The sequence below is a fragment of the Pieris napi genome, chromosome 13 (genome assembly GCF_905475465.1).
Source record: "Pieris napi chromosome 13, ilPieNapi1.2, whole genome shotgun sequence".
Taxonomy (NCBI): domain Eukaryota; kingdom Metazoa; phylum Arthropoda; class Insecta; order Lepidoptera; family Pieridae; genus Pieris; species Pieris napi.
Genome location: NC_062246.1, coordinates 5,382,096 through 5,625,888, shown reverse-complemented (window position 1 = coordinate 5,625,888; position 243,793 = coordinate 5,382,096). Strand labels below are relative to the sequence as shown.

The following is a 243,793-nucleotide window of genomic DNA, read 5'->3' as shown; positions in this document are numbered from 1 at the left end:
GGGACTGGGACAACGCCATCTTTTTTTGGCGGCAAAATACTTAGTCTAGTCAATTGTCATATGTACGAGAACTCAATATTAAAATCGGAATCGTTACCGAATTCAGCATGCCTTTCGCCATCGAACAATCATCACAGAGAAATAACGTATACACAGATATAATATAATATAATTATATAACACACAATTTCATTTTACATATTAAGCACGTTCAAACCCAAACATTGCACTAATACATTTGTTTATATACTTTTACGGTAAACGTAACTGAAGTTTGAACAGTGTACCACGACTCATTGAAGACAGCAGTCTGTCATTCAATAAGGCTGTTAAATGTCAAAAGAAGTTAGACATTATTTCTATATACATAGTTTCTTCATACAAGTTACCACAGACTTGATTATAACTAACCTTATATTTTATCTATTAGATACTGGTAAGTGCTATTTAGCTTAAGTCGAGGTTTGTGAGTCGTTAAACAATGCGAGTTATCACTAAGATACGATAAAATAGCGCAAATTATTTTAATGAAATAATTGCTGCGTTGTAATTCAAATTTATCTTTGTGCGACACAATAGCTTTTATTGTTAAAATACAACCTTGACTTGGTTATAATTTCTTCGCAGAAATATTTTTTTTAACAATATGTAATTATGCCCTTTTTATAGGAATGTATCAGATTAATTTACGCATAATTTTCTCAATAGGGATGTTACATCATACTGAGCTAAACTACATTGTTTTAAAAATATAAAAACTTCGCAGAGAAAATTTTACCCTGTCAAATAACTCATTACTTACCCCACATGTTTTTTTGTGCCAGAGTTTTGTATTCATACATTGAAAAATCTTAAGTAAAAATAACATAAGATTTTTATTAAATTTGTTAAAATATTTTTTTTAAATATATTTCCCTTAATTCATACTTCAGATCAACGACACATTACTAATTAAATAGTTTACGTATCCGGAAATTAATTTACATACTATTTTTCCTTATCGAGTTGTAAATCGAGAGGATATCCTTAAAGTATCATTATGTTAAAGTTATTATACTTACTTTATAATATTTCAACCCCAAACGACACAAATAGCTATGTTTCGTTCAAGGCCTGTCAGTAACTTCCAATAGCGATACCGACAGCGATCCTGATTCCAATAATGAGTTTTTGTTCCGATTCCAAGGTTGCGACATAAGCGCTACAGACATCGAACTTGCATACAAAAACGTCGAGTTTGCTTTTGTAAGTTACATAGAAAAACACAATGTATTATTTTCGGGTAGTCTATCAAACCTTTGGCTTATAAGCCATATGCATTGCTAAATACTATGGCAGTCAAATTTATTTCATTATAAAGAGAAAACATTCGTATTTTAACCGACTTCAGAAATTAATTCACAATTAAATGCTACACTGCTAAAATATAAATTTAATTTGTCCAGCAAAGACAGGCCATTATAATAAACATTTAACAATATTAATTTCTTAGACATTTCGTTTTCGGGACAAAATATTTGTAATAATTAAATAAATAAATTAATAAATACGTTTTGTACACGTCGAAGCCTATATGAAATAAGGGATTCCTCAAAGATAACATATCAATGGAGCGGTAACCTGGAGGTCGCGGTCTGTCCTATATAACTGGAACTCACAACTGAAGCACCTTACTACCAGATCCAATCTCACGCAGCCAACAACAAAGTACGTAAAGAAAATGTACAAATTCGCCTACTGTCAAGGTCCCTTGCGAAACAGTTTCCACATCCCCGCGATTCGCTTTTCACGTGTCTGTTGTATTCACCACCACCGAACGTTTGGTTACAGGCGGAACCAGCTTTAGTATACGCGGCCGCAGCGGACAACGCGTTCGTTACCAGTGATTCTGTGACAGTGTACTCACGTTTACCCGCCAAAATGAATAGCTACGTCAAAATTGTAAGTACTCTTTTTTGTTTTTTTTTTTTTTTTATATTATGGCAACAGCTTCAACAGCTACAGCTTCAGAAGTACTCTTTTCAGTTTTTTTATATTTGTAGTCTATTGTTTACGTGAACTATACATTCAGAGACACCAGAAAAAAAATGTTTATTAGGCATGTTAAACTTTCGAAAATTAACGTTTAAATCATGCAATTAACGTCAAAGTGTGAAATTACAAGAATTATATATTACCTGAGTGTTACATATTTATAGATCTTTGAATAAATTTTAGATAGTATTGAATGTCATATACGCTCAAGGAAATGAAATTTAAATAAATGAAAAATAAGATAGAAGCATCGGCAATATTATTTTGATTATAACGAAAAAAAAAAACATCAGATACATGATAGATGAGTTGACGAAATATTTGACGGAAAATCATAGCAAACATACAAAATATAGTTAACTTTCTCAAAATATTTTTAATTTAAAAACGGAAAATTCCGCATACGATAATGCTAGTTATTTTCTCATTGGTGAACGTTATTGTTAAACTGAATGCAGTATAATAAAATAGAGCGCGTGACTTGGTCAAACTGGTTATTTAGAACAAATTTCTTAATACGACCGTGTAATTTAATGTAATCCGGCACTACTTCCTTAAGTCCTGTCATATTAATGATCTGAATCAGTGTTTCTGCGGCCATGAAGACCTTCGGTATCTTGATAGTGCTTTACAGATACCTTTTCGTCGTTAAATTTCAATAAAAAGGTACAATTTTTTGAACGCGCTACTACTGGTTCTATTTAAAAAAAATTGTTGGATAGGCATTATACCTACGATACAATGACGCTTCGACATAATGCGAATGGAACTGCGGGGCATAGACTGTATTTAAAATAAGACATCGCTATATTTTTCTTTGTTTAATGTATTTATTTCATAACCATAATTTAGTACTGCATAGAGAAATAAAAAATAGATTTATGAATGAATTAAAACTTAAATAGCAGTGTTAGTTGACTTGAGCGCCTTCGAAACCTGGATGGACTTTTCTTTATATGTACGCATAAGAAGACAGTAACAAAATAGATCATGAAACAGATACAGAAGTATGAGGTCAAAACTGTGGGTTGTAGCGCCACAGTTTTTTATTTTAATATTTATCTTTCTATTATCAATTTACGCAGAAGTGTTGGTCTAGGGGCTATCGCGTGCGACTCTCATCCCTGAGGTCGTAGGTTCGATCCCCGGCTGGGCAACACTGGACTTTCTGTCTATGTGCGAATCTAAGACTCGCTCGTGCAATGAAGGAAACCGGCTTGCCTTAGACACAAAAAGTCGGTGTGTGTCAGGCACCGAAGGTTGATCCTGCCTAGTAGGAATGATCACGCAAAAAATACAGAAATCTGAGGCCCAGACCTAAATGGTTGTAGCGCCATTGGTGTATATAATCTATTTAAAAACCTTTAACAGCTACTATGCTTCGAAGTATTGAATAATTTTTCACCATTGGAAATAATATGATGTGATGTTATGTCAAACGTTTCTGACATGCATCCGGATATGTGACATTGTAATAAATATTTTACTTGCAACTTATGTAATGATTCGATTTCACTATGTATAGCTTTATTTAATATTCCTTTGAAGAGATCTTCAAAGTCATTCTTATTTGGTTTTAAAACATTGCGTCATTTAATATTGTATATTTTCGTCTGCCTTAACGAAATGTGTAAGTTTATAGTTGGCTTTTAACAGGGCATTTTCTCGCGTGCTTTTTTATAAAGCATACATTCCGATTCAAAGTAAAATCTCTACTATTCGTATTATAAAAATTTATTGCGTCAACGTTGTTAATAAATAAACATTTGTTTGTGATACATATATATACAGAGTGGTCAAAATGTCGTGGATCAAACGCCAATAGGGAATTTTATGAAAAAGATGCAGGATGTAGATTTTTTCGAATTTTAATAAGAATTAGTAAAAAAAAGTCAATTTTCTTATCAAACGCAAAATAAATTATAACTCTGCAGGGGTTGAGCTTAGAGACATCCCGTAGAACATTTTTTTGCAGCTGATGACCTCATCTATCTCCTATTTGCGTTTGATCCACGACTTTTGGTCATCCTGTATATATAAATACATGTTTACATTCACACATTTGTGAATTAGATCGAATATTAATAATAATTATGTGGCGCTACAACTCTAAATAGGGCTTGGTCCTAGACTGCATGCGCTTCTTAGATAATTTTTAAACTTGTATCTCACACATGTCATCGATTTTTGGGTTCAAAGTTTCCTCACAATGTTTGCCTTCACCGTAGGAGGTACTAATTGCGCACGCAGAAAGGAAATATCATTTGCACAGCTGTGATTCGAACCCACGACATGAGAGTCACACTCTTCCACTAGGCTCACGCTGCTTTTAGAACGGATACTCCTTTATTGATAATTAATAAATTTAAAACAGCGTGATTTATTGGGCGCTTCAGACAAAAGAACTTATTAATTACGGCCAAGGTAAAGTTCAGTAAAACAATGTACCTGATGCTCATTACTGCTCACAGTAAGGCGTGTTTGCCAATTTAGTTTATAACACGATGTATTATGGGCCAGAATTGTATTTACATATCTTTGGACACTCGTAGTTCCTTGATGCTTCTCATGACCGAGTTACATTGGTATGTAAAAAGTGACCTTCGTTGTTCAGTGGCTTATAGGTTAATGACCTATATAGCCATCATTACGTGAGATATCTTTTAAAAATTATTCAGCTAATTTGACGATTAGTACATAATTGATCTTGTCAAGGTGAGCTCAGCGGTGCGTTAAAATTTGCGCTTGTAATTCGAATTAATTATAGATAATTTTGCATTGTGCTAGGACATATGTTTTCAAGTTATTTAGTTAGTCACTATTTTAACTTAGCATAAAGAAATCTTCATCCCGTAATTAATTTGCATTTCATCGCGTATTTTCATAAGAAAAACGTCGTAGTAAAATTTTTATTGGTATTTTTACGTTTCGATGGAAATAATATTTTGGTTACCGGGTCTTCGCGTTTCTTCAACGTTATTTAAATATCTTTTTAAATTTAATCTAAGATTTCTCTTATAAAAAAAAAACAATAGAGGTTCTTTAGCAGTGTTTCTCAACCTTTTTTGTGTGCCATGCCCCTTAGCCTTACTAAAATTCTTGTGCTATGTAACATACATAATTTTTTATATCTTAAATTGAATTGCTCATTAAGACTAACTTATTTTTTAAGAAATTGTTAACGAAACTACTTATTTAAAAATAAAAAAAACATCGAATAGCCCCCCTTAACTCTCAAATTACCTCTTCGCACCTCTTTGCACTAAATATATTTTTGTTTCATTATCAGTTTCAGTTGTACCCAAGAAATAACCTTAAGAACATAACCTAATTACGCGTAAACTATCTTAAACCTTGCGTTCTTACCATGAAAAAGATAAGAATACAATAGACGAATTTTATTTAGAACATGCGACAATATAGCCTTGTAAACGTTGTGTGACCAAAATAATAGGACTTTAATGGACTTGACGACTCGTAAGATGTCGCAACACTTGTGTAATGCAGAAAGTACGAAACATTTTAGATGACATTTTTATGTGTAGGAAGTAATGTTTCGATATCTTGTTAAATACACAAGCATATAATGAGATAATATATAGTGAACATTAAATCCTAAGGTCTCGTATAGTAGTTATGTGTTGTAAGTTTCTGAAACCTGTGGCGAAAAAGAAGGGATGCTGACATATTCTTACAAGCAAAGGGCCCGACTTTGCTCAGTTCTACACACCGGGCTGATATGAGAGTGGTCGTGGAGGACTGGGCTACTTTACCATGTCCTCAGTGTATTCTGGTGGTCGGCAGAACTCGCCCAGTTGCGGATTGCTTGTGTAGCAGCTCGTCGAGGCTACACCAGGACTCGCAGAAGGCGACCAATTCGCATAGAAGAGGAAAAACAAGCATATAGCGTATACCGAGATGCAAAACTGGCGCTGCGAATAGGTATCGCCGAAGCAAAAAAGAAAGCATGGCAAGAACTGCTTGACACCCTGGAGCGGGATCCCTGGGGACGCCCGTATCAGATTGTCACAAACAAGCTGCGCTCGTGGGCCCCGCCACTCACGAAAAACATGGAGCCGGAACTGCTCAGCACAGTGGTTGCGGAACTTTTTCCTGAACGCGACGCCCTGAGCTCCCCACATGAGACGACCACGGAACACAGTGTCACAGTGTCTGAAGTATCTCCTTCGGAGCTGAAGACAGCAATAACACGCATGACCACTAAAAAAACTGCACCTGGTCCCGATGGCATGCACGGACGAGTGTTAGCTCTGGCCCTCGACGCTGGTCTTGACATGCGCTTTCGAGGCCTACTCACGAAATGTCTTAGAAATGGCCTCTTTCCGTCGACATGGAAGACTGGGTTGCTAGTTCTTCTAAAAAAAGGTGGAAAACCTACAGAGTCACCATCAGCGTATCGACCTATAGTTCTCCTAGATGAAGCCGGCAAGCTCTTCGAGCGTATTATTGCCGGTCGGATTTACAATCATTTGGAAACTATAGGACCAAACATACATGAGGCTCAATTTGGCTTCCGGAAACATAGGTCAACGATCGACGCAATTGCGCGCCTGCGAAGTGTCTGCGAGGAGCAGGTGTCACGGGGCAGAGTGGTTTTCGCGGTATCGTTAGACATCGCGAACGCTTTCAATTCCTTGCCATGGGACTGTATCGCGGACGGCCTTCGCCACCACGGCTTACCGGCCTATATAAGAAAATGTGTAGCATCGTACCTCAACGGCCGCCGTGTTATCTTCCCGAAACAAAATGGCATAGGGAGTCACCTCATCAAGTGCGGCGTCCCACAAGGCTCGGTTCTTGGCCCCCTTCTTTGGAACATAGGTTACGACAGGGTGCTGCGAGCGAAACTAGTCCCTGGAGTGTCAACTATATGCTATGCAGACGACACCCTCGTGGTCGCTATTGGAGAAGATTTTAAGGAAGCACGCCTCCGAGCGACAGCTGGAGTAGCTCGGGTGGTTTCTGAAATCAAGAAGCTCGGCCTTGTTGTCGCCCTTCAGAAATCAGAAGCTATATGCTTCTACGGCCACAGAAAAGCTCCACCTCAAGACGTAGACATCATCGTCGGCGGAGTAGCTATCCGGGTCGGTACTACGCTCAAATACCTTGGGCTGATTCTTGACCCACGGTGGACTTTCAGACCACACTTCGTGGCACTTGCCCCTAAGCTCACCGCCACCGCAAACATGCTCTCGCGCATAATGCCAAACCTCGGCGGGCCGAGTGGGGGCTGTCGCCTCTTATACGCAAATGCGATCCGGGCAAAAGCACTGTACGGGTGTCCCATATGGGCCGACAAACTGACCGGGTACAATCGCACAATACTCAGGCAGTCGCAGCGAGTGGTCGCTGCCAGGGTTGCGAGGGCGTACCGCACTGTGTCTTATGACGCAGTGTGTGTTATAGCCGGTACCGCGCCATGGCATCTCGATGCGGCTGCTTTTAGCGAAGTATATTGGAGGAGGGCCGAAGCTCGGGAAAAAGGGGATAACCCCACACTGGAACAATTAAACGCGTGGCGAGCCTTAGAAGACCAGGAATTGTTAGTAGAGTGGGAAAGAGAGCTGGCGGATGCGAGTGCCGGTAAATATACTACCGAAGCCCTCAGACCTTTGATTCAACTTTGGGTAAAGAGGCGCTGGGGTCACCTCAGCTATCGACTTGTGCAGATGCTGTCCGGACACGGATGTTTTGGTAGCTATCTGCACAAAGTAGTAGGGTGTGAGGAGTCACCAACCTGTCACCACTGTGTCGGAGACAGCCGGGACGACGCCCTGCATACACTTAGGGACTGCCCAGCATGGGAAGCGGAAAGGAGACCTTTGTTAGATGCCCTCCAGGGCGAGGACGCAATTCTGCCAAACGTAGTGAAAGCCATATTGAGCGCAGGAAATGACGGCTCGTGGAAAATCTTCTACAATTTCTGCGAGTCGGTCATGAAAGTCAAAGAAGAAGCGGGAAGAACCAGGGAGCTTTGTCCCGGAACCCGTCCGCGGCGGCGAAAGAAACCGCAGGCCCGTCAAATCCTCGCCACCTAAAGAGTGCCCAAGCGGGGAAGCAGGGGTCCATGCGTTCAAAAGAAGGGATGGTGATCCATCCCTGCAAGCACTGGACCCGATCTCCCCTAGCTATTCCTAAAAGCGTATGGCCCGATCTGTGAAGGATACTTGCTGTGTCAAGTATCTTCACAAATCAACAATGGGCGGGGAGAGGTGGACACAACCGCCGCATCGCATGTCGGGAAGCGGATAAGGCTCTGCTGTTACCGCATCCCTCCTAAGGCGATTGTTGGTGGCGCCTTGGGGTTTTAGTGGGTATGCACATTCGCGAGTCCCACATAACCCTCCCGCACTAAGCAGTCGCACCGCGGTGGGGTATGCGCAATGCATTTCCCCAAGTAAAAAAAAAAAAAAAAAAAAAAAAACTTTACCATGTCCTGCCTCAAGCAATTGCTGGTGGGTGGGTAGCGAGTCCCCCATAAGAGTCTACCGCAAAGAGGTCAGCGGGAGGGTATGGGTATTTCCCGGGAAACATTTATTGTTTTGATTAGCCCTCAAGAGGCTTACTTACTTTGATATGAAGTTTAACGAAATGAATATATCATTTGTAACACGTCGTATGCAGTTTCGTAGTTGTATTTAATGTTTTATAAAGGAACGGCTGTCAAATGCGTTCTTCTTCTTAATTTCTATAGAAAACCTACAACTTGTAAAATTACGATTGGCATTTTAGAAACGGGGGATGTCAACATACATGATTTTAAAAGTGTATTACATAAAATATGCCAAATTTCTACATATGTCCTAAATTCATAAGTTACCTAAACATTTACTTTTTACCATATGTTTCCGCAATCTTGTTTATACTTTTAACCAAATCAGTTCGGTTTGTTAAGGGTAATTTGCATATCGATGTTTTTTCTTAAACTACTTAAGAAAACTTTGATTCCAAGCTCGAACCTTTCTCTAATAGATTATTGATTACTGATTTATAAATGTTAAGGTGCATGCCATAAATTTATGAAGAACGAGATGTAAAAAATAACCTAGATAGATGTTGTCAAACTGATTAACAAAAGAATTGCGTGTATTTTGCAGATGCTTATAAAAAACTGTAAAGACATTCTGCTATTTCTTGATATTTTTTACATTAATTATATTTACGATAGAGTTAGGGCTGATTTCACCAATGTCGTAGTTATCCGAGAATAGCTATACCAAGGATAAACATATTCGCTTGAATTTAATCCCAGATAACTCACTTTACATTTCACCATGTAAAACATCCGATAAACTAGTCTCAGATTAGCTATTCTTTGGAATAGCCGTTTTGCTTATCTGTGGAAGTGTATATTGAGTGAACGAAAGAATGAGTGTATAATGAAAACAAATTAAATGTGCAATTTCTTTAAAGAACATGAAGGTTAAATGGAACTTTTTACTTTAGTTGGATTATACGTCAGTTTGAAGCTGTCATGGAACCTACTTTGTAATCTGTGGTCAGGTCATAGAAGCTTTGTTTTGCCTGAGTGTTTATTTTGGTTTTGATTTGAAAGAAGAAAATAAATAACAGAAACAATATCGTTCATGATTATGACTCTTGCCTTGGATATGGATATTGATGACTGTGCTTTAATATCTATAGAGGATGCTGGAAATACCCCTCTCACTCAAAAGAAAAATTGGAGCAGCAGACGCAGACCTACTTTACCGGTTTCTTCAACTTTAGAAGAGTTACATAAAATTAAAATAAAAGCTGTACAAATGCAAATGAATTTTGCTGCTGAGGAGAGAGAGGAAGGAAAAAAATATTTGAAGTTGAAATAAAAATTAAAAATGAAATATTAAAACGGGAGAATATCAAAACACGAAATCTTTTTGCACAAATGAAACATCGAAGAATAAATAGAAAACCAACCTAAAATAGGTTATCTCATTAGATTTAAGTATATTGTTATGTTATATTACAGACCTAACTTTAATAAAATTGTAGTTAATAAAACAAATATAAATGAAAAAGTTGTGACATGACATGGCGGCCATTTTTAACCAAGGAATATCTCCGTATTCGTTCAAAATTGGGCGTATAAATCTTATCCTTGGAATAACGTTTTATTCTCAGGTTAAGTAGTTGGTGAAATGTAAAATTTGCTATTCCAGGGTTAATTCCTTGGAATAAAACTTATCTGAGTTTGGTGAAATTAGCCCTTAATAACTTATATAATATAAAATAAAATTTTCGTTCATTTTGTTGGTGTTTCAATGTCATATGCAAGAAAGTGTCAAACTCAAGATTAACGGAAGTGCATTAAAAAGTTATGTATCACATTCAGTATTAAGGATACTAATGTAATTAATTTAATTACTTGGTATATCAATTATTGCAATATTTGTCTAAGTGATTTTGTTTAATCTGCATTTATGTAGGTACGTAAGATTAATTTTTTTACGTAATATCAGGCAATTGATAAAATTGTGTTGGCCTAGTGGCTTTGCGTGCGACTCTCATCCCTGAGGTCGTAGGTTCGATCCCCGGCAGTGCACCAATGGACTTTCTTTCTATGCGCGCATTTAACATTCCCTCGAACGGTGAAGGAAAACATCGTGAGGAAACCGACTTGCCTTATATCCAAAAAATAGACGTGTCAGGCACAGGAGGTGGATTACCTACTTGCCTATTAGACTGACAAATGACCATGAAACATAGTCAGAAATCTGAGGACCAGACCTAAAAAAGTTGTAGCGCCACTGATTTATTTAATACAATTATAGTAAAGAGATTTATAAAATTATTATGTATTCGCCAACCATTCATATTAAATGCAATGTTTCGTGGTTCAAAAACCACACACAGTTTATAGAGATACCGGCTACTTTATTACCTACAAGTAAGTCCTACAAGTAAACAACTTAAAAGTTTTTGTATAAAATTGCTATGTTGACGTATTTAACTTCTGTAATTCACAAAACAGCACTACAGTCTGAGTAATCCTACAATGGATAAATAATTACGTTAATTGCGGTATCATTGAGGTGATATAAAGGAAAAACAATGTCGGTAATACAGTATTAGGTATACAATTAGTCACGCAATAGTGGTCTTATTCCAGCTCATTCGGTGAAATTTGTTCTGCGGATAAGTGCCCATTGACTCGTTTCCTTTTAAATACAATACTCACTTAAAACAAAGGTTCAATTGACTTAATCATGAATGAACACTTCCTTTTCTCAATTCCACTGGCCTTACATGTATAGGAGTCAAGGTGACTGTCCACACCGTTTAAAAGGTAAAGCCTATTGAGGCCTTGTCATTGGAAAGACATTTACATACTGCGGCCTTACCCAATTCATACAATTTTGTCAATACACGCTGTGGGTCAAGATAGTTGAAATATTTCATAGTGTATAAAACGCGCCTTGTAAATGAAAAAGTATTTTTTATTTTTTGTACTAAAAGTATAGAAACACCGTTTAAAGGTTGGATGCCTGACACCACAATACAAATTCCTTTGCTTTGATATTAAAGAGTTAAGAGAATAGCTAGTAAAAATAGCTTGAAAATCTATGACTTTTTCCTAGTAGGTAATGCATGTTTTACATATATTTGAATAGAGTAACAAAGATTGTCTTTATAAAAGAACCGATTTTATGATGTATTTGTTAATTTAAACGTTTCGAACATTACTTTTTAAATTTAATTGCGTGAGAAATTTGTTATCAAATAAGCAATATAAATCGCGGAAGGCGGAAACACAGACCGGTTTGTGGGCACACGCGCGACGTATGAGAACTTGACTATGTTAATATGCGCCTGCGCCGGTGTTGCACAAGCGGGCGACACCTGAAGGTCGAATATAAAATGTTGGTATGCATAGCAAAATTCGTGATTTATCATATCAACGTAAATACGTTGCTAATTAAATGAATGAAAATTAGCAAACTTTTAAACAAAATGTATAAACTGTTTTAATAGAAAGAAAATGCTGCGTAATTTGTCACCGCTTTGAATAATTTTACTTTAATATACAGTAGAATCCGGATATAACGACCTTCAAGGGACCGGCGATACTATGTCGTACTAACCGGATGACGTACAAAACGGATTATTTCTTAAGTACATACAGAATACATATGAATGTATGTACTTAAGAAATATTCCATGTACTTAACTTACGAATACATATTTATTATAATTGGGAAAGTTAGATTTTCTTATTTAGGTAAATAAAACATTTTGTAGGAATCACATAAAGCTTCATTTTAATGGTTCTTAAACATTCCAAATTACAAAAATAGGTACATTATGTACTGTAATACAAAAAGATAAAATACATACACACGCACTACACGAAAACTCTGTTACAAACTAACGTACAAAGTCAGTTATTTGAGTTTGTTTTTGACTAACTTTTGTTCGGTAATAAGAACTTCGTACAGCATTGTGAATTCGTGACATCATTGTTTTCATAAGATCATCATCGAAGTTAGTTTGAACAAACTCATTGAGCGTTTCCGCAGCCTTCAGAGCTTCAGACACACTCACGGTAGGATGAATCTCCTCTGGTTCGTCATCATCACCGTCGCTATCCTTGCCATTCGCGTCGTTGGCGATGATATTTACCACAATGTTTTCATCAGACGGTTCTTCACAAGTGGCTTCACAGAACTCATTTTGTCGAGCTTTAAGAACTTGTCATAACAAGTGACAAACACTAACTATGATTTACGCACGCCACTAAGGATGCACGCGGGGCGGGGTGAAGTTGGGGCGCCGAGGTATTGGTGCGTAGGTTGTGTAAACAAAACATTGCGCGTCGTTTTAACCGGACGTATTATCATAAATAATGGTCGCTATAAGCAGTTGGTCGCTTAAACCGGAGTCGCACTAAACGGTTACATTTTCTCAGTACCTAACTATGAAACCTAACTTGAGTAAACATTATCGTCGTTAAAAGCGGTTAGTCGTTATAAGCGAAGTCGTTATATGTGGATTCTACTGTATTATTAAAATTCAATTTCATTATAAAATATGTCTATAATCATTTTATCACTTTTAGCTACAATTTAGTGTTATACCATTACATTTTACAGCTTTAAATTACTAGTTTATTGAGTGAGTGTTTCCCAACTAATCTATGCACAGAAACTGTATCAAGAATTTAGCAATTATTTTCCAAATTAATTTATATGTCTACCCTGTCATTACAGTTTATATTAAACGTATTTAAATATAACTTGAATGAGGATATAGTAATATAGTGTTTTAAGTTGTAAGCTTGCTTGTATTTTTTATACGTGTCGCTTGAATATTTTGTTCCAATTAGTCGCTCGTGTACAACCGCCAAGCAATGCCTTAAGGCATGGCTTCCAGTCATACGAGCTATTACAGACATTCGCACATGTGGACTTGAATTAATGATCGATACATGTGTTACGTAAACCAATTCGTAGATATTAGTACGTCCGCATTTCATTTATATTTTTCGTTTGCGAATTTCTGTAAAACAAAATATTTTTAAAGAATTTCTTGTTTCAATCGATTTATTTGAGTCTTCTGTATATATTGTAATAAATGTAATTTTTTCTACTGCAACTAAGTTGATATTCGATATAATTGTACATCATATATTTCACTGCAATAACCGTTATATAGGTATATAACGTTATTTACGACTCTATAAATAATTATTATTTACCAAAACAGTAATTGTGAGTTGTTTCAATAACATTGCCCTAAAAAGGGTTGTGGTATGAAATCATAACATATTTTTACTGATTAACACATTCTCTTCAAAACGGCAATTAATTACACGACAATTAGTGTATCAATTAAAATAATATACGATATATCCTTCTAAGAAATGACTTAATTACTTAAAACAGCTTTAGTGAAATTCTTAGTCCATTAATATTGATAGAGATGTGTTCTTTTCTTTCACGTTTGTTTGGCTCTCGTGATTTCAATTGTTTTAAATGATTAATATGTTCTAGTTTAGAGCTAATTTATAAATTATAGAATATAAAAACATTAATTATCTAAATTGTGTTAAAGGAAAAGTATACTCCTCCCTCTAAATGTCCATGGGCTGCCATTACTGGCCTTTTTGGGGCGGCCTCTAGGCTCGTTTTAGAATAGACAAACCTACTTGCCTATCAATAAAATTACGACACATATTATAAAGTATTTCTATAAGAACAAATGAATACCCTTTCGTTGTTCTCGTTCTGTATATACTCGTAATACATTTTGGTAAATTGTAAGAGTAATGCCAAATTATATGATATGAATAGATATGTATTTATTTATATAAAAATAACATTGGTCTTACCAGACAAATAGCATATTCTTGCAAATCATGGTACAAAGTTAAGCTGTCATTGCTAACGCCTAGATAACGAAGGTTAAGTCTAGTAGAATACTTTGTTACCATACAACTAATAGTTTACGCCGCACCTTACATATTTTAACGAGTGCTACATTTATTAACGATTTATCTTTAGGGAGACGAAATCTTCAGTAATTAATACTTTATTATATTTATTCATTTATCTAACAGCATTATTAACTGAAGTATTTGTCTCTTATTACATTTATAATACAATTTAATAGAGCCGAATACTTTACTTGAATCAATACATAATTAATAATTCAGACTCAGCGCTACGTGTAAAACTAACTACGTATGTCAAAAACGCATTGTATTTTAACATAATGATGTCAAAGTTCTCTTACCTTAGGATAGGGGAAGGTCTAAAAATAACATACCTTACAAAGGATATTTGTTAAACTAGAATTATATATTAAAATGCCATCAAAAGCAATATAGGAATAATCAATAATACTAAATTAAGTAATTTGTTAAACTCAATGCATTAAAGTAAATTATAGTTTTACAAAACTGTTTATCATGAGCTAGTAAAATGATACTGATTAATATTGTCTTGTTGGATTAATAAAGAGTTACTATTATGAGAATAATGTTAGGATTACGATTTGGACCAGTCAATATTATGAACGAATTACAATGTTACATGGTATCTGAGTAATGACTATGTTTATTTCCAAAATATTTAAAAAATAAACCATGAATAACAAGCAAACGTGCATAAAACATCTTCAAAGGATACTTTCAATAGTTATACAATATATAATAGATATAAAAACAAGAGAACAAGACACAAACAAATGAGTACTTTAACTAAAACAAAAGATAAACAGATTTTGTTTTATTAAATTTTTGGCCGTTAGGCTTCTGGCGTCTCTGATTTTGTGATTTCTAAACCTTTAAGCACTTAAGACTTTTTCCATTTAATACTATTTTTCTAATACTAGCCGTACTCTAAACCTACAATTGTTGACCAGTCTATTTTAGTATGAAATGTAATTTAACAATAGTTGAGGGTCACTCCAATGCCCTTGAGACATTTCAGATATTTAATTCGATAGTAACAATACCACTGATAATTTTAGTGGTTAACGTTTTCTTATCAATGTTCATTAATCAATATATCGAAAAGCACCATTTTGAAAAGCGTAATACTACCGATGCAACTATAGAAATGAATAAAAAAATACACTTTATGTATAAAAATTTATTAAAATCACTATAATAATTAACATATAAGTACTAGTTATTATAACATGGATTTCGTGTGTTAACTTAAAGGGTTTGATTTTATGCGGTAAAAGTTAATCTTACTATTTTTTTTTTTAATTATATAAACTAATATTGTACGAAAATTAAAAAAGTGTTTTTAAGATTATACAGCGTCACGGTGGGAGTAATATGTAAAGATAATATTCGATTAAGTACGAAAAAGCGTAAACTTATTGATAAAAAGCCATGACTAGAATACATAAAATTGTAATTTATGCCGAAGAATACGAATAATTTTATTTGGAAAATCCTTGCGCGTTATGAGTTGAAAGAACAATTAAAGTAATAATAGGCTCAAGAAAACCGTAATGCCTTCAATTAATCCGTAATAAATAATTCACAAGTAAAACTTGACCTAGATATTATTCTTTCACAATAACTATTATGCGGAAATCCGGCACATGTAGGATCTATTACTATTACACATTATGTATTGACAATTATTTATTTAAGATTCCTGCTTCTTAATTTTTTGGCGTTTGCGAACTAAGCCGAGGAAGAATTTAAACTAAATTCTTTTGTTTTCTCAAAAAAAACTAGTTTTTTGCTTACTTAGGCTATGTTAGGTACTTTTAAAAGTAACTATTATTACCTAAATCGTCGAAGTTACGCCTCGAGAGTATAGCCACACGCAGGCAGTCTCTTCATCATATTCATTACATAGCATTCAATTTATATCCTTTTTTGAGTTGATAAAAAATAGTATTCAGTATGTTTTTACATTATTTAAAACATCCCCACAGGGTCACAACCCACAGAGCGTATTAACATCTCAGCAAGATCTGTTCACAGGTGTTTTAAAGTGTTAATTTTATTTATTTATAGCCCCTTATCGATTTAAATTCGCCGTAAATTCAATCAGGATATAAAATATTTCAGGTATACTTCAGTCGGTCTTTAACTAATCGAGTATTAAAATTTAATTGAGTTCTTAAAATATAACTATAATTATTATTATTATTATTATACCTTTGCAGATATTTTGATGTTCTTTTTGTATATTTAAATAATATATTACTGATACTGATCACCAGCTATTTTATTTTACAATATACAAGGAACTTATACACCTAGCTCCATATGACATTTAATGAAACAATAATATAGTTACAAATTAAACGCTGAGCTTTTATCAGCAGTAGGAATGGTGAAATACCCTTACATTATAGTTAGAACAAAAATCAAGTACTATGCATGAAAGGATTGAATCGCTTATATAATTTGATATTTATGATAACTATAAATAATTTCGTTCTGTCGTTTTAGTGCTATTTTAATGAATGTTACACAAGAACCATATTTGTATAAGCTTAGTACAGGGTTAATAATTATTGCAATAAATTATAATTGGTTTTGGGTAAATGTTATTACTTTATGTGCAATATAAATAACAAAGATATTACAATAATACATTTTTATATATTTGATTACTTTAAATCTATAAATTAATTTAAAAAGGTGTAAATACAGTGTATATATTTAAAAATGTTTTTAATTAATTCTTCCCTTCATTAGTTAATTAATATTTTTTTTAACAAAACTACACAGACGTTTTGCAGGAACCTCATCTGACATGTGGCCATTTCAGACAATTCACAATGTTATAAATATATACATCTATTTCTGTATTATGCTGTAATCTTCTGAATAAATGTTTTCACAATGTATATTAAGTTACGATCTATATTTATTACTTCCTCATATACATGTAATTAGGATACGCAGTGTTTACAGAGTACCTCTTGATTCGTGTCGGACTTGAAGATTTACTCGATAGTCTGATGCAATATCTTGCATGTGCCTATTGTAGTTAGTAGCCATTTCTCTGTTAGTTTTGTAACAGTTACAGCTTCCTATGCACATTGCGTTGAATATTTAATAGACCATTTTGTAATGTTGCTGTATATATTTTATCAGCTGTCAGAAAGTAATATTTTCTACGTAATTTACATTGTGAAACAGTTTTGAGAGTTATACCGCCTACTTGAATAGTTTATTTATTGTTTTAATTAGGTTTGGTAAAGGGAATAGAGCGATAAATATCATTCTGGTTATAGAAAAACTATTATAAAAACGACTGTTCTAGATTTTTGCAGCGACGTTTTCGCGTAAGTTTTTACAATTGTTATGGTTTTCAATGTTAAATCATTAAATCTCTTTTATATAATGCGCAACGAAAATTTACAAAAACCACGATTAATGGCATACTTGTATAGCTTATATATTATGTTAAACTTAGATTCGCTTAAAATTAAAATAATGATAATATTTATTATATTTTTTATTGGCTTACTCAAATATAGAAATTATACAATGATCTCTTTAATACAAAACGTAAGGTAAAATCCAATACATTTTGGACACACGGGTAAGTCGTAACATCACCCTTAGAGTCGAGACTTAGCGCTAAGTATAACTCCCGTATGTCAATGATTTTGACACACAAGTTTTTGTTCGCTCTGAATCGTACATTCCTCTACTAAATTGCATTACAGAGGTAAAAATAATAGTATAAGTTTTACATAATATAATCTTGAAACAGTTAATTTCATTGAGAATGTTTTAATGTGTAGTTACTATCCTTGCTTTATGTATTGACATTATAAACGAGTTATGTTAATCGGCTCTGGATTGTTTAAAATCTTTTGTATCAACTATCTTTAGCATTCAAATATTAACTGCATTTCCTTATTTGTTGATTTAATCATATTTCGATATCAATATAAATATAGGAAAATTTAAAACAACTGTTAAAAATCATGCTTTTGTGAAGAAACAAATGATTTAGTTCAATTACAAAGGTATTTTTAATTTAGATGTTTTCTATTATATTTTTCATTGTTTAAAAAACGGACCTGACAGAGGTTCTATTATAGACACAGTTGACATAGTTAAATACAATAGACACATTTAATTGTAAATCTAAACCATTCTCGAATTCTCATGGACACTCAAAAAATTTAGGACGTTTAGGGGAAGTTATTAAACTTCCTACAATCACGGAGTGAAGTTTTAGATTACAAAAGATTCCATTCCTAAAATTCAATTTCAAAACAGTGACTCAGACTTCTTTAACGGAAAATATACTCGGGTTATCCGCCCGAAAAGTCCTGAACCATCTTTTAAATGTTAATAGTTTCATAAGAATTCAATAGATGGCGTTGTACGCAACCATGTGGTGATGCACGGTTGATTCGCTTTCCATTCATGCACTCGTAAGCATTTCATGGCATGCATATAAAATCCGTCCCTTGACCGGCATCTAAATTCATGTTATGCCTTTGACCAATGTTGGGTATTTACATGAACATAATTAATATTTTCCAATACACATATTCGGACCAAGTAGTCGCTAGATCTGGTGTTTTCATCTACTCAAAAACTGGGGTCCATTTTCTATACTTTTTCGACTAATTCAACTTTCTAAAGCAGTGGATTGCTAAATTAATAATTTCTAACTTAGTCTGAAAATGGTAATGAACAAAAAATCCTACTGGTATTTTTGTGAAAAAGCGTGGGTTGCTCGATAGACGAAAAATATGGCACAGAGCGCCCCACGCTTTTTCATGTTCATTTGATGTGTTTTAAAAGCGTGTTTTTTAGTTTTTTTAAACTATATTTATTTATTTTTTAGTTAAATTTTTTTATTTTTTTCGGATTATTGCATTGTCATCGATCTTTGACAGGCGCGCAAAGTTTGAATTAAATCTGTCCGTTAAAAGTGGGTCAAAATCGAGTCCGAAGGAGTCGGTTACATACATACATACATACATACATACAGGTGAAGCTAATATAAAGCGTGTAAAAATGCGCAGTCAGAAACAAATTAACAAGCACATATATATTTCTGTTTTATTATTAGTATTAAAAAATGGCGTCGTTGGTGACATTTGTTTATTAAAAAAAACTTACTTCAATAAAAATATTATCAATGATATAACTCTAGTATTTTAACTACGTATTTCCGTGTAGTACGAGACAATTTCGTAAATACTGCACCTTTCACGTCTGCTATAAGAAACTTAATAATAGCTTTTGTTCACTCCTTTTCCTATGACTCAAATAGATATGCTATACAGATAATGTCAACCTTTAAGAATTTATGCTTATTATCGGCACAAATTTATAACACTACCAAATCTAGTTGATGGTTGATACATTGATTTTAATATAGGAGATTTTTTTAAAGCTTTTTGTAGATTTAAACCAGGTGAGATATTTTAATTTTCAGCTAGATTATATAACCTTTAGATAGCTGACCCGGCAAACGTTTGTTTTGCCATATATATTATTTCTAGGAAACAATTTTTTTCTTTAATAAAATATCTATCTTCAATTTTAAGAAATAGAGATTTATCATAGAGGGGTGAAAATTAGGCGTTGTATGTATTTTTGTATGCTGTATCATAAAAAAAAACCAAAAAATTTGGGGTGGACCCTTATCACTTAGGGGTTTGAAAGATAGATAGTAGCCGATTCTCAGACCTACTGAATATGCATATAAAATTTGATAAAAATCGGTCAAGCAAGCTAGTCGTTTCTAAGTCCAGCTGTAAATTGTAAGCCCTAACATATTGTAGCAATTGTTTTAAACAAGGATTACTACGTAAGCGTCCTTGTTGGGATGCCGGACTAGAATGTACGTTAAAGAATTTATGAAAATGATTACTTAACAAAACCTTGTTCTAGTAAAGGATAACAAGCTAACTATCATCGTTATGAGGCGAACGGATCGAAAGTAATCCGTGTTTGTTGTTTGTTTATTCGCTGGTTCAAATAGTTCAAATCACGGAATGAATAATCAAGGTTGGAAATATAGTCATCAAGTATAAAGCATTTGTTCTCACATGTAAAAATTCACTTCTTCCTTTCACACATATACCAAATATGAGTAAAAGGAAGAAGTGAATTTTTAAATAAGGTCAGAGCAATGCGGTGTTGGCAGTAGCTTAAGCGTGCAATTCTCAATGTCGTGGGTTCAAATCCCGGTTCAGTACCAATGGACTTTTTTTTCTTTGTACGCGCATAAGAAATCTTCGAATCATACATAAGCGTATCGTGACTTTTCATACTTTTTAAGTGATTGAATTAGTAATAACAATTTGATTAAATCTCTGTTGTCAGTTTATTAATAAGCGGGTTAATTTATATAACAATTTAGTTGCTATATTATTCAGTAATAAAATCATCTTAAACTTTTTGATTGAGAACTATTGAGCTTTCTACTAAGAAGTGTTTTGACTTACGATATGATTTACAAGAATAATTATTTAACAGTTTATTAAACAAAGCTTTTAACTGAAATCTAGCGTTCTCAGACTATGAATGTAAAACAAGTTACCGGTTCTTCAATAGATTGCCCTGGGAAGAGTCTGATATTCAGTAAAATATTGCAATAGCAACAACAATATTAACATTCTAATACCGATCGCTTGAGGCACGTTAGAAGTTTATAACTGTATATTCATTTAGAGAATTAAACCAAAATATGCTTCACCTATTATGACTTCTATGAACTCATTTCCTTTATAAGCAATATTTCAAAGATCTTAAGGTATATACAATGGTTATGATATTTTAAGTTTATATACATCAAAGATGTCACACAACGTAGTCTCTTACTTTATATATTTCGCGTTATTGTAGGAGCAGATTTTAATTCTATAGCGCCGCGACTATCAAATGTTAAACAAGAAGTAACAGTTATCGCAATATTATTTGTGAGCTTAAACGCGAGCCAATTGACGACCAAATCTGAAACGCGTAATTATACGAAGACATCCAGTAAACGGACCACGGAGTAGGTTGAGGTGAACGCATTTCTTCTTCATTAAATTTTATTTTATAAAATCATTTATAGACCCTCCTATTAAGCATTAACACTTGTCACGAAACAGTTTGATCTACCTGCCTCAACTACACTGTGACAAAAGTACAAACTACACACAAAAAACTACTCCTAGAAAAGCTCTGCAAAGACTCTCGCTCACCCATAGACCCAAGACGTCTTTATGTCTTCATAGATAAAGCTTGCGGGAGCTTAGTAAAGATTTCCCTACTCGGCATTGCATAGAATGCAAGCATGTATGACTAATGCATACAAGTCCGCCTTCATACGAACCTCAGCTGAGGTCACATATCAAGTTCAGCACCCGTTTCGGTGCAACCAGTTATGTAAAGTTCAGCATTTGGTTCGTTTACAGAATACTAGCGACTTTTCACGCACGTGTCGTGTTTCTTTTCATTCTTAAGGAAATTTAAAAAACAACGCAAGCAGCCTAATTTGTAGGGCTAACAATTTAAGTAAAAGAGCGTTTGGTACGCTCTTTTACTTAAATTGAGTCCCTAAATTCCTATATGAGTCTTGGCCGCAGATTGCACCTTTAATTATTTTCATAAAAATTAAATAGTAAGTGATCACTCTGCGCCAAGTACAAGTTTTTTTAAAGAGCGTACCAATTCTTGAAAGGCCGGCAACGCACTTGCGAGCCTTCTGGCATTGTGAGTGTCCATGGGCGGCGGTATCACTTAACATCAGGTGAGCCTCCTGCCCGTTTGCCTCCTATTACATTAAAAGAAAAAAAAAACTTATCTGGTAATATCAGGTAAAACAGCAAAATATCTAAGTGGATTCAGTGAATAGTTTTTTCAAATAAATATTATCTTAATCAGCCAAATTGGTATCTAATTTATAAAATTCTCGTGTCGCGGTGTTTGTGGTTAAACTCCTCCGAAACGGCTCGACCGATTCTCATGAAATTTTGTGTGCATATTGGGTATGTCTGAGAATCGGACAACATCTATTTTCATCCCCCTAAATGTTAAGGGTAGTCCACCCCTAAATATTTTTATTTTATTTTTAGACATTTTTTCTGTTTTTATTTTTTTATGATACAGCATTAAAAAATACATACAACCCCTAACTTTCACCCCTCTACGATCAACCCCTATTTTTTATTATAAATGATATACATGGCAAAACGACGTTTGCCCGGTCAGCTAATACTCTATAAATTTTAATAAAATCACAAGATAGCCTTGATACATTAACCCAAACAATGACGTAATAATTAATAATGTTAAGAATTGTGCGACATTCTTATATAAATCACAGATTGTGGATTGTAATTAATCATGAATTTGATTAAAATTATTTTCGCGTAGGACTACATAAGCAAATAATGTTACATCCATCGCTGTAAATTAGATTAACACCAGTATTTCACTTTGTATAGAAACAGTATGTAAAATCATTTGTCTCTTTTCATCACAGCCAAAAGATAATTTACCAGAATAAGATGATACAATATATGAATTAAAGGCGTGCAATTAAAGAGTTTAAACTATCCTTAGACTACGACAACTATCGTTTGTGCTGTGTACATAAAATTTATTCTAATAATATATATATATATTATAATCATAATAAATTATAGATCACAGCTATTTTTTATAAATTACTGGTTATTTAATGGAATGAAATATATCCAGACAGCACATTCTTAGTTTGTTAAAGTTTCTATCCTTAAATATATTTTTGCTGTTACAAGTAATTGTAGCACAATTACTTAAAATAAGTCTATTATTTTCTCGGGAACAGAGTAAAGATTTCACAAGAGTAATCAACGAAATAGAAAGGTACAAACATTTCCAATAATCCTTCGGCAAGACTATAAATCTTTAAAGCAACAATTTGATTTATAGTCTTATCAAAATGAGATAGGCTTTAGTTAAAACGTGTACACGTAAATGAAATTACGTAAATGCTTTAAGTCGATCTAAGTTAGCATATCTGAAAATCTAGTCTTATTATTCTATTTGTTTTAAATATTACTAAATGTTGTGTCATTAGTTTATATATAAACTAGCTGACCTGGCTAACTTCGTTCCGCCCTACAACCTTATAATATCGTTGTTGCTTTAATTTAACTTATTTTAGGATTTCATTAATGTTAAGTATTACATTAATACAACTTTTTTGCAAATACAGAAATGTTTTATTGCTTGCCATTGCGAAAGAAGAATGGCAGTTTTACACATTAGGCATCTTCTCTCTAGCGTCAATATGGCGATACTGCATGTTAAGCACTTTCTGATATCCAACATCTTTTGATCAGGATCAAAGCATGGTTATGAATCTCCTCATTCACCTCAAGATCGGAATTTCTTGAACTGACACGAATTCGACGTAAAATGATGCGTAGTTTTGTCAACAGATGGCACCGTATGGTTTTTGCATTCGTAAAATTAATTAATTAATTTATTGTTATTCGATAACTTATCCGATATTTTATTGCTTATTCTGCTATTCGGTATATAAACAAATCCAACAAATCAAAAACCATGGCAATCGGTCCAGCCGTTCTCGAGTTATAAGTGTTGTAACAAACACGATATTCTTTTATATATATAGATATACTAGCTGATCCCTGCCACGCTTCGCTATGGCACATTGTGATTGAATGGTTGAGAAATTAGAAACAAAACAAAGAAAACATTTCATACAAGTTTAATTTTGCAAAAAAAAATAGATGAAAACAATCCTTGATGCGGATTATATATCATGCTCGATCGGTGCATTTTGAGTTTTTGAAGCGTCCACAAACCAACATAACATATATATATAGATTTTCAAAATGTATGCTGATTCCAGTAGCTTACGCGCTCTGAGCTATAATATTTTAGCATAACATGTATTTTATTGTCAAATATAAGTGCCATAATGAAACGTCCTATTGGTTATTGATTTTAATAGTATTTCGCACCCAAAAACAGAGAATAAGTGATAAATACCACCTAATCTTCCTTGTGTTCCTTCGAACTCTTCAGAGATTCATTATTGATTCAACACACAAAACTACTTGCGACAAACAAATAATTTAAAACAAAAATGAAACAAATATTTTTTTATAATTTTTATAGGATACACAATATTTTTTGATACATTATACAGATTACAGATATGTACATTGTACAGTAATAATATTATACATAAATTTAGAACCTAACCTCGGTCTAGCTTTTCCTTTTTTTCTAGGTCTTTACACGATTTTCATTGTAATGAGTTTTTCAAGACTTGCAACATTTTAATTTAAAATCTAGATCAAAGATTATAAATAAAAGGTTGAACATTATTTTTTTCTCTATTGTTTCAGGTCTTAGTACTATGCGGGTGCCTCGCGTTAACATCAGCGCAGTATAACTTTGGTTTCGGTAACGGTTACCTCGGTAGCTTCGGTGGTGGCTTCACTGGTCTTTCAGCGAGGGATCCCAGAGCGAATACTGGTATGTATTATTTAAATAAAAATGTCCAGCTGTATTTTATGTACAATATTAAGAAGAATGTTTTCATGACGCGAACGAACGACTGGACATTGAAAATATTTAGAAACATCATGTAGTAGCTGGTGAAAGAATATTTGGGATCGGTCCAGTCGATTTCGATTCTTATATTATTTGTATCGTACATATCATTATACAGTATATTTATAAGTTATAAATATACTTTTATAAACATTAGTTTAGCTAAGTTTTACCTAAATCCTTTGTACTGAATGACAAATTACACAAAGTAAATACATTATAATTTTAAATATGTTTAAGCCTCAACTGTACCTGACATAGATCGTTGATATTTGGGGTTTAATATTTAACGAGTAAACGTAATAGTTAGATATATTTTACATGTAATATATCTTAATATATATATATTAAATTACGTGTCACTTTGTTTGTCCGCTATGGACTCCTAAACTACCGAACCGATATCAATCAAATTTGCACACCGTGTGTAGTTTGATCCAACTTAAAAGCTTAGCTTACATCTCAATTTATATCCGCAATGTAATTTTATTGCAGATTATTTGTTTATTATTTGACACAATTCTTGCACAATTCTAGCGCTGTGTTGAGTTTCACATAAGCTACAATTTAATGGCATAGCTGATGCCATGACTGTTGTTTCCTGCCGTTTCCTTTGAATAGTCTACTACTATGTAATATTATAACAAAAACCTTAGCCACAGCAACGCTTGGCCGGTCTGCTAGTAATATATATATTAAAATATCAATAAATTACAAATGTTCAAATAAATTGTTACGTGAACCGGAAATGTGTTTATGCCTTTGCTAATAGCCTAACTCGAATTGACCACAAGACAATGAGCCCACATTGCAACACAGCGTTGCAAAATGCTTTCAACACTGCGCGCACTGTTTACAAGGAATCCTTTTTAATTAGAAAATACACTTCCTATGTGCAATTGACGTGTGTCTACCAAATGTAGTTTTACGTTAATTGTAAATCTTATTATATTTTAATTGAAAATATGTAAATAATAATCATTAAATTTGAATAGGTATAAAAATTATCATATAAATTTTCACTGTTTATGAACTGAGAAAAATCATAAAAAATATTGTATAAATCTTCAAAATGTGGATATATTTTATCATTAAGAACATAAAAAAACGATGATTTTGACATCGAATTCTTTACTAAGCATTTTTAAGATATATTTTACTTAACAATCATATTTCGTCTTTTACCTTATAAAAGCAGTATTGGCCTTAAGGCTTTGGGTTGCAATTCTCATCCCTGAAGTCGTAGGTTTTATCCCCGGCCGTGCACCTTTGACTTTCTCCACCTCATTGGAGTTTATGTATATCTGCGCATAAAACACTCGCTCATACGGTGAAGGAAAACATCGTGAGGTTTCCTCATCCAAAATGGCATGTTTCAAATCCAAAAATCGACATGTGTCAAACAGAAGGCTGTTCACCTTGTCCATTGTCTATGGAATAAAATTGATTTAAATGGATGCAATCTGGGGTTCTAGCGCCATTGAATTATTATTATTATTAACTATCATATTCTGCATATTTTTATACCTTTGTTAAAAAAGACATCTCAATCATACCAAAAATAATCAGGATATTTAAATCAAATTCCTGAGAAAATATTGTTTACATTTAATAAAGAGGCCTCTAAGCGCCAAATTGTTCCTCGAACGCATAGATATTATATTGATTTGGTATATGATGCATTCTCAGTATTTCATAAAATATCGATATACTTTATATAAAAGGAAGTTTCCTATACGCATGATGTTCGTGATTTCGTTTAATTACAAATACGACTAGTACACAATAAAAATAAATGTTGGTCAATATTAAATATGTTTTCAGTAACAATTTTATTTTAATATTAGTAAAGAATTTGTTACAATTCTTCGTTAATAAAAATTGTTCGTACTAAAGGTGACCCGGGTAACGGATTATACTCGTAGCCTAAGTTATAATTAATACCAAAATATAAAGTTATTGACAAGGGTAGGGTGCTAAGGGCATAAAGACAAATTCATGCTTCGCCAAGCAAATATTGTGGTTTAACAAGTGTTCAAAACAGAATTACACTCCAATATTATTATTTAATTTGATAAGCTTTTATGACAACATTTTACTAAAACTTAATGTCTATTTTTTTCTTATTGACAATTAATATTTTGTAATTAACAGCTTGTGGGGACTCCAATATGTCTGAGACATCGGTCTGAATGTCTGTACTTGGCGCAGAAGAGTGATCACTTGCTATTAAGTTTTTATGTAAAAAAATAAAGTTGCAATCTGAGGCCAAGCCTCATATAAGAATGTAGGGAGTCTTATTAGTTTTTATTCTTGAGATAATTACAACAAAAACTGTTTTTACGTTTGTAGTAAGATTGCATCTATCATAGATTTGATCTCGCGACATACACAGTATTATACGTTTAACAAATACATACAACCATAGATAAAGATAACATACCATTAATGTTTAAGAGGTTTCACAATAAAGTTCAAGATAACATCACCTTAATTGTTAAAAGTAACTTTAATTGCGGTATCACGTGACCACGTGACTTCAATGTCATTTTGTAATCATAAGTAACGAAGGGCGTTATAGGTTTGTTTATGATGAATGTTTGAGTAGGCTTTTAGATATTTTATATTATTTTAAATGCAGATTGCCGCCTTTCGTAAAAGGCTTTGTAACAATTACAATTAATTAAAACCTGATAAAGATCTCTTTATAACAATAAATTTTTATTTAAGTTAAGTCTTTTTGCGTGTTTTTTCTTAGACTTTGTATGTGTTTTTAAACGCTCGCATCGTTTTTGAAGTTATACTTCTTTAGGCGCGTTTTGAAAAATTGATGAGAGTGAAATTTTACGATGCGCGCGCACCGTGACACAAAATTAACAGAATTCATTTCACTGTGTATTTATATTTATAATATTTATCCACATGCTTTGAGTTTCTACATTTAAAACACGTGTTTTCATTTTGTTTTCATTATACAAGTGCGAATTTTAAATGTGCGTCTGAATTAGAATCAGAAATGATTTAAATTGAATATTTAAGTCAATACTAATTAATATTAGAAAATATTTGTAAAAAACTGTGCTCATCAACCTTCCTAAGTACTTCAATACAATTGAGGTTAACTATCCGTATGTATTATTAATAATGCCAAAGAAGTATAACTTCTTACGCGCGTACATATGTACACGCACCCTTTTTGATAGGGGCCACAGTTGATCTATCTATTCTAATTAATGACTGGCATAAATATTGGTTTAGTATACAGGTACCATATTAGACCAAGGACCTTTACGTGAGATTCACCAATTTCATTTGGAATATTCTCTTTGGACTGCTGTCAACTTATTATCTTTAACAAAATAAATAAGTTCAATGTTGAACTATATCGTATACTAGCTGACCGGGCAAACGTCGTTTTGCCATGTATATCATTTATAATAAAAAAATAGGGGTTGATTGAAGAGGGGTGAAAGTAGGGGTTGTATGTATTTTTTAATGCTGTATCATTAAAAAAAAATCTAAAAATTAAAAAATAATAATTTAGGGGTGGATTACCCTTAACATTTAGGGGGTTGAAAAATAGATGTTGTCCGATTCTCAGACCTACCCAATATGCACACAACATTTCATGAGAATCGGGTAAGCCGTTTCGGAGGAGTTTAACCACAAACACCGCGACACGAGAATTTTATATATTAGATAAATACATGATTATTTTGAAATCAAAACAATTACATACAATAATCATTTAAATCGTTTTCACTTACACTAAGTTATATTTTAAAAGCAGAATATAAAACATATCTTTATTGGCAATAGTCTTCAAGGAACTGTGACGACCTTGATGTAATTGTACATTCGTTATTAATGACTTTAATTAATTCTTACCAATTATATAATTTACTTTTAAATATAAATTTAATTTTTTTTCGCTGTTTAATTTGTTAAATTGACAGGTTCTTCACAAAAATATCGTAGCTATGACGAATAATTTAATGGGTTAGTAATAAATAGAACCTAAGTCAGTCCTACGTTTATTAATATATGGTCGTTTAGTTCCCAGTAAAACAAAAAACATATGACTTGGTTTTACATGAACTTAATTCTGAACTTCATTCTGTTATAAAAATGGTCAGTGAAAAATACAAAGACATACCTGCTATTTATAATGTACTGGTTTATTGTTTTTATAAACTACCATTAAAATTGTATTAAACGACCACTACTTAAAAACAAATTATTATTATCCTTGAGCCCAAAAGTGGTTCATTACGCCTACATAACCATTATGTTGCCGTGTAACATCTCATTTAGTCTGTGCATATTGTCTATAATTTGTCGTTGGTAAACAAGGTCTATGGTCTATGGTTGACTAGACGCTTAGGAAAACAAAATCGAAAAAGAAATAAACAAGCGTATCGATTACCTCGAGGGAAAATTAAACATCTTATACTTAGATTCTATTTACATTTACTCTTTGAAATATATTATATATAATATATTATATTATATATTAATATATTATATACGATATTATTTATTAATTTGAGTAAAAAACATTTAGAATTCTTTAGATTCTACTTTGCAAATGGCTGTGGTTATCTACACTAATATTATTAAGAGGAAAGATTTAATTGTTTGTTTGCATTGAGGCTACAAAACTGAACATTTTAAAAATTCTGTCACCATTAGAATCCTACGTTATCCTTTATGAACATATAGAATATATATTATAAAACAAATGTCCAGCCGTGCGTAGTTGGACACTTCCATGATCTCTCAACTTTAATTAGTTCTGTCATGTGTTAGTTGCGCATGATCAGAGTAAATATATCTGTGAAGAGTTACCTGACCTATATAATATTAAATGCTACCTTTTAATATAAGAAGTATCTATTTTAAATAAAAAAAACTAGTGGCGCTGCAACCTCTCAGGTCTGGCCTTAGATTTCTGTTTTGTCATATGCTTTTTTTCTAATCTGCAAGTATGAGATCAGCCTTTTAGGCCTGACATAGTCGATTTTTGGGGTGTAAGGTGTCCTCACGATGTTTTTCTTCGCCGTACGAGCGAGTGTTAAATGCGCACATAGACAGAAAGTTCATTGGTGCACAGCCGTGGTTCGAACCTACGACCTCAGGGATGAGGGTAACACGTTGAAGGGTAACACGGCTCCTAAACTAATATAATACGATTGGTAAAATCCAAATACAAAATTGCAGCATTTTTATGAGTCTATAACGAAACGGGAAATTGCTTAAGTTATTCAATCCTATAATTATAGTACAAATGATATAGTTGTGCACAATTTGTCGTTCGTACTTGTAAGGTATTTTAAGGCCAATGAAAGTTATTGGATATTAGTCAATACATATTACATAGTTTGTAAAAATTCTTTTGTTTGTGAATGCTGAAGGTTATATGACTGATAGTCAATTAAAATTAAACGAAGGTCACGTTTAACTCTCATTAGATAGTGCAGTTTTATAATAGTTGTTGCATACTGAGTCATTGTTAATATGTTTGAAGGTTTCATCATTTTATCGAATTTATATACCTATTCCAATGTATGGAATTGATGCAAATCCTACTAATATTATAAACGCGAAAGTTTGGAGTTACGGATGGATTTTTATTACTCTTTTACGTAAAAACTACTGAAAGGATTTTAATTAAACTTTACAATAATATAGCTCGTACATCAGAATAACACAGACTACAATTTATAAAGATATTGTGCGAATTTTCCAAAATATCAAGTAAGTAGCAAAAAAATCTACCATCTCCGAGCTATGCTGGCGTGCGCTGCGAAAACCGCTAGAGTTACAAATATGTAAAGTATGATGTAAATGTTTATCGTAAATAGTTCTACAAAAAAGACCGCCATAGTATATATCTATGTCTTATGTACACATAATATTATTTACAGCCATTATTGCCAAAATAGTGATCCATAACTACAAAAAAATTGATAATTTACTTCTAATGCAAATTTGGTAGTAATAAATCGATTCCTAAATTAATAGATACTTTTATGGCTATTGGTAAAGTAGATAATGTATGTCCGTCACGCTACATCATTTGGACAAATATTATTTTAATCCTGCACAGACGAAGTCGCGGGCATGTTAGTGAAAAATATAACAATCGGTGTGTCAATGGCGCCAAAATTGAATGATGACATATGTATTCAATAGATTATAGAACTTGGGCGCCATCTTGTGAATAATAACATTGAAAAGTGTATGTATCGTAATTAACATTATGACATTGTCTGATGTTAGTAATTCAAATATTGCGATACAAATTAGACAACAGGCATTTTCGTAACAGTATGCTTTTGTTAAAATAATTAAACATGGCATGTAATCGACCCTTCGCGGTTTTGGTTTCGTACCGGCGATCCACTATGAAGATAACTTCTAGCGGAAGCGCAATAAGATAAGCCTGAAATTAAATTATAAATGAACATGTTAGAATGTCAAGTAACTTTTAAAACGTTTGTGATATTACAAAAACAATAATACTACAAAGCCTAGATGCTGATTGAATTTGCATATTGTTCGTCAACTTTTCTTTAATGAGCATTGTAACCTTCAAGCCGGTCATTTTTCGAAGGCGATGAACTTCTTTATAAACCTTAAATATTCCATTGAAACAAGACAAAACTCATGGAAATTGTTTAAGACAGGTAAACGTTAACTGTGTTGTTTTGAGTTTGAGTTTGAGTTTAGGATACAGGCGTAGGTACAGCAGTTATTTTGACACTTAGTAATTTCGGAATTAGTTATTTATTTTATTAGACTTAATGTATGCAAAGTGATGGTGGAAAAGAACGAGAAAACAACATAACATAAGTAAATTTAAAAAAGTTTTTCTGAAATAACATTCAACTTATTGATAAAAAGTTGCAAAATACAATCTATTTTCACAATAAAATGCGGCTTTAAACGTGTATTTTGAAGCGATTAAACAGGTTTTATCACTATTTGAAGGTTTTCATTGCAAAAATATAATATTAACATTTTTTATACTTATATAGCATCGTAAATAATCACGTAACATGATTAACATTTACGTGTATTTTGTAGATTGTTGATATTTCTGAATAATTTCATGGATTCTATTCGTTTTTGTGATATATAATCTAAGTCCTTGCTACATATTATGTATAAATCATAAGAGTAGTGTTAGCTTAATGGCTTCAGCGTGCGACTCTCCTGCGGAGGTCATAGGTTCGAACTCCGGCTGTGGACTTATAGACGATCTGTCTATGTGCGCATCTAACATTTGCTTGTACGGTGAAGGAAAACATCGTCAGGAAAGCGGCATGCCTTAGATCCAAAAAGCCGACGGCGTGGGTCAGGCACAGAAGGCTGATCACCTTCTTGCCTTGCCTTAATAAAATCAAATTTTCGATGCAGTTACATATTAAGAACATCTAGTTACTCTACAAAAATCCCTCGTAATTTACTTTTTAATCCGCCCAAAAATATTTATTTGTCTATTTCTTAACAATTATTCTTTTTTTTATTTACATTATAATTTTACACAAGACTTCAATACTTACACTGCTAACTTTTTATTTTGCTTTTTTTGCGACTGAGGTGCAAACTAGCTGCTGTAGTCTCTGGCAGAATGACCAGCGCTGTGGAATAGTCGGCCAATTACAACCACAGCACATACGAATCACGTGAAAACGTACCTTACTCTTTAAAAAAAAAAAAGTTATCTTTCATTGTTTTTTTATATTTTTTTGATTATTGTTATTTTGTGTGTTTCTGTATGTGTGTATTTTCATAGTAATAAATGTTATGTCTATGTCTAATAGTTCATAAACTCGTTATTTAGAGGTTAATTTAACATAACTATCTTAAATCATTCAGTGACGCGCCCCGTATGGGTGGTCTCCATCACATTTTCTGTTTTATTTAGTTATTTTTCTTGATAGACAAGATTATGTTTAGGTGTAAGGCATGGTGTCATATTTACTTTGATTCACCGTGAACATGAGTTCAGAGTCAGAAGAAAGAAAAACGTTCCAGGTTATCGATCGTTTATTTACTAAGCATGCATTTGGTATTAATAAGAATCTCCTTTTTCAGGACCCGTGGTCTTCCCTCCATCTCCACCCGGTGACCCATCTCAGACTAGCGGCGTTGTACCTGGAGCTTCTGGTTTTGGTTTCCAACCACCAGGCGCACAAGGTAACCAATATGGTCGATAGGAAATGTACATAGTAAATACACCGATTATGTACCCATCATTCCGAATTACTAAAAAAAAAGTTTTTACTGTCAAAGGACTTTTGGTGTCATTTGACAGCTTAGTGTATCATAATCGGACCAATAGTTAATTTATATAGTTTGAAAGCATTTTTTGTTTGTTACTTTCGTGCGGGACTGCCAGTCGTAATAAAAATGCTATGTAAAACATAAAATATTAAATTCTATGTTTTTTGTACATATATCAATTAATGATTTCATTATATCAGTTATGTAGTCTAGTTTTCGTTTCTTTGTGTACACATAGGTAATCTGTGGTTCACAATTTTTGATTTTTGTTTTTTTTTCTGGCAGCCCCGCTTTCGTGACGTTTGTGATATTTGTTTTAAGGATAGATAAGATTTCAGCTTCGCTTTGTTACCACACTATTACGTCTATTCTTGTTAGTTTAATTTATTTATATAAGCATTGTCAACTGCCATAAACAATATGGTTTCTTTTAGCACATTTTTTATGTTATAACTTGTTTTTGTTACAGCTGTAAATATGACCAATGTAAATATTTATTTGTAATAAATATTAAGAATTGTTTCCTGTTTCATTAGCATTCCTTATTTACGTGATACCTTAGTTGGAAACTAGATTAAGACTGGTTAATTTATTGTTACAAAAAGTTACGTCATTTAACCAATGAAGCGTAAACGTTTGCTCTTATATAATTTATAAATAGAATAGTTTACTAATATTTTTTAAATTATAAATATTGATATAATTAATGCTTCGCAACACTGCACATTGTAAATCAAGCAATGCTTTTATGAACACATTTGCTCCACAATCACCTTTTCACTATAGGACAGTTATGTTTTATCAAATCCGGTTCACTACCTTATCAGCACATTGTTGGCAGGTATTTAAAAATTGTTAATTTTGTTAATTTACTTTGTTATTTTAAATTACTCTGTACATATTTTTAAATTGGCTTCTTTTTCTCTCTCTTAGTAATTACTAAGAGATTAATAAAATAATTAGTATTTCTTTGAATTATTTATTCCTCTCCCCTCCGGACCGCGGAAGCGCTTGGACGTGTCCACTGTGTTGAGTTTTGTGAGAAATTTAAATTTAAAATCTTAAATTAAAATACTAAATTGAACTATTTGGACTTTTGTGGTTTTGAACCCGTGCCTCTTCTTGGATAAGCTGTGAAGTGGGCGCTGTTGTTTGCCATTACACCAAACGGTTGAGTGCCGGCGAGTCGAAATTCTACATCACATTCGGCTAATGACGTAAGTTAGACTACGACGCTTGTGATTTGCTACGGTACTACAAAGCTGTTATACCTGCTACGATCAACTGGTGCGATTGTCTATTGTTGCTTTGCGATATTGAACTCTGGGTTCATTGAAGATATGCCCAATATCCAACGCTCACCCCCTCGTAACACTTCTGTGATGTCTTGTTCCCGATCGGAGTCTGATCTTTCGAAGTCTCCGATGACGAGTGCGGGCTGTATTGCCAAGGGTGACACCAATATAACAACGCGCTCCAAGCGACAACGAATGGAGACCTCTTCCCCGAATGCTCATTCTAGTTCCGAAAGTAGCGACTTAAGAGCGGATGTCCTGAAAATGCTTTCTGAATGGAGAGAGGATCAAGAACGAAACCTACGTGAATGGAAGTCCACTCTAAATGACACCTTAAACAAATTATTTTCTGAATTATCCAATATAAAAACTGAATTCCAGGAAATAAAGAAGTCTAACTCAGAAATAGAAAAAGGAATAGAATTTATTAACAAGTTTCAGGAGGAGACCAATGACAGAGTAAAGGAAATTGAAACTAACCAAAAAAATAATAAAAATGCCATAAAAAACTTAGAATCGCATATCCAGGATATACAGTTTCGTACAAGAGATGCAACTCTGGAGATTCGCAATATCCCGATTTCTGAAAACGAAAAGTTTGACAACTTACTCTCGACCCTTTCTGTCATCGGCAAAGCTGTGGATGTCGATATAAATAGGAGTGTTGTACGTGACTTGTATCGGCTGCCGGGTAGACCAGGAGTATCAAGATCTGTTGTTGTTGAATTTACGAGTGTTAATGCTAAAAATGATTTATTGACTAAGCTGCGAAACTTTAACAAAGGAAGGCCGGTTTCTGAGAAGCTCAATACTCATACTATCGGTTTGCCAGGAATAAAGACTCCACTTTACATTGACGAACATCTAAGTCCATCTCAAAGAAAACTTATGTTTGAAACCCGTCAATTTGCCAAGAAACATAACTACTCGTGCTGGCATTCAAATGGAAGAATACTTTTGCGTAAGGATTCGACTGGTAGACCGATTTTAATCCAATCAGAAAAATGCTTATCTCAGCTGGCAAAGGAATCATGACTCATTGCATGTAACTTTCTCATTAACCTATATTGCCAATTAACTGTATATTGTTATTTATTTCTATTGATTTACTTTAGTCTTGCTAGTAATAAAATTACCTTAGTCAATTTTTTCATGTTAAGTTCTCGTTTAGTCTATAATGTATTTTCGTTTGAATTTGTATTTGCTCTTACACTTATTTTAACCTATATTCACACACTCACTGAAATTATACATCACTTGCACTCAATTTATACAAAGTGTACTCATAGAAAGAATGTAACTGTTAACAACAATCTCAGTCTGTTTTCGTGCCGTGTGTATGTGTATTGTGTTGGTCTCATTTGTGTGGCGTTGTCCCCGGGATTGTGGAATCCTCGTAGGGTTGTGCTGTGCCGCGTGCCTTTTTGTCTTACCATAGTTGCGGACTCAATAAATAAAATTCGATAAAACTAATGCAATTATAAATGATATCGATAAACTTGATGTTGCACAATCTTCTCTTTGTGACATAGAGGACTGCCAGAGACTTATGAACTGCCCGAATAAGTGTCTAAAAATTATCCATCAAAACATTCGTAGTATAAATCGTAACTTTTCTGATTTTCAAACCTTATTGTTTAGATCCAGGACTGATTGGGACTTAATAATCTTAACGGAATGTTGGCTGCATAATAATCGTAACTTACCATCTCTTGAGGGATACAACTCTGCTCTAACCGAGAAAAACTTCACACAGAATGAAGGAGTTGTAGTATTTTACAAAAAACATTTGAAATTAGTTATATCCGAGCCTGACCTTTGTGATGCCAACTGTTTACTGATTAACCTTGAGGATAATGTAACACTAATTGCAGTATATAGACCACCTGGTTACAAAGATGTTCAACGGTTTTTGGTATCTCTTGACAAACTTCTTTCTGAGATTAGTAGTCCACATAAAGTTCTGATAGGTGATATCAATATTGATATATTGGATAACAATAAGGATGTTAATTCTTCAACGTATTTGAATATGTTGGCTTCTCACGGTTTATTGCCAGCCCACATATTTCCAACTCATGGCAGGACTTGTCTTGACCATGTAATACTAAAATGTTCTTATCGCGTCTTTTGTTATGTTGCTGAAACCTCAGTCACGGATCACGACACTTTAATTCTGAAACTTGAACGTAGCACTATGACTGACAAATACTCATCTCTGAAAAAGATTGATTACCCGTCTTTGGACGATGCTATGAAGAACTTAAATCTAAGCCTTGTATATAAAATGACTGATCCCAATGAGGCAACAGCATTTCTTCTGACTGCGCTTGACACTGTAATTAAAGCAAATACGAAAACTTTAACCATCCCAAATCGTAAAAGGATCAAGAGGCCTTGGATGACTGCAGGTCTACTAAGATGTGTAAAGCATCGTGACAAACTACATCAAAAATCAAGAAAAAATCCTAGTAACGAAATATTAACGTTAACTTACAAGAGGTATAGAAATTTTTGCAACTCACTTTTAAAAAATATTAAAAATACTTATGAGAGCAACCGCCTACTTAAAGCTGCTAAGACTAATACAAAAGTTCTCTGGGACACTATCAAACAACTAACCTACTCTAACAATACAACTAGCACTGCACTTGAATTGGTCTCTCCACTGGACCCGATGGTCTCAGTCAACAACATTAATAAATATTTCGTTTCTATCGGGAAAGATATTGCCGAAAAATCATATTCTAATAGCTCTTATAAAAAACCATCAATCAATCCTACACTGTCCTCATTCGTCATGCTACCTACTGATGAAGTTGAAGTTCAATCTCTTATCTTGCAACTGAAGAAGGACGGTGCTGCGGGCAGAGATAATATTTCTGGAGCCTTTCTCAAACGTTATCATGAAATCTTAGTCCCTCCACTTACATATATATTTAATTTGATTCTTTCTACAGGGATCTTTCCGGACCTATTCAAGCTAGCTGAAGTAATTCCGGTTTTTAAAGGTGGTAATAGAGATTGTGTCGGTAACTACCGACCTATTTCTAAACTATCTACCCTATCCAAAATCATTGAGAAATTGATAAACAAACGCCTCATCGATTATTTAGAAAGTAATAACCTACTCTCCAGCTCACAGTTTGGATTCAGACCGGGTTCATCAACAAGCGACGCAGTTCATCAATTAACTGATCATATTGTTACAAAACTAAATAAGAAAAATAAAATTTTAGCTGTATTTTTGGACATTGCAAAAGCTTTTGACGCGGTCGCTGGTCCTATTCTGCTGGATAAATTGGAGGCTTTGGGTATACGTGGTTTGCAGCTTAAACTATTTGAAAGCTACTTGAGTGATAGACAGCAAAGAGTGAGGGTGGGCAACATTGTTAGTGACGATTTGCCGATACGCTATGGTGTGCCACAGGGTAGTGTTTTAGGTCCGACACTGTTTCTGGCATTTATCAATGATCTTTGTGACCTCCAGTTACAAAATGGTAAAATAATAACATTTGCAGATGATACTGCACTTGTGTTTCATGGTGATAGCTGGAAAGATACTGTCGACATTGCTCAAAGAGGATTCGACGTTGTTAACAAATGGCTCAGAATGAATGCCCTAACTATCAATGTCAATAAAACTAAATGTATACCGTTCTATATAAAAACTCCTGGTTCTAGTACTAACCTTGGTTTAACTGCTCATGTATGTTCTGATACTGATTCTTGTGACTGTCAAAAGATCTTTGTTGCCAACAATACTAAGTATCTAGGTGTCGTTGTTGATAGCACGCTAAATTTTAACTACCACATTGACCTGCTACTATCGCGAACTCGGAAACTTATCTTCACCTTTAAGAATCTCCGTAATATTGCTGAAAAATCGATAATTAAAGTGGTTTATCAATCCCTCTGCCAATCCGTTTTAAGCTATTGTGTTACTGTCTGGGGAGGGGCTTGTAAAACTAATCTTATAAAACTGGAGAGGGCTCAGCGTGCGTTATTGAAAGTAAGTTATTCTAAACCATTTTTTTACCCTACCAAAGATCTATATCTTTTATCTGACGTGTTGAGTGTTCGTCAACTATTTATACTGAACACTGTGCTCAAACAACACTCCATAACTCGCTATGATCCTTCTTTGAATGACAACAAACGATGCAAATATAAAGTCTGCACCTCAGATACCCGTTGGTCCACAGCTTTCTCAAGAAGGTTTTTTGGTTTTATGGGCTGTCACCTATATAACAAGATAAACAGGTTGATCAACATATATCCGCTTACTAAATATGAGTGTAAAAAAGCTACAGTCAAATGGCTTAAAAATCTAGACTACGAGGGGACTGAGAAGTTGTTAGTAGTCCTCAGCTAATACCTAACACTAACACGTTATGTATACGAGTACATAGGTACACTATCACCCATGCTCATATATGCTTCACTAAGACATATATACACTAAGTCATAAATTCACTAACACATACATACATTAACACTTACATACACTAAACCATACATGCACCATCACATACACCCACTTAAATGTGAGTATATTTGTAATATTTGTAATAGTTTCTCGATCAAATTGATGTACCTACTTAAATTCCATTCGGTCCGGATGCGGAGGGACTGGCAATCTGTAATACAGGTATCCTAGTACAGTCGCCAGTCTCTCACACAGATTTTGCCTGTTAATGCTGAAATTTGTATTTTGTGTCTGTATTTTTTTTTTTTTTGTGTGAGAGAAAACAAATAAATATTTTATTATTTTATTATTTATTATTATTTGTTTTTGATATTAAGTCTTGATGAATTATTGTAATCTTTTGTGTTATATATCATAAGTTTTGCACTTCTTCACAAATCTTTTTTATTATTGTGTCACCTGAAAGATATAGCTTCGTAACGAGAAGGCCGCACGTTGCACTAAGATTTTTGTTTAAATTGTATTGTGTTTAAAACATTATCATAAGTCATGAAATTAGTCGCAAAAAAATGTCTAAATTAGTATATGTTTGAAAATAATGTTTAAAAGCTTAATAATTTTAATAGTAGGTTTTACTTCGTAATTTACAGACATTACATTTGACCGAAAGGGACACATTAATTATTTTTTTTTTATTAATCAACTTAAAAAAAAACCCGAAGGAGGCGCAAAATTTGACGCAAAATTCGACGCGTTGCTATAAAAAATAAATTCAACAAGTCCAATCAATACCAGAAATATGATATTTAATACATTTTAGTACATTATTACGGTTCTATTTTTTAGGGAAATTTTTTATATGCATAAGAGTAACTAGGTTTTAGTTATGACCAACCATAATATGCAGCTATCAGGTTTTATCAGGCTTTATCTATATTAGTCGTCAATAAAATTAGTCCTCAATTAAAGTTTAAACCACATCTAATGTTTTGAGTAGGATTTAAACTACCTGAGCTCGCCATAAACCAACTATAATTTGAAGTCATGAATCATTTGGCAATACATTTGGCATACCCAGTTCCGGCATTACTCCACAATTAGCCGACCTTCAAATTACCGGATCAATGCGAAACACAGACTTCCTACAATTACAGTGTCACATTTCACAGATATTTGAGACAATTTGGCGTTATTTTATTCATTTGTTACGCTCGGTTTAATCGATTTAATTTTTCCTAAGCGTATTTGACAAGAGTTTTGTATCTACCAGAGACATGGTTTATTGGCATTTTAACATAGTTTCGTTGTTAAGCGCTTGGGGCCTTAAAACCACATTATTATGAGACTAATAATTTATAGAGAAAAATGTTTTGAGTTGTAATGTGTATGTAGGGAATTTTTAGGCTAAAATTATTTGAATGAAACGCTAGACGCTGCTAAGAAAAGTAATCCAATCGTCGTATTTAAGGTTAATGCGGTACTAAACTAACCTATTTCTTATGTTGACAACGCCGTTACGTCATTATAGTTCGACAGTAATTATGGTAATGTTAAATATGGGGAAATAAAAGTATTGTTATAAAAATAGTTAGTTAGTTAAAAATTGTTATAAATAGCCCACACCACAAGCTTAATATTGCATTAACAGTTGACATTTTATAATGAAAATATCTATGGAAGTATTCTTAGAACTTCCAGCCTAAAGTTGTGGGTCTGTACCACTTCTCTTACTCTTCTCTCGCTTCTTTAACGTCTAGCCTAATAATGAGGAAAGCCGACTGTATAATGGTTTATCAAATGTAGAAAAAAGTGTGGAATATTTTGTGTCACCACTCTTGTAAGCGCGAAAATGTCATGAAATATCATGTTGTCAACTAACTATTTTAAGCGAAAATAGAAGTAAATTTATAAATACTGAACAAAACATGAAACAGGTTTACGCGAGTCCTACAAATTTATTTTAACTTTAATTCTAATGTAATATGGCCTATTAAGGCTAATAAATAGTCGAACAAAACATACTAATACCTATTACTTAATTTAAAGTAACTGGTTTCTAAAATGTAAATACGCCAAAGAAGTCCTTCATTTTATATGCGTATATAATTATTCAAATTCAATACATGAACTACTTGATGATACGTACTATATATAAATTTAAAAAAGGGTCTCTTAAATGATGCGATATCATACCTTAAAAGCTCCCACTACTATGTTCCAAAAGTTATGTAAAATTAGTATTGTTTTAAAATTGTTAAAACAAACGCACGTAGGCTTATAAAGCTTTCAATTATTCATATCATTTAATTATATTTCTCAGGCCGTTTATACTTTTGGGTTCCGTGTTAACTCGACCGGGCAACATTCAATTTTCTCTCAAATCCCCTTGGTACGGTCAAACGCATTTTAATTATGAAATTGACATATCAAAAGTAAAGGTCAGTGGCGCGGACATTTTGTAATTTAATATAAAAGTTACTTGGAGCCACCATTTTCTAGCCGTTGTTTAATGAATATTTATATGTTTGCACTTGTAAAATGGAATCCCGCGTGTGTTGAATTAATTCACGCTGGAAAGAAATTCCATTTTTTGAATACATTATTCAGTTAGTGGTGTTTTTGTTTGTTGTTTAATTACTGCTGAATTTTGTTTTAGTTTATAAAAATCGAATTAACTTCTTTGTGTGATAATTAGATCGTTTTAATGGTTGGGTTCAATCCCGGCTAAACCAATTGATATTCTTTCTATGTGTAAAGTTGAGACTTGCGCGAATTGTCAATAAATTCTTTTAAGAATACCGTTGAAAAAATACGCTAAACAGTAATAAATAATAAATATTTCTTATTTGCATTGAGTGTTCTTATATTACCGCGAAAAAATATGAAACGATAATTAATTATATCTCTAATCCTATCTCAATTCATAATCCACCATCTGAAATAGTAATCCTTATCCAAATGCTGTAACAAGTGTGCCAATAACCAATCGACGGATTGTAATAGCCATCTGTCGATACAAACTATCCATTGGAGGTCGTATCGGTGTCTGTGGATAGACCTTTGTATGAAAATGACAGTTGACGAAACCCTTATTTCAACAGTTAATTATTTTGACAGATTTTAACATACACCAGTTTTTTTAATAATTAAATAAACTGTTTGTTATGTTTTAAACATACACATGTATAGTGAAAACTCGGTAAAATGTAACGACAAAGAGCATTTTATCCGTTGCCAAAAATGGATTGTCTTTGTATGGTTTGGTTAGTGGGATGCAGATAGGAGATTGATCGACTGTCACGGTCTGATCTCAGATGGTTTTCAATCTGAGATTGTGGATTGATTATTGGGTTCAGGCGTAAGTTATCTAGATCAATTCACGGACAGGGGAGCTTGAATGCGTGAACATACACGTCGAATTGATTGTCCTTCTGTTTTATGATGTAGATTTAAAAGGGCAATGAATCTAGCATAATGATTCGAAAATTAATTGCGTAAAGCAGACACAGAAGGAGAGAAGAGAGAGAAGACACATAAACGCAGAAGTGTGATGTCCTGTACCCCTTATAAATGATAAACTAATCATGTGTTCAAAGAATCTTTTTTGAAAAGCATTATTATTGAATAGCGTTATTTTTAGTTCAATTCAAGGAAAAAAAATCGTTTATCGAGAAACGAGAATTACTCTTTATTAAACTACTTAATGTTAAATGTTGGAGTAATTTTAGCACCAATATTCAGTTTCCATGAAAATATGTTGTTCATCTTGGAGATTTTATTGCCATACTTGCACAATTAAATCGCATTTATTAAAATTATTATATCATAATTATTATGATTACGAGTAGGGGAGCGCGGGGCTTGTTGTAACAGGGGTAAATAGTAACAGACCTTTTTCAATAGGAATTTGAATTTTATTCACGTTTTTTTTTTACCTAATCTTAAACTTATAACGTGCCACGCCACTTTACCACAGCCAGGGTCCCACCAGACGGCGTAGTGAGTGGGTGTGTGCAAACGCTTTATTGTTGACAGGTAACCTATAATTTTACTTACGTAAATTTTTGGTTAGTTTTACTATTTTCGTAGCTTTGAAGTTTTATGTATTTTATTTTATGCTAAAATATAACTATTTATGATGATGTGTAACCGTTTTCGAGATTACTAAGTTGATTTAATAGTTATCGTGATAAATATTAAGAACTGTATCTAGGGGCTAGTTGTAACAAAACCTCGGGGTTTGTTGTAACATGTTACAATTTGCCCCCAGATTGCTGGAAGTTACTGACGACCGATGTTTATTTTTCCCCGGCTTAAATACTCAGAAATGTTCATTCGCGGTGGACCTCAATATTGAATTGGAGCTGGCAATTCTTCAGGGTGGATGACTGAAAAATAATTCTTGATTTTTATAGATCATTTTATCAAACACGCGAAACCTACCAATTAAGCGCCAGTTCTGTTACTTTTTGATAATCATGGCTCACGTATGAATATTGCAGCTGTCGAAAAAGCCAAAGAAAATCATGTTATCGTTTCCCCCCCCATTGCTCCCACAATTTGCAACCTATGGTTGTAGGAGTCTACGGCCCTTTTAAAAACCACGTGAACAGAGCACAGACTGCATGGATGTATAATAATCCAGGTAAAACGATGGCAATTTATGACATCCGAAATGTAGTGAAGGAGTCATTATCACTTGCCTTGAACCCTGCAAATATTATCAGTGGATTTAAAGCTTCTGGTATTTGGTCTTTGAATGTTTATATTTTCCAAGATAGTGACTTTGCGCCCTCTTATGTTACTGATCGTCCAGATCCTACAGAACAATCAGAATATGTTCTAAATGAAAGTGAGAATTTATCGTTGAATCTTGGACATCCACAACTATTTATTAGATTCTGCTCCTAAAGTGGATATCAGCACAACATAAATATACGCCACATTGAAACTGCGAACAAACCAACTCCAAGTTGCTCTGGTCAAAATCAATTTTCCCAATGAAAGATTAGACCATTACCAAAGGCGCCACCACGGAAAACAAATATAATTTGCAGACGCAAAAGGAAGTCTCCTATTCTGACAGATACGCCTGAAAAAGAAGCTTTGAGAGTGGAATATGAAGAAAAGATGAAGAAAAAGCAAAAAAAGATGATACAGAAAAGCGAAAGGGGAAAGGAAAAGTTAAAAAATCTGCGAAAAATAAAGTTTTGAAGGTCACATTTTTGTTTTTTTTGTTGTTACTACTTTGCCCCAAGAGATGTTACAACTAGCCCCAACCACGGGGTAAGTTGTAACACTTCCCTTTTTTCAAAAAAATCATAATTGTGAGATAGTTACCTGTAGATTTGATAATATTTCAATTCGACTTCATAGATTAATAGTTAGAGTATCGATCAAAATTTATTTGGTAGTAATTTAGCCAATACACTTCATGATATTCAATGTTTTGTTAAAATTGTTACAACTAGCCCCTCGCTCCCCTACACGAATTCGTTAATTTGACGGCTAATTACGTTCTTAAAAGATATTGACGCAAATTGAGGTATTCGAATAAATAACACATAGGTGCGACTTTATTTCGTAGTGTTAATAATTAAGACTTAAAGTAGCCTGGCGTTTCTAAGATACCATTATTAAAATTAATAGTGGAAAAACGCAGAAAACACTTAAGTTTCAGATTTTAATACCAAATAATACATTAACAGGGTTCAAATTTCAAATTTAAGTAATGGACAAAATCTTACGTATTTAATAAGGCAGTAGCATTAACATTTAACATTTCAGCCCTGCGATTCTGTAACTCACTTCACGAACTCACACAGCGGTTTTCGCATCAAATTACTGCTTCACGACTGCCCTGCGATTCTGTAACTCACTTCACGAACTCACACAGCGGTTTTCGCATCGGCGGTCTCTCTCAAATCAGTCGTGAAGCAGTCATTTTATGATTTGGCATTCTGATAAACAATAAAGTACAAGCTCACACCTTTTCAGAATGCCAAATCATAAAATGACTGCTTCACGACTGATTTGAGAGAGACCGCCGATGCGAAAACCGCTGTGTGAGTTCGTGAAGTGAGTTACAGAATCGCAGGGCTCATTTGAGAGCGACCGCCGATGCCAAAACTGCTGTGTGAGTTCGTGAAGTGAGTTACAGAATCGCAGGGCTGTTTCGGTTTTATTATTATAGTAATGCGAAAATAGGACCGCATTTATCGCTAAGCCACATAGGTGTATACTGTATAGAAATAAATTACTATTACTATCAAATATTTATTTATTCACACTTCGTTACATTTATACAAAACAAATACCATAATACATAAAATTATAAGGGATGCAACGGGCGGCTTTGTCGCTAACAAGCGATCTTTTCCAGGCAACCCTAGTAAGGGAAAAAGTAAGAAAAGAAATATTATGGATAAAGTGCAAGAAATGTTAAAAATCTTATAAATTTTTTTATAGAACCTTTATCTAAAATAACAAAATATTCATAAAACAAACTTAAAACTAAAAAACTCAATCTAACGGATTCATGAATTGCTATGCAATACAGAAGAATAAGAAATACAAGAGTTACAAAAGTCAAGGTTGAGCAGGATAGAATATGGTTAAAAAATGTTTATGCAGAAGAGTTTTAAAAGATTTTAGGGAAGTAGCCCATCGTATGGAGTCGGGCAGCCTATTCCACAACTTAATGGCGGAGATCCTAAACGAATTGCCTAAGAAGGATGAGCTGTGAGATGGAATTTCCAATAAGCATCTATTGGAGGAGCATAACATATAGTACTATGAACTGATAATGTTATAGATAAGAGGAAGTTTTGGGATTTAAAATACTTGAGTATAGAAGTTGAAGATGAGCGTCACGTTGGAGTCAATAGGTAGACACCCGGGTTGCCTGCGGAATTTAGTCACATGGTTATATTTCCTAAGAGCAAATATAAAACATATGCAGAAATTCTCAAGGCGTTCGATCTTGTCCAGCTCTTCATTCATATCAGAGGTGCATGAGTCCGCATAATTGAGAATAGGAAACAAAAGAGATTGGGCTAACATAGTTTTAGTGCGGAAAGGAAGGAAGGTAATGGATAGGAAGGATTAGAAATACGTCTCAGGTCATTAGAAGTGGGATATAGTTTGCGGCTGATTTTCTTTACGTGATGGAACCAGGACAACGCTTGGTCAAAGAACACACCAAGGTTTTTAGCATCCTTATGGAGAGCCAAGGCTATATATTTAGGTTTTAAAGATTTTTGTAAATTATCTATGTATAACAGGCTTTACTATCCTTAAGAATTTAGTATATTTTTTGTAGAACCTCCTTCCATCTTTATAATAGACAAAATAAAGAATAAAATTGAAAAATATGTAAGGCGTCTGAACTGTGTGCTTTTGTAAGAGAAAAGTTCTCTCATGTAACACTTCAGTAAGTATCGCGACGTCTTGTCATAGGGCGTGCCTCACGCTGGTGCATATGATACTTGAATTGGAAAGACTAAATGTTTTTATAAAAAACCTTATTCAGGGAAATATTTGCTCGACGTGTATGCACGGATATGTAAATAGAGCTATGAAAATAAATAAAGACCGACGAAGAGGTACAAGAAGTGGTCATCTTAGTTTTGGCAAGGCATTCATCAATTATTATGGTTAAAAGGTCCTTCTGTGCATGACTCATATGGAATACATGTTTTTCGAAACATTTACTATAAATCTCATCCAACGTGGAAGTGTTATCTAATTAACAGCACATTTCAAATGAATTACAGTAGCCGCAATCAGCGTAAGGCGAACTCACATTATCAGATAAAAAATTGTACACATTGTAGTATTTTTCAACGCGTTCAACAAAGGCCATATCGTACATAATATAACATCAGTTTGAAGACGCAACAGCAACCTCTTCATCATTTATTCCAGTCTCTACGGCTATTTATGAATATCCGTAAAATGCCGCAGACATGGTAACCGTACAAGCAGGAATTGTCGACGTCTCGCCGAAGCGGCGCCTCACCGGAACTCAGCTGAAGGGTTGCGCTACAAATCAAGTTATGAGAAGTGCCACAAAAGGAAACTTTGTGCATTTCTCTTGTAACCGTGAAATCCTACGCGTGACACGGGTGATATAGCCCTTCAAACAAACAATGACACTAACACCGAATATAAATGTGCTTTAAGTGTTCAACACATTTATAGTTATTTTAGTCTAGTTCATTGAACTTGACTTATATAGGTTTATGTATTTATAATAAAAAAGACATGACCTCCAAAGTAAGAAGCCTTAAATGGCGATGGACTGGACACATGATAAGAAGAACAGACAAATGGAATAATGTGACACGATGGTACCCTAAGGAAGGCAAAAGGAGTAGAGGAAGACCACAAAAACGATGTTAAGACGACATCAGACAAGTGCAGACGTGACGTAGAACAGAGTGGCCCAAGAAAGACACGAATGGAAAAGGTTGGAGGAGGCCTTTGCCCACTGGCAAACAGATCTACAGAAATCAAGCAATATCCAAATATTAGAATAGTATTTTTCAACCTTCTAATACCTAGTTTAATATAATGATCTATGTTTATGTGTGTGCCTAAGTCGATCTGAATAAAATGCTATATTATTATTATTGATATACTGTATACGTAAAGCATTAATTTAAATATCCTAAACCATAGTTCCTTGTATTTTAATTGTTGACAATAACAAATTATTTGTGAAAACTTAGCTTGTTATTTTGTTCTTACATTTTTGTTATTTATTAAAATTGTGTTTTCCTAAAATGATTAACTTGTTGTAAACTTTATTATTCAACTTGTTTGTTATAATATAATCCAATTATTTTTTCTTGTTATATTATTCCGCTCTTTAATCAAAATTGTATGTTATTATTGTTAGATAACAAATCTCTAATATTTATAAAATTTAAAATTTAAATTCGACTTAATATCTCAAGTTAATCTAGCTTAGAGCACGATAAAATATATCAAATAACCTGTAAAAATGGTTGGACAGCTCTTGAAACGATATTTTAGTAAGACATTCGGGCTTTCTTTTAATACTATTGAAGTAATATTTTAATACTATACAACTTTGATATTACCTTGTTAACACTTGGACTTTCATTAATAATGTATTTCGTTATTGCTTTATAATTTTATAATTTATTATAAAATTCTTTTTAATTTAATATTTTAGTTATTAAATTTCCAGATTAACATTACATTGTGTACATTTGAAATATTTTATGTTCAATTAAATAAAACTTTGATCTACAATATTTTTATCAATAGGATATTTCTATACAAAAATTATGTTTTTAACGAAAAACACTATCTGGATGGATTTATAAATAAATCCTTGACACAGGCTGTATTTACTTCCAAAATATAAAAAAAAACTATCCCCAGACTATGATAACTGCAATATAAAATATTGTTTTATTTTTCAGGTCCAGCGTTCCCCCGATACTATTACAGCAGATACTTCCTAAGATAAGAGAAAAATGAAACAAAATCTTGTATAAACTAAACTAATTGTACTTTAATATTATTTAATATTGTAGGGTACTTTAAATTTAGTACAATAAACTTGTAAATATGTAAAACGAATTCCACATGAAGAGGCTAGATAGAATCTTTTCCTTCTCTTATTAAATTATTTCGATCTTAGATATTTACGACAATTCCTAACTACATAGATAAATTAAACGTTTATCAATAATTTGATTTTTAATAAGTTAATAAATTTTAAGTACTGGCACAAATAACCACTGAGTAGGACCTTGTTGCTGGAAGAGCCACAGTATATTATATTGTGTTACGTAAAACTAAAAATGATAAATATATCTATATAAATATTGTATAACTTCGTTATATACATATATTAATTTTAAGATGGCCTATCGTAAATTATTCAATTTATAAGTATATGTATAAAGTTAAAGTATTTGTTTTCATAAAACTTCATTAATATTTCTTACCTAAGTAAAAAATTGTGTCAAGAGGATGTGTTGACATCACATGTAATGTCGATTATTATGCTTTTTTGTTCTATTATACCACTGTTAAACTTGAAAATAATATTTCTAACATAAATAGTATAAGAGAATCTGTCATTAATAATTTATTTGCGCCTCACAAAAATATGTTACCAACTACAACTAGCAACATATTTCTATTCATCAAAACTTTGTTTAAACAGGTGTAAAATAAAAATAATACAAAATTGTTTCTGTTTTATTTATAACTCGATAGATAAAAAATCCTTTGTCGCTCATAAAATTGCGCCTTACAAAAAAATATTAGCAATGGATTTCCAAGCGTACATTTATTCACGCATATGTTGAACCGCAAGCTCCTATAATCCTCAGAGGGTCACGAAAGATGTAGAAAGGGCAGAGGCAAATGAGATTTGTTCTCACTAGACTACTTTTCACGCTATCTATGCGTCATTTCATCACCTAAACGAAATTTAGCGCTAACATTATATGGACATGTACATATTTGTTATACTACTTTTTATTTGACACGTTTAGAAATGCTTGTGGAAGAATTAATAAACGGTTGTTAGATACGTAGTTAATTGAATTATATGTTTTTGGAATAAGCTGTAATAATAAAAAAGTTTACTGTCTCTTAAAAAAAACCAGTGGCGTTAAACTTTTTAGGTATGGGCTTCTGATGTATCTGTTTCGTGGTTTGTTTTTCTAATAGGCATGTAGGTGATCAGCCTTCTACACACGGACACACGCCGTCAACTTTTTGGGTCTTAAGGTGCGTACAGACTATAATATAACATAACATGTTATACAACATTGCTATACAACATGTTTCAGATAATGTGGACACTGAATGTTATAAAACATGTTATAATAACATGTTATTGATATGTATGCTAGGACGAACCCAGCATCTACGGTTTTTTGTTTTTCTTTTGTTATTTAAAATGGTTATATAACATTGTTATATTGCATTGTTATTCTAATGTGTACAGTATTGTTTTATGTTATAATGTTGAATAACAAGGTTACATAATGTGGACGTGTTATAAAACACAAGTTATATAATATGTTACATAGTCTGTACGCACCCTAAGACATTCCGACTTCCTCACCATGTTTTCCCATACATAAATAGAAAAGCTGAGGTTCGAACTTCAGGCATGAGAGTCACTTGATGATGACAGCAAATAAATTTACACCGCCTGATATTTTCTTCTTATTCTCATCGCCTGAAGTTTAATTCCGGTATAGCCTGTTCAAAAACGAGTTTTAAGACAAATTCATTATTAAAAATATTTTAAAACGTCACACTCATAAATGTACTGTTTTAGATAGGGTAAAGTATAATACTAGTTATTTACTATTATAAATATCTTGTCGCTTCGATTGTATCGCCTTTGTTTGTAGGCGTAACACTCACACAAACAAGCTTTAAGCGTCATTTATGGCTTTACTGAACATAAATATCCAATTTTATCTTTCTACCCAATTTATTCGTCCTGATTATGTCCAACCTTCGAAACTATTACTAACAAAAGGCTATTTATTTTTAAATTAGATTCCTTTCGGATGCACCCAATATTCTTGCTTTGTATTCTCCCATTACGGGAATATATCACTCTGGTGGTCAACGCGGATCAAAGAAAATGTTGATTCAATAAGATGTTTAGGGAAATTCTTTGTTGTTTAAATATTAGAAAATCATTAAATGAAAAAAGTTGTTTTTTTATTCAATAACGAAAGAACACAAATACAGGATACTTACAAAGAAATATAAAATATAATTTACTTTAAAGTGCTTCACAGATAGGAATTTTTCATTAACGTACAGAACAGTAACAAGTAACAGTAACAGAACTAAACTGACCTAAAATAGATAAATACAAAACAATTAAGAAAATGATTTTAAACTACAATTGCTAAACTTAAAAATAAAAAATAAATAATAGTTTAAAAAAAACAAAAAACACGCTTTTAAAGCACATCATACTAAAAAGTGAAAAATAATTCCTAATTTAGGCTGAAAATGGTAATGAACAAAAAATACTGGTATTATTGCGAAAAAGCGTGGGTTGCTCGATAGACGAAAAATATGGCACAGAGTTTTTAAACTATTATTTATTTTTTATTTTTTAGTTAATCTTTTATTTTTTTCGGATTATTGCATTGTCATATTGCATTGTCATACAGGTGAAGCTAATATAAAGCGTGTAAAAACAGCAGCAGTTTTGTTTTGAGATTGCTAACCGATAAATTATTAAAATCATTGGTTTTTTTACTGGCTGAAGAAAATAGAATCTAAACAACCGTACACATTTATAATCAGCTTACAAGATATTGACTATTGTTTTGACGCTCATACAAATATTTGTGAAAGTGTTCGGTTCTTCGGTTTCTTTCTAGGTCTTAGCCGCAGATTGCATCAGTTTCTTTGATAACTTTTTATATACTAGTAGGCCCTTACTTACTTGACAAATATCGTAGATTTTTGAGAAAACTCGGTTGTTAAAAATTACATAATATCCCACATACTGGGATGCTTTGCATTTTTAATTAACTGGAATACACCGGTGCTACAAGCTTTTAAGGTCTGGGCCTCAGATTACTGTATCTGTTTCGTGATCATTTATTTGTTTCTAATAGGAAAGTATGCGATTAGCCTATTATGCCTGACACATGGCGTCGACTTTTTGGGTCTAAGGCGGCGTCCTAATTGGGAGCGATCGTACGATGGCGCGATGCGTTTTTCATCTCACGATCAAAGTGGTCGTGCGATGACCTAACAGGTGTCCTAATAGATCGCGCGATGTCCATCGTGTGATGCCGTCGTTCGCCCCTTGCGCGTCGACGCATCGCGTAGTAACCGATTAGGACACTCAAAAGAGATCTGTTGCTTTGATTACATGATCGCACGATCAAACGCATCGTACGATCGTTATTAAAGCATTCATGTGCTCGCACGATTACTTGCGAGGTTCAAATAGGACAATCTGATGAAATCTGTATGTTTGAACTCATCGCACGACGAGACCGCATCGTGTAATCGTGCGATCTTCGCCAATTAGGACAACGCCTAACGCATGCGGGTTTCGAGAGAATTGTATGTTATGTTAATGTATACAGAAAGTCCATTGGTGCACAGCCTGTGTTGGATCCTACGATCTTACGCTTAAACAGGATAAAATAAAAGACGCATTTAATGTCATAACTTTTAATTTTGTATCAATAAAAATTATCACAGTTTTAATAAGCCTTGGGATTACAATATTGCTGAAACATGAAACAGCCATCAAAATGTTGTTTAGAAATTAGAAGTGAAATATTATTACAGGAGACTTACCTTCAAAATTATAGCCAAGAAAAATACATTTTCCACGTTGCTTAACAGAAGGGAATCTGAAACACGAATTGTCATATTACGTTGGTTTGATTAGTAAAAATGAAGTAACATATGAAGTTAAATTTCAAAACGACTGAGAAACTAAAGTGCTACGGCAAACATATAAGTTCTAATAGTTATTACTTTCTACTAGCTGCCCATTCGAAATTCGTTACACCGTAATATGCGTTTACTTAGCCTACCCGTTAAGTAGCTACATATCAACATATTATGGAACATTTTGCTATGCTATCTCATAGACACTGTTCGCTTATCCGGAATAGTAAAACTTAATTTTTAGTTAAACTTAATTTTTCTTTGTATTGAAGGTACTGGTATTTTTGTAACAATATTTATGGAAAGGCACAAATGGACAATAGTAAATCAAACATAGAAGTGTGTCCTTACAATACAAATGTTGTCTACCATGTGTGTCTTCCTTTAAAATATTTATCTTAAATTAAAAAGGATTATAACTTAAACCAACCAAAAAGTTGAAAATGCCAAACGGACAGATAATTTGTTCGTCATATTGGTCGCTGTCTATGTCTTGGTAATCCGATAAATCATCCGATAAATCATCCGATTGATTATTCGATAAATCTGATTCTTCATGGTTTGACTTAATAGCAACATTGACAGGACTTACTGAAAATGGACAAAAGTATGCAGATAATGAGTCTTTGAAGTAAAATGTGAAACTAATCTAACTAAAAAACAAACGATAGAGCGATAGTACGTTTCGTTTGCTTGTGATTGATCTTTCTGTTACGCAATCATTTTGTTTTACACCACTGACCATTAAGTTCTTTGGAATCACAGAATAGTGATATTTTGCCAACATTTAGACCTTTATTTGATTATTATCTCAATATATAATACATAGTATTTTTTAAGAACAAAAGGCAAACGGGCAGGAGGCTCAGCTGATTTTAAATGTCCGCCGCCCATGAACACTCCACGCCCATTACTCAAAGCCAGAGGGCTTGCAAGTGCGTTGCCGGCCTTTAATGTATAGTTTAAACCACAATATAATATAGGATAGGGATGTAAGGTAGGACTTTAATCAAATTTTGAATGTACCAGTGTCGATACTTTGAATCTATTATCATTTCTGCCATAAGTGATATGTCTGTTGATTGTTTAATAACTACACGCTTCCACATTCACGGAACGTTTTTTTATTATTTATATTTACAAAACGCAGGAGACCTTATTTAGCCAAACAGTGTTTCATTTGACACTTCATAGAAACTCCAGCAGATATAATCGGGACTCCTTGTCTGCTAAGAGTGAAGTGAGGTTTTCATAATGTTATCATAATGTTTACATCATCATGTTTTCTTTCTGTTCCAGATCTTATCTACTGGTACCGTTTCTCGGACACTTAAATGTTTTACAATTTTTAAGGAGTGCAGATTTTGCTCCTTTATCGCACTGGCAATTAGAGTTGCTCTTCTGTTACGACTTGTGTGTCCCGGGTATGTGTGTATGTGTGTATTTTGCAGCCTCGACCACTAAGGTGGTGATTTCTGTATATTATTTGATATTAATCTAGAAGACTTACCATCAATAACATGATGTGGAAATTTGTGCACTTCACGATGTTCGAACTTATGATCTGAAAAAGAAACGTGATTACGTCAAATAACTGAGGTTGATGATTTGTTTCTTGCTTTATTTGACATTTGTTTTGTTAATCTCTTCAATTAACCTTCTAAGAACGATTATTTTCGTAAAACCTCCAGTAGCGTAGCTCAGCGAGAACGTAAAGCAATTTCGGCGCCAAGTCCAAAAAGCTGTGTTGTATGACAAATAAAACGAAATATGTTTAAGAAACTCACGCTTAGTGAAGCACAAAGGAATGAAAGCAACTAAAACGAAAATAAATAATGATTTATGCATTTTAAGTCTCTTCAATAGAAATTGTCTTTCAATTATGAATAAAGTAATAATAAAGGCAAAAATAAAAGTTAAACAAAAATAAACACAATAGTGAAAGTCACGATTTGGCTATGAAAATGTTATAAAAAAATTAATATGAATAACGAATAAAGAATAAAAATTAACTTTATTCAATAGTTTTATTATACGCATATATGTTAATAAAAGACTCATACGAAACGCAGAGGATGTATATATTTTAGATGTTCCTTCTTTCTTATATACTCTGTTGTCTTATATAGGTACGTTGTATCTCTCTAAACAAGTTTTAAACAGTTTTATCAAAGTCACACTCTCTTTTTTTATAAAGATGGTATGCTATAATTTATATATTGTTTATGTTTAAATATGCCTGAATAAAGTATGCTTTTCAATATATAATTATTATGTGTTCTTGAAGTATCTGTGTAACTGGTGACTATGTATAGCAAAACGCAGACAATCACTTTTGCTTTGAGAATTATTGTAAACAAAATAATTGCATTTGACAACAAAAAACCCGGCGCATAAAAACCATTGTTCTGTCCCAGAGATTTCTGTCTCTTTCTATTTATAATCACTTTTCTAAATAGTCAAGTACGTGGTCAGCCGTCTTTGGCCTGACAGACCCCGTTGATGTTCAGGCCTTAGATATTCTCAGTAGAGACAATGTGAATTTCGAATATAAACGTAATTAAACTTTGTGGACATACATTCATTGCGTTAAGGTGAGATTCAATAACAAAACTTGGTTAACTATGACTTTTATATTATATGTTAAAGTCCAGAGGCGCTGGACATAAAACCGGTGGAAACAGAAAATCCGATCCAGATATTTCCTTGCGACTACGACGCTCGGACGTGAGCTACAGAAGAGAGAGAGAGATGACAAAGTCCAATACATTTTTGAGATACCTCCCGTCAGACATAGCGCATACTCTCGTTTCCGAATCCTATCCTAAGTTTCGATTCAACCAAATGCCTCTAGGATTTTTCACGCAAAAACCAAGGGAGCCATTGGCTATATTTTCAAAAAAAATAGAATTAGAGAGATTTTTTTATAATAATTAAAAAAATATATACATGAAATGCACGCTTGGCAGACCTACAGTGTTCGTTGAAAAACCCTGCGAACGACTTCAGAAAAATAGTCTGCTACCATCGTAGCGCCGCGTTTTCTGTTACGAGAGCTTCAAAAGTGTGGACAAAAAGAAGTGTGCTATATATTATTTGCTCGTGTCTGCCTCGTTGACTGTTGTTTATATTGCTTATAAAAAAAACATATATGAGTCAGACACCCAGGCCACTGATACTCCGAAAGCTGACAATTTCAAATATTTTGAATGTTATTGTTTTTTTTTCAGATCGGAATTCATATTATATTCGTAGGTCAACAAAAAATTCAAAAACAAAAAAATAGGCATACTATGAATAATCGCATAAGTCAGTAAGTAAAATCGTAGAGGAAGTCGTGGCTCCACAATATCAGAGAATGGACGGGAGTGGCCAGCGTAGAACAGCTGATGCGCTTGGCGAAGAATAAGAAGAAGCATGACGAGCTGACCGCCAACCTCCAGTATTGGAGTGGCACTACAGAAGAAAAAGTAAAATGTCTGCCAATTTTTTTGTATTCAGGGGTTCTATTAAATCGAATGGAGCGAACCGATCGATGGACGAATTACAGCTACGAGCAAATTATTTAGGAGAGCTCCTTTGATAAATGATAATGCAGAGACCTGAATGTCTGGCTTATATAATATTTTCTTCGTTATCTAAATGGACCGTTAACCCTAGAGGCAGACACGAGCAAATGATTTAGCATCGAATTTTTACAGATTTAAACCCCTGTAGCTTAAAAACGCAGTAACGTACGACCTTAATTCATTAAGAAAATTTTGCCGTATTGATCTGAGATTTAATTCCTATCAACACGAAATATGAGCAAAACATACACTTGCTCGCTTGCCAGCTCCCTAGATAATGTGTTCTACTGTAAGGTTCTCAGCTTGCTTATACGTAGGTATAACTGTTGCTTCTTCCTGTGGTCTTCATTACTGGCGGTCGTATCTATTCAACACCATAAGACGAGTTCTGCATTATTTCTATTACGATATAGAGAGATAGTATATTGACATATTTATACTTTATTGTTCATGTTACTTATTTATAACTAAAAAGTCATTGACTTTCAGTGCCTTCCAAAGCGTAATGCTTATAATAATTGTTTACCAAGGAATTGAGTTTTGCTCCGTATAATAGGGATCGATATATCTGTATGTAAGGGGGTTTTTAAAATCAAATACAAAAGTAAATACATCCTTTTATTTCTTTTAACTACAATAAAGTATCCATCAGAACAGCAGTACACCCTCTGAAAGAAGAAAACAATTAATATCAATTTTAGATTTTAATACTTTATATGCACATAATTTCTCTTACAGACTTATATTTTAAATAACGATTATAGAAATTAGGACTATCGTACCGTCACTTTTTAAATAGTATCCTTATTTAGCAGTCACATGTGAAGAAATTTATATATTTATTTTCATAGGAAAGTACCGTCTTCTATTCTTTCTTATCTTTTGGCGTTCTAGCGTCTATAAAAATGTACTCTATGAAATACCAAAGTACATTATTTTTCACAAAAGTTTGAAAATAAAATATATTTGTAAAAGTTACAGAAAGCGACGCTTCCAAGACTGCTAATCTTGAAGAATTGACATTTGTCAAACATAGTTACTTTTTTACGCAGTCGTCGATGAGTACCGGTACGAGTACAAACTTGCGCGGCATCACTTATCATGAGATGAGTCTCCTGCCCGTTTGCCCCGTTATATATAAAAAAGTATACTTGGCGGCCATAGTCAGAAACACACGTACGTACGAGTGTACGTTATATCTGTGGAGGAAGCATGGTGAACAGTTCCTCTCTCCTAAAGGAAGATTTTTTTGAATGGAATCTCGCTGTTGCCCTTAAGGGCCACAGCTCAGCTCGGGCAATTTTGGCGAGCGTAGCTCGGCCTGAATGGGCGTTTTTTCCGCGATTAGCGCAAGGACGTCTCCTGTGAGACTCGAACCTCGGCTTGGGCCGTCACGGAGTGGTCAATCGCCTGAAGGGCTGGACGGAAGGTCACTGGAGTGAGCGAAGTACAAAGTAAAGGTTCACGCCTTTTCGTATTCTCGGAAGGTCCCAGTGGCTAAGATCGAGAAGTTGTATACATCCTTAGCGGCCGGAATAACTTCGTTAGCGTGTTTCAGAGTATGGCGTCATCGAAGTGATTGTTGCCGTAGAATATAGGTGTCGCTATATATATAAAGCGCTTTAAAAGATATTATGACAATTAAACTTACACTTAAACGGGAAGAAAGGGAATTTCAGCTTATTCTTTTGACTCTGACTGCCTGTAGTTTTCTGTGTGTCGGTGTTTGATGCTTTGTTTGTAGGGCTCACTGAAAAAATACATTCCAAGTTTCATTGACAATTTTTCTTTACCTACGTGCTTTCCAAATTGATATACCTAGTCTCTAGAGAAACGAGCCTAGGAACTCTTAGGTTATTAATTTAGCTTTGCAATGAATAATAATATAATTTCTTTTATGTCCGAAGCACAGTGAAAATATATTTAGATACAATACATATAAATTCATATTCATTCTATAAGATGTATGGAGAATAAGATATTTACCATCAATGACATCACTGGACGGCAATGGGTTGGCTGAGAAAGAAAAATATGAATGTATTTGGAGATTTTTTAATAAGCTTGTAGTCATACAAAAATATTTTATTAGAAGTCAGACAACGTTAAAATAAATAACCAGACTTACTGAAACTTTTTTTAAGAATACAATTACATATCTTAATATATATAAATTACGTGTCACGTTGTTTGTCCGCTATGGACTCCTAAACTACCGAACCGATATCAATCAAATTTGAACACCGTGTGCAGTTCAATTTATACCCGCAATATTATTTCATAGCAAAATATTTGTTTATTATTTGATAGTCACAATTCTAACAGATGGCGCTGTGTTCAAAGTACCTACTAACGTTTCACATAAGTTCTCCTACCGTTTCCCTTGAATAGTTTACTACTATGTAATGTAACAAAAACCTTAGTCACAGCAACGCTTGGCCGGTCTGCTAGTAACTTATAAAAATATTTGTTTACTTACGTTCACAGACAGCTATGGCCAGCAGGCTCGACAATACGAGCATAGCTAATAGAACAGCTTTGGTATTCATTTTGAATTTGTACTGAACTATCTTACGCTGGACTTGGTTTTTATAAAAATACGCTTAATGACTTCGTGATGGGGAAATGAAACATATTTTATTATCGAATCGTTTTATATTTTATTATTTGACAATAATATTTTAATCAATTTTTCGCAAACTGTCGCTAGGGAATTTACAACGTATGCAAATTGAGGACTTTCAATAATTTTTATGATGCCTGAACGCCTGCTCATCTTGGAAAATTAAAAGAGCAATAATTTCATTTCTGTTTTGTCCAACAACTAAATGATTAAGTAAATACTCAACCTCGAAGTGCAAAACTCGAATGCAGGAACATTTAAAAGATTTTTTACTAATACTCCACAGAAAACGTTTTTAATTCTTAATTTAAAAATTTAAAAAATCTAAAGATATTTTTATTTTATGAACACAAATTAATGTTATACTTAGCTATGATATTAATCAATGTATAGATTGTCCAGATCAGATGAAACTAAGGAAAATCACACCAATATATAACGGGCAGTATTTCTGACCCCACAAACTTTAAACCCGAATTTGTGCTGCCTGCATGGAGAACATCATCATCTTACTGACGAGAATACTCCAAGGCTCGTATTTTGATAATTATTATAGTATTATCTCTTTTATGGGGTAATGCAGCTATGCAGCAATGATATTAAATCGATATTTGTTGTACAGAAGCTGGTTATGGGAGCAATCCTCACGAGAATCGAAATAATAACTTTAGCAAGTCATACATTTATGAAAATATTCTATATGAACAGAAAAACATAGATTCTTTTAAAAAAGATTAGTAACTTCTATAACTGAAATACTTATAAAAAATTGTGCGCTAACTACCAGGCTGCATAAAACGATTAATTCTATTCAAGGCATACGTTTTCTCGTATATAATTGCATACGTTTTTTTAGTAAAATCGCAGTGAGGCACAAGTGTTGTCAATAAATAAATTCAATCGCACGTTAAAAGGGAGCTCCTAAAGCCTAGTAGTATATATTTTCTTCAGTTCACCACTATCTATTTTTTGATGTAAAAATTTTGGAAACTACATAACACATCTGGATCTCTTTGCTGTCTTTCCAGTCTCGGGAGCGATCGTCCGCGACTGCTCAATTAATTAATGTAAGGTGGAATCAAACCGTGACCCACGTGGTATCAATTATTTTTTATTTATCTGACCAACTTCATAGTTCAGATTCCTTGTGCAGCATCCATGCATCAGGTTCTTTTTCCCAAAAAGGGGGGGGGGGGTTTGCGATGGCCATGTGTTTTACTCTTGAATGGGTACTACTTGTGATGATTAGTTGGACCTGGATCGGTGTTTATAAGGTATTTATTTTTTTCTGCCTTCATTCGCCTTAATACTACGTATTTGCAAGTTGTGCCCGTGTTGCAAGGCCATGCCTCCTATTTCACCACGCCTTGCGCCAAGGTGAATAATTTGGTTATGTTATTTATTAACTCATTGTGATGAGGAACGTGATGTAATGGTTCCAGGTGCTTCCAAACATTTTGTAAGCCCGATTTAAAAGAGTAACGGAGAGTTTATTGCCACTTCTCCTCGACCGTTCTACGGCCTTGAGAACTAGGAGTATTTAGAAAAATAATTATTTGAATACGTTCCCTTATGATCAATAAGTTACGGAAGTCAAGTACCTAAATGAAAAAATATTTAGACCATGACCAATAAATAAAAAATATTGTTATTAAGTAGAGCATGAGTGCATTTTTAAATCCAGAGTAAGAAGTACAACATCACTCGAGTGTAATATCGGCCAATCTAAAAAGACGGCAGTTCTGGGCTTAGGAAAATATATTTTTATTCCATACGCGTAGAAGAGCATATTGGAACACGTATTGTAGGTAAGAATATATTTATCAAATCACTACAATTTCGTAAATCATGAGGCTAGAGCTAAATAGATAAAAGCTGTTTTTCGACAATTATTTAAAACAATATTTTTATTAAATATTAAAACATTTCATAAAAAATATTATTCCAGATTCAATTCACTTTTAATCCCATGATGATGAATGATGATTGCATCTTCAAACTATTAGCTGTCAGCGGTTTTGCTTTTCTCTATGCATGTATATAATATACATGAGTGTGTAAAAATAAATAAAGTTTTATGATTATATTATTTACAGTTTCTGCAGAGAATATAGGAGACAGTGTTCAGACTTGGTGGCAACTATGACTTTTTAGAAAATGTAAATCTTTCCAATGAAGTATGTAACGCTTATTGAACTTTATAAAATTAATTTTGTGTCTATCTTTGTGATTTTGAATAAAAATCTGCATCTTGTACCCGTCTTGAATCACGTCATTTCCAATAAGGCATGGGACTGACACAATTGTGCGACTGTTTAATTTTTCTCATGCAATAACAACCCCAAAGCACACTGCGATTTTTAGAGCATTGTTTCATTGAAAATTGACTCAGGGCCTCCAGGCAAATTGTTTTTGCTTCTAGCTCATTGATATTTTTTCCCACCCATTACTGTTTCGCTGGGAAGCATTTTTTTATCAAGATTTTTTTTTTAAAAGAATGTTTTTTTAAATTTAAGTTACAAGGGATCCAAAAACCACTAAGCTCTTTTAGAAATTATGACAAGATACATGATTATTAACATATTTTATTTTTCCTTAAATATTGGCGTAATTCAGGAATTTGTGAGAAATTACTAAGTAAAAAACTTTTTTTTATGTACAATTTATTGTTTATTTTATGGAAGGTTCTCAATATTGATTTTAACACATGTTTGATACATTTTGTGTCTTCTACCTGAAAAATAAATAATAAATCATGGTCAGGAATCAAAGTTAAATTTTACATATTGCTCAAAATTTTTATTTAATTAAAAATGTATTTAATTTAAGGTGTTGAAGATCAACAATATAACAATAGCTACTAAAATATTAGAATTTGCTTTTTGGTGACCCTACGAGCTGTACGTTATACCACATTTACACACCACTAGCTCACTTCCCTGCTCACAGGTGAGTGTGAACTCACTGGTGACGATATTGCATTGCAATAAGTATGTACAATATTTCTGAGTGTAAATGTGGTATTCCTGTATAAGCTCTGCAACATTAGTATATTACTGTAACAATATCAGGTATATTCTATATGTATATTAAAATATTATTTAAAAATCATATATTGTCCTATACCGCACAGCCTAGTTGAAAAGATTTTAGCGTTCGACATTTATTGATATTATTAGAATACTATGTTTAGCCCTTTTTAATCATTTATATTATTATACTAGCTGGCCTGGCGAACATCTTACCGCCTAACAGTCGATTCTTTATGTTTTTTTAATACTTATTCTACTATTCGGGACACCGGTCTAGCTAGTAAGATAAAAAAAAGAAAGTTGATAAGACAACAAATACATTATGTCAAAAAATAAAAATTTACCTTCCCGGAACCCCTCCTTCGAACTAACATTTGAACTTTATGATATGGTATTAGAGTTCAAATTGACTTTTAAGTATTATTACGAATATTTTGTATGGGAATATAGAAAAGTGTTATTTTTAGACTTTTTCACTCAATTGTTTTAATTTTTCTCTCCGTAAGAACCATCCTCGTACTTCAAGGAATATTATAAAAAAAAATCAGACAAATCGGTCAAGCCGTTTTCATGTTATGTCGTGACAAGGGAAAACGGGTTTCATTTTTATATATATAGATTAAAATACGGGGGGGAAAATGTCTTTATGTTGTATGCAATGATTTTAAACCGTATATATTCGATATTTTACTGAATGAACCTTTGATACTTACGAGATTTACTATATGCCTCCTTGTTTCTTCTGTCTTTGCTGGCCTTGGGTGTCTTGGCTATCAGTGTTACTAGCTGTGTTTGAAGGGTTAACTGAAATGAAATTGTTAATTAAACTCTAATAGGTACATTAATTAATTATATTATATTAATATCTAATTGAAATATTACCACTTATGGTGTCATGGCTCGGAATAGGATTGGCTGGAAACAAATAAGAAATATTATTATATTTATTAGAGATAATTATTATATGAAAAATTTACTCGGAAATGCTAAAGCTCTCTTCGTATGATAATAGTAACTCGCAAGTAATATTATAAGAACTTAAGAGCTAAGCTGAGCTCTTTGCTTGGTTATTCCTTGTTGAAGAAAGCCTTCGAAAATTAAGCTTTGTCAAACATTAATTAATCTGTAAAACCACATTTTAACTAATACATTTTTAAAGGTATACTATACTAACGTTCTGCCACGGCGGTAGCAATAAGACAGGAGGTCAATACTAAGAGAGCGACGAAAACAATCTTTCCGTTCATGGCGAAGGTTTGAATGATGATACTTAATGTGAATAAACCAATTTATACTTGAAAAGCAATAAATCAATTTTTATCAATTTATTTTATAGGTTTATTACAATATCACGATTAAGTGAAATGGACAACATTAATTTTAATGTTTTGTATCATCATAATTTATCATTTCTTTATTCATTCAAACGAATCGTAACATACTTAATAAGGGCAGTAGCGCCCCTAGATTACTATTATTATATACTACGGCTATATTACTTTTCATCTATCTTTTCCTAACTGTAAATATCTATTAATCTACTAAAATCGATAAAGAAACGAATGCAATCTGAACAGACCCAATAAGGGCTGTAGCAGCATATGATTGGGTGCTGCGAGGTGCACTGCTTCCTGGGATGCGCCTCTTCTGCTATGCAGATGACACTCTAGTCGTGGCGAGCGGAGGGTCATTTGGGGAGGTGGCTCAGCTTGCGATGGCCGGTACTAGGCTGGTTGTTGGGCGGATCCAGGCCCTGGGTCTCAGGGTGTCCCTTGACAAAACGGAAGCCCTGCTATTTCATGGCCCGAGGATGGGTCCTCCTTCGGGGACGGCATTGGTGGTTGAAGGCGTTAGGATTTCAGTGGCCTCCTCCATGAAGTATCTTGGTCTTGTTCTAGATGGTCGCTGGAATTTCGAGCCCCATTTTAAATCTCTCGAGGGGAGACTTGTGAGGGCGGCAGGAGCACTTGGCAAGCTCTTGCCTAATCTTGGAGGCCCATGCCAGAGCGTGCGCCGGCTGTACTGCGGAATCATTCGCAGTATGGCCCTGTACGGGGCCCCCATTTGGGACGACGCGCTGATCAGGCAGACGAACCGTATGCTTATACGGAGGCCGCAACGAGTGATTGCGGTTCGGGCAGCTCGCTGCTACCGTACCGTATCGTTCGAGGCAGCCTGTGTGTTAGCTGGTACTCCTCCTTGGGAGCGGGAGGTGGAACTTGTCGCTGCCTTATACCGTGCGAAGGCCGAGGTAATAGTTAACGGGAACGTCACGTGGGGGGAAATTGCGGGGCATATGAGGCGTCATGCCAGAGAAATTCTTTTCGAAAGGTGGTTTGACGATCTAGCAGCGCCCCGCGCTGGTGCATTGACAATAGGGGAAATTCGCTCAGTCTTAAAAGACTGGGTGAATAGGCGTTGGGGTACTGTGACGTTTCGGCTTTCGCAGGTACTGTCTGGCCATGGATGCTTTGGGCGGTATCTGCATAAGGTGCCTAGAAGGGAGATGCATCCGTTGTGCCACCATTGCGGCGCTCCAAATGACACGGCGGAGCATACTGTGGCTGAGTGTGTCACCTGGACTGTCTTGAATGAGCCCTCTATGTCGGATATAAGCCCGGGTCCCTTGGGTAGAATGCCTAGCGAACCCCGAGGGCCCATATTAAGTGCATGTAAAGGGCTGAGGTGTTTTTAGTGGGTGGGGTCTCGCTACCCCTCTGAATAGCAGAGGGTTTTGAGTGTAGACCCAGCCCCACAGTCCCCGGGTCAAGCTCGACATCCTTGATGCGGGCCTGCGTAAGCGCATTTTCACCTAGTATAAAAAAAAAGGGCTGTAGAAGCATTACAGCTAGCATTCTAGCTAGTTACAGAATCGCAAGGCTGCCCGTCAAGCGATTGACTACCGCTGACCGCAGCTGCCTGAAGTCCAAGTCTCGTTGAGAGCAACTCACGGGAAAAGCCCATTCCGGCCGAACTACGCTCGCCAAAAGAACCCCAGCTGAGCTGTCAAGGCCCTTCCGGCCAACAGCGGAATTACATTAAAAATAATAAGCTTAAACGCGAACAATACGTAATAATAGTCATTATAGTAAGGTAACGATAGTCTTTTGTATTGAAAACTTAACACGTCTAGTGGCATTTGCAAAAACAAAGTTATTTTAACCGCTAATGGCATATACAAGCTTCAGGCCGGCCAGTGGTTAGACTGGTGTTACATACGTTGGAACTATCAAAGTAGTATATTGAGTTTTCCGTGACGGAACTTCTTATAAAGTTTGTAAAGCCGCTATTACATTATAGTAGTTATGACAGGTTATACTAGATAAAACATAACAGCATCTTCTACTGCATTTATATGGAGAGTTTTCAGAATATTACCTGCAGCTGAGTTTCATCATCGGACGAGGCAGAATACGAAATTCCACCCGTATGACCTCGATATCTGTCGTTCCACAACTAAGCGTTTTTAAGGCAGTTTTTGCCGCCCACTACCACTATGTGGAACAAGCTAGCAATGAAGTATTCCTGAATCAATTCGACTTAGATTCCTTTAAGAAAAGAACGTACCAATTCTTAAAAGGCCGGCAACGCACTCGCGACTACTCTGGCATTGAGAGTGACCATGGGCACTCACTTAACATCAGGTAAGCCTCCTGTCTGTTTTCTATAAAATTAAAAACTCAAAAAATAAATAGTGATAAATCTGTAACAAAAAAAAGGCGAGTCGATATACGGGAACTAACCTCGTTAAATTGTAAAGTGTAAATAACACTACCTAGGTAACACTGAAAATGTTTAGAAAATGAAAAACGGAAAAAATATCTTTATAATGATGTATGTATAAATGCTTAGATAACCTAAAAGACTCTTTAGACAATTTATTGAATAAACGTCCCTTTCAAATATACGGGGTGATTTTCAAGGCGAGATTTTAATGACTGTCGCGCTTTCAGGAGATGTACTGTGTATATATCATACTATGAGGACTTAGTCAAGGTGCGTTAACAGTAGTGTATCTAGAAAGTAGAAAACTAAATTTATATTAAAATTTGTCTACTTAGACCTGAGTAATTTCATTATGTGTATTGAACACAGTGCCATCTCTGTTAGGACTATGCAAAAGAAAACACGTGATGTTGTCATTGTAAAATTAATAAATAGCAAATACTTAATTAAATGAAACTGTTTCTTTTTATGGTTATTTCTTGATATGATTATTGGTAATTTAATATTGTGAAGTAAACTTAAAATATGATCTGCGTGGGTGTGTCGGTTTCGACATGAGGATTTACTTTTGTAATTGAATTTCTGTTATTTCGGGATTGCATGTGCTGATCAGTAATTATGTTACTTTTTAGCAGGAAAGTATTTATATATATATATCTTTATCACATGTATAAGGATATAACGTTTACCGACATTTTTTGTCTCTTTTATTTATTCATTTCAATTCAAATTCATTGATTTAATAAAATGTACTAAACGTCAAATATCGTTCGTAAAGCTTATAAATATATCTAGATATAGTCTGTAGTATAAACCGTTACAATTACGCAATACTTATAACTAGAATAGTTTCACTTTGGTAAAATAAAAAATACAGAGAGCTACATTAAATTGTAGTCTTTTTTATAGTTACTCATCACCGCGCAGGCGCAAGCAGTTGCGTTCACTTGTTTCTCTTATGTCTTACGTTCTTCAATTATTTTGGGTTCTATATTGAACTGATGATTATATTGGGTATTCTACGTAATAACTCATGAACTCTTTGGTGATTTAAGAGTATATTAGTAATTTAAAGTATTAAATAAGCTAGTGGAGCTATCAAATAATAAACACAAATTAATTTTTTCAACAATATATTTTTGTCGAATGAGGCTCATAGGTAGATTGATCCACCATCAAACTCTGAAAAAGACACGAAAATCACTTGAAAACCCTTTTTTTAGTAATTAAATAATATGGATATTGTTTATTGTTGGCGAACGTGGCATTGATATACCAAAGACAAAACGAACGAGTCCCTAAGTGTCAAATCTAACATTTTAATATGATAAAATTATTAAGCTTATTAAATGAGTTACTTTTAATACTATTTTTGAAAAACAACTTTACAATGGTTAACACTACGAAACCATAAAAATGTTGGCGACGCACGAAAATTTCCATGCGTTTTTACATTCTAGCTTTTGATCGTGTGACGTCACACGTTAATCTCTTGACCAATTACTTGTGTCAAAGATGTGCAGTTCGGTAATTTAAAGGGATTTCTAGATTAAACATTCAAAATAACGAGTTATAATCAGTTTTTAAGTCGTACCACGTCCTCCCTTGGCTTAAGCTAAGCCTTGTGATTCTGATTCTGTTTGCCTTGAGTTGATTGATCATTGCTGTTACTTGCTGTGTTCGATGGGTTCACTATAAAAAATAATATTCAAATTGAATAAGTTACCTTGTGCTGTACAAAAACATTATATAAGTTATAGATATGGCTATACAATTTAATGCATCTCATTTGAGACAGATGTACGAAAACCAACAAAAGTGATTCATTACTAGAATCTTCATTTACGAAGTGAATTAGTGAAAATTAAGTGAATTATAGAGAAAAACGACCAATGAAAAAATAATCGTTAACTGTAATTATATTAGCAGATATATCTGATCTTACTTACCACTAATTGCGTCGCCACCCGGTTCTGGGATAGGATTTGCTATAAGAGAACAGTTAACATTTATTCGTAAATTTGTAAAAAAATAACCAAACCTTTTCAAACCAAAATTAAGACTACTTTAAATGTTGACGGAAAATGATGTTATTAAATTTGTTTTTTTTAACGAATTAAACAAATTTAATAATAAATGGCTGTAATAAGACCCTTAATCTGTCTGATTTTAGTATTAATTTAATATTGTGGTACTTACGTTCACAACTAACTGTTAACTGTGCATAAAAGCATGACAGTAGTAAAAATGTGACGAATAAAAATTTTCCGTTCATTGTGCTAGGAATTTTGTTATCGAATCCTAAAATTATATAAAAATCGCAATATTTATATCGAAATTATATGTATATTTTTTATGGATTCGTGAATGTCGTGTCAATAAATATTGGACAGTTAAAGTATATGTTATTAAAATATATGAATGTATCGTGGATAACGAAAAAATTAACTGCCATTTTGTGATTAATTTATCTAGTTTATAACCCAAAGTTGTTTCTTTTTCTGGAAAATTATAGAAATATAATAATTAGGGGCCTTATAGCCTAGCGGTCTTATTAAGTGGCAGCTAGGTGAGGGGTACCGGGTTCGATTCCCGGTTCGAGGGCAAGTTTTAATTTAATTTAAATTTGTTCTCGGCCTTTGGGAAGGTTGTGCGGTACCGGGCGAGTGCTTAAACCGTACATGGAGAACACGGTCGAATTTCTAAAGACAAGCACAAATTATAAAAAAATCCTATACTTGACGCTGGCTAATGCACAAATCGTGCCAGAGCCATAAAAAAAATAAAAAAAAATATAATAATTTCTCTCACTTCCCGCCGCCCACTTTTTTTCTCAGATTTGGTTACGACTTATCAAATCTTTTCTGTTATTAATTAAGGGCAAGGATGTTTTTCAAGGGTCGGAATCAAACTCGTATACTAAAAACTACCCTAACCTATGTATAAGCATATTCTTTAAAAATTTAATAAATACTTCAATAACTGATTTTCATTGGATAAAAACATAATTTATTGTGTATAAATGTTATGTTACATGCTTTACTTTTTTCTTGTCATGTAGATCCAATATGTATTTTTGAACACTTTTCTCTGTCTTGCCATCTTTTGTATTTGATGCGACATTTGTTACATTAACTGAAACAAAAAAATATAATTAAAAAACGTTATTACGGATGACTTGCTATTTGATGAATGCTATTTGATGAATGCTATAACAGACCCACCCACTAAACAACCCACTTAATCATATAAAACAATTATAGGCTACTCGGGGTATAAATACGTAATCATAGAGCTGTGGTTTGGATTAATACCTCAAGCTGAGTTTCATAATCGGACGTCAAGGCAGATTACAAAATTCCACCCGTATCGCCCCGACGTCCGTCGTTCCACAAAGGAGCGTTTTAAGGCATTTTTTGCCGACCACTATGTTGAACCAGCTGCCCACAGAAGTTTTTCTTGACTAATTTGACTTAGGGTCCTACAAGAAAAGAGCCAATTCTTATAAGGCCGGCAACGCACTTGTGAGCCTTCTGACAGTGATTGTCCATAGGCGGTGGCGGTATCACTTTAGATCTGGTGAGCCTCGTGGTCGTTTGCCCCTGTTATTTAAAAAAAAAATAGAATGGCGATTAAACTTAAATCTATATTTAAGGACTGTTTAAACATTTTCTTACGAGAAATTTTTTATCGTTTTGAAAGACGATATAGCGACTTGAGTTACTAATTAAATTAATATGCGAACGTAAGTCAAAAGACTAAGCGATTGGATTACTCACTATGTATAACATCTCCTGAAGCTTCAGATAGTTCTGCAATGATTAAATGTATAAACTTACAAGCAAATCTGCGAATCGAACGTAAATACAAAAAAAATAAATTGGGTTCAAAATTGAAGAAACACGTAATTTTCCGGAAAAAGTTCTGGAATCTTTTAAATTGACTAGTACTATGTTTAAACAACACCAAAAACATAACAATTAGTAAACTAATTCAACTTACGTTGAAGTAGAAGGTTTTGGATCAAAATTATACTAAAAAGCATAATTCTTAACATTGTGTTTAATACCGGTTATATGTGCACTTGATAATGTAATAATGGCATTAAAAATATAACAAAAGGCTCATTTATACTCCGTGATATGTTTATTTATCGTTGTTTAAAAATTAATGTTATATTAAATAGTGTTTGGTAGTAGTTCAGAGTGTAACGAAAACATAAGCTAAGTACAAAATCATCTGAAATTAGATTATTTCAGAGGGTTTTATTATGTTTAAGTAGGTATTGGGATAAACAAAACAAATTATTCATAAATAAGAAGTTAATGTAATTAAAACTACTTTCTTAATTAATTTTTATTTCGTATAGAGCAATTAACCAGCGGTAAACATTTTCATTTTAAAAGAATTTAATGTGTTCTTTAAATGAACCGTCGTATCGTTCTGAATTAAAATCAATAAAAATAAAACTAAATCATAATTTTTTTTATCGATATTTAATGTCCACTATCAAACCGGTGTAGTATATATTTACATCGATTTTGTTGAACTAGCATAGTTTATTTACTATTCAAAATGAACGCCAAATCGATTTTTTTAATTTGTCTTATCTTTACATGCTTAATAGCATCAACCTTCGTTGCTGGTAAGTCCATTTTTGAATTATATTTAAATATTTTCTTAATTACATATTTAATACTAACGATTTTTAAATTATTTTTTAACTGAAGTTAAGAAATACTATGGGTGCAAGAGCAAGGGAGCTGAATCATATATAATTTTTCTTTAACTTAAAGTAATAAGCACGGGATAAGAAGAAAAGAGAATTTAAGTAATAATTGTCATGGTATGGGCTATATTATATGGTTTACCATATAAGTATTGAAATGTCATAAGTATAAAAAGTTAAGATTAAGTTGTTAATATAGTGTTGTCTAAAGCATAGATTTCAAACATTCACTTAGATATATTCACAAAGTAAAATATACAAGATACTTATTAAAATTTCCTTTTTAATTTTGTATGTTTGTTTACAGCTTATCCTGGTGGCGACGTTGTTGAATGTAAGTTAACTTAGATTTGTCAGGGTTGTTATATACTAGAACTTCAGACCACAATAATTTAACTCTATTCATCTTTTATAAATACTATATTGAATAATATTGTTTCAGCGAATCCTTCAAACCAAGCTACTGATAATAACAAGCAGAATTCAGGCGTCGGTCAAGGACAATCGGATCGACATGCGTTAATTTGATTACTCAGAAATGATGGGCAAATAAAGTATATAAAATAATTAATTATTTCATTTAGTAGGTACGCTATAATTTAAAAAAGTGTTATCAGATGAAAGAGTACTGTAGTTAAATTGTACGACTAGTTTCGTTTTGATTTTTTTGATAACTTGATTGGATTTGTTTTAATTCTGTTATAATTTAGAATCACTACTTAAGGAATCAAAGTATGAATATTGTTTCGGCCACTCAGAGCCGACGAAACGAGTCGAGAGGGGTCGAGGCGCCATCTTGACTTTAGTCAGTGAGTTCATGGAACGAATGGTAGTTCTGATTGAGGATTCAGTGGATCATTATGGTGATGAGACGTTGGACCAAGTTGGGTCTGTGATTTGTGATTAGTAGATTGTGATTAAAAGTGAGATCGGTGCCTTAAACCTGCACTTTATAATATAAGCTAAAAGTGTTATTTGTAATGCTAAAAGGAATCAATCGAAATTAAATATTGTACGACAAGTATTCTTGTGGTTTGTGCTCGCACTTTATCCACATGACGCCCACTAAGCCCGCTAATGACGATGTCCATATAGATGGAGTGACGATATATTTGTATATATGTATATCGTTATATATATGGCTATAGACTAAATATACGCGTATAGACTATACACGTTTTAATAACTCGTTAGTTTATTTTCGTCTCTTTTCGTTATACATCTCAATTCAAATTCATCGATTTAACGAAATGTACTAAACGTAAAATATTGTTAGTAAAGCTTTTAAATATCTAGTCTTGCCTTTTTTAAAAAAAATTTTTCTATTACAAATAACATTTATTACTTTTACAGTGTGTTAGTTTAATATATAATACATTAACAATTTAAAATAAAAAAAATTTATTCGAAGTGGTCTCCATTGGCTACAATATAGGTTTTGAAACGTTGACGCCAGTTATCAATAGAAGCACGCATCTTTCCATAGGAAAATTCTTCACTGCATACGTACGGATTGTTTTAGGGACTCCAAATTATCATGGCGTTTAGAGCAAGCCATACTCTCTAAAACTGACCATATATCATAATCCATGCATTAAGATCAGGACTAGACGACGGCCAGTCTTCACCTTTTTTCTGTGACTTCCCTTTGCGTGCCACTTCAGTAGTTGTTTCGATTTTAGAACGCTATTTTTATTAAATTATCGGTTCAGAAATGACCAGTACGTCTCATTTGGGCTACAAATTCTAAGTCATCTAGTTCTAGGTGCTATCTTCATCTCCCGAAATAAAGTTTTTTGCTTCGGGATAGGATTTCTTCGACTTCTTTCCCTTACTGCTTTGACCACCTTTTTCGTACAAACACTACGTGGACGGCCAGATCTTTTTCTGTCACAAACATCGGAGATCTCATTGTAGCTATTAATAGTGCGGTACACAAATATTTTAATAATGCCAAGCGTATGGAGAGTTTTAAAAATTGCATTGCATACTCCTTTGTGTAATGCAATTATAGCGATTTGGTTCTCTTTAGGACCCCACTCAATTTTAATATCGCAAAATATTGTATAATGTGAGAAAACTCAATGAACAATAATATAAAAGTCACAGATTCCAAATTCAAATGTAATATTTTGTTAATTTTCAATTTTAACAGTATTTATAACTAAGTATATCTAGCTATCGCCATTAGTATAAACCGTTACGATGACGCTATAGCAATACTTATAGCTTATTATTATTAAAATAATTGTAAATACATAACTCCAATCCGGTAAAAAAATGTTTTATTATTATTATTATTTATTATGAATAGTTTTGTTTTGGTGAAATAACTAATACAGAGAGGTACATTATATTGTAGTCTGTATTATAGATAGTCGTCGCAGGCGCAAGCAGTTACGTTCACTTGTTTCTCTTACGTTCCTTAAATATTTTGGGTTCTATATTATATATTTTATGTTATAACTCATAAACTCTTTGGTAATTCAATAGTATATTAGTAATTTAAACTATTTAATAAAACCCATAAAATAATAAACAAAAATTTATTTTTTCAGCAATATATTTTTGTTGAATGCGGTTCATGTGAAGATTGATCCAACATCAAACTCTGAAAAAGACACGAAAATCACTTGAAAACCCTTTTTTTATATGATCTCTCTTCTATTTTAAAAAAATCACTTAAAATATTAAATAATATGGATATTGATTATTGTTGACGACGCAAGCATAGACATCAAATATACTTAACGTGGCATTTATATACCAAACACAAAACGAACGCAACATATTAAGTGATTTACTTTTAGGGAATACTATTTTTGAAAAAGAATTTAACAATGGCTTACACTACTAAACGATAAAAATTATGGCGACGCACGAAAAAGTCCATGCGTTTTTACATTCTAGCATTTGATCGTGTTGTGCAAGATGTTACGTGAAATAATTTTGAGGGATTTCTAGATTAAAATTTCAAAATAACGAGTTAAAATCAGTTTTTAAGTCCTACCATTGACAAAAGCTAAGGCTTGTGATTCTGATTCTGTTTGCCTTGAGTTGATTGCCCATTGCTGTTACTTGCTGTGTTCGTTGGGTTCACTATAAAAAATAATATTAAAATTGAATAATTTACCTTGTGCTGTACAAAAACATTATATAAGTTGTAGATATGGCTTTGCAATTAATTGCATCTCATTTGAGACAGATGTACGAAAAATAACAACGTAATACATTTCTAGAATCTTCATTTACGTAGTGATTTCTTGTGAAATCTTAGTGAATAGAGAAAAACGACCAATGAAAAAATAATCGTTAACTTTAATTATATTAGCATATATCTGATCTTACTTACCACTAATCGTGTCACCACCCGGTTCTGGGATAGGATTTGCTATAAGTGAACAGTAAACATTTATCTTCAATTTGTAAAAAAAATAATCAATCCTGATATTAACACTTTCAATGTAGACGGAAAATTATGTTATTAAATTTGTTTTTTCGAAACGAATTACACAAATTTATAACCATAAATGGCTGTTATTAGACCCTTAATCAGTCTGGTTTTAATATTAATTTATGATTTTGGTACTTACGTTCACAACTAACTGTTGCATAAAAGCATGACAGTACTAAAAATGTAACGAATAACAATTTTCCGTTCATTTTGCCACGAATTTTGTTATTGAATCCTAAAATTATTTCAAAAACGCAATATATATATTTTTATTTATTCGTGAATGTTTTACATCTGTCGTGTCAATATAAAATATGTATATAGCACTATTAAAGTTTATGTAATTAAAAGATATGAATATCGTGAATTACGAAAAAATTAACAACTGTTTATAATTAATTTTATTTAAATTTCTTATATAAAATTAAAAATTAGTTTATGAGACTTAGACACAAAATTATTCCTTATTTTTATCTCATATAACCCGACTACGACTACTTTTACAAAAGAAATGTCATATACAATACGTTATGTTTACGTTTGCTAATTATTACTAACTAATTACTACCCCTGTTATTACGTATCGAACATAAATATTAAAAAAAAAATTTGTAGAAACACGTAATTTTCCGCAAAAAGTTAGAAAAACATTGTCTACAACTGTTTGAAATATTTTAAAAATACTACCTACTATAAGTATTGCCTTTTATTAACATAACTTTTACACATTTAAAGAAAACACTTTTTTACCGGATTGAAGTTATGTATTAAACTTATAATTATTTTACATAATTAAAAAGAAATCCAACACACAAAACATTAAAATTAATGTAATTAGTAAACTTATTCAACTACGTATAATTAAGAATAATTTTTAACATTATGTTTAATACCGGTTATATGTATACTAGAGAATGTAATAATGATATTAAAAATATAACAAAAGGCTCATTTATATGCCGTGATATGCTTATTTATGGTTGTTTAAAAAAATAATGTTATATTATATATAGTCTTTGGTAGTAGTTGAGAGTGTAACAAAAACATAAGCTAAGAATAAAACCCTATGAAATAAGGATACACTGTATAAGTATCGGGATACAAAATATTCATAAATAAGAAGTTAATTTAATTAAAACTAATTTCTTAAATACTTTATTAATTAATTTTTATTTCGTATAGAGTAATTAACCAGCGGTAAACAATTTAATTTTAAAAGAATTTGATGTGTTCTTTAAATGAACCGTCGTATCGTTCTAATTTAAAATCAATAAAAATAAAAGTTAATCATAATTTTTTTATAGATATTTAATTGTCCACTATCAAACCGGTGAAGTATATATATTTACATCGATTTTGTTGAACTATCATAGTTTATTTGCTATTCAAAATGAACGCCAAATCGATATTTTTAATTTGTCTTATCTTTACATGCTTAATAGCATCAACCTTCGTTGCTGGTAAGCACAATTTGAAATTATATTTAAATTTTTCCTTTATTAAATATTTAATACTAATTAAGGATTTTTAATTCTTTTTTAACTTAAGTGAAGAAATAGTGTGGGTCCAAGAGCAAGAGGGGTGAATCATATAATATATTTTTTCTTTATCTTAGAGTAATAAGTACGGCATAAGAATTTACGAGAGACAATTTAAGTAATATTTGTCATGGTATGGGGTCTATTATATGGTTTACCATATAAGTAATGTCATAAGTATAAAAAGTTAAGATTAAGTTGTTAATATATATGTTGTCTAAAGCATAGATTACAAACATTCACTAAGATATATTCACAAGTTCATTGAACGTAAAATATACAAATATAATTATTTAAAAAAATTGTTGTTTGTTTACAGCTTATCCTGGCGGCGACGTTGTTGAATGTAAGTTCCCTTAGATTTGTCAGGGTTGTTAAATACTAGAACCTCAAAGAACCACAATAATTTATCTGTATACATGTTTGATAAATAATTTATTGAATAATATTGTTTCAGCGAGCCCTTCAAACCAAGCCACTAATAATAACAAGCAGAATGCAGACGTTGGTCAACGACAATCGGATCGACATGGATTAATTTGATTACTCACAAAATATGATGTGCAAATAAAGTATATAAAATAATTCTTTATTTCATTTAGTACCCTATTATTTATAAAAGTGTTATCAGATGAAAGAGTACTGTAGTGAAAATAGTACGACTAGTTTTGTTTTCAGTAATAACGTCGTTACAATATATTTTCTGTTCCTACACAGAATTAGAATTAAAAAATGCTATTAATATTAAATATTTTTAACTATAGTGGATAGTTATTTTTATTGAACTTAATAAATGTACCCGGCTAGTAAACAATATAAATGTCTTTAAGCAAATATTTTGAAATAATTGTGGTAGGGGAGCCCACGATGCTAAATGGGGATTTACTCGAGCGTCGTAGAGACCTATTGGGATGCAAAGCTTAGATAAAAAGAAGAAAAAAATGTTATATGATAAATTCCTTTTCATCGGTGGGGGAAGCGGCTATAGATAGTTAAATATGTAAAAAAAAACTGTTGCATGGACATCCTCGAGCGCGTCAGATATTGATAGCATCTATGCCCTACGTATTTTTAATAATGTACGTATGTTAATCTGATCGTTTGCATGATGCGGGTGGTTGTATTTAAGGGTTGAAAATTAAAAAAAAAAAAAAATATCGAGCGCGTCAGATTTTCTAAGGGAGTGTTAAGTGCACCAAAAAAAAGCTCTCATTCACTAATCTGACGATTTCGATGGGACGCAAACCCACAGCCATTTTCTTAATTTGCAAAAAAAAATCGCAATTTTGAAATACTCAAGCGCGTCAGATTAAGATATATGTGGTTCATCTTTATGTTCTAAACGTACTGTCTCATAATCTGACGATTATCTAGAGGGATTCGCCTGATCTGACAAAAAAAATTTAGAAAAACGGTTCACCTAAAGGGCCATCCCTGCAACTTCCCGCTAATTCCATTCCTGGGCGCTTAAAATTGATATTTTGAGCTCGTTGAGTTCAAAGAAATAACATTTCTATGCATTTGAGCTCTCCCAGCTCGAAAGTCTGATAGAAGTTTCATAGAACACTATTTTTGGAATTTTCAAACCGCAATACCTTTTGAATGGCTCAAGCAATTTTCACGCGGTTGGCGGCATTCGACGCAGTTGTATCATCCTCATAAGTAATTTTGCAATTTTAATTGATCGAACCACAAATTTCGGAGTAATCCCGAAAAAACACTTTTTCGGGTTTCTTTCGTTCACGATATCTCTCGAACTAATCAACCGCTTTTGACCAGCTTGGTGGCGATCGACGTGGTTTTTCAAGTTCAAAGGCGGATTAGTTTTTGAAGTTGATCGATAAAGAAACCACTTTAAAAAAAAAAATCTTATTTTTTAAAGATTTTTCAAAATTTCTCAAAATCTATCGGTCCGAATCGGTTCAAATTCACAGGAAATGTAATTTTGAGGGAAATATTTAGAACGCCGTTTAGTAGATTCCGATCGGTTTAAGGAAATGTAGGCATCACGCAGCTGCACGCATTTAACTTTATCGACGAATTTTTGTTATTTCGGCTTGCGGAAATCGTCAGATTATATATTTTTCATTATTCTTGAATTATTTCCTTCAAAATAAAAAAAAAATTAGCTACGCTCGAGAATGTCGAGATGACGTTTTTTTTTTACAACTTTGTTGCCCTCCCCTTTTTTTCCGTCACTCTCAAATTGTCAGATTAGTGGAATATACACTTTTTAGGATGTAATTAACTCACCCTACCTTAATCTGACGCGCTCGGGAATTTCTGATGGTCAATTTTTTTTTACTAAACTGATCCTGTCTCCTTCACGTGCGGCTTTATATATGGGCCTCATATTTTGTGGAGGTACTTAACCGGGTACAAGGTATCCCCCTATATATTAATCTGCCGCGCTTTAGTAAATCCCGAAATCCCCTCTTGGGCTCCCCTACCAATTCTTCTATGTGAAATTAGAGGATAATAGCTGATAATATTCGAACGATGTATCCTCGTGCTTTTCGACAATGAATAAATTATTTATCTGTAATCTTAACGATTATTGTATTACGCATATGGTTTATTAAAACCATATTCCGCCGCTTACCACGGCGTATAGCCAGTGTAAGCGCTGTCTTGAGACTCTTGAAAAAACACTCATCATTATTACTTAAATATACTTTTTTGTAATCTATTTGATAGTGGTGTCCTTTGGCGTAATAGGTTGATGGAGGAAGACTGTATCTCCAAGCACTTTATTTGTTAAAGTTGAGTTTATTATTAATATTATAAATTTTATTAAAAGCACGCAATACCAAAGTGTCATCAACTTTAACATCATTAACAAAGGTAAAGATACCGTCATATCTTTATATATATAATTCTTCTGTGTGTATGTCACTGAACTTCTCTCAAACGACTGGACAGATTTTGATGAAATTTTTTGTGTGTGTTCAAGGAGATCTGGGAATGGTTTAGGTTCACAAATCAGCCCGCCAGATGGCGCTGCAGTCGGTCCTTTCATACTTTGCTTTACTAATTGCTTGAAATATCATGCAGGACAACGTCTGTCGGGTCCACTAGTACACCTATATAGATATATCATCTGATGTTAAGTGATAGCCGCCCATGGAAACTCAATGCTCGCGAGTACGTTGCCGGCCTTTTAAGAATTTATACCCTCTATTTTTTAAGGACCCTAAGTTGAATGGTTTGGAATTACATAATACAGTCGGCAGCTGGTTCTGCATAGTGGTGGTGCGTGGCAGAAACTGCCTTAAAAACACTCAGTTGTGGAACGGCGGACGTCGAGGTGATTCGGGCGGAATTTCGTATTCTGCTTCGACGATGATGAAACTCGGCTGCTGATATAAATCGGAACAACTCCTCTAAATACTCTCCATGGTAAATGCGGTAGAAGATGCAGAGTGACCATATAAGATGAGAGTATCTCTACGCAATGCCAAGGCTCCATCAAAGCGCCCGGAAAGGTCGTCGCCGATTAGAACCGCTTTTCGTTAAATACAGTCAAGTGGAAGGAGCTTGGACTGCGGATCTCCCGCCCAGAGGTGTGAACAATACTCCATGTAGGGCCGAATTTGCGCTTTATACAGTTGCAAGCGATGGCCCGCAGTTAAGTAAAGTATTGCTTTGCTGAGCACACCAAGAGGAGTAGTGACAAAGGGTATTATTATTAAATGTGAAAACTTGTGTCTTCTTGGGATTAAATTGGACTAAATTTGGTCAGCGTCCAAGACTCCGCGTTTTGACTTCAGACACAAAGCATAGCATATGAATGTTGCTAAGTTGCAACATATCATTGATGTGCAGAAGAAACAGTGTCGGAGATAGGATTCAGCCTTTCTCGACCCCAGCATTTACGGGTTTAAGTTTGGAACATGCTCCGTCGATGACAACCTTCGCATAATTTCTCGAGGAGACTTTATGTACACCCGATCGAAAGGTAGGCTCGCTATATCAGGACTAACTGCTAGCGCCTCCCCGTCGGACTGAATTGCCTCTGACTATTTATGTGTTAAGTATATAAGAAGGTCACCAGTGAACGACCACTACGTTCGTTGGTTGACAGTGGGCGTATATTAATTTAAAATAAATAATAGTTTAAAAAAACTAAAAAACACGCTTTTAAAGCACATCAAACTAAAAAGTGAAAAATAATTCCTAATTTAGGCTGAAATTGGTAATGAACAAAAAATACTGGTATTAGTGTGAAAAAGCGTGGGTTGCTCGATAGACGAAAAATATGGCCAGATTATAGGCAGAGAGCCCCATTTATTACCATTTTCAGCTTAAATTAGGAATTATTTTTCACTTTTTAGTTTGATGTGCTTTAAAAGCGGGTTTTTTAGTTTTTTCAAACTGTTATTTATTTTTATTTTTTTCATTTTTTTTTCGGATTATTGCATTGTCATCGATCTTTGACAGGTGCGCAAAGTTTGAATTAAACCTGTCCGTTAAAAGTGGGTCAAAATCGCGTCCGAAGGAGTCGGTTACATACATACATACAGGTAAAGCTAATATAAAGCGTGTAATTAAACTATAGCATCTGGTATCATGATGATGGAGTAATTCACTGTAAGAGGTAATGTAGATGTTGTACTTTTAGATCTTTCTAAGGTTTTAGTCCTTAACGTATTGGACCTGAAATTTTGACGAACACTAAGCTACAAATTTAATGACAAGTGTTTTAGCCATTAAGTAGTTTAGGACCACGACACATATAAAAATAGGGCAAGTCGATTTCTATTAACACACACATAACAGCAATAAAGAAGCCAGAAGAACTCTCGGATCTTTATTTCCTCCAACTTTGATAGTTCCCCTTTGAGTAGACTCTATAAACTATCGTGCGGGTTTCATGATGTAATAATGCTATTCATTTCGTTTATGAAGCGCCGCCGGAGTCAATACCTTATGTAAATCAATCTATATTATTTAACAAAAATTCACACAAAATATCAAATACCAGCTAAAGATGACTTGACTTAAGTATTATTTTTTTCCAAATTCCAATAGTACTTTTGCATAAATTTTATGTTTTAGATATATTTTTATTGTAGATCATTCCAACATTTAATGACAAATTAATATTATGTTTTATTGTCCAATATCTAATCGCTTGGGTATATATTAACATCGGAAATTTGAAACATTGTAGTCAGTATTCATAATGAACGCCAAAGCGATATTTTTAGTTTGCCTTATGCTGGCATGCTTGATAGCATCCACCTACGCTTCTGGTAAGTCATATTTTCTAATTCGCATTTAATTTATTTGAATAAACTTTAGATAAAGGCACAAAAATCACCGAGGGAACATCCCTCTAGTTTCATGAGAAATTAATGGAATAAACCAGTATATACAGGTCATGAAGCTGGACTTTTTATAAGTAAATAAAACTGTCTCGTAACGGTTAGTTTTACACGAGACATCGATTAATCTTCATATTAAATACAGTCCTATCCCACCTGAACATTTTGGAAATAAATATGGCCTATGCTACTCAGAGGTAATGTAGCATATCAATGGTGGAAAATTTTCAAATCGCTCCAATACGTTTAGAGTTTATTCGTTACAATTTAAAAAATCTGTCTTTTTAAAATCATGTTACATCAATTTTACTACATATTGAAGGGAATAGTTTATATTATATGCGTATCTTCAAGATCATTCCCGAAATTTAATTAGCGATAAGATAAGATTTACATTAAATATTACTGCTAAATAAAAAAATTTTAACTTACAGCTAATCCAGGTGGCGATTTAATAAGTTGTAAGTATTTTTTAAGTATATTTATTTCATGATAATGACAACATAATTTAATTAATTATTTGTCGCCCATAATCGACGTGATGTATTAATTTATACTATAATTTAAAAGATGGCAAATTAAGTTTAAGGAAATTATTAAAAGCAACTATTTAATAATTATTTTTATTAATAATTCTAGCAAATCCATCCAATAGAGCTACAGACAACAGCCGGCAAAACGCGAATGTCGCTCAAGCGCAACAGGAACGAAAAGGACTATTTGGTTAAAAATTTACTTCCCAATGGTTTATAAAAAAAACTTTGAATTATAATTAAATGTTATGTAAATTAAAATAAAGTCGTTTTATAATAAACACATTATTTCAGGCACCGACATCAAAAATTTTAGCAATACAATAAATACTACGACTACAATACTACTATGACGATAATCACTATGTATGACAACTTACAAACTCTCAAAATATTAAAATTAATTTAATTACAAATCTACTTACACTTATGCTTAAGAACATTATCCTTAACACTTTACTTATGTTCTGTTATATGTACAGAGTAACGGAAACATAAGTTTCTGAGAACAAAACCCTCCGGAATATCATTATTATCTAGAAGTATCGGGATAGAAAAAATATATTCACAAATAAGAAGTTAATGTTATTAAAGTTAATTGCTTAAATACTTTTTAAATTAAATTTTATTTCGTTAGGGCAATTAACCAGCGGTAAACAATTTGATCTTTAAAAGAATTGGACATCAATGAAAAATAAAAGTTACTCTTAATTTTTTTTTGATCTTTAAGTTCCCACTATTATTATTTAAATCTACTTCCTTGTAATCTATTTCATAGTGGTTTGGTATAATGGATTGATGTAGAAATACTGTATCTCCAAGCACTTTATTTGTTAAGGTTGAGGTTATTATTAATATTATACATTTTATTAGAAGAACGCAAGAACAATCTGTCACCAAATTGAACTCTATATTGCCATGTTATTTGATATAATTCAAGAAAAATTATATAACTTTATTAGTTTACTACTGGGGAATGCTGTATAAACATTATGTTTTATCTCAGTACTTCTAAGATGTATTTATATATTATATCTAAGAAGGTCATTTATAGAAAATTATGATTGACATTTTAACCTTATTAAGATGCCCTCACACACACTTCTAAACCAGTTAAAAAGAATTAGTAGTAGCTACATATCTCATTTTACGCAGACCTTTTACTTTTAGTATCTAGTTATTACATAAGTAGAAGAGGGTGTATGTATGCCTTCTATAATTAAAGAAAAATAATATTTGATTATCAACAGAGAGATCCTCAAGCAGACTTTTTTATCTTTGTTATAAATTCTTGTATATTATGTCACCGTAAAATTGTAAAAACCGTTAGATTGTAATCTATCTCGCGAGATTGTAAACTGTCGAAAGATTGTGAACCTTAACGAACTGCTTACAAATTAACGTATTATTATTCTATCGGTAGATTGTACTACACTTACTTAGTTATCGTTAAACTAGAAATTTCAACGACGACTGACTGCTATAGGTGTCCCCGGGCATGAAGTAGCATTGGGACCATGTCCTCCATTTGAAAAAGAGTACAAGTTGTTTTCTGTCTACCCCGCTTTTGTCTCCGTTAATTTCACTATCGGACGTCAAGGCAGAATATAAAATACCATCCGTATCACCTCGACGTCAGTCGTTCCGCAACTGCGCGTTTTTTAAGGCAGGTTTCCATGGGCGGCGGTATTCTTTACACCAGGTGAGCCTCCTGCCCGCTTGCCTCCTTTTTTAATGCATAGGCATTAAAAAATATATAGAAGCCAAAAGTATCAATAGGGACGAAGGCAAGAGACCGGATGCCATCTTTTTAATATCTTGGAAAGTTGGACGGGCTTTTCATATGGAAGGCTACGTGTGTAGACGTTAGCCCCGTCTTAACTCCCTTAGGCTAGAACTAGCTGCTGAAGAAGCTGTCACGGCTGCAGAGCAAGCGAAGAACATAAAAACATCAAAAATACTACTTTCTTCCAACTTCGTTTCCTTTGGAGTAGAGACTCCAGGGCCGTGAGGTAAAAATGAAAAGACGCAAATAAATATTAAAGCTAAGGACTCGTAGACAGTTCACAGTACCTACATGACTGGTACTTCCTTCGATTGTAGTGTTTATTTATTGTAATTCATATTTTGATGTAAGATTATACTGTAAATTATGGATTATTTCTTGAATAATACTGAAAATGTAATATGGTGGTAAATGGTTTCCGGATAAGATTTTGAGTTGAGACTTATCGCTAGGTATGACTCCCAAATGTCTAAAAACGTGTTAAATTGTCAGTGTTCGATAGTCGTGAATTCGATCCCCGGCAACATCTGGTCATAGGATAAAGGAAATTTTTGTAAGGGCATGTTTTATTGGCATTTGCTAAATCAACGTGTTTTGGACGACTAATCACTTGTAAATAGTGTCAGAAATATTTCACGTGTACTCATTGCAAGGTTTGAAAACTTCATACTAAATTATGGCTCTTTGGATCTTCTTCTCTAACTAACGAAAATCGACAGTCAATCTACGAAATCTCTCATTTTTATTGCCAATATCTACTATTGTTCTCCTGGCTTGATCCCGTTCAATCTCGGATGTTCCGTAGCCCCTTGTGATACATCAGTGATTCAGCGCTTACCGCAATTTTGCTGCCGTTTACTACAGGTTACATTTACGTACTTTAATTTAAGCTTAATATCTAATAATGCTATACATTTTTATTAACATGAGCTTTTTCGTTTTTGAAGTGCCACTGGAGTTAACACCTTCATTTAAATCCATACAAATTATGTAATAAAATTCACACAGAATGGACGTACCAAGGCTACTTAACTAGAGATGACTTGACTTAAGTATTAATTGATTTTTAAATTTCAAAAGTACCATATAAAATATTTATATTATTGTAGATACATATTTTTTATCGTAGATCATTAAAAATTTATGACATATAAATATTATGTTTTATTGTGCAATATCTGATCGCTTGGGTATATATTAACATCGGAAATTTGCAACATTGTATTCAGACTTCGAATATTCATAATGAACGCCAAAGCGATATTTTTAGTTTGCCTTATGCTGGCATGCTTGATAGCATCCACCTACGCTTCTGGTAAGTCATATATTTTAATAAGCTTTCAATTAATTGATAAAGATATGAATAAACTATAGATACAGGCACCAAAAACATCACCGAGGGAACATCCATCTAGTATCTAGTGTAATTAATGGAATAAATAAAATTGACATAAAAAATTAATACCTACTAAATCAAATTTTTTTACTTACAGCTAATCCAGGTGGTGATTTAATAAGATGTAAGCATTATTTAATTAAATTTATTTGAAAAAATTGACAACACGATAAATTTCCAATGTGTAAAAATATTGTGGTTGAAATTTAACGTTGTTTATTCCAAAAATACAAATAATTAATTATTTCCGCCCAATTATTTTTTTACAAAAATTTATTGGGTGTGAATTTATACTATAATTAAAAAGGACTAAAGGAAGTTTACTTTATATTCAAATTTGAGGCAAATTATTAAAAGCAAGTATTAAATAATTCCTTTTATTAATCATTCTAGCAAATCCAACCAATAGAGCTACAGACAACAGCCATCAAAACTCAAATCTCGGCCAAGACCAACAGGAACGAAGAGGACTATTTGGTTGAAAATTGAGTTCCCAATGGTTTATAAATAAAAACTTCGAATAATAATTAAATGTAATTTTCCTCATCGTCTCTCATATCAAAAGAAGTATTTTTAAGTATATTTTTACAGACCTTAGCTCATATTATAAGGACAAAGAAATTAGTCTAGAAACGTGTAGAATATTAAAAAATCTTGTCAGTATATGTTGAAAATAATTGACATTAAATTTTAAATAATTTTTTATAGGACTAACGGCCCTATAGAAGGGATTCGCCATGAGATGAATAATTTATATATTATTATAGCATATTAAATGAAATGTCTTATTATCATTATTATTTATGATGATTTTTGTATGTAAAATGGTTTTAGATTAAGATAAACGACGTGGTGCTAAGTTATAATACTCAAATGTGTATTTATCGATTTAATTATACAATCCTAGTGCTCCCGAATTGACTACTAAAGTCGTTTTTAGGTACCAACATATAAAAATTAGCCAAATAGGATATTCATACTCCGTATTTACATATCTTTACAAATTCTCCTTTCTTAGTACAAAAGAAAGAATACCTTTATAAATCATTTAATTATTATATTATTAATTAATTTCAACAAAATATTTTCAAATATAAAACAACTTAGTTTGGTTTGTTTAATCTAATATATAAAATTCTCGTGTCGCGGTGTTTGTGGTTAAACTCCTCCGAAACGGCTCGACAGATTCTCATGAAATTTTGTGTGCATGTTCAGTAAGTCTGAGAATCGGACAACATCTATTTTTCATCCCCCTATATTGTAAGGCTAGTTTAAAATTATTAAAATTTTACACAAATAGCAAAGTGATAATTAACTCATACTTTACAAGTCTGGTACGTCACAGGGACTGGTGCAACGCCATCTTGCTTCGAGTTTCGTTTTGGTTCTGAAAATTATAAATGTGTAACTTAATTTTTTAAACTTTACCGAATTGAAAATAACAGAACCTACACAAATAGGTTCCATAAGCGGGCCATAGACATTTTCAAATTCAGATTACTACTAAAGCGGGCCATAGACGGACCGCATGTTGCAGTCAAGACCGACTGCAATATGCGGTCGCCGCACGGCGATCTGCAGTTTCCATACTAAATTCATATCCGCAATACCCGTGTATTACCGCTCGAGCAGTTCCTGAGCAAACCGCAAATTGCAGTCGGTCTTGACTGCAACATGCGGTCCGTCTATGGCCCGCTTTAGTAGTAATCTGAATTTGAAAATGCTGTCAAATAATCTATTATCATTGCAACTACAGAAATCTAGTACCCAAACGTAACATTTTCTAGAATTAATTATATATCAATTTTAATCTATAAAAATAAATATCATTAACATCCATAATGCATGTTTTTTTGGTGGTAATCACTATCCATATGTGTTAACAATTATGTTTGCTCCATCTTTGGTTATAGTACACAAACAAAAAAATCTTAACCTGGTATATGAATATCATATGGGTTACCTGACGCTGTCTACAAATGGATAACAGAGTTCTCAAAGAATCGATCACTTAAGGTAGTCGTCGATAAACAGCAGTTTAGATCTAATGGCTGTTAACCACAAGGATCTGATCTTTCTGCTACTCTCTTTTTGATCAACATGCTTAAAATAAAATCTCCTAGGCTATACCGATGACGGAATTATAAAGAAAGGTATCTGGCTAGACCATCGAGAAATTAGTTAAAGTAATGGTTGAACGTCTAAATTGGACCACAAAAGAAGTTTCTGGTTGCGATGCAAACCTAGTCGAAATCAACAAAAATAAAACCCAGTCTAAGTTGTAAAAGGAGTGCTTTTGGATTGAGTCCCAGCTTCCGGGTGTTTCTTTGGAAATAGCTGACCATCTCGAGTTGATTAGCGTTGTACCTGTCGGCCATTTTGGCAAACTTCGACCGTTCTTCACTCCGGAACAGGTTCTTAATCTTTACTAAACTCCAGTCTGTTCGAGTGTCGAGTACTACAGTCACCGCTGGGCCAGTTCTAAGAGTTCAGCCCTGCGATTCTGTAACTCACTTTTCGAACTCACACAGCGGTTTTCGCATCGGCGGTCGCTCTCAAATCAGTCGTGAAGCAGTCATTTTATGATTTAGCATTCTGAAAAGGTGGGAGCTTGTAGTTTATTGTTTATTAGAATGCCAAATCATAAAATCCGCTGTGTGAGTTCGAAAAGTGAGTTACAGAATCGCAGGGCTGTATTGAGAGGCGAGTGAATTATAGTTGTTGAAGTCTTGATCGCCGTTTAATTGCCTGTCTTTCAGTTTTCTATATTAAACTTCGGAGAACACTTCTTTGTGGGACAAAGCTTGATTCCGTCGTCCCCTTTCAAACTACGCTCGTCAAGAAACACGCTGGAGTTTCACCCCTTTGTTACATCACAAGTGCCGCACTACTTGTTTCTTGTAAACACAGCAAAGGAGTGGAACTCTTTCCCCCTTAAATCTTTTCTAAACAGTTTAATATGGGATCATTTAAGCGACGGCTAAAGAGTTTCATGTAGATCTGTGTGATAATTTTACTTTACAAGATGAAAACGTCTTAGTGGAGAACAAGACATGCCCTGAAATTCGCGGTGCCGTAATAATTCCCATATAGAAACCATGATCAAGAATTATGTCAATAAGTTAAATCGTGGAAAATAGTTGTGCCCCAAAATATTTTGACTTAAAAAGTCCTTAACTAATATATTTTTTCGTTATTGTACATTTACTTGATTATTTAATATATATAAAAATTGTTACCGATATATTATAAAGACCATATTTATGATCTCACATATGATGCCAGGTACAGTTACTAGTCAAGTGAATATTGTAATAAAAAAATTCGTGAGTTATAAAATAAAAATTAAATTTTTATTTAAAGATCGTTGATTTACATTCATAAAATTAAAACACTTTCAACTATATAAGCTTAAACCTTTTAGGAAAATACATCAGAGTGCTAATAACCAGCAAAATGAACGGAAAAGTATTTATTTTAACCCTTCTAGTACTATCATGTGTCATTGCGACAGTTTACAGTTCACGTAAGTAATAATTATCTAGACTATATAGTCTGTGTCTGTCAAATTGCTTTGTTGTTCAAAGATATACAGAGGTTATACTTATTTAATTTTTATTAAAAAATGTTTTAGCTTTTCGTGTGTTGAACTAAAAAAATACATTTTAAAATATAATTATAATATATGTATAAAATACTTTAATATAGTATATTTTAGCCAGGATGAACCTAATCAGTGTTTATGGCTATTATGAGAGTAAATTTATGGAACAAAATGGCGTCCAAATTTGCTTATTGCAACATTGAAGCTAATTGTTAAATTTCTTTCATTTTCAGCTGAACCTGGATCTGATGCTATTCGAGGTATGTGCTTTTAATATTTTAAATTTTTAGGAGGTGCTTTACGTACAGCCAAAATGGTTAAATAAATAAACGAATAATAGCGCTAATTGGCTAAATAATTGTGATTGGCGAAATGATGAATCATATTGCTTTTCAACTGTTAGACTACAGATGCTGATGACCAATTACAATCGAATGACCGGACAATCGTTTCGTCATTCCTTTTTTGTACTTCTTTTGTTTATTTGAATAACTTGTATGCCATCATTGAGTATTTTTGTATTATTATTGTATCGGTGTGTGTTGTATCAATCGCCGATGAATCAAAGTATACAAATTGGAGTAAGTGAAAATAATTGAATATTATTTTAGTGAACCCATCGAACTCTGCCCAGAACACCAATAATCAGGACACTGAGGGCTCACAAAAACAAAGCAAAAGGAGAGGCCTGCACTTACCATTTCTACCTTAAATAGTAAGTTTTTAGATTAAATTTCATATAAAATTGTTGACAAATTATTACTTAAAACATGTACTTATTTAACTTTTGTGTCACAATAATTGTTTAACATTACGGAGCAATTGCCTGAAAGAGCTTACTATCGTAGGCGCCTTTCACTATATATATAGTCCAGTCAGTCAAGAAAATTAATTCATTATAATTCCAAAAGTTTTCAAATTTTGATGTAAGGTCGGGAGTGGTATTAAAACAAACTATAAAATTTTGCAACCTGCTCTGCGGTCCGGAACATTGTTAAAAATGCAATAAATGATAATTTGCTCAGTTCTTGAGACCAAAATTCCAAAAGTTCTGCAAAGTTGGAGTGGTGTTAAATATATTATTTTACATCACGTGTCAAATTTGCAACCAATTTAAGTGTACGGAACATTTTTTGTTATTAAAAATTAATGTTTTTCTTTATTAAACTGAAGGAAAACGTTCCAAAAGTTCTGCAAATTTGACAGATATATCGAAAATAAAATAAATAACAAAAAATGTTCCGTACACTTAGGTTGGTTGCAAATTTTATACGTGATATGAAATATTATATCGAAAACTTCCCCAAGTTTGCAGAACTTTTGGAATTTTTTTCACATTAAATTAATTGCAATTTTAACAATGTTCCGGACTGCGGACAAGGTTGCAAAATGAGATTTATTGTCGTCCCAATGTACCATTCACTTGACCGAAGTTTGAAAACTTTTGGAATTATTATCAAATTTTCGATTTCGAATGTCTATAATGACTGGTGTAATAAGTCTATATTGTGTGCAGCAAATGATGAAATAAATAAATATAGTGTTTTGTTTCAGGTGGCTGCCATCTCGACAGTCCAGATTATAAGTCGTTACTCACATACCTACTGTTGCAATCTAAACAGTTCAACAAAATCTTGTACATACAAAATGATATAAACAATCTTGATTACGTTAGGTTTGTGAGAAGCCGACTTTACTTGAAGACAAACTTCATGTTATAAATAAAAATATAAAAAACATGTTTCTTTTAATTTTACGCGTCCTTAATGGTACTTCAACTCTCAATTGCCGAATACCTGCCTTAGTTACTTGTAATATCGTACACAACAGATTGAAATGCGGTTTATCAATAGACAACATTCTGTAATAATTAATACGTAACATGGTCTAGTTAGTATGAAGTAATGCCGCTCTTTCCAATTGAATTCTAAGTTAACGTTGTTTGTTTTGATGCGAACTAAAGCGCGGGGGCATGGTAGCATCTGATTCTGATATATTTGTTTTTCGATACCGGTACTGTAGGGGTACCTTTTTGTTTATCACAATAACTAGGGAATTTACATGCTGTACGAAATATTATTAATTTCACTCTTATCAATTTTTCATAACGCGCCTAAAGAAGTATAACTTCAAAAAAATCTCAATAACGCTTTATTTTTCATACTATCAAAAAGCCTATATTTGGAAGTACAGCATGCACATGTCTAAGACACTCATACAAGCCATGTGTGACGTTTGTAATAACGTTTATGGACCTATACACGTGTGCTCTCAGCGAGTTCACGAAAATTGCTCTAGGATATGTTTATTTTATGAAGTAGGTCATTTCTATCACGTAGTATGTTCTATTGCTATAAGAGTATAAGAAACAAATAAAATCATGTATCCCACACTTTTGTATAACAATCCATCAATGTAAACCACAAAGTATCTACCAAGTTTAACCGTCTACAGTCTGTGAGGAAGTCGACATTGGATTCGAGGTCGCTGCAGTCTATGTATCAAGATGATTATTGTCAAACTATGTTGATATATTCCTCTTGATACTTAATATTTTATCATTAGAATCTTTATTTCTGCTACAATAAAAAATAATAAACAGAAATATTTATAGAGGTTGGCCAAAAAGTCGTGAATCAAAAAAAAAATTGTTCTACGGGAGGTCACTAAGCTCAACCCCTGCAGAGTTATAATTTATTTTGCGTTTTTATAATTAAATTGACTTTTTTTACTAATTCCTATTAAAATTCGAATAAATCTACATCCTGTATCTATTTCTTAATATCCACTAGATTGGTACTGATGAGTTCTTGCGTTAGACATGCTATTTATAGTTGTTTATTGAGTGTATTGAAGATAATATTAAGTTATACGATATAAAAATTTCTCAAATCATAACTATTTTTGTTTACTTCAGACCCCAGTGTGAAAAAAAAAATACTATACCGAAAAGTGACCCTGTGTTACAAGTTTTGGCGCATTCAATAGGGATTCTGAAAAGGTATTAAACATGGCCATGAGTGGCTCTAATATCTTATCCACGACTTTTTGGCCAGCCTGTATATAAATAATATGTTTCCACTGATTATTATAAACAGTTATACATCAAAAGAAAAGTATTTTAATAAATAGCACACACATGTATAATCTACAAAATACGCCAAACGTCTCTTAAAGACGTCAACTGTGGCACTAAATATTCTATAACCATAAATAATTTTTAAACATATATTTTTGTCAATAATTAAAATTACGCGTATAAAATAAGAATTATATTAGTTTTTTAACTGTTATGCCGGTTCTCTTTGGTACTGATTCTAGTCCTTATAGTTTCGGAATAAAATGACTGTGTCATACTGACATGCCGAATCTAGAAAAGTTCGTTTACGATTCTGGGCGGGTTATACGGGGAATAAAAATGAAAATTTTCTGTATTTATTGTTCAGTATTTACTTTTATTGTGTAAATAAACATAACAGATTGTACTGTTCAATCAATATTATATACGATATAAACATTTAATATATTTTTTATTCATAATTCAATCGAAATATCTCTATACGAATTTACAAAATAAAAGTCTTAAATCAAGTAAATAACACTTTAATTACGATGTTTTTATTATACTTTAAGTTGGAAAGTTTTGGCATCCATTTTAACATAGCACCTGAAACATAACAAATATAAATAAGAATTTTACATTAGTTTTCAGAAATACTCTTCGTTTGTGAGGTTCAATGGATATTTCATTATATTATTAAAACCTTATTCTTATAAACTTTAACAGACTACTAAAAAGCAGCGTTTTAACTAAAGTACTCTGACATCTTTGTCTCTCAAATAGTCATTACAAACGTTAGTTTTTTAGCAGAATTATTTTTTGGGCAGTGTTGGCCTAGTGGCTTCAGCGTGCGACTCTCATACCTGAGGTCGTAGGTTCGATCCCCGGCTGTGCACCAATGGACTTTCTTTCTATGTGCGCATTTAACATTTGCTCGAACGGTGAAGGAAAACATCGTGAGGAAACCGACATGTCTTAGACCCAAAAAGTCGACGGCGTGTGTCAGGCACTGGAGGATGATCACCTACTTGAATATTACATTTAAAAATGATCATGAAACAGATTCAGGAATCTGAGGCCAAAACCTAATGAGGTTGTAGCGCCATTGATTTGTTATTTATTTATTTATTTTTTGGGCATTCAAAAAGAATCACTGTCACTTTCTTAAAGGGCAGTGCAAGTAATACTGTAAGGTTACCAAGTCCTGTTTCACTATTATCTACGTACATATTATTAAGTATATCGTTTTATTAAACGTTCGCCGAAAATAAGTTCACGTTCAAATCGTTTGTAATAATCATAAGAACGCTTTTATGTTTCTTAATGAAAAGAAAATTTTGTGTGGCTGTGTCATGGACACGGCCGTGTTTTGTACATGAAAACATTTAATAACCAAATGGCGGCCTATCACTTATCGTGGTATATTTTAATTTAAAATGTAGAGCCATAGCTTCGAAACTAAAAATTGTATCCCCCGATTTTACCATAAGGTTTTTTGGATTGCCCCATATGCTAGCAAATTAAAAGACGTATTCACGTCAAATTATTGTTATGATTTAAAAATAAAGTATATATTATTTTTTATTTCATAGTGAGGATAGCGAGAATTTTAAATTCTTATCTAATATTGAAAGGCCAAACAGCCTTGCGATGGGATGAAAAGGTGGGAGCTTGTAGTTTATTGTTTATCAGAATGCCAAATCATAAATGACCGCCGATGCGAAAACCGCTGTGTGAGTTCGAAAAGTGACTTACAGAATCGCAGGGCAGTACCGTTTGATTTTAATTACAAGCCCAATAACTTTGTCCGATACGTCATTACGTGTGACCAATAAAAACACCGTAAAATTTTGTGAAATATACGCTTGATAAAAAAATTATGTAATTTTTATCCTTTTCATTCTCACGTCCTAGTATAAAAATGTGACTTACCCCGCCCAGGCATAAAAGAGAACTCAAACTGCTTTTTTGACGTTGTGAAGTATTTTGATTGTCGTTATTGTCGGCATCGTTTATTGGTTTTACTAGAGAAAAACGGTTAGATTGGTTATTAATGATTTTCTTAATTATAACAATTAGGTCATAGTAGGTAATGTGGCAGATTCCAATAATGAAATTTCAATAAAGAAAAAAATATTATGTATGCGCATACAAAAACTGGAACATGATATGATAAAGCATAAACGACTAGCACAGCCTAGTCTAGTGGATTCAACGCGCAACTCTCATCACTGAAGTCATAAGTTCAGCTGTGCACCAGCTGTATGTAAGAATCCAACTACGTATATAATCTAACTCATTCGTACGGTTAAGGAAAATCGCCAGGAAACTGGAATGTCTCAAATCCACGAACCGATGACAGTGTCAGACAGAAGCCAATCACAAACTTGTCTATGAAATAAAAAATATCATAAAAACTGCAACCTGAGTCTGAGTCAGTACGAGTAACACCACTTCCTTATAATTATTTACTATTATTAAAGAATTTACTGCGTTTTTTGAAACGTTAATTTATATTGTAGCGTCAATGCGCTGCATTTTTGTTCATGCGGAGCTCCTGCGCCGCCCGCGCGCTGATCGCATGCGGCGTAGTATAAGGTGAAGTTTTAACGTCTATTAGAGTACTTTAAAAAAAAATCCTTTCAGTATGAGAAATCAATTATTGTTATTAAAAGACATTAGATTACTTATAATGACGTATTTATTTATTCTAGGGGTGCTAATCCACATTGAACCTGCTATCTTTTTTATACCGTCGAATTCGCACTGCTAGAGAACGCCAAGATTTGAAAAATAGATAGATAGATACTTAATATTCTATTACTTTAGGCATATTTTCTTTATAATATGTAGCAGATCTCTCTGCATCTTCTACCGCATTTACACGGTAAAGGTGAGAGTGTTCAAAGGAGTTGGTCGGACTGGAGCGGAGTTTCATCACCGGACGTCAAGGTAGAATACAAAATACCATCCGTATCACCTTGACGTCCGTCGTTCTACAACTGAACGTTTCTTAAGGCAGATTTTGCCACGCACCACCACTATGAACCAGCTGCCCACTGAAGTATTTCCGGACCAATTAGACTTAGGGTCCTTCAAGAAAAGAGCGTACCAAGTCTTAAAAGGCCGGCAACGCACTTGCGAGCCTTCTGGCATTTATGTGAGTGTCCATGGGCTTATCACTTAACATCAGCCCATTTGCCTCCTATTACATAAAATAAATATTAAGCTTATTTATTTTTATTCATTATAGGAAATCTGCCAGCTTATATAATTTACAAAACGACTTAAAGGTATATATTACTTACCATTGATAATAGTTTCCTTGGCCAAAGCTAAAAAATAAATTAGAAAATTATCTTCATAAACTCATATGAATCTCATTATATTATAAATTACCTATTTCGCACATAAACAAACAGGAAAGAGCCAGAAAACATAGCAGAACTTTATCCATCTTGCTTGTCTATTAACAACTAATATTTCATAGCAAATTTTTCACCTTTATTACAACTTAAAAAACGTCTTATCAGAAACGTGATAATATTTATATTTAATTAAGTGTGTAAAAGTATTGGGTATTATTGCATTAAACATGGATTTGTTTACACACGTGGAATGTTTTCTGTAAAAATATTTTTTCCAAAGCCAGCGACTCAGAATTAACTGAATTAAAGCACCTGTATCTTGATTAAAAAAAAAATTCTCTCCATAGTAGCTTATCATTTAAAAAAATCAAACACACCACTACACCCAATACTCGTCAAGCGAGTTTACTTATCTTGCCGAAGCCGCGTACAAATTATTTGAAGAAGTCTATTAAGTATGAGAGTATGCAATTATTTAATCAATTACCGTCTAAAATTCGTAATATTAGTTCGTTTAACCAATTCAAAAGGGCATGAAAGATACATATCAGAATGAGCCTATTAGGCTTTAGTTAGGACGGCTGATGGCGACGTGTATCTATCTGTTCGTATATATTAAGTTTCTCATGTAAAAAAAAAATTGTTTTTAATGAGAAATAAAGTTCTTTAAAGTAAATAAACTAAAACAGTATCAAAAGAAACGACAACAGTATGGCCTTATCCTTTATTTTAATCAAAACGTGTTAAAGTTGAAACCAGACTTCTATTAGTATTGAATAACAAATACTGATAATGCGAAAGTAATCACAATATTACTTATGAACCTCTGTTTAAACATATATCAATTAACTTCATGTACTGTCAAGTAAATTTGAATGCCTGGTTTTCATTACAATCGTTTAATATTGTCTACAGTACAAATCACCTTGTCCAATCATAATTTATTACAATAAATATCTTAAGTCAAAAGCCCACATTCCAGTCACAATGAAAAACGAATGTATTATCCCTTATATATATATAAGTTTAGTTGATCTAAACTTCATAATAAATAACAATTTGCTATAGGAAAAGAAACATATTTAAGCCTTTCCAAGTGGTAATAAAGCTAATGCGTCCTCTAACGGCTTTAAAAGACCTCCACCTTGACTCTGATCTTGCTTTGTTGATTGGTCATCCGTGTTACTCGCTTTATTTACAGGTATTACTGGAATAAAATAAAATGCATATAATCAAGAAGAGCATAGAGTGTCAACCTCAGTTGGACGTTTATTTATTTATGCTTTATTACCTTATTCACAAACATACACAAAAAATATACAAAAATAAACATGTTACAAAAGTTATAAGGCAACGGGCGGCCTTATCGCTAACAAGCGATTTCTTCCAGGCAACCCTAATGTGGAACAATGAAATAGAAACACCTACAGAGGGTAGAGTACAAGAATTGCAAAAATTATTAACAAAAAAATAAAAATAAAAACACAAAATAACCCGTTACTATAACTAAAATAAAGTAAAGTCTAAAGGAAAAATAACAATAATAATAAATACAACTATGTATAGACAAACATTTAAAATACAATACAATACAAAAGGTTATCAGAGTCACAATAATTAATATATATAAGCAGAGGCAGCTAATTACGAGGCAGAAAGAAAATGATCAAAAAGAAGAATGACGTTCACACCCAACAGTGAACTAATTGATTTTTCCTTTTGATGATCTTAAGGGGAAAAGTTTGTATACCACTTTCTGGTATGTCTAAAACTGCATATATCAGGCATAGACTACCGTGCCTATTAATAAAAAATATCAATGTTTAGTTAACAACCTAAGGATTGACATGGCCTGGGTTTAAGTGTATATATATATTGAATATTATAATTACATATCTTAATATATATAAATTACGCGTCACGTTGTTTGTCCGCTATGGACTCCTAAACTACTTGACCGATTTCAATCAAATTTGCACACCGTGTGCAGTTTCATCTAACTTAAAAGATAGGATGGCTTACATCTAAATTTATACCAACAATATTATTTTATTGCATATTATTTGTTTATTATTTGACAGTCACAATTCTAACTGATGGCGCTGTGTTGAAAGTTCCAACGTTTCACATAAGCTACAATTTATTGGCATTACCACCAAAAAAGCATGGTGGCACCATTTCCCTTTAAAAGTTTACTACTATGTCATATAACAAAAACCTTAGCCACAGCAACGCTTGGCCGGCTCTGCTAGTATACTATATTGAGCAACAATGATATTTTGTTTATTTAATACATATTGATTTGAATCTACTCACCATTTATGATTGTCTTATCATGAGCTGTGGAAATAAAAAATATATTAAAATGACGTAAAATATATATTTAGGTTACTAAAACTATATTATTAGCAGTATATTATATGAAATTATAAAAAATAAACTTGCCATTGGTGAATATGAAACACGATACCAAGAAGACAAAAACAAGTGCGGTGTTCTTCATGTTGAATTCGGAATGAAGATTTTTTTCCATGCCATGCATTTTATTCAGAATCAACCAATTTTATAATCACGATTTTTTAATTTTAAAGATTTAAAATAAATTTTGCATATTTTTATTGCTTGCTCAAAAAAAAATCTAGTATTCATTTATTATTTTTGTAATATATTTAATTAACTAATAACACCGTTTACATATATTTAATGACTAGTAAGTACTTGACGTATTTTTGGTTATGGTTAAAGCTGTGATAACACAAACTCTGTAATTAACTAAACTGTTATTTTATTTTATAATAGTTTTAAATAGCGTAGGTACTGAAATGTGAAGGCAATCTTTCAGCACCTACACAGTTGTGGACAATCTATCTATCTATAGTATAGATAGATATAGATAGATAGATTATATACGATAAAGCTGCAGAGTATGTTTCTTTGATGGAATGCGCCAATTCATAGTATCTAAGGGTTCCAAATTATAACGTGTTGATTAGTCAATTTATCGAAGAAGCTTTAAATAGGTAGGCTACATAACATCTCTATGCGACCGATTAACTCTTCTCTAAGCTATTAGAGAAAAATTATATATTTTTCAAAACAAAAATAAAAACAAACACGGATTCTGTGTATATTAATTTATTAAACGACAATATTTTACAAGTCCCGATAATTTTCAAACAATTACTAATATATATTTATGTGAAAATATAGAAAATTCTGTTTATTTTATCATATTAATTTTGAAATAAAATTCATTGGTTGCTCCTACGAGCACGACGGCTGTTCTTTTGATAGATTCTCTTTGCTTAAGAGATATGTTTGCGATGGTTGAGGTGTCGTCTCTCCGTGTACATTCACGTCTACATTAATTTGCGGGGGAACACTGGTCGTTGAAGTTGTTTCTTCATGTGGTAAGATTTTCGATATCCCTGGGAGCTGCGGAAAAGCTGAAAATTTTAAAATTACAGTAATTATACCTTACAGTACGCAAATTTGTCGAAGCAGCTAAATGTTAGAAAACCCTTCAAAGATCGAGTGAGAGATGTATCTTTAAAATAAAATATACACAATGAAATATAAAAAATGGCTGTTGGGATAAAATATTGCATTATTTGGTTATAACATTTTGTTTAATTTTTACCAATTCTTAAAAGGCCGGCAACGCACTCGCGAGCCCTCTGGCATTGAGAGTGTCTATGGGCGGCGGTATCACTTAACATTAGGTGAGCCTCCTGCACGTTTGCCCCCCGTTCTATATAAAAAAAAAATTTAAAGTATGAATTTACCCAATCTTGATCCGCAGAAAATAATAAAGTTGATCAAGCATAACCTGGCTACCAATTTCGTGAACATTTTAACGATTGAAATACAACAATAATTATGATAGTAAAATAAAAACCTTTCGTTATTTATATACCTGTGATCATAAACCATAAAAAAATTATAGTGAATTCATGGGTTTCGAGTATTTAAATAAATTTTGTTTACCACTACAAGGTAATTTATATTCTAGAATAATTTTGTAATAGCTTTTCATAGTAATAATACTGATATTGTAATACTGGTAACTTGCTACATCCTCACAACTAGCTTAAATTACGGAGTTAAGGTTTATTAAATACTTCGTGGCCGTAGAGGACCGTGATATTAACGGCTGATCGCGTGTCTTGATGCGGACAAGGCTACCCTGTTACCGTGTCCTGCCCCGGGCGATTGCTGGTGGCGCCGTGGGGTTTTAGTGGGTATTCACACCAGTGAGTCCCACATAACCCTTCACCATCAGGCAACTGTGCCGCAGGAGGGTATGCGTAACGCATTTCCCCTTCAAAAAATACTTGGTTTTTAGTTACAATTAAATATCGAAGTTGAAAGACTGTAAGTTCTCTACGGTAACTAAGTAGTACTGCAATTTATACAATTCCTAAGTCCGTAAATTTACTGACATATTATAGTTTATTCTACAAATCTCTTACTGAAGTTGTTAGAGAGTACTGTTGGCTTAGAGACTTGATCCTTGGTATGGGGGCTTAACACACGTGCGTACTGTGTAGGAAAATATCGTGACGACCACGTGTTAGGCACAGAAGGCTCATCACGATCTTCCCTAAGAAAAATGATATTGAAATTTTACTAAGAAATCAAACAAGACAGATATTGAGAAATCCGAGGCCTAGACTGGGGGTTATTTCCGCGCAGATTTTTGCCTAAATTCACAAAATGGCAGAGGTAGACACATTTCATGGTGCTTTTGACCATAGGCAATAAAAGTGATCAGCTGTTTTACCTATCTTCGAATCTTGGGTCTTTGATTGCTTCCTCACGATGCTTTCTTTTTACGCCTACGTGCGAGCAATTATTGTTTACACATATATAAATATTAATTCACTGGTCCACAGCCAGGCCATAATTTCATCGTACAGCATCACATGCTTATTGCTTATTTACTATGCTATGTTTTCTGTTAAATTGGGCTTGCATTATTGTGTGTTATTTAAGTTATTATATAGGTATCAATATCCAATACAGTGGCTGTAATCTTCCACCATTGTATCGTAACAGACTAAAGACTTTTATTTAGCATTCTATCCTCCCATTGGAGTTGTAGGTATGATCCGGAGAAACAATATGTTTCAAGTTTTAAGGCATAACAGATCACATTATGTCCACCTAAGCCCTGTCTCATAAGCCTTTCTAACTCATTGAGTGCATCATTTTTACATAACTATGTAAAAAACTTAAGCAATGTTATACTAGACTAGGAGGGCGACTTTTAGCCACAAGCTCTCGCTTAATACGAAATCATACGATGAAGAGAAATTTCGGGAAGGATCTGGCATGCCTAAGACTGAATTGGCGGCGTGAGCTTGGCACGAAAGAAGCACTGAGAAGAGGAAGTCTCTATCTATCTATATATATCTATCTATGTAAAAGCTGATACAGAAGTCTAAGGTTGTAGCTATACGAAAATCTTATTTTTTTAATCAAGTTACACATGAATTTCAATCGGCAATATTAATTTTATTAGTTTGAAAATACAAATCGTGTTTCGATAATATTTTTTATTATTCATATGAGTTATTTTATAGTGGTCGTGAAAATAAATTACTATCACGATAGAGAAAGTTCGATTTAATGTTGTCTTAAAATTATGCTGACGTACGACTTTTTTCAAATGAGCATTTTTAAGAGGATCGATGGTTGGAACCATGAGCTGTATTGATAAATGCTTATTTTATTTCCATATCCTTAATTCGCATTTCAAATGTGGTTAGTAGTATTGTTAGTAAAAAAAAAAACATGGCGATTAAAAAGAGTGGCGCAGAGTTTATTGCCAGTTCTTTTCTTCCGTTAGAAGTATTAATATGTATTTATTTACTGACAAGTCATTAGCGTACAATGTGTTACCTATATGATTAAATGATTTTTGAATTTTAGTATTTATTAATAGCTAAATGTTAGTCCCTTGTGGATATGGGTAAAGGGTTTCTCCAAACCTTTTCAGGCTCTATCTTTGCCAATAATCAGAAATAAGAACATACGGCTGATACCAAGCTTTTGAAGTATCTGGAATATGACTAACAGCTCCATACCCACTTTGTGCAAGGCGATGCAATCCTATTTTCGTTAACACCCTATTCCACATTGTATTTTGATAATTAACACGAAAAAATATGAAATGGCGCAAAATCGAAAGAAGTTATTCAAATAATGTGTTCCAAATTCAAAATAATTAAAAAGTTGAAAAAAGAAAAGTGTTTATGAAACAGTATTTATGGCCAGGCTAGCTATATACATATAAACTTTACATTTAATATTTTTCTGGATCCATACTAAGTCTGATAAAGTCATTCAAAAGATGTCATGGCTAGCATTTACGACCATAAATGATGAGTAAGAAACAAATTCAAGAAATAAAACGAAGCACTCCGATTTGATTATGTAATGATTACAATATTGTATGAGTGGGCTATCATAAATCTTTTGCTCGGTTTTTAAGTTAGGATTTAACTTAGTTAAGTTTGGTAAACACCGATAACTAGTAATGACGAACGCAATCACCGCGGCGCAATGGTCGCACATCTATAGTTCACAGGGCTGGGTCACTCGAGAGAATTTTGTACGATGCGTAGTATATGCAATACAATTAGATAAAATAGTAATATTTGGAGTCCTTCCATATACAAACGTGCACCTAAAGCTACGGTTTCCTAGAAAAGCGGTGCCGTTATCTAACGGCCGTAATGAAACGTTGGGTGACGTCACCCATACGTTGTCTATAAATAACATCGGAGTAGGTTTTCTAGAGAACGTTGAGTGTCACCGTAACGTCAAATAGCGGTGCTGTCATTTGGATGACGGCCGTTATAGCGGTGATAAACAGTAGTTCAACGTCGCGTGTAGCGGTGCACATATTTAATAAATACAATCACTTGGACGAGCGAAAATGATTAACAATAATTTGTTTTTGTTTAAAATCATGAAGCTTTGTACAATATCAAATCCAAAGAGTACAGTCAAGCTCAGATGAAGCAAAATTGGTGGAACGAAATTGGAATAACACTTCAAAAATACTGTCGCACTACTTTCTAGGAAACCACAGCTTGGCCACCGTAAACACGGCCGTTATTAACAACCGTAAAATGACGGCCGTTAGTTAACGGCACCACTTTTCTAGGAAACCGTAGCTTTAGCGTAATGTTTTTAATTGTCAGAGCCCAACCAGGATTTTCTATTGTCTATGGCATTTATTAAACTGAGAAAATTGAAAACCAATAAATGGAAAATAATCGTATTTTAACCACAGTATTGGATAGACCATTAGGTTATGATTTCTGTCAACTGTCATGTATGTAAATGTCATGTTATTATAGTGAAAACTTTCATGTAAAATAGCGAAACGTGGCATTGTAGTTTGGGGCCATATATACTAATATTAAAAAGGTATAAATTTTTTATAGCTATCATCATGTTCAATAAAATCATAAAATCTGTTACAATATACTACGCAACTTAATTTGAAATTTCAGTGAATCTTTCTTTTCAATTGAATATGAAATGCAAAAATGTCTTAGTTTAGTATTTGATAAGGGTATTTCTTTTAGAGTTGGTAATTACAGTATTATTATGACGAGCGCTTGTGCAAAGAAGCGTAGCGTTACCGTCACAATGCAGCGATTACGACTAACTATTAAAACAAACATATGCCTGAACTTTGCGTGACATGATGTTTCTCGGAACAAAATTTAAATAACACGTAAAATTTACAATATTTAATAAAATCGCTAGTAACTGCTCTTGATCATGTGATGCAATTCAAATAATTGTTTGGCTCAATAATAGTTGTTATAATTAAATAAAAACCAAATTAGATAAAAATAATAGGCCACTTTGTGATTTTTTTTACCGGTGTATCAATAATATTATATTGTGGTTTTCATCAGAGTAATCTCTTGAAATTATAGTCAAATACTTAGTTATTGTTTTTATTCCAAACACTATATTATACTTAGATAAAATTAAATCAACTATGATTTGACTTATAGTCCCACTTTTATTTCACAAATTTTCATCGAGTTAAGACCCTTTAACATTGGTTTAAAGTGTTTCAACTTACAATACAATAATATTTATACGTGTAGGTAAAATGTTATAGTTTATCACAACATAGTATAAAACAAAGTCGCTTTCTCTGTCCCTTTGTATGCTTAAATCTTTAAAACTACGCAATAGATTTTGATGCCGATTTTTTAATATATAGAGTGATTGAAGAGGGAGGTTTATATGTATAATACCATCCATTAAATATGGATGGAGAAATACTGTTATTTTTGAGGTTTCTAATGTGGCTTCGTAAATCGTAAATAATTACATTTTTTTTTAATTATTCAAGTAAAATTCTATAGATTATTTTTATTTTCGAGTTTTTTTATTGTTCAAAGTATAATTTAAAGTTTCCTATTCTATCCTAAATATAATTTTATTTGTATTGTTTTCCAAATAGCAATACTTATTATAATATATTTTTTTAACAAATAGGCTTTTTTAGAAATTGTTCATGCAGTGAAAAGTATAATTGAATAAACCTTAGGGGAATTTTTTCGATTTGTTTGTTTTAAAATTAAAGACAAATATGGATTTTTGGATGCTCAATATATTTAATGTAATAAACAACCTTTAATAAATACAATATAAAAATAGCAATTCATATATTCCCTTTTTACGTTTGCCAAGGTCTGTATGATACTGTATGTATCTTTTTCGATTTCTATACTTTTATTTTCTTATTATTAACGGGACAAGGGCAAAGTCGCACTCCTGCAGAATGCAATCTCCTCGTATGGGAATTCTCTTTACCTGGAAACATATTATAAAACAATTATTAATAAGTTTTAAAATTACTTAGATTAGTATATATATAGAGTTTTAGTTTCCTAGCTTTTGTTTTATTACCAAATTAGTCTCGATACCGACACGATACCGACGGCATTCCTAAAATTTTGAAAAATAAACAGAGGTTTTGTTGGGGTAACTGATTTTTGTTGTTTTAAAGCTATCTGTTAACTGGGACTAATCTATATATATAAAAGAAAGTCGTGTTTGTTACAACACTTATAACTCGAGAACGGCTGGACCGATTGCCATGGTTTTTGATTTGTTGGATTTGTTTCCGTCCCGAATAGCAGAATAAGCAATAAAATATCGGATAAGTTATCGAATAACAATAAATAAATTAATTAATTTTACGAATGCAAAAACCATATGGTGCCATCTGTTGACAAAACTACGCATCATTTTACGTCGAATTCGTGTCAGTTCAAGAAATTCCGATCTTGAGGTGAATAAGGAGATGCATAACCATGCTTTGATCCTGATCAAAAGATGTTGGATATCAGAAAGTGCTTAACATGCAGTATCGCCATATTGACGCTAGAGAGAAGATGCCTAATGTGTAAAACTGCCATTCTTCTTTCGCAATGGCAAGCAATAAAACATTTCTGTATTTGCAAAAAAGTTGTATTAATGTAATACTTAACATTAATGAAATCCTAAAATAAGTTAAATTAAAGTAACAACGATATTATAAGGTTGTAGGGCGGAACGAAGTTAGCCAGGTCAGCTAGTATTTAATAATTAGGTAATACATTTTTTTAAAATTCTTCTTACCTGATATTTCAAGTTGGGGCATGAGGAGGTATCTTCTACGTTTGATCGACGATTGTTGATGTCGACTTAAAATTGTATTACACGTTTGTATTATCTGTTCGATGTTCTTAGGATGGTTCGTTATATTACCAGATTTGGGTAGAGGTATGCTTGTACGGTTTGATGCAGGTCTTGTGATATTCACAGGTAATCCCTTATTACTTGGTTGACGTGCATTGTGATCAAATATGTCTAAAATACTGCTAAGCAGTGATGGTGAATTGGAGCGTTTTGGTTTTTCTGTCTTAATTGGTTTTTTCAGTTTGCCGTTCTTTTCAAGGTCTAAAATATACGTGTAATATTTCTTTAATAACAATGGTGATCCTTCGGGTAAATTAAGTTTTTTAAGGTAATTGTTCAACTCGGCGATATCGATTTTACCGCCGCTTCCTGTAACTCCATGAACGTACAACTGTATGATATTCTGTATGTCCTCTTTAGTTGCCCTATTATGGTTTGCTTTTATTGCTAGAATATAAAGGTTAATAAGCTTATCCACATCTCCTTTATTTGCATTTTTACTATTTCCCAATCCATTTCTAAGGTACAATTCTATAATATTTTTAATGTTCCTATAATATTTTTCAGCGGAATCGATGTTACCTCGGCTAGGATTATTTTTGGTAGGAATTGAAGGTTCATCAGATTCATCAGTATCAGATGATGAAGATGAAGACGAACTATCTTCGCTGGAGGAGGTATTTTTACCTGGTGTTTTGTTCCTGGGTTTCTGTTTATTACGGGGACTGGAAATATCCGAACTATTTGAATCTTCGGAACTACTAGATGACGAATCACTAGATTCAGAACTACTACTAGTGCTATCGTCACTAGGGGAGTTTCCTCTCCCTGGCTTACCAGATCCATGTTTTCCTGGCTTAGATTTTCCAGGTTTGCTAGGATTGCCTGATTCATTTGAACCTTCGGGTTCTTCAGAACTGTTTTCTTCACTTGGTGAGTTATCTTTGCCTGGCTTTCCAGATCCATGTTTTCCCGGCTTGGATTTTCCAGGTTTACTAGGCTTGCCAGATTCATTTGAACCTTCGGGTTCTTCAGAACTGTTTTCTTCACTTGGTGAGTTTCCTTTGCCTGGCTTTCCAGATCCATGTTTTCCTGGCTTGGATTTTCCAGGTTTGCTAGGCTTGCCTGATTCATTTGAGCCTTCGGGTTCTTCAGAACTGTTTTCGTCACTTGGTGAGTTATCTTTGCCTGGCTTACCAGATCCATGTTTTCCTGGCTTGGATTTTCCAGGTTTGCTAGGCTTGCCTGATTTATTTGAGCCTTCGGGTTCTTCAGAACTGTTTTCTTCACTTGGTGAGTTTCCTTTGCCTGGCTTTCCAGATCCATGTTTGCCTGGCTTGGATTTTCCAGGTTTACTAGGCTTGCCAGATTCATTTGAACCTTCGGGTTCTTCAGAACTGTTTTCTTCACTTGGTGAGTTTCCTTTGCCTGGCTTTCCAGATCCATGTTTTCCTGGCTTGGATTTTCCAGGTTTACTAGGCTTGCCAGATTCATTTGAACCTTCGGGTTCTTCAGAACTGTTTTCTTCACTTGGTGAGTTTCCTTTGCCTGGCTTACCAGATCCATGTTTTCCTGGCTTGGATTTTCCAGGTTTGCTAGGCTTGCCTGATTCATTTGAGCCTTCGGGTTCTTCAGAACTGTTTTCTTCACTTGGTGAGTTTCCTTTGCCTGGCTTTCCAGATCCATGTTTTCCCGGCTTGGATTTTCCAGGTTTACTAGGCTTGCCAGATTCATTTGAACCTTCGGGTTCTTCAGAACTGTTTTCTTCACTTGGTGAGTTTCCTTTGCCTGGCTTTCCAGATCCATGTTTTCCTGGCTTGGATTTTCCAGGTTTGCTAGGCTTGCCTGATTCATTTGAGACTTCGGGTTCTTCAGAACTGTTTTCGTCACTTGGTGAGTTATCTTTGCCTGGCTTACCAGATCCATGTTTTCCTGGCTTGGATTTTCCAGGTTTGCTAGGCTTGCCTGATTCATTTGAGCCTTCGGGTTCTTCAGAACTGTTTTCTTCACTTGGTGAGTTTCCTTTGCCTGGCTTTCCAGATCCATGTTTGCCTGGCTTGGATTTTCCAGGTTTACTAGGCTTGCCAGATTCATTTGAACCTTCGGGTTCTTCAGAACTGTTTTCTTCACTTGGTGAGTTTCCTTTGCCTGGCTTTCCAGATCCATGTTTTCCTGGCTTGGATTTTCCAGGTTTGCTAGGCTTGCCTGATTCATTTGAGCCTTCGGGTTCTTCAGAACTGTTTTCGTCACTTGGTGAGTTATCTTTGCCTGGCTTACCAGATCCATGTTTGCCCGGCTTGGATTTTCCAGGTTTGCTAGGCTTGCCTGATTCATTTGAGCCTTCGGGTTCTTCAGAACTGTTTTCTTCACTTGGTGAGTTTCCTTTGCCTGGTTTTCCAGATCCATGTTTTCCCGGCTTGGATTTTCCAGGTTTGCTAGGCTTGCCTGATTCATTTGAGCCTTCGGGTTCTTCAGAACTGTTTTCTTCACTTGGTGAGTTTCCTTTGCCTGGTTTTCCAGATCCATGTTTTCCCGGCTTGGATTTTCCAGGTTTGCTAGGCTTGCCTGATTCATTTGAGCCTTCGGGTTCTTCAGAACTGTTTTCTTCACTTGGTGAGTTTCCTTTGCCTGGCTTTCCAGATCCATGTTTTCCTGGCTTGGATTTTCCAGGCTTGCTAGGCTTGCCTGATTCATTTGAGCCTTCGGGTTCTTCAGAACTGTTTTCTTCACTTGGTGAGTTTCCTTTGCCTGGCTTTCCAGATCCATGTTTGCCTGGCTTGGATTTTCCAGGTTTACTAGGCTTGCCAGATTCATTTGAACCTTCGGGTTCTTCAGAACTGCTTTCTTCACTTGGTGAGTTTCCTTTGCCTGGCTTTCCAGATCCATGTTTTCCCGGCTTGGATTTTCCAGGTTTGCTAGGCTTGCCTGATTCATTTGAGCCTTCGGGTTCTTCAGAACTGCTTTCTTCACTTGGTGAGTTTCCTTTGCCTGGCTTTCCAGATCCATGATTTCCCGGCTTGGATTTTCCAGGTTTGCTAGGCTTGCCTGATTCATTTGAGCCTTCGGGTTCTTCAGAACTGCTTTCTTCACTTGGTGAGTTTCCTTTGCCTGGCTTTCCAGATCCATGTTTTCCCGGCTTGGATTTTCCAGGTTTGCTAGGCTTGCCTGATTCATTTGAGCCTTCGGGTTCTTCAGAACTGCTTTCTTCACTTGGTGAGTTTCCTTTGCCTGGCTTTCCAGATCCATGTTTTCCCGGCTTGGATTTTCCAGGTTTGCTAGGCTTACCTGATTCATTTGAGCCTTCGGGTTCTTCAGAACTGCTTTCTTCACTTGGTGAGTTTCCTTTGCCTGGCTTTCCAGATCCATGTTTTCCCGGCTTGGATTTTTCAGGTTTGCTAGGCTTGCCTGATTCATTTGAGCCTTCGGGTTCTTCAGAACTGCTTTCTTCACTTGGTGAGTTTCCTTTGCCTGGCTTTCCAGATCCATGTTTTCCCGGCTTGGATTTTCCAGGTTTGCTAGGCTTGCCTGATTCATTTGAGCCTTCGGGTTCTTCAGAACTGCTTTCTTCACTTGGTGCGTTTCCTTTGCCTGGCTTTCCAGATCCATGTTTTCCCGGTTTGGATTTTCCAGGTTTGCTAGGCTTGCCTGATTCATTTGAGCCTTCGGGTTCTTCAGAACTGTTTTCTCCGCTTGGTGAGTTTCCTTTTCCTGGCTTACCAGATCCATGTTTTCCTGGCTTGGATTTTCCAGGTTTGCTAGGCTTGCCTGATTCATTTGAGCCTTCGGGTTCTTCAGAACTGTTTTCTTCACTTGGTGAGTTTCCTTTGCCTGGCTTTCCAGATCCATGTTTTCCCGGCTTGGATTTTCCAGGTTTGCTAGGTTTGCCTGATTCATTTGAGCCTTCGGGTTCTTCAGAACTGTTTTCTTCACTTGGTGAGTTTCCTTTGCCTGGCTTTTCTGATCCATGTTTCCCTGGCTTCGATTTTCCAGGCTTGCTAGGCTTGCCTGATTCATTTGAACCTTCGGGTTCTTCACTTGGTGAGTTTCCTTTTCCTGGCTTACCAGATCCATCTTTGCCCGGCTTGGATTTTTCAGGCTTGCTAGGCTTTTTATTTGATAATGATTCTAACTCTTTAAGAACTTCATCTTCACATGGTTCCTCTTTTTTTTCTTTGGGGTTTTGACTATGTTTCTCCTTTTCAAATTTACGGAAGTCATTTAAAACTTCTTCTTCGCATGGCTCATCATTTACTGACCTACTAGACCTATTTGGCCTACTATGAATTTTAGAAGCAGAATTTTCTTTGATTTTATTTTCTTGAATTCCACTATTATTCTCTTCACTGGATGGTTGACTTTCATTTTGTTCCGAGGAAGGCTCAGATTTTTTGGGCGTTTTGTGACGATGTTTTTTAGAATGTTTATCGTTGCGAGTGTCTTCATTAGAATCATCAGTTTGTCTATTTTTATGTCCTTTTTTATGTCTTTGTATTTTATGTTGTTTATGACCTTCACCTGATTTATTTTGGTTTCGTTTCTGTGGGGTTTCTTCTGAATCGTTTTTGCCTTTTTTATTATTTTCTTTATTTTTTGATTTCTCTTCAGGTTCATTGCTATTATTGCTTTCATTATTTTCTTCTGAGCCTTCTAAATTTTGGTTTTCTTTACTATTAGTTTCTCCAGATTTCTTATTTTTATCCGTATTTTGAATATTTTTTTCTTTCGATGGTTTATTATGCTCGGGTTTTGATGATGTCTTAGAATTATCCTTTGCGTTAGATTCATTTTTGCTATTAGACGGTGTTTTGTTACTTTCTGTTTTATTTGTTTGACCATTTATTTTATCTTCAGGTTTGGTTCCGTTTATTGGTTTTTTATTTATAGCAGTACTATTATTTTTCTGTTCATTAGAAGGCTTAGTGTTATTTGATTTCGTACTATTTTTTTCTGCTATAGTGCTGTTAGGCGTATTTGATGAATTATTCTGGGATCCAGGAGTTGATTGCGGCTTTCTTTTTCTTTTCCTCCTATTGGTTGTTGCATTTGCTGTTAAAAAAAAGCTTCAATGAAATAGAAATATACTTAATTAAAATATGAAAGTGAAATAACGGATTTTGTCGATTGCAATATGAGCGTTAAAAAAATTTAAGTACAATACCTTGCGCTGTTGCAGAAGCAGACGATTGGGCATTTCCAGATGATTGAACTGTTTCAGAAAAAAACTTACATAAAATCTTTGTTGTATTTTGCTATACCAAATTATAATACGCATACTAAGTATATCCATTAACTTACCAGAGGCAACAGCTTGCGCTCCTGAAATGAGTGAAAGTATAACCATTAATTTGAATATTAACTATATACATAATAATAGTTTAAATAAACGAATCTTACCAGAAGAAGCGGGTTCTATTGAGTCATCATAATAGTCTGAAATTAATTTTTTTTATATTATATGGATTTATTGTTTGAAATAAGCAATGAAAAGTTTTGTATTTTTAATACAAAAATATACATTGGCCTAAAAACAGTAGTTTGATATGTGTACTATTTCGCGTATCAATTTGTTTCTGGAAAATGATCGAGAGATCGAGAAATTAAGGGTGTTTGATTTACTCTGATTCGCTAAGTGGGTATAATATACTCCCAATATTACGAGGAATCTCCGTTGTCTGTGGTTATTAACCAGCCTACTTTATAACTTTCATCATAAAAGTAAATCTGAACTTAAAGAAGAATTATAACAACTAAACTAAAAGATAACTTACAGTCATCATTGGTGTCCTTACAAGGTTCAGTCGCTGAAACAAGGAAACATTTTAATCTAAGTGTCAAATTGAATACTGTATTTTTTATTAATGACTCATTTTTAAAAAAGGAATCACTTTTTATTGGCTGGCTATCTGTCACCCAGGTCTCCTGTTACAGAGACCAGTCTCTCACATACACTTCCTAATGTTATCATCTTAGTTTAATCATAATAACCTTGTATGTATATATTGTGAGAGAAGAAAAATAAAGATTATTATTATTATTATTATTTACCTTTGTTAAAAATAGTTAACATTTTGTATTAATTTTTATTTACGTGTTTTCATGTAATATGAAATTATCTTAATAAAAACGGATAACGTATAAATTTATTAAATAATAAAGGTTCTTATTAGTCTTATTAAATTATTCTTCATGGTAAGTTCTTTATATATTACTAGCTGATCCGGCAAACGTCGTTTTGCCATGTTTATCATTTATAATAAAAAATAGGGGTTGATCGTAGATGGGTGAAAATTAGGGTTTGTATGTATTTTTAATGCTGTATCATAAAAAAATAAAAAATTTCGGGTGGACTACCCTTAACATTTAGGGGGATAAAATGTGTTGTCCGATACTCAGTTATACCCAATATGTACACAAAATTTCATGAGAATAGGTCAAGCCATTTCGGAGGAGTTTAACTACAAACAACGCGACACGAGAATTTTATATATTAGATAATCATTTTAGAAATATATAATTTAGAGAATACTCACAATACAAAGAACCTACGAGTCTAATTATAAATGACTTTTGTTGTCAATTTAGACGTCGATTAATAAAGATTTTTAATCAGTTATGCTGTATTTCGTTGAAGGGTTGTGGCCGGCAATATATTTGTTGAATATTATTAGTACTCACGTTCAGACTTATTTGATGGATTTTCGCTGCCGGCGCCGTTTGCTATAAAAAAGGAATAAACATTTTAACTACCATTTAACTGATTCGGGATGTTCACATAAATCATCGTTATATTATTATTATTTTTTTTTGGACAATTCACACCAATTGACCTAGTCCCATGCTAAGTGGGTGAAGCTTGTGTTATGGGTACTAGGCAACGGATATACATACATATTATAGATAGATAGACATATAAATAAATACATATTTAATCACCCAAGACCCAAGCACAACACCAAATGCTCATCACATCGATGTTTGTCTCAGCCGGGGCTCGAACCCGGGACCCATGGATTCGCAGTCAGGGGTACTAACCACTAGACCAATGAGCCGTTATATGGTATTAAGATGAGAGGAGAATGAGTTCGCAGCAGTAGTAGGTGAAAGATGGACCAGGGTTGTTAGTAACACAGCACAGCACAATGGAGCCAGTTAGATCCCATGTGAGCAGGCGGGGCAGAAACCTCGATGTTTAAGTTAGTGGTGATAATATTGTCTAAAAATTAAGGTGGTAATACAGGAAGGTAATACAGCTAAAACAAAAAACTAAATATATACTACAAAAATATCAGTAGAAATACTTTAACAAAATAATGAAATAAATGCGTTTTGTACAAATTAACTGCTAATAAAGTATATAATTACCACTTGCAGAACCTCCGGCGCTCCCTGCCCCTTTTGCATTCGTTGAAACTAAAAAATTGTTCCTAATGGTTATACAAATCTAATATTTAAGAAAAAAACAGCGCTCTTGACTTCCGATTTCTGTCTCTGGCAAAGCAAGGTGACTTTTTGAGTCTATGACATGCCTTTTTTGACATTGACATGACTTGCCGAGTATGAATGATATCTAATATTAGCATTGCTACAATAAACATTTAATAAATTTTTCTTCTACACTTTTTGGTTAAACAAAAAACATATTTATGACGTATATATTGGTTTTACTGTCTTAGCCTCACATATCTACAGCAACCAATGAGTATATATGGTAGTATAAAGGTGAAATTGTATGTCAGGATTTTAGAATATTGAAAATCGAATAAAAAGTTAAAAAACTTTAATGGTCTATTAAATTATTTTAGGTAAAACAGTAAACTTACCTGCTGCAATAACTTGTACTGAAGCACTTCCCGCTCCGGTGGTAGTAGCTAAAATACATTAAAATATTGTATAAAACAGAAAAAGTATGAGGTATAAAAGTACAATTATTATTAATTGGGAAATACTATATTTATGACACGATCGCTGCATCAAAGAATTTAAATTCATATAAACACAAATAGGTGTGAAGCTTTTCACATATAAGTTTTATAATTCGAATATCATTTGCTACTCAGGTAATGGACAATGGTCACACTTTAAATGTATGATGTGACTGCTCTTTCCAAATATTTCAGGAATATTTCCGGTTTGAAACACTTCAAAATAATTATTCCTGCAACTTACCGCTTGCTGCAGCATTTGCTTGTTCACTGGGCTCTAAAACAGAAAAATATAGAATGAAGATATTTTATTAAAACTGATAATCGTTACATTTTATAAGATCCTTAAGAATTGGCGAAAATTTAAATTCTTAACAATTCTTTCTTATTTTAAAAAATTCGTGGATTTTTAGACTTAATATAATGTCATGTCACAGGACTAAAACAGCTGCCATTAGGGACTTGAGATACATATTTTTTGACACAATTATCCCAGCCCAAAATTATATAAAAATATTACTTACCATTACTTTCAGCGAGTAATCCCACTGGTAAAGCTAATAAATAAATAAAAATAAATCTATGCCGCTTCCCCATCATCTTTTGGCCTGCTTTTTGGCCGATGGTATGATATTTATATTAAACGAATCAATATATAAGGTGAAAGGCAGTAAAATTAAAAAACGTCGTGATGTATTAATACATTTATTACAATAATTCGTAATCATAAACTGTATAGTGCTCGTGATGTAGTTTTAATAAAATTTCGTTTATCATTTGAACTCTTGATAAACAATTGATAAAATTGTGAAAAAGTGAATACTATTTTTAATAAAAAAATGTTATAGCTATTAAATTTTTTCATCTGTTATAGATAATATTTTGTTTGGATAATAAATAATTATTTATAACTAAGAAAAAAACGTCTAACAAAAAGCTGGGCTGCAAAGCAGGCGGAATATAATATAGGTCTTTCCTACAATTTTGATTATGTCCCCTTTGGAGTAGAGACTCTTGAGGCGTGGGGCTCAAGTTCACAGGCGCTAAATTAAAGATTTAAGTTGGCACCTGGTAGTTACGGCGCAATACGGCGAGGAAGTGCTGCCAGCATTAAAGCAGTGTCCACAGGGACCAAACTTTTTAAATTTGTTTTAATTTTATATTCAGCCATTTTTAATAATTATTATTATATTTGGTACAATGTAATAATATACAATTTTGTAGATTCGTGTAACTGTTTTGGGATTATTCCGGTGGTGGACGAAATCACAGAGACTATTGATAATTAATTTGTTAACTTGTTAAGGTCCGCCACATCCATTTAATTAAATATTTAAGATCTGTATATTTCGTGATTTTATGAGTTATTATCATTATTATAATTACTAGCAACACTAGAATAAAGGATATCACGATATTGAAATCGAAACATGTTCATACATATTCGTAATAAGAATGTAGACATCTTGAGTTTATGGTCTCGGTTCGAACTCAATGACTTCAATATAGCCATTTTCAAGTTCCCTCGTTCCTGCTGTCGTATGCACCTCGTAATTTTCAACCATTCCCCAATATTCATATTGGAAATCTCCTTTATTGTCTGAATATGTTATTCAAATATGCTACTTATATTTATGCTTAGTTTACGGAGAGTGTGTATTTTTTGGCGTAGATTGTGCGCAGTAGATTGAATAATTGAAAGGACGTGCTGCATATCTGAAACAAGATTTTTGATAAAAATGACTACAGTCCGTTAAGATTCACGTTGGTGAAAGATGCAACGGGTGCCTGAACAGCCTTTTAGGAAAGACTGTTGTTAATAGAGAAATAGATAGTCTTAGTGATCAAAAGGCAGGAAGAGTTCACTATTGTACTACTAGGTTTTTACATTTGTAACTTTATTTCATTTGAAAAAGCAAAAAAATATTCTTGTCTTTATTGCTGACCACTTTTTATTGTTTGGTCGTGTACATTGGTAATTAAGAATCCATCAAAAATTTATACAAAAATTGCCAGAATTCACTTTACGCGATTATATACAGACAACGCCAGTCAATTAAATTTCATTTAATTAACTGATATCGACCTTAGAACGTAAATTGTGTCCGTTTTTTTAAATAGAGTTTATTTGCTCCTTTTGGAGTTATTTAGTCCGATTCCATAAACATGTATGTGATTAATTAAAACAAAAAACAGTTACCAACAAAAAAAAACGCTACTATGCAGTATACAATAGTTCGAAAATGTTGTTATACTCGCCATTATACAATAATTATCCGAGTATGAAATAGATTAATTATTTATTTTATTTTATTTATTTACACTTTGTTGCTTTATGATATAAAAATTTAACAAAATTTCAAGTAAAGGAAAGGCAACTGGCGGCCTTATCGCTTTCGAGCGATCTCTTCCAGGCAACCACTGTGAGAAAAGAAAAAAAAATGTATTAAATTACATAAGGTACGCAAAAAGTGCAAAAATACATGTATTACATATAGTTGTAAAGAAAAAGAAACTAAACAGGAACAAAAAAAAACAAACTAATTACAATGTAAACAAGAAAAAAAGTACTCACACGGCTAAATGTATTCATGTTCATAGCTATATAACCTTTGGCAGTCAGTTCAAATGGCTTCTGGGTACGCATCATGAACATTAACATAATAGTCTTAGTCTCTGGACTTGCATAAGGCCAATTAGATGAATAGATAGAGTTTGTTAAATTCTTACTCTGCAATAAATACTCGTTATTTTTTTTATTTTTTAAAGACCATTCACACCAATTGACCTAGTCCCATGCTAAGCTGGTGAAGCTTGTGTTATGGGTACTAGGCAACGGATATACATACATATTATAGATAGATAGATATTATTTTATTGGATGCCTTTTATTTTTTAAATAAGAGCTTTTCTTGCACACTGGGAACGTTAACATAAAGTTAAGCGTCTGCTGTCAAGGCTGAGGTTTTGTGTTCCCTACCTAAAAATATTTTTATTTATGTCTGCATTAAACACTTGTTTCTACGGTCAACAAAAACATCTTGAATATTACGGCATATACCCAGAAATTAATTGAGCAGTGTTGGCCTAGTGGCTTCAGCGTGCGACTCTCATCCCTGAGGTCGTAGGTTCGATCCCCGGCTGTGCACCAATGGACTTTCTTTCTATGTGCGCATTTAACATTTGCTTGAACGGTGAAGGAAAACATCGTGAGGAAACCGACATGTCTTAGACCCAAAAAGTCGACGGCGTGTGTCAGGCACTGGAGGCTGATCACCTACTTGCGTATTAAATTGAAAAATGATCATGAAATAGATTCAGAAATCTGAGGCCCAGACCTAAAGAGCTTGTCGCGCCACTGATTATTATTATTATTGCCCAGAAATTAAAATGAAAAAAGTTAGCAAATTTACCAACTTTACAGTTGCAGAAATGCGTGAGCTGAAGCTTCATAATAAGCTTACAGAACATCATAGTAAGTACGTAATTAGAGTTAAATGCTTACATGATCGCTTATGATTTGCCCCATAAAACACTGACTGAAACATTCGACAACTAATGAGAAACACATGAAGGAATATCGAACGCGTTTGTAGAAGTTACTGACAACCTAAAAGTTATAGTATAGTAAAATAATTAGAAAGGTATAAACATTATAAAAAATAATAAAACTACTAACTGTGGATGTAAATGCTGTGAGAGAAATGAACACTGCTCCAAGAGAATAATTTATAATCATTGCATCGCCTAAAATAGTGTCTAGCGCTGCAATTTGTCTGAAATTATGAATAAATCACATTGCAGATATGTCTTGATAAAGTATAATAAAATCTTAACAAAATGTTTCTTGTCAAAACCTTACGAATGACATCCGCACTTATCGTTCTATTACTGCTTAATATACAAGTACATTCAAATACTTACTTAGCCAAAACATCATGTCTTGAAATAATTATTTTTATTCTCCTCACAGATCGTTTATATATCCCATCAACTTCTACACCTTTCTTTATATTGTCAACATCTTCTTCGCTTATTAGCTCTTCCAGACAATTACCCAGTATCCTCAACTCCATACAAGTGAATATTATGTATGTTGCGTGTAACATATTCGTAATACAATACAGACTTACAACAACAGCTGTCATGCAGCTCTCCCATATATACGCAGCACCGTAAAACTTAATTTTATCAAAAGGATACCAAGCTTCAAATGGATACAAATATTCCTTTATTCCCAGAAATCTCTCTTCAAAGCGCATCACAATGTACGGGAAAGAGTCAACAACGATTATCAAAGGAATCGAATAGTACAGCAAAAATCTATTTACGATCATGGCAAGTTTTTTGTAGTACCTTATTATCTTTCTATGTATATCGGAATTTGAAACAACGTCCCACATTTCATCTTGGAAATGTAAAAATATCTGGTGATAACGTTTTTTATGCATTTGTATTTTTGTGTATTTTATTGCGGACATTACACAAACGCCTAAATTTGGAGCTACATTAATTATGGCCAGCCATTCGGAGTTGTTTTCTGACACAATAGTTATTATAAGTTGTAAAGTTGTGGATAAAACTAGAAATGTGGTAAGTGCGTACCCAATCATGGCCATCTTTGATCGTCCTATAAAAGGGTAAAGGAATATCTTAGTAGTGAGATATCTGATAAAATGTAATTCCGAAAGGAGCTCATCTCTTGGTAGTAGAGACGGCATGTTTTTGATTCTATATTCGCTTTCAAAATGATTTTATTGGAGAAACTAAGTATATATATTTTAACGATAATTGTTTGATTGCTTTATTAAAGGGCTGATGCTCAGTGAATTTAATGATTTAATTATACTTAATATTCTAAAGAATATGAATAAAATTACACTCTCAGATATTCTTGAAACGTCTATTATATACAAATAAGTCTAATTTGTTTCTGTAATTTGGTAAAAAAATCAAAACGATTTAGGAGCAAATGACTAAAGGTAACAAAATTGGTAGCATTTGTTTTATTAGTTCAATATTAATTTTATTTCATAGTTATTTTTATTTATACGATAAATCAAATGTGATATGCAGAAACACATTGATATAAAACCTTCAAACTTGGGTTCAACATCATCGCAGCCTTTATAATTTCCCCATCGTATGGGGTAAAAGGTGTAAATGAGGTCAATATCGACTTTGCTAGAAAAGCGGGGTATAGCTAGTTAAGCATGACGTCGATTTTGTCAAAATATCCAGGTATTCCTTCTTTTTTTCAACGCTAGAAACTCCCCTCGCAACTCGCAATCAATCTTCGAGTCGATGGTGACCAAAATCACACCCTTCTGTTACACACAAATCCACACGTATTATCTATACAATATTATCGTTTAGACTGTAAACCTTTTTATGTTTACTAAGCTTTAAGGTTTTCTAAATAAATAAATTCCTAAAATTTGCCTTACATAGACAAAACCGCAAGTATCGCTAGCAAAATATACCCCATAATTAGAAACCTATGTATCCATCGAACATTTAACTTTGTAATCATGCTATCAATCATATCAGTATTTGCTTTAATAACTTAATCAACAATCGTCTTTCCCTTCTTGTAATAAGGGTTACAATCCTATGTACCTTTGTTCTGTTAGAAATAGGTCAAGAAGCTCTTAGACATAGCGATTGCTTATAATTTGCCGGCATTGTTCAGTAAATCAGAGGAGGGCGTCACTTCACAATACTTGGGCCCTTTGATGCATGACTAATATGGACATTAATCTGATGAGAGCATGTCATCCACTCAATGCTAATGTATACCGGCTTTATAACTCCCAAATTCCCTTTGTATGACTGCTCATTGGAAAATTTATTATATTGTTATTATATTAAGAGGTAGGTCTATATAAATTGGTCTACTATGTTTGGTTTAGGGAGCGTTCAAATATTACGTCACGCAATTTTTGGAGATTATTGACCCCCCCCTCTATTTATCGCGCCGTAACGTTTTTCTGTACGCAAGTATAGTATAACCTTTCGTGACCACCTAGTGACTCTTTATGCCTAAAAGTTACCATTACAGTGGAAAAGTACTGCAAAGTTTTTAAGGTTAAATTTAACAATAAGGGCTTAATTTGATCCCCGCCCCGTATCGTAACGTTGTACAAAAGGACCCCCCCTCCCCCCAAAATTCGTTACGTATTACTTAAACGGCCCCTTATATATAATTTAGTTGTATTTATTTCGTAATCCTACAGCTAACATAAATTATAACAAACAACAATTATACTTAAGATATAGCCAAAGATGGAATACATAATATTATATATAAAGGTTGTAACATTTACGAAAAATAACGTTTTTGTTTTAATTCATTTGGGACAGAAAACATTTGGAATGCGAATTCATTTTAATACACATTATAGATATCTTAATAAACTCCGAGTTCAAATCTTTCGACAACAAACAGTAAGTGCTATAAGGCATTGAAACACAAAGTGTTTTGTGTCCTCTTTGAGGCTTTACGTAGTAACATCGATTGGTTTTTGTCTCGAAATATAATTGAATTTGCCTCAAATATTTTGGTATTAAATTTGAATCAGAACACAAATGTTCATTGAAATTGCGAATACAGAAAGGCATTCGTCTTCAAATTGTGTTCATTCACAGAATGCGTTTCGAATCTTTATAAATGTGAACCCGTACGTTCTTGATTACACTTTAGCACCAAAATATGAAGACCTCCTCTCCTCCTCTCTACTTTAAAGGCTGGCAGTAAAATGGCGAACGCAATAAGTAATGTGGGGTCTTAATATACTGGATCTCAACGACAGCGTGTTTGAGTCTTTTGTGTGTATTATTCATTCACACATTATGGAAAGTATTTTTACGTATAACTACACACAAGGAGTTGCTATTATTCTGAAAGGTAAGCGTTGATTTTAAATACTTATAAGAATCCAGGCCAAAATTTTAATAACCGATTTATACTTATAAAATACATCTTTTTTATAGAAATTAACTAAAAATAATAATAAGGAAAATCATCGATCGATTATTTCGACTATGTGTTTGCGTGTTGTTCCCACGAGAATGTAAGTGCGTGCTCCTATTTCACCATGCCTCCTACTGATAGAGGACAAATCTTTGTTTTTAAATTATGTTATTATTATTAATTACTTAAAATGTGTACTTGAAGTCATGTGGAACATGGTGTAATGGTTGCAGCTCCTTGCAAACATTTTGTAACACAAAAAAAAATGGCGATTAAAAAGAGTCGCGGAGAGTTTATTGCCACTTCTTCTCTCCCGTTATACGCCCTTGATTTGAGAACTGGCAGTAAATGTAACATTAGAAGCATTAATATGTATTTTTTTACTGACGAGTCATAAGTGTAAATTATGTAACCTATATGATTAAATGATTTTTTTGCTTTTACTTTTTTTTTACATCAATTACAGATTTTTATCAACTTTCATTACGAATGTCGAGTTAGTCCAACTGTTAAATAATAAATTGGTAAAATTAACAGCTCTATATAAATACAAGATAAAGAAATAAGGATGTATTCAAGAATAATAACGAGAAGGTTATGAGGTAGATATGTTTCTACACAATGGGGAGATAGAGCGTTTTATTCGAACAAGGTCTCACACGTCAAATTTCACATCTTGAATAGCATTCACCCCACGGAATCTTTATAAATAGTTGCGCAAAGGTGATGCTTAATTTGATGGAAATCTCAGAGCTGAATGCGTGCCAGGAACGGATTGTGAATAGCTCTGATTTAATTGAGAGAGATTAAACTTGGTATTCTCTTTAAATTGGACGTCAATTGTACATCTATTGTTAGTTAGCTAATTGTACTGAATTTCTATTAGGATGGATTGGTTTTTGCCAGCTTAAAAGCTAAGATTTTAGTCGTTAGATATTAAGGAATAGTGACTTTAAAGGTTATTATTAAATAAATACTTTATACTTATAGGAATCTCGTATCGTCAGTAAGCTTCAACGTCTGAGTACCAGACTCGAAGCTAAATAATCCTTGACGAAGAAGCATCTTATTCTCTATATAGGGTACATTGTATGTAGTAACTAAGTAAAATAATAATAAAATTTATGAACAATTAATCTTTACAGACTTATATACCAAAAAAATAGTTATATGATATTGTAACCTATTTAAAAAGTGAATCTCTTTTATATAAGATTTTAAGTCATGTCGGGTTGAAAAAATGTTAATAGGGTTTTTACCATGGAGAGTGTTCAGAGGAGTTGTTCGGACTAATACCTGCAGCTGAGTTTCATCATCAGTAGTCAAGGCAGAACACAAAATACCATCCGTATCCCATTGACGTCCGTCGTTACACAATTAAGCGTTTCTTAAGGCAGTTTTTGCCGCGCACCACCATTATGTGGAACCAGCTGCCCACTGAAGTAATTCCAACCCAATTTGACTTAGGGTCTATCAAGAAAAGAGCCTATCAATTCTTAAAAGGCCTTCTGGCAATGTGAGTGTCCATGGGTGGCGGGACGGTATCGTACTCATGCTCGTTTTCCTTTTGTTACATTCATATGATATTTGCTGGGCATGAAAACAGTACAGGTTATATAAGCCGTGGTTCTCTCTGAGTACTCTTCTATAAACGCTACTAACACTACAATATTCATAGCTAGGGTCTTAAAGGTGTAAGTTGTAACACTATTTATATAGATACAGTACATAAAACCTTTAATATCGCTTAAGTTTACGAACAGTTACAAACAATATAGGTGCAATTGTTCCAGGCAGAATTATTTAAAACTATAGAATTAAGTTTTAGTTGGTAACAGGCACTTACCGTCAGTAAGCTGCTTGTACGTTAAGTATGCTCCTTGTACTAATTAAAACAGACAAAATGAGGACCATTCAAGGCATTACAAAGGAGCATAATACTTTTGCAGTAAATAAAGCTGCAAATTAGATTGTTCCTCTTTGTGTTTCTACTGAAACTTGTACCTACAATTCTTATCTTCTGGAATAGTATTATGTGTTTTGTAACCAGCTCAGTGTAATTATATTACGTGATTAGGTTTCACATAGGTATTTTTTACATTTTAGTTGGTAATCAATCACAAACTATTATGTAAGGAACTCTTAAATATTTGCCTCATCATCTGAGTGATACTGCCTATGGAGACTCAATGCCAGAGGGACTTGCCGGCCTTGGTACGCTCTTTTCTTGAAGGACGAGGTAGAATTGGCTCGGGAATACTTCTGTGGGCAGCTGGTTCCCCATAGTAGTGGTGCGCACCTAAAACTGCCTTGAAAAAACGCTCAGTTTTGGACGACGGACCTCGAGTTGATACTGTCGGTAAAATACAGAAATATCATGGGATTATATTCTAAATAATAAAATTATTAGAAATTACCATTATGAATTTTAGTAAGAAGTTTCAATATTATCGTTCAATTTTTAAATACTTAACTATATTTGATACTCAAAATTGATTTTTTTTATTATTGTTTTTAGACAATTCACACAAATTGAACTTGTCCATATGTAGAAATACATGCATAGTATAGATAGATAGACATATAAATACATATTTAAACACCCAAGACCTAAGCACAACACCAAATGCTCATCACATCGATGTTCGTCTCAGCCGGGGATCGAACCCGGGACCCATGGATTCGCAGTCACGGGTACTAACCACTAGACCAATGAGTCGTTTTGAGTTAAATTTCTCTTTAAGTAACTTTTGTCTCCTCACAGGTCTTTGCATATATTCTATAATCGTAAAGGTAAATTTAAAAACACGTTCTCTCCATATAAAAGGGATAGTAACGACTTTATTAAAGTTTAAAGGTCCGCTCATAATTCATGAGGTAGGATGGCTTCGGTTGATTGCCCACACGAAATAGTTGCAATAAATTGGGACAAGTTTATTGGCTATTAAAATAAGTAATGAAGCTGTTTCATGCTTTGTGCAATGTTGCGGGTTTTTGTTCGATTTAGGTTTTTTGTTATGAGGCAATCTTATCCTAAAATTGTTTATGATCTATTGAAGATAACCACAGCCTTAACGAAACTAAAATCGTTTTAAATATTAATCCTATTAATAGCATAGACAAAAAAAACAACGCAGCTTCATACCTTATATACCTTTGGTGACCTCTGATTTTTGAATTTGTTTCTTTATATTCTTAATAGGCATGTAGGTGACACATGGCGTCATTTTTGGTTATAACACGTACCGGTTTCCTCTCGATGTTTTATTCACTGTAAGAGCGAGTGTTAAATGGGTACACAGAATCCATTGCTAAACAGTCGGGATTCAAACGCACGCTCAATGTTGAAAGGCGCACACACAAGCCACTACGCCAACACAGCTTTAGCATGCGTGGCCAAGACAACATTAGCTTACCTATGTATGTATGCACACGAGTCTTAAATTACTATAAAAAATATGTACATTTTTCTTTTTATATTTTTTCTATAAATCCTTTTAAAAAATGTTTTTTTAAGACTAACTTAAACATTTGACAAGAAACCTAAAAAATACAATCTTCTAAATCTTATTTTTTTTGCTATTTTAAGGAAATAGCAAGAAGGTTAGTCGACATCACAGGGGACCGAAGAGCTGGCCTTGGACAAAGAATTGGTCTATTCAAAGGGGGAACGCTGCCGGTATCTTCGGAACCTTGCCTAAAGGGACTCATTTTAATATATTTTAGTTATTATATTTTATAGTTAGTTATTGTTTTTTGTTTTATTAATTTATGTTAGCTGTAGGATTACGAAATAAACTTACTTAATCTAAAAGTTTTATCATTATATACATAATTTACGAAACAAAAGCAATATAATTTTGTAACGAAATATGAAGAAAGTTCTAATAAATTAGTCTCATGTGACAATAATAAGAGAAACAAGAGACAAAATACCTTCATAAAAATAAACATGAAAACAAAATCGTTATAACATGGCAGCGCGGCAGCGCTTTGAATTATAGCGTCGGTAAAACGTCAGATTGCGGGAACCTATACATAAAATGAAATTGTAACTGGCCAAAGTCTGTAACAAGGAAAGTTCTCGTGCCTATTTATGTAGAGTAGTCAAATCGAAAACATTTTTGAAATCTTGATTTTTTATAGATTGTCATCATTAAGGCCCGTCGAACTATTTCCGTTAAATTTGATATAGAATCCTTAAAAAAAGGAGCGTATCGGTTCTTAAAAGGTAACGGTTTTAAATACCATCGCACTTTTTTGACGCTACTAATTATTTAGGAGTCTCGGAGGACCTTCATTGGAACACCTGCAAGTGAGTTTTGCTCCGGAAACGCGTCAAAAAAACGCGTTTTTTTTTTTTTTTTTTTTCACCTGGGGAAACCCGATTACGGGCCCCCGCGCCTGGGCAAGTGTGATTGGCGCGGGGAGTGTGGGGATCAAGGTCGTAAAATGCGATGGTCCCCATACCCACTAAAACCACCAGGGCCCAATACATAGCCATAGCACGTGAAGAGCAGTAAACAAAAGCAAAATAAGCAATATAGCAAAATAAAAAATCGGTCAGTCAGTGTTTAATTTATAGACATATTTGACAGCTTTAATTAGCTCCAAAAATGGGTCTTTTTTATGTTTTATATTGTTTCGCCGCCACAAATATTCATAGACATGATCTGAAAAATTTTCAGTGTTATTATAATTATCCTTTTTAAAAAATCTTTTTACTGCCCTCCACTGTGACTCAATCCTTTGCGTATGGGTTCCATCTTCAGCCACAAACGGGTTTTCAGGGTCTGAATGATTCACTTTTTGATGTATGTACCCATGGTCTGCCAGACAATCGTATGCTTTCCAGAAGTCAGTATGAATGATAGTACCAACTTCAACATGTTTTTGAATGAGAGGAAGTAATATATCAGCTGATCGAATATTATTTGGGCACACTTCCAATCTTAGGTCTTCAGATTTGTCTTCGATCATACCAAGGACCCAATGGCCCTCAATATGTCGTCCTACAACAATTAAAGAATTAGTTAATAAGCTTAATGAGTTAAATAAATTTTGTAGATGTGATAATAATAGGGTTATTGGACAGCTCTGGTTTTTAAATTACACTCTAGGAGTAAAACAGACTAATAACACATATAGTAAATATTAATTAATAGTGCTATAAAATAATTACCTCGATTATATTTTCTTTTCCCAAATTTAGATTCATCAATCTGGACTATCTTCCCTGGGCCACCAATCTTTCCTACCGCTTGAGTTTTATCCATTTGATATATAACTATAGTTTCCCTACAATAACTATACCAATCACATATAGTAACTCGGCTTAAGGATTTAAGTCTATCATCTTTATATGGATCTTCACGCATGGTTGTAAGATAGCTAAAATTTTGCGAAAACGCATATAATAAATAGAAAACATGAACTAATTCTATTTTAATATTTTCGAAAAATGTTCCTTTATTTCTAGGAACTTTAGTTTTTGATCTGCAATTTCCTTTCGTGCAACACCATGAACCAAATGTTTTATTCGTCGATTTAGCAATTTTCATGGGTTTACGATGTGTACTACATTGCTTTTGAGAATGCACTAAACCATTTTCTTCAGCGAATGCCACACACTGCTCATTGGTACCTAATTTTTTATATAATCTAATCAGATTCCACAATGAGACCATTTCCTCACTATTCAAGTCACGATTCACAACGGACCCATCGTCCTCAAAATCATTTTCACGAGTAGAACTTGTAGACGCCATCACTATAAATCTGAAAATGATCGCGAGAAATCAGTGTTGATTATGTATGTAAAGCCAAGTTTCAAAAAATGCAAATAAAATAACGCACTTTCACGTGAAAATAAAAAAGAAACGGATTTATAAAGTAAACTTTGCACTGTAAAACTAATTACCGCTAGTCTAGCATAAACCACATTCAAAATGGCCGATTAAGTTTATAAAATTAATAGGGATGTGAAAAATAATCGATTTTTTTAAAAGTGAAAATCGATTTTTGTATTCGATTTTAATATTACAAATAATTGAAAATTCGGCGACCAAATATTCATATACTAACTCTAACCTAACCAATCTAAATAATATTTGTTTTTGTGGACAGCTCCGATCTAAATAGTAATTGTTTATTCAAGCCTCGGCTTCTCGGCGTCCTGGTCGCCTTCGGCGACCAAATATTCATATACTAACTCTAACCTAACCAATCTAAATAATATTTGTTTTTGTGGACAGCTCCGATCTAAATAGTAATTGTTTATTCAAGCCTCGGCTTCTCGGCGTCCTGGTCGCCTTCGGCGACCAAATATTCATATACTAACTCTAACCTAACCAATCTAAATAATATTTGTTTTTGTGGACAGCTCCGATCTAAATAGTAATTGTTTATTCAAGCCTCGGCTTCTCGGCGTCCTGGTCGCCTTCGGCGACCAAATATTCATATACTAACTCTAACCTAACCAATCTAAATAATATTTGTTTTTGTGGACAGCTCCGATCTAAATAGTAATTGTTTATTCAAGCCTCGGCTTCTCGGCGTCCTGGTCGCCTTCGGCGACCAAATATTCATATACTAACTCTAACCTAACCAATCTAAATAATATTTGTTTTTGTGGACAGCTCCGATCTAAATAGTAATTGTTTATTCAAGCCTCGGCTTCTCGGCGTCCTGGTCGCCTTCGGCGACCAAATATTCATATACTAACTCTAACCTAACCAATCTAAATAATATTTGTTTTTGTGGACAGCTCCGATCTAAATAGTAATTGTTTATTCAAGCCTCGGCTTCTCGGCGTCCTGGTCGCCTTCGGCGACCAAATATTCATATACTAACTCTAACCTAACCAATCTAAATAATATTTGTTTTTGTGGACAGCTCCGATCTAAATAGTAATTGTTTATTCAAGCCTCGGCTTCTCGGCGTCCTGGTCGCCTTCGGCGACCAAATATTCATATACTAACTCTAACCTAACCAATCTAAATAATATTTGTTTTTGTGGACAGCTCCGATCTAAATAGTAATTGTTTATTCAAGCCTCGGCTTCTCGGCGTCCTGGTCGCCTTCGGCGACCAAATATTCATATACTAACTCTAACCTAACCAATCTAAATAATATTTGTTTTTGTGGACAGCTCCGATCTAAATAGTAATTGTTTATTCAAGCCTCGGCTTCTCGGCGTCCTGGTCGCCTTCGGCGACCAAATATTCATATACTAACTCTAACCTAACCAATCTAAATAATATTTGTTTTTGTGGACAGCTCCGATCTAAATAGTAATTGTTTATTCAAGCCTCGGCTTCTCGGCGTCCTGGTCGCCTTCGGCGACCAAATATTCATATACTAACTCTAACCTAACCAATCTAAATAATATTTGTTTTTGTGGACAGCTCCGATCTAAATAGTAATTGTTTATTCAAGCCTCGGCTTCTCGGCGTCCTGGTCGCCTTCGGCGACCAAATATTCATATACTAACTCTAACCTAACCAATCTAAATAATATTTGTTTTTGTGGACAGCTCCGATCTAAATAGTAATTGTTTATTCAAGCCTCGGCTTCTCGGCGTCCTGGTCGCCTTCGGCGACCAAATATTCATATACTAACTCTAACCTAACCAATCTAAATAATATTTGTTTTTGTGGACAGCTCCGATCTAAATAGTAATTGTTTATTCAAGCCTCGGCTTCTCGGCGTCCTGGTCGCCTTCGGCGACCAAATATTCATATACTAACTCTAACCTAACCAATCTAAATAATATTTGTTTTTGTGGACAGCTCCGATCTAAATAGTAATTGTTTATTCAAGCCTCGGCTTCTCGGCGTCCTGGTCGCCTTCGGCGACCAAATATTCATATACTAACTCTAACCTAACCAATCTAAATAAAAATTTTTTTGTGGACAGCTCCGGCGCTACGGGAAATGCAGCCCCTCCACCCTTGCGTACCAAAGCACAGGCATTTTATTCAAGCCTCCGCAACCTCGGCTTTTTGGTCGCCTTCGGCGACCAGCCTCAGCCGCTACAGCTTTCATAATGCCTGTGCTTTGTTACAGCGGGTGGGGGCTGCTCTTCCTCCGCGCCTCCGATTATTTATATACACTCTAGGGGTAAGACAGACAAGACCACGTGGATAGTGGGGTGCTCTGATTCGGTTTTGGGTACTTTTTGGATATTAAAGTAAACACTTTATTCTAGTAAAAATTAAATAATATAGAAAGTTGCAAACAATGAAATACAAGTACTAATTAGAAAATACAGACGAGTAGGTATCGATAATTTCAAAAAATTTCAGAACACTATAATCTATCAACACGAAATTAGGTTAATTTCAATGTTGATTATTCTATAACTTTAAATTTCAAAAATGAGGAAATAATCGATAAATAAATAAAACGATTATTAACAATCGATAAATTAAAAACACGATTTTTTTAAGTGAACGTCACATCACTTATAACCAATAGAAAAGTAGAAAATGGCGGATTGTTTACAAATTTTAATACATTACACAAAACTTTAAATTTTTTATAAAAATATTAAGACGCGTTTCCGGAGCAAAACTCACTTGGAGGTGTTCCAATGAAGGTCCCCCGGACACTCCTAGATAATTAGTATCGTCAAAAACGTGAGGTGGTGTTTAACACCCAACCCTCTTAAAAGGCCGACAACACACTTGCGAACCTTCTGCAACTGTCATCCATTGTAAGATTGCATGCTCAGTATTTATTCCGTATTCCTTGTTTCACAGTCATGATAATCACGATGACACTTGTTGAAAGCAAAGTTTCCTCCTCAGACAATATAAGCCACTACTTGTATGCTCGAAGCTCGTTCCAGCGGCTTTTATAATTTATAAAACGGTTCTACCCAACTCGCGAACCAACCCAACATGGCGGCGAACAATGTTGCTATTGTAAAAAAAGGTTATATTTTATGGAAAGTTCCCACAGAGTCAATATTTAAAAACCAACCTAACACAATTTATTAAACCACACGCTCAAGTATCATTGGACATGAGTTCAAATCCTAATTGTCAATTACATACAATTTTATTGTTTTAGAGATTTTATAATCAGGTAACCTATTTTGTAGCGTATAAACAATGCTTACACGAATTGTATATGTTAGTAAATGTTTTCCGGCCTTAGACTTGTTATATATCTACTTTTTATATGCAATTGTATATTAACAAAGTATATTATTATTCTATTTATAAAAAATGAATTTAGATATATGCAATGGTTAAATTTTACGCTCGAAAACAGTTAAGCACAAGTTAACAAAGAACTAAAAAATAATAATAAAGAACATTTTGGGCGTTGTAAAGCCGGGACAAAACATTAGTTATTGTAATAAATAGACACTAGACTGGCGGAGGTAGACGAACTCAACAATACGCTACTAATACAGGATTAAAATAAAATTCAATTTATATTACAATACAAGAGTATGGACTTCACTGTCATTTTCAATCATATTAAGGTTCCATACTTATTACAGAATTCAATTTGAGAACAATGGATATTAAAAATGGACAATTGAAACTTACATTATATTTTCATTACATCCATTGTCTATGTGAATTTAAAAATATTGTTAAAATATAATTTAACGTGGAATTAGTATATATAACCTTTTCTAACAGTCACCTAATCGGTAGACTGAAAAGTTCGTAGGCTATCTTTTCTTTTGATAGAATTTGATTTGATTTTTCAATCCTTATGCATTCGATAGCAATGTTGCAGCCAACTAGCTTAATTAGCCGTTCAATTAACAGCCTAGCCGTTTAACTAGCGGCCAGCCAGTTGATTAAACAGCTAGGCAAATGACTTGGATCGATGACGTTTCATTACTTGCCTCGGCTGTAATGAAATTAATAAAAAAAATATTCCACTTTTTGCCACTCTCAAACTGTCAATATGGCGTTGGCAAATCATAACTTTGATGTTGTTTTCCAAATTTTCATAAAAACAACAAGTACAATGGAAGAGTGTAGTGACAATAATAATGGGAATTTGACTTAAGCAATCTAATTGTAAAATAAATATTTTGTATATCATTTCTTTATCTTTTTTATTTCTGCCAAATAATGACTCTATCGTACGAATGGCCTAAGCAGTAGCCAGCTAGTTTATTAAATATTATAACAAATGCTACGGCTGAATATCTTCCAGGCCGTTAGTAAAACGGCGCTGTTTAGTTAAAAGGCTAGGCTGTTAATTGAACGGCTAATTAAGCTAGTTGGCTGCGACAGCAATACAACGATAATAGCAATCATAATATTTTTCGATACATTTTTATTGTACAATTTGTCTTTGTTACAACTACAAAAGGCTCTATTATGAATCCTGTAGGTCAATTACCGACAAGAAACAATTAGGTACTTGAGATTGGAAGGCATTGTATGTATGCTGATCAGTTACTTAAATAAATATGTAGTAACAAAAACAGAGATAGACTTACGGGCTACGACACTTCAAATATCATACCAATAAAATATAGGTAGCATGAAGACTGTAACTAAATAAAGTTAACAAAAAAAATGTGTGCGTGTACTAGGTGTACACATGTAAGAAGTGAAACTTCTTTATGACCTTATTTTTCGAAAAATGATCTACTATATGCAACTTTACAGAAATTGGTTAAATTAAGTTAAATTAGATAAAGTTTAACAAAAGGCTTTTATTATCATAGACATGAATACAAATACAATTATTTCATTTTAACTTATTACTGTACTACTATGTAGTACTAAGATTATTACAGAATTTCATTAATTGTAATAGAATTATTAGTATTACTATCATTGCTATCGTTATTATATATTTTTGTTACTAATGGCTTCGAATCTCTTCGGATCAACCGTGGTAGGGACAAGAAAAAGATGGCGCGTAACCGAAAAATGTGACAAATGTGTGTAAATTTTTTTCCAACGCCGATAAAGATGTTTGACTTCATAAAGCAACATGGCGCGTAACCTGCTACAAAATTTCTCCCATACGTCGATGAAGAAGTTTCACTTCAAAAGATGGTGCGTAACGGAAAAATGTGACGCATAACGAAAAAATGTTACACTACATTTTTTTCCAACCCCGATAAAGAAGTTTCACTTCAAAAACTTTCGATTTAAAATACTACAATATACCTAAGTAATTTGCGAATGTTTACGAATATACCTTTATTTAAGTCTACACAAATTATGAAAATTCGTGTAAAGATTTATAAATAAGACCGTCATAACAAGCTTCATATTACACAAAAGAATAAATAGAAAGGGTGAGTAAATATCAAAGGAATGTTCACAGGGAATATAATTGGACAAACACTATTTACCACACCTTTTTATAGAAATATTCGTTAGAGATATTTAAATTATTCTTGTAAAGGTGTATCATTTATTCATTTATTGACTACGTTACATTTATCGAAAACATATAACATAATACATAAAATTATAAGGGATGCAACGGGCGGCCTTGTCGCTAAAAAGCGATCTCTTCCTGGCAACCCTAGTAGGTAAAAAAACTAAAAAAAGAAATATGATGCATAAAGTGCAAGAAGTGCATAACCAAATTCTATAAAAAAATTATAGAATCACCAACCTTAATCTAAAATAATACATAAAAAATTAATAAAATAAACTAAAAAGCTAATCTCACGGATTCATGAATTGCGATGCAATACAAAAAATATAAAAGTCACGATTGAGCAGGATAGAATATGGTAAAGAAATGTTTATGTAGAAGAGATAAAAACAATGTTAGGGAAGAAGCCAATACTATGTAGTCGGGCAGCCTATTCCGCAACTTAATGGCGGAGATCCTAAACGAATTACCGAAGAAGGATGAGCTGTGAGATGGAATTTCCAAAAAGCATCTATAAGAGGGAATTTTTCCAGTTGTCGTACGACGGATGTCAAGGTGATACGGGTGGAATTTCGTACTTTTTCTCGACGGCCTACGATGAAACTCAGCTGCAGGTACCGTTACATAGTAAATGAGGTAGAAGATGCTAAGAGACTTTATATCTCTACGCAACGCCAAGGGATGAGACCGTCAATGGTTAGAATTATTTGCATATAATTCTATGTTTCGGTTTTTTTAATATGACTTTTTGACATTAAATTATAATTATACCGCAGTGGTTTTTGAGCTTGATTTACTATATAACTTATGAAGGCAAAAATAACTAGAATAATCTGGTGACAAAAAAGTGCTGCTACCAAATTAAGCGGATACCTTTTTTCTTTTTTAAGGAGGTAACCCCAGAATCTTATTTATATAATTACCAGAAACCACGTGTAACCATTACATAAATTTAAATTTTACTTGGGGGTAAATACAAAAATATTTTTTTTTAAACAACAAATTATGTTTAGCTCGGAGCTTAGACTTTATAAATGCCGCAAAATTATCCACAGAAATTTTGAGCCATTTATAGATAATAAACTATCCGTTCGCCTATTTTAAAGGAAAAAAATAGCGCTGCAACCTTTTAGATCTAGGCCTTAGATTTTTGTGTCTGTTTCGAGATCATTAGTTTCTTTAACAGGCAAGTAGGTGATCAGCTTTCTGAGTTTGACAAACACCGTAATTTTTTTGCCTTAGGCTCAAAAATTTTACAGCGTTTGCCGGTTTCTTCACAATGTCTTATTTCACCGTACGAGCGAGTTTTGAACGCGCTCATAGACAGAATGTCCATAGTACTGGCTCACCTATTATATATTTTATTATATCGCTAGAACGAATTGCAATCCCTTAATACAAAACTAAAATATTATACTCTTTTAAATAATAATTTCTTGAAGAAAACACTTTTTTACCGGATTGAAGTTATGTATCCGACGTTTCGCGTGCTTTGCAGCGTGCGTGGTCACGGTGACTGAAGACAAAAGGTGATGAATGTCAAAAAGTTTCACAGCTGTAGAAAAAGTTGTGTTATCTGCATTTATTTCTATATAAAACATAACTTCAATCCAGTAAAAAAATGTTTTCTTTAAATGTGTAAAGTTATGTCAATAAAAGACAATACAATAATTTCTTGGTACTACCGTTTATTAAAATCTTTAATAAACAAAATCCAATTGAGCTACAAAGAGCTATACTGCCCCAACTTAATTAACATGTTTCAATACAATACACCCCAGTTGGACATTGACGTGTGGTCATCGTTCATACTTGTAGGAAATTCAATAAATACGGACTAGGGCGGGCTGTCATCTGTAAACTTTTGAATCACCGTCAGGCCTGAGGGGCTTCCTTTTGTACGTGAAATTGCCTCATCCCACACTAATAAGGGTTTTCCATAACTATCATACGCAAAATTGTAATTGTGGCTTTGATGTTTTCTTTATCGGATGTACCAGACTATTGAAATTATTTGTTCAATGTAGATTTGATGTACCCGGCTATTATTCGATATTTGTTTTGGTAATATTTATTTATAGATTGTTACTTTGGTACAAACTTCAAGGTTTGAAGGTATACCTTTAAATTTCAAAACATTTTCGTTGAAATAGCTCTGATCTATGAGGTATAATTGGTCAGTAGTTGAGTTATCATATTCTTTATTTAAATTATAGTATTCATCTTTGAGTTCGTACATCCGGTTCGCTATTTGAATTATTGGTTTTGGTAATATTAGAATATTTATTGGACGCAATGAATTTATAATTAGATACCTTCTTGGGGTCGTCCTTTGGGAAATTGTATTGAGATGAATTGACGCTTCGTAAATATTAGTTATGACATGGATCGTCTCGCCATGTTTTATTTAGTTAGCGCGGTAATGTTTTAGTATTAGATTTTCAATTTTAAAATCAGCGTTAATTATTCTTATTTGCTCATTCACGTGTCATTTCATTAATTCATAGAAATTACGTACTTTTGATTTTGACATATTAAAGTAATGATGATTACTGTCGAGATATTTGTGTTACACAAGAAAACAAAGGTAATTTAGCAGTGCAGCCACCTATTTTTTTTTTTAAAAGACAATTCACACCAATTGACCTAGCCCCATGGTAAGCTGGTGAAGCTTGTGTTATGGTTACTAGGCACGGATATACATTCATATTTTAGATAGATAGACATATAAATACATATTTGAACACCCAAGACCTAAGCATAACACCAAATGCTCATTACATCGATGTTCGTCTCAGCCGGGGATCGAACCCGGGACCCATGGATACGCAGTCAGGGGTACTAACCACTAGACCAATGAGTCGTCAATTACCACGATGGTTCTCTTTCCGCACAGACTATTTCATTACCTCATAATTTATTTGATTTCTGTCAATCATATCATAGACCTTAAAGTTAAAGTGAATAGATATATTATATACGTATAAGTTATGCTATATATGGACGTTATATTTTGCATATTATATTACGCCCTTTCAAATAAATGTTCAAAAGGTGGGTGTAAAATCAAAAAGGGCTTTCATTTATTAGTGTAACTATTTGAAATTTGAGTTTTAATTGGGTTGTTGTTAACAGGCAACTCATCCTAATTAGGGGCTACTATATTGACTTGTCCGCCGGCAATTGTTACTGACCAGTTGATACACACTGAGAGAATGGTCACAAAAACAAATTAAACTCAAAATTAGTTGATAATATCCGTCCGTACAGTACAATATATGGAACGGAAACTCACTGTATTTTAATGTGTATTTTGTCTTTATTGCTAAGCAAGTGATTGGATTTTGTTGCGCGAACAATCATTTTTGGCTCAAATTTGAAGCTCATTTTTTTCCAAAACAAGCCTCAAATTTCCTTACAATCTTTTGTTATGACACGCAATTTAAAGGTTGATAAACGTACTGGCTGGTATGTGCTTAGGTGTAATTCTAACCAAATTAACGATCTATATACATTGATCAAGAAAAGAGCGTACCAATTCCTAAAAGGCCGGAAACGCACTCGCGAGCCCTCTGGCATCAAGTGTCCATGGGCGGTGGTATCACTTAACATCAGAGGGAGCATTCCAGTATTACGTCATGCAATTATTGACCCCCCTCCCCCGTGTAACGCGCCGTAACGTTTTTCTGTACCAAGTACAGTACTGTAACCAAGTATAGTAAAACGTTTCGTGACGACCTAGTGACTCTTTATACCTAAAAGTTACCATTATGTGGTGTAAAGTACTAGAATGTCGAAAATAATATTAACAATAACGCATAATAAAATCCCCGCCCCGCATCGCAACGTTTTACAAAAGGATACTCCCCCCTCCAAAATTCGTTACGTAATACTTGACCACTCCCTGAACTTCCTCCCCGTTTGCCCCCTTTTCTATATTAGGTTTTATGTCATGCCTCTTCTGCCCGCTCCTTTGAGTTTTCTGAAGTGGGTATAAAAATATGACTCTTGATATGTTTTTACTTGACAGTCTTAGCATCCGTATATTATACGGTGAATTGCAGAATGAGCAACGTAATTGAGGTAAGTATTGTTACGTCCTGGGATTTGGATCTGATATAATCCAAGAACTGCACGCTGTGATCATCAAATCCATCGCTAATGAACGAGGGACGCTGACGGGGCAGACAAGTGTCGTTCATAGTTTATTTTTATCTAGAGATTAATTAATTGACGATCCAATGGACGTTTAAGGGGAGTATTAAAGATAGGGCACATCCAAATTTTATTTAAGAAATCTAATAATACAGCTTATACTATAAGTATACCATTTACACTAGCTAGTGGATTCTATAGAAGGATGTAAAACTTTAAAAAGTCAATTATTATCTTGATTTTTCTCAGGAGAATAGTTTTATTTGTTCAGTCATAACACTTGTATAGCGAACTCAATATCGTTTTCTACGTAAGGACAGCCACTGAGAAACGCACTATACGTAAAATCTTTGACAATGCTCGAATAACATTATAATAACTAAACTAATTGATATTGAACTTACAAATTAAAATACTAAATAAGATAACAGAAGGAACAACTCAAAAAAAAAAGATAACTAACCTTAAAATATAATAACTAAATTATATTATTAAAAGGAGTCCCTTTAGGCAAGGTTCCGAAGATAGTGGCAGCGTTCCCCCTTTGAATAGCTAGACTAATTCTTTGTCCGAGGTAGCTGCCAGCTCTTCGGTCTCTTGTGATTTCGACTAACATTTTTGCTATTTCCTTATAAAACCTTATAGCGCTAGGACCCCACGGACCAAGGGTCTCGATACCGAATGGGGCAAAATCATATTCGAAGCCTAGACCCCTATTTGCAGGCTTTAGCTTTTTCAGCCGCTAAATAGCAACACTAGATGGCACCACATTTACATTCAAACATCTGTCATGTGAAGTGTCAAATATATAGAAAAGTAAGGTTTTACTGTTTACATATTTGACAGGTCACAAAAAAAGATCGTGACGTTAGATAGGAATTGCATGTCGTGAGTAAAAGGTGCTATTATTATAACGGAACCAGAAACAAATTATACAAAAGCAAGTCTCGGTAAAATATATACAAGTTTTAAAGGTTTTCATAAAGAATTTTATAGTATTTTCAGCATAGTTCATTTCTTATGAAAAACAAAAGACTGCAAGAATAACGTCTGGCCCTAGCTCTTCCGTCCGGCTACTTAGTACTAAAGTATATTCAACTTTTAATGGTCGATCTCATAAAGAATTCAAACAACAAAGCACTCTTATAACTTTTATAAGAAATTCTATAATGGAAAGTTATTTACAATTGAAATGCGTGGATGTCTTTTATACAAACATTGATATTAGCACAATGGCATTGTATAGAAGATATTTAAGAACTTAATAGATGGTCATTTTTTTGAAATGTTTATGTGACTCCCCTAAGTAACAGTATTGAGTTAATTTGTTAAAAACATACAAATCTTTCGTCTTATATATAGTATAGATATCTTTTACAATTATACTTTTAATACTGTATTTATTGACCCTTTTTCGCACTCCTCTACTGCTTCATTTAAGAATAGGTTAAAACTCTTAATGTCTTAAGCCTTCTTCCTTGTTTTTTTTATAGCTGCTAGTTTGTTTGTCGTTCTCCTAATTTATAAATTTTGTGCTGTTATGTTTTGTCTTGTTTTACTTTGTATTGTAATTTTTATCAGAGAAACTATTTGTGGATATGTCCAATGTGTTTATTTTATGTTTTACTTTTATTTTATTTTTACTGTACAGATATCGACGTAGGAAAGCATATTTGCTGTAAGTAGACAAAATACCTAAAGTGACTTTTTACTGCCATTAGAATCAGAAAAAAAAACCGCATCGAATGTCCCGGGTCCTGTGTTTCTACGATGAAAAAAAAATTACATACGCCGTTGAAAACGCCCGTACTTATATTTTTTTAGCAAGATTAAATGCTGTATGTAGACCAAAATCCAGTCATTTTAGACAATTTGTACTTACAGCAAAAGAAAAACTGCATTTTTTTCTTTACAAATACTTACTTCTTCCCATTTAAAAACTTAACGCTACTTACAGCATTTCTGCGGCGTGTGATTTTTACATTTGTTTACTTACAGCAGTTTTTTTTTTACCATTTACGACATTTTATTTCAACCAAACATTACATTACCAAATGACCCACTGCATTTCTAGATCTAATCATAATTATAAACTCATCTTACATCTTGAATTGCAATTGAAAGTACCCAAATACGTAAATTTACTGCATACAGCATATTTACCGCCTGTAAATTGATAATATTTCCGCGCGTTTATTTTTCTTCCTTAGTTACAGCGTTTTAAAGGTTTGTGATTTAAAAAACTGTTTGCTGTAACTAGCCAAACACGTACTTTTAGTAACTTTGGATAAAAAGTTTACATTGCAAATGGTGACTGGCAGTTAAATAAATATATGTTTTAAAAATGGTAGCAATATCATGGATAGGTTCGACACTATTAATTTTTTTCCGAAATTAATTAAGTTTTTTGGCTCTGGTGAACAATTGCAATATGTCTACTTACAGCAAATATGCTTTCCTACGTCGATATGTATCTGTTTAGTTTCCTTACTAAATAAATAAAATAAATAAATCCCTAAGATGGGGCAGATGAGAGACATGCGCCTGCGTCTATTTAATAGGCGTACTTTTAAATCTAAGTAGTTAATGATTTCGCAATCAAACCTGGACTTCTGGTTTATATGCCATATGTGTAACCTAACCCACGCTTATATATAATTTATTAATTAGTAGTCGAATTATTATTCGATTTTTTTAAAGTAATAGGAGGCAAACGGGCAGGCGGCTCACCTGATGTTAGGTGATACCGCCGCCCATGGACACTGATATGGCCAGAATTTTCTCAAGTGCGTTGCCGGCCTGTTAAGAATTGGAACGCTCTTTACTTGATGGACCCTAAGTTGAATTGGTTCGGAAATACTTCAGTGAGCAGGCTCCACATTTAAGTCTTTTAATCTGATTTTGCATTCATTACCATTTTTTGGCTAAGATATTAATCTAGGTATTAAAATAAATATTATATTTATATTACTTTAAGCATAACCTATATAAATAAACTAAGTGAATGACTAAACAAAACATATTACATTCTTCAGCGCCAAATAACAATCAAAACCATAAAGTAACGCAGATGAAATATGTAAGTGCACAGAATCGCTTTAAAAAGAAAAATGCTGTATCCGTGTTTTGCGGTATTTATTTCGGTCAATCCCGAGCAAGTATTGTCTATTTATCAAACCCGGCTCGTTTGTTAGGATATTCGTAAATATTTCAAGCTTTATTGCCGCTATCAACATAATGTTATGGGCGAGTTTTACAAAACGGAAAGATATAAAGCGAAAACGTTGCCTCCCAACTCAACTGATACTATAAAAATAAATATTTTATTTATTTTGTAGCACTGCCACCGTTTGATTTTTAACCTTCAAATCATGGCTTTGTTGTTCTTTTATATATGTTACAGTTAAAACCGGTTTTTAGATAGAACGCGTTATTCCTAGTTGGAACGCGTTTTTACTAAACGCCTTTGTTAAAACTAGAATTAACTAATGCTCACAATTGAATATCAGTTAAAACTAGTTATTACTAGACAAAACGCGTTTTTTCGAAGTTAGTCAGTTAAAACTGTTCCGACCAAGGCATTTTTGCATGAAGAAGACGTTCCGAATACAAATTTACCTTTGAGAACTGTTGCTAAGGAAGCATTCATAGGAACAGGCCAGGGATTTATGCGCTGCGTATGTAAGAAAGGATGTATGTCAAAAAGGTGTCTCTGCAAGAAAAATGTCTACCTTTGTAATTCAAAATGCCACGATAGTTTGTCTTGCAATAACAAGTAGATCGTCATCTTTTTTAATTTTAAGGTTGTTTGATTATTTTTTTATTGTATGTTTACCAATATCCTTTAAAAATATTATTATAATGTTCCTTTTTTAAATTTTATGGTTGTATTCTGTTGATTTGTTTGATTATTTTATTTACTTTTAATTAATGTTGTCATCTTGGCAACTACTTTATGCTGATGTTCCCTAAAATGTTCCTTTAGTGTAAGTTTTTTTTACTAGGTACGGTATTATGTTTCTATACCCTATATCTTTTTAATAAATATTTTTAAAACTTTATCTTGTTTTCAATCCCAAAATTCAAATTAGTTTCTCTAGTGCTAGTTGTAACTAAAGCTCGGAGTGACAACTAGTTTTATCAGAAAATGAATTATATCAGTGGTAAATTCTAGTTTTCACTTGTTATTTCTAGTTTTGACAAAGGCATTTAGTAAAAACTATTTTTAACTAGGGAAAACGAGTTTTAACTAAAAACTAGTGTTAACTGTAACATATACACGCTGAGAGAGAATGGTGTGTCTTAGAGTAAGATTCAGACAGTTGTCACAATCTTTCACGCTTTTTAAGTCATCGTAAAGTCTAATGTCATAAGTATTGAAGAGGAAAGAACATAAAGAGATAAATAATCTATATGTAAAGTAACATGTATTTATAATCGCGTGCATGTGCAAAATATGTTTTTATAACGAGCTTGGATCTCTTCGATTTTGGTATCACAGTATTTGATTATTATAAATATAATTCATTGCAACATACTTTTTTTGGCCGGCGGCTGAAATTGGTACTACCGTCGCCATTTTGAAAATGTCAGACTGACATTGTTTAGTTTCTGTAATTTCTTGGTGCGAATACTAAATAACTACTATCAACCAACATCTAATAAAAATCCAACTAATTTTCTATTTTTATTCCTTGTACTCGGTTCTGATTGCTAGGTGTCTTAAATGCTGTTATATTAATAAAAAGGTAACAAAACCTATCATATCACTTGTTCCTAAGTTTGTGTCACATTTATTTAAGAATAGAACTGTATTTTCTAGATACTAGTATACATTGGTTTATTAAGACATTTCAATAAATTATTAAGTCATGCAGACTTTAAATAATTCCCCTTATAATGGGTAATTTTCAGTTACTGGCAATACTAATATCAATGACAGCGACGTTCTTACCGGCCAATAAAAGTATGTGGTACTGTAGCTATATATAACTTTTCATTCGTTATTTTACCCATATAGGAACAAGAATTCCATATACAAGTTATACATAATATAATCTGATTGAACTGTTTTTACACTATACGTAAAATGTTCCTAGACCAGAGGAACACGAGAGATACAAGGTGTGGGGAAACTGCAGAATAAATTGTACAAATGAGGCATGCTGTACTATTTCAGTAAGCGTGACAAATGACTTAAAATTGTTCGTATACTGCACCTGAGTACTAAATCGTTAAAAACGCAGATAATGTACTGAATTTCATAGGCAAGTAGCTAATCAGCCATGACGTCCTGACGTTTTCTAATTAAATAGTACCTACGTATAGTCTGGGACCAAAAGCACTACCACAATTATGCTTCACATTCTTTAATGCGAGGTGAGGTGTCCTATTATTTTAATATAATAAACTTCTTAATAACATCAATCAGTACTAAAAAGTAAAGATACAATTTTCCATCGGATGAAATCCCTTTTATAGAACTTTCTTGTACCGGAATTCTTTGATATCTCAATCAAGATACGGTTCCCAGGCGGGCTATGTAGACAAAAATATACAACTTTTGAGGAAGGTACTACGCTTTTTAGGAACATTATGAGTGGGATAAACAGAAATATATAGCTAACAAGTGACAAGCTTGGTGATAACAAGTAACTTTCTTTCCATTAAATATATAATAATACTACTATGGAAAAACGCTTTTACCGGATTAAAGTTATGTATTATTATAAATTTACAATTATTTGACATAATTTTAAATTTATCCGACGTTTCGCGTGCTTTACAGCGTGCGTGGTCACGGTGACTGAAGACAAAAAATGTTGAATGTCAAAAAGTATCACAGCTGCTATGATTTGGCATTCTGAGAAGGTGGGAGCTTGTAGTTTATTGATTATTAGAATGCCAAATCATAAAATGACTGCTTCACGACTGATTTAAGAGCGACCGCCGATGCGAAAACCGCTGTGTGAGTTCGAAAAGTGAGTTACAGAATTGCAGGGCAGCTGTGATACGAAAAAGCGTTTTTCCATAAATGTGTAAATACTACTAGCCGTTGTTTTGTTTTGCCAAGTATATTAGTTCTAGAAAACGTATTTTTAGTTCAATAAAAGTAACTATCTCCATTAATAAAAAATAGGGATTGATAGTAGAGGGGTGAAAATTAGGGGTTGTATGTATTTTTGTATGCTGTATCATAAAAAAATCAAAACTAATTTTTTTATTTAAATATTAAGATTTAGGGGTTTGAAAGATAGATAGTAGCCGATTCTCAGATTTACTGAATGTGCATTAAAAATTTCATAAGAATCGGTCGAGCCGTTTCGGAGGAGTATAGGAACGAACATTGTGACACGAGAATTTTTATTATTTGATAGTACATATAGATCTAAAAGATAACTTTAATCACGAAGGACCTAAATTGAAAAATAATTGTAGACGCAATATATTGCTAGCCTCTACGGTCTGGGTTAGACGACCTTTCAGTTTAGGGTTCAAATCTAATTTTGGCCTCTTGACGTAGGCCGTGCTGACGTCACGACTAAATAAATCAATCTAGATCTTTCTACCAGGTTATTTTATAGGTATTATAGAAATTAATTATCAGCGTGAGTAACAGCTTAATGGCTTGCTTTTTAGAAAGTTAAATTAATACCTAATAACTATTAAATATATCATACTTAAATCTAATATATAAAATTATCGTGTCGCGGTGTTTGTAGTTAAACTCTTCCGAAACGGCTTGACCGATTCTCATGAAATTTTGTGTGCATATTGGGTATGTCTGAGAATCGGACAACATCTTTTTTTCACCCCCTAAATGTTAAGGGTCCACCCCTAAATTTTTATTTTTTAGACAATTTTTTTTAATGATACAGCATACATACAAACCTTAACATTCCCCCCTCTACAATCTACCCCTATTTTTATTATAGTAGCTTGTAAAAACTAAAAAAAAAAATTCCTAATAGTAATAATATACATGGCAAAACAAAGTTTGCCGGGTCAGCTAGTGAATATATAATAGTTTTGCGTTTAACACCACGGTTTTCAATGGTAGAGGAAGTGACATAAATGGTAAACTAATATAACCGTGGAATTCAAAACCAATCCATACAGGGTCGTATTTTATTTCATTAATAATAATATAATAATAATAAAGTCATTTAATCATTTAGCTACAATTTGTACTCTTATGCATGTCAACTCCCCATCTTACAGCGGCACTAGTGCCCACACATTGGCATCGTCTATAAATTCCCGAACAGTGTAATATCCTCCCTTTGTTAGGGTTTTCTTGATACAAAGCTTAAACTCATGTATCGGAAGTTTGGTTACACGGTCCGGAATCTTGTTAAATATGAACATTTGTAAACGAGTCATGGAACATGTAGGTCATATTATCAATATTTTCTTTTTAGCCAATTTTACGTAATAAAAAGTATTAAATAAATCTTACTGTTAATAAAATTTGAAATATTGAGTAAAAATACTTTAAACTCATACCAATACAAACTTGCTGAAATTTACCTATATCTCTATATTTGAATTATTTTATTATTCCGTGACTTTTTCCAACAGTTCTCTGTAAATTTTCACATATTTCAGCTAGCTTATGCTAATAAATTTACATATACACTCATACAGTACAATACTATACAAACAGATCCCAAAATACCTAAGTCCATTACCTGCCATAAAAACCCTGCCATAACATAATGCATATTTCAATTAGGGAGCTTCATACAAATTAGCTAGACGGTCCATATAAATAAACGTTAAAAGAACGCAACCTCATAGCATTTAGCTTAATGAGAATAACATAAACTGTGGGTATCGTAATTCCTAACCGCATAAAGCCGGTATGCCGGGTATTTAGTCCCTAAATAATTAGACGTTATTGAGTGAGTTATTTGATCCACGTGCATTTTTGCTTATTGGAGCCCACCTCGCTTAATCCAATGAACTTTCATTACTGTGCGTTTCGGAGAAAGTTTATTTGCAAGGCTTTACCGCGATCCTCTCCATACCCTTAATAGCACGCTCTGATAGACAACCTTGTTTCAAATTGGGGGCTATTATTAAAAATTGCTTATTACGTTGTCTAAATTGTTTTTACTTAGCGTGAATAGGATTTTTGTTTGTAATGTATTTTTGAGGTTCCGAAGCTTGCCCTGTTTATCAAGATATAATGCATTTAATTTACTCGCAAGGGATAGGAATATACCAAGGGCTTTTATAAAATATCAATATTATAATTAAATTTCAGTGTTAGGAAGATCGCTTAATATACTTTTGATGTTTTCATTCATTTATCTATACTTCGATACTTATATTATAAAGAGGAAAGATTTGATTGTTCGTTTATTTGCATTGAATATGCTCCGAAACTACTGGACCGATTTGAAAAATTCTTTCACCATTAGAACCCTAATATCACATAACATTTTCAAAGAAGTTATGGTTCTGTATAAAATTACGAAAGTATAATCCAAAGTGTGAATAAGACTAATTTTGATTAGACATTTTGATGTCTAAATCGCGTACTCTGAGAACACTATTCACACTAGAGCAAAGTAATATTACAGTTTTATAGAAGAAATTAATATCTACAAAAACCGCAATACTATATTATGTCTAACAAACAAAAAAAAACTTGCATTGAACAGTCTATATACTGAGAAAAGCTTTAGGCTATAGAACATCGTGCTAAGACCACAGCTACATTTATATAAAATAAAAACCGCCCTTAAAAATTAAAACAGTAATTAAAAAACGTCTTAGTGAAACTTCTCGCAAGACTAGAATAAAGTTGCACTTTGTAAGCGCCGCTAAGCATCATGTTTATGACTTCTATAGGGAAATAGCATCCGACGATGTTGCCACTAAATGGAAAAACTTTTATTCACACATGCGCGATATTAGGTGCATTTTCATATTTTTCACTTCCAGTCCCGATGAGTTTTTTATGTTTATGCGCTCGTAAAGTGTCGCGTAAACTATAACGCGACAGTGGCCCTGCGTTTATGTTTCGATGATAAAATTCTGACTATAACTAGATTCATTGTTTGTTTATATGTTTAACGATATCTGAACAGTGTAAGCTTCTCAGTCCTAAGGAGGTGAGAATGTAAAACGGTAGAATTATTAAATAAAATAAAAATAGCCTGTATTCGAGTACTGTTATAAGGATTACTTTAAGTTTACGTTATTATATTAATAATTAGTATACTATCACCGACGGAGTAAAGGCATCCTCCAAATTCTTCCATTGGTTATCATCATGTTCACATTCCCAAGTTTCTGGTAGTCACGTATCACCTTGATGTCCGTAGCTCCACGGTAGCTCCGTAACTGAGCGTTTTCTAAAGCAGTTTTTGCCGCGCACCACCACTATGTGAAACCAGCTGCCCACTGAAGTATTTCCGAACCAATTCGACTTAGGGTCCTTCAAGAAAAGAGCGTACCAATTCTTGAAAGAGCGGCAACGTACTTGCGAGCCTTCTGGCAGTGTGAGTGTCCATGGGTGGCGGTATCACTTAATATCAGGTGAGCCTCCTGCCCGTTTGCCTCCTATTACATAAAAAAGTCACCCTCTCTTTTTTTCTTCCCACTATGCCATTCCAAATAAGGGCCTTTTTGACCCATCTATCATTACAAACGCGGGCAATGTGACCGGCCCAGTTCAACTTTAAGTTTTTTGAGTGTGTTACGTCAGTTATTTTTTAAGGTTTCGTATTACACTGTTTTTCATTTTGTCTTTCGATTATGACAGGTCAAATGGATGGACCTAGAAATATTGTTGACTAATCACAGTAGAAGGTAGCGTACAATCGTTTCGTGGTGCGTTCTAGATCGTACAAACTCTGACTGTGCATGAGCCTTCCATATGCGTAATTAAAACTAGCTCGTACGTAAGAAATTATCGTGGAGATCCTTCATATTTTATATTACGTATCTCCATGACCAATGTGTGTCAAGCACATACGTCTAAAATGTAAGGCTAAAGCCTACAGAGGGTGACGCAGCTGATTTATAATATATAGATATGTATGAGTTCTATTCTTTCTAGCTGGGCCCTCTTACTCGACTTCACACTCTAAACTTTTTAAAACGTTTCTATTAGGTAGGGGTTCTGTTGTTCAATTTGCGATTAATTTAAATTGTTAACCAGATTAACACGTATTAGACTTAATATGTAGTAATATCTAACTTCGTTAGGTAATACTTGTATGTTGTAAAGAGGATTGAGTGGTTTTATGAAACCATGGTAAAAGTGAATTGTTTTTTCACATTATAGACATTTAACTAAAATTTTTTTTAATAATATTCCATTAAGGGTATAAAAATCGCTTTATCAATCTTAATTTTATAATTGGAAAATTGGAATGATAATGGGAAATAATAAAAGTAGACTAAGTCTCCAACTAATATTTTTATTGAACGCTGTGTCCTAGAGAGTACGACATACATAATACTTAACAATTATTTAGATTATATACACATATTAAATACTGAATGCGAACTATGGGCGCCGCCATATTGGCTTTGGCTGCTATGACGAGCGCCTTTCACTTTATCCCTACTCCGCGGCTGACCGTCACGCGACATGCAACACACAGACGAAAAAGTTTGAGACGATGTAATAAAAGTTTCACTTTAAAAACCTAAAATAATTGTAATTATACACAACAGCGTATGGTTAGAAAATAATCAAACCAGTATTATAAATGAAGCAACTGTGACAAGTTCGCCCCCCGAGATTACAGTATCTATTGACACGGCCACCGCTATCTAGATGGCATTTCAACACAAACACGGTTTTAATCAATACATCAAACAAAACTCGCCCACTACAGCAATAATAATTAAAAGCGTATGATTATATGGAATATTTGAAGAGGACCAAAGGGGTCGCCTTGTTTTGCCCGAGGCCAGATCTCTATTGCATAAGTAAGAAATAGTTTGTAATCCTGCGCCCTTCTGTAATCCTGGTCCATAAGATGATGATTGCGTCCCATTTCAGTTTACAAAAGGTAATCCTTAAACTATTGGGCAATTCCGACCATTTGATGCGAGGTAGTTAGTGTTTACGATGTAAATTTTGGCAGTAATATCATAAACCTCTTTGATTGGTTATGCTCGAAGTTTGTTGGGGATTAGACTTTACATCGATATATCTATACTTTATATTCGTGACTTAGATACAACTTATTTGTTTGTTTCTAAGTCCTAACAATATCATCAAAGATTATGACATGAATACAAAAAAGGTGAGCAAAATATGAATTAGAATCGAAATATAAGTTGTTTATTAATTTATTGCGTGTTTAAAATATATTAAAAAATATACACAAGCTTTCATTTACTTTATTTTAATATTATATTATACACTATTCAAATGAAATATCCTGGGAACTTAAATGACTTTTCTTATGTGTGAAGCCTGTTCTCCTAGCAATAACATTTAAAACGTTGCTACTGGAAACGACAAATGTTATTTACATCCATGAATACCGCATAATACATATTTATTAACCTTTAGACAATAGCGATAATTGTAAAGTTCGTAATACCCCATTCATCTAAAACTAAAACAAAAACGTACTCAATGTATTACAGCGGTTTCCTTCATTTGAATCGTCAGAAAGCGCTTTATTAAAACGTGTATTGTTTATGAGAGTATCTGTTTTCGTAAGCCTCTGCATGTTTTCGAAGTCACAATACGAAGGCCTCTTGAAGCATAAAAGAGCATTTCATCGCGGTACGCTCACGGAGCGAAAGGGAAGCTTACAAAAGGCTTTTTAAAATACTTTCGGCAGGCATATGGCATATAATAAACCCTCCTGCAGTTCTTAATAAAACTTCTATACCAAGTGTGGTTGCTAAGTAATTATTCGCATAGCCCGATAGAGTTGATTGTTTTTAATAGTTAATATTTAAAAATTGTAATCCAGCGGTGCTACCCTATTAGCTTCAGATTGCATCCCTTTCTTTGGTCATTTATTTTTATAGGAAAGTAAATGGTCACCTTTATGTTCTCTCGTTATCCATTTTTGGATCTGACATGAGGCTCACTCAATGTTACATGGTACCACCGCCCGTAGACACTCACATTCTTGATTTACATCTAAATTGAGAGTCGCACGGTTAAGCCAGCACTGTCCCTTCTTAAGAATTAAAGATTTATATTGTTTTATATTAAACTAAATCTAAAACTAAAAGATTAGAGAAGAAGTCCAAAACAAAAGAAAACAACAATTATTGATGAACTAAGCACTATTACATTGCAAAAAACTTCAATGGAAATGGGCGGGCCATGCCGCTCGCGTGAATACCGACAGATGGACCAACAGGATGACAAGGTGGAAAGGCCCACCAGGGAAAGGAAAGAGAGGTCGCCCTCTAGAACGGTAGGCTGACGAAGCACGGTTGATGGGCAGAAAAATACTCAAGATAGAGATAAAGATGAAACCGTTTGAAAGAAGCCTTTACTAAGAGGTCCTTGAAAGAATATACTTTCTATATATTATATAATATATCGCCCGTTGCTGGTCCGATGTTTAAATTGTTTAATGAGTTAAAAACAACAACGCTTGTATCTTTCTTTTCATAATTATCATTATCTTTCTCGTACTTAAGGTTTGTTTTATGTTTTACGGAATATTGAGATATTTTTCTATAATAACTAAATTTTGAAATTCAAAAATAGAATGACTTTAGAAACAAAACACTACGAATATGTTATGGGAATACATTTCCTAGAACATATTAGACATTCGATAAACAGGAAACGAAATATTTTGCATGCGCGAATAACGCAGTAGGCGGCTTAATATCCCTAAGGAATAGTGCAATTTCAGAAATATCGGGATGAGCCAAACAAAAATATAAGCGATAATAATAAAGTTCGTGAGCTCCAGACGCCACTTATGGTACTTTATTGTTAATAGTATGAGCCATTTCGAGTTAGTAAATGCTTGTAACAAGATGATTCAGTCTAGATTTTAGATATTATGTTAATATTCTATTATAAACTTTTCATTTTTCGACAAGTTTAGCGTCGTATTTTAGAGAAGAAGTAGTGAAATGTCCGAGGTATTTGACTTTATCTACCGCCTCTAATAGTGTACCATCGAGATAAAACGGAGGCATATTATACACTGGATTATACGCTGACTTTTAACTATTGTAAATGACTCTCACATATAAGCGTTTCCTAAGTCGAGAGAACGAAGCGTTCAAAAGTACCATGTCTTCCACATATTTACTTAGATAGATATATTTACGACTTCACTTCGTATATGAGATGCTATAATCTATTTCTATAGTGCGTAAACAGGTGTATTTTTAAAGTGTAGTTATAGCACTCTTTAAACACAGTATAGCAGATTCAGTCAACAGCCCCGGGTGATAACCGAACTGACGGTCCTAAAATTGTAAATAGTTATTATTTATGTGTGTATTTAGAATACTATAAACACTTTTGCAATGATTATGGCGAGTTAGACGGGCTATAATTATTTATATCTGTTAAATAACCTGATTTATTATTATCGTATTGTTGGGCAGGTAGGAATGTAATATGCAGAGACTATAGCATGGACAAAACTCTAAATATGTGTGGTCCAGCATACTGTACACGCTGGATACTTAATCTATCGTGACATGGGGTGTTGCCCTTGTAAATTAACTTGATAATCATACCTCTACTACTCTCCTGCTTTCAAAGCACTGAAGACTAAGCTAAGTAGTAAAATAGAGTGAATCAAGAAAATAAAGGATTTTTTTATTTGTATGTAACAAAGTAATAATTAATATTTTCCTATACCTATAAAGAACTGAAGATAGGCCTTTGCGCTTTTGCACAATCAAATACAATCCAATCTCCTGGAACTCGATATCTGCCGTGTGCACTGTGCTTTGTAAAATAGTTAAATCGATAGCATAGTCTAGCTAATGTCCTAAATATTAATATTACAGAAAATATAAGAATATTTTTAATAACAAGTCATCAAAATATTACGTTTCAGAATCACGAATTCATTCCAGGGCGCCAATTATCCGTGAGCGCTCATTTTCCGACTCATTCCCCGGTGTAATCATGTGATTTTGACAGTTGCCACCCTTTTTGTTATGACGTGTGTTAGAATTTAATGTTAGATATAACTATTGTAGATAACTTTTAATTAAAATGGTACGATATCATTTCTCACGTGATAATCGGCGTTTATGGTTTAATCACAGGTCTGCGATGAAAAAGTATTTTTAATAATGAAAGGTCAAACGCGTTGAAAATATTAACTTTATTTAATTGTATCACGTCACATTTTTTTTTTCACAAGTTGCACAAATCTTTAATTTAGTAAATTCGCTTGTTTTTAGCAACATAACTTACATTGTCTGTTTTAATACAAAAATACACAGAGTATAGGATGACATAATAATTAAACCATCTTATACTCTGTGGCTGAATATGCTATAGTATATTAAACATTTTATAGTCTGTGACTGCTAAATTGCTAATAGAGTTATAATAATAATTACACTAAACTAGTACTACATATACTTCATCTAATTGTCTTAAGCCCGTGAATGAGGCAAGAACCAGCGCAAGCGAAGGCAAATGAAAGAAAAAATAGTCATTGATAATAGAGACCGCGATGTTAGTACCTATAATGGTCCATAGATGGCATATTAAATTAAATTAATTTAAGATATCTGTATCTGTTTCATGATCTATAATTAATGATGTCCTATAATCTAAATACCCCTTTTTATCACACAGGAAGTTCAGACTCTATATTTCTTATATCAGAGATACTACTCGTTCGCGAATGAATTTAAGAGAACAAAATCTTAACCAAATAGATCTTATCGCGAAGTCAAATTCATGAGATTGTAAGGGGATGCAAATGTCACTCGTTAACATGCATTGCGCGTCACCGACCATCTAATTAGGCTTAACACACCTCCCAAATCACCTTACGAATCGAGAGAGTATAATTGGGTGATTTATAAATAGTACAGAGTGAGAACTGTGATGTTTAAAGATCCTTAATCATTTATAAATTTGAGTGATCAAAAAATTATGTTATTATGACTTGATTGATAAGAGGTGTAATCTATAGATGCCAATAATAAACTATCATAATATATACTATTACAATATATTATACTTATAATGTCACATTATTTGTTCAAAGTCAAAATATTTGTCAAGTCAAAATACAAAAATTTGTTGCCAACGGAAATCTTGTGTTCAATAAGTTATTATATTATTATTATTATATATTATTACTCATAAGATTAAAATTAATTAGTATATGAAGCGCGCGATATTTGATGAATTTTGAAGGATTCATGTACTACAACGCGTGCGCTGCTTATAATGTTCCACACGAACAGAGTCGAAGACAAAAGCTAATCGCCTATATACAAGTTCCGGAGTCAGCACTTATATCTTATGTATTCACTATATTAAAACTTAATTAAATTTTGTATCATAAATCAAAATATGTATATATCATAAGATGTAGGTAACAAATATATACTCGTACATATATGTGTTTTTATGTAGAATTATCCAGTTATAGGTACCTATATATTATATATTAATAACTGTGAAGATAGAAAATAACGTTGAAGTTGTATTTATTACAAACTTATTTCAAAACACGTGAGAATAAGATAAATGCGGTGAAGTTGCGAAAGTTTCTAATTAATAAAGCAACTTTGTATCAACGAGGTACAAATTTATACAACCACAAATTACGAAGTGAAATTGAAAATAAATTGAAACATAAAAATGAATTGGCTTAGAATTTATTGAAGTGGTAGTAAGACGTAGTTAAATTAGTTCTTCAAGATTGTTGGAGTAAGTTTTTCACCCCCCCCAAGACGGGAGTATTGGAATGGGCATACATTAAAAGTTTAACGTAGAAGAAATCATATTTCGTTCGAAATATTTCGTATACAATATGCTGGCGTTATTCTATTTTTGTATTATAATGAGCTTTTTACATATACTATTTTACTTGACTAGAAAGTGGGCAGTGTACAACTGACGGTATTTATGTAATCCAAAAACTTAACGTAATTTGCGATCCCGTCTTTATCGTTAGGTCTTTATACCGTGCCGTATATTGGAACGTAATTGCGCTTTTTATCCTAAATTATTTTCGACATTATTACACTTTAAGTATAAGTATTTACATTCTATTTAAAATTAAGGCTGGTTATATTTTAAATTATTTTACTAATTTATCCTAATTTTAAACATGTCAAATCAAATCAAAAAGGCAATGATAAATGCACACTTATGAACGTGAGTAAAAACAAATTATTTTCTAAATTGAGCAGTTGTCAGATCTCAGATCAAGGATGTGGAACAGAGAAGAATTTCTCTCTTTTAAATAGCCAACATCACATATTAAAGCAGTAAATTGTGTCAATATATTTTAAATATACAGGAGCCTAATTTGAGAAAATTTCGGATTTATAAAGAATACAATTTTATTTTAGCATGCATTGCTATTCTAAATTACTAATGAATGTGAGGTTATGATTTAGTAGAGTACAAGCAGTTGCCCAACTGAGTTTTCGGGACCACATAGTAGAAAATTTGCAAAAAATCATACAAAAAAATGGGATTTGTACCAACATTATTTAGGGATGGTGGGGTACATTAAATTAGAAACAAGGGGTGGTGAGCAACCTAAGTGTTCTTCAAGAACTCGGTTTCTTTGTAACTAGGGGATATGTGCGGAGGCAAAGGGCCAAACATACTGGCCGTTGCACAGACCCCCGTGAACAAAGACGTTGCGCCTACTGAAGGCTGTCTCCGACACTACCGACGTCACAGTAGCGATATTAAGTATCTTATGTATTAATTTACATATATGTTATTTTTAATTTTGTATTAGCTTAGAATATGAATTTTTGTGAATAAATAAATAAATATTAAAAAGCTAAATTTGAACTTGTGCTTATACATGTTAATTATCTGTGAGCTTATTTGCACATTATAAAATCGAGTTCTGAAGTACTGTTTATTCGAATTCCATGTAGACTCGCGGTATTGGAATTCGTAGTTAAGCGCACTTTGCGAGTTTCTCATATGAGCCAATAGCAATTTGCAAATTTATTAGTTCCCCTTAATGGTAAGAGCACTTCACAATTACCAAGTAATTGCTTTAGTAAATCCATTATGTAATGAGCAGACAACAAACATGGTTTCAAATCGAAACCATTAAATTAAAATATTTCAATATTTTTTTATAACAAAATGATACACCAATATTATAGTACAAGAATAATTATTATTAAAGCTTTATTAATTAATCCATACAATAATTGTTTAGTATACTTTTCTAAGTATAAGTCTTAGTTGTGTTAGTATAAGTTATAAAAATTAAGGTTATTTTTGTGAATGTTCTGGTATTTGTATTTGTATGGCCACCTTCAGGGTAAAAGCCAACTCCATTTTTTTCTCTTTGTCTTGAGTAACATTCATCCAGGTTTTCCAAGCTAGTTCTACTACGTCATCTGTCCATATTTTCTTTTGTCGTCAAATACTTTCTCTCTTTCCAGTAATGTACTGGACATTTTGTTGTTTAAGATGACTATCTTTTATCTCGCGGTAGACATAAGAACATCCCATTTCCTTTTAACCATTAGAGCGTGTACAAGTGCAACTGCAAGTTTTGTTTTGATACGAATGTACAACATTCTTTCTTGCATGCTGGCAAGACAGGATTTTTATTGTCTTATCCTGCTGTAATATCCTCTTTCCTATGTCAGCAAGAAAAGAATTATATTCCACCAAATTTTTGTAGTATTCTTTTAATTCCCTTAAACTGTACTAGATGGCGCACTGAGATACGTTTGTTCCTAAATGTAATTCAACTGTATCGATCATTATATTTTACTTTGGTAAGAGTTTATTTAGTTTAAAACAAATCTTTCCTCTTTATATTAGTATAGATTATTACAAAAAAAAAGTTTTATACACAAACTAACATCATAACATTACTATCTTAAAATCAGTTTTAACTAATTTAATTCACTATGGTTAATACTGAAATTTGATATTACAAATTGTTTGTTCCGGAAACAGTGGCATTTCAATATTGTGAGCTATTTAGGACCCTTTTCCAATTATAATAATTAACTGAAAGAGGAAGTGACCTCTAGGGTTTTGGGGTAAGGGACGCAACTTTATAATGCCTTCGCCATTTGAGAAGATTGATAGTAACAAGACAACCGAATTAAGTTATAACGTGAGTTACATAATTTCATAAATAACAGTTAACTAGCTTCTAGCCACGTAGGTATCGCTAAATATTTTTTTTTTTATTTAAACAATTCTTGATTTCTTATTCACATATTTAAATCTACTTTATTATGATGCGTAAATTGTTAGTTTTTGAGGAGTATTAGGAGGATTTTTAGTAATATTATTGGCTACTCCTGTTAGCTGACTAATAAATAAATAAAAGAATATCGTTATATGTCATTATTTCATGGTTGTAATTTATTGATTAACCAATAAATTCATACAACTACGCTGAAACCTTAGTCAGGACACACAGTAGGAATCTGGTGAGGCATGGTCATTTTATTAAAGGATATCAAATTAAATGTACCTTTTGTTTTCGTATATTACTACGATTAGTGGCGTGTAAGAAGCATAAGTCTTTAAGTTTATATGTATATTTTCTATATAGACTAAAAAATGACATTGTCTAAAGGTTGAATCAAAGAATGTATATATTTATATTTGGTCTAAGATCCCGCTATACAACGACCTTCACCGAGATGCTTATTTAATGAAACTTATTTTATATATAATTTAATATGTCAATAAATATAATCCATATGGGTTGCCTAGCAAATTTCAGTCCAGAGTATGTTTAATTAATTTAAAAAAAAAAATATTTTTTTAAACATTTCACCGGTATGATTATTAGATAAATTCTATACCAATCGAAAGTATGAAGCCCATAGAATATGCAAACGTTAGGTTGTTTTTAATCAATTAATTATTTATGTGTATATTTTTTATGTGACACTAAAGTATATATACATCTTTAGTAAAAAAGAAGGTTATAGTGATACATATATAATACTACCCTGATTAAAAATATTGATTGAAAAAAGTTCAAAAAATTTACTACATGCAAATTATAAAAAAAAATTTTTTTTTTTAAATATTAATTAAACATACTCTGGACTGAAATTTGCTAGGCAACCCATGTGGATTATATTCATTGACATATTAAATTAAATATAAAATAAGTTTCATTAAATAAGCATCTCGGTGAAGGTCGTTGTATAGCGGGATCTTATACTAATTATAAATGTTATATGACATTAATAACATTTTATTGTACTGAGTTTTGACGAAAACAAACGGATCCGGCCTAAAAATCGTATATTATAATAATAAAAAAACTTAAATATCATCTTCACCATCACGGCAATTTCACTATATCACAAAGATTAAATCAAAACACGAGACAAACTTTCCACTATAACTATATACAGAATTGTTCTCATACCAAACACTAAGATTCTTTAATTATCCCAAATAAACGTGTAACAAAGCAAAACAATGAACTAAACGAATCCGAAACCTCATTGTAAAGTTCCGACCAACTCTAGTCATTACGACTCCCAGACAAGCAAATATTTGCAAGATGAACTTGGTTCATTATAGTTTTTATATTCTCTTTTATTGTGCTCGAGCGATTGAGTACACGAGTTGTACAGTAAAACGTCGATCACAGCGGAAAAGTATAGAGATTTTTGGTCTAGACTATTTATTAGTTTCGGGTTTAGCAATAAAATATCGATCGATATGTATCGGATTGCACAGGTGAATTTGTATGGTATAGAACTTTAAAATGCAATAATATGTGCGGATAATGTTAATCATTAACGCAATATAAATTAATGATTCTAGAAGTAATCAAAAGGTCAAATTTTTATGGAAATGAAAATGACTTGAATTATTTACGACTGATATTTCGCTATGCTAAAAATATATAATCCTGACAATTAACAAATATGATATTTGAAATAAGCCGCAAAAATTTATGAGCGCGCGCCATCTTCCAACGGACTAAAGAAAAAAATAACTTATTCCATGCAGACGTATTATTTAGTTGTAAATAAAGTGAAATTGAAGCAGATTTTAAATCAAACATACCGTTGCTTTTAGCGGAGTGCTTCAATCAAATAAGTAAAAAGGTCTGCAAATACTCATAGCATATTTACGTAGTAAAATACATTTGATACTTTTATTAACTCCAACCATATAACATATTTATTACTGATAGCTTTCAGTGCAGATGTTTTCAAAGTTAAATGTTTTTAGAACAATTTTAGGTTAGTAGTGACGCGTACCTCAACCCCGTGGGAGTCAACGGTAAGGGTACAATTAGCAAGCAAATCGAAATGTCTTAGAACTCCACAAAGAATGGCGTGCGTGCCTATTTTTTTTATTAATTATAATAATATTAACAGATTTAATTTGTTCTTTGAATCTGGTATTTTGAAACAGTTTTTATGTGGCTTGCGAATATCAATTAATAATGCCGTAACATCGTAGTTATTACCCGAAACGAAATAGGAATTCAGGGACAAAACGTTTGTTTTGGTAAACCCTCAAATATTCATGGCGCAATTACCTTAATTTATGATGTAAGCTACTAATTAAATTTTACTTAATGTTTATGATAGTTTCGGATAATGGTCCTTCATATATCAACTCTGATATAAAGATCGCAAAATGTCTACGAAATTTGTTATTATATATCCTTTTTCATTCATAGTTATCATCGCTTTGGTTTGGTCATTGAAAATATTATATAAAATTAAATTAAAATTAAATTGGTAAATAAAAGTAAAATTTAAATATTTTTAATTAATTTAAAAAAATTAAATGTATATTCCGTTAAACCTTAATTATTACTGCGTCTACTACATTGTTGATTTCAAAAAAGATGGTAAAAATTTTGATGCTGTGATTCTTCATCTATTCTATTTACTAATCGATAGGCAATCAGTTTGTGCTTGACATATCCTATTCATAGTCGATTTCCTTAGACATGCTGATATCCTTTTGATGTTTTTCTTCGTAGTATAAACAATAATAATTAATACGCACATTGATGGAAGAATCCATTGGTCTGGATCTCACACGAAAGTGTTGACATTCGCACACTTAACTACTATTCTTCCACACTAAAAGCCAAATCAATACCTCTACAACTACGTATCTTGTTACGCTAAGAAATTGTATAAAGTTTTAAGGGGTTGAAGCTTTCATTAGTCAAGTACTTTGTCTTAACTCAGCCTTAATGAGTAATAATAGGATCATCGGCGGTGATTTAAACCGCTCCCAGTTATTCTCAATCTTAATAAAGTCCAAGCTGAAGTTATGGTGCAATATTAATAACTTATATAAACTGAATATTGTCTGGTTTATTATTTATTACTTCTAAACAACGTGTATGCATATAATTATACAAGAAAATATGACATCACAAATTTTACACACATAAACTACAATTATATGAGAACATAAGCAAGCTAGCAAGGGATACATTTGACAATTTAAAAAACAACCACCAAATAATAAAAAAACCCAAAAGAAAGTAATAATAACTTAAACTTAATGGAAACTTAAAACTCATTAAGAGCATGATAAACAAAGTAACGTTAAGTTGGAAGATTGTTGTAAAATATATATCAATATTTTCAACAATATAAGTAATTCAGCTGTAAGAGCGAGATAGGCTATTCTCTGGACCATTAAAAGTTAGACTTTTAGTTCTTGGTAACTCTAGGATTACAAAGAATGAAAATTTTTCCAAGAAGGTTAGTATGAATATTAAAGTTAAATATTATACACAAATAAACTAGATCAATGAAGTCACGTCGGAGTTTTAGAGTATCTAACTTGAAAAAGTCCATACTAGCCTCGTACGTTTGCAATAGACCATATATAAGTAAGACAGCGTAATAGCGCAAATTGCATTAAAAATTTGTCCTTATTATAAAAAAGTAATTAACCTACTGATATGTTTGTTGTATAAAAAAAATATATAACGGTTACCATTTTTATACATGTACTGGGTGGCGCAAAAGTACTGGCGCTAAAGAAAATTTGTTTATTTTTTTATATGACATTTCCTGTCATTCTGTTGTTGAAAATTGTGTAGTGAACAAATGTAAAATACACTGAAAATAAACATGGACCGTTACATAAGCCGTCACATAAGCTACATTTTAATGGCATTACCACCAAAAAAGCATGATGGTCCCCATGACTGGTGTCCTCCTACTCTTGAATAGGTTACTACTATGTAATATAACTCAAACCTTAGCCACAGCAACGCTTGGCCGGTCTGCTAGTAGTATATAAAGTAAGGAACCTACAGCCTCATTTAAAGACGCAATACAAACTCGTTGTACGTGACATTCAAATAGTTATTCATCTGATCAGAAAGAGAATTCTTTTGTTTTTCTTAGTAAATCCAAGAAAATTGAATTTAGCGTACGTCAACTGGTAACAAATAAACAGAGACAGAAATTTAGTTTGTGAAAGTGTCTTATATAACATATGCAGCGCAGGTAAGGGTCCTGCCTAACGAACGGCGCGTCTCTCGAATACTTGATAGATTTGAATTTTTAGTTTGTTTTCTGGACGGCGGTGCGTGGAATCTTGAATGGTTTGTTGATCGTAAACGACTTAAATAAAAAATCAAGTGGAAATACGAAAGGTAAAGCGATGGTTGGGTTGTACCTGCTAGTTAATGAGAATGACCAGTTGTAATAAATTTTATGTTTCAAAAATGTTATGCATTCTTTGCTTTATTTTATTGTAGCACGTTACATAACCTCGCTTGATAAACAATTACTTTAATTTTAAACCAGTATTCTCTGAAATAAGCAGGTTTATAACAAAAACACCTATTAGTGTGACATGCACAACACAATATAACGTACCAGATCTGAAATCTATATTAAAAATCTAAACAGATAAAAATTAAAGCGGTAAATTAAGCGGTAATAATTAAAGAATTAAGTTGGCGCCTGGTAGATAGTAATGGTGACCCCAGAGCTGGTGCTTTACTCGCTCAATGAATAAGTATCGCAATACAGCGAGGAATTTCTGCCAGCGTTAAAGGTACACCACACTGCAATAGGGACCAAACTTTTTAAATTTGTTTTAATTTTCTTTTTACTACTATAAATTATTTTTATTACTTTGGTTAAGAAAACCGTAAACACTGTATATTCGTTTAGAGTTACACATTTCAATAAAATAATAAAGAAAATAAATCTAGTTTTATCAAAAAGTGAAATCACTATTTTACTTTAGTAATAGTGTACTGAAAAAAGCGTTATGCGTTATTGAACATGCGATAAGTTGGGTTATTTTGACGAATTTCTTGCTAAAATGCTATCATGAACAGGGTCGCGTTTATGAAATTCAATTTCAGACGATTTGATCGTTTTGAAATGTGTCGAACAAATAATTTTTGTGCCAACTCCGACGACTGCTGGCGACAATGACGATTTGATGGAAACTCACCATTTTTTAGAGCTTGTCAAATCTCAATGTAAATGTCACTTGCAATGTTATTTTCAACCGACCCTAAAAAAAGGAGTGATATGTATTTACGTACCTACAAGACGCTGATCACCTATTTGCCTATTAGATTGACAAATGATCATGAAACACATTCTGAAATCTGAGGCCAAAAATAAATAAATCAGTATTTTTATACTGATTTATTTATTTTTGAACCTGATTAATTTCAGATATATAGAATTATATAGTATACTAGCTGACCGGGCAAACGTCGTTTTGCCATGTATTATTTATAATTAAAAAATAGGGGTTGATCGTAGAGGGGTGAAAGTTAGGGATTGTATGTATTTTTTAATGTTGTATCATAAAAAAATAAAAACAAAAAAAAATATCTAAAAATAAAAAGAAAAATATTTAGGGGTGGACTACCCTTAACATTTAGGGGGATGAAAAATAGATGTTGTCTGATTCTCAGACATACCCAATAAGCACACAAAATTTCATGAGAATCGGTCGAGCCTTTTCGGAGGAGTATGGCAACGAAAACTGTGACACGAGAATTTTATATATTAGATAATTATAGTTTATAAACGAGGATATACATTGTCTCAATTTAAAGATATAACAAGAACTTTATACTACTATTTGTAGATTAAGATTTGTTACGTTTTATGAAAAGCTCAGTAAAGTAATGACCAAAATATCCCTAAATTAAAAATACGATCAGTATCTACAGCAGACTGAAAAGTGCCTTTGAGACCCGTACGCTCCCAAGATTTGCATGCAATTACCATTTTTGATTCGCTCTTCTTTTGTGTAAATACTCGTCTAAAATTTAACACCGTAAATGACATAATACTGCTAAAGATATGCGGAATTATTTATATGATAATGCGCTTTCCTTTACATCTTCGTTTTAGCGTTGAATTACGCATCAATGGAGACTTTTGGGGATTTTTGCTCCTTAAATAAATTATTACGTTTGAATAAGACCATGTTTTAATGAATTTTCAACGGGGAGTTTTCGTTTAGAGACTTAAAAGGGGATTCGTTTATGGTTCGTCAATGTGTCAACGGAATTGAATGACATATGAAATTAATGTTTATTTAATTATAAACCCGGATTTCGTCTGAAGAGAATTAGATAACATTTTTACTTGATTTCCATATGCCTTTTTAATTATATTGAATTAATAATTTGTTTAACTTAACAGTTATACTTATAGTTCATACTCTGACAATATCTAATTCCAATATCACATAATATAGGTACCTGAACAAACGTCGTCGAATTTTTCGGTCTAAGAAAAGATTTCTATACGATGCTATCCTTCACTTCCTTCACTATAAATGCGCACATAAAAACCAAGTCTCGATCGAATCTACGACCTCAGGTACGAGAGTCGCCTCCTGAAGCCACTAGGCCAACACAACACATTATTCATTTAAGAGTATCAACGTAGTTTATAGAGGTACAACAGTGCTGTGTGTAAACTTTAAAAGAATTCTAACATATAAATTACTTTATATAAATGCTGTATTTGTTTATGCGAGAACCGTTAATTTACATAAAATAGCAGGCATGGTCAGCTTGGGATTTTTTATTTTATTTTAATTATAAAAGTGTTTTATATTATTATTAAATTTTTTAACTGTTTCTTTATGTCCATCTATGATAACAAATTATGAAATGAACCTTTAACTTTTTATTTTCATTGTTTTTTGGATAAATATGAGATATATTGAAAGTTTGCTGACGCGAAATACCGGCGGGGCGGCGACGGTGCAGAAAAACTTATTTTACGATTTCCTTTAAGAACTATACCCTGTTTGTTCAATCGTACAAAATTTATTATTTACGACACTTAGAAGTTAGATAAGTGTGAATACTTTTGCATTACAGTATAGATTGTTTATAGAAGTTAACAAGTCCATGAGAAGATTATTGTCCAGCAAATGCTAAATTTGATTTTCTTATTTATTTATTAATATTTTTGTATTTAATAATGCAGGTAGCATACAAACATTAAGAGAGTTGATAGCTTTTCCTTTCTACACTTTTGTTTTGAGAACTGACAGTAAAACCGTCGTGTGATTTGAGGTACTGTTACGTGATTATAATTCGACATATACTACTTAATATGAAAAAAAATTAAGTAAGTATTATATTTCTGTAAGCAAATAGGAATGTCGTATAACTGCCACGCCAGTTCTCCTTCTGCGCAGACTCTTCACTTCACAGATTAATATTAAAATACTTACGAATATTCGAATAAACACCTATCATTTACACTTTGCATACTCGATAATGTTGTTAGGAAGAGAATTTTCCACACGATAGCTTCCCTGTCTAAAGTTGACATCGTACGTGTTACTTTTAACAAAGGGCCAATCCATGTGAAATGACATAGGCTGACAGGATCCAAACGACCGTCGAACATTATCACAAAATACCCTTAACTCGATTCGTTCATATAATATTCATGACGCGGTGCAATCTTTCAAAAATTGACACCTTTTCGACCCTCCGCTTAGACTGTACAAGATTTTTTGATGAATAAATTACGGGACATTGCCGTTTTACGATTGTGTTAATTCGTTATAACCATAGTTGTGGATAATAAAAGCAAGAAAGGGTATATTAATCACCGAGATAATAAAATTCGGTATCCGTGATTGTTGTTTATGACATTATAAACCAATAATAATTGAGTTATTGCTTAATTAAATGTGTTGTAATTATCCTTCTATTCAGTTGTTTTGATGAAATTATTGTATTACAACCAGTTATTGTTATGTAATTGTGCGTGATCTTTTGTCATACCTAAGCAAACTTTAACAAATACTTTAGTAGTAAAACATTTCCACGATTTGATTAAGTAGTATTAGAAAATTATTCGAAGAATCAAGCCTACATTTTTTATTGAAATGCACACACAATAGTTAGACTAAAGAATATACACCTATAATCTATATACATATTTGTTTACATGTGCTAAAAGCCTGGTTAACCTAAAACTATAAAATTAAACATCATACGAAATGCCTAGTACAGATACCGGCAAACATCTTGAACAAATGTCCTTTCCTGCGCAGAAGCGATTTTTAGGTATCACTGGGAGGGGGAGAGGGGGGCGGTCGTGTGCGGTGTGTAAATCTGTTGACGTTTGTGTCCCGCGTTTGTGTACAATGCGCAAACTTTCCCCCACTCCCTTGTTTAATGCTCAAGAAGTTTGCCGGTATCTGTATCAATTACGACTTGTATTTAGGATACCACACGTAAATGGGCTATACTTAATATGATGTAAGCGGCTTACGTTATTTTCATTATTTCAAAGTAGGGTGAGAGGAGGTAGAGAGAATTATTAAATAAATTCAATTTATGTTCAGACAAAGATACATACATAGGTTAATTATAGCCATGCTAGTTAAATTAAACATATATTAATGCACTCATTTTAGAAGATTTAAAATCAACTCAAATATTCAATTCCAAAACAGTTGAACTTATCTCAATGTTATGCAAACTGAGCATCCCTTAAATAAAATTAAAATACGTTGCATTAGCGATATTGGTCAACATTTTTAGAGGGTTGACCTATGTACACATTACTTAGTAATAAAGCTTTAAAACAAATAGTGAGGGAAGGTCCCTGGAGAGGAGATCAAATATAGGTCCCGCGTCACGACCGACCATGTAACTGGAGTTGATTGTTTGTACTACGAACATAGATTTTTCCACTTGATTGTCTGATTTGATTTACCCGAGAGCTCCTTAGATTGCGGGCAAATATATTGACTCGGACTTTAGTCATTATTTAACGAATTCTTCACTCGAGAGTAGGAGATTAAAGCGTTTATCTTCTGTTTTCTTTTTTACTTTTGTGAATGAATGTTTTGTAAAGAATATATGTTTAATATAGTATTTTTAATTGTTTTATTTCATTAATAATATAGTGGTAGTTAAAAAAACAAATTTAAAGACGAATTGAAATGAAATTGCTAAAAACCTTTCACCTTTTAAACTAATTTAAACTTAACGACTTAGCAAGATATTATTAGTGATTCAACGACTTGGTGAAGGTAACACCTATATTTAATTTATCTTTAAAATTGTATATCTAAATTAGATAGATATTTTTTAAAATATGTTTTCTAGGCTTTGGAATTCATATCCGATATCCGAAAGAAAGATATATAATATAACTAAACTAAATAACTAAATAAAACTTCTTCCCTCTGTTCTAAATAAAATACTATTATAGCTACTAAATCGTTGATACCTCAACAATAACAATCAAAAATGTATTTATTTATCTGTCAGGATAATGCAAGCGACCCCCTGAATGCTTCCTGACAATCTGGCGACAAGCGTTTCAAATCTGCGTCATTGTCCACTTGTCATTAAGTTTTGTCTTCCTTCCCTTCGTTCATCTTAAGCTTTGCGGCTTAAGTGTGATACACACGAGGGCCTAGTTACTAAAACCTTAGACACGTTCAGACGAAATTACTCAAAACATGCCTTTTGTTTCATATAGCTGTAAGTTTGAAATAATGTTCAACTTTTCGAGTGCTTTAAAAGTAAGTTATGAGTATATAAAACAGTTATATCGTATTAGTAAGTAATGTAATGTGTTCTTTAATGTTCAGTATTTGCCTACTTTATTCCCCTAATTCCAATGAGTGTGCTTTAATAATTCACTGGTTCAAACTCAAACTCAAAATATCTTTATTAATGTAGGTAAACAAGTACACTTATTAATTGTCAGAAAGAAGTTAAATTAATTGTAAATTTACATTTACTACCAGTTCGCAAGTCAAGGGCGTAGAGCGGGTAAGAAGAACTGGCAAGAAACTTTCCGCCAAGTATTTGGCGAGGTTCAAACTGTCAGGCTAGATATAAGAAATACATGATTATGTATATTATTAGACGAACTCACTCCATTACAAACGGAAGTATTGCAATCAAGCATTTAATCTTTACATGCATTTAAAAACAACTGAACTGCACAAATATACCAAAATAATTAGGTATCTATTTAATACATCGTTGTTAGCTTATGTTTGTATATAACAAAGGCTGTACACGAACATAAAAACTATGAAAATGATGTAGGTATGTTGAAAGGCGTTGCTGGTCCATGATTGTATCAGTAGTTCAGTGAAACAAAAAATATGAACAAACTATGTATGTCTCGTACCAAAGGCATTTTATAATGTGTATTTTGTAGTCATAATTTATAATCACCAGTTGTCCGCGTTTCTTTATGTCCGTATGTCACGAACCAAAAAGTTAACAATGATGCGACGCCAACGACAAATGGGACCGGATTGACGTTACATTTATTTCACCGACATCCTTGTCTCTGATTTATTTCCATCAACGAGAAAATGCCATTATAATGGGAGTACATTTTGATATATTAAGTAGTAAAAAGGTAACAATTAATGATTAAACAACACGTCGATTCTATTAAGTATATATTTGAAAGAATATGTCGGAGCAATGGCGGTGGTGTAAGCTGCCGTACTTGCAACAAGGTTTAGGATAGTTATTTAAACATTCCCTTTTATACATTAATAATAACATCTTGGGTTTATATTCAATAAAAGTACATGGTTTATTTCAACAATTTTTTCCAGCCCACAAAAGCTCCATTTTATTTTAAAAGCTCTCCAGAGTACTTAGGTTTAGAACATCGTTGTCTAGTAACTTGATATAAGACACCCCTTACAAAAATTTCATTAAAATTTTAAGCTTGAAAAAATAAACGTATAAAATATGAATACAAACTTATTATTTATAAAAGATACTTAACAAATAACAGAAGATTATAATTCGTGCTTTCTTCGTTATTTCAGTAATTCATGAAAAGCGAAATTTCTGCCATCATCTTTTTCAGCAATCTAACGGATCAACAATTCTGAAGGCGATTGGAATTATCTCGTATTCGTGAAAAATGCTGACGCATCGAATGGATAGTTTCCAGAGACATATTAAGCACTAGATATGACATACATTCCTAATAAGGAAAAAAGATTATTTTTGTCAATTACATCAAACAATTAATATTAAAGGGTAATCAATATGGAAAGAAAAGTCTATTTAAATCTGCTTCCATACTTGGACACCCCCCCATGCAAGTTGCACTATCACTGCTCTTCAGAGTACCACAAAACATGCGCTGCTTTTAAGGAGCAGTCAGCAGTGTCTGCTAATGTACGACGTGCCATCCGCGCCATATCCATGACATGTTTCTTTTGACTTCCAAACGATATCATGCTAATACAAAAACACTAATTAACTGACAACACCTGGATCCTAACTGTTAGTGCTCCACTTCTCCGCTGTACCCAGAAACTGGGCGAATTGCCACCCCTGTGCCAAATTTCCCACCCGTCTTTGTTTTTTTTTTTATATATAATAGGAGGGCAAACGAGCTTGCGGGACGACCAAAAAGGGCAGTCTTCGCAGCCCATAGACACCCATTTTTAGTAGGTGCGTTGCCGGCCTTGAGGGAGGAGTACACTCGCTTTCTAAACATTTGGAGGTCGCATCTCTGAGGGAAGACCCCCACCGGGAGTCGATTCCAATGTTCGCTAGTATTATGGCATTGAGCAAAATGCCTTTGCCAATGCTGCTGGGCAATTATATAAAAAAGGACATCACGGCCTGTCATGCCAAAAAAGTGCAGGCTGCTTCTCGAGACATGCCGCACTTAACGATATCATACGCCGTTCCCTTGCCACCGTCAACGTGCCAAGTCTACTTGAGCCGAGTGGTATTGCAAGAGATAATGGCAAGAGACCGGACGGTATGAGTTTGATTCCATGGAAGATGGGTCGGGTACTGGTATGGGATGCAACCTGTTCAGACACGCTGGCCCCTTCCCATCTACATGGAACCAACTACAGAGCTGGCGCGGCTTGTGAAGCGGCTGAAAAAAATAAAGCATTCAAATACAGGGGTCTGGGCTTAGAATATGATTTTGTACCATTCGGTGTCGAGACCCTTGGTCCGTGGAGTCCTAGCGCTTTAAGGCTTTTTAAAGAAATTTCAAAAAGGTTAGTCGACATCACAGGAGACCGAAGATCTGGCAGCTACCTCGGACAAAGAATTAGTCTAGCAATTCAAAGGGGGAACGCTGCCAGTATCTTCGGAACCTTGCCTAAAGGGACTCCTTTTAATGATATATTTTAGTTTATATTAAGTTTAGTTATTTATTTCAATGTATATTATATTAAAAAGGTCACATCCAGCTCCATACATCTTTACACACCTACATAGACTAGAGCTGCAGTAATGATGGCGCCGACCGACCGCTAACTAGATTACCTGGCACGAGACTAGCATTGTAATACCACAATTATTTTATCCACATTATTAGATGTCGCTTCACGTTTATCGCTAAACCTTAAATAGATTAATGTACTCGTGAGAAAATACAGGCGTTTATGGGAAAGACTTATTTGATTGTCGAACGCGATTCGAATTGTGATTTTCCTTGATTTATCCGATTTGTTGTAATTTAATACTGTGGACGGTTCTACTTTTACTTGCCGCTATTTTGTGTGAAAAAATAAAAAAATGTTTATTATGGAACATAAGATACAGGTATCACTTATTCCACGTCATTCAATTTGAATCTGTAGGCATCCCTACTCATAGGCAAAGAAGACAGAGGGTGTAGGCCGCGAGAAAAAGCCGGCGTAAAAAACTCTGGGTACTCTTTCAAAATAGCAAATCATCAAACAACACTTATTTTAAAACAAATATCGCAATATAATTAGAAATAGCCTGTCTAGCACTAGTCCCAGGCAATATGGAAATACAAAAAATATTCTACCTACTTACATCAAAAGGGTTGAAAATGCATCTGCGTCCTACACACCTAGAAGTCAAAAAGAATTCCGAAAAACCGGGATTTTTTTTAAATTTTAAAGTAGGTGTCAAATAATAATACGTACAGCTTTGTTTTTAAAATCATATTAGTAAAGCCAAAATTCGAAATTTAAAGTTGCATTAGTGATATCATTCGCATAGGACGCATTTCTACAAATTATGCTTTTGACCTACATCTCATGTATGAACGTCATATCGTCTGGCATCCATGGGCAATAATAAAAGCACTATTAAAATCCGCGACGTCGATTAGTGTGCTAAGATAGCGACAGTTAAATGTATGATGGCGCCTTTAATGGCGTCTGTTGGATTCGCCCTTATTATCTATTTACGAGGCATTTTATTATTGGGGTTAAGATGCTACAGAATAAAAGCTGTTGAAGGTAGAACAGAATCGTAGTTAGGGATGTTTTTACGACCATCAAAAGATACTTTGTGAGATGGCATCCGGTAATACTTGGGTTGAGTGCGTAATTTTACGAATTTCATGAATTATGACTTTCATTATGGCCGATCCTTTGAACTTTTGCGATTTAATTAAAATCAAAGTATGCAATTTTCATCATTAATATCAGGATATAAAGATATAAGATAAATAATAAAAGAGAAGAAATGTTGTTGTAATAATAATTAAAACATGATTTGAAAGAAAAACCTGTGAAGATTTTAATATTAATGGGGGATTAGAGAAAAGTTGTATACAAATTCGCTAATAGCTGAAACTAAAGAACTGATTCCATTACGGTTTTAAAAACATATTGTACTAAATCCGTGGCAATGAAACGGGTTTATATAATTGCATTGTGACTTCAGTAAAAAGTTATTATTATTTAAAGATACATATTTGTATAATGTCGTTCTTTGGCCGTTAAAAAGGCACTAGAAAATATTATTATAAATTTTCCTACAGAAGAATTAAAAATCACCCATTATAAAAATGTCTTATAATAAAATATTTTAAATTGTTATAGTAGTAAAACGTACAAAGTATTTTGTAATAAGAAAAACTCATGTTTTAGTTACATCGATGAACATTAGATGGCGCCACGAGTATTTAAAACGTAGTAAAGCTCGTTCTTTAAGTCCGGTCAGGTAATTTAATTCATCGATTTATTTTTAACAGTTACGTCCAACCCCTTTAAAATTTTTATTTAGTTAAATAATATAATACTTTCGTGATAAATAAACTTAATTAAAACGTTTATGGCTGCCTATTTCACGTAATTCAATGCTTACATAAACGAGAATAAAAGGTATTTATATTAGTACTAGCAGACCGGCCAAGCGTTGCTGTGGCTAAGGTTTTTGTTATATTACATAGTAGCAAACTATTCAAGGGAAACGGTAGGAGAACACCAGTCATGGGGACCACCATGCTTTTTTGGTGGTTATGCCATTAAATTGTAGTTTATGTGAAACGTTGGTACTTTCAACACAGCGCCATCTGTTAGAATTGTGACTTTCAAATAATAAACAAATATTTTGCAATATAAAATAATAGTAGTAGTTTAGGAGTCCATAGCGGACAAACAACGTGACACGTAATTTATATATATTAAGATAGACTTCCAAAAGCCAAATCAAATTAAAACCCACACATGAAAATCAATACATATATTTTGTGTTTTCATTTTTAAATGTAATAACAAGCCAGCATCGCGCTAACAATAACATATTAAAATTATACGATAACTGATTTAATTTATTTCTAGCGTACTAACAAAATTCATGTTAGGGAAAGTGACAAGTGTGCTAACAAAAAACACTAACAGCTGGTCTGAAATCCCTTTTGAACGTGTTCAAGTCGCCCGCCAGTGTTTAGCTCTAATGAACAACTCTTTGCTGGGGAGCCCTCAACACAGTTTAAACGGTCATGTTGAGAAATTGTTTCATTTCGTAATTTTCAACTGTTAAATGCACTTCCGGTGCAACTCTTTGACTCGGCTCAGAGTTCACACTAGCCCTATAGTGTATGTGTAACTTAATTTTTTTAAATGGTTCACAATTATATTTTTGTGTATGTGTAAAATGTAGTTCGACAAACCTTTGCAATAGTACTGCTCGGTGATGATTCCTTTATAGATATTGATTGAGCAACATTTTGACCAACCTGTAACAGTAATTTATTGGAAATCTAATCTCAACCAGATAAAAAAAATTGTGGCGCTACTACCTTTTTAAGTCTGGACCTCAGATTTCTATATCTGTTTTATGATCATTTGTCAACTTTTTGGGTCTAAGGCAAGCCAGTTTCCTCACGACATTTTCCTTCACCGAGCGAGTGTGAAATGCGCACATAGAAGATCCATTGATGCACAACCGGGGATCGAACCTACGACCTCAGGGATGAGTTTAGCACGCTGAAGCCACTAGGCCAACAAACACTCCTCTCCACCAGATACAAACACTGATATTAATTTATTTAATTTGCTAGCAAGAGCAAGTAAATATTTTGTATGACTTAATAAAAAATAATGGAACATCTCGCCGAATACCAAACCTCCTTGTTCGGGGTTATTTAAGAAACGAGCATACAATTCCCTGAAAGGCCGTCTACACATCCGCTATCCCCTGTCCATGGGCGGCGGCTATCATTCTATTTAAAATGCTCGCTCGTTTGTCAAAAAATATATAAGAGTATGTGACTAAAATAGTAATCACTATACCAAAGGTGATTTACTACAACATTAAAACTAATATTGCGCATAAAATATTAAATTTAATTAGACGTAGGGACCTCAATGTTATGAAGATGTAAAACAGATCATTGCAGCATCATGATTATTCACAAAGCGTTTTTAATTAAAGCGAAGTCTCATCAAGTCTGACATAAAATTTTACAACCCTTTAATAATACGTAAAACAGCTATTAAAGTTGGGTTTAACGACGAATATTAATGATAATAGACACCGCAACATATTTTCGGACGGTTTGAAATATCTCTATGTCTTTGTTAGGAAAATTTATTAATTATTTTACTAAAGAACAATTTTAGTTAAATTTTTGCCTTCAACAGGACTCTGTTACAGCAATTCTATAAAAGAATTGCATTATATTATAAATAGGGTTCTACATTTTATCATTTCTTATCTTTGAGATTCGATGATATAAAGAGTAACGTGATTCTAGGATCGGCAGAGCTCTGTTCTATTGTTATAATACATTTATTGTTGTCCATATTCGATTGGCGGAAAGTGGTATTTCGTTTCTGATGTCAAGATATATGGGTCGCAGAGCCAGTGATAAGAAACATACTCGACCAAAAATGTGGTTATTGATAAGCTAATATGTAATAAATAAATAACCGAATAATCAAAATATTTTTGGGTTAAACTCAATGTTTTCACCCAGACTTTTAATGTCAAATAACACATATATATTCATTTTATACCACCGCAAAACAAAGTTGAATAATAAAACCAGCGAGCCAGTGAGATAAAGTACTAAATTGTTGCGTCTAGCAATACTAGTACGCAATAAAATGTGATAGTAAAATAATATTTTGTGTTCAACAAAGTAACACTTCGTTGACTTTTGATGTACTTGCGAATGCGAGATATTCACAATTCCATTTTAAATTTCTTTACTATAGAATATTAAGATATAATATATTAAAATAAAAAATTAATTAAGTGATTTCTGCTTGGTATTTTGGCAAAGATAATTTTTTCAGGCCTTGTTGAAATGAGACCCCAAACATTCTATACATTACCCATTTACAATACTTAATCTTCTAATATATAAAATACGAATATTGACACGACAATATCGTTAATATACTCCTCCGAATGATTATTAAATTTTATATGCATACTCAGTAAGTCTGAGAATCGGCAACGTCATACTTATCTTTCAAACCCCTAAGTGATGAAGGTGTACCCCCCAAAAAATATTTTTTATTTTTATTTGTTTTTATTTTTTTATGATACATCATACAGAAATACATACAACCGCTAATTTTTATTATTGTAGATAGATATTTCTATTTAACTAAAAAAATGTTACCTGGATAATATACATGGCAAAACAACGTTTACCGGGTCAGCTAGTAGGTTCATAAATCTAATCTTACCCACCTCTACGCTTACTAAGTTTGGGGATAATTGATTCCGTCGATGTTAGCTTTTATAGTATGCCGGGGGAAGTCTCTAGTCTCATATGGATGGCAAAATAAGTCAACCAAGTTTCTACAGATCGTAAGAACACTAACACTGTACAAAGTGTTGTCATATAGGAAAAGCTGATTTCCCATTGGCACAATACTCGAAACATTTAAAAAAAGGGTTTAGCGCTTCTGAGAAAGATTTAATATTCAAAATATTATTAGGTCACCTTACTAATGATTTACGCATTGTAATACAAGTTTTCGGCTATTAACGTCTCCAAAACTAAGTGAAACTTGAATTATACTCGATTGTCTAGACATTGTACGAAAAACAAATTAATTTTCCGCCTCCATACAGAAAAGTGCTGTGCAAAATTTATGTGCTTTATTGAATTAGTGCGCAACGGTAAAAATGAAAGTGAAAATTAGCAGTCCCGCTACTATTGTGAGAAATAAATTTCGAGTATACTTTTCTGTGCAAATATTTGATTTCAAATATCAATATCACGTCTAACGAGTCTTCAAAGTCGCTTTTGCACATTTCACTCGTTTGTTTATTTAACAATATCATGCAATTTAGAAAGGTCAAAGCGTCTCGTGACAAGATATATGAATTTATATTTTACTGGCTGTCTCGGCTTGACATATTTTTTCATTATAAAACATTTTATATATATTAAATATGATATTTCATTGATGGTATTATACTCGTATATATATATTAGACCTTGATATATTTATATATAATGTATATTGATTGATTGCCATGATGCCATCAATCAAGGTTTATAATAATTTACGAAGAACATTCAAAGATCTTCGTACTAGACTTTTTAAAAATCGATTTAATGTAGTTTTGGAAAAAAATTAATATTCCATTAATTAGTGTAAAATATTATAATTAATAATAATTTGATAACGTAATAATAATTATATTTTAATAATGATGTAGTGATAAAATTATATAAGAATTTACTCATAATGTAATTGTAACTTCTATTCTACCTTTTTACTTACTTACCTTTGCGACAAATTTGCACGCCATTGTGTGTGGCAGAATATTATGCGAACATTAGGTTGTACCACCATAACATTTTTGTACCATATTATTGCAAATAAGTAGCATTCTAATGGTGAAATAATTTTAGTAGTTTTTGTGTTTGTAACATACAAATATATCCTCCTAAAATATCAATATTTTAATTTATTAAGATAACATAGAGGTGAAATTAGGAAATTTCTAAGAGTGTTTGTAGGAAGTATATTAGGTACTACTGAAACGATTAAAAAAAAATCTTCTTGAAATGAGAGCTACATTTTCTTGACGTAACATTTTTGTTTCTGATTCCGATTTTTAAAACTTCCATCGTACAAAACTATGAAGTTTTTACGCGAACAAAATTGCGATTTCTAATTGACAAATGACTGCGCTAATTTGACATTTAAATTACTATATGACAGACCAATTCTAAATACGAATCACTCTTGTTACAGTTATAGAAGTGACTTGTAGAGACCAGTATCGAAATTTATCGAATGCTTAGAGGGGAACAAAGTCCGAACCATTCAATACCAAACCTTTGAATACCTCTACATTTAGAACCCTTTTATGCACTCGATCTAATGGGCGTGTTTTGGTGTGGACGCGCGATTTTAATTATTTTCGTCCAATTTACGAGTGACCATAAAGGAGGACCCAGTGGGCCATTAGCCACGTTCTTGATAAGTTTACAACGATGTTTTGTATGGGTCCTGAATTACAGTTTAATCTCGATGGGTGTGCGATATTTACTTGAATTTTTAATGAGGGCATTTGCATGTACGGGTTTTAAAGTGCTGCATAATAAATTATCTGAATACGTTTTTTGTGATTACTCAAAAAACAAAAGAGAAATTTAACTAAACTCTGTAGGGTTAAATTGCTGACATGAATCCTACATTAAGTTTGAGATTTTGATATGTACTTAGTTCTCTATAAAGATAATAATAAATTACTCTAATGGTCAAAGCGTGTAGTTTTCATCTTTAAGGTCTTGTTTTTACAACCCATCTGTTCAACAAGATTTCTTTTTATTGATTTGCACTCTTTTTCATTTGATTTGCTTGACAAGTCCATTGAGTATTCGTTTGAACGTATAATAATACGATATTTTGCAGTACAAACGCCATATGAATAGGTCTATGTACAATACATGTGCCACTATTTATTCGTTACGACGTATACTGCAAAAAAACGTGCAGGATAATGCTGTGTGAAATCTGCCTTACGATGGTGATAAAAATTGTAAGAAAACCCTTGTGCATTTTTCTGTATGACTTTTAAGCTACTAGATATATATTATTGAGACATAAAGTTTTTAACTGACATATTCGTATGTATGTTTAGAATTTTAAGACTTCAAATTTCAAATATCATTGGACATGAAATAAGTATGGTAATTAACAATAAATTTTAAAATTTTGTAAAATAATGACTTCCACGTCGTCCTAAACAGAATCAATCTAATAATCTTAAAAATCCCATCAACTACTCAATTACATTAAAGAACAAAGTAAAAACATTTGGTACCAAATAAATAGCCACTTGAGTTAATACTCCGGACCCCTGCTAATCTTTTCTAATCAGAAAAGTATCAAAATCAGACGAAAGTAGAGATAATCCGAACATGGGTAAGGTAAATAGCTATTATACGCTTCGTTGGTTCCTCGTAAGATGACGTCACGCTCACCAAGTCGATCTTTGATTGATCTGGCAGAGATCGAAAGATGACAGCCTTATTTCATGGCTCCTCTAAATCCTTTCATAACAATACACGATGATTGATGAATTTTAATAAGAGGTTTTGATATGTAGCGATGGTTCTGTCATTTTGGTACTGTCGTTATTTTGTGGTAAAGAATGTCTACATACATACGGCTACTTATACAATAGTTTCAATAGTAACCAATAGCGATATATCTAATATTTACAGACAACAAACCATAAAGTATAAAAGGGGATGTTTTTATAAAAAGTAACTATAAGCAGCAGTGTTAGCTTAGTGGCTACATCGTGCGACTCTCATACCTGAGATCGTAGGATCGATCCCCGGCTGTGCACCTATGGACTTTAGGACTTTATTTCTATGTGCGCATTAAACATTTGCTCGAACGGTGAAGGAAAACATCGTAAGGAAACCGACCCAAAACGTCGACGGCGTGTGTCAGGCACTGGTGGCGGATCACCTTCTTGCCTATTAGATTGAAAAATGATCATGAAACAGATTCAGTAATCTGAGGCCAAGATTTTGTAGCGCCACTGATGTATTTATTTTGACTGTAAAAATTATAGAAATTATGTTTTAAAAGTGTAAGCGGAGAATCTTGGTTAGCCTGTGTATCTATTTGTGCAGTATTAGCTACATGAAAGATTATGTTCGTAAGAATGAAACTTAATTGTATTTAACAACAGTCATTACTAAAAAACTCCATTGTGATTCACGTCGTCAGCCAAGTCTTGTCAGATTTAGGACTTCGAGTTTGATTGATAAGTATTCATTTCATTACGAACAATTATTAATTGCGTTCAAACAATAAAAGATCTATTTGTACACTGCCAGTGAGTGACCAGACAACCTTAGAGCTAAGATTCGATCGCTTCATCACTAGGCCAGCATTGTGACGAAGAAATTTATACACACTAAAATATACAGATAATATATATTTTTTATTAAAATGTGTTTAAGATTGTGCAAATATTTATGTTTATACTACAAAAACATAGTCTTGGTGGCAAGAAATAACTTTTGAAAAGCGAAATCTTGAATTGCTTTGCGTGATTATAACTACGTAATATGAATCAAGCAACACAATAGTCGACAGAATGACGTCACTGTTTTGCCATTATTTTATTGAATATATACGACTTTAAAAACATTCCGACAACCTGCATTCTTTTAAATATGTTGTTTATAAAAACAGAAATGTTTTATTTCACGTTTTGCCTACGCCGGGTCAGCATAGAATTTCAGTTGCAAATCATAATGCCCTAAAGGAATTTTCCACGCGAAATAACTTCATAACGACAGACCTCCGAAAGAAAAAAAATAATAAAATTCATTTTCCCTTCCTCGATAATTTTGCCCACTCTCCAAAAAGCGGTGACTCGAATTCTATTGAATTCGTCGCATTATTCATTTAAATGATACTTTAAGAGACTAGCAATTACGGAAAAGTTGCTTCTTATACAATCGCTAAATAATTATCACCAAGACCCCATTTGGTGATTTGACAAAAAGGCAGAAACTTTTGGCGCTTTAAAATATTCCATACTAAATTGTTTAGTTTAATTAATGGTCACGCAAAGTGAACTGTAATATCAGTAGGTTAAAGTTGAAAATACGTGTTTTTTTATAGATCAAAGGAAAGTTTGATTTTGCGGTGATAATTGCGGTGAATCCTTAATTATTTTGAGGGTAAACTTTTGCCCAAGTTAATTTGAGGATGGTTCGATTCCTTTTAATGGACACTCTTTTTGGTGACTTCCAATTTATTTGGATGAATGGAGTATTCATTAAACTTGCAAACCTGTGATGACATTGTCGGAATACGGTATAACGACGCAAAATGAAAACTCGTGGAAATTTAATGACTAAATAAAACAATGTTTATACTTTGAATATTGAACGAATGGAATTTTGATTCGAGTCAATATAATCAAAGTCTATCTACAAACCAAGAATTTGGCATATGTATTCGAGATAAAAAAAAGGATTGTGTGGTTTTATGAAACCACGGTAAAAGTGAAACTTTTTTTCACATTATAGATATTTAACTAAAAAAATTTGGAATAATATTCCATTAAGGGTATAAAAATCGCTTTATCAATCTAAAAAAAATGAAGACTAAGTCTCCTACTATTATATTTATTGAGAGTTCTCGAATAATACTTAACAATTATTTAGATTATATACACATATTAAATAATAGTCTATACACTACACGATCAGCTGCTGCCGAACTATAGGCGCCGCCATATTGGCCTTGGCTGCTATGACGAGCGCCTTTCACTTTATCCCTACTCCGCAGCCGACCGTCACGCGACATGCGAAAAAGATTGAGACGATGTAATAAAAGTTTCACTTTAATAAAGATTTGTGAATTCAAAAATTGTGCTACAAAATAAGTGCTGCCTGTTATGAAATATCATTGTAATACTGAACTTACCAACCTACTTGGTACATTTAAAACAGGTTAAACGAAATAAAATATGACTTAAAACACTTCACTTGCATACTACTGTGGTACAACCATGTAACTTACATTGAAATACAGTTTATAAATAATTAAAAGTCATAATTATATTACGTTACTGCACGTCTAGCGAAATAATAGCTAGTTCCCTTTTTAAAAGTATGACTTTTTCTATAAGTAGACGTGGAACAAAACTTTTTATCACAAAGGTCACGTTCTATGTAAATATTTCGCTTTAAGCACAACACAAACAAATATACCGCATTCTCCCCTGCGCAAAAGCGATGTATAACTAAAATACTTTATATAACACTGACGCTGAGCCCTTTTAGAATTCCCCTCGCAAATCCTGTTGAGTATCTAGATGTAGCTATACCTAGGTCGGACCTAGGTCTGATTTGAAAGCGGTGAGGGGAGCGGCATAAGGGGAAGTAATTATAGGGGGAAATATCAAGTATGTCAGAGGGAGAGTGTACAAAAATATGAGGGTAGAGTGCAGTGGAGGTAAGCGTGTCGCCTCGCATCAGTTCACTGTGTCACTGTTGATCTTTAGAAGACATAGATCTATAGTTAATAGGCACGGATTAGACACAGGCGGCTTCCGGTTCATTTGTTCAGTGGGGAGAAGGAGGGATTTTACACTACCACTAAAACATTATATTAACTTGTATATATTGTTGACTGTTAGTTGGTATTATTACGCTTATTCATAAATGGTATAGTAGTTTGAAATAGTAATTATTTCAATTAATAAATATGGTCAAATATTCTCCAACTTTGAACCAACAACTATATTACGTATACATAATTTGGAGATTAATCATTATGTTACTTAAAAAAAGCTGTTATTATCGAATTAAAATCGAAAGCCGTAGACGGATTTTAAATGGGTATTTACTTTTATTGCACATCTATTTTATGCAGAAATTTAAGCCCCCAGCTCATATAATTACCTAAATAGCCCTATTAAATCACCAGTAAGGGTTCTTGTAAAAACATATCTTTAACTGAGTGGACAGTTTCTATATAACATAGGCTGTGTTGAAAATATTCATCAGTGTGATTGTATCGAGCGGGACAGGGGACTGACGCTACGCAGTTGCCAGGCGGGGTGTGGCGCAGTGCCACCTTCATACTAAGAGTTTCAAACTTTCCAATGGATATGCCATTTTAAGAAAATATCCTATGACGCGGAATACAGTTTATTAATCTTATATGCTTTGGTAAAGGGCAATGAATTTTCAGAATGCCAAATCATAAAATGACTGCTTCGCGACTGATTTGAGAGCGACCGCCGATGCGAAAACCACTGTGTGAGTTCGAAAAGTGAGTTACAGAATCGCAGGGCAGAACATTAAAAACGAAAGTTAATTTAACTAATACCTTGTTTTATTAGTATTGTAACAAATACAACTGTTGACCAAAAAGGAATAATCAGTCGAAAATATTAATAAAGCGCGTAACATTTTTCGCGAATTAAGAAAATAATCTATATTAAGAAAATAAGAAAGAAAATAATCTATATTTACTAAAGATTTAAAGCTGAAGAGTTTGTTTGGTTAAACCCGTAGAAACTACTGGTCCTAATTTCTTATGTTGAATAGCTCATATATTGAACAAGTCTATAGGCTAAATATAACCGAACTAACGCAGGTGAAAACGCGTGGTCGTGTTTCTATAATCAGGAAACAAGCACTAAATATTTTAAAAATTCAAATAAATTATTGCGTAATCGACGAACCTAACTTCGCAATTCAATGTAGGAACCCTATAGGTATGCTTATCTGCAGTTTAGACTGGGCCAGGGGGTCCATGTACTAACGTTGCTATGCTGCGCAATACGAGGGATGCCTCCCCAAGGTCACAGTATACCATTTATAGGACTATAGGGCGATGGGGAGAGCTCAATTATAGATTCACAGTCATGTCGTATTTGATGTTAATATGGGTCACTTTTATGTTTTATTCGTGGTAAGCTCTGATATATCTGTATTAATAATTATTATGAATTACAAACAGTAGTTGATATTAAATACTTGTTATTAATTTAGCCTTTTATAGAAGTTTCGGACATAGGTAATTACCAGAAATATTTGAAATAATAATTAATTTATCGGTAATAGAATCGAACACACGTTGATGTTTTAGCCGTATAGATCGAAGGTCCCGGCGAAAAAGTGTATCGTGTATAAATAAATCTATAACAAACTAAGAAATACTATTCTTCAACCTATCATGAGTAAGGTACTTCTAAAATAAAATAAAAACAAATGCTAAGTTTTGACTTATGTTAATTAATAGTATATGTAATTGTATTTCCACATTGCTCAAAAGACATACAAGGCTCACAAAAATTACATTGCTAAGTAGTCTCTAAAGGTAACACTTATTGAAATATTTTTTAAGTAACTATAAAAAAAATATAATCAGTTCATACACAATTGTAATAAAGTAATTAATCTATACTATTTAATAGCTCTATCAGATTAGTCTAACATTATATAATAGTAAATTTTCATTAATCTTGCGGTCAGAAGTTAAATACTGTGTATACGAGACACTAATAAAAGTCAAGTTTAAAACTTTCGTTTTAAATCTTCCAGTGGGTGGTTGTTCTCAAGTCTGGCTAGTTCGAACTTTGGAGGCTTCGCTTAGGTTTTCAAACTTCGATATTTATTAGCGGTTAGAAAGTTACGAGTGTATAAAAAACAGCAATTACAGTTTCTTCGTTGCAGTGTTATTTGTTAAACGAAGTTTTGTTATTTCGAGTTAGTCTAGTTACACCGTTATAAATATAAATTAAATCTTGTGTTGAAATAAATGGTTACCAGTATGTGTGCTATATTGTTGTAATTAAGTTAGCGAATGAATATATATATGTTTCAATATATAGGAAGTATTTTTGATATAAACATTTTATAATTTAATTTATATATGAATACACATAGATCATAACTACACAACTGAAAATAATTATAAAATGTTTAATACCGTGGCTACCCCACTATGTAAGCTTTATTCCATTCTTTTATACTTTTACGTATTTCACAAGTAAAAAGTAGTAGACTGCAAATAATAGTTTGAATATATAATTTTATTTATTTATTTATTTTTCATTAAATGAAAAGGAGGCTACTGGTGGCAATATCACTTTCGAGCGATCTCTTTCAGGCAACCACTTACTGTTTGTACGATCAAAAAAGAGACAAATATAAAAACCTTAATACTCACTTAATAAAGTCCTACGTAATAAAATATATTTCAAAATTCACAAGCCAACTATATACACAATTATGGACAAATGAAATAAAACAGTGACACATATTTTTACCACTTTAGAATCATAATTCAAAACAGCATTGAACATAGTTACGAATGTATAGCAATTGTATAGTATTAAATCTTTATCCATTGCAAAAAGAGTTAAAAGCCACATTTTTAATGACTATTTCACGCATGGTTCACGAATTCGAATGGAAATCGTTTGTTTTCGAGTAGCGACCGCGGGGTGGCGCTGATTTCATTACTTGATTTATTTTTTCCATTCCCTCGCGATCCAATAAATCCCCTTGCTGTATGGCAGGCTAATTAATAATTTAACATCGACATGTTGTATTAAAGATTTTAAAAAGCTGCATTTTAAGCTTTGTGTGCAAAAAGATAAGTTGTTCTTGTTTTAAAGTTCTTTCTCTATTTATATACACTAAATAACTTCAAAGCAGTAGTGTTGGCCTAGTGGCTTCAGCATGCGACTCTTATCCTTGAGGTCGTAGGTTCGATCCCCAGCTGTGCACCAATGGACTTTCTTACTGTGTGCATTGAACATTCGTTCTAACGGTTAAGGAAATCATCGTGAGACCCAAAAAGTCGGCGGCTTGTGTAAGGCACTGGAAGCTGACTAATCTATTAGATTTAAAAATGATCATGAAAAACTAAAGAGGTTGTAGCGCCACTGATTTTTTTAATTAATTTCAAAATATATACAAATTAATAAAGTTATTTTAATTTATTGTTGGTTGCCAGCGTGGCTTAGTTGTACGCAAGGAATAAGATATATACTCCATACTCGTCGATAAGGGATTATGATACGAGATCTACGATATCATATTTAAAAAAAACTGTTCGAAATTACCATTTTACATTGGAGCAAATAGGGGTCTAACCAAAGCGAAGGTAATTTAGCTTTTTTTTTCAAATTACGCGATTGCTTCACTTGGACGATTGTACGAGTTATTTACGACTTCAATAAAGTGAACCTTAAAATTGTTAATGAAAAGGCATTAAAACAGGCGGTCCCCTCGTAAATAACGCGGTGACAGAGGAAAGAAAAATACAACGCGGATTTCAAATTACTAGCGACATACTGGCCACATCAAGCTGTTAAAATAAATTAAAAATAATTAAAGGTAAAATGCGCAAATATATAAACGCAACGTTGAGTCTTTTATGTGTTTTATATTCACATCCCCCTGGTTTGTTTAAGAAAACTGAAAATTGTCACGGGCCTTTATATATAATTGCTTATTTAATTAAACAAACTCAAAAGAACTGTAAAAAAAAGCAGATATTATAAGGTATAAATAAACAATCAAGTTCTAAAATAAAGTAACATTGACACAAAACATCATTCGATTTTACAAAATGCATTAGAAAATACAAATACTATGAGGAAGACATACATGACTCTAGCAAGTTTTTGCCTCTAAATTCTATTTATTTGTTTCCAAACAGTACAGAACAGTACTGTACAGTGTTTAACAGTTCCAAATACTTATAAACGTATTGAAATCAAAGTTGCAATCTAACTCACTTCGAACTCATCGAAACAGCTTCGTTTTACGGTTGAGCCACCAGTTATTTATATCCCGATCACTTCATACATTTCTAGAGGCGTAATCGAATTCTTATTTCATGCGGTAAATGTTCCGTGAACAGCACAAAGCCTTCGTGTACATCACAAAGGACTTTCGGACGAAGTCCGCAAAATGCACGAGTGCACCATGAAATTTATTTTCAGACTTATTTTGTTCCGTAATGTTTTAATAGACTTGGGATTACTTTTATCACTCTGGATACGTGTTTCGTATCTTATCTTATTTTATTATTGTCATTTCATTTTCATTCTTTTGTAATATATAATACTAGCATACTCGGCCAAGCGTTGCTGTGGCTAAGGTTTTTGTTATATTATATGGTAGTAAACTATTCCAGGGAAACGGTAGGAGAACACCAGTCATGGGCCACTATGCTTTTTAGTGGTTATGCCATTAAATTGTAGCTTATGTGAAAAATTGGTACTATCAACACAGTGCCATCTGTTAGAATTATAAATGACAAATAATTTGCAATAAAATAATATTGCGGGTATAAATTATGATGTAAGCTATCTTATCTTTTAAGTTAGATAAAACTGCACACGGTGTGCAAATTTAAGTGAAATCGGTTAAGTAGTTTAGGAGTCCATAGCGGACAAACAACGTGACACGTAATTTATATATATTAAGATATACATAAAGAAGCCAAATAAAAATGCTGATAATTACAACAATGAAAAAGTTTATTATACGTGTAGCGTTCAGCATGCATTAAAAAGTTGCCTACTCCAAATGGTAGACTTCATAGACGTATCATATGTGAGGTTGCTTTATAATTAAATTGGTATAAGAATTACTTTAATAAAATACATTTATTACCCATAAGGCTTTATAGTAACTATCAACTGCTTGATAGCTTGATTTAAGTTAATATATTTTATAGCGTATACATAATTCAAAATCTATAGAAACGAAAGTTATTACTTGTTTATAACGAATAGTTACTTTCGCTAATCACATTGTGAAATAGTCTAGACGGCTTATGATTTCTCTTAGAGATCAGAGAAACATTTAAAAACGCTTTGTTGAAGCGTACAGATAAAAGTTCTGTATTTGCAAATCAAATTTCAAGCACGCTCGATTTGCATATCGCAAACTTAAATGTTAACTGCATGGAAACTCTGTTTTTACTTTAAATTGCATGTATATAAAACGTGTTTGTAACTATATTTTGAGACATTTAGTAAATACATACACAGGTATTCGCTTTCAAGGGATGACGTCATCGAAGTGATTTGTTTTCGTAGATTGTAGATAGACTTAATATTGAATAAGGAATCATTTATGTATCGTCACGTCTCGAACAATTTCATAATTGAGAATAACATACAACTGCGGTATTCTTAGCCGTCAATTATTTATATAAGAAATATAGAGATCAGTGTTGCTGGTGACGCTGAGTTGGCCCCATTTTTTTTTTTTTATGTAATAGGAGGCAAACGGGCAGGAAGCTCATCTGATGTTAAGTGATACCGCCGCCCATGGACACTCATAATGCCAGAAGGCTCGCAAGTGCGTTGCCGGCCTTTTAAGAATTGGTACGCTCTTTTTTTGAAGGACCCTAAGTCGTATTGGTTCGGAAATACTTCAGTGGCCAGCTGATTCCACATAGTGGTGGTGCGCGGCAAAAACTGCCTTAGAAAACGCTCAGTTGTGGAACGACAAACGTCGAGGTGGTATTTTGTATTTTGCCTCGACGTTCGATGATGAAACTCAGCTGCAGGTATTAATCCGAACAACTCCTCTGAACACTCTCCATGGTAAATGCGGTAGAAGATGCAGAGAGACCCCAATCTCTACGCAACGCCAAGGGATCAAGCCGCACGGAAAGTGACTGGTCGTCGACGATTCGACCAATTAATTCGACTAATTAATTGAAAATTTAGCGAAGGACTGATTGGAATACATGCTGTTCTTATATATTTTTAACAACACTTCTAAATATATTTAGAATCCGAATATTATTGGAGATATTAAACGCTATTGGTAAGTCTAGACTCAACCCCAACAAATATTATGATAGTACAAAATAATATTACATGTTTTGTACGTGAAAATTTTATTCTCGCACACTATGTGTCCAGCATCTTCATTTGTCTATCGTATTCATCCCACGTATTTCCCTTTTTTGTGGGAAAATCGTACTCCATTTGAAAATATTATTACTGTTGTTTGATTACACTCTAAGTTGAAGACAACCTAATAAAGACAATAATAATGAGAACTATATTTACACCCCAAAACGAAAAAATTAAAACAAACCAAAGCACATAGGCGGTCGTACTTTAAAAAGTAGTTTCTTTCGAATAATGTATGTATATATATATATATATATATATATGTCTAAGTAAAAATAAGAATAAAAGAACATTTTAATAATTCAATATTTATAATGTGTTTATAATGTGTGTTACTATGTATACACCAAAAACTGGCTTACAGTGCGGTTTTTATATGTATTACACAATTGAAAAAATTTGTTTCATTGCAGCCTAAACACAAGTTAAACAAACGTTTCAGTCGAAACAATACTTCGGGATGGATAATCATAAAAAAGTTTCTAAGATTTTTGTTTGAGGTAATTAGATCATTGTCTAATGAACTTGTGCTAGTCTGAATTTATTAGATATTAACATAAGTAATAATACTGTGTTAACCAAAAGCCGCTACCACACAATAATCTTGCTTAAATGGGATTTAAATACTCGTATTAGGTCATCAGGAAAACCCGGCAATGAAAGTGCAAACGACACTTTTCGCACACACACACTTTCACTTGTTAAAGTTAGACGCCCTTTTTAAAGTATCCTTTTCTATTTCTGTACGCGATTTTTTTCAATATTTTAGTTATTCTTTTCAAAGTGGAGATGAACTCAACGCACCAGAGATTATTAAATATATCTAGTTTGTACTTTAAAAAGTTTTAACTTTGATGTTGTATTCAACTTTGTATTTCAATTTTATCACGATACACCTAACTAAGCTCACAGTAAACAAAGTAATTGATTTAGAAGGATCTCTTCAGAAGTTTCCTTCAAAGTTGTTACGGATAGTAACCAGACTGCACCTGTTTGTTCTCATCTACGAATAAGAATGTATCTCGTAAAGTTTTTCCCGGCCATTCGTCTCAGTTGGCAGGTCTGTCATCTTTGTTTTATGGCTTAGAATAACCGTTGGACATAATATATTCTTTTTAGAGCTTACTAGCTCTTGCCAACATCTTCGGGCGTTTGCTTATACAATGAACATATATCTGTGTCCGCCATTAGAAATTACTATTACCAGTATTGATTGGCGATTGTTTTCTTGCTTACTAATATTTTTGGTTATGTTAAAAATACTAATCTATGAACTTTAACACTTTAGTAGTTAGGCAAATAATAGGTAAGTAAAATAATTTAATGTATAGAATATATTGCCAAGTATATAAAAGATGCCTTTTAGTTTATTATTATATTCACTTAGATATGGATAATGATAGGGACAATTACGGGCCACTGTCTACTTTCATAAACATCTTTTTGTCCTAGGCACGTCAGACAGCCCCATGTGCAGAGGCTGTTTAAGCGGAATCAGTCACCCACGCAGACCTGGAATGAGTGGCTATTGCTCACCAACGTTCAGAAATCCTTGGAGCAGTGAGGTCGCTCCGTGAAGTCTGCGAAGTGCCCAGGAGACTTCTGTGCTTCTGGAAGGAGTTAGGGTGGCTTAGTTAGCCAGGTCTTTACGCACAACGGACCTAATGAGAGTCTAAAAGCGGAAACTGAGTCCACCAGCATTTAACCTTTATATTCATTTAGATAAAATTTAAATAAAACAGAGCAGTTTTGGTCTAGTTAGGCTTTAGCGTGCGACTCTCATCCCTGAGGTCGTAAGTTCGATCCCCGGCTATACACCAATGGACTTTCTTTCTATGTGCGCATTTCACATTCGCCCGAACAGTGATGGAAAACATCGTGAGGAAACCGGCTTGCCGTAGACCCAAAAAGTAAACGGCGTGCGTCATGCACCGGAGACTGATCACCTACTTGCCTATTATATTAAAAAATGACCACGAAACAGAACATCACCTAAATAGGTTGTAGTGCCACTGATTCAAATTAAAAGAAAGTTGAGTACAGTTGCGATAGGATTACTAAAGAAACATTCAGTATATGATTGCACTTTGTGCAAAACTGTTATTCTATATTATTTCATCTAACTTATAACTTTTATAAATATTTATTTATACGCAACCGAGGGTGGGATGGCAAATTTCAATAAAACAAAATAAACGTTATTTCATATTTCAACTTTATCCTAGACGGTGGCACTCATAAATGATTTATTTCTCTCCAACGTCGCAGATTAAGAAAACAATGGATGACAATTTATCAACATTGAGTCCATTTAAGTAGACAAAAGCGAGACTGTCTAGTGGAGCGTTTTATATATTTATCTTTAATTACAACACGGATAGAATAAAAAGAATACCAATCCGCAGAATAATGACGGGAAGAAAGGAAAAACAAATAACGATTTTCTTTTGTTAGCTTATTATTCCCTGGAGTATTCATTACAGATCTCGGTTTGTTGTATATATGATTCTTATGTATGACAAACAACACTCTTTACCTACGGGTTAGATTTTGGTAGTTTATGCTTATAAAAAAAGGGTGCGTGTACTTATGGTACGCGCGTAAGAAGTTATACTTCTTTGGCATTATTAAAAATAGTTTTTGATTGCATGCAAATAATTAATTACAATTAAATACTCAAAGACTGGAAAAGGAGTCATTATAGTCAGTTTACATTTGAAATATTAAATAAATAAATATTTATTATTATTCTCTTACATTACTTAAGTGTAACATAAATTCTATTATTATTCGAATGTTGTTTTTAAATTATGTCCAATGCCGTAGCATCTTCCGTGAGCAACTTCGTTCTGTTAATTTTGCGTCACAGTGCGTAAAATTTCACTCTCATCAATTTTTCATAACGCGCCTAAAGAAGCATAACTTCAATAAAATTCAAGCCTTTTTAATAAACGGCAAACGGGTGTTAAAATGTAAACGGGTTAAGTGATACATGCCCATACAAACTCTAGGTGCCAGAACGCTCGCGAGTGCGTTGCCGTCCTTTTAAGAATTGGTACGCTCTTTTCTTGAAGGACCCTAAGTCGACTTAGTTAGGAAATACTTCAGTGGGGTTCCACATGACATACGACGGACGTCGAGATAAGAAGCATGGAATTTCGTATACCGATCGATCATCATGAAACTGTAGGTATTAATCCGAACAAAACCCTGATTCATTCTTTATTTGGTAGCCCAATTTAGTGCAGCTAGTAACAAGAGCTTTGAATGGTGTTTTTAGGCAATTCAGTGGTGCGACAACCCATTTAAATCTTGACCTTAAATTTCAGCGTGTTTCGTAGATCATTTGAATGAATAAATGGTTTAATGGTCAGCTTTACGTGCCTGTATCACGTCTGTTGAGTCAAAGATATCCCGATTTACTTACTATGTTTTTCTTCGCCAATCGAACGCACGACCTCCGTATTTAAATTCGTGTACTCGGGACCAATACTCCACTCAAGTAGATAAAAACGTCGACTTCAAGGCGTGTCAACTGAAAAGGAAAAGTAACGATATAATTTATAAGATAAATAATCTTATTATGAAACTTGGAATATTCTCTAAGTTGGATCATCAAAACTACTTTTAGTATCCCAGATTTTTTTGACACACCCTCGTAATATAGCACAGCCCTGCGATTCTGTAACTCACTTTTCGAACTCACACAGCGGTTTTCGCATCGGCGGTCGCTCTGAAATCAGTCGTGAAGCAGTCATTTTATGATTTGGCATTCTGAAAAGGTGGGAGCTTGTAGCTTATTGTTGATTAGATTGTGAGTTCGAAAAGTGAGTTACAGAATCGCAGGGCTGATATCTGGAAGCATAAATATTCAAATACAATTATACAGATATGATTCTGGTTACCACCTTTTTTTAAAGCAACTTAATAATAAAATAAAATATAATAAAAATCTGATATACTAAAGTTTCTCTGAATTTTGTGTAAATTACGTAAAAGGATTTATATTGAATTGGTCGTAATAAAAACGGTAATTTCGCGTCAGTGAAAACTGAAAGGGCGATAAATTTTACGAGCCTCAAGTGTGAAATCTAATTACGTACGTATCAAGCTGACTGTGATGTTATAAATCACTAGTTACGAATTTAACATGCAATTTATTGATTCCAGTTTTGAACCAAGTGATAATTGTCGCGGAAAAAAAATAACAGAGAAATTTGACTTAAATATAAGAATACTTAATTTTTCTGTCTTCAAAATAGGAAGGCTATTAAAGCTAGGCTCGTGAACGTCTCAAACTTGAGGTTGTGCGTTCGGTTCCCCGCTGTTTCAATGTCTCTGTTTGCAACTAAAAAAATTGTTAAAAACCAGTATAATTAAGAAAATTTTCTCACCGTATGAATAATGAAAAGCTCACCTATTTGTCTATAATTGAAAGAGATACTGAAATCTTAGGCGATCTTTTGAAATGTTAGTTCACTTTTGATATGAGTAATGTAAAAGTGCATATCAAAAATGCATCAATATAGTAAAGTTATGTCACTCAAACAGCCAGTTTATTTTCGATGCGCCATTTAAATAATGTTACAGGAAATTGGATTGAATTTTCAGCGGATCGTAAAGTCGTTGCGCACGAACGACAGTTTCCGTCAAACGCCATATAGACCTGTCCTTGCTATTCTACTTAACAAGTTATATGAATATATTGAAAACTGTGTAACAGTGTATAATACAGTCTGTATTATACACGATACACTATGTATAGTCATACCAAGGCAACTATTTAGACCACAGAGGACCACACAAAAATATTCATACAATAATCAAAAGGGATGCAAATACAAAATAACTTTAAATAGATGAAAACGTTTAAAATAATTTTTTTTTTTTTTTTTTTTATAGAACGGGGGGCAAACGGGCAGGAGGCTCACCTGATGTAAAGTGATACCGCCGCCCATGGACACTCTCAATGCCAGAGGGCTCGCGAGTGCGTTGCCGGCCTTTTAAGAATTGGTACGCTCTTTTCTTGAAGGACCCTAAGTCGAATTGGTTCGGAAATACTTCAGTGGGCAGCTGGTTCCACATAGTGGTGGTGCGCGGCAAAAACTGCCTTGAAAAACGCTCAGTTGTGGAACGGCGGACGTCGAGGTGATACGGGTGGAATTTCGTATTCTGCCTCGACGTCCGATGATGAAACTCAGCTGCAGGTATTAATCCGAACAACTCCTCTGAACACTCTCCATGGTAAATGCGGTAGAAGATGCAGAGTGACCCCACATCTCTACGCAACGCCAAAGGATCAAGCCGATCGGAGAGGGATTGGTCGTCGACGATTCGAACCGCTCTGCGTTGTATACGGTCAAGTGGAAGGAGCTGGTACTGGGGAGCCCCCGCCCAGAGGTGAGAGCAGTACTCCATGTGGGGCCGAATTTGCGCTTTATATAGTTGCATGCGGTGGCCCGGAGTGAAGCACTGCCTCGCCTTGCTGAGCACACCAAGCTTTTTGGAGGCTAATTTAGCCTTTCCCTCCAAGTGACCGCGAAACTGAACGTCGTTCGATATGTCAACGCCAAGTATTCCAATGCTGGCTGTGGCTTTAAGAAGAGTGTTTTCGAAAAGAGGAGTAGCGACAAAGGGTATTTTTTTAGCGGAAAACGCGCAAACTTGTGTCTTCTTGGGGTTAAATTGGACTAGGTTAATTTACATAAGAAACAAATTTTTTAAGCATAATTCTTATAAACTATATTCATATGTCAAAAAATCACAATGTCAATTGTATTAATAATTAATTACAATCTTTTAAACTGCTTGTCTTCTTATCATGATCATGGTAATACAATATTAAAAGCAGTGGATCTACATGTAATACATTTCCCTCATTTTTCCAACAAAAGCACCCCATACTAGCACGTATTTTCCAACTATAGAATGAACCCGATACTCTGTAAAGAATTTTCACGTAACTATATTGAATCCTGATGGAGTTTCGATCAGATTTCATTCTTATGCGATCGGCTTCAAACATATTTCACTCAGATATTCAAGCAACGTACTGGATTCATTTGTATGGAAAAATTACAACACAATCTGTGGCGTCTCAAATCGTGTGGAAACCTTATTTTACATTATTATTTTCAATTTGCAGATATGCATTAAATAAAAATATTAAGCTTTACAATAAATTTGTAAGTGTTCTGATTTAGTTACGGCACAGTGCACGGAGATTTTTTAATGCAAGCGAATGAGCGACAAACACTTAAATTTAAAAATTATTCTTTAATTATATGTTAAAGCAAAATTTTTAAAACTTATATACATCAATGACGAATGAGTACAAAGCTTTTACAAAGTTTGTGAAAATCGACGATGTTCTGTATCAGCCATAACTTTACAGCTAATAATAATCTATAGCTATAGATATTATATATCTTCAATCTATATTTATTATTTCTTTGTAGGTTAAGAAAATTCTAAATACAAATTATACGTATGTAGATTAACAAAAATAATTTATAGCTATATAATACATACTCGAATAGGAGCAGTGTTCTTGACTTCAGTGGGCGTCTTCCATTCCTGAGGTTGTAGCTTCGAACACCGGCTATGCACCAATGGACTTGCTGTCTCTGTGAAAATTCAATACGGTCTCGTACGGTGAAAGAAAACATCGCGCGGCTTTGTGTGACAGACACAGAAGGCTGATCACATATAGTTACTTGCCTATTAGAAAAAAACAAATGACCACGAAATAGTTCCTGAATCAGACGCCCAGAAGCTGGACACAGTTGTAGCGCAACTGGTTTTCTTATATAGAAAAAGGTATAATTTTAAAAAAGCACTTTTGTTAATTCATACTGTATTCATCACATTATTAAAAGTACGCTTTTTTTACTTGTGCCTGCTGACCCTGTAGTCAAGTTATACAACGTTCTTTATGTGAAATGTCTTGCCTTCAGGGAGTTGAATTGATTCTACGCCGTGTTTACTGAGATGTGTGTTACAGTTTTAGCAACAATGCCTTGGAAATATGTATCCCTGGTGTGGTGAGTATAAGGCTGTTAATCATTCAAATATCAAATGTCTATAATAATCTTTTTTTGGAAACATTTACATCATTTTTACTGGTTTTTGGACCTTGTTTAATTTACCATTTATTTTTACCTATCATATTTTCAGTTCTAATGATGATGCTAGTCTTTAGTTATGTTGGACACATTCTACAATCGGGCTTTGAGTGCTTCGGTGGAGAATTGTATCTTTGTGTGCGAGATACACAATATTATATGCTTAGATAGTCAGCGTCAACAGATACAAGATTAGCCATAATAAATTAACTTCTCTTAAAGAAATGATTATATTTATATCATTAAAAAACATAATTATAATAAACACAGTTTTCTTGCAAAATACTTAAAATAAGAGCGATAATTCTTTCGAGTTATAGCTAAATAATACAGGATAATTTGAATAGCTGTCCTTTGTGTCGGAAACGCAGACCCCAGACATTTTGCTTGGTAAAACTTTAATGAAACCACACTGTAATATTTATGGTTATGTTATTATGACGTTGGAATTTAAGCTAGCGTTATAGCCACGGCGGCTGAATATGAAATTACCTAGACCGAGGAAATTCGATATTTAGTTTAAGTCGTGCACTTATGTACTTTATCATAAGTTTTTACCTTTAAAACGTAGCTTTTTGGTAACTTGTTGTAGTTTATTTATTAATTAACACTTCATTGCAAGAAGAAATATAATAATTATAATAAGAAATATAATACAGTTGACATAATTAAATGAATAGGACCGGCGGCCTTATCGCTTTCGAGCTATCTCTTCCAGGCAACCAAGTTTAGTTAGTGATGCATTTAGTCTATTAATGTACTAAGGGTGGAATGCTCTTTTGTTTTTTTATAGGTTAAATATACAAATATAAACATATATTAATCTACTATTCACTTATATATTTTAAAAGAAGTTAACAAAAAAAACGGTGAGGATATCCCCTGTTACGTAAGTCATGAATTTGGTTTATACAATGTGCTCCACGCTATTTGTTTATTGACAAAAAAAAAGATTTAATATTAATAATTAAAGACATAATTAGAATTCATGTTTTTAATGTTGTCAGTAAACGTCACATCTACCTCACCACATCTATTATTGGTAGAAGTCAATATAGTAAAATAATATAGAGATTTTTGTTACAAGTAATATTTTTCATAAAAGTCAGTTAATTTGATATAATTAGCCCTTTAAGATTTTAATTACACCAGTTAACTTACTATAAGCACTGAAAAGCACAAGACTATTACTAATTATTTCAAAATTACAGTTAAACTAAGTATAACTAATTAAAGGGGTCTACAAACTAAAAGCTTAAGATTCGTAGCACCGTAGCATTGTAGCTAGGTCGTAGCGTTGAAATATGACCGTCATTAATGCAACGTCGGAATTATTTGTTAGAACAATGGTAAGTCTAGAAGTTCAGAATTAATATGTACGAAGTGTTTCACAGTCAATGTGGGCTGTATTAAAACGGGGTGCTAATAGGGTAGGAGTGTGTCTCCAACCGCAGTCTTTATGTACTGAGACCAGTCTAGAATTATTAATTAACTTGATGGCGATTGCGTTCTGACTTGCGGTATCTGTATTTTCAAAGGATATTAAAGATGAAGCTTAAAAGGCGCAATAGCGTTGACTGAACTACACGCAGGCTGTATATAATTTGATTCATCAAAAGGATCTTTATAGTAAGGGGTTAAAAACTATTAATGTTTGCCTCAATCTATCGCAATAGAATCTTATAAACTACTAAAGTATATTGTAAATATGAATAAAGAAAAATGAACTTGCTATTCATATTCAAAGTAAATTACTTCAGTCAAGCGAAAGCGCCATCAATAGTCGTTTATTAGAAAATTATTTGAATTAATTAGTGCTAAATAATTTATTCAACCGTTAAGATATTTAAAGTTTGAAATAATCTTCTATTTTATCCATTCGGCGATTAATTAATGACATGTTCTTATCATGTACACATTAGGAGTGTTTGAACAATACATTACATTACAAAAGAGTTATGACTAAAACATCAAGATACAAAAGCCCTTATATATAATACACATAAACAAGATTTGCATAAATTTATACCACAAACAATGTTATGATTACGAAAGACAAATTTCAATACAAACTCAGTTATAAGATCGCAAACAGAAGGCTAAAACAATGTATTCGTTTCACCTTCATTAGCATTAATATGAGATTCTCGAGTAATAATACTTTATATTTATTCAAACTCACGTTAAATATAATGTAGATAGGTTTCCGCATCGTTGATTTTATTTGAATTCAACATAAGCCCACTACACACTGTTGAATATTGTTCCAACGTTACGATAATGTTACTAATTCAACAGCAACAACAACAAATAAATAATTCAACAGCAACAATTATGAAAAATGCAAAACAATTAGGCAAAAGTCTTAGACTAATCATAAGGTAATTTAAATTTAAATATTGTGATTTATATATTTGTCATTCTTATTATCAAATTAATTTCCTTATATAAGTCCTTGTTGTTTAAATAAATTACCAGAAACAAGTGAGGAACTGATTGAGATTATTTTAATGACCGATTCAAAACCTATTTAGAATTGTATCCTTAAATTTTCTTCCATAAGTGTATTGAGTCCTTATAAATCTTGTTAAAATTATGGATTTAAATTTGAATTTGAGAAACGTCCCGCAGCGAGTAGGTAAAACGAAATAAATATGAATATGAATGGAGAATCAGACAAGTGCTGCGGTAACGGGGTTCGAATTATTAACTTTTGAAGTGGCCGAGTACCGTCGGTATGCTCTCAAGGGCGTCTTGTTAGACTTGTCATAAACGTTAACTTTCTTTAGAAATATCTAACTGAAAACCTTATTACATTATTAATATCATATTAGCTTCACTTAGCTTCTAAATGTTCATAAAATCTTCTTCATCAAATATTAAATATCTTTATAAGCCCGATAACAAGTTTCGGTAAAAAAATCAAAAGTATAATAACTCTTTTTCATGTTTTTGAAGTAAAACTTCTTTAGGCGCGACTAGGGAGCAACTCAGATTTTTTTTCTGACGGAAGTAACGCTTAAACGTAGTTTCCGCTATTTAAAATGAAAATCCATACTAGTAACATGTAACCAAATTAAAATTCCACTAAAGTGGGAAGGTTCCCATCCTAGCCTGCTTTTCTTTTGTTATACATAGTAGTAGGTCAGTTTTTTTAATTAGTATTTCATTAGTAGGTCAATTAATACAAAATTATTATCTTAAAAATCGGGTCTATTTTATATAAAAATAACCAATTTTTATAAAAAAATCTTATACAATAAGAGAATAGAAAAGTTAATAAAAAAAATTCAACAAATTAAAAAAAAATGTTTTAAATTGCAAAGTTTTTTGAAAATCTCATAATATACTTATTGATTTATTACTTTTAACATAACTAAATTAATAATAAATTTTCTGACGATTGCAACATTCTATAATATTCAATAACAAGATTATATTGACATGTGCTGATCAAACCTTCGTATTTGAATAATCTTTGTAAAGCACATGAATAATAAATATAATTAAATTATAATATGATATTTATTATTTAAGTTAATATTTAATCATTTCAGTGATATATACCGTCAACGCCAAAGAAATTTTACTTCAATCGCGCGTAAAGGTTACACGCACACACTTTTTTTTGCAACCTGTACATTTGGCAGACATCTCAAAATGAAGCGGCCGGCCTAGTACAGTGGAGACAATTTGCTCGCAACAGTTTCGAACGTATAATTTGGGCTTAGCGAGGGCTCGAGACCCCAGTTGACCGGGCGCGCTACGAATCTCAAGTGCCTACGAGCTACGAACGTACTATAAGTGTTATAAAATAAATTTGGAAATGTTAACTATCGTACTCCAAAACCTCAATATTTAAAATATTAAAAAGTTTAAAAAAAAAACTTTTTAACCGGATTAAAAGATGGAGGGTTTTGTCAAAAATGGCTCACGGTGTCCTCTATTTTCGCGGATTGTTTGATTTTTTTCGATACCAACTCCGGGGAAATAAATACAGATAATGTAACTTTTTCTACAGCTGTGATACTTTTTGACATCCAACACCTTTTGTCTTCAGTCACCGTGACCACGCACGCTGTAAAGCACGCGAAACGTCGGATAAATTTAAAATTATGTTAAATAGTTGTAAATTTATAATAATACATAACTTTAATCCGGTTAAAAAGTTTTTTCTCTAAATGTGTAAAGGTTATGTCAATCAAAGACAATACTATTAAAAAGTTACCTATATCGTTAGTTTAATTACGAATTCGCAATGAAGGGTGAAAATATTTTAGGCAGAATTTTTATACCCAGACTTTTAGCGCTTACATCAATTATTCAGTTTCAATCCTTTTAATTGTTCTCACTAACAAAGAATAATCGAATGACAAATTTACTTTACATTTTAAAAGACAAAATCGTTTTCATACCATTGAGTATTCATGCTTTGAATGCGAGAGCTATATTTTCATTCATTTGGCTTTAATATTTCACCAAGAGTTTTTTGTGTGAATGTCCAGACTATAAAATTGCGTCTCCCAAATTTTTAATGAGTTTTTCATTGTCAGGGAAACCTAGACAGCAATTTAAATAAGGGAATTGATTTAATTGAATTTTTAAATAACGAACATCATAGCAGTTATAATCTTCTACTTGTAACCGTATTTTTTTACATTATCCTAACTATATAAAAAAGGGTGCATGTACTTATGTACGCGCGTAAAAAGTTATACTTCTTTGGCATTATTAAAAATAGTTTTTGATTGCATGCAAATAATTAATTACAATTTAATAATCAAAGACTGGAAAAGGAGTCATTATAGTCAATAAAGTTCAGTTAACATTTGAAAAATAAAATAAATAAATATTTATTATTATTCTCTTACATTAAGTGTAACATAAATTCTATTATTATTCGAATGTTGTTTTTAAATTATGTCCAATGCCGTAGCATCTTCCGTGGGCAACTTCATTCTGTTAATTTTGTGTCACGGTGCCCGCGCATCGTAAAATTTCACTCTCATCAATTTTTCATAACGCGCCTAAAGAAGTATAACTTCAAAAAGTGTTAAATTGATTATATTAAAGTAACATGGTGTAGGTTATATTTTAAACTCTATAACTAAAAAGTACTAGGATCACATAACTGCGTAGGTAGTAACAGCTGCTTGAGTTTCAAGTCAAGAACCAAAGTTAATTAGAGGCTTCACTTCAGTCCAGCTGCGGTTTTAATAAGATCACAAGTACCTTCGTCAATATGTCCCAGCTATTATTTATGTAGGGATGAAATTAAATGGATAGATTTCAATAAGATTTGACCCTGCCTAACCTATTAAAAGTTAATATTACCCATTCAATTACAAATTAACCTTATGATCGTTATATATTATAAAATCGTATTTCTTCCAATAAACGTCACGAAAGAAACGTGTCTGATTTATAAAAATATAGCGAGAATATTGACAGCCTTATTACATTTAAAATGAAACTTTTTCAATATTACCAACCAGTAAATACCCCGTTACGAGACAAGCACATAATGAATCCGCCACCAACAGAGTGTCAAACATGGCTCCCTTATTAACTGACACGTCACTTTCTAATTACGCGATCTAGTAATCACCTGCTACTGACGGCACAATTCGAAATCCCTAGTCGGGATATACTTGTATATGAAGTTGCAATTTTGTATTTAGAATCATTGATGCGCAGATTAATTTTTTTTGGAACCTAATTCTTAGTTGAACATTACACATAATGTCGTTTTTATGAATTTATGGTGCCCAAATTTTACTCATAAAAGGAATGTTTATAATTCTACGTGTAATTCTTGTTTGGCGTATGCACTGCTTCGGGTACATATCTGTGTGATCAAGTGTCAATAATTCAAATTTGGTCCCATAGACAATTTTATCATTAAAGTTAGAAACCAAAGATCAACCATACCAACCATACTATAATTTCAATCACAATAAAACCTATCTTTAAGGATTGTCTTACGATAATCACTTGGCAAAGACTTATTTTTTAGTGTTACATTTTTGGAGCGTATATAAAAAAGGCGAAACATATTTCTATGCGTTCATTTACATCACAAAATAATGAATACATTTTCAGTACACGATCAAATTTGTTGCAATTTACAAGAATAAAAAATAATAATAATAAATCAAAAACAAAGATTTATATGTTTATTTAATAAATGTTTGAAACAATTGTAGTTAATCACAAAGTAATAATAATTATAGATGCTTATAATATCAGTTTAAACTTATTTGATAATTCGGCGGCACCATCGGACCTAACTCGCTTGTTCTAAAACAAACATTCACCAACTTTGCAGACGAATTCGATCTGTGAAGCCATCGGACGGCTTCTGCATGCTATTGTCTTAAGTTATCAATTTAATTGAATAGAATAACATCTCTGAATTTGCATACTAACATCTATTTAAAAACAAGTGACATTCTGAAATTTCAGTAATATATCGCTAATATATCAATATTATTTTTTAGGTTACAAAATTACTGGACTGATTTAAAAAAATCCTTTTGGATTAATAGGATTCAATAGAATATTTTTTTGTTATATAATTTAGTTAAAGATCAGTAAGTGTTATATATATATACATACAAGGTGTGGAAAAATACTAACAAAAATCCCTATAACGCGTACGTAGTTGAAATTATTGACTGTAGAGCAAAGAGATGTGCTTCATTTTTTTTAAATGTCAATAATATCTAGAAGTCCGCGATACCATAGATATTACAGCTATGTCACATTAAGTACTTTTTCATGTTAAAATAGTAATGCCGGTATAAACGAGGCTACATTTTTCATACCTTGGTATTATTAATTATCAAAATAAATCACTTCGAAAATTTTAGCAATAAGAGTTCACGTATACAGCTAATAGAACAAGCGATGAGTTAACGGCCTTTAAGAGGTGGCTGATCCCCAGTTTAGTTCTTTGATCTATATTTTTAAAGCCCTTACATTACCTTTAATATACAGACATTATTTTTAGGTGAGAAAATGACATTATAATGTGTTTGTAGATTGGGATCATAAACTTATTATCTGTATAAATAAAAATAACTCGCAAAAACTGTTGCTAAGCGCAAAACTCGAAGACAATTTGAGGATTTTTTCTTCGTCTTTCCTTGAAGTCTGATAAAGGTTTATATGGACAGAAAAAATTGAATAATATAAAATATAGTTTAATAATTTAGTTTTATTCAGTATTCCGGAAAAGTATCAGGGTATCTGTAGGATAGCGTAGTAAAATGTTCCATATGTTTTTATGTAGCTACTAAAAAGGTAGGCTAAGTAACAAAACATTCAGGCGAAAAGTTCGCGAGGGTAGCTAGTTCACAATACAAAGCACACAGGTCTTAATGACAATTTTAACTTCACAAACCTGATAAACACGTTTGTGCAAATTATTTAAAGATAGGTTCCAGCAAATCTGAACTGCTTTCAATTTGAACATTGAACAGAACAAAAGAAACTAAACATATTTAATAAAGTACTCGTAATAATAAACATAATTCTTTGAAATTTAATAAAATAGACTTGAATGGAATAAAAAATTAATCCGCACATTGATAAGGATCATAGAGCGTGTATAACTGAAGGATCAATGATTCTATTATCTATTGTTATAATGGCAGATTTTACAAAGAAGGGCGTTGAACCAGTTTCGTCCCTCACAATCCCCTTTCACGGCCCGCTACCTTCCAACCTATTATTCTAAGAATTTTATTCTTGTTAATTAAGAATTGGTTGAAGAGATAACGAGATTATCTCACGGTATTTAATTGAAGATCGGTGTTTAAGAAGCGTTTAACGAAGTGAAAATCACTTGACAAGAAAACAAGGTAAAATAACAAAGAGAAAGTTGTATAAATATTTAGAGAATTTTGCAAAAATTATTCGATAGAAAAGCTTATTATTTTTTATAATATAATAGTTGGTTGTTCGTTTTTTTTATTATTATATAGTTCCGGGGGCCATTTTGGGTTGCGGGGCTAGTGGAATGAGTAATGTGAGTGTTCGAAAGTTACATTTACAGTAATTGTTCATCTTTATATCTAATCCAGTTTTTGCCGCGCTCTTCAAGAAAATAACTACCCATTCTTAAAAGGCCGGCAATGCACTCGCGAGCCATATTATTTAACATTAGTGAACCTCCTGCCCGTTTGCCAGTTTTATTATAGAAAAAAAAAGATCTCAAAAAAGCCTTCTTCTAAGCATCCAAGGCCTAAGAAAGGACAATAAGTACATATTCGAACGTGTTAGAACGACGAGAAAACAGCTTGAAGATTTTTTTTCTTTCTCTCCATATGATTCTCACTTCGGAGTAGACATATATATGAAATTTTTTATTTAAAATCGATGTCAGGAAAAACCGTTTAACATTTGAAAATATTATTTCTGACCATATAGTTGAATCCGTTTAACAAATTAATTGTTTTGTTGTCGTTGTTTAATTTCACACGGAGTTGTAGGCACCATGATTTTTTTGCCTGATGCAAATGAAAGATGTAACTTAAGTTTATGTAATAATAGAAAACGCTAGTTAAAAAGTGCACCACAAAAAGCTACTTAAAAATGACAAGCTAAACGCTGAAATCAGCTAATACCCAAGCTAATTACCAGGAGCCCATGCCAAGGTAGGAGGTGACAGCTAAGAAGAGTCGTATTGATTAACTTTCACCATCACTGGGGGTCAGCTGCGCGCGGCCTCACTAGGCCAGTAGTGCATTCGCTGCATAGTTCATACTGTGCACCGTATTGCATCCCACGTTATGCAAGCTAACACCTTAAGACTTTTTCAAAGTATGACTAGTTTTAGAAACACACAGTTACGTAAAAACGGTGACAAAAGAAGGATATTTTGTGAATTTTTCGTGTGAGAAGATTTTTTGGGATGATCCTCGATGCGTAAGTATAGTGTAAGTAGTGTTTTTATTTAAAGAAATTATAAACATTACTGACGTGATCATATGCTTTAATTAAAACATCATAATTTTCATATTGAAATGATTTTTTTAATGAATTAATTAATAATATCTTCGAGAAATCATTACAACAAACGAATATTATTCTTATCTTGTATTAAATCAAAAACAAGTTAAAATGAATCACTTTTGGTGACGTAATTTGAATATTGTATAAAGTGTAAGTTCTGTTGTCCTATAGCATAAACGAATCTGCATTTTCATGCCTTAAAAATAAGAAAGCGTATTAATAAAACAGTGTTAGCCTAGTGGCAAACTATCTATGGCAACATTTTTTGCCAGTTTGCAAATATACGGAAGTCAAAGATCGCACTAAGTCTGGACCCTGAATGTTACCCTCCATGCGCAATTAATACTTGCTTTTTGGAGAAAAATTTCGTGAATCCACCACGCCCAAATTCGGTAAATCAGATCTTCACCGCATTGCGTTTCCTTCTCAAATAAATTGCTTCAATATAAAGGAAATATAACACTATTTGATATCCATAAAATGAGTACTATTTTATTGATATTTATTGAATTTTATTTTTCCATGCGGTATGTATTCTATAATAAGACATGCTTTATTTGTGGAGGTAGATCATTATAGCTAATAGAAGTATTTACGATCGACTTTGCAACAGATAGACTACAGCTGCTGAAGTGACTCAAGGGTCAACGATTTGAATTTTGACTAGGATTTACTTTAGAGTTGTTTCGGTCCCTAAGGCTGCTTGGAAAAATAGAATAGCTATGAAAATTTTTGAAACTGAAATGTGAATCATTATATAAATATATAAGGCTAAAGATTTTTTTGGGTGTATGTGTATCGCAGGACTAAAACTGGTTATTATTAATGCGCGAAACATAGCTACCCATATGGTTAAAGTAAGAAAACATTACTCTTGCTTTAAATCACTTTCTATAAGTAAAACACACAAAGTAAAACACTTTCCTACGTTTGCATGTCTGAGACCGTCGGCGTGAAATACGAGAAACCTGATATAAACAGAAGTTGAGTGTAAATGTTGAAGTTCTCATCGTAAATCACCCAAGATTATCTTTGAATACAACTCTCTGCGCTTTGGACATGAATAATTTATTTTGTGTAGTATACAACAGTTATATAGAAAAAGGACTTTCAATATTTGACAGTCATGTAAAAATTACATGTTAAATTTAGTCTGTGATCTCATTGTGTTATTTCAAATTACAGACAAGACTTTCTGACTTCAGTAACAATGATATCATTTTTTAAATTAAAAATTACGGTATTATCATTTTAATAAAAATATACAAACGCCGCTTTCATAAGGTGGTTTTTACGACGTTTACAATTGGTGATGAATAAAAAATATGATATTATAATTTTGGTAAATGAACGTTTTTACTCCTCATACAAAATGTATAGACCTTTGGCTCGTAAAAACTCTATGCAATATATGCATATAAAATTATGACAAGGTTTTACAAACACAATCTTAGCAAAGCATCTTGGATTTAAGAATCTTCTAAGATGGTTATAAAATACATTTATTTTACAGTTTAAAGACGGAAGATTTTTTATTTTTATTAAAGACTAGTAAACTCGGCCAAGCGTTGCTGTGGCTAAGATTTTTGTTATATTACATAGTAGTAAACTATTCAAGAGAAAAGGCAGGAGAACATCAATCCACCATGCTTTCTTGGTGGTTATGCCATTAAATTGTAGCTTATGGGAAACGTTGGTAATTATTTTGATTATGATCAATACCTAGGTACGAATAAAGAGCCTTTTCTAGCGGTGGTATTTTAATAAAAAATTTTAATAAAAGGACGCTTATAGTGACGTAACTATAAAAGATAGAGACATGCTGTCGCGACAATTTTTATAGATAGTGATGTGTCCTAAAAAATTGTAATACATCATTTTGTTCTATCATTAATAGTTTTCGCAGCGCACACGATTGAAGGAAGTTTTTTGTTTATTTTTTTACACCTTGGGTTAGATTATTCAAGTTTTAGTAAGCATCCCTAATTTTTTGAAAATGAAACATAGCCTATGTCACTCGGGAATAGTGTTGCTTGCCAGCAGTGAAAGAATTTTTTAAATCGGTCCAGTAGTTTCGGAGCCTATTCATTTCAAACAAAAAAAAATCAAACCTTTCCTCTTTATAATATTAGTATATATATATATTATTCAAAACCGTATTACTATGTATAGCCCTTAGAGAGCAAGAAGATCTGAAAAACGATAGAGCATACAAAGGCTAGTTATTTTTTTCCAACAATAAAAAAAAGATCAAATAATCAGTCGTATTATGTATGCCCCATACCCCTGCATCATATAGGAGTTACTTTAAAACATTCATCGCTCAATAAGCGGGGTTTTTATAAACGAAGCAAAATCTAATATAAAGCAATAAATTTCAATAAGCACGTGTAAATAATATTGTGAAAGCATTTTAATAACGATCATGACAAACGAGCAGAAAACATAGATTTATCTCGCGGCCTCGGCTCGCCATTTTAGCGTGTAAGCGTAAATTTATGACAATCAGCTGATAAAAATGATATCGCCAACGGTTTATTTAGAAGTTGTTTTGCTGTTTTTATATTTGGTTAAATTCGTATTGGCTTATTACTTGTATACAAAGACTCATAGGTTTTTCTTACTTCGTTTACACATATAATTGTTATTCTTACTTAGTACTGTCAATGAAAACTGATAGGGGCTTTAAGTAACGACCTTGTATAGTGAAACCGTAGAAAAGTCGACATTCCTGTTCAAGGTTCACATTATAAAAACATAGCAAATGATATAATGATCATTATATCATTTGCTATGTTTTTATACATACTATGTTTTTACTCATACAATGGTATGAGTACTCAAAACTTACGTAGAATCACTTTGTTAATATAATAATAAAATATCAATAGTATATTTTTGTATGGATAACTTGATCTCTCAATATTTCCAATTAAGAACGAACGAAAACGAATTCTCGAACCTAATTTCGCTGTTTTTCTGATGATTTTTCTTTTTTTCTGCTTAGTGCAGTTGAAAATTTTATTTTATGTTTATGTAAAAAAAATATTTTATTTTAATGTGTGTATTGTCGTGTGTGTTTTAGTTGTATTTTTTTTTTATTTCTATTGGATTTTTTTTTGAGAAACTTATGCTTGCGTTGATTGTCGCACATTTTGAATGTAAGATTTTGTGAAATAATTGGTAGATTTAGGACTGTGTGTGATGTCGTGGGCTTGATAACTAAATAAAAAAAAGCACGAAAATACCATGATGTTCGCTTACGAATTGTGTTCATTATTATATAAAAGTAATTTAAAAAATTTACCGACTTCAAATTCCTGAAAAGATAAAAAACTAAACAACTAACGTATTTAAATGAATTTGCATAGTGTTGTTAAGAACAGAGATGGCGTAATGGCGAGGCTCTCAACCCTGAGGTCGTGCGTTCGAATTACGGCTGTGCACCAATGGATTTTTCTTTTCATTTTACATTCGCTTGTACGGTAAACGAACCACTTAGACCCGAAAAGATGACGAAAAGAAGCCTTATCACCTACCCTTGCCTAAGAGAAATACAAAAGATCACGAAACCAACACAGTCTGAGACCAGACCTAAAAGGCTGTTCCACCACTGGTTTATTTTTACTGTTTATGCAGAAAATATTTACTTCAGGACGGTATTATTAGCCAAGCTGTGAAAGATTTGGAGTTAAGAAACTGGGCTAATAATGCTTTACCATGTTCGATATAGCATTTAGTATTATTTTGTTTTTAATAATATTTACTGTTGAATTTAATTTCATGCATACATTCTAAAGTTGTAAGGATAACATAATAATAATAATAATCAGTGGCGCTACAACCTCTTTCGATCTTGGCCTCTGATTTTTTCTCACGATGTTTTCCTTCACCGTTCGAGCAAATGTTAAATTCGCACATAGAAAGAAAGTCCATTGGTGCACAGCCGGGGTTGAACCTACGACCTCAGCCCAACTCTGCAACTGTAACTGAACCGTAAGGAAAACTACAAACAAATTATTTATTGGTAATCCGCCACAACTTTTCTTATCTTAATTAATCAAGAACTAAAGCCTTTTTCTCGAAGAACTGAAATACACAAACAATTGATTTTCTAAATTTAACCTATCTCATTTCTACAAACAAGTTAGGGCATTTACAGGTTTTCTAGGGATTTTCATTGTTGCCTCAGTCTGCGGCGAGCTCCGATTGAAATTTTTCGAGTGGAAGCGACAGGCTTTACTCGAGCGTGAATTTATATTTATCTAGAAGAGGGATTAATATGTTTTTATTGAACAATCCCGATATTTTTAATGAAACTTTTCCTGTATTTAATCCTGAATCGAGCGTGATTTCTGGTTACATTTTAATTAAATACGACGTTAGTTGTCAAAAATTTATAGAAAAATATAAATACAAACGGAGAAGCATAATGATACGTTTATATTTAAATATGCAATGGTGGTTTGAGAATACAAGTAGCGTATAGCCAGATACTTGCTGCGCCCACGTTTAAATATGGAATAGTATTGGTTCTTCTTAATTTGAAAAACGAATGCCATCATACAAATACTTAATTAAAAAATAAATCAGTGGCGCTACAACATCTTTAGGTCTTGGCCTCAGATTTCTGAATCAGTTTCATGATCATTTTTAAATCTGTAGGTAAAGCAAGTAGGTGATCAGCCTCCAGTACCTAGCACACGCCGTCGACTTTTTGGGTCCAAGACATGTCGGTTTCCTCACGATGTTTTCCTTCACCGTTCGAGCAGTGTTAAATGCGCACATAGAAAGAAAGTCCATTGGTGCACAGCCGGGGTCGAACCTACGACCTCAGGCCAACACTGCTCTGCAACTGTAACTGAACCGTAAGGATAACGATAAAGCAAATTATTTATTGGTAATCGCCACAACTTATCTTATCTTAATTAAACAAGAACTAAAGCGCTTTTTACCGGATTAAAGTTATGTATTATTATAAATTTACAACTATTTGACATAATTTTAAATTTATCCGACGTTTCGCGTGCTTTACAGCGTGCGTGGTCACGGTGACTGAAGACAAAAGATGTTGAATGTCAAAAAGTATCACAGCTGCAGAGAAAGTTGCATTATCTGTATTTATTTCCCCGGAGTTGGTATCGACTAAAAGATGGAGGGTTTTGGCAAAAATGGCTCACGGTGTCCTCTATTTTCGCGGATTGTTTTTCTTTTTGAGATTTCAATTTGGATATTATTGGATCCCAGGTGTTTGACAATTTTAGGCCGTCTTCTCTATTGAAATTGGGGTGTTTTTTGATTTCAATGGCTTCGCGTACCAATCTTGGGAAGAATCTTTTCTCTTTCGCAAGTACTTTCGGTTGGTCAAAGCGTATGTAGTGATTAGGCCTATCTAGTATGTGTTCACAGACTGCTGATTTTGTGTGTCGTCTATGTCTTATGTCTGCAATGTGTTCTTTGAGTCTGCTGGACATATTGCGTTTAGTTTGCCCTATGTAAGACAGGCCACAGTCGCAATCCAGTTTGTATATACCTGCATCTTGCAATGGGGTGTTACTTTTGATTGGTCTTAGAAATTGCTGAATCTTCTTGTGCGGCTTGAAAATTGTATGAATAGAAGCTCGTTTTAGGATCCGGCTAATTCTATCTGTAACTCCCTTTACATATGGCAAGTAGGCTGGCTGACGGGGAACTGTTTGTGTCTTGTTTTTGTTTTTGTGATGTAGCCGGGGGATGCGCAGCTTGTTTCGGTGTAGCACCTGTTTGACATGCTGTAGTTCCTCCTCGAGGTGGGCATCATCACAAAGACGTTGGGCTCTCTGAAACAAACATTTACCGACAGAAAGCAGTTGTGAAGGGTGGTGGTGGGATTCACCATTGAGGTACCTATCTGTGTGGGTTGCCTTCCTGTGTATTGTGTGACCTAGTGTGCCATCTGCTTTGCGTATAATTAAAATGTCTAAAAAGGGCAGACAGTTGTTGTTTTCTTGTTCAACAGTAAATTTAATGTTCTTGTGTATTGAATTTAAATGTGCTAGAAATGCAGATATTTTGTCATTGGGGAGTACTACAAATGTGTCATCGACATATCTCTTGTACAGTCGAGGTTTAACCGGGGTATTGGCCAGAGCTCTCTCCTCAAAGTCCTCCATGAAGATGTCAGCGACTATAGGTGACACTGGAGAACCCATGGCTACTCCATCAACCTGCACATAGAACTCATCTTTCCACATTAAGTATCCTGATGTGAGACAGTGTTTTACAATATCTACATAATCTGGTGACATGTTCTGTTCCCTAAGTCTTTTTGCAATGATATCTAGGCAGTCATTTAGTGGTAAGTTTGTAAATAGTGACTCAATGTCAAAACTCACCATGGTTTCATTGTGGAGTAATTTGAGATCTCTCAATGTTTCCACAAAATGGTAAGAGTCCTTAACATGAGCACTAGTGTGCCCCCTGAGAGGGGATAATATTGACACTAAGTGTTTGGCTAATTTGTATGTGGGTGAGTCGATATGACTGACTATGGGTCTTAAAGGATTGTTGTGTTTGTGTATTTTTGGCAATCCATACATTTTTGGAGGTTTTACGCAGGCTGTTGCTAAAGATTTGACGTCTAATGACAGTGTTTCAGAATATTTAGTAAGGAGGCTAGATGTTTGTTTTATTACCTTGTTTGTGGGATCTTTATCGACTTTTTTGTAGGTATTGACATCGTTTAAGAGGAGAGCCATCTTGCTTTCGTATTCCGACGTATCCATAACAACGGTTGCATTCCCTTTGTCAGCTCGGAGTACTACCAAATCTTCGTTCGCCTTTAGCTCCGCGAGAGCCTTTGTTTCAGCGAAGGTGAGGTTTCTTTTTGGCGGTTTGCTTGCTCGCAGTATGCACGAGATATCTTGCCGTATGGTTTCAGCCTCATCCTTTGGTATCGTATTTTTGAATATACATTCCTCTACGTAACTAACAATTTCTTCGTGAGGGATTTTTCGCGGTGCCGTTGCAAAATTTAAGCCTTTGTTCAATACCTCAATAATATCCTACAAAAAAGTCGATAAAGATCCCACAAACAAGGTAATAAAACAAACATCTAGCCTCCTTACTAAATATTCTGAAACACTGTCATTAGACGTCAAATCTTTAACAACAGCCTGCGTAAAACCTCCAAAAATGTATGGATTGCCAAAAATACACAAACACAACAATCCTTTAAGACCCATAGTCAGTCATATCGACTCACCCACATACAAATTAGCCAAACACTTAGTGTCAATATTATCCCCTCTCAGGGGGCACACTAGTGCTCATGTTAAGGACTCTTACCATTTTGTGGAAACATTGAGAGATCTCAAATTACTCCACAATGAAACCATGGTGAGTTTTGACATTGAGTCACTATTTACAAACTTACCACTAAATGACTGCCTAGATATCATTGCAAAAAGACTTAGGGAACAGAACATGTCACCAGATTATGTAGATATTGTAAAACACTGTCTCACATCAGGATACTTAATGTGGAAAGATGAGTTCTATGTGCAGGTTGATGGAGTAGCCATGGGTTCTCCAGTGTCACCTATAGTCGCTGACATCTTCATGGAGGACTTTGAGGAGAGAGCTCTGGCCAATACCCCGGTTAAACCTCGACTGTACAAGAGATATGTCGATGACACATTTGTAGTACTCCCCAATGACAAAATATCTGCATTTCTAGCACATTTAAATTCAATACACAAGAACATTAAATTTACTGTTGAACAAGAAAACAACAACTGTCTGCCCTTTTTAGACATTTTAATTATACGCAAAGCAGATGGCACACTAGGTCACACAATACACAGGAAGGCAACCCACACAGATAGGTACCTCAATGGTGAATCCCACCACCACCCTTCACAACTGCTTTCTGTCGGTAAATGTTTGTTTCAGAGAGCCCAACGTCTTTGTGATGATGCCCACCTCGAGGAGGAACTACAGCATGTCAAACAGGTGCTACACCGAAACAAGCTGCGCATCCCCCGGCTACATCACAAAAACAAAAACAAGACACAAACAGTTCGCCGTCAGCCAGCCTACTTGCCATATGTAAAGGGAGTTACAGATAGAATTAGCCGGATCCTAAAACGAGCTTCTATTCATACAATTTTCAAGCCGCACAAGAAGATTCAGCAATTCCTAAGACCAATCAAAAGTAACACCCCATTGCAAGATGCAGGTATATACAAACTGGATTGCGACTGTGGCCTGTCTTACATAGGGCAAACTAAACGCAATATGTCCAGCAGACTCAAAGAACACATTGCAGACATAAGACATAGACGACACACAAAATCAGCAGTCTGTGAACACATACTAGATAGGCCTAATCACTACATACGCTTTGACCAACCGAAAGTACTTGCGAAAGAGAAAAGATTCTTCCCAAGATTGGTACGCGAAGCCATTGAAATCAAAAAACACCCCAATTTCAATAGAGAAGACGGCCTAAAATTGTCAAACACCTGGGATCCAATAATATCCAAATTAAAATCTCAAAAAGAAAAACAATCCGCGAAAATAGAGGACACCGTGAGCCATTTTTGCCAAAACCCTCCATCTTTTAGTCGATACCAACTCCGGGGAAATAAATACAGATAATGCAACTTTCTCTGCAGCTGTGATACTTTTTGACATTCAACATCTTTTGTCTTCAGTCACCGTGACCACGCACGCTGTAAAGCACGCGAAACGTCGGATAAATTTAAAATTATGTCAAATAGTTGTAAATTTATAATAATACATAACTTTAATCCGGTAAAAAGCGTTTTTCTTTTAATGTTATGAGTTATGTTAATCAAAGACAATACTAAAAACTAAAGCCTTTTATTTTCTCGAAGAACTGAAATACACAAACAATTAATTTTCTAAATTTAACCTATCTCATTTCTACAAACAAGTTAGGGCATATACAGGTTTTCTAGGGATTTTCATTGTTGCCTCAGTCTGCGGCGAGCTCCGATTGAAATTTTTCGAGTGGAAGCGACAGGCTTTACTCGAGCGTGAATTTATATTTATCTAGAAGAGGGATTAATATGTTTTTATTGAACAATCCCGATATTTTTAATGAAACTTTTCCTGTATTTAATCCTGAATCGAGCGTGATTTCTGGTTACATTTTAATTAAATACGACGTTAGATGTTAAAAATTTATAGAAAAATATGAATACAAACGGAGAAGCATAATGATACGTTTATATTTAAATATGCAATGGTGGTTTGAGAATACAAGTAGCGTAGTATAGCCAGGTTCTTCTTAATTTGAAAATCGAATGCCATCATACAAATAGTTGTTTTAATTAAAAAAATAAATCAGTGGCACTACAACCTCTTTAAGTCTTGGCCTCAGATTTCTGAATCTGTTTTATGATCATTTTTAAATCTAATAAGCAAGTAGGTGATTAACCTCCAGTGCCTAGCACACGCCGTCGACTTTTTGGGTCCAAGACATGTCGGTTTCCTCACCATGTTTTCCTTCACCGTTCGATCAGTGTTAAATGCGCACATAGAAAGAAAGTCCATTGGTGCACAGCCGGGGATCGAACCTACCTCAGGTATGAGAGTCGCACGCCGAAGCCAACACTGCTCTGTTTTTTTTAATAACTTCCTCCTCAACATTATTCAGTTGAATTACAACAATGCACCTATTTTGTTTCTATAACTAGTGCTTATCTCTAAATAACCATAGACATTAAACGTATTCGTATATAAAAAAACCTTCGCCATTTCCAGAACCTCTATTTCAAAGTCGAGGTACTTCAACCTTTTAAACACAATAAATAAACTGTAGGGACATGCCACTACTGTCTGCAGTACTGGCAATTGAAATTATATCCCAGCTTTATACACATCGGAGCCAATAAGATCGTGTAAAATAAACAGTGTACCCCAAAGCACTCTTAGGGAGATAGATTTAACGTAACATCGGCTTATATTTATGAATATTACGTACTTGCATCGGGGTATATGAAAAAATTCAATAGCTTTGATATTTTATAACCATGAACTATGAGTAAAATATACGTGAATCTCACTGATTATATATGTCCTTAGAAATCTACTTTTAACGATTTCTGCAACCAAACGTTGAATTATCATAATTAATTGAATCGAATTATGAAATCGATATACAATTTAAATATTTTACTACACGTAGTGCGACGCAATATAGCGCTTTTGTCAGCTAGAATGAAATAGGCCAGAATTGCCTTAATAAAACTCGTTTAGCAGCGACCGTGTGATTCCACTCAAATATTCATTATGAATGATGGCTCAATACAATCAATGAGGCTACCCTCACTGAATACAAACTGCGGTTCAGCTCATTCGACGTAATACTTCATTTGAAAGCTTTGAGGGCGCGGTCCTATCCATAACCATACTAATTTTTACGAGAATGTGCGTCTACTTTGCGTTGAAGTATTCGATATACAAATATTATGTTATTTGAACACCGATCGCAGTATTGTTCAAAGTTAAAATATTTTAAATTTCGAATGTAAATGCAACAGATAATTATTTTTCATGAAGTACCTTCAAAGTATGAAGAGTAACAGTATTGAGAAGTTCGATTTTTAAATTGGTTTCCCGACTAATGATGGTCAAAGTTTAAATTTAGAATGTGGCTACTATATGTTTTTATAACACAAACAAAACAATGATTTTGCTCGTATTATTTTTATACTGTTATTTTTCTACAATATTTTGTATTAAGAAAGACATCATGTTGTGTTAAAATTTTGCGAGACACTATAAATAATTTATATCGTTTGAGAGCGACACTGTCAACCACGATAAGCTTACGTGATTTATGCTTTATCTCATGTAACCTCATATTTACGATACTAAGTAAATACTTTACCAAGTATGTTATTTAAAAATGACATCGTCGTTGACTTTATGCAAAAAAACGGCCTCAATCTGAATTCTGTTATATATAGCTAAACAAATAAAGTTTTTTTTAATGTACATATATGTCAAAAGCAAGATATTTTTATATGTAATACATTACATTCACCACCTTTGGAAACATATTTTCATCACTCCCACTACAAGTACCTAACATTAAATAATGATAAAATCCCATAAATATATACGTACTGTTTTTGTATCGACTTTAGTAGAAAATTAAACTAAATGACATGTTGATTACCTTTTTGACATTATCCGTATTTAAAAGGCACAAATAATTCCACTACAGTTCATCCAATGCCGACAAATAGCCTTTTAAATTTCCTATAAAACGAATACTTAAAACTAATTTCCCACATAAATATCAGAAAGAAACCCTTTATCGTATAAGCTGCTATTTCAGACGGGAAGCGGAGAAAATCGGATAAAATATTCCATTTGTATCGGCACTGTATTATGTATTGTGCTCATGATGTATGTTTTGCCAACATTCGCGGGTGATTTTGCCAGAAATTTGACTCACGTGAAGGGGAACTACTTTGCGTTAGAAATCAGGTGACGTTGTGATTGATGTTAGTTATTTCGAATAAATCCGACACTTTTTGAGATAAATTGTTATTTTGGTGGATGGGAAAGTTCATTTTTATGTTAGGGAGCTATCGTAATAAGATTTTGTATATAAATCTTACTTACTTTCCTTATCTAAAATATTTTTTTAAATTTTATGACTTATGTATTTCGAAAATACAAAGTTTTTGTTATCATTCGCCATACTTTTTTTTATTGAACGGACAGGATGCTCACCTGATGTTAAGTGATACCGCCGACCGTTGCCGGCCTTTAAAGAATTGGTGCGCTCTTGACCCTAAGTCGAATTCCTGGCTGGTTCCACGCCCCACCTGGGACGGCCACACTTCTGCTCTCTGATTTCGGATATAATTGAAATCTCTTCGAAGTGTATGGCCTTTTCACTTGCGTCGATTGATCTGCTGGCAGAGGGTGCAGATCATATAAATGTTTCTTTTAGTTTGATAATCATTAAAATATTGAAGAAATAATGAAAATTATATTGACGCAGATAAAATTCACACACGCGCTCCGAAAAACAAATCTTAACATCCATCACATTATTATATGACTAACTGTTATTTTATGAGCATCTAATGGCCCGATAAGAATATTTTATTATTCCCTAATGGCTTATACCTGTCTTACGACGTACCCTGAGCGATGTGTTATGACCATTCACCCACCAATTTCGCATAATGGATATCTTTATAGCGATTTGGAAATATAACCAATTCGTATGGCTATTTGATAAGGAGGTACTGAAGTGTGAAAGAACCGCGTTTTATTACAGAAATATATTGCGGCTATCTGACCTGAGAGAAAGGAAAAGTTTTATCAAAAACTCTCTAAATAAGGCATACTTCTTACTATGTTACTACGTGTTAATACTCGGAACAAACGCAGAACTACTAAAGTTAGTAATTCTTTTTTGGAAAAATTTAATAAATAAATAAAATTAAGAAATGTATTAAAGAAAAGGCTTAACTATAATGTTAACTCCGCGTACTAGACTATCTAAAGTTAGTTATTCTTTTTCGGGGACTTTTCTTTAATATAATCCCAGAGGCTCTTTTATCTCTGCCTTTTAACAAATTTAATTAAATGTATTAAAGAAAAGCTGTGTAAAAAGGCTTACTATAAAGTTAACGATTATCTAGTTGATAAAAGGTCCTGAGACTAGTGTTAGACAGGCTACTGCTAATTAATTTGCGATATTTGTTTTAAAATAAATGTTGTTTGCCATAGTCATTTTGTATGATGATTTGCTATTTAAGAAGAGTAGGTACTGAGAGTTTCTTACGCCGACTTTTTCACCCTCTGTCTTCTTTGCCGATGAGTAGGGATGTCTACCAATTCAAATTTAATGACGTGGAATAAGTCATACCTGTATCTTACACACACACGCTATTTTTAAGTGTGTGTGTTAAGGCAGAGTTAATTCAGCGTAGAAAACCAGCCTGATCGGTCCTCTTAATTTCACTTCATGTCGTTCCAGCTTCCTTCGCCTCTGTAATGATGCTTCGTTGCCAGGTCTTATTTGGGCAGCCACGGTTCCTTTGCTTGAGGATTCCAATAGAGGGCTTGTTTGGGCAATGTTTTTTTTATAGAACGGGTAGGAGGCTCACCTGATGTTAAATGAGCCATGGACACTCTCAAAGCTACAGGGCTCGCGAGTGCGTTGCCGCTCTTTTCTTGAAGGACCCTAAATCGAATTGGTTCGGAAATACTTCAGTGGGCGGCTGGTTCTACATAGTGGCGGTGCGCGGCACAAATAAATACAATGCAGGCAACATAATAAATAGTAAAAGTATTTGATAACAAAAAATGATTTCAGTATACTGCATTATTTGTCTAAATTTCATCGAATTCAGTTATAATAAACTAAAAACGAAGCCACTCAGTAACAACGTCCGTCGATAAAATTAAAATTGTAAAGTTAACAAGTAAAATTTCGCCCCATGGCGGAATCTGTCGTTGCGCATAAATACAACAATCGCAGTGCCTGCTATACAGGTATGACTATACGGAGATGAAACCGTTTTTTTAGTATATGCAATATTGGCAGATAAAACCCTGTATTAATTACGTTAAAATATATTGATAAAATTTTGCTTTTCTTGTGTTTTGCTGATTATTTGATGTAAAAGTATGTAAAACATTACTAGCATACAATCAAATAATAATAATTTGTCTCAAGATTAGTAGCGGTAGTACTATAACGAACACTACACCAAATACAACTGTGTTTTTAGCTTAAAAAAAGGTTTTTAAATATTTTCACCTCAAATAGTTTATAGACTACGTTAATCAACTTTACCTTGTATATATATATTAATTTGAAAACTTGGAATGAGCCCTCAAAAATATGTATAACTTCTTGATACAATATAAACTAAAAAACTGGACAATTAAAAAGTTATTTGATAAATATTTATTACATTCTGATCATATATTCATCAACATAACATGATGTATAATTTTGTTGTGACAAAACAACAACATAAACAATATATCACTACACTTAGACTATTAACTTAATTATTAAGTTACTGTTACCACTATTACGATATTAATGTTCAAGCTGCATCTCTCAATTTTCCATATACACCCCCGCAGACGCTATTGATTTTGTCTGTGTTAGGGGGACAGCTTGATAATCATATTATACTGTATTTTAAATATATTGCTAGGGATCCGCTGTATGTAACATTACTTATTTATATAATTTGACCTTGAATACCAACCCTTGTGCAATTAATTTTCGGCCAGCGATAGGGAAGGGTGGACTGCCAATATTGATCATGGCTCACATTGTTAAAGGAATTATCTTTTTACATGTTAATACATTTAGTACGATCTTTAAAAACTGAGGTCAGAAATTAAAAAGATTAATGATAAAAATTATATGACCGAAATAGACAAAAGCTGCTGGGGGCTTTTTTAACTTACTTATTTCTCTGGTGGTCAGAGACCTTAACTCGGAAAGCAGGATTGTCGGTCCTAACTCCTAGAATGAATGCCGCGATAACCAAACTAAGGACCGATTCCAGAAAGGAAATAATACTATTAAATAATAGTATCATAAAAAAAACAGTGCCGCTAGAACCTCTTTAGGTCTGTTCCTCAGATTTCCGAATCTGTTTCATGATCATTTTTCAATCTAATAGGCAAGTAGGTGATAAGCCTCCAGTGCCTGACACACGCAGTCGACTTTTTGGGTCTAAGACATGTCGGATTCCTCTCGATTACTAACCGTTTAAACGAATGTTAAATGCGCATATAGAAAGAAAGCCCATTGGTGTACGGGGATCGAACCTACGACCTCAGGGATGAGAGTCGCACGCTGAAGCCACTAGGCCAACACTGCTCACAGTATCATACAATACGTAGCTGAATACTTGTAACTCGGTCAGGCAATATCTATTACCGATGAAACAATAACACAAGAATAGCAAAAGCAATGAAGAGCTTTTGGGCCCTTAAAGAAGTCATGAAAAATAAGCAAACGAATATTGTAATTACAAGAAAGCTTTTCAATACATATATACTACCTACACTAACATATGTATCTCAAACTTGGGCGCCCACTAAAGCGCAGCATACAAAGCTACAGGTGTTTCAAAGATCGATGGAACAATATATGATAGGGAAGACAAGAAAGACTAGATAGAGAATAGAATAGACTAAATAAAGAATACAGCTTTAAGAAAAACAACTAAGGTAACAGATGTTACAATAAAAATAAATATACTGTGTGGAAGTGGAAATGGGCGGGGCACATGGCAAGAGGAACAAAAAAATGGAGCAAAAAAGTGCAAAACTGGTGCCCAAAGTACCTACAGCACATGAAAAAGAGGAAGACAACTTAAAAGGTGGATAGACCAAAGTATAGAAAGGGCAGGTGGTATATGGCAGAGAGTGACACAGTGCAGAGAAGAATGGCGGAATTTTCAAAAAGGGCACACAGATACCTAAAAGCAGGTTGAAATAGAAACGTGTTGAAATGTTCAAGTATCTGAATTAGAAGTCTCGTTTTTTCTCTGATGTACTGGTAAGTCAAATTAACATTACTAACCTAAAGAAGTCTGGCAACCGTGAGTTATAGTAATAAATTATTTATTTTATAACTAGCATTGGTAACGCTTATGTTTTAGCTTCTAATAATCATTTAAATTCTATTAAAAATATCAAACAAAAATATAAAATATTATTGAAGTACTTCCGAAGCAATTCTTAAAGATCCGACAACGTACAGAAGGCTCGCATCTGGCTTGTTGTGTCCATGGGCACTCACTTAATATCAGATGAGCGTCTTACCCGTTTGCCCCATTTTTTTTTTTTTTTATAAAACAGGGGGCAAACGGGCAGGAGGCTCACCTGATGTTAAGTGATACCGCCGCCCATGGACACTTTCAATGCCAGAGGGCTCGCGAGTGCCCCATGTTATATAAATAAAAAATACTAACGTAATTGGCCATGTGCCATGTGCTCATTTGTATTATTCAGTAGTTTACGTATTTACGAGGAATTTCCGCCCGTAGAATGTTTGAGTCGGAATAGGCAATAGGCATACGGGCATTCTTCGTCTAACTTTAAAGTAATATTGTCATAAGATATAATAGAAGAAAATAAGTATTAAGTGCTAAAAGAAAACATTGCAAACGGAGCCGTAAAAATACATTTGGTGTGTGTTTGTGTGTGTGCGTTCGTGGGTGGGTGTATAATGTATATGTGTGGGGGAATGGGTGTAAAAGTGAAGAGAAGATCAATGAAATTAATTATAGTAAATCAAGTAATTAATAATAGAGAGTTTAATTTCCTAAATAAGACGTCAAGATTTTTGTGTCTATAAAGCGGTCAGTTTGTAAGAACATCATTCATTATTTTATAACCTTTTTCGTACAAACATCTTTTGTATGTGCACAAATAGTGATAAAATCATTTGCACCCAAATATTCAATTTACCGAAAATTTACTAATTTTCGTCTCTCCAATAATTTAAACATAAATGGTTAAAACATTAATTTGCAAAGCCTACTAACCATATAGTATATGCCAGGCTTGTCATATTATTAAATTAAAGCCTTTGGGGTGAAAATTAAACGTAAAGCAACAAATCAACGCCATTCACTATATACATTAAATATTAACAAACTTTCTTAAACATGTGTTCTTGACTCGTGTGTTTTCTTAGGAGGGTTATAAGGATAGGGTTATAAAACGTGTATGTAATGTATTGAATGAAGATGTAGTCGTAAAAAACGAGTGGCGAGTGGTGGAGAGTTCCAGACTATAATTTATCTTTAAGGACAAGTAGGTGATGGCCGGCGCAAAACGTTGGTTTTTCAGTCCAAGTCGTGGTGCTTTCGCCGTATCTGGACGAAAATAGAACAACCCTTTGTTATCGTACATACGTAACATACTTTTAGCTATCAAGATAAAATTGAATATAATAAATGTACAATATTTAAATTTAGTTTAAATTGATATAAATTACATACTGGCCTATAAAATCGCGAAAGTATTCCAAATATTATTATGAACTAAGTCGGAATGTAATATTTAAGTAGCTAAGTGTTTAGTTTAAAACCTAATTTACATAGCATACTGGAAAAATACCTTCCCTTGGAATTGTTTAAAGAAACAAAGCCAGAACTTTAATTTCGCTGTATAGCTTTTTATCTTATCGCCTACTATCTACCCGTAACCTTGCGTATCCCACGAACACCTAATTACTAATCGTGATTACCTACGCGTCGCTTTGCCGTGTTTACTTACACTGTAATTAAAGCAACTTAATCTAAAACGCTCCCGACGCTCATACAAAATGCATCTCCCGTCAAATGGGGATGCCTCTTAACGGTTATAAAGGTGCATCGACGAGCTAATTAGATACGAGTCTGGAATCTGTTTTATACAGTTAATTAATAGCTAGTACATATTTCATAGGGATGTCTGCAAGTCTCGTACGTCATACACATTCTATTATAATATATAAAAAAACGCTAACACCGATTAGATCAGGGCCTCCGATTTATGTATCTGTATCGCGATCATTTGTTTTTTTCCAATAGGAAAGTGTGAACAGCCTTATGTGACTGATACACGCCGTTTTCTTTTTAAGGCATGCCGGTGTCCTCACGATGTATTTCTTAACCGTGCGACCGGGTCTTAAATGTGCACGTAGATAGAACGTCCATTGGTACACATCTGGGGTTCGAATCTGCGACCTCAGGGATGAGAGTCGCAAGCTGAAATCGTTACTCATTAAATTATATTTATATCATTGTTTTGGTGCAAAGATTTTACCTCGTAATTTGGTCATACTGTCCGCGTCCAAGACATGTTTAATTAAGTTTTCTTAGATGCTTTTAAGTATGAAACATGGCCACCTTTTTTGTGCGGGATAAAATAATAAATAAAAGAAAAAATGTGTGTGTGTACTAGGTGTACACACGTAAGAAGTGAAGCTTTTATTATCATAGACATGAATACAAATATGTACAATTATTTCATTTTACCTTATTACTACTAAGATTATTACAGAATTTCATTAATTGTAATAGAATTATTACTATCATTGTTATCGTTATTATATATTTTTGTTATTAATGGCTTCGAATCTCTTCGGATCAACCGTGGTAGGGACAAGAAAAAGATGGCGCGTAACCGAAAAACGTGACGATTTGCTACAAAATTTCTCCCATACGTCGATAGAAAATTCATTCTAACGCCGATAAAGAAGTTTGACTTCAAAAAGCAACATGGCGCGTAACCGAAAAACGTGACGATTTGCTACAAAATTTCTCCCATACGTCGATAAAGAACTTTCATTCCAACGCCGATAAAGAAGTTTGACTTCAAAAAGCAACATGGGCGTAACCGAAAAATGTGACGCGTAACGAAAAAATGTTACACTATTTTTTTTCCAACCCCTATAAAGAAGTTTCACTTCAAAAAAATACATTGCTATAATTTAAAACACGTGTTAAACAATCATTGTAAATAGCAAAAGAATATCTCTGATTTTACGCCATTTGATTTTTCATTTGTAATTCTTGTGTTTAAGGCTGAGGGAATTTTACAAAAATATTGTGATACATATTTTTCAAGTCTACTCGAGAGGGCAAATAATTTAGCAGAAAATATTTATTGGTTTTATACATTGAAAATACGTCTCATTATTCTATTTAGTCCTTGTTGTTATTTTTCTTCACTCTGAAACGTGCTTTGAATACTACATACTTAAAAATAAATTTTTGTTTGCTTAGTTAATAAATTAATACATAATAATGGGTAATAGGATTGGGGTTACTACGTTTATCTTGGAATATGAACCGGTGGTAAGTTCGATTCCCAGTTAAACCATGATAGTGTAGTAGGTAGTGTGTCCTAAACTGAGAAGTTTCGAGACCACTTACCATGACAAGCTCAGTTCGACATATTCTTCACAGTCATGTAAGTTCAACTTCTACTACTAATACAGTAATTAATGAGCAAGGTTTGAATAATAAAAACTCTAGAGGTGTCAAGGGACACCCGGATGGAACGAAATTCCTTTCGATTAATTTATATGTTAATTGGTATCATGACAGTATGATAGATTTTCTCGACACCAATCTTACGACGAAAAAAAAAGCCAACATCACAAGGTGTACCCAGGCGGTCACCCATCCAAGTACTGACCTCGCCCGACGTTGCTTAACTTCGGTGATCGGACGAGAACCAGTGTATTACAATAGCAAATAGCAAAAAAATGTCGTGACAACTTTTCGTAAGAATTTTTTCCGTCTAGCCCCCTTTCACAACGCGCGATAAAGAACTTCGTTCCAATTAGTCAAGTGTGAATTTATTGAAATATAATAACCATTTTTGGTACTTTAAAACACGTAGGCATATTGTTCCACTGCCTTAAACAACATAGTTCGAGCTTAGATATAAGCCGAGTACAGATGTCACCAGCGTCTTAAACTTCAGTAGAGGCGGTAAATTACTTCTCCGTGGATTACTTGTGCCTTTAAGCGTGATTAAGGTGCGTTTAGACTAGCGAGGTACAAAATGAAATTAGCGTAAATCACATCACTAGCTTGGATTTACGATATCACGATTGAATCAGTATCACGCTTGTGGCTTAGTTGATACTAACGAAGCGCGACTCAAAGGCTAATGTTAACTAAATATATTGACTTATAGTTAGAAGACATAGAGTATAGAAGCGATTTTCTGTAGTAGGGGGTTCAGCATATACGACGAAATATATTGTGTTTAAAGCCCTAATACTAGCTTATGGTTGTAAAGACAACACATAGTAATACCCCATTAGTTAATTAACTTACTAAGTGTTTTTTATATAACCAAACGGGCCTACCTGATGTTAAGTTCGCCACCCATAGACACTCTCAATGCAAGAGGTTTCGCGTTTGCGTTGCCGGCCCTTTAATAATTCGTACGCTCTTTTCTTGAAATACCATTCATCGAATTTTCTTGTAAATAAATGATCCTTTGAAATATTAGTAATTATTACTATTTATTTAGGCAACCAAAGGCAGACATAAATACAAATGTAAAAAAATGCCATGAACGACCTACCGTAGTAAATAGAAGATAATAATACTATTATTGTCTCAAACGATTGTCTCAAAGTTTATTGTCGCCATTCAAATTACAATAAATTTTATGATTTCTTTACGCATATTTAATCTGTCGATTAAAATAACTAATAATCGGAGCTGTCGGTATGAAATATATTCATAGAAAAAATCCATTTTATATTCCCTGCTAACTTTTAACGTGAAATTATTTTTATAAAATTCACATTTTAAAGGCACTTAGACATAAAAAATGGATCATTCTTGCTTTGAGTCCTGCCGAGACCGTCTTAAAGAAAATTTTTATAACGAGATGTATCCCCAGTGGAAACTATAAACCTGTAAAATAAAAATTTATTATAAGAAAGTATACGAATAATAGGATCCAATCTTGGTCGCGAGTCTACGGCAAAAAGAATGAAACTCTTTCGTGGCATATTGCGGCGGAGTCGCAAACAAAAATCGAAATACTAATGGAAAAGTAATACTCTGTATTTGATGCAAAAATCTCAGTTATTTTCTACAATGTATGTGTGTAGCGTCTGCCGCCAAGGAGACTGCTCAAATCATACATCTATTTTTAAGCAATCCGTAACTTTGTGTTGCAAAATTATTTCTCGTTTTGATATAGACAAACGTAGATTATTTTCAATATGTTATTTCGATATTTTCCAAAGAGCGTCCTAATTCATAAATGCAATGCAATCGTATGCCCTCTGGGATCCCGGCCTATATATGGGCGGCTGTATCACTTGACATCAGTTGTATTATATAAATAAAATGGTTTTTTTTTCAAATATACTTCTTATTATATTATAACTAAAATCAGCATTGGAGAAATAATATTGATTAATCTCAACCACCGCTGGCGTAGCCTAGTTGATGGTAAGACCCTGAGTTCCTAGGTTCGGTAGGTCCGACGAAACAATAAACACTTCACGCAAAATGAACACCCGCCTTGTTTAATTGTGGAACCAATAACCAATTATGTATAACAATGAAATGTGCCATTTGCACTACAGTTCTTCAAGTACATGTTTTTTTACTACAACTCTAATTTAAAAAACATACATTTGTTAAAATATTTAGTAATGACAGTCTGAACATTTGGAACCGAAAAACAATTCACTAAGATCTGAATTAATATTCTAATACAGTATTTCTTTACACTCAATTAAAAAGTTATTTTCCTAAAATGTTGAATATTTCCATTAAAATGTGAATTAATTATTATAAGCTCGTTAATCGTCAGTCACTTTGATGCGTTCACACTTCACACCTCTGTGGTTCACACTTCACTTTTTTCACTCTCAAAGCCACTTTATAATTGAAAGTTTTAAATATTTGTTGCTTTTTCTATATATCCGAGACTATTTGATTTTGAAAGAGATCGTAACTGTGAGTAATATTACTGAAATCGTTTCCATTATCACTACATATTGGAATAGCTTATGAAGTTTATGTTTAAAATTTAATTTAAATATAAAATTTTAGCAATAAATATTAGTTTCCATACTTACCTAAATAACGACTCTAAATTCATATCTAGTATCCTAGTTTCTCATCCACAAGACTTAAAAATCCTTGTCGAAGTTCACACTTACTACGGTCTAACCTATTGCAATAACTTAAATAGATTCTACCTTCATTTAGTTTGATAAAAAAAATTAAAAAAAAACATGTAATGACAAACAATTTAACGTGGTTCTTAATGACACTGAAAGGAACTAGCGGTAAAGATACAGGCTAGGCCTAGTTTAAACGCTAGTGCTCATAGAAGTATATTATGTATAAGGTTAACCATAATGAATATTGTATCTAAACGATTCGTAGTCTAGGGTATGTTTACAATAGTTTAAATGTAAGTACAAAATGAAATGTATTTGAGTCAATAAAGTAATTCTTATTTTATTTGTTTATTTTATCATTATATGTAAGATGCAAATGACTTCAAAATCATATTTGCTACGACAACCAGTAACGTGAGTTACATATGTATGTAGGTCTATTAGTTTTTTTTTTTTATTATCCAGCGTCGCAACATCACTATCCACCCCTAATGTAATCTTAGTTATAAGCTCATGTTTTAAATAATTAAAGCCAGCTGTTATCTAGCTGCAAACAAAATGTTTAATTTAACATATATCTGAATATATCATGGGTAAGAAATATTTTTTCTAGACGTACGTTTTTAAATAAATCAAGAGTAACTTTAGCGGTATGACTCTGTGAGTCGACGTTTTGCTTGCGTAATCACACAATATCTACAATTTCACTTAAAATAAAATTAAAAATCTCGTAAATTACCATCCTAATCCAGAACTTTAAGTCTTAATAATCTACTTAAAAATAAAAGCAATAAACAAGCGGATAATGAAGCGCAAATGCGAGTTTTCGTCGATGTCTTAATTTCCTGGAAGCGCGAACGTGGGATTAGAGCAAAATCGTACCGAGATATAAATCTTTTACACTCGTTCCCGGGCTTTGGGAGATCTGTAAGAGCCCCGCTAACTCCTACAAGTGCAATTAGCCTCGGTTTTGGTACGTAATCTGTGCCTGTTTAAATGAGCAAATGCTTTGAAACTTGTTCCCGTAATTGTATACTGCTATAGTTTAAATTGAAAATAGAATTGGATACTTTACGTTCCATTTTTGAATTATTAAAGCTACTTGCAAGTTTTCAGAATAATAATTTTATTAGATATATCTATATAGGAATTGTTCTTTTTTTTGTAGAAAATATCCCTCAATTCGCTTCGAAATTGAACCATTATTCGTCAAGCAAATGTATTCATAAAATGATAAAAGTGGCATGGGACTTAAATTTAATATTTATTAAAACATTGATTAATTTGCGGTTTATTTACGAATTCAAATAACGTTTTAACCAGATTGAATAATGATTTGCAAAATTGAAACGTTGCGCTCAGCATAATGTTGTATTTAAGCGAACCACGCTAAAACTAAACTTTCTACAACAAAATTGTTCATTTAAACTAAGATTCAACTTCATTACTCAAAATTAATAATCTGCTAAAATTAATTTAAATTCAAACTTTGTCTAATCTTCTTGGCATTCAAGGTAGATTTAAATTTTTTATACAGCGTGATTCAATTAAAAACACGCGTTAACTACCAACAAATTAGTATTTCTTTGTATTGTCTTTTATTGACATAACCTTTACACATTTAAAGAAAAAACTTTTTAACCGGATTAAAGTTATGTATTATATAACATAATTTTAAATTTAACCGACGTTTCGCGTGCTTTACAGCGTGCGTGGTCACAAAAGGTGTTGGATGTCAAAAAGTATCACAGCTGTAGAGAAAGTTGCATTATCTGTATTTATTTCCCCGGAGTTGATATCGACTAAAAGATGGAGGGTTAGTTAGTTAGTATTTCTTTACTAAGACATAATTTAATTTAATATCTAGTGTAATTAAGAGAACGGTGAAGGTTAAGTGCACGAAGACGAGTTAATTTCTTTTTTTTAATCTTCTTACAAAGCCCGAGGTGTCAAAAAGTTGAATAGCCTTGACGTTCGCCTTCATCTTTGTGCTCACAATAAATTTAATATTGTATTGTATTGTCACAGGATTAAAAAAAAATTGCTACGAAGAATATAAGTCAGTAATTAAACTTTAAAAACGTTACAAATGTTTTAATATAGATATAAAGAAAGACTCATCATCAATCAAATAAAAGACAATATAATAATGTGCTAAACTGGCTATGTTAAAAACTAGATTTTTAAGAATATAGCTTACACATATAATATAACATACTAAACCATCCCCATAACGTTTTGAAAACACAGACATTTCGTACTTACACTTAATCAAAAAATTCTGCGATATATCTTAGCTCGGACGTAGAAATAGATAAGACGCATATTAAGTACCAATCTATTTAATTGAACATCCTCTATAAAGCGGGTTAAAGCAATCGGTGGTAAAACTGCAGCGTCACCGCCACTCCCCTAGAGATCCATAAATCTTGGAACATTCCCACTAAATTATAGTTAGACGCTACATTTTAAACCGAATTTAATATTGAGACACGCATCGATTGTTCTAACGACTTTCATAATTGAATTATGAACGTCGTGTGTAAAGACTAAAGGGTTGCTTGTTTATTGCTTAAAATTCTCGTTCTCGCGGAAAACATTTAAATTTATTACTATAAAGCTATATTTATAAACTTGTCTGCGACAATTTTGATTACTATATACTTGTATAGTTTTGACTAAAATCAAAATGTTCAGAGTGAAATATTTGTGTTGTACAATTTACGAAAAAAATTAGAGTACGTATATTGTAAAGAAAACACTTTTTTACCGGATTGAAGCTATGTATTATTGTAAATTTACATTTATTTCACATAATTTTAAATTTAACCGACGTTTCGCGTGCTTTACAGCGTGCGTGGTCACGGTGACTGAAAACAAAAGGTGTTGAATGTCAAAAAGTATCACAGCTGTAGAAAAAGTTGTCATCTGTATTTATTTCCCCGGAGTTGGTATCGACTAAAAGATGAAGGGTTTTGGCAGAAATGGCTTACGGTGTCCTCTATACCATTCCCTAGCCATTTCTGCCAAAACATAATTATCATTCATTATTTTATAATAATACATAACTTCAATCCGGTAAAAAAGTGTTTTCTTTAAATGTATAAAGGTTATGTCAATAAAAGACAAAACTACGTATATTGTAGTCAAATTGAATTTAAATTTCTTTGTCTTCTTATATTAAGAAAAAAATACTATATAATTAAGATAATAAACATTAAGTATTAATTTACATTCAAATTATTCCAATGAAACAAATGAATGATTTGTAACTCAATTATAAATTGCAAAGTTATAGTCCCAAACGGCACGTTTTAATACAAAATTTCAAGACGAGCCATTTCAATATTAACACTAATTAAAAGACATTTCATTAGAACAAATTACTACGATTAAGTTTACATAAAAATTACACGCTCTAATTGATGCGGTAGCTTTTGTCCCCTAAGAAAATATTGGCTTTTCGCAGTCCCTTTACATCTTCTGTTGTTCAAAGCAGATTAATGTTTGTGCTTGGTTATTTGTTCAGTTCTTCATAAAAATGCTCTAAACAGTTATTGTAAACAGGGGCTTTATAGCGGTTTGCGTGTATTTACGATGTTATCTCGTGTAATCCTTTTTCGCTGTTCGGTCGCTTGAATAATTTATTGCTTATGAAAATAATTCATTTTTAGCGTTTTATTCGTTTATCGCTGCGAACCATTTGTAAAGATTGTATCTTGTGATTTTTGAACTGAAAATATTTGGGCATTCATTGGTGAATGGATTTACACGTACAACGTGATATCACTACTCCATGTTGGATTTTACCCCAAAATATCCTAATATATATCGTTGTTATAGTATTACTATCTAACAAACAAGTGTTTACCACCGAAGACGTAAAAACCTAATAATGTCAAGTTTACGAACATACTTTTACCACATTGAAAGAGTTTCTAAAATATAAAACAGACATACATACATGATATGAATATACTACATTACGCCGACAGACCTATTACGTTCTTGAATAATGCAAATTTTAGTGGCAATATAAAAATGAATGTATAAATTTATATTTTTATTATTATTCATCATACAATAAAAAGAACTATATTGATCCAGTCTGAAATGCCCCCAAAGCCATAAGATAAGGAAACGGAGACTCTCTTGAGTGTTCAGCAAGGCGTATTGAGCAAATACTCGTCTTTTGTGATAGGACGCTGTAATCTTCCGTTTCGGGATTTTAATTACTTATTGGAAACTTGTGGCCGCCGGCTGTATGGTATCGTCTACACGTTATTGCCAGTTTTCGAGACGTAACGATAAAGGGAGGAAGGAACTACTTGCTGTCGAAATTCCCAATACGACAATTGTTCCATTTTCAAATTTTAAATGTGTGTGTGTTTTGTTTATATTCAATGTTCCATTTATGACATTCAACACAATCTAAGAAACCTTTCCTCTGATATTACTACTATATGACTTGCATAAATAATACTAATGGAGAAGATAAAAAGAACAGTTTGAAGAAATATATCTGAATGAAAATTGAAACAGAAATCGGAGAATTTCGTTTAATTTAAAGGCAACCCTTAATACAATACGGTTCAATGATTTGGTTGCGTGTAATAGTATGTTGTATTTATCATTATGAACCTTTGGTTGTGTTGTAAACACATATTGGTTCTTGATTGACTATTATAGACTCGCAGCTCAGCCACGTATCGTCAGCGAGATAGGCGGATTATAACCTATTTATTTGTACTTTTGAAGTTCTTCTTAAGGCGCATGAGAGTAAATTTTTTACGGATGAAACGCAATAATAATGATATTAGCGTCACGAAGATGTGCAGCGTTTTCGTCGAAGAAAAGGGAGAGAGCGATTGAGACAGATTGAGAGAGAGTGAGAAGGGCAAATTACATTTTTGAAATATATTTTTTTAATTAAAATTTCATAAAGAAAATTTATGAAATTTTAGTATTTTACATTTACGAATTGTAACGTTTACAATGACGAATTGTAATTTAAAATGCCACGCAATTAATACACATTTATAATTTGTATTAATTTTCGACACTTTTAATATTTTAATGACATTCCTAACGTATCTTCCTTTTTCTTTTTTGGATTTGAATAAAATGAACAAGACTTAAAAATTAGTTTGCCAAAGAAGTTTCACTTCTGACATGTGTACTTTGTACGCACGCACTTTTTTTTATTGTATTAAGAATTTGTATTGTACGGTACATACGCGTAATGTAGCAACCAATGCACACAAAACTACTGTAAAAAGGTGAAGGAATAACATTGTTCTATTAGTATATCTCTTATATAAGGAAACCTTATTCATAAAACTAAACTAATCTAATCGCACTCTTTTAAATGAAGTTACAAGTATCTTTCGTCTTTAATGATAAAATAGTATTTCGCAACGATGAAAAGAGATATATGAGTACTTAATAACTAAATTAAATGAGTTTTATTATTAAGTGCTAATTTAACCTTGTAATTCATCGAACTCGAACAAATTGCGTTCAACACAAAATTGAAATCACAATGTTGTTGAAAATAATTAATTTTCGCTAAGTGAATTTATTTTCTGTGGGCAAATAAGCGAGAATAACGCATTAATTAACATTCAATGGTCTCAGAGCAGACACCTCACGATCAATAATGTTCACACGCTTGGATTTAAAAAAAAAGATAAGAATTTCTTTTAATATCGATGGTTATTTTATTGGATACTTAATTTTGTATTATCTTTCACATTAATTAATTTTATATGAATTCATCGAATTATATATAAGTCACAGACGTCACTTCTAACATGTATTATGTTACAAGTAGGTACTTTTACCATAAAGCACTATAAAAGTAAACTAAAATAATAAAAAAAATTTGATGCACGAAATATAACTTAAAAACCTCGAAAACATGTAGGTAAGGTAAATAATATTAAAGATAAAGTTTATAAAATAGAAAGCACAAAAAGACAAATATAATTAATTTTCGTATTTTATTATAAATAAGCATAAGATTTTATATAGCAACAGTCACTACTATAGAAAAGGTCTATCAGTAAAATTTGTTCATGTTAAGATAAATAATAATAATGGTCAAGTTTATAATACACACAAATACGTAACAACCAATAGTTTTTTGAGTTAAAATAATTTGCATACAAACATCTTAGTTTATATTATCTATTATTAGTTAAACGTTGCCGTCTGAGTAAAATGTCTGAAACATTTTGTCCTAGAATCATCAGGAGCCTTTTAGGCAGTACTTTCCTAATAAGTAATTCATATTATCTACAAATTAGTCTTACGTATTACTTGTAATTCGTCATTAAGAAACATTAAAGATTTAAAAACCCCAAATAGGAGTTTATTACACTTTCTTTGTTCTAGACGTGTCAAGATTGATTGAAGTATAAAAGGGACCTAAGGAACAAAACCCTTTATTCAATCCTGAAAACCCAAATCATTATTTGGTAAATTTATATTAATGTAGGGACCGTCTCAGGTATATCTAGTATTTATTTATACTAAAGAACTTCCTCGGTGCCAATGACTTCTTTTAATAGACACCGACAAATATTAGCACCCACTTTGATCAGGCACTCGTGATCGCTTCATAGCTCTTAATTAAGATCAAACAAGTACCTCAGACTTCGCTGTTTACTCAACTGAGGTTATATTTAATTATATACAAATATTCATATACAACTGTTTTATGTTGATAAAAATGAAATATAATTAATGTAAGTTAATAGCCAATTATTTTTTAACTATTATTATTAAAACTGTTGAGAGCGTGTGTAATCGCGTTGCTTCTATGAAATTTTCTTTAAAACAGTCGAAGTCAATTGTATAACAATATTTTGTTTATTCGTGAAATTCAATTTTAATCAAATTCTAAACCATTGAGCAAACAAGTCACAATAAGCAGTTATCAAATTTTAAAATGAATTATATGTATGGTTAAAAATTGATTCCAATTTGTTAATATTACATTGGATTTATTATAAATATATGAAATATATAGTTTTGATTCTGTTGGCAAATCTTTTATAGCTGTTGTCTTTAATCTAGTACAAAAAAGCTTTATCGAGATTAAAATGTTTTCTTTAGGCATTGAAATTACTGCCGTAGGCACGAATAAATTGTCTGAGAGCAATTTAAATAACTAGAAATTTTTAAGATAGCTCTAAGCTCTTTTGGTTGAGGACTAATTGAATATTTTATTTTACAAACCGTATTGTTTGAAATGTTTATTTGATAAAATCGTTACAATTGAATTTTATCAATAACTCTTTACTTAAAAACAGTTCCGTGATATATTAGGGTATAAGTATTTTCCTAACGTGTAGGTAGGTAAACACGTGAAGGTAGGTAAAAATTTCGCTCGACAAGTTTTGTTTGACTTTGGTTATTGGAGCTACGTTGTATCTTTTGACTATGAACCTCGATTAAATGTAGCAAATAATCAAAAGTTGAGAATCAATAAGTTCTGCTTTATAAATTCTCTTAGAGATTTGTTAAAACAAAAAAAAATCACTTGCATAGCGTACGCGTTCGAACAACTGTACCTATGTCAATCTCAAATTACAAGAGTAATACCAAAAAGTGCGTAAACATAACGTACGTGCGTACTTGCTACGAGAAAATCCGTAATACGTAATTCACAGAAATATGTTCGATTTCCAAGAAGCACTTAACCTGAATAATGGCGTATAATTTTACGAGCAGGTAAATATTGTCTTAATAACGTATTTATACCTATGTTCGGCTGGATTTTCAGCAATTATCTTAATCGGATTACGTACGTACGGAGCGGTGACGTCACTAAGCAACCAACCACTAATCTTATAGTAATTGCCCCTTAAACCTTCCTCGCTTCATATTAACTATATTGTATGGGAATCACTTGTGTAAGTAATTTAGTAAGATATTTAAATATATGTATACGAAAGGGAAAGGGGAGGCCTAGGTCCAGGAACTGCTTGTTTAGGGTGCTGTATATATTTAGTAGATAAGATAGCATTGTGTTTGGCGTCGAACCTTTGAATACAACTTTTTTAAATAAGTCGACATTTTAATTTAATATATTTGTTAATAAAGTCTTTTAAAATTATTGAGCGTGTTCATTTTGTAGCGACGCCTACAATATTGCTATATGATTATATAGTAAGATACACAGATAATAGGTGGACCTTAAACACAACTGTATGGAAAGGGCCAAAAGGAAGAAGGGAAGAGAAACGGTAGCAGAAAACGAATGGAGTAAGAGAGTCATAGACAGAGTTAGTTGTGGTAGTGAAGAGCTTGGCTATATGGAATTATTAGTAACTAGACTTTTAATACTATTTATTATGTAAATACATAGAGTAACTATAAATGACTTTAAAGAAACTTGACGACATTTTACAGATACAATTTAGAGAGCAATTCCTAAAGCAATTTAAAGGTAATTCTTAAAATTAAAATCATTTTACTCTGGATCTAAACTGAAAATTCCCAAAACATTGGAATATTTTAAAAGCTAGTGTTTAGATATTTTATTAAAAACAATGTATACACATTTCACAACAGTATTTTGTGTTTTATTTCAAGTCTCTAAACAAGTTGTTTCTCGTTAATTGTTTGTCAAAAAACACATTAAGCGCTGTCTAAACACTGTCTGAAAAGCGTTCATTTTTGCACAAAATTCAGACACCGCAATATACTTACAGCAGCTTACAGAATGTCATTATTCATTATTTAAAGGGCATATGCCAATAACCGAGGATGCGCCTTTATAGGGTTGCCTATATCAAAGATAATAATATATCTAACAAAACTTACTTAAAGCAAAGTAAATTACCTGTCCACATCGTATCCCTAACTTTCGTAATAACTACTAACTGATCTTAAATTAAATTATTATGATTCATGTGCACTTTTTATTATTATTATTTTTTCATGTATCCTTTATAAGTTTAGTTTGTTTTTTGTTCCTGTTCAGTTTCTTTTTTTTCTTCTTAATAACTATATGTAATATATGTATTTTTGCACTTCTTGCCTACCTTATGTAATTTAATTAAAAAAAATATTTTCTCACAGTGGTTGCCTGGAAGAGATCGCTCGAAAGCGATAAGGCCGCCAGTTGCCTTTCCTTTACGTGTAATTATTTAAAAAAAAATATTATAATGGAACAAAGTGTAAATAAATAAATTTATTGTATCTTAAATATATGCCTAATATTTAAGTAGCCTTTTGTTAATACAGGAAGTTATTTAAATTCTTTTTATACAATGTTACATGAAACAAACTAGAGACTTACTTTAATAAGAGACAGAACGAAATAGAAAGACGACGCGTGGTTAATTCGTCATCTCTAGACATGGGACATCGGTTGTGTAGTTCCGTTTGACAAAAAATATTATGTTGAAGTTTTACTAAGTTGGACAGCCCTGATGTAGCAGCTAGACTTGGGTTTGTATTTCCAATATACGCATATACATCAATACGAAATTGATGGTTGCGATTCATCAAAATATCTCTTTCGAAATCACTCTCATAGAATATTCTCGCATTATGTTTGTTCTGTAAGCGTATTGGTAGCGTAAATTGGATATTTGTCTATACTTATATAGAAATGTCGAATTTTGTATATTTGTTTAGTTTTAAAAGATATTAAAGTCGGAAACGAGAGCGTCATGGGATTTGAGTTTGCTGCAACCTTTTTTTTTACGTCGACAACATGATTGCGTCACCTTTGTATAAAAAATATATAACTTTTCTCAGTAAAGTAAATTAAATTAATTAAGTATTTACAACATTCTTAACCAACTACATAATAATCGGATAATAATAATCAAATTATATAATTATTTATAATTGAAAATTAAAACAAATGAAAAAGTTTGGTCCCTGTAGCAGTGTACCTTTAACGCTTGCAGCATTTTATCACTGAGTTATATTAGTTGGCATAACTGCCCCGCCTCCAGTCGGCCTATTCGCATTACTCTAAAACATTTACATTGAAAAACAAACGAATATCAGATACAGAATTTCCTTGACACAGCCTGGAACGTCAAGAAAACGAAAGTATACTTCAATAGCGAAATTTTTGTTAGACGTCAGATAGGATCTTCAAATCACTTTGACATGTCAACAGTCTCTAGTCCTCAGCAACAGGCCACTTAGCGAAATGACAAAACCAACGGCAACTTAACCCTAGTCGAGTGAGGCATTAGACACGCTTCATTCGCTTCTCAAGCGCTGATGGAACTGATTGGCCCACGATTGGCCAGCTTTCACTCAACAATAGCCAACGTTTGCGATGTAAGACTCAAAGAATTACACGAAACTGTAACCTTTCCCTATCAGCTTAAGAGCTAGTTTGGTGTCTAAGATATTGGAAAGAATCAATGCATCTGCTTAGTCGGATTTCATGTTTCATTGATTGGTATTGTTAAGGATCGTGTAGGGGGAAGTTGGGCTTTGGAAATAGACAATTATTTGATAAGCTTTCGTTTTTTGATGTAATTCCATTCTTTTGAAATTTTAATCGCTCATATGAACGTTGTGATCTTTATTCTTTGTACTGCAATAAACAATAAACTACAAGCTTCCACCTTTTCAGAATGCCAAATCATAAAATGACTGCTACACGACTGATTTCAGAGCGACCGCCGGTGCGAAAACCGCTGAGTGAGTTCGAAAAGTGAGTTACAGAATCGCAGGGCTGTATATGAACATATACACTAAAATATAAAAGATCTTACAAAATAAACAAGAAATAAAATGTATTTATTCTCAGCCTAAATGAGTTTCTTAATGAAATTCGTAACGTCCATTGACTCAAGAAATAAACTTTTAAATTAATACTAGACTTCAAACGCCGAATATAATTAGTTCACACTAATACTTTAGAAGCTTTTTCGAAAATATAAAACTGAGGCCAATGCCTTCGGTGCTTAGTAAATGTTTTAATTGCAGTATCTACTTATATTACAGACAAATTAAAACCTTCATTATAAGAATATGAGCTGTGTTGGAATTACGGCCGTGAACTTAAAGTATTTTCTCTCTATATGTGTGTCCACTCGCTCGTAAGGCGAAGGAAAACATCGTTAAGGAACAGGTATATTTAAAAGGCACAGAAGATCACCTACTTGCCTATCAAGAAATCTTTTTCTTAGAATAAAACCAAATGCTTTATGCGCTAATGTTTTTAAAAGAATACATTCATGTACACTCTTCCAGTTTTCTTACAAATTTATATTATACATTCGTGAAAGTATATTTTAGAGAAAATATCGCGAATTATTCTTCTAGGTAAATGCTGCGTTGAGTTCTAGTGCATTTAATACAGCTTTCTATAAATGATAATAAAAAATATTATTAGTTCCCTTTATTATACAAACATTAAAAAAAAAATATCTAACATTATTTTAGTGCAGACGTACAACTCAAGGTACTTATATTTACTTATATTGAAAACCAGCGCATTATAAGGCAACACTTGAATAGCCTCCTTTACTTAAAGGTTTTACACTTGGGGTATTATCTAGAGGTCGTGGCTTTAACTAAGAAACTACTACTTAATAACAACTTTATTTGTTTTATATGCAGCACGGGCTGATCAAGATGTTTGTTTTAAAGCACAGTAATCTACCCCCACATAATTCACAAAGATCACATATATCTTGCTAACAGCGCCATCTAGTCTAAATATGTGGCAACATGCAACGATGTAATTTATTTTCTGTGGTTTTGTCATTGACTTGAAAATCTTAGTCGTGCAAGAGTCTTCGTGTCACTTTCAAAAGGGTAATTCATAGTCTAATAACCACATAACAAAAAATCTAATAGAAAAATCTAATAGATTGATTCGCTTCCCAATAATCACGTTCCGTTCAGTTATTACGTATTGTTAGAGTGGACAATAGAAATATGATCCGCTAAGGCAATAACACGTGTCACCCCTCAGAATGCCTTGAATGCCGAAGATCTAATAAATACCATGGGTAGCAACGCAATATTGCAGTATCCAGTTTCTTGGCTTTTCGTCCCGATGCTCAAACTATGTAGCGTTAAGATATTATGAAATATGGAAAAAAATATTTGTAGTTTTCCGTTTTACCATAGTGAGGTTGCCTGGTAAAGAATGCTTGCAAGCTATTAGGCCTTTGCCCGCCTCTATTCACAATGTACTGGTTTTGTAATACGAAGAACAAAACATAAAAAAGGTCAAGTAACAGTTCTTTTTAAACATTTTTAGCCTTGAATTGTTTATTCCTGCGTGCTAAAAAAAAAAGATAAGGTAATGCTTAGGAGGTTTGGCCATGGAGAACGGATGTATAAGAAGCGGCTAACAATTATGATATACAAGGCAACCATGGATGGTGAAGTTGGGTTGGGTAGACCTTGTCGGACATACCTGGATCAAATCTACATAGTACTAGAGAAGAGACAGGTTAAAAGTACCCATAAAGGATGAGCATGCATGGTGAATATCAGGTATGCCAGGACCGTAGCAAGTGGAGATCCGTGGTCACTGCTCCTTTGCGAAAAAGAGGTGAACATATAAATAAATAAAATAAACTTTATGCTTATAATGATTTACTTCGGTACCTATTATTGAATAATCGCTGATAGTACTTAATTGAATATAAATTAACCTTTGTAAATAAAGACAAGGCAATTACGCCAATAAGTCTCCATCCATCCGATGTCACACTCGGTGGTGATGCAGTACAAACATTCGAATATCCGCTACGAAGTTGTGTAGCCATTATATGCTAAGGTAGAAAGGGTCATATGTTGTACTAGATTATGTTAAGTTATTTAAAGCATGCAAAATCTAAGCGGGACTTGTTTAATCGCGAGGCATGGCTTTGTATTTTCGCCATAATTGCGATTCATTCACTTTACATCCTTCCTTATTTGTACCATAGTCACATGACTATGTTGCATGTGGGTATATAATTGTTGCATTTTATAAACTAGGGCAAACGGGCAAGTTCATCTGTTGTTTAGTGATAGACACTCACATTGCCAGAGGGCTCACAAGTGCGTTGCCGGCCTTTTAAGTATTGGTAGCACAGTAAGGACTGGTTTCACATATTGGTAATGCGGTGCAAAAACTGCCTTAAAAACCCTCAGTTGTGGATCGATAGACGTCGAGGTATTGTCTATTTTTTTTTTAAGAAACCTTTGTCCTCACTGTTTATAGCGCTTGTCTTATTCCATTTCTCTTATCTATGAAAGCTTTCATACAATTCGAGAATGAAGTTTTATATTATTAAAGTACACTATAATGTCTATAATAATCACCCCGTGTGCCAACACACCATAGACTCTCCTAATGGACACCCTGTGTTGTCGTAGACCGATGTGGTGTTTACCAAACGCAATTATTGTCCGCGTCCATTTTGCAATATGAGATTTAAAGCCCAAATTAACTGAATTAGAATTGGACCCCTGCCGTTAAATTCGATATATACCTTATACATTTCCTAAGCAATCAATAAGTGAAGTCAGCTATAGCCGGCATTATTGTACACAATTTATGTTTTCTACGTCAAGTTTATGTAGATTTGATTTGTACAGATATCAAGAAATAAAAAATACATAAATTAAATTTGTGTTTTTAACTAGTACTGGGAATTGGAATGCCTAGTTTAGTGTTTGTTCAGTTAAAATACGACTATTAAATTATGTTTGCATAATATATCTTTTAAATACCGGTTTTCTATATTAATAATCCTTTTCCTTCGTTAGAAGTGTTAAACCTTATTTTAAATATTTCAAGAAATTCGTAAATTCATTTTTTATTCAAAATATTGAAAAATATGTAATAAAAAATACACCTCGAGTTGGTAATCTTCTCGGGTTTTTAATAATGAAAATAAAACAACATATTCGAAGAAATGAAGAAATATATAAGCTGCACGAAGTCAGTAAGAATTAAATATGTAGGTAATAATGGGGAAAATTTGTCAATTTTATCCAAGGCACGTAAACGAACAATAGTGAATCAGTATATTAGGAACAATTTATAATTTTCTCGGTCAGTTTGATGGGGGAACACAATAGTGTCCCCTGCAGGACCAGGGTTTTAAACAAGGGTTTTATCCCAATTATAGTGCGATAATTATTTCCGCAAGGTCTAATATCAAAATGGCTGAATTATACCAATTTCCGGTCAATTAAAGAATTACTTTAAAAAACGTACCTATTGCGTATCACCCACTAAACGATGGATAGCCTTAGAATCTCAAAAGGATACAAAAATATTTTTGCGTCTGTCATTAAGAGAAATAGGTGATTTGCTTTGTGCCCAAATACTCCAAAAATATATTATTAATTAGAATATAATAAGTCTAGGTTATTAATAATACAAATATAGCCTTTATATTCCGAAACTCTGTGATTTCATATATATGAACTTTAATATATCTTCACTCCAGTATATATCGGAGTTCGATGTGCCTCTTGGCAAAGGTCTCCTCTAACTCTCTTCACTATTCTCTATCTTTTGCGACTCTTCTCCAGTTGTAGCCTGCTGTTTTGTATTGAGTTTCAGTTCGTCCTCCCACCTCTGCGTGGTCGGCCTCTTCTTTATTTTCAGTCAAAAAATCTAAGCTACGATAACTGCAGGTTAAAGATACTTCGTAATTAGTTTATACACACAAAAACCAAAGGAAACGTCAACAGCCTCAAATATCCGTTTTATTTTTTAAAAAACCCTAAAACTAAAAGGGCTAGACGGCCAATTAGTAATTACTTAGCCAGTCTGCATTAGTTATTAAAAAGTCTAAAAACTTCCAGCCAACTTCATAGCTTCGCGTAAACATTAATCAGTACTGTTTAGAAAGAGGAGAAAACTCCGTGCCTTCAAACAACCCAATCAGACGGCTTTTCATCCCTTAACAATGCGATAAAATACGAAATAAGATCCTTTAATGAAAACTATCGGGTAACTGCCGTATATTATCGTCGTATCTGCGAGTGAAAGTTTCAATAAGCTATTAGTGGACAAAGAATTTAAGTTGACTCTGAAGTGTCCGGTTCAGGAAAATCAATTTGGAAATTCCGTCTTTGTGTAATATCTTAAATGTACGGGTGTTATACGCCCTATTTCTGGATTATTGATGTTTTTACAATGATGTACAGGTCTCCCTGAACTAAGTCTAGGGAGACCTGTACATCAGGGTACTCCGCTCTTCTAATAGTATAACGAAATAGTAACTTGACAAGAATTGAAAACAAAATACTTTATAATAAAGAAAAACTGAATTCTGAGACTAATTACTAAACTAAGGATACAGGTTTACATGGTTGAGATTTACAGGTTATAATGATAATCTTAGGGAAGCGATGGATGGGAGGGGAGGTGGAAGGTAGTAGTGTACAATAGAGTAAAGTGCAGCCTTGTGATTCTGTAACTCACTATTCGAACTCACACAGCGGTTTTCGCATCGGCGGTCGCTCTCAAATCAGTCGTGAAGCAGTCATTTTATGATTTGGCATTCTGATAAACAATAAACTACAAGCTCCTACCTTCTCAGAATAAGTTATACTTGATCTAGCTATTCAGTTATTTTATTCAGAGTAGTAATTCGTTGGTCACGTTCTTCATTTCTTTTTGTAGTTGTGTTGGATAACTTCCATTTCCCTTTGCCTCCTGCTGGCCTAAGCGCCTTATCTTGGTTGGTCCAACGAATGGAGAGTCAGGAGACTTTTCCACTCCATCCATCACAAGTTTCTCCAGGATATCGGGACCTCTGCGTGCATGTTTTAGTGGACGGTTTTCAATAGCTGTAAGATATTCTTAAATATTTTATTTGACAAAATATTTAAATTACAATACGCGTATTTAATTGTAATTGTTATCGAGTTGTTACTTAATCGTTTTAAAAAAAACATTCATTGTATATCTAGAATATTTGCATGTTTAACGCAAAAAACGTGAATGATAAACGTGGATAAACCTAAACCAATTTTTCAATATTCAATAGGATATCAGTCTGCCAATACCTCATTAAAATATCCGATAATCGATATTTGAACTTTCTTAACCTTTATAAATACTCGAACGCATAATAAGCTTTTCAAAGTTTCTCAATCAAAAAAAGTTATTGTAATTCTAAATTCAAATAGTGTAAAAGAAAAATACGCTTATAAATATTTTCCCATTCAAACTTTACGAAACCTTATTTAAATGCAATACACAGCGCTCGTGTTTAATTTTTCACGAACGTTTCAAATCTCGATATTTAAAGCTTTTTCAGTGCCATTATACAAAATGGTTTTACCTTTAGATGTCAACACGTATACGAAGAACGTTTGGGTATGTACTTTTTAAAATGAGAACTTTAATAAATTACATTTTTGTATGGCAAAAATATTTTTTTAAATTAATTTCTGTTAAACCATTTTAGTTCTATTTTTATTAAAGCGTTAATACAAAGTGAAGAAAGATGTGTCGTTGGACAGATTTAGTTCTTAAAGATAAGGGGCGTAACTGTATTCATGTATATGTAGGGTATAATGTGTTATCATAATTATTAAATTAGTTTTTACGAATATAACTCCAATATAATTAACCACCAAATACACTGTCTCTTTCAAAAAAACCTAAAAGGTAGTTGGAACAAATTTTTTCAACAAAATATCCAATATGACGAGAAATACCGAGCCGCGACAAAATAAGAACACGACAAAGGCTTTTGTCACAACATAAACTTTCCGAAGGCTTTGACGTCGACCTTTGTGGCCGGAAATGGACGGGACACGGGCAGCCACTTCCGTAGGGACACAGTAAACGAATCAGCGAAAACAATATCGCAAACTTTAGGAAATTGTGGTACGTAAATCATGTGAGAGCACCATAATTAATTACCTATTAAGTAATAAATGTTAATTATAGTTGGTTCCGCTTCACGTTAATGCTTCTCATGGTTATTGATGAATTGGTCTTATTGTATAATACGGTATAAGGATCAAAGTTGTGTAATCAATTTGCTTTATTGCTTGTACGATTTCGACCCGACCGTTCGCTTTCCAGAAAAAAATATTGTTACGGATTGGATAGACACAAAATGTTAAAAATAAACTATTTTTCTTCTTTCGTCTTGGTACATTGCGTAGTTATGTACTTGTAAAGTCCCGGGTTTGATTTTCAATAAAATAATTAATATGTTTATAATTGTTTCAAATTGGAAGTTTATCAGTGAAACAAGCGCAGTGTCACATAGATTTGGAATAATTATTTTGAATTTTACTATACATTAAATGTATTTATTAATGTAATTTTAATATTTATTTCAAGTATCGTCCAACAGCTTTGAACACACTTGACATTTAGTCCCTCGGGAGCAATATTCCATAAAAGTATTCAGTGAAAATGCTAACTAGCCGCGCAAACTTTTTACGCAGTTATCGTTAAAAAGGTTTCTTTGAAAAAGATGTAAACTTTTGTTTTATTATTAATCAACACACATCACATAGGTCAACTGTTTTCTTAAAAGACAAGTAAACAATCACTTTTATGCGCCTAAAGGTGCGTACAGACTATGTAACATAACATGTTATACAACATATTATAATAACATGTTATTGATATGTATGCTAGGACGAACCCAGCATCTACGTTTTTTTGTTTTTCTTTTGTTATGTAAAATGGTTATATAACATTGTTATATTGCATTGTTATTCTAATGTGTACAGTATTGTTTTATGTTAAATAACAAGGTAACATAATGTGGACGTGTTATAAAACACAAGTTATATAATATGTTACTTAGTCTGTACGCACCCTAAGACACCATGAAAATTTTTGCTACTTATAAAATTCCATGTGCACAGCCGGGCTAGAATGCACGACAATCGAATTCAACTAGTTCGGCTATACCCTTATTAAATAACTATTAATGTCCATAAATGATTGCTATTTAATGAGATTAAGATATCATTAATATCAAAATCACAATGTTAGGGATATAATAGCGGGTGTATTTTGTGTTCATTACTATAATATGAAAATGATTATTAACACAACTGAAAGTTTTGGTAAGAGATTTTAAAAATAATTCTATATCAGATTCCCGATACCGTATCCTCCACACAAAACCTTAATAATGTCAACGCAGACGGACAGGGATTTTAATGTTAAATTACCATCGAATGAAGCTTTAGATCCAATGAAATAATAACCTCTATACATCTCCGGTACACCGTAATACAGTGATCAAAGGAACACATACGGAAACGCTCCGAGCTTAGTATAAACCAATTATGAGTGAAATATTAGGGATCAGGCCAGGGAAAGGACTTTGATCGCTTGGTAACTTATTCTTTCCGCCTCCGAGCGAGAAAGAAGCCGTGAAACAGCGGTCAAAGGGAGTGTTAGAGTCAGTAACTTAATTATTTACTATTGAACTACACAGCATATGTATATTTTTAGCTTACCCTATAATAGTCGAATATACTACGTTAAGTAAAAACTAATTAAGATTCGAACCAATTCGACTTAGCGTCCTTCAAGAAAAGAGAGTACCAATTCTTAAAAGACCGGCAGCGCGCTTGAGAGCCTTTTGGCAGTGCGAGTGTCCATGGGCGGCGGTATCACTTAACATCGGGTGAGACTCCTGTCTGCCTCTTGTACCATAAAAAAAGATAGAAATAGTATTGCTAATATTTATCAAATTAATACATTACGCAAGCTGTAGCATATATATTATATATAATAAAAGTTACACCTTTTTATTCGATGATGTAAATTAATAATTATAAGGTATAAAAAGACAAATTAACACTAAACAACTATTACTTACTACATAATCAAAGGTTATAAATAGACATAAAGTTAAAAAAAAAAAATTAATAAAAGAAAAAGTATGTATTTGAAAATGCTTTAGGCTTAATAATCTGCACGAAAATTATATATTTGTAAGGAAAACATAATATTTTCCTATACAAACTCTTTTTATATTTTATTTTTCTTCTTTGCCGTCTGATCGACGATGTTTTATTTGTCACTTGACATAATAGATGTAATATGTTTTAATTTACTCTTTATATTATTTTATAAAACCTAGAATGTAGGCTTTAAATGTTGTTTCTTTTGTATTCACAGGATTCACAGAATAATTTGTAAATATATATTTTTTATTAAATGTAAATTTATAGATATTTCTTTTGTAAATAAATCTTTTGTATTCACAGAGAAACGCAGTTGCGCCTTATTTATCCCCAGTACTCGTATAAGCGATTGATACCATTATATATATTACGCAAATAAAGAGCTCTTAGACTATGGGTCTCTTAATAAATTACAGAAATTGGTGGGCATGAGACTAATACCCCCGGAATGGGCCTAAGCCGCTCATAACGTTGGCTAACTGCACGCTGAGTAATCATTTTGGACAGGATATTTGCTTCCGTCTGCGGCGGGTCTTATTAAAAAGATTTCATATTTTTGCTTCATATGGAAGTGGCTTACATAGATTTATATGGTAGTGGTAGTATTACATATTATATTTAAAGGTTCAATGGGAATAAATTAATACAAATGCACATAAGTACATTTCTTCACTTAAAAACGTTTTTATATCAAATTAAAATTTATTTAATATAAAAAAATCGATATTTTGTCATGGGTCGACATAGATGTTTAATGTTGTTGCTTAAGTTAGTGAATTTTAAATACTTTATTTCATTTAGCTATCTCTTTTCATCACATGGTAAAGACAATGTGACAGATATAGTGTTTACAAACAAACACTACATATTGTGTTTGATACAAAAATATAAAAATAAAAATCAGTGGCGCTACAACCTTTTAAGGTCTGGGCCTCAGATTTCTGTATTCGTTACATGACCATCATTAGATTGGTGATCATGGCAAGTAGGTGATCAGCCTCCTTTGCCTAACACACGCCGTCGACTTTTTTGGTCTAAGATAAGCCGGTTTCCTCGCGATGTTTTCCTTCACCGTTCGAGCGAATGTTTAAATGGGCACATAGAAAGAAAGTCACAAGTGCACAGCCGGGGATCGAACCTAAGACCTCAGGGATGAGAGTCGCACCCTGAAGCCACTAGGCCAACACTGCTCTTTTATACATGTATGTATACAAGCTACAACAAAACCAACTTAAATATCATTCTACATAAAGGTAAGTAAATTAAAAATGATCGTCGGAACGACCAAAACACTGTTCCATTTTCAATTAAACAGAAAGCCGGGGACGATATGGATATTGTGATGGGTATATAATCGAATTTCGACTGAATAATGAGAGAGCCCTTCGATGAATGGTAACAGGAGAATGACACAAAGGGTATTTAACTCGCACTTAGTAATTTTTGCCCCACGCTCCCCGCTGCGCTGGACCTCGTCCGCAATATTATGAACACAGTGTAGACACCATGGAACCACTGGTCGTACTAAAATTTGACTAAAAGTTAAATTGTACAAGGCAACATCGACACTTGTATAAAAATCAACCCCTTCCAACCTTATTTATCTACCCTTAAATTACTAATAAACCTACTTCACATGAATCAGAAAATCAAGCTATTACGTACTGTACAAGACAACAATTAAATTAAGACTAAAGTAGTTAATAAAATTAAAATGTGTTACTATAGTAATTACTATTTATCTTACGCAACACTGCACACATATAACACGCTAGTTTTTTTTTATAGGACAGGACTTAGCTGATGTTAAGTGATACCGACGCCCATGGACACTCTTAATGCCAGATGGCTCGTGAGTGCGCTGCTGGCCTTTTAAGATGGATCTTTTCTTGAAGGACCCTAAGTCGAATTGATTCGGAAATACTACAGTGGGCAGCTGGTTCCTCATAATGGTGGTGCGCGGCAAAAACTGCCCTGAAACACGCTCAGTTGTAAACAGCAATTGAGCTACTACTCATAACATACACTGTATTTTGTACCCGCGATTATTTTGTCGTTATCGCCCCGTAACGTATGCAGGATAAGCGGCTGAGTATCTGTATTGCCAGCATCCATTTACCCATTTTCTAATCCTTTGATTTATAATATGACGCTGAAATATAGCCTTTAGCGAAATATATTTAAATTATTCGGGCGGTCAATTAACGGGATAGCTTTTAGCGATATATTATTTGATAAGTGGTCTAACAAGAGTAATGCTTTGTTAAGTGATACTTTGTGTATGGTATTATTTTTAAGCCTTTACATAGAAACACGTGTTAGGTCACTTTTCAGACTTATAGGGACGTCATATAATAAGACTATTAATACATATGTAAAACTGTATTTGATATTTAATTTAACTATTGATCTAACTACGATTAGATTGCTTTATTTGCTTGTAAAGTTTATGCTTAAGTTCACAAAAGAAGAAAACAATCAGTGGTGCTACCTTATTAGGTCTGGGTCACAGATTTTTTATCTGTTTCATGATAATTTATTAAACTAATCGGCAAGTAGGTGATCAGCCTCCTGTGCCTGTCGCACGCCGTCGACTTTTTGTCAAAGGCTTTTTGAAAGTCGGTTTCCTCACGATGTTTTCCTACACCGTTCGAACGAATGTTAAATGCGCACATAGAAAAAAGTCGATTGGTGCACAGCTGTTAATCGAACCTACGACCTCAGGGATGAGAGTCACAAGCTGAAGCCACTTGGCTAACACTACGCGCTTAGCTTCACAACCCACATTTAAATTGAAATATCCAAAATTTCTTTTTTGTTCAAAACAACTACCAAAATTCTAAGTTCTTAATCACCTCGACACCTCTTCGTCATCAGCAACTTGAAGTAAGGAATAAAACGGAAACAGTTTTGCAGTCTGCGACACCAGGTGGTTCAGGATCCCATGAAATATAGTTCTGGCAAATTAAAGTACATACACATCTATAAAAAAGTCTCTTCCGTGTTTGATAAAAAAAGGCAGCGTCACTTCAGTTGGGACTAAAAAAAATATAAATCGATTAAAAATTGTTGTTATTCGAATTCTATACATTGCATACCAACCAATATATCTAAATGTTGGACCTAAAAACACATTATATCTGTATACTACCGTCTGCAGGTACCCGTATACTTATTAGAGAAGTTAAACACACTTTTATACCCTCGAATATCTACCGCAGGTCTATTTGAAGAGGAAAATTTTCAGCAAACATTCTATTGATACAAATAATTTTGCCCGTAAAACGATATTTCATGGGGGCTCTGCAAGTCAACGCGGAGAATTAGTTAAGAAACTTTTTCGCATTTCGCTAAAAAGAGCTCGGATTAATTTGGGTGTCGGGTCATACTTATTTACAATAAGCCGACTTGTGGTTCGCATGAATTGTTAGAATAAATTACGCTGTGATGTAAAGTAAATATCGATAAAGATTTGTCATGTGTAACATGGTGTAACGGTTGCAGCTCCTTGGCGATTAAAAAGAGTGGCGTAGAGTTTCTTGCCAGTTCTTCTCTTCCGTTTTACGCCCTTGATTTGAGAACTGGCAGTTAATGTAAAATTAGAAGCATTTAATGTATATTTCTTTATTGACGTTCATAAGTGTATATTGTGTTACCTATATGAATAAATGATTTTTGTCATTACCAATCAAAAAGTAAACATTCTTTTCGAACTGTGGAGAAAAAGTGCAGCTCTTTCTCTTACCTAAAGAGAGGATTAGGAGGAAGTCTAACCACTGACTGGCTGGACTGAATCCCTGAATTTCTAAGGTCGAGATGTATACATCCTTAGTAGTCGATATCATTTTGCGTGATTCGGGGTATGACGTAATCATAATCATTGTAGCCGATTGTAGATGTCGCTATAAAAACAAATGAACAATTAACATCATCTTTTTTCATTAGACTTAAATTTCCTTACAACAATTCTGAGTGTGAATGATCTCTATAAGACTGTCTTATTAGGATTTTCTTCTTTGACAGCGTAATAACGTGTTGTTCCTTATTTAAACGCACTACAAATGAAGCAGTTGCATCAAATTTCGACCGTCAGAGTGGACTAGTAACAATAGTAAATAAAAGAATTGTATTTGAACAAGAAGTCAATGCCTAACGACCAACATCTCATAAGAGAGATGATTAGAGACGTGTAAGTAGCCATATAATTTTTTTTCATATAATATAATGCCGGCAACGCACTCACGAGCCGTCTGGCATTGAGTGTGTGAGTATCGCTTAACATCAGATGAGCCTTCTATCTGTTTGGTATAGATAGAGATATAGAATAGGGGGTATTCTATAAAAAAAAAGAAATTAGGATATAACTTATCGATAGACAGTTTACAAGACAAGAAGTAAATTGATAGTAGTAATATGCTGAATGAGTTAAACTTAGTTTTCTATAAAATCAGGCTTCTTGGGGATTGTATCGATATAAGCAATAAAGAAACAGTACATCACTATAAGTTGCGTATGCAGATCGTAAAACCACGGTTTAAAAATTACGCGCTCTCCCAAACCGTAGGCCCTTTTATAATCCCTGAGAATTTTCTCCTTAATGATGTGACCATTTGTACAACGGATACACCTTTTTACCTTAATATTTTTAAGGGGCTTTGAGTAAACTCTCCATATTCCTAATATTACTCAATATAATATAATTATACTCTTTAGTAAATATAGCATGATAAAAAAAATTAAATGCCCTCACAAGCAATTATACTAGTAATAAATGGTATGTATATTTATGTCGGGCTTCTAATTCAGAACTTGATATATTCAGTAGTGGCCTGATAAATGGCCT

General features: G+C 33.2%; 4 protein-coding genes and 14 long non-coding RNA genes across 19 annotated transcripts; 6 read left to right on the top strand and 12 right to left on the bottom strand.

Moving 5' to 3' along the window:
• Window positions 1-1,636: 1,636 nt before the first annotated feature.
• On the top strand, window positions 1,637-49,324 carry LOC125055124. 2 transcript variants are annotated; one of them, XM_047657377.1, is made up of 5 exons: window positions 1,637-1,707; window positions 1,831-1,941; window positions 24,868-24,997; window positions 33,179-33,280; window positions 48,547-49,324. In XM_047657377.1, exons 2-5 carry the CDS (start codon window positions 1,921-1,923, stop codon window positions 48,591-48,593), a joined length of 300 nt encoding a protein of 99 aa, XP_047513333.1. In that variant the 5' UTR covers window positions 1,637-1,707; window positions 1,831-1,920; the 3' UTR covers window positions 48,594-49,324. The 2 variants fall into 2 exon arrangements, with proteins under 2 accessions (XP_047513333.1, XP_047513334.1); XM_047657378.1 differs by lacking the exon at window positions 1,637-1,707 and having other exon boundaries at window positions 1,784-1,941.
• A 2,969-nt stretch (window positions 49,325-52,293) lies between these two features.
• On the bottom strand, window positions 52,294-54,480 carry LOC125055407. The gene is made up of 4 exons (XR_007117880.1): window positions 54,322-54,480; window positions 54,045-54,098; window positions 52,965-53,125; window positions 52,294-52,494 (listed from the first exon to the last, which is right to left on the bottom strand). It is a non-coding gene; the product is annotated as an uncharacterized LOC125055407 (long non-coding RNA).
• A 2,248-nt stretch (window positions 54,481-56,728) lies between these two features.
• Window positions 56,729-58,732, bottom strand: LOC125055423. Its single transcript, XR_007117883.1, has 4 exons — window positions 58,583-58,732; window positions 58,090-58,122; window positions 57,755-57,853; window positions 56,729-56,771 (listed from the first exon to the last, which is right to left on the bottom strand). It is a non-coding gene; the product is annotated as an uncharacterized LOC125055423 (long non-coding RNA).
• Window positions 58,733-61,342: 2,610 nt separating this feature from the next.
• LOC125055414 lies at window positions 61,343-63,045 on the bottom strand. The gene is made up of 4 exons (XR_007117881.1): window positions 62,933-63,045; window positions 62,641-62,673; window positions 62,472-62,562; window positions 61,343-61,460 (listed from the first exon to the last, which is right to left on the bottom strand). It is a non-coding gene; the product is annotated as an uncharacterized LOC125055414 (long non-coding RNA).
• A 3,555-nt stretch (window positions 63,046-66,600) lies between these two features.
• LOC125055375 lies at window positions 66,601-67,814 on the bottom strand. The gene is made up of 4 exons (XR_007117873.1): window positions 67,684-67,814; window positions 67,434-67,472; window positions 67,079-67,176; window positions 66,601-66,666 (listed from the first exon to the last, which is right to left on the bottom strand). It is a non-coding gene; the product is annotated as an uncharacterized LOC125055375 (long non-coding RNA).
• A 656-nt stretch (window positions 67,815-68,470) lies between these two features.
• LOC125055548 lies at window positions 68,471-69,613 on the bottom strand. Its single transcript, XR_007117923.1, has 3 exons — window positions 69,487-69,613; window positions 69,264-69,296; window positions 68,471-68,619 (listed from the first exon to the last, which is right to left on the bottom strand). It is a non-coding gene; the product is annotated as an uncharacterized LOC125055548 (long non-coding RNA).
• A 382-nt stretch (window positions 69,614-69,995) lies between these two features.
• On the top strand, window positions 69,996-70,780 carry LOC125055447. Its single transcript, XR_007117889.1, has 3 exons — window positions 69,996-70,129; window positions 70,521-70,547; window positions 70,656-70,780. It is a non-coding gene; the product is annotated as an uncharacterized LOC125055447 (long non-coding RNA).
• A 1,965-nt stretch (window positions 70,781-72,745) lies between these two features.
• On the bottom strand, window positions 72,746-73,946 carry LOC125055424. The gene is made up of 4 exons (XR_007117884.1): window positions 73,807-73,946; window positions 73,566-73,604; window positions 73,224-73,312; window positions 72,746-72,824 (listed from the first exon to the last, which is right to left on the bottom strand). It is a non-coding gene; the product is annotated as an uncharacterized LOC125055424 (long non-coding RNA).
• A 1,025-nt stretch (window positions 73,947-74,971) lies between these two features.
• On the top strand, window positions 74,972-75,790 carry LOC125055473. Its single transcript, XR_007117901.1, has 3 exons — window positions 74,972-75,127; window positions 75,525-75,551; window positions 75,663-75,790. It is a non-coding gene; the product is annotated as an uncharacterized LOC125055473 (long non-coding RNA).
• Window positions 75,791-80,316: 4,526 nt separating this feature from the next.
• LOC125055304 lies at window positions 80,317-81,280 on the top strand. The gene is made up of 3 exons (XR_007117844.1): window positions 80,317-80,460; window positions 80,967-80,993; window positions 81,172-81,280. It is a non-coding gene; the product is annotated as an uncharacterized LOC125055304 (long non-coding RNA).
• A 2,751-nt stretch (window positions 81,281-84,031) lies between these two features.
• Window positions 84,032-84,779, top strand: LOC125055303. The gene is made up of 3 exons (XR_007117843.1): window positions 84,032-84,166; window positions 84,345-84,371; window positions 84,641-84,779. It is a non-coding gene; the product is annotated as an uncharacterized LOC125055303 (long non-coding RNA).
• Window positions 84,780-87,621: 2,842 nt separating this feature from the next.
• On the top strand, window positions 87,622-89,590 carry LOC125055324. The gene is made up of 4 exons (XR_007117847.1): window positions 87,622-87,773; window positions 88,085-88,111; window positions 88,463-88,566; window positions 89,406-89,590. It is a non-coding gene; the product is annotated as an uncharacterized LOC125055324 (long non-coding RNA).
• Window positions 89,591-91,438: 1,848 nt separating this feature from the next.
• On the bottom strand, window positions 91,439-94,466 carry LOC125055418. Its single transcript, XR_007117882.1, has 4 exons — window positions 94,312-94,466; window positions 94,221-94,247; window positions 92,845-92,936; window positions 91,439-91,518 (listed from the first exon to the last, which is right to left on the bottom strand). It is a non-coding gene; the product is annotated as an uncharacterized LOC125055418 (long non-coding RNA).
• Window positions 94,467-94,990: 524 nt separating this feature from the next.
• Window positions 94,991-96,626, bottom strand: LOC125055317. Its single transcript, XR_007117846.1, has 2 exons — window positions 96,597-96,626; window positions 94,991-95,487 (listed from the first exon to the last, which is right to left on the bottom strand). It is a non-coding gene; the product is annotated as an uncharacterized LOC125055317 (long non-coding RNA).
• Window positions 96,627-97,399: 773 nt separating this feature from the next.
• LOC125055374 lies at window positions 97,400-98,232 on the bottom strand. The gene is made up of 2 exons (XR_007117872.1): window positions 98,066-98,232; window positions 97,400-97,726 (listed from the first exon to the last, which is right to left on the bottom strand). It is a non-coding gene; the product is annotated as an uncharacterized LOC125055374 (long non-coding RNA).
• A 4,678-nt stretch (window positions 98,233-102,910) lies between these two features.
• On the bottom strand, window positions 102,911-112,581 carry LOC125055391 (collagen alpha-1(III) chain-like). Its single transcript, XM_047657839.1, has 11 exons — window positions 112,450-112,581; window positions 112,170-112,202; window positions 111,824-111,871; window positions 111,366-111,413; window positions 110,679-110,720; window positions 109,772-109,804; window positions 109,398-109,433; window positions 109,299-109,319; window positions 109,162-109,209; window positions 103,944-109,049; window positions 102,911-103,133 (listed from the first exon to the last, which is right to left on the bottom strand). The coding sequence occupies exons 1-11, from the start codon at window positions 112,523-112,525 to the stop codon at window positions 103,045-103,047; spliced, it is 5,580 nt and encodes a 1,859-aa protein (XP_047513795.1). The 5' UTR covers window positions 112,526-112,581; the 3' UTR covers window positions 102,911-103,044.
• Window positions 112,582-113,319: 738 nt separating this feature from the next.
• LOC125055564 (putative odorant receptor 92a) lies at window positions 113,320-116,646 on the bottom strand. The gene is made up of 5 exons (XM_047658023.1): window positions 115,850-116,646; window positions 115,605-115,701; window positions 115,431-115,535; window positions 114,501-114,656; window positions 113,320-113,641 (listed from the first exon to the last, which is right to left on the bottom strand). Exons 1-5 carry the CDS (start codon window positions 116,644-116,646, stop codon window positions 113,564-113,566), a joined length of 1,233 nt encoding a protein of 410 aa, XP_047513979.1. The 3' UTR covers window positions 113,320-113,563.
• Window positions 116,647-123,127: 6,481 nt separating this feature from the next.
• Window positions 123,128-124,950, bottom strand: LOC125055517. The gene is made up of 3 exons (XM_047657982.1): window positions 124,755-124,950; window positions 124,081-124,676; window positions 123,128-123,910 (listed from the first exon to the last, which is right to left on the bottom strand). Exons 2-3 carry the CDS (start codon window positions 124,664-124,666, stop codon window positions 123,462-123,464), a joined length of 1,035 nt encoding a protein of 344 aa, XP_047513938.1. The 5' UTR covers window positions 124,667-124,676; window positions 124,755-124,950; the 3' UTR covers window positions 123,128-123,461.
• Between the last annotated feature and the right edge of the window lie 118,843 nt (window positions 124,951-243,793).

What these genes read in the sequence shown, in the direction of transcription:
- LOC125055391 (XM_047657839.1), bottom strand. Translation starts at nt 112,525, where the DNA reads ATGATGGGGAAGCGGCATAGATTTATTTTTATTTATTTATTAGCTTTA. An exon ending in AGCAAATGCTGCAGCAAGCG is followed by an intron (nt 111,872 to 112,169) that starts GTAAGTTGCAGG and finishes AATGTATTTTAG; the next exon opens with CTACTACCACCGGAGCGGGA. An exon ending in TAAGGACACCAATGATGACT is followed by an intron (nt 109,434 to 109,771) that starts GTAAGTTATCTT and finishes AATTAATTTCAG; the next exon opens with ACTATTATGATGACTCAATA.
- LOC125055564 (XM_047658023.1), bottom strand. Translation starts at nt 116,646, where the DNA reads ATGCCGTCTCTACTACCAAGAGATGAGCTCCTTTCGGAATTACATTTT. An exon ending in AGACATGATGTTTTGGCTAA is followed by an intron (nt 115,702 to 115,849) that starts GTAAGTATTTGA and finishes TCATAATTTCAG; the next exon opens with ACAAATTGCAGCGCTAGACA. An exon ending in GGCAAATCATAAGCGATCAT is followed by an intron (nt 114,657 to 115,430) that starts GTAAGCATTTAA and finishes TATTTATTGCAG; the next exon opens with AGTAAGAATTTAACAAACTC.
- LOC125055124 (XM_047657377.1), top strand. Translation starts at nt 1,921, where the DNA reads ATGAATAGCTACGTCAAAATT. An exon ending in TGAATAGCTACGTCAAAATT is followed by an intron (nt 1,942 to 24,867) that starts GTAAGTACTCTT and finishes CTATTGTTTCAG; the next exon opens with GTCTTAGTACTATGCGGGTG. An exon ending in CCAACCACCAGGCGCACAAG is followed by an intron (nt 33,281 to 48,546) that starts GTAACCAATATG and finishes TTTATTTTTCAG; the next exon opens with GTCCAGCGTTCCCCCGATAC.
- LOC125055517 (XM_047657982.1), bottom strand. Translation starts at nt 124,666, where the DNA reads ATGGCGTCTACAAGTTCTACTCGTGAAAATGATTTTGAGGACGATGGG. An exon ending in GAAAAGAAAATATAATCGAG is followed by an intron (nt 123,911 to 124,080) that starts GTAATTATTTTA and finishes TAATTGTTGTAG; the next exon opens with GACGACATATTGAGGGCCAT.